At 33.6% G+C, this 279,639-nt stretch overlaps 26 protein-coding genes and 1 pseudogene across 39 annotated transcripts; 17 read left to right on the top strand and 10 right to left on the bottom strand.

Annotated features, from left to right (window-relative positions):
• Positions 1-14,110: 14,110 nt before the first annotated feature.
• On the top strand, positions 14,111-17,771 carry LOC123917612 (serine carboxypeptidase-like 12). The gene is made up of 12 exons (XM_045969380.1): positions 14,111-14,587; positions 15,143-15,219; positions 15,315-15,437; positions 15,534-15,636; positions 15,860-15,996; positions 16,088-16,174; positions 16,290-16,430; positions 16,574-16,645; positions 16,739-16,857; positions 17,043-17,156; positions 17,247-17,292; positions 17,404-17,771. Exons 1-12 carry the CDS (start codon positions 14,263-14,265, stop codon positions 17,485-17,487), a joined length of 1,428 nt encoding a protein of 475 aa, XP_045825336.1. The 5' UTR covers positions 14,111-14,262; the 3' UTR covers positions 17,488-17,771.
• Positions 17,772-22,953: 5,182 nt separating this feature from the next.
• LOC123917614 (general transcription and DNA repair factor IIH subunit TFB4-like) lies at positions 22,954-30,677 on the top strand. Its single transcript, XM_045969382.1, has 12 exons — positions 22,954-23,048; positions 24,971-25,045; positions 25,129-25,217; positions 25,297-25,567; positions 25,842-25,888; positions 26,570-26,607; positions 26,693-26,738; positions 26,917-26,970; positions 27,059-27,127; positions 28,818-28,894; positions 29,372-29,467; positions 30,112-30,677. Exons 2-12 carry the CDS (start codon positions 25,015-25,017, stop codon positions 30,176-30,178), a joined length of 885 nt encoding a protein of 294 aa, XP_045825338.1. The 5' UTR covers positions 22,954-23,048; positions 24,971-25,014; the 3' UTR covers positions 30,179-30,677.
• Positions 30,678-36,905: 6,228 nt separating this feature from the next.
• Positions 36,906-38,654, top strand: LOC123916128 (RING-H2 finger protein ATL43-like). The gene has a single exon (XM_045967508.1). It carries the CDS (start codon positions 37,184-37,186, stop codon positions 38,438-38,440), a length of 1,257 nt encoding a protein of 418 aa, XP_045823464.1. The 5' UTR covers positions 36,906-37,183; the 3' UTR covers positions 38,441-38,654.
• A 1,590-nt stretch (positions 38,655-40,244) lies between these two features.
• On the bottom strand, positions 40,245-50,472 carry LOC123918329 (probable ubiquitin-like-specific protease 2B). 2 transcript variants are annotated; one of them, XM_045970346.1, is made up of 16 exons: positions 50,149-50,472; positions 48,006-48,307; positions 47,832-47,922; positions 47,676-47,722; positions 46,746-46,943; positions 46,590-46,665; positions 46,287-46,395; positions 45,918-45,974; positions 45,368-45,499; positions 44,817-45,017; positions 44,683-44,738; positions 44,508-44,601; positions 43,257-43,347; positions 42,723-42,842; positions 41,304-41,699; positions 40,245-40,989 (listed from the first exon to the last, which is right to left on the bottom strand). In XM_045970346.1, the coding sequence occupies exons 1-16, from the start codon at positions 50,246-50,248 to the stop codon at positions 40,426-40,428; spliced, it is 2,634 nt and encodes an 877-aa protein (XP_045826302.1). In that variant the 5' UTR covers positions 50,249-50,472; the 3' UTR covers positions 40,245-40,425. The 2 variants fall into 2 exon arrangements, with proteins under 2 accessions (XP_045826302.1, XP_045826301.1); XM_045970345.1 differs by having other exon boundaries at positions 47,820-47,922; positions 50,149-50,466.
• A 472-nt stretch (positions 50,473-50,944) lies between these two features.
• LOC123918328 lies at positions 50,945-66,847 on the bottom strand. 6 transcript variants are annotated; one of them, XM_045970343.1, is made up of 8 exons: positions 66,479-66,847; positions 62,555-63,968; positions 61,836-61,896; positions 61,641-61,747; positions 53,227-53,317; positions 53,002-53,049; positions 52,558-52,630; positions 50,945-51,364 (listed from the first exon to the last, which is right to left on the bottom strand). In XM_045970343.1, exons 2-7 carry the CDS (start codon positions 63,853-63,855, stop codon positions 52,571-52,573), a joined length of 1,668 nt encoding a protein of 555 aa, XP_045826299.1. In that variant the 5' UTR covers positions 63,856-63,968; positions 66,479-66,847; the 3' UTR covers positions 50,945-51,364; positions 52,558-52,570. The 6 variants fall into 6 exon arrangements, with proteins under 6 accessions (XP_045826299.1, XP_045826297.1, XP_045826296.1 ...); XM_045970341.1 differs by lacking the exon at positions 50,945-51,364 and adding an exon at positions 51,435-51,695 and having other exon boundaries at positions 66,479-66,766; XM_045970340.1 differs by lacking the exon at positions 50,945-51,364 and adding an exon at positions 51,702-51,993 and having other exon boundaries at positions 66,479-66,766.
• Positions 66,848-70,336: 3,489 nt separating this feature from the next.
• Positions 70,337-71,769, top strand: LOC123915791 (dnaJ protein P58IPK homolog B-like). Its single transcript, XM_045967031.1, has one exon. The coding sequence runs from the start codon at positions 70,945-70,947 to the stop codon at positions 71,650-71,652; it is 708 nt and encodes a 235-aa protein (XP_045822987.1). The 5' UTR covers positions 70,337-70,944; the 3' UTR covers positions 71,653-71,769.
• Positions 71,770-72,643: 874 nt separating this feature from the next.
• On the bottom strand, positions 72,644-77,729 carry LOC123914400 (mechanosensitive ion channel protein 3, chloroplastic-like). Of its 2 annotated transcripts, none has more exons than XM_045965536.1 (14): positions 77,654-77,729; positions 77,148-77,271; positions 76,992-77,051; positions 76,696-76,850; positions 75,998-76,124; positions 75,812-75,909; positions 75,616-75,729; positions 75,332-75,392; positions 74,925-75,074; positions 74,670-74,780; positions 74,381-74,548; positions 74,156-74,269; positions 73,667-73,723; positions 72,644-73,500 (listed from the first exon to the last, which is right to left on the bottom strand). In XM_045965536.1, the coding sequence occupies exons 2-14, from the start codon at positions 77,259-77,261 to the stop codon at positions 73,021-73,023; spliced, it is 1,809 nt and encodes a 602-aa protein (XP_045821492.1). In that variant the 5' UTR covers positions 77,262-77,271; positions 77,654-77,729; the 3' UTR covers positions 72,644-73,020. The 2 variants fall into 2 exon arrangements, with proteins under 2 accessions (XP_045821492.1, XP_045821493.1); XM_045965537.1 differs by having other exon boundaries at positions 77,471-77,701.
• A 4,474-nt stretch (positions 77,730-82,203) lies between these two features.
• Positions 82,204-88,650, top strand: LOC123913359 (O-fucosyltransferase 31). Its single transcript, XM_045964077.1, has 10 exons — positions 82,204-82,939; positions 83,035-83,097; positions 83,400-83,481; positions 83,592-83,662; positions 84,628-84,716; positions 84,800-85,003; positions 86,484-86,754; positions 87,423-87,650; positions 87,823-88,020; positions 88,198-88,650. Exons 1-10 carry the CDS (start codon positions 82,805-82,807, stop codon positions 88,405-88,407), a joined length of 1,551 nt encoding a protein of 516 aa, XP_045820033.1. The 5' UTR covers positions 82,204-82,804; the 3' UTR covers positions 88,408-88,650.
• A 1,017-nt stretch (positions 88,651-89,667) lies between these two features.
• On the bottom strand, positions 89,668-97,025 carry LOC123913358 (mechanosensitive ion channel protein 3, chloroplastic-like). The gene is made up of 14 exons (XM_045964076.1): positions 96,689-97,025; positions 96,414-96,607; positions 96,255-96,314; positions 95,974-96,131; positions 94,509-94,632; positions 94,312-94,409; positions 94,122-94,235; positions 93,488-93,548; positions 93,079-93,228; positions 92,836-92,946; positions 92,442-92,609; positions 92,221-92,334; positions 91,485-91,541; positions 89,668-90,778 (listed from the first exon to the last, which is right to left on the bottom strand). Exons 2-14 carry the CDS (start codon positions 96,528-96,530, stop codon positions 89,960-89,962), a joined length of 2,151 nt encoding a protein of 716 aa, XP_045820032.1. The 5' UTR covers positions 96,531-96,607; positions 96,689-97,025; the 3' UTR covers positions 89,668-89,959.
• A 7,406-nt stretch (positions 97,026-104,431) lies between these two features.
• LOC123916439 (kinesin-like protein KIN-4C) lies at positions 104,432-114,008 on the top strand. Its single transcript, XM_045967898.1, has 27 exons — positions 104,432-104,920; positions 105,069-105,215; positions 105,320-105,472; positions 105,563-105,807; positions 105,942-106,081; positions 106,238-106,362; positions 106,703-106,739; positions 106,816-106,907; positions 107,008-107,124; positions 107,205-107,318; positions 107,431-107,514; positions 107,603-107,768; positions 108,269-108,369; positions 108,468-108,566; positions 108,649-108,756; positions 108,828-108,944; positions 109,160-109,240; positions 109,469-109,540; positions 109,617-109,710; positions 109,794-109,825; positions 110,439-110,524; positions 111,223-111,294; positions 111,412-111,639; positions 111,835-111,979; positions 112,112-112,204; positions 112,323-112,811; positions 113,191-114,008. Exons 1-27 carry the CDS (start codon positions 104,801-104,803, stop codon positions 113,623-113,625), a joined length of 3,792 nt encoding a protein of 1,263 aa, XP_045823854.1. The 5' UTR covers positions 104,432-104,800; the 3' UTR covers positions 113,626-114,008.
• Positions 114,009-120,526: 6,518 nt separating this feature from the next.
• Positions 120,527-122,356, top strand: LOC123917317 (peptide methionine sulfoxide reductase-like). Its single transcript, XM_045969009.1, has 2 exons — positions 120,527-120,919; positions 121,832-122,356. Exons 1-2 carry the CDS (start codon positions 120,587-120,589, stop codon positions 122,081-122,083), a joined length of 585 nt encoding a protein of 194 aa, XP_045824965.1. The 5' UTR covers positions 120,527-120,586; the 3' UTR covers positions 122,084-122,356.
• Positions 122,357-124,902: 2,546 nt separating this feature from the next.
• Positions 124,903-130,278, top strand: LOC123915695 (kinesin-like protein KIN-4C). The gene is made up of 11 exons (XM_045966899.1): positions 124,903-125,229; positions 125,680-125,793; positions 125,883-125,999; positions 126,098-126,178; positions 126,368-126,439; positions 126,557-126,650; positions 126,754-126,785; positions 127,219-127,292; positions 128,885-129,089; positions 129,216-129,641; positions 129,834-130,278. Exons 1-11 carry the CDS (start codon positions 125,104-125,106, stop codon positions 129,927-129,929), a joined length of 1,437 nt encoding a protein of 478 aa, XP_045822855.1. The 5' UTR covers positions 124,903-125,103; the 3' UTR covers positions 129,930-130,278.
• A 2,602-nt stretch (positions 130,279-132,880) lies between these two features.
• On the bottom strand, positions 132,881-136,205 carry LOC123915694 (argininosuccinate lyase, chloroplastic). Its single transcript, XM_045966898.1, has 6 exons — positions 135,799-136,205; positions 135,327-135,707; positions 134,718-134,866; positions 134,315-134,606; positions 134,014-134,178; positions 132,881-133,620 (listed from the first exon to the last, which is right to left on the bottom strand). The coding sequence occupies exons 1-6, from the start codon at positions 136,105-136,107 to the stop codon at positions 133,372-133,374; spliced, it is 1,545 nt and encodes a 514-aa protein (XP_045822854.1). The 5' UTR covers positions 136,108-136,205; the 3' UTR covers positions 132,881-133,371.
• Positions 136,206-137,827: 1,622 nt separating this feature from the next.
• LOC123919060 lies at positions 137,828-140,564 on the top strand (annotated as a pseudogene).
• Positions 140,565-142,390: 1,826 nt separating this feature from the next.
• Positions 142,391-145,341, top strand: LOC123915044 (protein NETWORKED 2A-like; the record flags this gene model as incomplete). Its single annotated transcript, XM_045966199.1, has 2 exons — positions 142,391-144,088; positions 144,394-145,341. Coding segments are annotated over 2 exons (2,646 nt in total), but the record flags the coding sequence as incomplete, so codon positions are not given.
• A 192-nt stretch (positions 145,342-145,533) lies between these two features.
• On the bottom strand, positions 145,534-152,564 carry LOC123913998 (mucin-17-like). Of its 2 annotated transcripts, none has more exons than XM_045964952.1 (8): positions 152,398-152,564; positions 152,178-152,311; positions 151,898-152,093; positions 150,684-150,770; positions 149,779-150,165; positions 148,084-148,285; positions 146,358-147,436; positions 145,534-146,243 (listed from the first exon to the last, which is right to left on the bottom strand). In XM_045964952.1, the coding sequence occupies exons 2-8, from the start codon at positions 152,240-152,242 to the stop codon at positions 145,818-145,820; spliced, it is 2,442 nt and encodes an 813-aa protein (XP_045820908.1). In that variant the 5' UTR covers positions 152,243-152,311; positions 152,398-152,564; the 3' UTR covers positions 145,534-145,817. The 2 variants fall into 2 exon arrangements, with proteins under 2 accessions (XP_045820908.1, XP_045820909.1); XM_045964953.1 differs by having other exon boundaries at positions 146,433-147,436; positions 152,398-152,534.
• A 4,308-nt stretch (positions 152,565-156,872) lies between these two features.
• Positions 156,873-166,526, bottom strand: LOC123916950 (NADPH--cytochrome P450 reductase). The gene is made up of 18 exons (XM_045968542.1): positions 165,878-166,526; positions 164,523-164,582; positions 164,251-164,327; positions 164,106-164,163; positions 163,905-163,991; positions 163,793-163,829; positions 163,273-163,342; positions 160,776-160,970; positions 160,601-160,693; positions 160,029-160,254; positions 159,792-159,875; positions 159,540-159,691; positions 159,308-159,404; positions 159,046-159,195; positions 158,177-158,254; positions 157,972-158,094; positions 157,778-157,891; positions 156,873-157,352 (listed from the first exon to the last, which is right to left on the bottom strand). Exons 1-18 carry the CDS (start codon positions 166,172-166,174, stop codon positions 157,272-157,274), a joined length of 2,079 nt encoding a protein of 692 aa, XP_045824498.1. The 5' UTR covers positions 166,175-166,526; the 3' UTR covers positions 156,873-157,271.
• Positions 166,527-170,663: 4,137 nt separating this feature from the next.
• LOC123918355 (protein ECERIFERUM 2-like) lies at positions 170,664-174,020 on the bottom strand. Its single transcript, XM_045970379.1, has 2 exons — positions 173,437-174,020; positions 170,664-171,718 (listed from the first exon to the last, which is right to left on the bottom strand). Exons 1-2 carry the CDS (start codon positions 173,866-173,868, stop codon positions 170,843-170,845), a joined length of 1,308 nt encoding a protein of 435 aa, XP_045826335.1. The 5' UTR covers positions 173,869-174,020; the 3' UTR covers positions 170,664-170,842.
• A 5,406-nt stretch (positions 174,021-179,426) lies between these two features.
• Positions 179,427-183,528, top strand: LOC123915838 (double-stranded RNA-binding protein 1-like). Its single transcript, XM_045967101.1, has 3 exons — positions 179,427-179,697; positions 180,846-181,108; positions 181,474-183,528. The coding sequence occupies exons 1-3, from the start codon at positions 179,670-179,672 to the stop codon at positions 183,217-183,219; spliced, it is 2,037 nt and encodes a 678-aa protein (XP_045823057.1). The 5' UTR covers positions 179,427-179,669; the 3' UTR covers positions 183,220-183,528.
• A 1,445-nt stretch (positions 183,529-184,973) lies between these two features.
• On the top strand, positions 184,974-190,779 carry LOC123913765 (geranylgeranyl transferase type-2 subunit alpha 1). 2 transcript variants are annotated; one of them, XM_045964614.1, is made up of 8 exons: positions 184,974-185,538; positions 185,629-185,785; positions 185,906-186,066; positions 186,157-186,261; positions 187,063-187,836; positions 187,955-188,135; positions 189,341-189,524; positions 189,969-190,779. In XM_045964614.1, exons 1-8 carry the CDS (start codon positions 185,423-185,425, stop codon positions 190,352-190,354), a joined length of 2,064 nt encoding a protein of 687 aa, XP_045820570.1. In that variant the 5' UTR covers positions 184,974-185,422; the 3' UTR covers positions 190,355-190,779. The 2 variants fall into 2 exon arrangements, with proteins under 2 accessions (XP_045820570.1, XP_045820569.1); XM_045964613.1 differs by having other exon boundaries at positions 185,135-185,538; positions 185,906-186,261.
• Positions 190,780-190,804: 25 nt separating this feature from the next.
• On the bottom strand, positions 190,805-194,764 carry LOC123913766. The gene is made up of 2 exons (XM_045964615.1): positions 193,839-194,764; positions 190,805-191,109 (listed from the first exon to the last, which is right to left on the bottom strand). Exons 1-2 carry the CDS (start codon positions 194,489-194,491, stop codon positions 191,079-191,081), a joined length of 684 nt encoding a protein of 227 aa, XP_045820571.1. The 5' UTR covers positions 194,492-194,764; the 3' UTR covers positions 190,805-191,078.
• A 2,757-nt stretch (positions 194,765-197,521) lies between these two features.
• On the bottom strand, positions 197,522-205,031 carry LOC123914106 (serine/threonine-protein kinase CTR1-like). Its single transcript, XM_045965109.1, has 15 exons — positions 203,815-205,031; positions 203,044-203,342; positions 202,805-202,949; positions 202,428-202,543; positions 202,114-202,325; positions 201,046-201,549; positions 200,909-200,949; positions 200,487-200,555; positions 199,815-199,915; positions 199,639-199,723; positions 199,465-199,563; positions 199,311-199,379; positions 198,637-198,768; positions 198,340-198,434; positions 197,522-198,202 (listed from the first exon to the last, which is right to left on the bottom strand). The coding sequence occupies exons 1-15, from the start codon at positions 204,538-204,540 to the stop codon at positions 198,097-198,099; spliced, it is 2,799 nt and encodes a 932-aa protein (XP_045821065.1). The 5' UTR covers positions 204,541-205,031; the 3' UTR covers positions 197,522-198,096.
• An 8,940-nt stretch (positions 205,032-213,971) lies between these two features.
• LOC123918380 (BEACH domain-containing protein B) lies at positions 213,972-243,250 on the top strand. Of its 4 annotated transcripts, none has more exons than XM_045970405.1 (41): positions 213,972-214,275; positions 214,524-214,823; positions 216,537-216,600; positions 216,726-216,942; positions 217,389-217,565; positions 218,157-218,477; positions 220,481-220,703; positions 221,297-221,365; positions 222,588-223,049; positions 223,219-223,534; positions 224,102-224,563; positions 224,692-224,850; positions 224,953-225,102; positions 226,873-227,028; positions 227,811-227,852; positions 227,976-228,320; positions 229,347-229,520; positions 229,861-230,021; positions 230,130-230,448; positions 230,595-231,024; positions 231,125-231,461; positions 231,591-231,779; positions 231,978-232,233; positions 232,357-232,548; positions 232,630-232,848; positions 232,993-233,169; positions 233,932-234,044; positions 234,463-234,924; positions 235,072-235,285; positions 235,637-235,858; positions 235,963-236,433; positions 236,528-236,851; positions 236,960-237,412; positions 237,512-237,558; positions 237,997-238,090; positions 238,866-239,072; positions 240,268-240,393; positions 240,500-240,871; positions 240,993-241,224; positions 241,651-242,413; positions 242,742-243,250. In XM_045970405.1, exons 2-40 carry the CDS (start codon positions 214,705-214,707, stop codon positions 242,334-242,336), a joined length of 9,759 nt encoding a protein of 3,252 aa, XP_045826361.1. In that variant the 5' UTR covers positions 213,972-214,275; positions 214,524-214,704; the 3' UTR covers positions 242,337-242,413; positions 242,742-243,250. The 4 variants fall into 4 exon arrangements, with proteins under 4 accessions (XP_045826361.1, XP_045826362.1, XP_045826363.1 ...); XM_045970406.1 differs by having other exon boundaries at positions 213,987-214,275; positions 214,587-214,823; XM_045970407.1 differs by lacking the exons at positions 213,972-214,275; positions 214,524-214,823; positions 216,537-216,600 and having other exon boundaries at positions 216,788-216,919.
• Positions 243,251-246,280: 3,030 nt separating this feature from the next.
• On the top strand, positions 246,281-251,720 carry LOC123914490 (GATA transcription factor 25-like). The gene is made up of 8 exons (XM_045965687.1): positions 246,281-246,764; positions 246,865-246,948; positions 247,093-247,226; positions 250,040-250,147; positions 250,241-250,346; positions 251,082-251,150; positions 251,242-251,310; positions 251,401-251,720. The coding sequence occupies exons 1-8, from the start codon at positions 246,495-246,497 to the stop codon at positions 251,491-251,493; spliced, it is 933 nt and encodes a 310-aa protein (XP_045821643.1). The 5' UTR covers positions 246,281-246,494; the 3' UTR covers positions 251,494-251,720.
• Positions 251,721-253,625: 1,905 nt separating this feature from the next.
• LOC123914489 (GATA transcription factor 24-like) lies at positions 253,626-260,140 on the top strand. Of its 2 annotated transcripts, XM_045965686.1 has the most exons (10): positions 253,626-254,115; positions 255,950-256,036; positions 256,118-256,251; positions 257,369-257,467; positions 257,571-257,682; positions 258,234-258,293; positions 259,038-259,103; positions 259,185-259,259; positions 259,391-259,468; positions 259,707-260,140. In XM_045965686.1, the coding sequence occupies exons 1-10, from the start codon at positions 253,861-253,863 to the stop codon at positions 259,794-259,796; spliced, it is 1,056 nt and encodes a 351-aa protein (XP_045821642.1). In that variant the 5' UTR covers positions 253,626-253,860; the 3' UTR covers positions 259,797-260,140. The 2 variants fall into 2 exon arrangements, with proteins under 2 accessions (XP_045821642.1, XP_045821641.1); XM_045965685.1 differs by having other exon boundaries at positions 253,656-254,115; positions 259,038-259,259.
• Positions 260,141-272,083: 11,943 nt separating this feature from the next.
• Positions 272,084-274,560, top strand: LOC123919036 (F-box protein At4g22280-like). The gene is made up of 3 exons (XM_045971259.1): positions 272,084-273,274; positions 273,429-273,734; positions 274,294-274,560. The coding sequence occupies exons 1-2, from the start codon at positions 272,345-272,347 to the stop codon at positions 273,729-273,731; spliced, it is 1,233 nt and encodes a 410-aa protein (XP_045827215.1). The 5' UTR covers positions 272,084-272,344; the 3' UTR covers positions 273,732-273,734; positions 274,294-274,560.
• Positions 274,561-276,928: 2,368 nt separating this feature from the next.
• LOC123917608 (F-box/FBD/LRR-repeat protein At5g53840-like) lies at positions 276,929-279,082 on the top strand. The gene is made up of 3 exons (XM_045969376.1): positions 276,929-277,985; positions 278,078-278,380; positions 278,805-279,082. Exons 1-2 carry the CDS (start codon positions 277,047-277,049, stop codon positions 278,375-278,377), a joined length of 1,239 nt encoding a protein of 412 aa, XP_045825332.1. The 5' UTR covers positions 276,929-277,046; the 3' UTR covers positions 278,378-278,380; positions 278,805-279,082.
• The last annotated feature ends 557 nt before the right edge of the window (positions 279,083-279,639 follow it).

The raw sequence follows: 279,639 nt of genomic DNA, 5'->3' as shown, positions 1-279,639 counted from the left end.
CTAATAAGGTTTTTAACGAGGCAGCACATGTTCCCATCACAATCTCCTCGACCAAGCTTCAATAAAGCACCATGATAGATATTTCAAAGGGGGAGTGTTATAATAAATTGGAAAATCAACAAAATTATCTTGAAAGACATTGGTTACTATTAATGTTGAAATATCTATCTATAATGTCAACTTAAAATAGTAATGTAAAATTATCAATGTAAATGTCAACTTGCAATAGTAAATCTAAGTTAATGTATTCATAATTTTAGTAGTATAACTACCACCCTTTGGATCATGTAAAAGACACCCTTGAGAGCAACAAGTAATCTCATAAAACTTCTTCATTCTCTCCATTCTCTTCATTAGTATAATATATATTTATAGTATTATAACTACATTAGTAATTTATATCATTATATTAGTCCTTTAAGAATACTTAAATATTTGATTTTCTCAACACGTTATCAGCACGATCGTTTCTATCGGAAGTGATTTACCACCACTAGGTATATATCATCTATCCTTATTACTTTAATCTTATGATAATTATAATTAGGGTCATGTTAACATGTGCACCAAGGGCACATGTTAAGATTCTAAATATAGAAAATTGCATTTAATGTTAGAAAAAAATTTAATGTTTAAAAAGTTAAATGCACAAATTTCAATATATTATTTCTACTTTTACTTCCTTAACATGTGCCCTTGGTGCACATTTTAACATTTTCCTTATAATTATTATTCGCCCCGTTATAGAGAACTGGCAATTTGTCAAGTGATTTATAACTAGAGTGGCTATTATTATTATTATTATTATTTTTATTACTACTACTTTACCCACTTATTATAGAAAACTCACAACTTGTCAAGAACTTTATAATAAGTGTGAATATTATTTAAGTTTTGTGTGGAGGTCTAAAATCCCCATAATATCACAAAAGATAATTTTTGATTAATAATACTAATTTCCATGGAGGTGTTCAAAACCCCATCTATATTACTAACTTTCATACTTAATGGAGGATTAAAACCTCATATCTATGACTAACTTTTATACTTAATGGAGGTATTCAAAACCCCATCTATATTACTAACTTTCATACTTAATGGAGGATTAAAACCCCATACCTATGACTAACCTTTATACTTAATGGAGGTATTCAAAACCCCATCTATATTACTAACTTTCATACTTAATGGAGGATTAAAACCCCATATGTATGACTAACTTTTATACTTAATGGAGGTGTCCAAAAACCCCATCTATAATACTAATCTTCATATTAAATGGAAGACTAAAATCCACATCTATAATATTGCTAACTTAAATTCTTAATGGAAGACTAAAATCTCAGTCAATAATATTATTTCACGAGAGACTCATAATTAATATTTTGAAATTTGATATTATTTAAAGTTATTATCATATAACTTTACATGTTGTTCTCTCTATTTGTGCATCTTAAGAGCTAGATGATTTTTAACACACTTAGAATATTTTTACTCATTCCCAACGGTAACAAACAATAAAATTTAACACTTTTCTCATATCCCCTAACGGCCACATAACGGCCATGAACAGTAAAAGCTTACATTTTTCCACTATCTTCCAACGGCCACAAACCCAACGGTAACGTAACGGACACTTCATAAAATTCATCTATAAATACTTCACCTTCACTCATAAGTTTTCATACCATTCTCAAACTTTTACTCATATTTCCAAAATGTTTAAATTTTTTCTTATGCTTATCACTCTACTTGTCTTTATGTTTTTCATCTTCTGGATCACCAAATATGAAGAATTAGGAGAACCTTTTATAATAGTAACAATATTTGTTGTTTTACCATTACTAGTATTAGCCTGGTTTATTAGCTGATAGAATCATGGTTTTTGTAATCATAGCTATTGAATAAAATAATTTATTTTTTTGTCATAGTTTATACATTAAAAATTGATTCTGTTCTTTTGTATTTTAGATATAAACATGTCAAACGTTAAGCATCATTTCAAAATTCTAAACATAACCGGAGATAATTACATAACATGGAACAACAACTTAACTGAGTACCTTGCATGTGAGGGGCTCGATAAAATTCTAGAAGGAGATAATGCAGAGGTGCAAACAGCTGACTCACAGGAATTAGCAATGAAAAAAATCGAAAGTAAATCGGATAATTAAACACCACCTTGATGATGGATTACAAACAGAATATTCAAATGCCAAGGATCCCAAAATACTATGGGACAAACTTAAGGCAAGATTTGGACATCAGAGGAAAGTCCTGTTACCTTCATTAATGGATCAGTGGAACAAATTAAGGTTCCAAGATTATAAAAGTGTTGTTGCATATAACTCTGCCATGCACCAAATTATTGCACAATTAGAATTTTGCGGTGTGGCTATAACTGAAGAACAGAAATTGGAAAAAACATTTTCAACTTTCCATGCATCCCAAGTATTGTTGCAACAACAATATAGAATGAGGGGATTTACTGAGTACTCTGATTTGGTCGCAGCTCTTTTGGTGGCAGAACAAAACAATGAGCTCTTGATAAAAAACCACCAGACACGTCCCACAGGAACAATAGCATACCCCGAAATAAATGCAACAACATTTAATCGTGGGCGTGGTGGCCATAATCGTCATAAAGGACGAGGGGGTAAAGCTCATTTTGATGGTCGAGGCAGAAATCACGGTCGAAACCACTTTCGTGGTAGAGGTCGTGGACGAGGATATGTGAATAATTATAGGCCTCCTAAATATGACCAAAATAATAAGAATCATCAAGGTAAAGGTAAATATATCCAAGAAGGTCCTTCAAGGAACCGTGATGATATCTGTTTTAGATGTGGAAAGAATGGACATTGGTCTAAGACGTGTAGGACACCAGAGCACCTGTGTAAAAAATACAGGGCATCTGTTGAAGAAAAGGGAAAGGAAGTAAATTTTAACGAAGTTGAACCCAATAATGATACTACCTACCTTGAGGCTGCTGATTTTGTTGAAGAAGAAAATGAAATGAATATGAATTAAGTAACTAATTAATTAAGTATTTGAATAATGTGTGGTGTGCTTGTATTACTTAATAATATGTGTGACTTGTGTGGTGTGCTTGAATTACTTAATAATATGTATGACTTATGTGGTGGGCATTGTGTAATATTTGGTTATTGAATAATAATGTTGAATGTATTATATTGATTTATTGTTTTCCTATCTTTAATCTTGATTTTATTTTAAGAAGGTCAGACATGGAACATGTCAAAGACATTTGCATCCCGGACAGTGGAACTACCCACACGATCCTCAAAAGTAAGAAATATTTCAATGATTTAAATTCTACTAAAGGTGTGATAAATACTATCTCAGGACCTGCTGATTTAATAGAAGGGACAGGTAATGCTATGTTCATGTTACCAAATGGAACAAAATTTGTCATTAATGATGCTTTATATTCTCCTAAATCAAAGAGAAATTTGTTGAGTTTTAATGACATATATCGTCAAGGGTTTGACACTGAAACTGTAACTGAAGGCAATATGAAATATATTAATATTACTACTAATGTTTCTGGAAAGAAGAAAACCTTAGAAAAGCTACCAAAATTGCCTTCGGGATTACATTATACATATATACATAAAATTGAATGTAATTTGGTAGTAAAAGAAGACCCCAAAACTATGATTTTATGGCATGACCGTTTAGGTCACCCTGGTTCAACAATGATGCGAAAAATAATTGAAAGTACTCATGGTCATCCTTTGAAAGGTTTAAAGTTTACAAAAGAGGATAAACCATGTGAAGCCTGTTCTCTTGGAAAACTAATAACAAAACATTCACCAGGCAAAATTCATATAGAATCACCTGCATTTCTTGAAAGGATTCAAGGTGATATATGTGGACCTATCCATCCACCGTCTGGACCATTCAGATATTTTATGGTATTAATTGATGCATCTAGTAGATGGTCGTATGTTTGTTTATTGTCAAGTCGTGATATGGCATTTGCAAAATTTCTTGCACAAATAATTAAATTAAGAGCACAATTTCCTGATTATACTATAAAGAAAATTAGACTTGACAATGCTGGTGAATTTACATCAGAATCATTCAATAATTATTGCATGTCAGTAGGAATCACTGTTGAACACCCTGTTCCTCATGTGCATACACAAAATGGCTTAGCTGAGTCATTAATAAAACGTCTTCAATATATAGCTAGACCATTAATAATGAGAACTAAGCTACCAGTTACTGTTTGGGGTCATGCAATTTTACATGCTGCAGCACTCATCCGTCTAAGGCCGAGTGCTGATCATAAACACACCCCTTATCAGCTTGCAATTGGTAAGGAACCAAATATTTCCCATTTAAAAATTTTTGGTTGTGCAGTATATGTCCCAATAGCTCCACCACAAAGAACAAAAATGGGACCTCAAAGGAGATTGGGAATATATGTAGGGTATGAATCACCGTCTATTATTAGATACCTTGAACCTTTAACAGGTGATGTTTTTCAGGCAAGATTTGCTGATTGTCATTTTGATGAAACAAAATTTCCAACACTAGGGGGAGAAAATAAACACATAGAAAATGAAATAACATGGTATGTACCATCTTTATTACATTTGGACCCATATAATAAATCATGGGAAGAAAATGTAAAGAAAATAGTACACTTACAAGATTTAGCAAACCAACTGCCAGATTCATTCACTGATTTGAAAAGAGTGACAAAGTCACATGTACCAGCTATAAATGTCCCAGCTAGAATTGATATTTCAAAAACAAATGATGTAGCAAGTACATCCAAGGCACGCTTGAAGCGTGGCCGACCTATGGGATCCAAAGACAAAAATCCCCGAAAAAGAAAAGAAACAGAAAAGGTGAATATGATTGAAAGTGATCCTGAAAAGACACTAGATAACAACAAATCCATGATTGAAAATTGTGCTCTCGAAGAAGCACAAAATGATGACAATGAGATCATTAATAATGAAGCTGATAACAAGAATGATCTCGAGATTTCAATAAATTATGTTAATACAGGAAATCTGTGGAGCCGAAAAGGTATGAACATTGATGAAATATTTTCGTTCTCAATTGCATGTGAAATCATAAATGAAAATGATGATCCTGAACCCAAAACTGTGAATGAATGTCAAAATAGACATGATTGGAAAAATTGGAAAGATGCGATAAATACTGAGTTAAACTCTCTTAAAAATCGAAAAGTATTTGGACCCATTGTGGATATACCTGAAGGTGTGAAACCTGTTGGGTATAAGTGGGTCTTTGTAAGAAAACGAAATGAGAAAAATGAGATTGTAAGATACAAGGCTCGTCTTGTTGCACAAGGTTTTTCCCAAAGACCAGGAATTGATTATGAGGTAACATATTCTCCTGTTATGGATGCCATTACTTTTCGTTATTTAATTGGTTTATCAGTGTTTAACAAATTGGACATGTATCTCATGGATGTTGTTACTGCTTACTTGTATGGATCACTTGATAGTAACATATATATGAAAATCCCGGAAGGATTTAAGATGCCTGAAAACTCAAAACCCAGAGAGACGTATGCAATAAAGTTGCAGAGGTCATTATACGGATTAAAGCAGTCAGGACGCATGTGGTATAATAGACTGAGTGAATATTTATTTAAAGAAGGTTATGTAAATAATCCTATTTGCCCTTGTGTCTTTATAAGAAAAACAATATCTGGTTTTGTAATAATCGCTGTCTATGTTGATGATTTAAATATCATTGGTACCAATAAAGAAATTAAAGAAGCAAGAGATTACTTAAAGAAAGAATTTGAAATGAAAGATTTGGGGAAAACCAAATTCTGCCTTGGTTTGCAAATTGAATATACTAAAAATGGTATATTGGTACATCAATCAAACTATACAGAAAGGGTATTGAAAAGATTCAACATGGACAAAGCCAACCCTTTGAGTACCCCAATGATGGGCAGAACATTAAATGTTGAAAAGGATCCGTTTAGACCTAAGGAAGAAAATGAAACAGATCTTGGCTCTGAAGTACCATACCTCAGTGCCATTGGGGCACTCATGTACCTTGCCAACTGTACAAGGCCTGATATAGCCTTTGCAGTGAATTTACTAGCAAGATTCAGTTCATGTCCTACAAAGAGACATTGGAAAGGAATAAAACATATTTTTCGATATCTCCGAGGTACTTCTGATTTTGGTTTGTTTTATTCTAACAATACAAAACCAGTTTTACTTGGTTATGCAGATGCAGGATATTTGTCAGATCCACATAATGCTAAATCACAGACTGGATATGTGTTTACATATGGTGACACCGCAATATCATGGAGATCTCAAAAGCAAACACTTGTAGCAACTTCTTCAAATCATGCTGAAGTAATTGCCCTCCATGAAGCTAGCAAAGAATGTAGATGGTTGAGATCAGTAACTCAACATATCCAAGGAACGTCTGGTTTACCAACTGATAAGAATCCAACAATTTTGTATGAAGACAATGCTGCATGTGTTACTCAGATGAAAGAAGGTTACGTCAAAAGTGATAGAACCAAACACATCCCTCCAAAATTCTTCTCATTCACACAAGAGCTAGAAAGAAACAAAGAGGTTGATATTCAATACATTCGTTCGAGTGAAAATGTGGCCGATCTCTTTACAAAGGCACTTTCTACATCAGTCTTCAAGAAACACGTACGAAGTATTGGAATGCGTCACCTTCGAGACCTTTGAAGAAGAATTACCTAGGCTTGGTTAAGGGGGAGCATAATGTTGTACTCTTTTTCCCTTATTGAGGTTTTTATCCCAATGGGTTTTTCCTAATAAGGTTTTTAACGAGGCAGCACATGTTCCCATCACAATCTCCTCGACCAAGCTTCAATAAAGCACCATGATAGATATTTCAAAGGGGGAGTGTTATAATAAATTGGAAAATCAACAAAATTATCTTGAAAGACATTGGTTACTATTAATGTTGAAATATCTATCTATAATGTCAACTTAAAATAGTAATGTAAAATTATCAATGTAAATGTCAACTTGCAATAGTAAATCTAAGTTAATGTATTCATAATTTTAGTAGTATAACTACCACCCTTTGGATCATGTAAAAGACACCCTTGAGAGCAACAAGTAATCTCATAAAACTTCTTCATTCTCTCCATTCTCTTCATTAGTATAATATATATTTATAGTATTATAACTACATTAGTAATTTATATCATTATATTAGTCCTTTAAGAATACTTAAATATTTGATTTTCTCAACACGTTATCAGCACGATCGTTTCTATCGGAAGTGATTTACCACCACTAGGTATATATCATCTATCCTTATTACTTTAATCTTATGATAATTATAATTAGGGTCATGTTAACATGTGCACCAAGGGCACATGTTAAGATTCTAAATATAGAAAATTGCATTTAATGTTAGAAAAAAATTTAATGTTTAAAAAGTTAAATGCACAAATTTCAATATATTATTTCTACTTTTACTTCCTTAACATGTGCCCTTGGTGCACATTTTAACATTTTCCTTATAATTATTATTCGCCCCGTTATAGAGAACTGGCAATTTGTCAAGTGATTTATAACTAGAGTGGCTATTATTATTATTATTATTATTTTTATTACTACTACTTTACCCACTTATTATAGAAAACTCACAACTTGTCAAGAACTTTATAATAAGTGTGAATATTATTTAAGTTTTGTGTGGAGGTCTAAAATCCCCATAATATCACAAAAGATAATTTTTGATTAATAATACTAATTTCCATGGAGGTGTTCAAAACCCCATCTATATTACTAACTTTCATACTTAATGGAGGATTAAAACCTCATATCTATGACTAACTTTTATACTTAATGGAGGTATTCAAAACCCCATCTATATTACTAACTTTCATACTTAATGGAGGATTAAAACCCCATACCTATGACTAACCTTTATACTTAATGGAGGTATTCAAAACCCCATCTATATTACTAACTTTCATACTTAATGGAGGATTAAAACCCCATATGTATGACTAACTTTTATACTTAATGGAGGTGTCCAAAAACCCCATCTATAATACTAATCTTCATATTAAATGGAAGACTAAAATCCACATCTATAATATTGCTAACTTAAATTCTTAATGGAAGACTAAAATCTCAGTCAATAATATTATTTCACGAGAGACTCATAATTAATATTTTGAAATTTGATATTATTTAAAGTTATTATCATATAACTTTACATGTTGTTCTCTCTATTTGTGCATCTTAAGAGCTAGATGATTTTTAACACACTTAGAATATTTTTACTCATTCCCAACGGTAACAAACAATAAAATTTAACACTTTTCTCATATCCCCTAACGGCCACATAACGGCCATGAACAGTAAAAGCTTACATTTTTCCACTATCTTCCAACGGCCACAAACCCAACGGTAACGTAACGGACACTTCATAAAATTCATCTATAAATACTTCACCTTCACTCATAAGTTTTCATACCATTCTCAAACTTTTACTCATATTTCCAAAATGTTTAAATTTTTTCTTATGCTTATCACTCTACTTGTCTTTATGTTTTTCATCTTCTGGATCACCAAATATGAAGAATTAGGAGAACCTTTTATAATAGTAACAATATTTGTTGTTTTACCATTACTAGTATTAGCCTGGTTTATTAGCTGATAGAATCATGGTTTTTGTAATCATAGCTATTGAATAAAATAATTTATTTTTTTGTCATAGTTTATACATTAAAAATTGATTCTGTTCTTTTGTATTTTAGATATAAACATGTCAAACGTTAAGCATCATTTCAAAATTCTAAACATAACCGGAGATAATTACATAACATGGAACAACAACTTAACTGAGTACCTTGCATGTGAGGGGCTCGATAAAATTCTAGAAGGAGATAATGCAGAGGTGCAAACAGCTGACTCACAGGAATTAGCAATGAAAAAAATCGAAAGTAAATCGGATAATTAAACACCACCTTGATGATGGATTACAAACAGAATATTCAAATGCCAAGGATCCCAAAATACTATGGGACAAACTTAAGGCAAGATTTGGACATCAGAGGAAAGTCCTGTTACCTTCATTAATGGATCAGTGGAACAAATTAAGGTTCCAAGATTATAAAAGTGTTGTTGCATATAACTCTGCCATGCACCAAATTATTGCACAATTAGAATTTTGCGGTGTGGCTATAACTGAAGAACAGAAATTGGAAAAAACATTTTCAACTTTCCATGCATCCCAAGTATTGTTGCAACAACAATATAGAATGAGGGGATTTACTGAGTACTCTGATTTGGTCGCAGCTCTTTTGGTGGCAGAACAAAACAATGAGCTCTTGATAAAAAACCACCAGACACGTCCCACAGGAACAATAGCATACCCCGAAATAAATGCAACAACATTTAATCGTGGGCGTGGTGGCCATAATCGTCATAAAGGACGAGGGGGTAAAGCTCATTTTGATGGTCGAGGCAGAAATCACGGTCGAAACCACTTTCGTGGTAGAGGTCGTGGACGAGGATATGTGAATAATTATAGGCCTCCTAAATATGACCAAAATAATAAGAATCATCAAGGTAAAGGTAAATATATCCAAGAAGGTCCTTCAAGGAACCGTGATGATATCTGTTTTAGATGTGGAAAGAATGGACATTGGTCTAAGACGTGTAGGACACCAGAGCACCTGTGTAAAAAATACAGGGCATCTGTTGAAGAAAAGGGAAAGGAAGTAAATTTTAACGAAGTTGAACCCAATAATGATACTACCTACCTTGAGGCTGCTGATTTTGTTGAAGAAGAAAATGAAATGAATATGAATTAAGTAACTAATTAATTAAGTATTTGAATAATGTGTGGTGTGCTTGTATTACTTAATAATATGTGTGACTTGTGTGGTGTGCTTGAATTACTTAATAATATGTATGACTTATGTGGTGGGCATTGTGTAATATTTGGTTATTGAATAATAATGTTGAATGTATTATATTGATTTATTGTTTTCCTATCTTTAATCTTGATTTTATTTTAAGAAGGTCAGACATGGAACATGTCAAAGACATTTGCATCCCGGACAGTGGAACTACCCACACGATCCTCAAAAGTAAGAAATATTTCAATGATTTAAATTCTACTAAAGGTGTGATAAATACTATCTCAGGACCTGCTGATTTAATAGAAGGGACAGGTAATGCTATGTTCATGTTACCAAATGGAACAAAATTTGTCATTAATGATGCTTTATATTCTCCTAAATCAAAGAGAAATTTGTTGAGTTTTAATGACATATATCGTCAAGGGTTTGACACTGAAACTGTAACTGAAGGCAATATGAAATATATTAATATTACTACTAATGTTTCTGGAAAGAAGAAAACCTTAGAAAAGCTACCAAAATTGCCTTCGGGATTACATTATACATATATACATAAAATTGAATGTAATTTGGTAGTAAAAGAAGACCCCAAAACTATGATTTTATGGCATGACCGTTTAGGTCACCCTGGTTCAACAATGATGCGAAAAATAATTGAAAGTACTCATGGTCATCCTTTGAAAGGTTTAAAGTTTACAAAAGAGGATAAACCATGTGAAGCCTGTTCTCTTGGAAAACTAATAACAAAACATTCACCAGGCAAAATTCATATAGAATCACCTGCATTTCTTGAAAGGATTCAAGGTGATATATGTGGACCTATCCATCCACCGTCTGGACCATTCAGATATTTTATGGTATTAATTGATGCATCTAGTAGATGGTCGTATGTTTGTTTATTGTCAAGTCGTGATATGGCATTTGCAAAATTTCTTGCACAAATAATTAAATTAAGAGCACAATTTCCTGATTATACTATAAAGAAAATTAGACTTGACAATGCTGGTGAATTTACATCAGAATCATTCAATAATTATTGCATGTCAGTAGGAATCACTGTTGAACACCCTGTTCCTCATGTGCATACACAAAATGGCTTAGCTGAGTCATTAATAAAACGTCTTCAATATATAGCTAGACCATTAATAATGAGAACTAAGCTACCAGTTACTGTTTGGGGTCATGCAATTTTACATGCTGCAGCACTCATCCGTCTAAGGCCGAGTGCTGATCATAAACACACCCCTTATCAGCTTGCAATTGGTAAGGAACCAAATATTTCCCATTTAAAAATTTTTGGTTGTGCAGTATATGTCCCAATAGCTCCACCACAAAGAACAAAAATGGGACCTCAAAGGAGATTGGGAATATATGTAGGGTATGAATCACCGTCTATTATTAGATACCTTGAACCTTTAACAGGTGATGTTTTTCAGGCAAGATTTGCTGATTGTCATTTTGATGAAACAAAATTTCCAACACTAGGGGGAGAAAATAAACACATAGAAAATGAAATAACATGGTATGTACCATCTTTATTACATTTGGACCCATATAATAAATCATGGGAAGAAAATGTAAAGAAAATAGTACACTTACAAGATTTAGCAAACCAACTGCCAGATTCATTCACTGATTTGAAAAGAGTGACAAAGTCACATGTACCAGCTATAAATGTCCCAGCTAGAATTGATATTTCAAAAACAAATGATGTAGCAAGTACATCCAAGGCACGCTTGAAGCGTGGCCGACCTATGGGATCCAAAGACAAAAATCCCCGAAAAAGAAAAGAAACAGAAAAGGTGAATATGATTGAAAGTGATCCTGAAAAGACACTAGATAACAACAAATCCATGATTGAAAATTGTGCTCTCGAAGAAGCACAAAATGATGACAATGAGATCATTAATAATGAAGCTGATAACAAGAATGATCTCGAGATTTCAATAAATTATGTTAATACAGGAAATCTGTGGAGCCGAAAAGGTATGAACATTGATGAAATATTTTCGTTCTCAATTGCATGTGAAATCATAAATGAAAATGATGATCCTGAACCCAAAACTGTGAATGAATGTCAAAATAGACATGATTGGAAAAATTGGAAAGATGCGATAAATACTGAGTTAAACTCTCTTAAAAATCGAAAAGTATTTGGACCCATTGTGGATATACCTGAAGGTGTGAAACCTGTTGGGTATAAGTGGGTCTTTGTAAGAAAACGAAATGAGAAAAATGAGATTGTAAGATACAAGGCTCGTCTTGTTGCACAAGGTTTTTCCCAAAGACCAGGAATTGATTATGAGGTAACATATTCTCCTGTTATGGATGCCATTACTTTTCGTTATTTAATTGGTTTATCAGTGTTTAACAAATTGGACATGTATCTCATGGATGTTGTTACTGCTTACTTGTATGGATCACTTGATAGTAACATATATATGAAAATCCCGGAAGGATTTAAGATGCCTGAAAACTCAAAACCCAGAGAGACGTATGCAATAAAGTTGCAGAGGTCATTATACGGATTAAAGCAGTCAGGACGCATGTGGTATAATAGACTGAGTGAATATTTATTTAAAGAAGGTTATGTAAATAATCCTATTTGCCCTTGTGTCTTTATAAGAAAAACAATATCTGGTTTTGTAATAATCGCTGTCTATGTTGATGATTTAAATATCATTGGTACCAATAAAGAAATTAAAGAAGCAAGAGATTACTTAAAGAAAGAATTTGAAATGAAAGATTTGGGGAAAACCAAATTCTGCCTTGGTTTGCAAATTGAATATACTAAAAATGGTATATTGGTACATCAATCAAACTATACAGAAAGGGTATTGAAAAGATTCAACATGGACAAAGCCAACCCTTTGAGTACCCCAATGATGGGCAGAACATTAAATGTTGAAAAGGATCCGTTTAGACCTAAGGAAGAAAATGAAACAGATCTTGGCTCTGAAGTACCATACCTCAGTGCCATTGGGGCACTCATGTACCTTGCCAACTGTACAAGGCCTGATATAGCCTTTGCAGTGAATTTACTAGCAAGATTCAGTTCATGTCCTACAAAGAGACATTGGAAAGGAACAAAACATATTTTTCGATATCTCCGAGGTACTTCTGATTTTGGTTTGTTTTATTCTAACAATACAAAACCAGTTTTACTTGGTTATGCAGATGCAGGATATTTGTCAGATCCACATAATGCTAAATCACAGACTGGATATGTGTTTACATATGGTGACACCGCAATATCATGGAGATCTCAAAAGCAAACACTTGTAGCAACTTCTTCAAATCATGCTGAAGTAATTGCCCTCCATGAAGCTAGCAAAGAATGTAGATGGTTGAGATCAGTAACTCAACATATCCAAGGAACGTCTGGTTTACCAACTGATAAGAATCCAACAATTTTGTATGAAGACAATGCTGCATGTGTTACTCAGATGAAAGAAGGTTACGTCAAAAGTGATAGAACCAAACACATCCCTCCAAAATTCTTCTCATTCACACAAGAGCTAGAAAGAAACAAAGAGGTTGATATTCAATACATTCGTTCGAGTGAAAATGTGGCCGATCTCTTTACAAAGGCACTTTCTACATCAGTCTTCAAGAAACACGTACGAAGTATTGGAATGCGTCACCTTCGAGACCTTTGAAGAAGAATTACCTAGGCTTGGTTAAGGGGGAGCATAATGTTGTACTCTTTTTCCCTTATTGAGGTTTTTATCCCAATGGGTTTTTCCTAATAAGGTTTTTAACGAGGCAGCACATGTTCCCATCACAATCTCCTCGACCAAGCTTCAATAAAGCACCATGATAGATATTTCAAAGGGGGAGTGTTATAATAAATTGGAAAATCAACAAAATTATCTTGAAAGACATTGGTTACTATTAATGTTGAAATATCTATCTATAATGTCAACTTAAAATAGTAATGTAAAATTATCAATGTAAATGTCAACTTGCAATAGTAAATCTAAGTTAATGTATTCATAATTTTAGTAGTATAAATACCACCCTTTGGATCATGTAAAAGACACCCTTGAGAGCAACAAGTAATCTCATAAAACTTCTTCATTCTCTCCATTCTCTTCATTAGTATAATATATATTTATAGTATTATAACTACATTAGTAATTTATATCATTATATTAGTCCTTTAAGAATACTTAAATATTTGATTTTCTCAACAATTGAGAAATAATAGTGGTTCCAATCTATTGATCCACCCACCGACATTATCTTGTTCCAATACAATATTGTGAATTATTCAAGACTCACGAGTAGCACCCCCTGTCTCTCTTTGATGTACCCCCCACATCCCACAGTGAGATCTTCATTTCCAAGCTAAAATGGCAACACTTAGTTCGTATTACAATGGCAATAACACTACTATGCTTATCTTTGCGTTCCTAGTAATAGTATTACAATCCACACATATTGTATTTGCAACATCTGAATCAAATATTGTGAAGTTCCTTCCTGGTTTTGAAGGGCCACTTCCTTTTGTACTAGAAACTGGATACATTGAAGTAAGTGAAACTGAAAGAGATGAGAATGCAGAAGTGTTTTACTATTTTATAGAATCTGAGAACAATCCTAAACAAGATCCTCTCTTGCTTTGGCTTACTGGTGGTCCTGGTTGCTCTGGCTTCTCTGGCCTTGTCTTTGAAATAGGTAACTAACTAAAAATTACCAGCTTTTATGTATTATAGCTTCCTAAGCTGGAAGTTTGCTCCAGTTTATTTGTTTCTTTTGAGGGGTGTTAAGAAGTCCCACATCGGTTGCGAGCTGGCCTGAATAGTGAATATGTATTTATAAAGTGAGGGCAATCATCACCCCTTACTAGCTGGTTTTGTAGTGTTAAGTTATGTCTAATATCCAATTCTAAGAAGGGATATTGACATAGCTCTCACACTTCGAATCAGCGGTTTGACACCACTGTTGGGCCATCAGGGGAGCCTTCGTGTGATGACTCATAAACCTAATACCTTAAAATTTTGACCGAAAATGTGGTGTTAAAGTAGGCTCCTCTCACAGCTCAACATATGCATAGGTGTGAGACATTAGTGATTCATAATTGTCTCATTTAGACATTTGTGAGCAATTATGATTTTGTCTTGATTGAGAAGAGTAACTGTTCTTAAATTGTTTATAGTCTTATTCCCAAATACTAGTAATATTGTTGGTGCACCAGAACATAATTCAATAGTTAGATGCTAATTATTACAGGTCCACTAGCATTTAAAAATGAGGTATACAATGGGAGCTTACCAAATTTGTTCTTGAGGCAACATTCATGGACAAAGGCAAGTTGAGTTCAAAGTCCATGAAACATATAATTTATCACAGTTTTTATGTTTCATGAAAATTTAAGCTTAATTATTAAATTTATGCTGAACAGGTGAGTAATATTATATTTTTGGATTTGCCTGCTGGAACTGGATTCTCATATCCCAAAACAGAAACTGCTGTTCAGCAAAGCACCTGGAAACTAGTTCAAAATGCTCATCAATTTCTTAGGAAGGTTAATTATTTTTTCATATAGCATCACAAATAATAGTATCATTCTGCAGCTTGAGTAAAATAAATTGTAATAATCATCTTTAATCATTTGTTGTAGTGGCTAATTGATCATCCAAAATTTCTATCAAATGAAGTGTACATTGCTGGTGACTCATACTCGGGCATTCCTGTCCCAATTATTGTTCAAGAAATTTCATATGGTATATTCTACACTACACTCACAAATTAGTCAAATTTCTTAATATGTCTATGGTTCAATGTTAATATAGACTAATATCAAATGATTCAAATTTCTTAATATATTTATGATTCAATGTTAATATAGACTAATATCAATTTGCTAAATGAACCGTTCGGGAGAACGAGAGTTCAATTCCTGGTGGGAACAATTTTTTATCAGACTTTGCTAATGATTTCCAACAGAAAATGAAGGTGGCCTTCAACCGCGGATAAACCTCCAAGGATACATACTGGGAAATCCCATTACAACACCAAAAGATGATAATTACCAAATACCATTTAATCATGCTCATGCACTCATTTCTGATGAACTCTATCAGGTAACTTTATTTTTTTATATTGTTCTATTTTTGTTTTCTTGAATTACAATTGGTTAATACTAACTAACAAATATTTTATTGATAACAACAGTCACTGCAAAAGAATTGTAAAGGTGAGTATACAAATATAGATCCCCAAAATGCACTTTGTCTGAGAGTCTTCCAATCCTACAAGGAGGTAAGGCTTGTAAAACATGCATTATGTCTCTTTAAATAAAAATGTTTAATAGTTTATGAGATAGTTTTTCGGTCACAATAAAATTCAGCTATTGCATATTGTTGTGAATTCTCAGACTATTTCAGGAGTGTCCGGGATTCATATTTTGGAGCCGAAATGCGAATCTGATTTTCATACAGTTTCTAGTAGGAGACTTATTGATAAGGCTCGTGACATTTTTAGTTCTTCTCTCACAATGACACCTTTATATTGTCGGGTAACTTCTCAAAACTAATTTATCATTAGAGTTTGATGTTTGCGTAATTATATTCAGACACTCATATTTTTCTAGTAATTAGGTCTTAGAACATTCCTGTCATCTAATTAAAATATCTGATTTTCTTCCTTTCCCATCGGTAGACTGATGCATATTTCCTCAGTCCCTATTGGGCTAACGACGATAATGTTCGCAAAGCACTGCACATTCGAAAGGTATTTATTTCTTGACAAAAAAGTTTTTTTTTATTTATTTATTTACAATGGTATTACTTGTTCAATTATAAGAGTATTATATGTGCAATTCAGGGAAGTATAGGAAAATGGAAGCGATGTAACAACGACTTACCATTTAAGCATGAAACCCTTAACAGTTTTCCCTATCATGCAAATCTTAGCAAAAAAGGCTTTCGTTCATTAATATACAGGTCAATCTTTTTACTATATATTATAGTATGCATATATATATATATATATATATATATATATATATATATATATATATTGCTATGTATATTTGATTCCTTAATGTTTTTTAAGTATTGAATTTGAGCATAATATAAATTGTCCATGTAATTTAGTTTTCTGATTTTATGATAAATTTTGTTAACAGCGGGGATCATGACATGAGAGTTCCATTCTTGGCGACTCAAGCGTGGATAAGATCTTTAAACTATTCCATTGTTGATGATTGGAGGCCATGGTATTCTAATGACCAAGTAGCAGGGTATGCACGCACACTCCAACTATTTATTACTCGCTGCGATCTTTATTATAAAATAACAAAATTCGACTTTTATTTAATATTAATTGATAGATACACGAGGACTTACTCAAATCGGATGACATTTGCAACTGTGAAGGTAAGCCCTTTAGCATGGTAGCTTTTTTTTTATATCAATCACAACATTAGCATAATTATGTATATATATATATAACTAAGGCATACCATTTATATAAAAAAAAAATTACAGGGGGGAGGACATACTGCTCCAGAGTACAAACCTGAAGAATGCTTAGGCATGTTGACTAGGTGGTTATCTAATAACCCACTCTAGGAATTAATACACCATCATTGCATAGCATTGATCTTGTCAATGCCAAGCACTTTTCATAAATTATTGTCAATGCCAAGCACTTGTATTGTATATATCTATAGATTTTAATTTCTTCATATTGCAAATATTCAAACCTGCAAAGTGTGTTGGACTGTTGGTGCACCAACTTTACTTTTACCATTTCCTTCAGGGCAGGGGCAGTCTTAACCTTTGGGCAAGTAAAGTAAGGGCTTTAGACCCATGGATTGTAAAAAATGACAAATATTGCTCTTTAAGCCCCTCAAGTTGTTCTCAAACCCCCCCAGAAATATTTTTTTACCCTTAAACGCAGTTTGGAAGTTAACGTTCCAAATTTAATATTAGTTTGGAATGTAACTTCCGAAATAATTTCACAATGACACTTCGGAATTTATCTTCCGAACTTGAGGACCTCATGTATCTTCCTCTTAATCATGGGCGGACCTGTTCAAGGCTTGGTGTAGCTATAGCCACACCAGCCCAGCACAATTTTTCTTTTTATAAAAAACTTAAATATATTTTATAAATAATTATTAGTCATTTAATATTAATGTAAATATTAGTTTAACGTTTATTATTGATAACGGTAAGTTTCTCGATACACATATTAGTTTAAGGGTCTGTTTGGCCTAACTTTTTTTCCTCTTCTTTTTACTTAAAAGTAAGAAGCTAGACCAAACAACAATTTCTAAAAGCTGTAGCAAAAAAAAAAAACAGTTTCTATATTTAAAAAAAAAAAATTAAGATTTACCAAACATTTTCACTTTAGTTAAAAAACTATTATTTCTAACTTTATGATTAAAAGAGCTTCTGCACCTACAAAAAGCTAGGCCAAACGGATCCTAAATATTAGTTCATAATAATCCATAGTTGATGATTTATAGTCTTTCGTTATACGTAGATGCCCTAAAATTTTAAGTTATATAGTTTAATTTTAGGCTTAACTACACATTTGGTCCCTTATGTTTATTTTAGATTTTAATTTGGTCTCTTACGTTTAAAAAGTATCAATTTGGTCTCTTACGTTTATTTTAGGTTTCAAGTTAGTTCTTTCCGTTAGTTTTGTCACTAACACCGTTTGAACAGTACACGTGTCAGTGTGTCCAAGTGCCATGTGTCAGTCCACATATGCAAATTAGCCGCCACATGTGACAAAATTGACGGAAAGGACTAACTTGAAAGCTAAAATAAACGTAAGGGACCAAATTGATACTTTTTAAATGTAAGGGACCAAATTGAAACCTAAAATAAACGTAAGGGACTAAATGTATAATTAAGCCTTGATTTTATAATAATCAATTTTAAATATGTTTGTCATAAAATAGTGGATAATTAATTGGATAAAATTAGCAATTGAACTAGCATATGAATATGAAATAACATTTAAAAAAATGTTGAATTGATATTATTTTTTTCAAGTAAGGTATAATTAGTAAAATTGAATTAGCTTATCAAATAAACTATAAGTTAATGTGTGGTTGGTTTAGCGGTGACTAGAATTGAGTTTGGTAGAATTGAGTTTGGAGAATTGAGTTTGAGTAAAAGTGAGTTGAATGTAAAGTAATTTATGTTTGGATATGTTCACAAGAAGTGATTTTGTATAAATATGTTGTTTGGATATTTTTATGTCAAAATTGCTTTTGAGTGTGTAAATGACCAAAATGGGTTTTAACATATTTGTTTATATATATTGATCAATTTTTTATTCAATTTTAAACAATTATTTAAATTTATGTTGTATAATTTTATAAATATTTTCAAATTTAATAAATAGAAATATTACCCATTGGTTAATAAAAAAAATTAACAAACAATTATTTTGGGTAGTAACAAACAATTATTCGTAAAAAAAAAAAACAATTTGTAACTAACCAAAAGAAAAAACAATTTTTAAGTAAAAAAATAATTCTTGTTTTATTTTACTTTATATTTAATGATGGGGCTTTGGATTTAACAGTTAAATGGAACGGGTCAATAAAGCCCAATTTCTCATCTCTAACCTTGAGGCAGCGGCACTGTAGCAAATAAACAGTAAAATACCATGAAGAAAATAGTTGAATCAGGAAAATAAGTGGCATAATTGATTTTGCAAGCAACGATTTATCAGTAGAGTCCCTACAATCCTTGTTCTCTTTGACATATTTCCTCTTGAACAACAAATCAGGACGGACAAAAAGACAAAAAGGGTAATAAGGGAAGAAGGATTCGAAAAGATAAAGTAAAACTCAGAATCAATTAAAGTAGACGCAGAAGCTCGGAATCGCAGCTTCAGGTTCAACGTGAGTCTGGGATAGAATCAATTTTTATTGTATTCAAACCAAACATAAAGTTTTGTTGGGAAACCACGTTTGACCTTTCAAACTCACGTTTGGGGTGTTGAAACGTGAAACCAAACACATACTTAATCTATATATTTTTGGTCCAATATATTGTGAATCATCAAACAATACCACAATATGCATGATTCAACAAATATTTAATCTAATTTTTTTGGTTTGTTGTTTTATTAGTACTGTCATATATTAAATTATTAAAATAGCAGTGACTAATTTTTCTAGCTCCACTAGTATTTAATGTCTGGGTCCGTCCCTGCTCTTAATAAATGCTTTAACAATTATAAATAATGTATTACTACATTTTCTACAAGATTTAAAACCTATGTTCTACAAGACTTAAAACCCATGTCAAAAGCAATAGTATCAACACCATCAGAAACCTATGTTCATGCATGATCTAAATTCAGACCAATTTAAAAATAAATAAATAAGAGATCCTCTCTGCACAATTGTAAGATTGACCTCTTCTAATAAATATTTTTTCATCCACAAGAATTAAACACTAAATACTCAAATATCTACTATTTATTATGTCATATGTTGGTAAATTCACACCAATCAGAGTAAAGACATCTTGACACATTTAAGATGAAATGCGTGAATTTTCGAGAGTTTTTGAACTAATGCTTAGCAAAACTTACATAGCCTAATACTAAATCTTAACATAATTGTATTTGAATTCATTACCGTAAAGGTACATGCAGTTTTACAATGTAAAAAATCTCGTTCATTTATCTAAGATCAGACGGTTAGATTTCATATGGTAAAACGATATCAACCATTTATTTTAATCGAACGGCTGGCATCTATAACTGCGTCACGTAACGAAAAATTCCATTTGGTTTGTTACAGCAACAAACAAAACAAAAGTGGCAAAACCCTATCACTCTCTACTCCGGCGACCCTCTCCGGTCTAAAGACCGTCTCCACTTTCTTCGTTCTCAGCTGCGTCCTCTCTGTTCGTCCCCCCTCCACCGGAACAGTGAGTATAATCCTTATTACTCAATCTTCATGTTTTGCTAATTAATCCATATAATCTTGTGAGAATTGATTTTCTTGTTGTTGGGAAACTGGGAATTTGATGGGAATCGGTCTTAGTTGCTATATGTGTGTATTGGTTACTTCAATATCATTTTTTTATCTTTGTTCTTCTGGGGATTGTTTGCTCATTTGGAAATTACAATTGAAATGTTCAATTTTCTTGTTGGATGATTTACATTTTGTAGTGAAAACCCTAAATTTAATTTTCATATGATTTGAACTTTACATTTTTTTCCTATGAAAGTTCATTCTTTTTGTGGATTCATGATATGAAAAAATTCCCAAATATGAAAAGTAATAATTACCTTTTTTATTTAATGGCAAAAATATATTAATGGTTACCTTTGTGATTTCTGATTAGTGACTACTTAACCATTGTTTTGAGCTATGAAAAAGTTGAGGTACGTTCATAATGGAGATTTGTCCAAAAGTTTCTTCAATGGGTCATTGCCTCCTAACACAACCATCTAAGTGGAATGGAATACAAATAAAAAATAGCAATATAGCCTTCTAACCATGAACCTGCAACAAGTACTACTATGGCAGCAACAACAACTCATGTAGCTTGTTTGTGTCTCTTTTTAATAAGAATTGTGTTGTTTTTGAGACGTTTTATATATTGTTCTTGTTAGCATTGTCATTAGAATTTATTTTGTTGGATTTTGACAAATAGATTGGAATTGGAAATAAATGAATTTCATATTCAAATACTTTTTATGCATTCAATTTTCCACTTATGTGCTTAGGTGATTTTGGGGTTGTTTGTCTCTTTAAATAAAACTTTTTGAGCTTTATTGGGTCTGCATTGTATGGTTTGCTGTGTAGTTAGATAATTGGAGCAATTTGGATTATGTTTGCTGAGTTGTGGTTCGGTGGACACTTTGAGTATTGCTTAGGAGCTTTTGTGTGTGTTTTATGTTGGGAGTTTTGTTGATGGTTTGTGCTAGGAGTTTCTGATGTATATTGGGCATATTTAATAGGGATTCTCTCATGTAACACATTTGGTTTCCATGTGGTCTCTATGCTGTTTTTTTGTATTGTTTTTCATGTACTATTTCTTTTTCAATGCATCAAATTGATAGATGATTAGTTCTACACTTCTACTGCACTGATATTGAAGACAGTGATCATAACAGATGAAGTAAATCCTTCTAACTTGGATAATGCCCAGACTGGTGCGACAGCCTGCCAGAAATCAGGCAGTGGCCATTTTCACATTGAGGAATCTGATCTTGTGAAGTCAGGCGCTATGACTGAGCACCCCTTTAAGTTCTCTGTCTAGTCTAATCTGAATTCTGTTATTTTTCGTAAACCAAACCTGGTGAAAATTGGAAAACTGCATGATTGTTTTTTTGTCTCATTAGTTTGTGTACTATTATTCATATTGTGTGATGTAAGAGAAGCTATGCTTTACCATTTAATCTTACATGTATTGTTATATGCTCAAGGTTAGCTTTTTTCAGGCTCTTGTTGAATGCACTTCCAAACATGAATGCACACATGCTTGTTTGTTTGATGTTTCATATACAAAAAAAAAATTAAGCATGATATTAAGATCGACACATTCAGAATAATTATGACCTTTTATACTTGTATTTAAGTGTCAACAATGATGTTGACATATAACTTAATGAAGGCAAATACGGTGCTTCCCTCATCAATGTTTTATTATGGTGATATGCATTACTATTAGACATAATATATATATATATATATATATATATATATATATATATATATATATATATATATATATATATATATATATATATATATATATATATATATGCACTGCGCACATGTCCTGTTCTATATTAGATCATAGTTTACAATATTGGGTCCCTAAGTTTATCTCGGGTCAGCTATTTGTGTTCTATATTTGTTTTGCTGATGAAGATTTCTTTGGAGCAGGAAGCTCTCTTTGGGAAATTGATACAGCTCGTCATCACCACTATTGTCCACCTGTCTCACGGCAAGTGTTTTGATCTTTGGCACATTACTCCTTGTTTTCCTTTTCGTCAGTTCCATGTTTGTGGATTTTGACATTCTTTTACTTGTACTTTTAGGTCCGCTTTGTCTCTTTAAATTGATTTGACAGTCAGAGCCAAAACAAGTGATGTTGGTGATTTTAGTGCTGGTTCTTATGCAACAATAGTTGGAGCGGAGGTGAATTTCCATTTTTTTTTTCTTCTTTTACAGTAATCTGTCTACGTTTTTTGCATACTAAGAGAAAGGTTAAAATTTGGCTCTGATATCTATGATTTTTGTTTCTATCAAATATTTATTTTTAGTCCACACATTTGACATAAATAATGTGTTTTTTTTGTATTGTTTTTCATGTACTATTTATTTTTCAATGCATCAAATTGTATTCAATGTTGCAAATTGATAGATGATTAGTTCTACTGCACTGATATTGATGCCCTGTGGTCATAATTTACATGTACGCCACAAATAGCAATGCTTATTTTATGGTATGGCCTCCAAGTATTTTATGAAATGAAGGTAGCATACAAGACTTAGGTGCTTTTGAGTTTGTATGTATGCAATAATTCTTCCTTTGGAACTATTATGCTTATTTTGAGTATTTTATGCTTTATTTGTTATAGATAAGTATCAGTGTAATTTCACAAAGTGAAGTTGATTTTCTTTCAAGAGAACGAAGTTGAGGCCTACTCCTTGGCCTTATATTTATGCCTTTGCTAGACTAATCAATTGACTTGTTTATACTTTAGTGTTGGATATAGCTCTGATATAGTGACATCTGGGTTGGGTTATTAATATATTACTTTGTTTTGTAACTTATTTCAAAGATTTGAATTCATGTCATATTTTCAGAAAATAGTTTATTCCATTAGTGAGTCTAATTGAATTATTTTTATTTTAATCTAAGATGCTTGTTGTGTGATTATGGTTTTAAATGTGATATTTTTAATAAAAAAAAAAAAACAAGAATTTTGAAACCCATATTTTATTTTTCAACGGAAATCAATTATATTTGCTGTATCTATTAATAAATATTTCCGGGGTTAAGGGTGCCACAGAAAACACCATCACTTATGCTGTATGTTGATTATAATTTCCTCACTTAAATGTAGCATAAAATCTGATAATTCACATAGGCACCGGAAGTTTTAGTTCTGATGTACTCTATTATGATCTTAATCAAGGACTAGTTCCCTCCCAAGGAAAAAGAATAATTTATTGCACCTTTTGATGTAACCATGATTTCATGCTTAATACTTCAGCATCAATTTTCAATGTTTACTTGTGTGCTGTGTGGATGCAAGATTATTATGCAACAAGCCCATGCCTGAGTTATTTTATATATATATATATATATATATATATATATATATATATATATATATATATATATATATATATATATATATTTTCTTCTTAAGTAGGTAGAAGGTTGATATTGGAATGTTATTTACAATTTAAATAAAGTAGTTTGAGTTTTTGGTGCTTCATTCGGTAAAAATATAATATTTTTAAATAATTTATCATTAATAAAAGGACTAAACTTATGTACAGTTTCATATACACAGTTTTTACTGTGCCAGATACATGGGGAAGTTATTTTTATTTAAAAACAATTTTTTTTTCTTTTTTTAATTGAAAAATATAAATAACTACTTTTTTTTGAGAGGAACAGGAAAAACTGCATCTAAAAAAATGCATATAAGTTTAGAATAGGACGTCTTAATTGTTTAAGACGGACTCGGGGTTTAACACTAAAAATACCTGTCATTAGTCCGTAACAATCTAGTGCTTTGTGGATCAAATAAAACAGAGACAAGACAATTTTTAGAGTTGAGTTGGATCCTAACCCCTACTAGGAGAAATCATGTAAAGTTTTTTGGTTCCATTTAGAAAATTCTATATATGTAAGATTCTTTACAATTTACATCTCTGCCAAAGGTATTAAAAAAATGTAGATTCTGCCCTATAAAAATTTTAGATTCTTTACATCTCGCTCAAAGGTATAAAAAAAGTGTCTGATCTGATGTTAAGATTTGTGCCAAAAAACATTTCTGAATTACATATTGAGAACTTGGGCCTTCATTTTACTCCTTGTGCAGTTGTGCTACGGTGTGGTGCCATTGTTTAAGTGAAACCAGACACCATGGCTTCCGCTCCTTCAAAACATTACACAGGTTCCCATCCCTTTATCCCTCAACTCAACACACAATATCTGATGCCACACTAATCAATCACTAACCCATCTCTTTCATTGCAGATGACATCAGCCTCCTCGTCGTCACACTAGACACCAATCCTTTCTTCTGGTCCACTTTCTCCTTCCACTTCTCTGACTTTCTCTCTCAAGTAAGTATCAACAACAACAATAATTATTCTAATTTCCCAACCACTCACTCTTATTCATTATTCTAATTTCCTTTTTTAGGTTCTCGCTTTTCTCAATTCAATACTCCTCCTCGGTCAACTCAACCAAGTTGTAGTTATCGCCACCGGATGCAATTCATGTTCCTACATTTACGATTCCTCTTCCGACAGGAACCATGCTTCCACTAACGGTACAATGCCCGCGCTTTATTCCAATCTTCTTCATAATCTTGATGAATTTGCCGCTAAGGATCACCAATTCACAACGGATCATAAACCGCCAACCGTTCCTTCTTCACTGTTATCGGGAGCATTGTCCATGGCCCTCTGTTGTATCCTTTTCACTGCTTCATTTTATGCTTATTCATTTTTCTCATGCAATTAATTGGATGGATTTATTTTCCAATGAATTTTCATTTTGGTTATTCATTTTTCATGAAATTAAAAGCAGCAACACATTGTTTTAACTGTTAGGGTTTTCAATTTCTTTTTATTATTGTTGATGATTAGGAACTTTTGTTGCTGAAATTGAATGATAAATGATTTTTTTATTTTGAATCTGTATTGCATTCATGGGATTTTTGTTTGACCTGATTTGATAATTAGATATACAGAGAGCTTTTCGTGCAGGACCGATGCATCCTCAACCTCGGGTATGTTTATACTTGTTCCTCCTAATCATGAATATGTTCTTATATGGGATTTTATATTACACTTGAATGTAGTTTTCTTGTGTTAATGTGCGTCATTGTGGGTTGATAGTAGTGACATTAGAGCTGAATGGCTATTGTGAAAATCATGTTCAGATCTGGTCTGTCGAATGAAAGTTAATATTGTGGCGTTTTGGCTTTTTCGAACACATTTCTTATAAGTTATAAGCCTTGGGTTTTTTAATTCATTGATTATTTGTTGCTATATATTGTGTTCAGTCTCGCACCTACAGGTTGTTTACTTTCAATTGTTTGTGGCAACAATTAGTAATGAAGGTTTAGAGTTCTCTAGAAATTGTTTTGCGGTCAAAGTTGATTTGGATAGTTCTAAGTTATAAATGTTTATTGACATCTAGTCGCTTTTGAGTTGGTTTAAACTGGAGTATGAGATTTCCAAATCCTACCTGGAAATTTGCTCATATGATTGCACATCTCTGTTTTTAAATTGATATGTAGGCTTTTTTTTTTGGTTTTAACAGAATTCAACATTCTGTTATTAGTATTTTCAGTTTTTTTTTTTTTTTTTAACTTTAGTTTTTGCTTCTTTATTTTACCATTTCATTACTAATCTACATAATTTGAATAATGACTTTTTTATTTATTTATTTACTTATTTGTGAACAGATTCTATGTCTGCACGGATCTACTGATGGACCAGAACAGTACCTACCTCATGATCCTTACATTTTACACTTTTAATTTCTGTATTGCCGTTTCACTTCAAATCACACTTTCCATCCTTTTCAGGTACGTGGCAATCATGAATGCAATATTCTCTGCTCAGCATTCTTCAGTATGTACTGAAACTTCACTTTTTCTTTCTTTGTTTCTTTAGGATTGGTCTCTACTCTGGCAATACTTGTCTGCATACTGTTAGGTAGCAGGACTTCAACAATATAAGTCTATACACACGAGGATTGCTTGTCTTTTTATATTAGCCAGTTAATTTGTGTAACATTTTTGCAATGCAGGTTCCTGTAGATTCTTGTTATATTGGTTCAAACAATTCTGCATTCCTTCAGCAGGTAGTTAAATTAAGTACACAACCGCATATTTTGGTATTGCAGATTACGATATATTGACTCTTTCATTTCTCTCTATGTTTGTATACAGGCTTCATACATAACTGGTGGCATATATTACAGGCCTCCCCAATTGGAAGGGCTTTTTCAATATCTTTCAGTAAGTTTGTGTCTTAATTGATTCATTTGGCTGTTTTGAAGCTATCATGTGATCTGCAATATAGTTTATTTTTTCGCTCATATAGTTCAATTAATTAGTGGCCTCAATTAAAAAGTGGACTAAAAATAGAGATAGAAGTGTCACTATGCTGAAGCCCCATACTAAAACTTGAATACCGTGGTTGCTAGTTAATATTAGCATTCATTGAAGTCTCTCTTTCTCTCTGAACACCAGATTTGAATAGCACTGTTAGCCTTGCTTATAAGTCAATATTCTGGTACCAGTATACATGTATAAGTATAACATAAGACTTCAAAAAAAAATAAAAATTGTGGTATAAGAAACCCCTGTGGTGGTGCAAGACAGTATATAATGCTGATACTAGTGTTCTACTGCTCTCTGTTCACAAACACATGTCTTAATTCGGATAAATAAAAAAGTCATGTCTTAGTTATATTCATCACCGTAGTGTAAGATGATGACAGGGCCAGCTCATACTTTGCTTTAAGATGGTAAAAACTTCTTATCAAGCTTTCAGTAGTTCATAAGTAATTTACAATGCCGTTGTTACGAAATGGTTATCAACATGAATGCCTTTAGAATACACACAAGAAAACATGAATGAAACGTTCTTTTAGTGTTATGAATGTCTTCCTTCCCTCTAAGTTGTATGGCATAAAATTGATATTAAAGTCGAAAATGAACCTAGTGTCTATTCAACAATTAAGTCCTCAAATTTATTGTCAAATTGCTATTTGATAGTACTTCAAGATGGACAATTTGTTGTTTCATTACTTGCACGTGGTATTTGAGCTTGCTCTTTCATGGTTGTACTTCAAGATAAGGTGGTATGTATATGGTATAAACTACATGTTGGAATCATTTTCGAGTCACAGTATAAAATGGCCAATATTAGCAGTTAGTTGTTATTTTAAATGATTCCAATCCCTATGTTCCTTTTTGTTAGAGAGGGGAGTTGGCCTACTAATATGTTCCAATCCCTGTTTTAAAATGGCCAATACTTTCGGGTCACAACATAAAATGTCGTAAAAAGCATTCAAAACCATTGGGTTCTTTGTTGTATTCACTATGTACTCTCTCCGGCCGATTATGAGTCTCATTTGCAAAAACAATTGTCTAAAAATGATGTCTTTTTTTTAGTTTTCAATGGAATATTATTTATTTTTCTCCAATTGTATCCTGTAAATAATATTATGTGCATCACTACTAATTCATTATTATAGACTTTGAATTTATGATAATTATGAATACACTAATGCTTGATAAGATTAATTTGGTAAAATTGTTATTCTCTTCCTTTCATTTATAACTTTATTTGTGTGATACAATCTAGAATGACATTCATAATGGGACTAAGGGAGTAGCTCCTAGTAGAAGATAAATAAACTGTATTTTTTAAATGGCCAATATTAGCAGTTAGTTGTTACTCCAATCCCTGTGTTCCTTTCAAATGGATTTAACTATATCAAGTAGGCCCCACAAAAATTTAGTGGAACATATATGAATTTCAACCAATAAAAGAGTGTGTTGGAAAAAGTGTTATAGAGTGTGTGTTGCTAGAATAAACAAATTATGAGAGTTTTTTGTTTTTACCGAGATATGGTTATCTGTCTTTGCAATTTTACTTGTTTTACTTCTGACACTAATATGACATTGTTTATGTATGTAGACAGTGTTTGCAACTGATTTGCATTCTCGTGAATATTTAAGGCTTCCTAAATCTTTGGGTGTGGATTTTCGTGCCTCGTAAGTTATTCCTTTGCTACTAATCTTTTCCTGTTTTAGATTTCTCAATTTTTTCCCCTCTTTATTTCTTCATCCCTCCTGTAAAGCTGGAAACATTTTGACTACAGCATAACTATCGTCAAACTTGTTTATCATTTTCTCCAATTGGTCATTTCTTTTTCCCTTTTGATTTATGTTGGTTTGAAAATACTCACCTGTTCTGTACATTGCTTCTATATGGTGAAGATATCAAATTCTGTATTTTGAGATTAAATGGCATTCGCCTTGGCAAGTCTTTTTATGTAACCTGTGGTTGATTAATATGAAATATATTTTATCCATGCTTTACTATAACCAAACTTTTGAACTTGAAGCCTCAATTTACTAAATATAGAAACCTGATTACCTGAGGGCAATCTCTTCTTGTGCTGGCATTTTTCTGCTGTTTGTAATAGAAACTATGAGATCCACACTTAGATAATTGTATGAAATGTTCAGGTGCTTCTGCCATAAGCAAACAATTGACATGGGCTATGTATGTTCTGTATGCTTATCCATATTCTGTGAGCATCACGACAAGTGCTCAACCTGTAGGTAAGTGTTTATTTTTCTAATACTATATCATTTCTCCTGTCATTATCTTTCCGCAAGCTTCAGCATTTATGATACATCAAATGAATGTAAATGTTCATTATTTGCAGATTGCAGTAATTAGTTCAACTTTTACTGAAATCTCTGTCTTTCAATTGTCTTCTTTTTATTCATTTATTATGAGGCTGTTATTTAATACAAATTATAAAGTTCCTCTACGTAGCTGAATTTTATAGCTGTGGATGAAAGAGAGTGTATCTAATTTAACGATTAGCATATTTAGAATCTGAAGAAAACCTACATTATGTGGAAGACAACACCTACTAATTAGGATGAACCCGTGGTTGACAGATATGAAATATATTTATCCATGCTTTACTACAAGTCTATAAGTCTATGACCCAACTTTTGAAGCCTTAATTTACTAAATAAATAAATAAGTGTCAATTTTTTTTACTAAATATAAAAACCTGATTACCTGAGGGCAACCTCTTCAGTCCTATATTTTGGACAACCTCGTATAATGCGGCATTATTGATATCTTAGTCATTGAATGGAAAATGTGGTTACTTGATACTTAACTGTAGCACTTGAATTACCGTGTTGTCATTTACCTCTGTTATTTTGTGCCTTTGCACGTTTTGCAGCTCTGTATTTGGCCAGGCTCAATCTGATGTTGCCTCAGCAGACAGTCGGAAAAGAAAGGCTTCTTAATGTTTCCGGGTTTATAACACTTATTTTGTCATGTTCTCAAGAGAGCTTATCTGTTAAGTCTCTCTTGATCTCTTCCATATATGTATCTTAATGAAATTTTGGCATCAAATTCTGTCTTGGCGGGAAGCTCAGGTTAGTTATGGAGATCAGCATCAATTGGGACAACATTAACAAAACTACAGGCTCTCTTCATATGGGAGGGAGCTGCATAACAGGCTTTTGTCTGAAAGGTTTCGTGCATTTGGAAGGCTATGATTTGAATGATGTTCAAATCTTCTAATGAACTCTTTCCTTTTGATGGCATTTATTCCTTCGTGATGATGAGCTATCATGAATTTTTGTTGTGTCAAAAAGTGAGCTATGTTTAAAGGTGTCTCTAATGATGGCAACTGATAACATAGTAAAGAAAGTGTGTCGATGGCTTTATAAACAGATATCTGATCTCCCACCTGAATTGATTTATATTCTTTATACATGGAATGATGAAATTGATTTATCATTTTTTATTTATTTATTTATTTTACAAAGCGTACTGTTATAAATATATTTTGCCCGACCCGCTATTTTGGCTCACTACATCGGTCCACTCTTCCTGCTATCCGACTACCTCGACATATGACATCCCTGTAACCCATGATCTGGGGAGAACTCCCCACTAGCATACTGTAGTAACCTTCCTATCGACCTTGGCTATGGTTCGTTGTTGATAGGATACTCTTCACCCTCCATAACAACTTCACCATTGCTTGAACTGTCAACTGCCAAAGTAGATGTCAATCTTCATTAAAATGGAATCTCCCATTCCCCGTTAAATTTGACATAGCCAACCTATAAGCAGACTAACTGAGTATATTCCATCATAGTTACGCTGCCAAATAACCTATTAGCTTTTTTTTTTTTTTTATATCAATCACAACATTAGCATAATTATGTATATATATATATAACTAAGGCATACCATATTTATATAAAAAAAAAACTACAGGGGGGAGGACATACTGCTCCAGAGTACAAACCTGAAGAATGCTTAGGCATGTTGACTAGGTGGTTATCTAATAACCCACTCTAGGAATTAATACACCATCATTGCATAGCATTGATCTTGTCAATGCCAAGCACTTTTCATAAATTATTGTCAATGCCAAGCACTTGTATTGTATATATCTATATATTTTAATTTCTTCATATTGCAAATATTCAAACCTGCAAAGTGTGTTGGACTGTTGGTGCACCAACTTTACTTTTACCATTTCCTTCAGGGCAGGGGCAGTCTTAACCTTTGGGCAAGTAAAGTAAGGGCTTTAGACCCATCGATTGTAAAAAATGACAAATATTGCTCTTTAAGCCCCTCAAGTTGTTCTCAAACCCCCAAAAATATTGTTTTACCCTTAAACGCAGTTTGGAAGTTAACATTCCAAATTTAATATTAGTTCGGAATGTAACTTCTGAAATAATTTCACAATGACACTTCGGAATTTATCTTCTGAACTTGAGGGCCTCATGTATCTTCCTCTTAACAATTATATATAATATATTACTACATTTTCTACAAGATTTAAAACCTATGTTCTACAAGACTTAAAACCCATGTCAAAAGCAATAGTATCACCACCATCAGAAACCTATGTTCATGCATGATCTAAATTCAGACCAATTAAAAAAAAAAGAAAAACAAAAAGAGATCCTCTCTGCACAATTGTAAGGTTGACATCTTCTAATAAATATTTTTTCATCCACATCAGTTAAGGATTAAACACTAAATACTCAAATATCTACTATTTATTTATGTCATATGTTGGTAAATTCACACCAATCAGAGTAAAGACATCTTGACACATTTCAAATGAAATGCATGAAAAGGCAAAATTTTCGAGAGTTTTTGAACTAATGCTTAGCAAAACTTACATATCCTAATACTAAATCTTAACATAATTGTATTTGAATTCATTACCGTAAAGGTACATGCAGTTTTACAATGTAAAAAAGTTCGTTCATTTATCTAAGATCAGACGGTTCGATTTCATATGGTAAAATGATATCAGTCATTTATTTTAATCGAACGGTTGACATCTATAACTGCGTCACGTAAAGAAAAATTCCATTTGGCTTGTTACATCAACAAACAAAACAAAAGTGGTTGTCTTTAGGAACGCTGGATGTGGACAATAACAACTTGCACAAAGGAAGGTAATTTAAGATACAAAAGTACAAAGTAGACTAGTTGGTGCACATAACAGTCAATTGGCTTTGCCACAAGCACACTGTTTAGAGGAAGCTGACTTATAAATAAGAACCAGCGGTCCTATGACTTAATTATGTCTGTACTCAGCAATTAACTTATATATAGAGGCTAACATTTTTTATTCAAGAGGGAATGACCTAATCAATGATCTTTGTGGTCCTTCATAAGAAAATGATAGGTTCTTATCCATCCTAATAATCCTGTACTGCTATATGAATCATGATGATGAGAGGCCAATGGCCATAGATCCAACCAACTATCACCCATTTTGACTCTTCCACAGTGACATATGTTATTGTTTTGAATTAGGGCCTTGAATTAGAGGTTTTGGGGGTCCTCTTCATCTTTGTTATGATCATATTGGTGACAATTTCACAAAAATAAAAAGAAAAATATATAATTAGTTATTTTTTTGATAAATATTCACCATTGTTGGCAAGACATTGCATTATATATGCAGGGAATTGAGGTTCAAACTCCGATCATCTCACTTATCCACCTTAAATGTTGAATTTTTAACCACTAAACTACTTAACAAAAAAATTTATTGTTTATATATGAGACTAAGAGTATATGTTGTTTCTTATTTTTCAAAAAAGATACCAATTACATCAAACTATTTCAGACGTGACAATAAAAAAGGTTGCGAACTTCTATTTTGAGAAACAATAAAACTGACATTGATCGGTTCACATGTGTTATTGTTGTTGTGTACAATTTTCAATCTCTCAAAACCATTGATGAGATCAGTGGCTTATCCACCTTTGCGGCTATTGAGGCAATTGCTCACAAGATATTTTGTTTTATCCTTCAATATGCACAGTCAATTAAGTTTATCTTCATAAAAATATATTAATTGATTGGATATGTTATTGTTCAGTATGGCTTATATGTATTAGGAAGAGTAGGCCTGAGCATCGGTCGGTTTCGGTCGGGTTCGGGCCGAAAAACACTAAATTGATAAAAACCGCAACCATTTAATTTGGACCCAATTCCGACTAGGGGTGAGCATGAACCCGAGACCCGACTCGAAACCGATATAACCGACAATATATTGAAGCATTCGGTCGGGTGCGGGTCGGGTCACGGGTCAACAAATTGCGAAAAACCGGGCATGAACGGTTGCATACGGGCGGGTGCGGGTCTCTAAAATTCAATCTCTCAATAACCGAAACCGACCGAACAACCATTAGATGCAAATTAATTTTTTTCCTTCTCTCCCTCTCAATCTCATATACTCTTCTCTTTGTTATTTTTATCCATCTTTGATATAAGATAAAAATATTATATTTTACAAAGCTTATAATTAATAATATGGTGATGAAGAAGGTGAGAAAAATATTCTAATATATATATTCTAGATCTATTTTAATTTCTACGTCTCTTCTACTTGATATTTTATTGTGTTTAGATCTACATATTGAAAGAAAGTAACTGCATCTAACCCTCTTTGTTTTTTAATTTACTTCGTCTATCTTTTGTTGCATTGTGACAAGATATTAAACTATTCAAAAATTAGGAATTTTTGGAGAATGGATGAGTTTTAGATGTAAACAAAGTTTCGATATAACTCGTAATAACCGAGCCGTTCAACCCGTCACCCGTATGACCCGAACCCGAACAAACCGAAGATATAGATGGTCGGAATTGGGTCCAAATTAAATGGTTGCGGTTTTTATCAATTTAGTGTTTTTCGGCCCGAACCCGACCGAAACCGACCGATGCTCAGGCCTAATTCCGACCATCTATATCTTCGGTTTGTTCGGGTTCGGGTCATACGGGTGACGGGTTGAACGGCTCGGTTATTACGAGTTATATCGAAACTTTGTTTACATCTAAAACTCATCCATTCTCCAAAAATTCCTAATTTTTGAATAGTTTAATATCTTGTCACAATGCAACAAAAGATAGACGAAGTAAATTAAAAAACAAAGAGGGTTAGATGCAGTTACTTTCTTTCAATATGTAGATCTAAACACAATAAAATATCAAGTAGAAGAGACGTAGAAATTAAAATAGATCTAGAATATATATATTAGAATATTTTTCTCACCTTCTTCATCACCATATTATTAATTATAAGCTTTGTAAAATATAATATTTTTATCTTATATCAAAGATGGATAAAAATAACAAAGAGAAGAGTATATGAGATTGAGAGGGAGAGAAGGAAAAAAATTAATTTGCATCTAATGGTTGTTCGGTCGGTTTCGGTTATTGAGAGATTGAATTTTAGAGACCCGCACCCGCCCGTATGCAACCGTTCATGCCCGGTTTTTCGCAATTTGTTGACCCGTGACCCGACCCGCACCCGACCGAATGCTTCAATATATTGTCGGTTATATCGGTTTCGAGTCGGGTCTCGGGTTCATGCTCACCCCTAAGGAAGAGGATGGGGTGGCAGATGAGTTGAGCTAGCAGAGTGAAGTGAGTGACATTAATTTGGCCAAGAATCAAGTGTATCATGTTAGAATTAAGCATATTGATGTGAGGTTTCACAAGATCGGTGAGCTACTTACAACTGCACAGATATTACTTGAGAAAGTTCATACTTCAGAAAAGGCAGCTGATATGTTGATCAATTCAGTCACTAGTGACAAGTTCAAGCATTGATGGGACTTGTTACATGTTTCTCAGTGTTAAGAAGCAAACGACCCCCTAGCACTAAGGATGCAAATATCATACGGTGATTCTTCATAAGGGTTTGATATTCGCCAAGGTAGAGATTGTTGATTATGGCTTATATGTATCAGGAAGAGAAACGAGTTGTAGCGAATTATACAGTCGAAAGCATATGTACGATTACGAGGAACTTCGTTATCAAACTTATTGTGTGTTCATCATCGTTTTCTTTCATTATTATTTTCTTTTGTTACTAGTTGTGCACCATCGTAGTGGTTCTTTCTGATGTTACATTTTCTATAAGAGCAACATTTTGGTTTGCTGTTATTATAAATAAATAAAAGAAAATTCTAACGAGTCTCTTTGGGGTTCTCTTTAAACATCTTAAGAGTGTGTTTGATTCATAAAACAGTAAGGACTGGACAAAACAATACAGGACAGAACAAGATAATACAGGACATGACAAAATTGTACCGGAGAGATATAGAGCGGTAATATTTTTATATTCAAAAATAAAATGGGTATTTTCGTATTTTTTATAGTTGTACTGTGGACAAAGAGTTGTCATGTGGTTTAGTGAGGGACAAAAAATCTTGTTTTTGTCCTGTTTCTTGCTACCTAATTTGTTCAGTCCTATAACCAGTTTCAAATCAAACAGGGTACAACAAAAGTTGTTCAGTCCAGTCCCCTGATTTTTAGCAGATCAAACACACCCTAAATGATAAAAAATAAAAGATTTACCAATTGTTAGTTGGTTAAGTGATAATTGGCGTCAGACTTGATAAGGAGGACCACGGTTCGATCCCGTAACTTCGACCGATAGGGGTTTAAAACCCATAAATAAAATAAGAGGGTCTTAACTCCGATTGTCATATCTTGTACAATTTTTTTTTTTTTCTTTTCGGTCATGACATACATAATTTTGACATTTTTTGCCAATTTAGCTAAAACTCGTAGACATATTCAAATTGGTTTCTACAGATAAAAAATTACTCCCTTTGGTCACTATTATATAAGTAAAAAATCACTTTTTAGATTCATTCAAAAAATCATGTATCTAGCCAATTATATAAATCAGATACATTATTTTTTCAATGAATTTAAAAAATAATTTTTTGCTTGTAATAATGACGGAGGAAATATACCATTATTATAGTTGTACTGTGGACAAAAAGTTGTCATGTGGTTTAGTGAGGGACAAAAAATTTTGTCCTGTCTCTTGCTACCTAATTTGTCCAGTCCTATAACCAGTTTCAAATCAAAAAATCTTGTTTTTAGCATATCAAACACACCCTAAATGATAAAATAAAAAAAAAGATTTATCAATTGTTAGTTGGTTCAGTGGTAATTAGCGTCAGACTTGATAGGGAGGACCACGGTTCGACCCCGTAACTTCGACCGAGAGGGGCTTAAAACCCATCAATAAAATAAATAAAATAAGAGGGTCTTAACTCCGATAGTCATATCTTGTACAAGTTTTTTTTTTTTTTTCCTTTTTGGTCATGACATACAATTTAATAATTTTGACATTTTTTTGCCAATTTAGCTAAAACTCGTAGACATATTCAAATTGGTTTCTACCATTAGATAAAAAATTACTCCCTCCAATCACTATTACAAGTAAAAAATCACTTTTTAGATTCATTCAAAAAGTCATGTATCTAGCCAATTATATAAATCAAATACATTATTTTTTTCAATGAATCTAAAAAATAATTTTTGCTTATAATAATGACGGAGGAAATATACCATTATTATAAGGGATTCCTTATTATAAATCAAAAGAAATATGATAAAATTTATTTATCTAATGAACAATACATTTATACACATTGGACAAAGCCAAATAAGAGAACATTATATAAACAAATAAAAAACAGATTCGATTAAATAAAGAAGGTGGTGTATGCTTAATTGCTTATTTGTGAGTGTGCTTTTTTCTCTTACCATAGAATCTGTTCTGAAATAGCCATTGATACTGAGTACTCACTATCCCCCCGTTCAGTTCAATGCACCCCCCCCACACACATGATTGAAATTTGAAATTAATATAGTACTCCATTCACATTCACACTCACACTCACACTCACCTGCTTCATCTTCAACCAACCAACCAAACCCCCCTCTCCCTGTCTCTCTAAATGCTGACACACAACCACCGCTATCACATGGCAGCATCTTCATTCTTCACCATCACTAATCTCATTCTTCTACTATTATTATTACAACAACACTCCATAACTGTTTTTGTTCTTGCATTTACAGAAACAAGTCCACCCCCAACTCCCATTCCCCAAGACGCAACTGCCATTTCTCAACAACACACCTTCACACCATTCAAACCAAGCGTAGCTATTGTAATCAGCGTTTTCACTGTCCTTTTTTCAGTAACCTTTCTTCTCCTTCTCTACATCAAACATATCAACAACAACAACAACAACGCTGAAACAATCAATATCGAAAGTAGTAGCTACGGCGGCGGAATTTCGTCTTTTAGCGGCGGAAGAAAAAACTCCGGCGTCGACCGTTCTGTAGTTGAATCGTTACCGATTTTCAAATTCGGATCACTTACAGGCCAAAAAGACGGTCTAGATTGCGCGGTTTGTCTCTCGAAATTCGAATCCACGGAAGTTTTACGGTTATTGCCGAAATGTAAACACGCTTTTCACGTTGAATGTGTTGATACTTGGTTAGATGCACATTCAACTTGTCCTCTTTGCCGTTACAGAGTCGATCCTGAAGATATTCTTCTCGTAATGGAAAATTCACCATCATCAGTGTCACGTGATTCACGCCAGATTCAGAATCAGAAAGAACAAGAAGAAGAAGATGAATGTGTGGTTGAGATTGAAAGAGGAACAATGACGAGAAACGAAATTGCAGAGTATTATAGAAAGAGGCATTCATCGGTTGGAGAAAAGGAATGGGAACGAGAACGAGAAAAAAGGAAAACGGCGTCGTTTAGGTGGTCATTAGATAGTTCTAGAAAGAAGAACGATAGTTCTGTTGGAATTGGGCTTGGTTGTTTTGTTGGGCCGGGGCCCAGAAAAGACGGTATGTTGTTAACAAAAGAAGAGAAACTGATGACGGAGAGGAGTAGCGTGGAGCGGAGAAGAAGGTTGGAGCATAGGATTATTGTGTCACCATCAGTAACTACTACTAATATAAGAAGTGGGCTCCACAAGAATCAACGGTGGAGTGATGTACAACCGTGTGATCTATTGTATCTAACTTCAGAGATGATGATAATGAGTGAGTCACGGAGAGTGATGAAGAAGAAGAAGAGGAATAGTAATAATGATAGTTGTTGGAATGACAGAGGAGAAATTAATTCGAGAAGTGTGTCTGAAATCACGGGATTCAGTAGGTTTCAAAGCAACATTACTACCAAGCAATAATTATTAACAACGGCATTCATTAGTAATGGCAGTGTCAATGTGACATGCTGAACCTGTTGTACGGTTGCCATTTTTTTCTGATTTCAAAAGGAATAACTTCTTTTTTATTTTTTTCTATATAAATCAAATTTAGATTAGAGAGACTCGACCATCAAATGTGAACTAGAATTTACAATAAAATTTATGTATAATCGGGTTTCGGACTAGAACCTAAGTCACGATGGAATTGGACGCAGTTACATTTCTTAGTTGTCTGATTTAAATTGACGGCTGAAATTGTTTTATGGTGTAATTTGACTTAGTAATCTAAAATGTTCGATCTCAAATCAACAACTGAAATTCATTGCTGTGTTGAACTAAGTGAATGTTCGGCAGCAGCCAATTTTGATCCAAGTCACGACTGGTGTGAGCGGAAATGTGAGCGGAAATGTGATGGCAGGAGGGGGAAGGTGTTGTGTATTCTGACTCAACAATGTAATGTAGTGTACTGTTCCGGGGCACTCCCTGAACTGGACCTGCAACCCTGTTGGGGCATTTGTATCTTACCTAGCTTAGCAGTTAGTATAGTAAGTACCAACTTAGCAGCATAGCATTTTTTGTTGAGAATCTAAACACAGCAGAATAGTAGTATAAAAGTACTAGTACCTTTTTTAATTATTATTTTTTTTGGAAACTATTTTATACTGTGGAGCAGTAGATTTGTATGATTTTGAAAATGGAGACGTTGTTGGATTTATTGGGGGGAATAGAAGCAGAAATATGGAAGGGATGAATGGGTGGGGTAAACAAGAGAGACATAACTGCGGATACCAAAGTACTAGTGTAGGGGTTGTTTGGCGCGTGGCTTAAAAATAAAAGCCATTAAAGTGAAAAGCACGTGGATGTTACCGGAGAACCCATTGTCCTGTCTTTCGCAGTAATCAATTATTTTCTCACCTTTCATATCCATTCTATTTTTGTCCCTCCTTGCATCATCGCATTCATCATCAACAGGTACAAACGTACGGTAATTGATTGATTTAAGCCTTAAAAGCTAAAGTTGAGAGTGAGGTCTCGTATGTAGTACTAGTGGTGCTCTAGTGAATTTGTATATGGTGGGAACAACACTGGTGGGTTGTCATGCGTTGGATTAGAAGGCAAAAGATAGAAAAGGATCCTACAATTACAAGCTTTGCATTTTATGTATTTAGTTTTTAAAGAGAAAGACATTTTATGTATTTAAGTCGTCAAAGAAAAAAATGGTGCTTCATAGTGCCCATTTGTATTGACTTATTTTGAAGTTTATACAAAATAGTTTATGCAAATAAATAAGATTTTATTTATTATAATAAATTTTTCAAGATAGTTTATAATAAAAAAACATATAAAGATACAATTTTTATTAGTGAAAACTTATGAATTAACATAAAAGTTTAATAAGCTATATTTATAAACTTAAAAATAAGTCAAATCTAAACGAACCCTTATTCTTTAATAAATACTCGATGAGGATTAAAAATCAAATATTCATCCAACCTTAGAGGAACTAAAATCACATTTGATGTCTTTTATTATTGGACCTCTAGTACACTTTCAACTTAGGCTGTGTACATTTTCAAGTTTCAACATAAGATTTGTTTGGAAGATTGGAATAAAAGAGGGGAGAACTTTGAAGATAAATGGAGAAATTCGACGCTTGATAACATTACTAACACCTTGAATCCGCCACTTACAATATATTAACCCTTAGTGTTAAAAGTTTCACAAGCAAAATCAGAAGCAACGATTATAAAAACTTAAAACATGGAGCTCAGGATGCAAGAGATGAAGAAATGATAATGAATTTGAAGGTTTTCATAAAAATAAAATTAAAATACCACTATTGAAATACCAAATAGTAGTATCTAAAATTGCAGATACTTTTCCAACCTAAAAAGCACCAACTCTATGCATATATTACAAGAGTAAAACGAACAATTTTAAAACTATCTACAAATATGATTCTGTCACAATTCCCTCACTTCTGACTGAGGAGGCATAACCCGCCTCCTCTTTGCAGCTTGTTCCTCACAAATATTAGCTTCTGTGCCATCAATCATCTGACCATCATCACATTTGGCCTCCTCATCCACTGCATCAGAAACTTGATGCCATGCTATTGTAGGAGTTTCCTGACAGGGAGAGTGAATATCTCCATTTTTGTAATCATCACATTTCATAATGGAGTCGTGAGAAACTCCCACGACATCGTTGCTAGCAGAACCAGAAATATCTATAAAATGCTCGGTATTTTCTATGGGTGAACAAATTTGTTCACCTTGTTCTGCCTCATTAGATGCCATGGGTTCATTCCCATTGTCGGGACAATTTTCAGTGACCCCTATGTCTTCTGTATCCTCCGAGGCACTACTTGGAGATGATAGAGCCTCTTGCAGACAGAATTCTGGTATGCGAGTCCCATTTCCACAATCCCTAGGAAGGCAAGGCAAAGTTGGTGTAACTTCAGCCACTTGTGCAAAGTTGGTGTCTGTGGCCAAATACATAAATTGTTCACCAAGATCTGTGTCTTCCTATTTAAGAGAACAAAAAAGGTGGGGGGTATAAGTTTCATAATGAGTAAAAAAAAGTGATAGGACCTAAAATAATTTAGTCTTTTCAGAATGTAGAAATAGAGTTAATGTCATCGGATAAAATGCAATGCACCCAGTAAAATTTTTACTATAGGAACCTCGTTTGGCACAAGGACTGAAAAATCTTAGCGAGTGAGAAGAGGAATCTGGTTGTACCCAAAAAAATGCCGGAAAAGGATACTATACAGACCCAATGGAGAAATCAAATGATATCCAAAAAACAAACGCACATGCAGACAGATAAAAGTGCATACCTCCATCGAAAATATTGAACTGTTGAAACGATAATCAGATGATCGCTGGCCAAAAGAATGGCACTGTGCCAATGTTGCTCCTGTAGCACCTGACTCAAAAAGATCCTTAAGAACCATTCCTGAGTTGTTAAAAGATTGAGGATCCAAAGAGGATGATCCAGACAATAGAGTCATTTCTATTCCCTGCCCACCAAGGGAAGTTTTTGACTCCCTGTTGACTTCGGGTTGCTCAAAGCCAGTTCCATTCTCATTATTTTCTATGTACTGGTGGTCATCACTACAGTCGGAGGACGAGATTTCATGTGAACCGTGGTTTTCGACAAGTTCAGAGATCAACTTCTGGATCAGTGTTCGCTTGAGATAAGCTTCAGCAGGCAGAAACCAGTCCACATTGAGCTGGAAATTAATTATAGATTTGTCAATGTTACCCTTAGAATGTTCAAAGAGGTAAATATAAGACAACTAGGCAAGGAACTAAAAAACTTGGGAGATGTAATATTAGATAGAAAAAATTGGTCATATAGTTAGCCTTGTAATATTAAAACAGAAAACATAAAGAGTAAAGACCAATGTAGTCAGGTTCGAAATCCTACGTAGGATCGGTAGGCTGGTTGAGAATCATAAGATCGGGATCATAGCTCGATTCGTAAGATCCTACTCAAGGGTAAAATTGTAACTTCACATATATACATATACACATAAACACAAAAAAGAAATATAATACATGAACAAAATAAACTTAATTAATATTTTCATAGACATCATTCCAAATGTTCATAGTTCATAACAGAGGGCTAGAAGAAGCAACAGTAGGGTTAACAAAAAAAAAAAAAAAACAAAATGAAAACAGAAGTTTGAAACTTGAAAGTGAAAGAGATGAGTTCAGAAGGTCTCAGTGAGGACAGAGATTTGAGTGAAAGAGATGGTTGAAAGTGAGAGAGGAGTGAATGAAAGTGAGAAAGGAGTGAGAACAAACATACACTAACCGCCGGCGAGGTTCAAGACGGCGTCGTCTAGAGCTCAGGTAAAAAAACCCTCTAGGATCGTAAGAACCTAAGACCCGGTGCGAGAACCTGACTACATTGGTAAAGACAACTATGTACCCAAAAAAAAAAGAGTAAAGACAACTAGGCAAGGAACTCCGAAAACTGGGAGATGTTCATACTAATAATATAGACACGACCAACAGCTCAGATAAAGATAACCCAAATGTAGAAAATTACAACATAAGAATTATGGATTAAAATACTTCTAACTTTAAAAACAACAAACCCATCAAATGATTAATTAAGTCAATCAGTGGTTAATAATTTGCCACTCATTGAATATTGGCAATTTTATTTTTCCAATGACCTCTTTTTTTATGATTCTCCCTACAAGATTAACATAAGCCAAAACTAAGTTAAGAAAACCACTTACGAAATTGGAAAACTTGGTTACTTTGAATGGATTGAAAGTAAGAGGAGCTTCAGCAAGGAAGAGCTCTAGGTAGTGCAGCAGAAAGAGTCCACAATCAAATGAGTTTTCTTGCTGTGGCAACTGTCATGGAGTGAGCATTTGGTTACAAAACAATATCGAAAGCAAACATAACAAAAAACAAAAAGGCGGTAAATGTTCTCGGTAACCTACACTAAGTACAATATATTCCTGCCTTCGTTTTTTCAACAGTATGTAGAGGGGGAAATCAAAATTATCAAGTGATAGGATTTTCCTTTTCAAGTGTATGTACACATATGGTTTGCACAAAAGTTTGTAGCATATGATCGATTGAATCTAATACCTATATTTTATAAGATAGATTCAAACTCATTTAAACATTTTTATGTTCATCAATATCGCTATTTGAAAGATATTTTATGTGGAGACATCTCTTTCTCTAGTAGTTCCCTGAACAATGTAGAATCTACAAAGATAATTATTCTTTGAAAATCATCAATAGATAGCAGACAATACCGCAAGGGGGAGAAAACGCAAATTTGAAAATCGTGCTGAAAGATCTTCACATGCATCTTTATGTCTCTCTTTCCATTCTTCCCACAAGTAACTGTCAATATCAGATGAGAAGGGATTAATGTATAACACTATCATTTCAACTTGTAAAAATGACAATACAAAAAAATAAAAGGAATAAGCTGAGAAGTAGCTATAGAAATAAAAATGCTTAATATATTAATGTGAAGGGAACAGAAGACGCGACAAAAAGATATTAATGTGTAGAAAATGCTACTCTAAATAAGCACCTTTTCCTTGGAATAAACATTATTGACAAAACAATAATTAATCTTGCATTGAGCTTTGAAAACAAGTAAATAGGAACAAATTTTTACTACAAAAGTGACAAGTAAAAAGTAACGGGGAATAACAAGCTAATCTAACTAAGTCTGTTATTATCTAACAATACTAACTGTACAGACCCTATTAGTTCTTTCTTCTTTCTTCAACAATCAGTGTGGTGGTGAGGCTATGGTGGCATTTGTGGCATTGGTCAACACGAAGAAGAATGAGACAAAATATTCATTAGAGAGAGAAGGGGTTGTGGACACCACCTTCAGTTTCTGACTTTTTTTTAAGAATCTTCAGTTTCTGACTTACAAGATTGCCAATTGGACAGCAGTGGTATTTGTCATGGAAAAGTGAGAATGGAGAGAAAAGGATTTTATTTTTTTTTACTTTTGAGTTGTCTTGTACTTAGAAAATTGTCCTTTACTTTAGTGAAAAAGAAAATGTGAAAAAGAAAATTTTCATGTCTTCTCCTAATACCACATCTTCTGTTTTATTCTGTCTTATGATAAAAAATTTGTATGCTGTCCAATTCTTAATTTTTTAAGTTAATCAAATGGGCCTCGATATCATTTTTTGTGTATAATAGTACTACTACATTTGTGGGAGAGGTGATGAAGATGCAACAGAACAAGAGCATGAAACTAAAAGAGAGGAATAACAAACTAAAACAGAGTATAGGTTTGGTGGTAACAAAGTACCATGAAACGACTAAATCACACAGCGAGCTGGATTATATAGACAAGAAATATTAAATACAAAAAATACAAAATATCCTAATTGCATGTTTTGTTTGGCCTATTCAGAGAATGTGGACACTACTTAAATACTTTCCGGAAAATAACATAAAAACGGTTTTCGGGGGCAAAAGGAAGAATTTAGCAAAAAATAAAAGCAAGAAAATGAGAAATTCTTCTGATATACCTTTGCAGCAGGTTTTTCAGACCACTGTGATTTCCTTTTATAGAATCCATATGTAATATACACGGTACCTTAAGCGAGTTGCCCAACTCTTTATCTGAAATATGCATATATATCATTCATAACATAAACCTTTGAAAATACAGTTCAAAAGAAACATCACAAACCAAGACCTCACCATTAAAATTAACCAATTCACCAGGATGACATATGACTATTAAACTCCAATGAAGACTGCCATAATTTAAGACTGATCAGAACTTGAATACAAATAGAGACAATAAGAGAAGAAAAACTGTGATTGAATCGTACTTGAAGTTCACAGGAATGAAGATGTAATCCTTTTCAAATAAACTAACTTTTCTTGTCCATTTACGAACACGTAGAAACGCTGCTTTTCCATCTGAAGCACTAGATGGATTTTTGTCCAAATCAGCCAGCTTTCTAAAGAAGAAACTATTAAAAAAATGAAATCTAGGTTTTTCCTCCTCTTGTATCTGATTCTTCAGATGCCTGCCAAATTAGAGATTTTCAGCGCTGTTAAAAACCATCTTCAAGAATCATAGTGTAGATCAAGAGCCCTACAATTTTCTTTTCTTAATATTTTCTACGTTTTAACTTTATCCTGCAATTGTCAATCCTTTTATTGTTCTTTCAACATGCACATGCCATATCTTCCTGTTCCTCTGCCCACAAGTGCTTATATACATGGCTATCTATTTTCAATTAAAAAAATGCAGTTCACAGAAATCATGTAAAAAGACATCTAGTTTTTAAAAGGAAAAAGGTAAACGAAGTTCCATGGTGGACAAAGTTACAATTTAAAAGAATTTACACACGCGCACATACACATGATAACTTACTGGATGTAAAAGTCAATTATTGTGTCATTAATGAATGTGTCTGGTTGTAATAGATCAAAGTCTCTCTTGCTTAGTGAAACAGCATCTGGATCCCCTTTAGGATAGACAACTTCATCAAAAGACTCCTCGAAACTGTTTCAGATCAGCAGTTCTCAGTATTAGCCACCATAAGTATTTGGAGCACCCCCATACCACACAGAATAAGAAGACAAGTACATATGAGGTAAAAAGGAACAGGTTATAATGAAATATAATATACAAATAGAACCAAGAACTCCAACTTCACATTTCCAACAAACAAAACAATCAAGGACCTTTGCAAAATAGACTAAAGCCAAATATCTCAGAAGCACACATTAAAACATTGAATAGTCCACGGAACATGGAAAGAAAGGAAGAAAAAAAAGGTAAATATTCAGCATATACAATGTAAAAGCAAAAGAAATAGATTTCCAGAAATCACTAAAGACAACATTTTTAGAACAAGACAATGGCCTCGATACTTCTAAATAAACTTATCTAAAATTAGAAATTAACAACTCTTACTCACTTAGGAAAGTAGCCTCTTGATCCACTCGATTTCGTTTCGCTATCTTCTACATCCATACTACAAGAGAGAAGTTCAATTGCAAATATATTATGTAGGATCAAATTATACAAAACAGCATTTAGAGCACAAAACATCCACTTCAAATCAATTTTAAACCAAAAATAAGTTTATATACAAAACACAAATATTACAATCAACCAAGTGTCTAAGTCTTGTCAAGACTTATGATCTGCAAATTACCCAACAACTATAGTTGATGGATACCAAAAGCCAACAGTTGCATGCCTGAAATCTTTGCACCATTTTATAGAACAGTTAATAATTTCTCCCAAGCGAAAAAAGTAATAAACATATAATTTTATGACTTACTTAAGCATCATTTTCCAAATAGCCAAGTATTTCACATTAAGAGATGTGATCTGTCTATGTATCAGGGACCAATTGGAATCAACAACTGCAATCTCCAATTCCTCAATGCCTAAAATATGTATATGCAGACAATACATTAACAATCAGTAACAGAAGCTATACTATCTGCAAACACTATAAAATCAAAATACTAGAAATTGCCCTAAGTTTATAGTTGAAGTTTAAATAATAATGTCAAGCATGCCAAGGTGTAATGAAGAAGAAAATCAGGCCACGCTGATCAACTACAATGACTACACTCACCTGAAGTGTTGCTTACATGATCTATCTGAATTGCATTCCTTGATATTACATTAATCTTTATGATGACCGTTCCACTCTGAAGAAAGTGAACACCAAGAATTATAGAATTCATACACAAAAAACAAATAATGCTAGCAACAAAACTATAAAACTCACATTTTGAAACCACTGACACTTAATATCAACGAGGTCATCAAGTCCCCATTCAAGATTAAAGGCCTCTTGCTTCATACATGCAGTTGAAACATTGATATTGATGCAGCGATGTGAAAAAGTTAACATTGGCTCCATATAATAATTATCCTGGTAAATTATATAATCAGGATAGAGAACAACATCTGTATTCATGTTATCCTGAAAATTGCATGAATGGAAATAGTAGTAAGTACAAAAACAAAATCAATCAACGCAGTATACTACATAAAACGGCAAATGAAACATGTTAGAAAGCATTTTATATAAAAAATATGAAGTTTGAAGCTTCAATGAGTTTACATTGACGTATATTCTAAGATCATTAGGTAAAAAGTGGCCGGGAGAGGGGGGACCAATCTAAAAAATTACTCTTCTCATCCCTTAATACAAGAATCATTTAGACATCTACCTAATTCACATATATTAAGAAGGTGGTTAACATGGTTGATAGTAATAAATTTGTCAATAATGTGCATTAATTTTTCAAAATTTCCCTTATAATTATTGGTTATAATTCCACTATATTGTTTTTTGTGCTCTTTTAATCAATCCTCACAAGACACACACACACACACACACACACACACACACACACACACACACTATATTTCCCACGTGTAAATAAATGGGGGAGCTTTTGTAAAGAAATATTTAATCGAATGGACAATTTGAAAGGAAACTTATAAAAAAGGACAAACAAATCTCAAACAAGAATCTTATATTTAAGGGAGCATGGAGTCCTAGACAACTGTAATGGAAAAGAAATAGTAATGAATAACAGTACAGCAGTCGCAAATTTGAAAAGCCTCAAAAGGCATAAAATACTGCATGTAATATAAATTCCTCTAGCATAAATGGGTTCTGTAATTATTATTTTTTTTAAAAAAATACCATGTCAGATGCATGTGCACCATCCAATCCACAACCATTCAATGAAACTGCAATTATGAAAACTAAGTTTTGTGAGTAAGCTGCAACATAATTTTTCCAAATCAAATGTGGTAGATTTGACAACTATCAGGGAACTAGGATTACGATGAAATACACCATTCTCTGCAATATCAGAATCAGCATTTGTTGGAGCACTCTCATAGTTCATGCAATCATCAGCATCAGAACTAACATCAACAGATTCTTTCTGCAAAAAAAAAAATGTAAATATAAGTCACACAATCAAATTGTTTCCTTAAGATATAATCTTGCAAATAAAAGTTACACTACACTGGATGGAGACCCTGAAGGACCAATTTGGCTCGTCTCAGGTGTAGATGCACAACCACTAGTATCCCTATTCTCTGGCCGGTCATAGTAATCAACATCTATTTTAAAATGACGTTGATTTTCCTGACTATTGGAGTTTGATTGTTTGCCATCTCCTAACTCAGAATTCTCCACTCTGCTATCAAATGTATCTTCCATTGTTTTGAAAGAGGGGTTTGAACAACCTGTTTCCAAATCTACACCAATGTCAACATAAGGAATACTGGGGACATTCTTGACGCCAACCTCGTTGATCTGAGCATCTGGAAATATATTATGTGAGCTATGTACATTCAATTCAATAAAAAAAAACTAGCTCAAAGATGGATGAAAATAAAACAGGAACATTTATATCAAGGAAAATCATATAGAATTGAAATGGTTATATAATATTGAAAGAAAGGGGGGAAAAGAAGGAAATAGGATAGGATACATGTGACGTCAAAGAAACGGATCTTTGTTGTGACACCCCAAAATTTTCTTTCTTCTTAATATATATATTATGTTATGTTTTTTTGCATGTTATTCCCTGTGTCCCAGGGGTAAAATGTTGTTCAGCTTCAGCCTTCAAAAGGCTCACGGGTGGACTCCTATATGCTCCTTTTTGTATTTTTTTTTTTTGCACAAAAATGGTCCTACAGAGATTCAAACCCAGTATTGAGCCTTGCAAAAAATGTCGGCGCGGCCACCAAACCAAAGAATAAACTATCAAAACTTGGTGAACTAAGAGTATAATCCTTAGATTTATGAAGCCCCCACAAAAGAATAGTCAAGCTCCGCCACTAGCGACAACTATTTCAACTTGAAAGCAAATCTACCAAACTAAGTATTATCTGGCAAAACCAAACACACTTTCAACAATAAAAGTAGGGCACCCAACCTTAAGCTGAAGCTGGCGAGTAGCCAAAACAGTGTCTCTTTTACGTGACCAATACACTGCCATATCATGCAAAAGTATGCCCAAAATAAGGTAATAGTAATAAAGGATGTATCATACACATGTCAGATATGGACATGTCACGTGTGTATAATATAGTTACAGAATGGATTTTGACATACTTGTGCAACATAATATGAACATGGTAAAGACATTTATTTAGGATACGTTGAGATCTTTCATTTTGTAGAACAGTGATCAGCCAATCTTAAAAGATATTGATAGCATTTCATAATGCAATTAAGACACGAGATCTTGATCTGGATAGTACATATAGGTATTACTCTTTTGTTATTTTAATTCTTTTTCATTTCATGCTAAACATCCTTCACTATTCATTATGTAATAATTTAAACTCCTCAGTATGTCCACAAATTCAACGGCCATCGCATGTACTATGCAAATCATAATTCATAGTTTAAGAAATTTCCTTCCAACCACAGGAACTCTTGTTCAGCAGGTAATGTTTCAACTAAAATGAGACTGCCTATGCAATGTTTACAGTTTTCTTAATAAAGATAGTATAGTACGCCTTTAGAAATTTACAATATCACAAGTTCCCGGTTCTGAGTCCTTAGGGTAAACAATTTTTTATAGATCCTATCCTTTTATAATTCCATGACCTACTCATGTCAACATTTTGTATCCAATTACTATTCAATATATATGAAGATTGAAATAAACACAACTTTCACACCACAAAATCATGTAAAAAAAAAAAAAGTAATCATCAAAGTCTATCAGTGTTCGGGGGGTTGGATAGTTCAACTGGTTTGAGCTAAGGGTTAAAGTGTAAAAGGACTCGGATTCAAGTCCCGGTGAAGGAGAAAAATAGTAACATTAACAACTAATTACTGACTTTGGTCGTTTCAAAAAAATATATAGAAGTGTTCTTAAAAATATTTTTTAAATTTTTTCATGAAGTCTAACATTAACGATAATTAAGCTTATGGTGCCTTCTCCAGGTTTCATTCAGTTCTTCATTTTACAAACACTACTCATGAAAAATGAAATTACTAAATCTAACACAATGCTACACTACATTTCAAACACGAAAAATTGATCAAAATTACCAAATATAACCAAAATTAGTACTATACACAAACAATTTCAGCTAAGAAACTTGCTTAAACCATAGAATTAGGATTTTGTGTAAAATGATCTTACCGTGATTAGGGATTTTGTTGAAAAGGTGATTATCGGTGTTAATCTGATCTTGTTCATTGAAATCGAAGACTTGTAGATCTTTACGCGGAGACTCGTTCATCGTGACCAATAAACAAAGGGTTTTGAAATTCCGTACTCGGAGAGAACTTGTTAGAGCGCGAAATCGATGCTAGTTGTAAGAGATGTAATTTGGGTTTTGTGCTGCGTTGAAGAATGCGCTGTGCCCTAAATATTAGTCGGTTCAGCCAATTACAAGATGCCACGTCTGCTATGCTATAGTTGGAAACTTCTGAGATTTGACAACTTTCAGCTGAGTTTACTCTGTTTTTTAAGGTAATCAAGGAGTAGTATTTTTATCATCATATTTTTTTAATTAATCATAGTAAAATTTTTGAATTACTGATTTAAGTAAAAATAATGAGCATTATCATTTTTTTTTGGTAAAGAAAAATTACTAAAAATGTTATCATAACTATTAAAAAAAATTCTGTAAAAAAAAAAACCTACTAAAAAATTACATTACATATGCAAATATTGAAGAAGTAAAATTAAATATTAATTTATTATAAATATAGACTAAAGATTGACGTGTAAATCTGTGATAGCATATTAAATATTAAAAATTATTTATTGGTCGTTGCATATTAAGATAGAAGTTGATATGGTTATGGAAGTGCAATTCAAGTGGTAGCTAGTCATCAGGAATATTGATTTCAGATTAAGAAAATAATTTCATAACATGAAATTTTTCACGAAAAAGTAGAGTTGGATTTGTATTACTCTCTTGTACACCTTCATTGCAATTCATTTGTCATGAATGTTGAGAATTATTATAATATCTAATATTGTTATCATATTAAATTAACATTGTTAGTAGAAATTGTTACATGTTCCCACATTCTAAAAAATGAAATAGCTTCACAAATCATTTGATAAGTTCAACACATCACAATCAAAAAAGGCTCAATTTTATGAAAAACTATGCTGCATGCTGAAATGTAGAATCTCGTGACTGCAAGACATGCATAAATCTGGAAATTCTTTGAAACTACCAATTCAGTAACCATGATTGCAGCAGGATCTTTGGTGAGCAAATGGCAGATACTATACCAAGTCTAACGAAGCAGTAACCGAGATTTTTTTATCTAACAATCATGTTTGCCGGCATTCCGGCAACACATGCGCCTGGTGTTACCATAAGAATTGAATTTTTTGTCTGCATTAAAAATTCACACAGTACACATTTTCGTCAAACATTGGAAACACTTCTCATTTCTCAACTTATCAAGACTCGAGTTCAGTAGTTGGCAATTCTTCAATGCACATAAAGATGTTCTAATGCACACTCACCATATGCTAGGTAAGAATATGTGGCATATTTGAAGAACATGTTAGGGATAAGCCCAGAAATATGTTGATACAATATGCTAACAACAATGTGTCAATGAGTGATAAACCTTTGCACAGCAGTGGATTTTTGCAATTAGTGCTTGAAATTTGATAAGATACAAACTTTGTAAACATCTATTTCCTTCATTCAAATGGTTCTTGGGAATAAGAGGGAATGAAGTTGTTTGATTTATGTCTTATGTTGAAACATGTAGAGGTAGATTGTAGCATGTCTCGTTAACCAACATTAACACAGTGACATTCAGCTTGATGATATCATTTTTATTTATTTTTTTATACAAATGATGGCTAACGCCCAGATGTTATCATGTTTTCAATCTCATAAAATTTTCATTTCAAACAGAATAATTAATGAGAGAAAGTTAATTAATCAAATAAAAGTGTCATACCTTGTTGACAAGACAAACATTAGCAAGTGTGGTTGCATCAAGATAGCTAGCCAGCAGGTAAAGACTTTTGTAAAGTAATGTTCATTGAAAAACTTACAATAATTAATTTTGTTTATCCATTTTTTATAAAATCACTTTGAATTATTTCTTTACCAACAACTTACAATACACAAACATAAATTAACACCTTCAAAAAAATAACACCTTTTGCAATTGGCTCAAAATCAATTACTAAATGGATCAATGTATCCTAGACTGTATATTTAACATGATTCCGACAACCTAGTTAGGAAGTTATCGGATTCTCTGTGCCTTTGCAAAAGGACAAATATGACAAACCTTTCACTACTAGTCTTTAATTTCTCCCAAAAAAAGTTGACATCAATTGGGCAAGTCGAAGCCGACGTTTCCCTCATGATAGGCAAAATGACCCCCTAAGCTCTACCAATATAGAAGCTATAACCTAAGAAATAGGGATAAAATCTACTAAGCCGGAGCACAAAATATTGTTCCATATCCTGTCATTGGATGACGTGGAAGTGGAACACATACAATTTGGGTTTGTATGAGAAGATTTTTCAATATGCAAAACAAAATCCAGATTCCTCACCGCTATGGATTCTTCAATCACCATTCTTTGTGCAGTCTGATTTTCTTTGTTTAGCAGCAAGTCGCGGCCTCAACTGTATGGCAAGTAGGTAAACACAAAAGTCAGAAAGGGAAAAACATTAAAAAATATAGCATGATAGTCAGCAGTATGTAAACTTTACAATGACGATGAAAAATAGTTCCCATGGAAAGACAAAAGAGATAAGAGACAAGATGGGATTACAAGAGGACGGGGGATTGACCTACCCACAACTAGTCCACATTACAATATTCCTTGAAAAATTATAACTTGGCTGAATCCTTTAAGACTTGGTTGGTGTTCAAATATTATTTGATTATTGCAAGTTATGTTTTAATCTTTCACAGCATACAAGCAGAAGTACAAACTAAGAAACGCTCACCACAAATTATTTTGACTAGTAAGAATTAAGCAGTTTAAACATACCATTTCTATATACTTCAGTTGCTTCAAAACTTCATCTGTCTCCACCTCCTGCAGCAAATAAATAAAGGAAGACAAGAATTTAGAAATATGGTTATAATGCAGGATGAATCAAGATGTTGTTCAAAGCTACATCAAATTACACGGGAATGGAAAAGGACAAACGTGCTTGAATTGTAGAAACCCAATCTTGTAGATGGGATTGAGAGAGAATAGAGAAGAGATCACCTGAGGTACAGCACAATCAGCATGCAATGGATCCCAATTAATAGCACAGAAGCATTCCCAGTCATCGATTTGAACTTCAAATAGTGGAGCCCTGGCCAAAAAAACAAAAACAAAAGATTAGTGCTTTGAGCATAATCAACTAGAGATTGATTCTCACACTTCACTCACCTTTCTCTTTTACATATATGAATCATCTTCATGAAGAAAGCAGCAAAATCATTACTTTAAAAAATAAATAAAAAAGGATGATAATAGTTAAACTGCATATTATTCCATGTGCTCAAGGGACAATTGTAAAAAGGTTATTACTGTTGCTTAAAAGGACATTTATTAGACCAAACCCGGGCCATGTTATTTAAAAATAAGGTGCCTATTTTTTTATTTTTTCGGGGGAGGGGGGGGGGGGGGGGGTGGGTGGGTGGTGAAGCTGTTCTCACTGCATCTAATCTAATTAATATATTATTACCTTATAGTGCCCTTGCCTCAAAAAGTCCCTCGGAGGCTCTGTCATCTTTCTATCCTAATGAGGCCACCTCTAGTAACCTTGTTCGAAGGATATTTGGGTGTGTCGTTTGTCCATGTTCATAGTGGTGGTAGAGGGATCCTAGAGCCTTTAAATGTGTTTCTATACAGTACACTCTTCACACAAAAGGGTTACAAATGCTATTATCCACCATCCCATAAATTGCGTCAAGGATGTCACATTTCATGAGCAAGAAAATTACTTTAATCAAACTCATTTTTAGGGGAGAGTATAAGTAAGCAAGATGAGCCTATTATGCTCAAAGTTGTCAGAATCGGGATTTTGCTTTAGATCCATAGAGGATAGTAAGATCGAAAAATCGTAAATCGCAGCCAAAATCCAAGGATTCTACTCAATCAATTTTGTGGAATCGAAAGGGGAAATCAAGATCGCATAATCGAAAATCGCAACCAAAATCGATGGATTCAACACATAATAGTAAATATATATATATATATATATATATATATATATATATATATATATATATATATATATATATATATATATATATATATATATATAATGCAAGTACTCAAAGTTTAAAATCATAAAACAATCAAGTCTCAAAAAGCATAAAACAAACATAAAACAACCAAGTCTCAAGTCTTAAATATAAAACAAAATACTTAAAGCATAGATGCTAAAATAGATCACTAATGCGCCATCTACTTGGATCATCTCCCATAATGTCAAGAACATCAAATGAATATTAATAAAATAGGGTTTTGCCGTTTCTTAAATAAAAGGGTTAAAACCGGATCAAAAACTGAAATGGGTCGTCTTTACCCATTCCAAAAGTACCCAAATAAAAAAGCCCAGAATCGGTGGAATCCATACGAAATCGCGGATTTTGCTGCGATTTTGCAAGGATTTTACTCTGTTCTTGGATTTTACTTAGGATCCAGATCCTTGAGGGTAAGCAAAGTCACAAAATCCATGGATTCTAGGACTTTGATCCAGATTTTGCTAACCATGATTATGCTTCCTGACTTTACTCTCATACCAGAAGTTGGGACTGAAAAAAAAGGTGGAGATAATGAGGCTGATGGATCTACTAAAGATGGAGATAATGTAAGATATGGAAAAAACCTGATATATATACAAGGATAATAATTGACATTTTAGAATCTGCCCATGTCTAGGAATCCAACCCGACATTACATGAGGTAACTTTGCATGATCCTTTAATCTTTATTGATTCAATTCCTGAATATTCCTATGCACAAGAACTAGAATCCAACCCAAAATTATATGCGGGACAAGAATTGAGCCCAACATCACACAAAGAACACCACCACCACTTTATTATGAGGACATACATCTTCCGATTTCCCTTGCGAAAGATACTGGAAAATATATCAAGTCACTCTACCCTCTATCCAAAACTAACATTTCTCACATACCCATAAAGCCTTCCTCACAAACCTAAACACTAATACAACTACACCTACCTGTCTGTGATGCATTGTCTGACAAGAAATAGAAGCAAGCTAGGACTTGGAAATAAAAGCACTAGAAAATAATAGTACTTGAGAATTGGTCTCTCTACCAAATGGAAAGAAACCAGTTGGGTGCAAGTGGGTATATACTGTAAAATACAAGGCAAGGCTGGTATCCAAAGGATTCACTCAAACATATGGAGTAGATTACTTGGAAACATTTGTTCCAGTTGCAAAAATGAATACAGTTTAGGTGATATTATTCCTAACAGCTAATTAAAGTTGGAACGAGCAACAATTTGATGTTAAAAATGTCTTGCTACATGGAAAAGTTGAAGAAGAGATTTACATAGAATTTCCCCCTGTATATGGTGAACAAACTGCTGTCAACACCATTTGTAAGCTAAAAAAGCAGTTATATGGGCTTAAACAATCACCATGAGCATGGTTTGGAAGATTCACTAAGGTTATGGTAGGTTTGGGCTTCAAACAAAGTCAAACAGACCATAGTCTATTTATCAAACACTCTGAGTCAGGGGAGTAACAGTGTTATTGGTGTATGTGGATGATATTATAGTGACAGGTGATGATGAGGAGGAGCAACAACTGTTAGGCCAGCACCTAGCCAACGAATTTGAGATCAAGGCCATGGGGAAATTGAATTATATTACGGGAATTGAATATATATATATATATATATATATATATATATATATATATATATATATATATATATATAATCTCAACCCTTAAATCTAAATGAATGGCTGAGATTGAAATATCCAATAAAATGCTCACATGATTTTTTTTCTTATTGACGCGCACCCCTTCATCTTCATCCATGCGTTGTTCCAAATTTTCACACCAATTCACGGATAAATCTCTCCTTCCTCAGTAAAATGCTGACAAACGATCTTGGTTGACATGTAAATTGGACATTCTAATACAACCTATAATTATTGCAGGGCGGTGCACTGCAAATTAATTATCCCTGCAATTTGTTAATTTTACGATTCTGCTTCTTCTGTTTCACAGGCACCGCAAATTAATTATCCACGGTTAAGTTTTCTGTTCTTGAAAACATGGTTTTGTGTCAAAAAAAGGAAACAGCATGGTTCTTTTTCTTAATTTATTAATCATACAAAATCTTTGATAATTAGAAGATGGGGCCATGGGTGCACAGCACCGAAAAGAAACCAATTTAAAACAAAACCTTTGTCTTAAATTAGAAGATGGGGCCATGGGTGCGCAGCACTGAAAAGCTCTATTTACTCGCTCTGTAAAAGTGTAAGAAAGAGTTGGCCAAGATCTGGAACGAAAAGATTTGGAAGAAGAAAAGAATACGAGGTAGAGAGAGAAGATGCACAAGGAAATGAAAAAATTGCCTACAGTTTTAAAAATGAAAGGTCACCATAATGATTAATCTAATGGCTTAGATTTAATCCTCTCACCCTCTCATTTTAAAACTATATATATATATATATATATGGGGTTTGCTAACTTAGACCCACCTAAAAACATGAAGGTCTAAGTTAGCAAGGTGCATCTTTTCACTTTGGTCAAAAAAAACCTTGACATTTAGTTATTTTACACTAAAAAATTGAGGGTTAGTTAGGTAAATTTTATTAAATGTTGGTGCACTCATTTGCTAATTTACACCCACTTAATTATAAATATATGCAATCTAAATAAACAACATAGAAAATCAAAAAATGACAACTTAAGAAAACATGTTACTCAACTTTGAAAAGGTGCACCTTGCTAACTTAGACCTTCGTGTTAAAATATCAAATCAGTTTTACTAAACTACCCTTGGCTTGAAACTATATTAAAATAGTAAAAAAGGGTGTTTTGGTCTAAAATGAAAAGGTGCACCTTGCTAACTTAGACCTTCATGTTTTTAGGTGGGTCTAAGTTAGCAAACCCCTATATATTCACCAGCTTGAGGGGGAGAGGTTTAAACAGTGTATATTTGTAATTATTAGTAATAATTGTATTCATCCTACTAACCAGACCCATTAGGTTTAAAATAGCCTATTTAAACATATTAGCGCATGTACTTCTTTTATATGTTTGAAATATATCAAATATATTGTCTTCACATTATTTAGAGTGTGTGATTGATAGATCAACCTTAACCAGTTAGTAGGTTAATTAGGAAGTTAGTGAGGAGAAACAAAGAATGTAGCATCTAGCATATAAATAAGATAGGGGTAGTCATTTGTGATAGACTTGTAGCTTTTTGGCTTTGAGAGGTGCAGGCAGACCAGTGAACTTTCATATTCTTTCTAATAAAAAAACCAGAGTGGTATCGGAGCACATTCTATTTCTAAGATACAATTGAATGAGATATAGCCTTAAAAAGTGTTTATATGTGAGATATCTCTCCCCTTACAAAACAATTTTGTAGGGTAGTGTTAGGTTAGGCTCAACCCAATTTCTAAGATATTCTAACAAAGATACCAATTTATGTCATAATGTTGGGTTGTTCTGTACAGAAATTTGTCCTTATCTATACATCCATTTGGTTCTTAGAATAACAGAAGATAATCCAAATCCTGCTCTTAACCTGAAGTCTTAACACCCCTAATAATCAGCATTCCGCAATGGGAGGAAGACGATGCACAAGGTTGGCTGATTTGTGTGAATCGATATTTCCAGTTGAACGAGGTTCGCGAGCAAGACAAGGTGGATGCTGTGGTAATTGCGTTGGAGGATCGGGCCTTAAATTGGTTTCAGTGGGGGGAAGAACAAGCTCCGGCGAGAACTTGGGATGAATTTATGACAGCGGTGATTCGTAGATTTCGACCCGGAATACTCCATAATCCACTGGGTCCGTTGTTGAGTTTGAAGCACGAAGGAACAGTGATGGAGTACAGAGAGAAATTTGAATTGTTAATAGCACCATTGAGAAGGGAAGAGAGAGTCATGCTTGAGAGCATATTTCTTAATGGTTTCAAGGATGAATTGCAAGCTAAGATGAAGCTCTATGACCATCAAGACTTGGCTGATATGATGGATAGAGCTCTAATGTTGGATGAAAAAAAATGAAGCATTAAAAGAAGAGGTGTTATATGGAGGGATAAAGGAGATTGGAAGGAGAAGAATACTGGTCCCAAATTTCGAAATCCTTGTGACTTTTACAAGGATAAGAAGGAGGGACCAAAACCTATGGGGGAGGTGAAAAAGGAGACAATAGATGTGCTGAAGTAGTAAAAAGCAGAAGGCTAAGCCCAGCAGAGCTAGAAGATAGGCACGAGAGAGGCCTATGTTTCAAATGTGGTGAGAAATGGGGAAGGGAACATACTTGTAAATTCAAACACATGAGTTTCAAGTTGTGTGAAGACAGTGAGGTTGAAGGGGAAGAGGAGGAAGTGAAGGAAGATGGGAGTGATGCAGATGTAGTAGTTGAGGAAATGAAGACCTTTTGGTCAAGAGAAGATTGAATACTTAGGTCACTTAATTTCTGGCAATGGAGTATCTGCTGACCCTAAGAAGGTTGAAGACATGCTCAAATGGCCAGTTCCAAAAAATCTAAAAGGGCTGAGAGGATTCTTGGGTATAACTAGTTATTATAGGAGGTTGGTTAAGGATTATGGTAAGATGGCATGGCCCTTAACCCAGTTGTTGAAGGACAGATTTGTTCGGTGTGAAGAGGCTCAGACAGCTTTTGAGAAGCTCAAAACATCCATTACTACATTGTCAGTCCTTGCAGTGCCAGATTTTAATAAACAGTTTGTGTTAGAGACAGATGCTTCTAGCAAGGGTATAGGAGCAGTGTTGATGCAAGACAAGAAGCCAATTGCTTACATGAGTCAGACATTATCTGACAGAGCACAGAGCAAATCAGTATATGAAAGAGAGCTTATGGCTATTGTCATAGCAGTGCAGAAATGGAGACCCTACTTGTTGGGAAGGAAATTCATAGTGCATACTGACCAAAAGAGTTTAAAATTCCTCACTGAGCAGAAGATAATGGGAGAAGAACAGCATAAATGGATTTCAAAGCTTATTGGTTATGATTTTGAAGTCAAATACAAACCAGGGAAAGAAAATTCTGCTGTAGATGCTTTGACAAGACAGATGCAGTACACTAGCCTTACTACTTTCCAATGTGAATTCTGGGAAGGGTAGGAGGAAGAGATACAACAAGATGAGAAGTTGAAACTCATAGTGCAAGAACTGATCCACAACCCAATCAGTCAGCAGGGATACCAGTTGAAGGGAGGAAGGTTGTTTCATGAAGGAAGGGTGGTGATTCCAAAGGATTCTCCTAGAATTGCTTGGTTGCTTCATGAATTTCATGACACTGCAGTGGAAGGCCATTCTGAATTCCTAAGGACATATAAGAAGCTTGCTGGGATAGTACAATGAGAAGGAATGAGGAAAAAAATTAAAGAATATGTGCAAGCTTGTGAAGTTTGCCAAAGAAATAAGTATCAGACGTTAGTGCCAGGAGGGTTGATTCAACCTTTACCAGTTCCTCAACAGATATGGAGTGATATATCCATGGATTTTATTGGTGGTTTGCCTAAGGCTCGAGGCAAGGACTCTATTCTGGTAGTAGTGGACAGGTTAACAAAGTATGCACATTTTTTACCTTTAGCACACCCTTATAGTGCTAAAGATGTGGCTGAGTTATTTATCAAAGAGATTGTCAGATTGCATGGATTTCCCAGCTCCATAGTTGCTGACAGAGACAAGGTTTTCCTTAGTAATTTCTGGGCAGAATTATTCAAGAAGGCAGGTACTAAACTCAAATACAGCAGTGCTTACCACCCGCAATCTGATGGACAGACTGAGGTGGTGAATAGGTGTGTTGAGACTTATCTCAGATGTTTAACAGGAAGAAAGCCCAAACAGTGGCCCAATTGGCTATCATGGGCTGAATACTGGTACAATACCAATTATCATGCTTCATTGAAGGGCACCCCTTTTGAGGCTTTGTATGGCAGAAAACCACCTATACTTGTTAAAGGAGATGTGAGTTTATCATCGGTAGAGGAGGTTAATAGGTTGACTGCTGAGAGAAATGAAATGCTAGGGGAATTGAGGGAACAGTTGCTGAAAGCTCAGGATGTGATGAGGAGCCAAGCCAACAAGCACAGAAGGAATGTGAAGTTCAAGGCAGGTGACATGGTGTATCTGAAAATACAACCTTATAAACTAAAAAGCTTAGCTAAGAGGATGAACCAGAAATTGAGCCCTAGATTCTATGGCCCTTATGAGATAGAACAGAAGATAGGTGCAGTGGCTTATAAGCTTAAGTTGCCTGAAGATAACAGATAGGGCTATAACCCAGTCGTTCATGTATCACTTCTCAAGAAAGCTATAACCCCTAATGTGTTGTCTCAGCTCTTGCCAATTTGTATGTCTGATGATTGGCAGTTAGAAGTGGGTCCTGAAGAAGCTATAGATACTAGAAGAAATGAACAGGGTGAGGTGGAAGACTTGGTGAAATGGAAAAGTTTACCTGATTTTGAGAATTCATGGGAATCAGTGGAGAAATTGAAAAAGAATTTCCAGGATTCTTCCTTGAGGTCAAGGAGAGATTTGAAGGGGGGGGGGAATTGATAGGGTGTGTACACGAGAAAAAAGAAGATGGACCACAGAATTATTCCTTAGTTGTCACCACTAACTCACATGGGCTGAAAAGGACAGGTGGTAGTGAGAGAAAGGAGAGCAATAGTACTATATAACTAGCACATGCTACGTGAAGGGGATATACATGAATTAGTTTGTTACAATTGTGAGAGTTGGAGCTTCTCAAATTGCTCTATTATCTTTACAGTTTTTTCCTTCATTTTCTGCAGATATTTTTCATTGTACCTACTCAGATTCACACTGAATCTGGAAGTTTACCAGTCAATTAATACAATCAGCCATTTCCATCTCTATTTTTACTACTGTTTTATTGGTTATTTCATTTTTCAGTACTTTAGATCCTATCAACACCCCTAATAATCAGCATTCCGCAATGGGAGGACCATCTGACTAAGGTGTTTTATCCTTAACTATATTCTAAATGGTTTTTTGGTCTCCTACTCGGTAAAACCTAATTTAATTAGCCTTCCGCCCTTACCTAACCTAACAAGCTTTATCCTTAACTATAATCTAAATGGTTTTTTGGTCTCCTAATCTGCAAAACCTAATTTAATTAACCTTCCCCCCTTACCTAACCTAACAAAATCGGGCTCTGATCCAACCCTTCAACTAAAGGTTCAGAATTATCGATCATCAAGAAATACTGTTGTTTGGGCTCTGTAACTGATGCATGATACATCCATTGCCTACTGAACCCTTGAGAAATAAAGTTGAGTTAAGTTTGAATTGCACCATTCTGCAATGCTTTTTTCTGTTATTGTCTAATACTGTAAACAAAGACGTTTTGAATATGAAGACTATTCTACAAAATCAATCAAGACCAAGAACAACATTGTGTGACATACCTGCGCCATTTCCCGCATATTGTTCTACTAGTTTTATCTATAACCTCCCGACATTGAAGCCAATTGCCAATAGAACCGAGTCTAGTTGGATTTCTTATATTCTCTTCCTGCATAACAGAAAGCATTTTTTCCATCACTCTGAGGATCAAATGAAAATGCATTGCAGATAATAAAGAAAACAGCGACAATCTTTACCTGCGGTCTATAAAACTCTGAAGAAGTAATTTCCAATGGTTCAGGAAAGTCATCTTCATCACTGACACAAAAAACAAAATGATAATCACGGGTTTTAGAAGTTGTTTATTTCCTTTCTATCAAGGCTGACCTTGCAAGTGTACTGTTATATCTTGTATGTGTATGTCTAACCTGTGTGTGTCTTAAAATTATTAGCAACCTACATTGTCATATTCTTAAATTTTAAGGAGCATGCGATAATATATCCATGAATTTTTTGACCAAGCTTGGACAAAGTTAAATACATCACATATCAACATTAGCATTAAATCATCCTCATAGGTTACTTTTGTCTCCCCACATATCCACTTATAGCAGTGTGTAGAGCAAGTGAATAGCAATTATTAAAAAATATGACATGGTAATATACTAAGAAAAAGCATAATAATTATACATTCTTGAAGCCAAGTGAAATGTTTTTAAAAGGAAAACAAAATAGAAAATGAGGATCGATCAAAAATATCAGTTTTTGTATGTTACTTTCTCTGCAACTAACATCTGCCAATATTTGACTCCCCAATGAATAATTTGTTCACATAAAATAAACTTAGTAAAAGCTATATTTAAAGCAATGTAAGAAAGGAACAACAACAAAAAAAAAATGTAAGAAAAATCTAGTACAATTGATGGGTGTCATAAAAATTTTGGTTCGAAAAAGTTGTGAATAAAACACAAGTTACCTTTTTACAGGGCCTGACCAGTCAAGTACTGTTGCTTGAAAACCTTTACCAACTCGCACATCAGTTGTATATGGCTCAGTATCTCTCAACATCAACAGTATGGGATTCATTTCATCCTTACCTGAGATAGTTCTACATTTCGTCATTTCACTGTTGATACCTGGTGATTTGATAATTTTCTTAAGAATTTGATGCCTTTTATTAAGACATGAATGACAAAACCACTCATCTATTGGTATTCTTTTCAAGCGTGAACTGTAGCAAGATGGATGATATGAATCTTCACAATTATCACATAAAATCATTTTCAATGAACTGTCCGAATGACCACATATTTTGCATGACCTGGAACAGAAATTACTATCTCTGGTAACAGCGCCTTCAACAGAAACCACATTATCTGTAACATTATCTCCTCTAAAAAGTCCATGGCTTCTTAAAATATTAATGCAGAAATCCTTCTCTGTTAAATCTTCTCTTGCGACATCCATTGCTATGACACTGGAGGAGGAGCATTCGCCAGTGACATCCATCTCAGTTTCTATGGAATCTGAAACAAGTACCATATTTGACTTTGAAGATGAGCAACTATCATTTACACTGTCAATACCTAATTTTTTCTGTGTGGTATCTTTGGCTACTCCATCAAGAAAGACAGAAGGCAGAGTAGGATCTTTGACCATTTCAATCTGATGCTTAACTGGAAAAGCAGCTGTTTGATCCTCAGCTGATGATAAATGCAAAGAGGAACTTGTGACTGAAAGGAAATTGGCACTTGTCTGCACATCGGTTGGCCCTGGCTTGAAATGAGGAGCAATTGATCCCTTGCGTAGCTTTTTTCTCTTGTATACTATATTAGGTGCGGTGTTTTCAGTCGTTATACTTGCAGTTGATGGTTGACCACAGCTTCTTAGACAGTTTGAGTTGTAAAGATCATCAGCATTCCTTCTATCCCCTTCCATTGGTTTAGCTTTTCTCCTGTATACTATATTAGGTGCGGTATTTTCAGTCATTATACTTGCAGTTGATGGTTGACCACAGCTTCTTAGACAGTTTGAGTTGTAAGGATCTTCGGCATTCCTTCTATCCCCTTCCATTGGTTCAGCTTTTCGACACCGGTCAACAGGGTACTTGTTGCATTTCAGACAAACCTGACAAGTTTCACCACTAGGCATCCAGTCACAATGAAAATCTTTCCCATCATCAAATGCATAACATAGACCAGCTTCAACTGAACTAAGAAGAGAACTTTGTATTAACATTATCACCTGAATCAAACTCAGAAATAGAAAATGTTGCATATAGCTACAGAGCCCCAAATCTAAAGAGTTCAGGTAAGGGTGGCATTTCCATGTATCAAATTCAAGATTATTGAACCACCAATCTCCTCCGGTCAACACATTATAATAGCCACCTGATTTGAAAATAGCAAACAAAAATAAGGAAAGTAATAAGAAAAAAAGACAAAAGGGCAAACAGATTTGCAATCATAAATAGCCAGAGCCAAATATATTTGTCATTAAACAAAATATATGACTCAAATTTTTAATTAATGCAAATCTGAAAACTTCAAAATTTCATACTGGAACCTATCATTAAACAAGCCTCAAACCTCAGAGTTGTATGTGTATGACTGAAGAATCAACTAAGTTATGCCCTTATCATATTTGCTAAGATGCAAGGACTCTGAAAAGTTTGAACACAGATTATAAGAAGTACAACGATAATTTGCTCTATTTGTGAATTCAAATTACTGATAACCAAATTGGTTTTATGACTGGCAGGTCAACCATGGAAGTGATCTACTTACTATGACGTGTAACGGAGAGATATCAACCGGATCAAAAATACTTGAACTTAATTTTCATTGATTTAGAGAAAGCTATGATAAGTGCATGGAGAGATTTTGTGGAAAGCTCTACAAAAGAAAGGGGTTAGTTATTGCCCATATTCAAGCTATCAAGGATATGTATGAGAGGGCTTCGATTAGTGTGAGGAGACATGGAGGGGGCTTCCCATAACAATAGGATTGCACCAAGGGTCAACTCTAAGCCCTTATCTTTTTACTTTAGTTTTGGATGTACTTATGGAACACATCCAAGAGCTAGCACTGAGATGTATGTTTTTTGCATATGATATAGTCCTACTTGGAGAGTCGAGGGAGGAATTAAAGGGGAGCGAGGGAGGAATTAAAGGGGAGCTTGGAGACTTGAAGTACAATACGATGTAAACCAAAATGATGAAACAGAATATATAGAATGTAATTTCAGTAAAACAATATATATATATATATATATATATCAAAAGGCGAATCGTTTCTAGCTTAGAGGTGAAAGTTTGAGATCATATCATACAACAAGTTATACGGTTTAAATATCTTAGGTCCATAGTACAAAATGATGGAAAATTAGAAGATGGAAACCATCAAAGTCAAGTTGGGTGGTTGAAATTTATCAAACAGTTGTAAGACCGAAAATGTTGTGTGGGACAGAGTGTTGGGTTGTAAAGAACCAACACAAAAATAAATTAAGCATAGTATAGATGAGGATGTTGTGTTGGATGTGTGATAAAACTAGACGAGGTAGGATTAGATATGACAACATGAGAGAGAGAGAGAGAGAGAGAGAGAGAGAGAGATTTGGGGTATCATCTTTAGTATAAAAGATGGTGGAAACTAGGCTTAGATGGTTTGAGCATGTAGAGAGAAGACGTCTGGATTTTGATATAAGGAGTGTAGATCAGATGGAGGGTAGTTAAATTACTAGAGACGAAGGAAGACCTAGAAAAACTATAAGCAGAACTATTAAGAAAGATCTACAAACCAAAAACTTGGATAGTCTTAGAATTTTAAGTTGAGTCTAACTCAACCCTGCAAAACCGGCTTGTAAGGTGATGATTGTCTCTACTTATAAACTCATGTTCATACAATCTCACATCCAATGTGGGACTCTTAACAGATAAAAATATGGTATATGATAGAACTGTTAAATATGCTTGGATCTCATCCCCAAAAGCTAGCTCAAAGGGTGAGGTTGCCCTCACATATTTATACACTTCACATCCCGGGAACCTAAGCAATGTGGGACTTCAAACAAATTCCAACAACACAAACTACACATTCAACACCCACCCTCACGCCTAGCGTGGTCCTGGGTCAAATGCCCACATTGCAGTCCTTAACCCGGCTCTGATACCATGTTAAATATGCTTGGATCTCATCCCCAAAAGCTAGCTCAAAGGGTGAGGTTGCCCTCACATATTTATACACTTCACATCCAGGAACCTAAGCAATGTGGGACTTCAAACAAATTCCAACAACACAAACTACACATTCAACAAGAACAATATGGCGTCATTTGATCCATGTATCCGACCCCGCTTAGTGTGATAAGGCTTGGTGGTGGTGGGTGGTTGTTGTTGTGAATTCAAAATACAAATTAAATTAAATCCTAACAAATGATTCCCAATCAACTATAAGCTTTTCCATAAATGAAAAATCATAAATGAGTGTTAATTTTCACATAAGCAAATGAAATCCAAACTCCATAGATAATGTGGCATGATGGGAAGTGGATTTCTACAAAATCTCTTCTCTATTTCACTACTAGCAAGGTGATAATGGATAATAATAACCCAAATTGGATACTATCTTTGTTATTCAATAACAAGCAAGATATATTCCTAATCAATCCTAATTCTAACCTAATACAGATGGAAGGAACCCGCACAATATTTCAAAATCAATGAACACAATTCCCCTAGGGTTTGAAATAAAAGCATTTGTGGAATTCAAATAATTTCATGATGAAACAATCAACAACTTGGAACAAGTAATCTACAAAACCAAAACAATAAAGCGCTAGATTGTAAAGGTTTGCAAGAAATAAATAAAATAATTGAATAGGATCAAGCAAGAGATACTACCGATGAGATCAGAAAAGTTTGAACACAAACGGAAACATCTCTCCAAAACAGCATTTGTAGAGACTCACGGCGAAGATGAACGGTGTGCAGGGTGCAGAGACCCAAGATTCGTAATCGTGCAGGGTTTTGGACTTTTGGTTGGAAACTAAAATGATGATTGTTGTGGTGGCAGCTTTGGTTAAACAGTCCTTTGCACTTCCTCTTCTGTGAATGAGAGTTTTGGGCAAACAAATTTTTTTTTGTTGTTGTGTTGATTGTAGTTGTAGTATTTTATGGAATCTTATTAAAAATGTATGATGAATTAAAATGATTCACAAGAGATCTTGGTTGAATTAAAAATGTATATAATGAAACCACTAAATTTGGTTTAGGTCGTGTGTTTGGATTAATGGAATATAATGGAATGGACTGAAGCAGAGCGGAATAGAGTGGGGTGGAATAGGATGAAGCAGAATGAAATAATTTTTTTTTTCATTGTTTGGATATTTTAAAAAGGAGATGAACATGGTAATAGTATTGAATGTAATCTATTTTATCCTATTACATTCTATTCCATTATTATTTTATAAATCCAAACAATGGAACATTATTATACTTCATTTCGTTCCATTTCATTCTATCACATTTCATCAATCCAAACATAGTCTTAGTGGTGATGGGTTCGGGCATTAAGCTAGATATATTGGGTTCCATACGTTTAATCTCATCTGATTGTCGGTTTGTGAAACATGTTTTAAAAATTTGGATAGAAATATGGTGTCACCCTCTTGTAGTCCCTCTCGTGTGGTCGGAGCGTCTCTCCAATGGTCATGAAGTATTGGTTTGTTGTTGCTCCAACACTCCCCCTAAGTAATGGATTAATGCTTTTGGATCGCAGGAGAGTGTGATGTCATATCTTCACTCAAAATCTAAGACGTTATGGGTGCGTTTGATCTGCTAAAAACAGGGAACCGGACAACTTTTGTCGTACCCTGTTTGATTCAAAAACTAGTTATAGAGCTGGACAAAACGAGTAGTAAGAGACAGGACAAAAACAGAATTTTTTGTCCCTCACCGAACCACATGACAACTTTTTTCCGCAGTACAACCATAAAAAATATGAGTATACCCATTTTATTTTTAAAATATGAGTATACCCATTTTATTTTTTAATATAAAAAGATATTATCTTTCTCCGGTGCAGTTTTGGCATGTTATGCACTATCTTGTTCTGTCATGTATTATTTTATCAAGGACTTACTGCTTTGCAAATCAAACACATCCTTTTGTATGAATCGTCTCTCTTATAAATTCAACATTATTTTTATTCATAGTGGGTGTGAGACTTAACCACTCACTTAAAATCCAAATCTCCTATCAAGTGTGAGTTCTCACGACCTATGATTAATCCAATATAGATACACTCTCGCTCTTCCACTAAGTCGAACCATCTTCACTCAAAATCTTAAGGCGTTATATACATGGGTTGTCTCTCTTATATGTTCAATATTATCGACGCGAGATTTAACCATTCACCCTTGTAACCACACAATTCTCCCACGTTGTTGGGTTTCAAGTGTAAGCGATTAAGTCATGCATCGACTATAAATGGGAAGAACGATGAAAATATTATGAGATATGGACCATGAATCTAATGCATTAATATTTTTGGTGGAGATGTGTTTCCCTCTTTTGTAGTCATAAAGATTGTCTCATCGTTTCTTTTGACGCTTCTCTCGACTTCTCATTAAGTGGTATCAGAGGCGTGGTTTGGCTTGGTGGGAAAGTGATAATGCATCTTAAGATTGGATCAACTATAGATTGTGGAAACTCACAATTAGGGGGAAATTGTTGGGTTTCAATTGTAAGTGGTTAAGTCTCGCATCAACTGTGAATAGGAAGAATGTTGGATATATAGATATGCAAGCTATAAACCTAATATCTCAAGGTTTCGGGTGGATATGTGATGTCTTTTTCTCTCTTGTGGTCCCGAAGCATTGTTTTGTTGTTTCTCCTGACACTTCCCTTGACTTCCCAACAAATCAACGTGAGACTTAATCACTCACAGTTGAAACCTAGCAAGTGTTAAAAAATAAATCATTGAACTTATGTTATTAGGCCCTTTAGGTTTAGTTAATGGTCTAGCCCATTAAAGTTTACTATATATTTGTAACATTTATTATGTTATATCATCGTAATCTTATAAAATTCCAAATGTTGATTCCGCCGTTGTGTTGATTAGCGACAACCTTCTCCCATTTATTGTAATTCAGGTTCGGTTCGGTTGTTTCCTTGCTTTATTATGAAGATTGCTTATTTGTTTGATTTTCTATTGGATGGTAAACTATGTCAACGTGAAACTCATAATATGGAAAGATGTCTTTTGTGCTAATTGATTAGCCAGTAGAATATGCTTTAGGGTTTGGTATCGTTTTGCAATTTGAAGATTCGGCTCTCGTTTTGAGATAGGTGCATTATGCTTTATTTTATTGTGCAGTGATTTTTTTTCCTTTTTGTATGGTTATCGCCATCGGTTATTAAATTTGATTTTGTTTGGTGTGGTTTGGTTTGATTTTGTTTGGTTGTAACTTTCTTTGTATTGATTATTCGGTTTGATTGTTCATTTATCTATTGATTTTTCATCTCTCAATTACTTGGTTTGAATGTTCCCATCCCTATTGATTCTTCTTTTGAATGTTTCCCTCTTTATTGATTATTTTGTTTGACTCTTCTCCCTATCGATTCTTTGGTTTGAATGTTGCATTGTGAGTTTGAAGAGATATGTTAAATAATAAATTATTGGATTTATGCTATTGGACCCTTTTTGCTTATATCTGTTGTTAACAATTCACATGATGAGGCACAATTTGTCGGCTTTTAAAACATGTTTTACATAATTGGTACCGATCAAACATCTTGCAGCCGCCTCCTTTTTTTAACCCTAGTTTCTCTATTCTTCAGCCACCAAAAGAGGGGTGGTTTAAGGTAAATTTTTGATATGAAATCATCCATCTAAATTGTTTCTTTTCCTTTCCTTTCGGTTAAATATATGATCTTCACATATATTTAGCTCTTTCTTTGTTGGTTGTCGTCTTTGTTCAATGTTTGTTCGGTTCAGATTCACACATTATATTCGATTCGGTGCATACTCAATCAATGACTTTGGCATCGTCAACGTTGCAGACTCAGAGACATGAGTATTCCAAACACCTCAATCTCGTCATATTTGTAGGCTTTGTCACATTAATTGGCATTGTGTCGTTGTCTGCTATTAATGTGGGTGCTGCAAGTTTGTTCGCAGATTCGTCCATTTCAGTTTTTAGCAGTTTTGAATTTGTATCGTTCTTTTTCTCATTGATCGAAGTTTGAAAAGATGTATTTTGGACCATATATCTTGTTCGGAGCAACCCATTTGCATCACTTTCTTCTCCATTTTTATTTAAATAAATGATTTTATCATAGATTTAATTTTCATGTTGTCACTTTCGGTAATTTTGTCATTTAAATGTGGTATTGTTTTGTTCCTCGCCTTAGTGCACCATCATTCGACTTTTTGACTCTTGGAGCGTTCATTTCATTCAAATTGACATGTCAACTTTGATGTATTACAAATCCAATTAATGACTTAGGCGTCAACATGACATACATGTAGATATGTATATTCTTTTTTTTTTTTGGTACATTGTAGATATGTATATTCTAGTCACTTAATTTTATTACACTTGCAGACAATGTGTCATTTTATGCTATTAAAACTAGTGTTATCATGTATTTTTTTGTTTTGACGATGTTGAATTCGTGTTGTTTTTAAATATTTTACGTACAAAAATGCATTTCAAAAATACCAACTAAATTTCAATTTCATATACTACAGTTTTTTTCTTTCAAGTAACCTAATGACTATAAATTTCACCTTTAAGGTGAATAAGTGGGATGATCAGGGTTTAAACTCCGACCCCCTGCATATATAATGCAATGTCTTACGATCTAAGTTAAGCTCAAGGGAATTACAGAAGAAAAATTAGTCAACAAAAATTGTTATATTTCCAAACTTAAAACATAATACTCCCCTCCGACCTTATTTATAAGCAAAAATTATTTTTCAAATTATTGAATAACTGATACATCTAATTTAAATATTGGCTAGATACATCAATCGTTCAATAAACTTTAAGAAAAAAAAAAACTTTTATTAGGCTGACGAGATTTCAGTCCCAATACACGTTCCATTTTCAAAATTCAGATTTCTCATTAAAAAAAAAAAAAGAGAGAGAAAAATATTTTTTTGAAAACAAGAGAGAGAGAAAAATATAAATTCCGGTCAAAAAGTAAATGACAAAAATAAACGGTTCCCTAAAAAGGACCGTGCATGAAACATATTTAATTTACCGTGTCACGTCGTAACTTCACCCACCCCTTTTCTTCACACACAAAAAATCTCAACCCATTCTTACAAAAAAAAAAAAAACAAGAAAACCCAACCAAAAATGAACACAAGCAAAGCCGAAGCAGAACGATTATTAGAGATCGGAGAAGAACTTTTACAAAAACGCGATCTAAAAGGTTCACGAGAAATCGCAATTCTCGTTCAAGAAACCGAACCTCTTCTAGAAGGTTCCGATCAGATCTTAGCAATTGTCGATGTTCTTGAAGCAGCAGAAAAGCCATTGAATCTGAACAATCATCATCTCGATTGGTACGCAATTCTTCAAATCAATCGAAATTCACAAGATCTTAATCTTATCAAGAAACAGTATCGTACTCTTGCTCTTCTTCTTCATCCTGATAAGAATCCTTTTTCGTTTTCTGAACTTGCGTTTAAACTTGTTTCTGATGCTTGGGCCGTTTTATCTGATCCGGCCCAAAAGGCCCAATATGATAAAGGCTTTGAATTTGAACTTGAAGGTACTAATAATGGTTTAGGGAATGGAAATGGTAATGTGAGTTTTTGGACTGCATGTCCTTATTGTTATCATTTGTATGAGTATTCTAGGGTTTATGAAGGTTGTTGTTTGATGTGTCAGAAATGTGATAAATCTTTTCATGGTGTTTCGATTCGGTCTCTTCCGCCGATTGTGCCGGGACAAGAAGCTTATGAGGTTTCTTGGGGAATGTTTCCGATGGGTTTTGTTTTTGAAAGTTTGGGAAATGGTGGTGGTGATGTTGTTGTTGGTTCTGGTACGAGGAAGTCATAGGTTGTTGTTTTTGTTGTTTGAGTTTTGTGTTGTACTGTTGTTTAATGATGTTGTTTTATTTTTGAGAAATCTTTGTTGTACTGTCAAAAAAGGAAAGATAAATCTTTGTTGTTTTTATTTGAGATTAAGAATTAAGAATAACTAGTACCAAGTACTAGGTTAATAATGCCTATGTCAAATGTGATATTTTTAGTGGTAATGGATAAAAATGGAGAATTTAATTTAAGGGTCTTGCAACCCTCTGGGACACTTAGTTAAAGAAGGGAAAGAAAAGGTTTTTGTCTGAAAAACTACTTTCTGAAAAACTACTTTAAGCTGTTCATTTCACAAGTTCCAAGTTCCAAGATATTATTACTATATTTGGTTACCTGTCCTGCGACATTAGTTAACATTTACTTAATTTTTTTTTTTAAACTTGGTATCCGGCTAACATTTTACTTAATTTAATAATCGAAGAATAAGAATGTGATGATTAATTATTTACTGCATCGTTTAATAATCGAAGAATAAGACGTATCCTTTAAATTTATCGCAAAAATATGGAGAAAATTTACCATGGGAACTTTTTTATTTAGACTTATAAACCAACCATATATTCCCAGTAAAATTGTAGTAAGGGTAGCCAAATTAGCCAAATTTTGGTTGCTTGTTTCGGAATAAACACTACTCCCTCCATACATCCCCTACAAGTTTTCTATTTTTGCCTCACAACTGGTTGTTTTGACTTTTGAGAAATCAAAACACAGTTAAAATTCATTACTCTTTTATCTTCTATTCTACTTCTAATATGCACCAATAAAAAATTAATATACAATCCTCGTGAACTTAGTTCAGTTAGTAGGGGCATTACATTTTATATGCAAGAGTCAGAGTTCGAACCTCATACACAACACTTATTCACTTTAAGGGTGAAATTTCTAGTCATCAAACTACTTGATAAAAAAATAAAAATTAACATACATGTCTCATTTTATGATGTATATTATCAACATCTGTTAACTTGATATGTTATTCATTCAAAGAATTTGATTTATGGTACACATTCCACCACTTTATGTACATAATATGCATAATCAGTTAAGGTCACCAGTTTGAGTTATAGTTCTAGTGCTAAAATCAACCTTTTATATATGCAAGGTTGCATGTAATACTAGATCTGCAACCAATGGAACCATTCCTTAGACCCATCATATATTCCCTAGCATGACATAAACTTTATAATACCAGATTACCTTAATGACTAATCAGCTAGGGATAATACAACAATCAAGCCTTATCCCACTAAGCGAGATCGGCTACATGGAACAAGCGACGCCACAACTAGGGATAATACAATACATGATGGCCAGTTAAAAAAAGATGGCTAGATCATTTCTCTTCATCTTTCTTTGACGGTGAAGTTTCATCAGATGATAACAAAATTTGGGGTGTTGTTCCAGATTTAGAGGCCTTCTGGACTAAGTTATCAGAAGTAGAACCCACATTTTGGGTCTTGGCTTGAGATGATGACTTGAATTTATCCTGGGACTTTGCAGTAGAAGAAGGGGTCCATGTCGCGGCAATTTTTTCACCTTCATCTTTGAAACCAGATACTAAGGTTTCACGAATCTTGGCATCTTTTTCACCGTTTACAATAATCGATTGAGTTGAAGGCTTAACTTTATAAGGTAGATCTATGAATGGGATAGAGCGATTTCCCTTTGCGCTGGAACGAGTTAAAATGGCGTCGTCAAATGGATCAATTTCTAAATCAGGATCACCGTACATCTTTTGAATTGTGCGGATGGGTGTGGCTAGCCGAGCTCCATGATGACCGATGACTTTAAGAAGATCCAAGAGAATGTCCTCCTGTTTTATCACATGATAATTATCAAGCACTCAAGCTGAAGTGAGCCACATAACAGTTAACCAAACAAAATGAATTTTAACCAAACAAAATGAATTGAATATAAAATAAATCATAATGATATTTTATGATGCAATTGCCAATTTGCTATTAGCAATCTAGTCTCACCTTAACACGGAGGTACTCTTCAGAATGTGGAGTTTTAACAAAGCAAGATACTAATATCTGTAACAGAAAAAGACATGTATAAGATAATGATAATTAAGAAATGAAAAGAAGAAAAGCGAAAATTCACAACAGTGAATAGTAGAGCAGATAAGAGGAGCTAAAAGCGTATTTGAACATATTCCTAAATGTTAATGACATAAATGCTTCATTCCCGCCATGGGCGAAGATAGCCAATCAGATTCCATGGATTGATAAATTAGTAGACAAGACATAATTAGTTATCGCTATTAATGGTAAAGAATAAAAAGTATTTCACAAATTGAGATGCAAAAGAAAGCAATGTTTTTCATTCCAAGCTATGAGATGCATCTCAAGGTTACCCTTTCATAAACGTCTTTCAGAACCAAGATCGAAGATAAAGGGCAAAATATAAGATGCTGAAATTCATAATCTCATAAAATATAATATAAACCAGAAAAAGGTACCAACCATAAGAGCCTGGTTTTCTGGATTGACATCCTCCAGAAAAACCCGTCTGTGCAATTTTTTCTGCTCTACTAAAGGATTTTTAGCCAAAACCTTGCGCATATCAGCTATGATGCTCTGCATGAAAAAATAAAGAAGATATTGCCTCAATTTCTAGACGAGGAGATAGCCATCAAAAAGTCCTGGTAATTTTTCAAAATGTAACTAAACCAAGAGTACTCTACTCACATTAATCTTGTTTACATCCAAGTGACTGATAGCCAGGTGAGTTTTGATGCGCCAGTGAGTTTTCTTACTAAGATTTCTCACAACATTTACACTCAATTTATGATTAGGAATGTGAACAGCTTCGCAATCAGCACCTCTAACTATTGTTGGTGACCACCAACCTACATGCTACAGAAAATATGAAGCAAAAAAATAATTATATATGTTACTTATAATGGAAACCGCTCACTTTCGATCAATTGTCTTATACTACCTTTTCAGTAAGTTAGATTAGATAATAACTACTAACCTCAACTCTACCAGAAACCTCGTATCCTTTAATCTTTGTTTTAATCCGCTCGTTCACAACAAATGGTCGAGTTGCATGAATCATCATACTTGAAAGGAAGTTCGTGAATATCTGAATGCAGAAAAATAGTGAGAAAGCAAGACTATGATCTTAAGGAATTTAATGAAATTGGATACAAACGATTATACATAAAAATGTAAATGAGAAAGATGACTTAATTGTTCTCATAGAAAGTATCAAAGAGCCTTATCGTACCTCACGACCTGCAAGCGACAGCAATACTGTACCCATACCACCAGCAGTCAACCACTTTTGTGTGGAGAGACCCAGCAACTCCATGAACAATGACACGGCAGCAACCCATATTGCAGTATATACAGCTTTCCCAATAAGATCAATGCTCATCTGTCATGCACAGTACAATTTTACACTGAATGAGCTTTGCACTTACGTTTCAGGAACACCCTCATAATTAACAACGTGGAATTCCCTCAATAAAACATCCAACATGAAAATGAGGAAAATCATTCTAATCTTCATTTGGAATAACACAACTCGTCTAAAGCTTTAAGTGGACACGCCACAAAATTAACCCATTATTTTAGCAAAATCCTACAGACACATGAATGGATAAATGGCGACGATTTGTAAAACGAACATACTTTTCTTTCATCACTGGTGTCCTTTGTCTCCTTACAGAAGTTTTGTGCTTGTCGAACAAAGCTGAAAACAAGAAGTACAATATTACATTATCATTTTAAAAAGAATATTAGAGTTATATATTTATCTTATGATATAAGAAGACTAATCACTGTGCATTTACTTCATCTAGTTCTAACAATAAGAAAAAAAAATAAGCTTATCTAACAATTAGGTGCAAGATACATTAATAATATGGTTAGATATTAACAACTGTTAACATAATTCTGCACATAATCGAATTTACCTTGAAGAACAATAAGCAAATGTAAACACAGTTGAAAAAGATCTGACAAAACTCAACAGCCTTTGCTTTATAACCGGACGTGTTTCTGACTGTAGAACTAGTGGATCTAAACTCCTGAAACAGTTTATATCAAGGTGTATAACGATAGGACTTCACAAACTTCCAATGGAAAAGACTTGCTGATCCAAAAAGATACCTGCAGATGAGCATTACCCCAGTCCACAGCAGCAAAGGTTGAAAATAAGATGTCATTATATAACGTGAAGTACTTTTCTTCCAACTTTTATCGTTCCACTGAAAACATATGTTATCAAACAGAATGTCAACTAATAATACTATTCAATTTCTTTAAACAAAACATGGAATAATATAAGATACCGACTTCTTGGAGAAATAGAGCCCTGCAAAGCCGCATGAGAGGTTCAAGACCAAAGGCGGCAAAGCCAATGATACCAAGGGCAGGGATCAATTGAAGCACAATTGGTCCTCCTGATATAGCATTATATGACCTACATCAATTTCAAAATATAAATATCTTTATAGAGCTTGTGTTCAGGAACAGGTAGCAGAAAAAAGAAGAAGAGTTTCGGTGGATAAACTTAATGCACACAATAGATATAAAATATCATAATACCATGCAGTGGTTTAATTTTACTAGTTCATATTTTAATTATTAACTTTAAGAGTTTCGATGGAGTTTGGTCGATTCCCAATATCTACTCAGTCCTCCACCGTCACTTCATATATTAATGACCTATGATTTGTTATGTGTGTGCATATTATAATACCGACTATAGATCTGTTTATCAACTATTGATATTACTCATTTTACTCTCTGAAGTGAGCAATTCATTTTAGAGGAGCCGAATCTCTTTCATTTATACACACAACGAGTCGGAAATACGAGAAGTTTTTTGACAACGAAATACGAGAAGTTATAGTTATCCTAATTACCATAATTACATGAGTCCAGTCCATAACTGTCCTATTTTTTACATCATTTCTATTTCTAACATGCATGCCAGCGAATATTGAAACTTGTTTCAACTCTCAACTACAAAAGGAGAAAAATAGATAGACCTTGACAAAGAAACAGTAGCCACTTTCATCAGCGGAGCCTCACACCCTCCAGCCGGTACCAGGGCCGACCGGCACAACAAAACATTAGATCTAGAAGGCACAGGCTTAATTTGGACATGTAATCTGGAAAATATGAGTGCTGAAGAATCCATCCTCTGTCAATACAGAAAGAAAATTCTCCATGAATCCAATTCATTAATTGTATCCAATGAAACTACCAGAAAACAAAATTCTATCAAACTAACAAAAATAGCATCCCACAAGAAATATGAAATTTTAACACTTGAGAGACATACCAAACTATGCCGCGGATGATTGAAGGCGACAAAACATAATCGATTACCGGAATTAGGTTTCTGTCAAACAGATACACAAATTAAAAATCAACATTCTATACAAAATTTGCATGAGCATAAAGCATAAATCATATCAAATAACCAACTAAAACATACATGACAAAAACTACATCTTCCATTACTAAAGTATTGCCTAAAGTCGCGAGACAATTGAATTGATCCTGAATATGCCATAGTTGAATTGAACTGAAGTATAAGATCATGCACCATCTAATTAGACCTAAATCAAAGAAACAGCAGTAACATTAGAAGCAACGAAAATAGAAGGGTTTAATTGCAATTATATAACTTTAAAGGGATAGTAGCATGAAAACTGCAAAAAGTTGGATTCCTTGCTTAAACAATTTTCTGAGCAACTGAACTAAGTTCGTGAAATTTCATTTCAATATAAAAAGAGAAGTTGATTATTGTTGACATGCCTGAGACTGAGAGAGAATATAAGAGATATAACAGTGATGATGCTTTAATGTGTGATTGTTTCCAAAGATATTGGAGAGAAGAAAATAAGAATAGTAAGAGAATCAAAGATAATATTCGAAAGAAGGAAACAACGGGCAATTTGCAGAGAACACAAAGGAACAGTTTGGCTTTGTCGGACTTACAAAATCTAGCAACGGAGTCCTGTCAGCACACGGAACTGCAAGTGACTTGTAGTAAAAATAAGGAATTACATTTTTGGTCTTAGGTTGTTTTTAGGATTTTTTTAGAAGAAATTCTTGGAACTGGATCCTCTCTCTCCTTCTCTAAATCTCAACCACTAGATCAATCTAATGGATGAAAGACTATAAGCCGAAAAAAATATGTCCTCAAAAATAAAAAATCAATCCATACATGTCTTTAATCTAAAATTGAGAATTTTCCTTTTAATTTAAATACTTAAATTTTGCAAATTTAATTAAAAAAATGAAGAAAACACGAATAATATGGCATAAAAATTTAATTGTATTAAATATGAAATAAATAACACACAATTTATTTTCAATCACTTTCATGTGTTGAATATGACTATTGAAGTCATACATATCAATCACCAAAAACACCATCATTCAATCACATGCATAGCACCATAAATATATTAGAATTTATTAAATCCTTCGTTTTCATGTAATACTACATGCATCGTTATTTCTCTGGTTTCTTATTTATTTTCATATTTTTCTCTTTTCTTTCCTTTCATTTTTTTAACATACATTCATAAAAATAAAATATATTTATGTAAACTTATGAAGTACGTTGCTACTAAAAAAACAAAAATATATAATCATCTAATATAACTATTTACAATACTATTAAAATAAATTTATGTTCATTCAATATTTAGATAAATTCATATCAAACCATGCTCAAGGCCACCATTATTTACGGGTATTTATTATATAAGTTTAATTTATCTTTGCCTATTCGTTAAGCTATATGTGTCATGCATGTTGGATTTTATCCACAACCACGACTACTGTGCATATGATTTTTTTAGTTGGAATTAAATATGTTTTTAGTCCCTCTAAATATACAAAATTTCATTTTTTTGTCTTAAAAGATTTCCTTCAAATTTTGCTCCTATAAATTTTTTGTTTTTAATTTTAGTCCCCCTTTTTCCCCAAAAGTTCGCGTTTTATGTTTTAAAGGACTTTTTTAAAAACATATCATTAATTTAATTATTAACTATTTAATTTAACAATTTATTTATAAATAAATTTAACACTTTAATCTTTGATTTGAAATTATAGAAAAAGTAACAAAAAATAAAGATTAAATAATTAAATTATTGAACTAATAGTATTATAAGATCTTAATAACGATATTACTAAATAATTTAATCCTAATAGTCATTTAACATAATAGTAATACTCCCTCCGGTTCTTATATTCGGTCCTATATATAAGAGAAAGTTTATTTTTTAGATTCATTAATGAATCTAAAAACTAAACTTTTTCTTATATATAAGACTGGAGAGAGTATACAATACAAACACAAAAAAAAAAAACAGAAGGGGCTTACCTCATTGGTGGCAATTGTGAAGTGTATTGCCACCAAACCACCCAACCCAGCGGAAGCCAAGGCATGGGAACACCAATAAACCTGCTACATAGCGACACCAACAATACCAAAGCCAAAACCAAAGCAAACTTTATGATAAACGAAAACTCTTTCTGTTTTCCGATGATCCAAGCTACATTTCAAAAAATATATAAAATTATGATTTGAATTAGAATAGTAAAATTAATCTACAGTGGCGGAAATACAAACATACCGTAGATGACGATGGTGAAAATGGGGTACCAAACAAATGCGGCAGCGAGGCGACGCCACGCAAAAACAACTGATTCGCTGTTTTGTCGAAAGTGTCAAATTAGGTTATTTTTGTACTAAGAAACTTAGAAAGAAAAAAAGAAGTGAAAAATTGACTTATACGCGACTCGAACACAGGATAAATAAAGTTTGTAGAAATTCTCAATTTGCCCCTTTTTCATTTTCGAACCCTTAACCTTTTAGTTACACTTCTTATTACATTTACCACTAAGCCATATATATGAATTAATTTAATATATTTTTGGAACCAACATATAATCAATATGAGTTAAATGGCCAATTGTAACCACAAAACTCCACATTATTTGTTACTTCTTCCACGATTTTTTTTTTTATCTAAAAATCCAATTTTTTGTATGTAACCCAAATTCAAATACCTCACTTTTTTTGTATTTGTTACACATATTTTTATTTTAATCTTACTTAAAACAAAATAGTTGTCCTTTTATTTTATGTTTCCGCTTTTTTTGTACAACCATAGAGATGGTTTTTACTGTGACCGATTGAAACATGACACATGGATTAATTTATTCCATATCACTAATTTCAATTTTAATAAAATTCACGTTGTCAATTCAAATTTCGTCGAGCAAGTGGAAGAGAAGAGTAAAGCGATGGAGATCATCACCACTACTCTTTCCTTCAATTCACCCGTTCCTTTTTCACCTTCCCAACTTATGGCTTAACAACATATGTGTGTATATATATATATATATATATATATATATATATATATATATATATATATATATATATATATATATATATATATATATATATATATATATATATATATATATATATATATATATATCTTCATCAATGGGAGGACTCAAACGATTTCGGTTTGTTGGCCTTTCATCAAAGCCTCTCCATGGTTGGGGGTTATTGTCATGTTTATACTGTTGTTGTTGATTTCACTTTCAATAATACAATCAATGTTGATAACAACAGTGTAAATTAAAAACCCAGTTTCACTTTTAGATTTTTAGATAATGGTGAACTAACGGAGTTTAATAAATTATTAATGACGAATAAATTAATTCAGATGTCGCATTTTAATTGGTAAACAGTATCAACAGTACCTATGGAACTGTTTCTAAGTTTTGTGCTATATTTAATTAATTTAATATGAGAATATGGTGGGAGAAAAATGGAACCGTTTCTAAGTTTTGTCCTATATTTAATTAATTTAATATCAGAATGTGGTGGGAGAAAAATTGAAAAACTCCCGAAAAAATGTTGAGACTAAAACAATAAGAATTCTCAGTCATCTCGAGGGGATTGGTCTCTGCAGGGTTGTGCGGATGATACTTTTAGTTTAAAAAAAAATTAAATACAAAGTTAAAAAATAAATGACATTTTTTTAGAAGATATTTTGTTGTTGATATAAGGACTAATTAATTTTTTGAGAAATAAATTACCTTTTATTTTACCGGAACAAAAAATTAACTTGTCATCAATACATTAATCATTCTTTTGAAATAGATTGACCAATATATTATGCAGAATTTATATTTAGTCTCACGGAACTTGTGTTTTACTAATATACTATGTTGTCTATTTTTTTTTTAATAATTTACAGGTTATATTCATATTAATATGGGAACATAATTTTTTTGGTTATATCTACGGGCCTTATATTTTTACTCATATATTAATAAAGTTGTATATATTTTTATTAATTTTACGAGTTATACTCATATATTAATACGAGGACATTATCTTTTGTGTGAATTCTGAGAGACCTATGTTTTTCTTCTTATTAATAAGGTTTCCTATTCTTTAATAATTTATGTAGCACATATATTTATACTCATATATTAATACCAGAACTTTTTTTGTTTTTAATTTCTACAAGATTTATATTTTCATAAAATTGTTTAATTTTTTATAATTTTACGGGTTATAGTAGATCATATATTAATACAGGGACCTAATTATTTTGTTGATTTTTACGAGACCTATGTTTTTTATTAATATATTAATAAGGTTGTCAATTCTTTCATAATTTCTACATGACATATATTTGTACTCATATATTAACACAAGAATTTAATCTTTTGTGTGATTTCTGCAGGGCTATATGCTTTTTTACTCTTATTAATAAAGTTTCCAGTTTTTTACTATTTTTTGTGAGATCTATATTTATACTCATATGTTAATACAATGACCTAATGTTTTGTGTAATTTTTGTGGGACCTATGTTTTTTACTTATATTAATAAGTTTGCACGTTCTTTTATAATATATGTGGAACCTATATTTATACTCATATATTAACATGGAAACTTATTTTTTATGTTGTCTATTTTTTTTTACAATTTTACGGGTTATACTCATATTTAATATTTAATACGGTGACCTAATTATTTTGATGATTTTTGTGCGACCTATATTTTCACTAACATATTAATAAGGTTACCTATTTTCTAAAAATTTTTACGGGACTATATTTATACTCATATATTGAATACACAGACATGAGTTTTTGGTTATTTTTACAAGACGATGTTTTTACTAATATATTAATTAATAAGGTAGCCTATTTTTTTCACGATTTCTCCATTATCTATATTTATATTATTTTTTTTAACAAAATTTATATTATACTAATACGGATATCTGAGTTTTTTTTGTGATGATTTTACCATTGTTCTTTTTCTATTTTTTTTTTACCAAATATTATATCCATTCTGATTTTTTTTATATTTTGAATTTCTTTCCAATAAATTATTATTTCATGTTACCAAGTGAGAAGTGACAACGCCACGACTCCCGTGCAGACGCACGAGTGTCCGGCTAGTTTGAAATAATAACAAGTATAACCTTTTGTATATGCTGCTGCAACTGCAACTATCACCCTCTATCCCCTCTATTTATGTTTTTTCTTTCCTTCTTCCTATCCCCTTCTCTCTAAGTCCTCTTATCGTCTCTTAAACTAATTTGAATGTTTCAGAAGGTTGTTGTTATTGTTGCAACTATTCTTCCTCTCTTTCCATCTCTAACTCTCTCCCTCTCTCTCCGCGCTTCTCTTTTTATGCATTTTTTTTTAAGAAGTTAAATTAGTCCACTCAAATTATCACCAGAGAGAATCAAATCTAAAATTTTAAGGAGGAACACATTCTCAGGTCCCAAACCAATACTACCAGATGTAAATTTTTTTTATGCAAATTAAATTTTAGTTAATTAGCCTTTTGATTAATCAATTCCTTCATTGTAAAAAAAAAAAAAAAATCAATTATCCTTCGGTAACGTGTATCATGATAATTATTCACATTTAGAAAATTTTGGAACATATTTTACGAATTTTGCAATTTAAGAGTAGATTTTAACATTCCACATGAGATGTGAATGAAAGTTTTCCAAATATTCGAAGTCGTTGAGATTTGGATCTATTGAAGCAAAAGGAACATCATCACTGAAACTCTGATTATTCCCACAATGAAGCTTCATCCATTGAACCAACTAACCCACTCTCAAAAATCAGCTTTTCTCGGCGTTTTCATCACACTCTTTCCGTTTTTCTTTCCCAATCTCTTCCAACCTCTCGGTCGTGCTTCTCCTTCTATGTTCTCCGTAAGTCCTCTTTTTCCACTCTCTGTTTTCTCTATTTCCGTTTTAATTTACGGATGACCTAATTAACTGTTGAAATCCATTGATTGTGATTGCAGGAATGGATTGCTCCTAAACCTAGACACGTAACATTGCTAGAGGATGCTCTGCAACGCCAAACTGTAATTAATTTCACATGTTTTTTATTTTCATGATTAATTTTTCAAGATTTCTGAATTATTGTTATTATTATTATTAGGAAAATGCTAACAAGTGTGTAGGGGCACTTGTTAAAAATGTAAAAAAAGAAATTTTACATTGCATTCAATGCATTGAAAACGTAAAAGATTCTATTTTTTTTACAGTACATTAGTTTGATGTTTTATTTCCATTTTTAGCATGCTTAACAAGTGTTCGAGGCACCTGTTGACATGACCCTTATTATTATTGTTACATTTTTTTTTTTTTGTAATTTCATTTTCAGTCTGTTGAAGTACAAACTAATCTCTGGTCTCCACTAGCTTTCCAAGGATGGAAACCTTGTACCATGCCTCTAAAATCACCATGTGGGTTCAAATTTGTAAATTGGATTTATTTTTTCTATTGAAATTCATGAATGTGTTGTTTGTTAGTGATTCTTGCTTTTTTATTTGTTTTCCGTTTGATTTTATTGCAGCGCTGCCTGAAAAATCTCGGGGTTATATCCAAGTTTTCCTTGATGGAGGATTGAATCAGCAGAAGATGGGGGTATGTAAATGAAATGAGTTTGGTTTTGTACCATTTATTTATCCTCCATTTATTGTCCATTTATGAGAGAAATAGACGCAAATGAAAGATTAGCAGAACCCGTTAGTAGAGCCACCTATTTAAATAGATTCCACTACAGTTGTGTCTATTTCTCTCATAAATGGTCATTAAATGGAGGTAGATAAATGGAGCAAAGGCAAACTCGAATGGAATGAGATTGTGTTGAAAGGGTATAATTTGTTTCAAGAAAAGTAGGGTAAAAAATTAATAAACCATCAACTTGGTCTCCAAAATATATGATTACTTTCCAATTTAGTCTTTGAAGTATATAACAAATGATAAGCAGTCCCAAAAGTAATGAAATCCGTCAATTTAGTTCTTAAGGTATATAAAAAGTTGTCATGTTAGTTGCTAACATTCTTAATAGTAGGGACTAAATCCATGGATTTTATATACTTTAGAGCATCTCTAATAAGAGTCTCTTAGTGGGTTGCATAGAAGGATGAATCCGTTCAATATTTTTTTTCTCCATTGGAGTAACTTTACGTGGCAAAGTAGGTAGCATAAAATTTGAAGAAGTAGCTTAAATAAGGTACGGTATGATCATTGATGTTTAGTTGCAATACGATATTCTATCATCATTAATATATGGACCTTATGTTTTCTTACCATTGAAGCAAAATGTTTATGAGTTGCAAAAATATAACATAGCATTAGTAGTGTATGAAACTTAAAGTAAGTTCCATGAAAAAGACTATTGGAGATGCCCAGAGATTACTTATTATACCTATATACTTCAGGTGACAAAATTGAAGAGACAATGATACTTTGGGGACTAAATTGATGGTTTATTAAAAAACAAAAATACATTAGTAATTTATCATCTATTTGTCATGTTAGAAGCAAATTGCCTTAATAGTTGATCACTCGTCTAATATCAGTCTCCCCCATTGTCTATTTAAAAGATATGTGACGCTGTTGCCGTTGCTAAAATTCTGAATGTAACCTTGGTGATCCCGCATTTTGAAGTGAATCCTGTTTGGCAAGATTCAAGGTATATTTAGATTTGGCTATTTTTGCAACCTTTGTGTCTCCATTTTTCATACTAGCCATTTATGTGGAGTTACGTTTATGCAGTTCATTTGAAGATATATTTGACGTGGATCACTTCATTGATGTTCTTCGTGATGAAGTATCTATAGTGAAAGAGCTTCCTGGTGAGTACTCTTGGAGCACAAGAGAGTACTATGCCACAGGCATAAGAGCAACTAGAATTAAAACAGCACCAGTTCATGCTACTGCTGACTGGTATATAGAAAATGTATTGCCAATACTTCAGAGGTATGTAAAGAGCTTAACCTCAAATTCTGCCACCTTTCATTTTTCTCCCAAATCACCAGATGCATCTGGGTTTTGCCACCATATAGAAAATGTGTTGATTTAGAAGCTTTTGCAGCTAGCTGTTAGAATGAATTTCCATGATACAATTTGTAGGTTTTGATGCTCTAGATATTAATCATGGTATATCATAATCAGATCAGATAAATATTGGGCATGGATAACATATCTCAATTTTCCATCAATTATTGTCTTATCCATTGGAAAAAGATAAGGAGATATTTCAAGAATAAATATTAGGTGAGCTTATGAAATCTATTAAGACGATGATGCACTAGACTTAATGAAGATTTCTCTTACCAATAATGCCAGTGTTGTGACAAGTTATATAAAGAAAGCTGTTTCCAGCACAAGATCATGCCTCTGTTGCCACCTGTCACCCATTTGTATTTCACATCTAATACTATGACTTAGGGCACTCTTGGTGAACTGCCGAGCTGGCAGACACTTTTTGTTGACAAATGCCTATTTTCTTTGTCTACTATCACTTGTCATAGTTTATTGATTTATTCACTTGAGTAGTTGTCATGGGATAAGTGATTTAGTAACTCAGGATACACCTAGGATAGAAGATTTTTGTGTGTTTCTTCTAAGAACATGTGCAAAGTTTTCCTATAGCAACCAATGTTGGAATTTACATAGTTTGAATTATGTGCAAATTTTTGTTTCAGGAAATGTTTTCTTCCCCTTTACTTTCCTTTTAGGGCCCGATTGGTTCGAGTTAGATGGAGGGGAGGGGAGGGGGGTAATCTTGACAAAAAAAGATTTATTTTTATTAAATCTTTTTAAAAAAAAGAACGTTTTTTATTCTTGAAAAAAAAATTAAAAACAAAAACAAAAAATCTCAATTATTAGAGAGATTTGATTGGTTAAAAAACGTTTTAAATTGGCAAAAGGAATATTTTAAATTCATAGAACATTTTAAATTGTGAGGGAACATTTTTAAAAAATTTGTTTTTAAATTTTGTTTCTTTTTTTCAAGAATAAAAAACATTATTTTTTTTTTTGAAAAAATGATTTAATAAACAGAAATATTTTTTTGTCAAGATTACCCTCCTCCCCTCCCCTCCATCTACCTCGAACCAATCGGACCCTTAAATATAATAAAAGGAGAAATATAGTGCATTTAAGTGCCTGCCATGGTAGAGTTTAGGGAAGGTTGGACTAGTTGTGAATCTATTATAGCCAGTCTGTTTTTACAACCCGACACATGGCCTCCTAATGACATGGCAGCAACTCCAACCATTGTGCCAAGGCTCACCTTCATTCTTATAGACATCACACTGTAATTTATTCTTTGGTGTATATAAAATTCTAAATATGCTTTGCTGAGTGCCATAAGCCACTCGGTGTCGTCCTTTAGAAACATATCATTTACATAAATGCCTGTTTTCAAATGTTGTAGATTTTCTCGTTGATACAGTTATGGTGTTGCTGCCATTGCACCGTTCTCTCATCGCTTGACATTCAACGGCTTACCATCACACATCCAGCGTCTCCGTTGTAAGGTCAACTTTGAAGCACTGACCTTTGTTCCACATGTCAAGGAATTAGGAAATATCATTGTTCAGCGCCTTCGCTACAATGCTACTATCAACCAGGCAGAAGAGAGAGACTATTTGCTTGAGGAAACTGATAAGCTTGGAAAACAGCAAAGCGGGAAGTTTGTTGTGTTGCATCTGCGTTTTGATAAAGTACTGTCTTCACTTGCATTTTCGCTAGGATTAAAAAAATTATGGGTCACTTGTCATTCTAATTTCATTTGGAAAGTATTGTTATTGGATTGTGATTTCAATATTATATGCTGAATGTAGTTTTCTATGTAGTTACAATTTGCATGTTGGTAGACTAACTGCTCTATTTGTTCGAAGTAGAAAATCAGTTCAAATTATATTTAGACCAAAGTTTTTGAACTTTTGTTTATGGAATTCTGCTTGCACGCGTGCTTGAATGATAATTTTATGATTTATGCTTCTGTAGTGGAGGAGCTAGTTACTAAACACTGATGCTTCTATATAACAGACATGTTGAACCTGTTTTAAATACCTTTCAGGGGGTAACTATAGCTTGAAGGAACTACATATTTGTATTGCCTCGGTGTGTGTTAATGTATTAGCATGATTGCATGTATTGAAATTTGAATGATGATTTGTCCTCCTGTTGTAGAGTACTGGTTAATATACATGCTTATATAACAAAAAATCTGATTCAGTTGTAAAGACTTTTTGTATTAGCTGCAATTTAAGGAACTGTACATTTCATCTTGAATTCTGTTTAAAATCCAATTATATAATTGACTAGTTATGTTATTTCAGAAAACTAAGGATCTTTTTAGTTTAATAATGATCACTGACATGTGCAGGATATGGCTGCCCATTCAGCCTGTGATTTTGGTGGGGGTAAAGCCGAGAAACTTGCTCTAGCTAAATACCGCCAGGTGCTTTGGCAGGGAAGAGTATTGAATTCCCAATTCACCGATGAAGAGTTGAGAACTCAGGGGCGTTGCCCACTGACTCCAGAAGAGATTGGATTGCTCCTAACTGCTTTGGGGTTCAACAACAGAACACGGCTTTATCTTGCTTCCCACAAGGTTTATTAGCAGCTCATGACAGGATAGCTTTTGTTTATGTAGCAGTAAAGATTCATTACAATGTCTATAACAATATTTTCTGATAATAACCTAATAAAATTTTGACATCTTTGTGCATTATCATTTTATGCTTTAATTTTGCACTTAGTCTGAATTGATTCTATGCCTTTAGGTTTATGGTGGAAAAGCTAGGTTGGAAACTTTAAGCGAGTTATTTCCTTTTATGGAAGATAAGAAGAGTCTAGTCTCTGAAGAGAAACTGGCCATGGTTAAAGGAAAGGCATCACTGTTAGCTGCAGTTGATTATTATGTGAGCATGCACAGTGACATCTTCATTTCTGCTTCTCCAGGCAATATGCACAATGCACTGGTAAGAATCATTGTTAAATATATTTGAAACTTAAACACTTGTGATCGGTTTTATCGCATACCTACTTGTTATAGAAACAAAAGAGTCTTAACAGAACGACAATATGTTATGTATTCGTGCAAGAAATGTAAATTCCCAAAATTTACCATTTAAACCAAATATCTTTTGCATCTTCAGGTGGCACACCGTGCTTATATGAATCTGAAGACTATCAGACCAAACATGGCACTTTTGGGCCAGCTATTTCATAATAAGAGCATAGGGTGGTCAGAATTTCAGGGTGCAGTTCTTGATGGGCATAAGAACCGACAAGGGCAGATAAAATTAAGAAAGGAGAAGCAATCAATATATACATATCCTGCCCCTGATTGCATGTGCAGAGCTTGATTGAAACAAGTTTTGGCAGATGTAAATTGATCTTTAGCTTCACTGCACTTATGGGGCTTCTATAGTTTCGTATCGTGATGTAAGATAGCCAGAGAGTGGGAGAGTGTTCCTCTTTGACAGAGCTCTCCTTAGAAACAAACCAAGTTCTAAAAACAACTTGATGTAACAAAAATCGTCATTGTTAACTATCCTATAATATTGAGTATTTCTATTCACAGTGGAGTTAAATTTTTCTCCCCCAAATTCTACTCGCAGTGGTGTTATGTTGGTTTTTGAATTCCTGCAATTAAGGGTATGTTTATCTAAATTGTTGAACAGTCGTTTGAGCGGATCTAGATGGCGAAACAAACATGGAATGGAACTATAACATGGCTCAATACTCCACACAATATCAATCATGTTTGCATCAATTTGAAAACTGATAGGTATGTTGCAAGCGAGACGAGGGGATAAAATTGAATTTTCAAATGTATATTGCAACATATGATTAATTTTTTGCATCTCCGGTTCATTTGAAAAACATAAATTTTCCCCAAATCCATAATTTTCTGAATGTTTGTTATAACTTATAACCACAAAGACATATCAACTGAAGAATGCCATTAAAAAAACAAACAAACATATCAACTGAAGAACAACACTAAAGTGCTTATGGAAATGCACATAGGACAAGGATTGATTTTATGTCGCATTTATTCCTAAATCTTCAGGATTAGTTGTACTTTTTTTTTTGTTGACAAGGATTAGTTGTACTTTTAGTTTATCCTAGATTTAACTTCTGATTTTTTTTTTTTGATTTAATTTTGACCTACAACAATCTCTCATATTTTGCGTCAAAAAGAAAAAATAATCTCTCAGTTTCAATTATTACAAAGTGAATCAATTGTTTTGAACACTCTTCTTATTATACTTATAATTTAAAACTCACTAATAAAAAAATATTTCATGTCTCGAGTATATAGTAAATACCTCAATAAAAGATATATAATGTTAGATGGAAAGAAACTGGTAATTGTTTACTGAATTTTTAAACAATGAGATTTGATTAACTAAAAAATAACTATCAGGGCCAAAATTACACACAAAACTGGAAAAAAGATAAAAAGTTTGATTAAGTCAAAATATTATAAACAACTTCAATATTGCTTTTCCCTTCGTCTATTTCGCTAAAGAAAATTACAGGCTGGTAACAGTATTAAACTGCACTGCTCCAATTTATCTGCCAACAATAATCCAAATGAGATGATAATACAGAAAACAGAACTGCAATTTTCCTTGTCTTTATTACTTATAATTTAAAACAACATTTTTGGCCCATACTCAGGAGAAAACAGGTTCTCGATGAGATACAATAATACAACAAATCATGAATTGATGATTGATAATTATGTACATATATGCGCAATCAGCAAGAGAAATACACAGTATAATTCCAACTTTAAAAAGACAGCTGGATCATTTTTTGCAGAACTTCAACCTAAAGAATAAACCAAAATGTCAACTTATACTCATGCTTATTTAGCTACTACTAGTACCTACCAATCTAGTGATTCTAGTCATTCTGCTTAGCATTTGGAAATGAAGACATTGGACCATTATCTTTGTTAGTAGGAGGTCCATTCCCATTCCGTTGGACAGCAAACTCTTGTGACTCGGCCAAGTTAGGAGATGGACTCATTTCTTCCTCAATTGGAAGAGTTCGTTTTGAGCCTTCAAGTGCAACCCCAAGAAGAATATTCTCTTCTAAGGGAGGCCGTAATGATGATGGTGGCACTGAAGATTTCTCTTCATCTTGCTTTGACGGTGAAGTAGCAGAAGCAGTCTCTCCCCTGCCAGATTCATGGGAAGTAACGGGCGAAGTTTCAGATACAGCACTTTGAGCAAGATTTTTAGATGCAGAATTCGAACTACCCTTTCCTACATCCCCTGCCCTTTCTTTTTTAGGCTGCATGGTTTTGGAGGTCTTCTCCACCGAACTATCAGAACCCGTGTTCTGGATTTGGGCATCAGAACTTGACTTGGATTTATCTTTGGAGTTTACACCAGGTGGAGAGGCTGTTGTTGCTGCCAAATTGTCATCACCTTTGGAATCAGATGCTGCAGTTTCAACAATCTTGGCATCTTTTTCCTCATTTGCACGAGTTGAACGAGTTGATGGCTTAACTTTATCTTCACCGTTGACTTTATATGGTGGTTCTATCAGTAGGAATGGGCGATTTACTGCTGCTCTAGATCGAGTGAAAATGCTATCCCCAAAGGGAATATTTTCCGAGGCAGGCTCACTGTATACTTTCTGAACAGTGCGGATGGGAGTGGCTAACCGGGCTCGATGATGACTCACAACTCTGAGAAGATCCAAAAGGATCGCCTCCTGTTTTAATAAACGTAAATCACCTTAGTTAGGCTACTTATATTTATTAGGAAAAACATAATCAAATGATCATATATTAAAATAATAATGATCTTAAATGTAGAAACACTTGAGGCCAGATTCTTTTTTCACCCCCACGAGGGCACATGAAAGTTCCAGGAAATCAAGATGGCAAATAAATGATAATATAAATTAAGCTAACAATTTCTTTATCTACATCTGTAAAAGCAAAAATACCAAATCTGCCGTGTCTCCGAATCAGTTATTTATCGACTGTTTGTTATGTAATTACTGTATTATTATATTATTTAGGTTAGGACAGCTGTAGAAATGTCATCACTAAAATCATAGCATCTAGTCAATCCCTCCTATTATAGTGATTCTCAATCGTTTCCTTTTTAAAATTAGGATCTGCTCTATATTTCACAAGTTCAAATATTCTCAAATATCCATAGAATAAGCATCATGTAAAACAATCAATTTCACGAAATCCCACAAACTGAAGTCCAAGTACAGCAAAGACAAAATCAGTGATAGATATCAGTGGCAAATAAGAATGAAGTGGTTCTATTATAATTAATGACATGCTGGTATCTACGAAAAAATCAGGATCTAATTAATTAGCAAAAATAAAAAATAAAAAATTGTCAACATATTGCATTATGCCATAAGAAACTGCAATTGACTTGGGTATGTATTATTTTACCTTAACACAGAGGTACTCCTCAAAATGTGAAGTTTTCACAAAACAAGATATCAATATCTGCAATGGAAAGGACCATTAGTAAGATATGGTAAATTGATAAACAAGTAAACAACAACAACAACAACAGTAAAGCATTTTCCTAGGCTGAGTCGACTACTTGGATCAAACAAAAATGTTCTCGTAAATTGTGTATAGAGACAAACCAATCTATAATATTCTCAATGGTTTGGCACTTTGGCCTATAGTTTTCTAGGTCTCCCTATACCAACTATTGGACTCCCATATGTTTGATATACTCCCCTTATTGTAGTTTTTAGAAGTTTTCTCCAATTAATTGACCAAATCACATAAAACGAGATTCAGCCATCTTTTTCACAAAAGGTGTCCCCCCAACTTTTTATCTAATGCATTCATTCCTAATCCTATCTTATGTTGTGTGAGCCACTCATTAAAACATTGAGCGTATTTTCTTAAACGGCTCTTGTCTTTACCATCAACATTCAGTCCCATACACCATAGGTTTTATAGCTATGTGGCGTATAGTTCCCCCTTATGCCTTAGTCGGACTCACTTATCATAGGTAACACCCAAAACACTCTCATTTGACTCACTTTGCTTGAATTTTATGGTCTACCTATTCTATATTCCCATCATTATGTACAATAGACCCAACCAAAGACGGTGTCACATTTGTCATATATGTAAAGCAAAATTATTGAACAGAGCAGACATATACCTTTAGAGCTTGATTTTCAGGATTGATGTCTTCCAAAAAGACTCTTCTGTGCAATCTCTGCTGCTCCACTTGAGGATTTTTAGCCAAAACCTTGCGCATATCAGCTACAATACTCTGCATGAAAAAAATGGAATGGAGATAACATCAGTTTTCACATTAAAAAATGAGCATCATAAACTACTTGAACAAATGTTTAAAGCATGAGAACTAATAATGCTCACATTAATTTTGTTAACATCCAAGTGACTAATAGAAATGTAACTCTTGATGCGCCAATGAGATTTCTGAGTCAAATTTCTTACAACATTGACAGTGAACTTGTGATTAGGAATATGAACTGCCTCACGATCATCACCTCTAATAATGGTTGGTGACCACCAGCCCACGTGCTGAAGAAAATATGAAATTTGAATACAACATCGCAGAAGTAATGCAGAGAAGAAAATCCATGAATGGTAAACTCCACAGTTATGCGAGAAATAAAAGATCTACTATCGATGATAATAGATCTTCTATTTGTCACATGATTATGGGGACCACCCATTTAAAATAATAAAAAATTGAACAGACATTATACTCCTTATATGTTAAAGTTCCTTTAAAGTAGATACAAACCTCAACTGTGCCGGAAACCTCATATCCTTCAATCTTTGTTTGAATCCACTCATTCAATACAAATGGCCGAGTTGTGTGGATCATTATACTTGACAGAAAGTTCGTAAATATCTGGGTCAATCACAATTTACAAGTATGAACTGAGAATGGCCGATACAATTATGGTAACAATCCACAAAATACAAGAGATGGGGATTAAACAAACTATACTAGTACAAAGTAGACAATACAAAAGAAGTGTACCTCACGACCGGCAAGAGTAAGCAATACTGTGCCCAAACCTCCAGCAGTTAACCACTTCTGTGTGGAGAAACCTAGCAACTCCATGAACAATGACACAGCAGCAACCCATACAGCGGTGTATATTGCCTTCCCAGCAAAATCAAGGCCCATCTGTCAATCAATTTTGCTTAAATGAGATGTCGATAAATATATTAACAATCAATTTTTTATTCTTAGGCGCCTATTTTAATCCTAATATTAATTTCTAGTGATATTACAAAAAAAAAAAAATCCATTTATATTCACCCAAAAGAATTTAAACAACAAAAATAACTAGTTCATCGGTACTTCGAAAGAAAAGGACTACAAACACAGCAAGTGAAAAATGACGAACTACAAAGCAGTAAATGAAAATGTAACATAAACATACATTTCTTGCATCACTTGATTCATTTGCATCCATAAAGAATTTTTGAGCTTGTTGAATCAAGCTGAAAACAAAAAATAAACCATATAACATTATAACTTAAACATAATCAGAACCCGATACACATTTAAAACTAAAAAAGAGAAACAATTTTTCTTCAAAAGAATAAAGCTGTATCTCTTCAAGATCGATACAAAGCAGAAAATCATATCTACTATTCCCTCCGTCCATAATCTTTGGTCTTTTAAGCTTTTTACTTTTATTCCTAAACTTTCGTTGTTTTTGAAAACTATGATACAGTTAAATATGTTTTTTCCATGTGTACCCTTTAAAAAAGCAAAGCAAACATTAAAAGAATTTTACTTTTACTAGATAAATTAAGGATAATAAGGTCTATACTTGTCTAAATTTACTTTTTCATAGCATGCGTGATCCAGCTTTAAACGACCAAAGATTAGGAGTGGAGAGAGTAAGAAATAGCAATGCAAACTAAATACAACATAGCTGGGAGGGGAGAATATCTATGTCTTAGATTCATAGTTATTAAGATAATAGTAAATGAAATCAATACAGAAAACCCATTTATGAAATTATTTTTCCAATTCTGGTGGTCATGATTCTTCCAGAAATACAATACCTTGATAAACAGTAAGCAAATGAAATCACTGTTGACAAAGATCTCACAAAATTAAGCAGTCGTTGCTTCACGGCCTGACTAGTTTGAGATGGCATGACTATTGGATCTAATGCCCTGAAACAAACATTGCTATGATCAATCAACACTGTCAAGGATTTAGGAGGGGTTTACTTACGGATTAGAAACAAACCTGCATATGAGCATTGCCCCAGTCCACAATAATAATGGCTGAAAATAAGATGTCATAACATATCGCGAACTACTTTTCTTCCAACTACTATCCGTCCTCTGGAAAAACAAATCACAGGTTAGTAAAGGTGCTAATTATATAATACTCAATCAGGTTTGGAAGAAATGAAGAAATGAAAATGGTAAGTTGGTAATTACTTGAAGAAATAGAATCCTGCTGAGACGAATGAGTGGCTCAATACCATAAACAGCAAAGGCAATAATACCAAGGGCTGGGATCAATCGAAGCAAAATAGGGTTTCCAAGTAAAGAGTCATATGACCTGCATGAATATATCTAAAAGTTATTTTTCCGTAGATTGTGCATTGAATAATAGGTTAAAAAAGGGAAGAGATGCAACAAAGAAAATACAAATTTAACACCAACTGATACTAGTCCTCATCCTTCTCGAATAACAGAGATACAGATAAAATGTATCGCAATATCGTCTTGCAAATTACTTCAAAATAGATCATGCCAATAAATAGATGCCGAAACCGGATGTGGTTGGCAGAAAGTAACCATACAACTTAGTTTGACAATTTTCTTATTGTGTTGATCAACAACAAAACGAGCCAAATGATTAGTGGTGAGGTTGTTCAGGCTTCCTTTCACTTCAGTCATTCCTCCAAAAGTTTCATGTTCCGTTTCATATTTATTACTCTCTGTTATCCCTCTTCTTTGAATGTTAGATACAATTCTTTGTTACGATAACAAAGAATTTTATAACATTCAAAGAAAAGTGATAATAGAGAGGAAGAAATTGGAAACGGAAGATGAAACTTCAGGAGGAATAACTGCAGTGGGCGGAAGGCAGAACAACCATACCATTAATCATTTAGCTCGTTTTGCCGTTGATCAATACAATAAAAAAGAGGTTGATTTAGAAAAGTTTCCACGATTTAATGTGTATGTTTGTATATGGCTTTATGATTCTTGGCTTTTTTCCCCACTATGAAATTGTGTTTGTTTGGATGTGCATCTTTCATTTTTATGCAATATAATTTAAGTTTGTTGTCTTTCTCATGATATTACATGTATAATACTATACAATACTAATGCTCACCTTGTGCCATTAATATTTTCTACATGTCTTTTGAATTTGTGTTAATAATTTACCATAAAACTTAATCACTTTCGGTTATTCATCTTTTTTATTGTGTTGATCAACAGCAAAAAGAGCCAAATGGTTAATGGTAGGATTATTCTGGCTTCCTTCCGCTTCGGTTATTCCTCCCAAAATTCCCATTTCCAAATACTTTCTCTCTATCATTCCTCTTCTTTGAATGTTATCTAACATTCAAAGAAGAGGATAATAGAAAGGAAGAAAGTGTAAATGAAAGACGATATTTTGGGAGGAATAACATAAGTGGAGGGAAGCCATAACAACCTTACCACTAATCATTTGGCTCGTTTTGCTATTGGCCAACACAACAAAAAGAGAAATAACCGAAGTTGATTGAGTTTTTACAGTAAATCATTAACATGAATTCAAAACACAAGTAGAAAATACTAACGGCATAACCATTAGTATATACATGTAATATTATGAGAAAGATATACAAAAACACACGCTAAATTGTTGAAACTTTTCTCAATTGACAAGAAAAAGTGAGAGACTGGCCTTGTTAAAAAAACACTAGCAGATTTCATGAGGGCAGTCCCACTCCCTCCACCCGGTAGCATGGCAGACCGACATACAAAAACACCGCACCTGGAAGGCGCATGCCTTATTGGAACATGTACTCCACTCAAAAAATGAAGTGCCAAAGAATCTCGCTTCTGTTAATTCCAAAACAAAAAAATTCAGCGTCAGATTTCACACTAAATAAACACAATTAACATTAACCCAACTCTAGCCAATAATCTAAACACTTCCAAAGCTAATTGCACAGAAAGACATACCAAAGTACACGGTAAAAGATTCATGGTGACCAAATGTAACCGACTAACACGCGCCGGATTCTGTCAAATGAAAATCAAACTCAGCATTCTTAATTTAAATTTAAACTATACAGAAACAGAAAAATAGCTCAAAATCAAAATTAAAATATTAGCACATACATGATGCTGAAAACTTCGAGGTCCATTATAATTACTTTTGAGCCTAACATCAGGAGAAAATTGCATTGAACCTGGATACACCATTGTTGAAATTGAAGACTTGAAGCACAAGTTCATACAATTCCAATCACTTCAGAGATGAAAAATCACTCAATGCCAAAGGATTACAATTAAAATTCAACGGAAAATAAAACCTGCAAGAAATAATAATTAAAACAATAAATAAACAAAACAAAACCCTAGAAGATGGAAAATAAAAATGAGATCTAAGATACCTGAATTGAATTTATGATAAGATGATTTTTTTGCTGGAAACATATTAATAATAGAGGTTCTTCATTTTTTCTTCCTTGAAAAAATTGAAGACTAACATTACGAGATTACCCCTCAGTGGAAAAAAAGCCAAGGTGGAATGGATTTGGCTAAGTTTCTTTGTTCTTTCTCATCCAAGTTAAAGGGTTAATTTGTTTCGTGTACGTTGGTTGGTTGGTTGTTGTCTTATCAAAAAGCACTTTTACGGAATAATCTATTATTGTGCTTTTAAACTGGGGATTATAGATTTTTTATTGTTAGATTAGATTTTTTATGTGGCGCCTGGAAGATGGCTCTTGTAAAAATCATAATCTAATCCGAAGTGTAATAAAAGACGACTTACGCGGCATGTTTGTCTGCCTAAAGTTTTTTTTTTTTATCCAATTAAATCGATGTTTGTTATTACGATGGATAAGTCATAATTACCGCGATTATTTTTGCAAATTTATGATGAATTTCTTTTATTCTCATCGTGATATTAAATGTAGGTTAAATCGATTGAATTGAATAAATTATTTTTAAGAAAAACATTTTAATATTAGTTTTTTCATTTTTTTAATTACAATAATATTGGTATGAAGTTTCTACTATCATTAATGGCGATTAATCTCTCTCAAGGAACCTATGGAGCATACAAGATAGGTTTTTCTCTCCTAACCAAATTTACTTCATATGGTTGGGAGAAAAGAACCCACCTTATCTGCTCCACAAGTTCTCCGACAAATATTAGTCATCACTAATGGTGGTCGAAACTTTGTACCAATATTATGGTAAAAAAAAAATATATTATCATTTAAAAATATATCCAATGAACATGTTTAAAATAAATAAGTATGAATATGTTTAATAAATATCAAATGAAAAATTATATTTAATAAATATTTGAGACAACACTAAAATTAGCTACGGAGTATACATTACCCTCCTTAATCTCTTTTAAGGGATGGCAAAAAAAACCAAACCCGAGAGACCCACCCGAACACAAACCCAAGTCAACGGGCGAAACCCGATTTGACTGGGTTTGAGTTTGGGTGACACCCGATAATATGGGTGTGGGTTTAGTATCAGTCAAACCCACACCCGAAACCCATACACCCACCAGAAATATTTTATAATTACCTAATTACCCCCATAGTCTCCCTCAATTTTCTTGGAAGACCTTAAATTTTAGTTGTAATTTAATTTCTTGAAAGTCTATGAAGTAATTTCTTGAAAGTCTATGTTTGAATTTTCTTGGAAGACCTTAATTTTAGTTATAATTTAATTCAAAGTGTATGTTGGAATTTAATTTCTTAAATTTGTAAATTATTTTCAAATGTGCTACGGGTTTGGGTGGGAAAAACCCGAACCCAATGGGTGTGGGCGTGAGTGTTGTTTTGCCACCCGAACAGTCTTTGGGTTTGAGTTTGGGTTTGGGTGATGATTTTGAGTGTGGGTTTGGTAAGTGTCAAACCCGCACCCATGGACGCACGTTGCCATCCCTATCTCTTTTTTGAATTTGTAAAACTTAATCCTATGAACCACTGCATGGATATGATCCCCCTGAAAAAAGATATAATATAAAAAAAAATATTAAAATAGTATTCTATCTTATTTCAAAAATTAAATATTCAATAATAAAGAATGAGGAAGAAAAAATTGAATAAAGAGTACCTGAAAAACTTATGTTTGAATCCATGAGAATTTTCTCCAATGAAAATTATCTCTCGCTATGTACTTAAGGTACTAAAGACGAACAACTCTCGCAATTAAACTCTAGTTTTTTTTCACAAGGTGGAATTTTAAAAATTAAATCTCATGAAAAAATATATGTTTTTTATACACACAAAACTGAAAATGTTTATTAATGAATGCTGCAGAATTTGTATTGACCATCGTGTCTTTATATAGTGTAAGGAGTAGGGGGAGTTTGTACTACAAATGGTAATCAATCAATATGTTTTTGGCAATTTATATTAAAAATATTGTAAATATTATGGCAAATTTGGTTTTGGCAATAGATTTATGCTTTTATCTTTTCTTTTTTCTTTTTGACTAAAGATTTATGCCTTTCACCTTAAATATGTATTTTGACTTTTTGATTTTATGAATTAATACCTTATATGTATTTTGACTAAAGATTTATGCCCCGACCTTAAAATGTATTTTGACTCTCCGATTTTATAAATTAATACCTTAAATGTATTTTTACTAAAGATTTATGCCTTGACCTTAAATGTATTTTGACTCTCTGATTTTACTCCCTTCGGCCTCATTTATAAGCAAAAGTTACTTTTTAGATTCATTGAACAACTAATGTAGCTAGCTTAAATATAGGCTAGATACATTGACTTTTTAATGAATTTAAAAAAACAACTTTTGCTTATAAATAAGGTCAGAAGGAGTATGAATTAATACCTTAAATTTATATTGACTCTCTGATTTTATGAATTACAGTAATTCATATCATGATAATTAATGTTTTAAATTATAACATGTAGAGTGAACTTGATACGGAGGATCACGGTTCAATCATTCGTAACTGCGATTTTGAGAGGATTGAAAGCATTTAATGCAATAATTGATTTTCGAATTAGATTAAATGGTTGAATGAATCGGATACCGGTGATTAAAATTTTTTTTACAGTACTATGGCTCTGTTTGGTAACACAAATAAGCTAGCTTATAGCTTATTATATGAGCTTATAAGCTTGTTTCAAAAAATTAGAGGTGTTTGGTAACAAGCTTTTTGTACTAGCTTATAGCTTTTTTTCATATGCTATTTCAAGTAGCATTTGAGCTTATACCTTATAGTTTTTTTACACTTTATTCCATTTTTACCCTTTAATTTAATAACTACCCACCCTAAAAAATAAACTACCTACTATCAATTATGTAATTTTATATTTAATAACCACTTTAAAAGCTAATTTTACCAAACACTTTAATTTCAATAAGCTAGCTTTTCAGCTATCAGCTATAAGCTAGCTTTTCAGCTATTAGCTAGCTTATCAGTTGTCAGCTAGCTTATAGCTTATTTTTACCAAACAGATCATGTGTATGTAGCGAAGATTTATATATGTGGTCTTAAATAAAAAAATTATAGTACGTAAATATATGTGGTCTTAGGCAAATAAAGTGGCCCGCTACTAGATATTTTTGGAAAATTTTCATCTCCAATATTCAGCACACAAATCACGTGCCTATTCTCTCTATCTCTATCCCATCCCATCTCAGTCTCACAATCACAAGTCACAACATTATTGGTAGATAATAAATATGTCACCTTCCTCTAATAATCTTCCTTTGCATTGCAAGGGCATTTTTTTTATGATTAATGTGGTAAACTTATATATATATATATATATATATATATATATATATATATATATATATATATATATATATTTATTACCATGATATAGGTAAATTTTTATCATAGTAGAAAATGTATGACCAAGAAAGAGAAAGAATTTCCTCCTGTGGATTTTCATTTTGACACGAGGGAGAGTAATGTGAGTCTTCAAATGCACTTGGAGATAATTTAATTGGAGACAATCTACTCTAGACCAAAAAATAAGACTTACTTGTGTGTGATAGAAGATCATTTTTCATATACTTTTAGATTGTTTTTCAATGATGTGGTGAGAAGAGGTTGATCGAGAGAAAATTAGATGTTAAACGAGTGTTAGAGAGTCAAGGGTATTTAAATGCAAGACCTCAAAACAAATATAGCACCACATTATCCAATTTCATTAAAAAAATTAGTAGCGCAGATTGATAATTAGTTGTCTTTTATTTGTGTGTAATTATTTTGAATATATATGTATATAACGTTCATACCTAATGAACTAATTGCTAATTTTAAGTGTTACACAAATTATTTTATTTGTGAGGGAAAAAATTTTATTTTATGCAAACTCACAAAATTTGGCCCACATCACATTTGTAGGAGCTATAAAATCTCGAAAATTGCTCTTTAGCCTTCATGCTCTCATTTTACTCTTTATATAAAAATCGGAAGTTACATTTTGAATCAGATATCTTCCTATCGATGGTTTTTAGAAGGTATCTATCCGGTTCTAAATATAAACAAAACATCACTTTTACGTTTTATTTATTATTCAATAAATCTGAAAAATAATTTTTTTTCTTCTTATATTTAGAATTAGAGGGAGTATTTCCAATAACCTATTAGATCGTAACTCGTAAACCAAGATATTCTTAAACATAAAAAAAAAAAAACTTTGTATGTAAGTTAAAATTAGCTTCAACATCTAAACTTTTTTAGATGCTCGCTCATTTAACTTCTCCATAAACATCTACAAATTATTGAAAAACTTAGGCTTAAATGCAGTTTTGGTCCCTCAAGTTTCACAATTGCTTGATTTTGGCCCCCCACATTTCAATTGCTTGATTTTAACCCTCTAAGTTTCACAATTGCTTGATTTTAGCCCTCTAAGTTTCAATTGCTCGATTTTGGCCCTCCAAGTTTACCCCATTTTGCATTTGCTAGCCCCCGTTGACTTTTTTGACTATAAATTGCTTATGTGACATTTTAAAAAAATTAAAAATATGTTTTAATTAAAAAATAATAATATTTGCTTTTATAAAAATGTATTAAAAATTGTTTTTTTTAATAAAAAGTTTAATAATTATTTTTTATTTAAAAAAAAGTTTACAAAGTTTTTAAAAAATAATTCATAAAAAGTTTTTTTTTTTTACTTTTTTATATAACAAAATTATTTTACAAACTACATATAATAAAATAAAAATTATAATTTAGTTTGTAAAAAAAAATTTGTAATTTATTTATTTATTTTTAAATACTTATTTAATTTTAAAATGCCACATAACCAATTTTTAATCAAAATATTCAACGGGGGGCTAGCAAATGCAAAAGGGGGTAAACTTGGGGGGCTAAAATCGAGCAATTGAAACTTGGAGGGCTAAAATCAAGTAATTGTGAAACTTAGGGGGTTAAAATCAAGCAATTAAAATATGGGGGACCAAAATCAAGCAATTGTAAAACTTGGGGGGCCAAAACTGCTTTTAAGCCAAAAACTTATTCTAATTGATCAAATGCTCCCATAAAACGCTAGACCATGTTTATACAACCACAAAATAATTGCTACCATAATACTCTAACTCATCACTACAAGAAATTTGATTTTTGGCAGCGTTTTTTTTTTATTACAAGTCGTTGGCAAAACTATCTTTCTAAAAAAATGTGCTGCCAAAAATCAATTTTTTTGTAGTGTCTGAAATAGAACATGATAAACAAATTATTGAACATTGGCATTTTTTTTTTGGATTATCATTTTATAAGTACAAAATTTTCACTACCATTATCGGTAATCTCCATTGCAAAATTTGTAGGATACACAAAATAAATTATCTCCTGTCCCCTTCAACCAAACCTTTTCCATACACAGAATCAACCAATAATTCAACATTATACTCCAACAACTTATCTAAAATAGCCAGCACAAACCAAATAGCTGCATAACACAACAACAAATGCAGGTTAAATTTGCCCATAGTCTTCCAAATTAAATATTTGAGCATGTACTCCAAACACATAAACCGAATATTCATGAAAGCATACATTCCTTGAAGCAACATATTCACTAGATCATGAAGATTACATTTACATGAGAGCAACTTATTGAACTAGTATTGAATTGGCAACACATGCTGAAACAAATTTTGGTAGTCTTATAGCCTTCATATTAGAAAGAATCATCAACCTAGCTAGAACGCAAAACTTCACTAAAAATCTCATTACCATCACAAGCTGAAGCAACTTTTGGTAATCTAACAATAGCCTTTATTCCAATATTCATCATCCACGTAACTAACTAATCATCTCTTTTATTTCGGGAGAACCCGGGTTCGATTCTTGGGTGGAAACAATTTCTTGGCCAGACTTTACTTACCTCGCGGTCGAACTCTGGACTACTAGGACATCTTTCCCCTAAGAACCAGAGGATTTATAAACTAATCATCTCTTTTCTAGTGACTCCAAAGTTTATATAACGAAGAACAATACACTGAAAATATAGCTTAAGTCTCAAGTCTTCTATAAAATCATGCATTCTTCTCCTAATGTCAAAGTAAGAGGATCATTTGCAAGAAAAGAAAGAAGCAATAAAAGTCAATTATCATTCTCTAAAAATCTTATGCACACTCTTTTAATCCCATAGGATCATCATTTAAGAGTGTGCACAAACAACCTCTACAAATACATTTTATGAAGTTGTAATTTGAAGCCTCCCATATATATTACCAATTGTGTTTAACTTTATCCTCATTCCAAAGGTAACTTGAGAGATATATATTTAAGTACGAATACACGAATTTTAAAAGGATCACAATATAACCCTCTTTTAGAGATATTCTTATACTTCAAGAAGTAGTATCCAATCAACGATAGAGAAAAAAGAAATGTGATTTTTTTAGTTAATCTACTAATAACCAGAATGAATGCGGGTACTTAGGTACCAAACGAGTATGAGAATAGTTGAGTATTGCAATTGTTACGCACAAAGGTACGTGTCAGTTTGGGTACAATTTTTAAATTTTTTAACGGTTAACACAAATATTACAACACCATATTCATTGTTATCCCTAAATACACTCGATCAACTTAATCTAAAGTGATATATAAAAATACTTAAATTGATCACCATTTGGATACACATGTACAAAAATACCTACTCCAAAATTATTTTAAAAATATATTGGTTAATTTGTTTCATTCTCGACCTTCATTTCAAGCCCAAATAATGTCTCCCCGTGCTTGTAACCACCCAAAATTTCCTCAATGAGATAACATTAATACTAGACAATACTTTACTAATTTTAGTTTTAAAAATAGTAAATTATGAAAAGAGAAAAAAATTGTGAAAAAAAACAAAATATGAAGTCCTTTTTATCGTATATAATCCAATATTAAATATATGTAAAAATTAGTAGAAATTTTCTGATGTATTTTATTCAAATTATTGACCAAATAGATCAATTTATATTTGAGACAGAATGAGTAATATTTTTTATATTTTTAGAGATCATCAATAATTTTCTTGATGGTCTTATAATTAGGCCGACCCTCACTAAATAGGTGAAAAACAAACTTTCATGATAATAAAACAACTTATCTTATAGTCCGTAAAAAAAAAACAACTTATCTTATCAAAATATAAAAATAAAGTCAACTTTCAACCGCTTTTCAACCTCAACAACTTTCATCTTCCTCCAAGAGGCACTATTGATGAAACAAGGCAAGGCAGGAGACTTTACATGGAATGAATTGTCGCTAAACGATTTCACGCATTCGTATGTATATTTTTTTAGTCAAGTAATGTAGTGGTTAGAAAATTCACCTTAATGTGAATAAATGGGACGTGTGGGGTTTTAATTCTGCCTCTTGCATATATAGTTTGATGTTCCTGCCAACTGAGCTAAGTTCACGGGGACACACATTAATGTATTTGGAACATTGTGATTGTCCGATTTGGATCAAATAGTTAAAGAAAAAACATATTTTATTTAATCATTATTCAATCTTAATCGAACAACTATCAATGTTCTAGATGCATCATCTGAGTGCGTGTTCATTGGATAGCTGAAAATCACTATGAGGAATTGGAGAAAAAGGCCACAAACATAAAATATTAACAAAGACCTTTCTAAATGGAATGGAATCTAATCTTATTGTTTAGATTGGAGATAATTACTATACCATTATTAGCATTACCCACTCCACGTGCAATGTGCGTGATGATGATGATGATCATATTCCGTATTTGAATTACACACGAAGCGCCTTTTTCTCCCATACAGTTGAATACAAACCTCACACGTTCGTTCATTCTCATTCCAAATTCCCGTTACTCAAATATCCATTTCCAAATACGTTAACCCCTTTCGTTTCCTTCTCTTCTCTCTCCATCGCTACGCATATTTTCCGACGCTCATCTCACACAATTCAATTCACCAGCTCGATTCAAAGATCTATCACCAATGTTGCATTGAATTTTGCATTCAATTTGGGGTTTTAGGGTTTCCATGTCAATTTGAGTAGTTAATCATAGATGGAGAATACAGATACCACACAAAGCGTGCGAGTTGCCGTTAACATTCGCCCTCTGATCACGTCAGAGCTTCTTCTTGGTTGTACCGATTGCATTTCTGTTGTTCCCGGCGAACCTCAGGTACTATATTCTTATCATTTATTTATTTTTGTCGATTTTAATGTTTAAGATTGTTTATGTTTGAATTTCATAAATTACTACTTTTTAGGTTCATTGAATAATTAATGTATCTGACGTAGAAAAATTGATGCATTGTTGTGTTTGATAGGTGCAAATTGGGTCGCATTCGTTCACCTATGATTATGTATATGGTAGCACGGGACAACCTTCATCTGCAATTTTCGATGATTGTGTAGCCCCGCTCGTTGATGCACTCTTCAATGGCTATAATGCCACGGTTCTTGCTTATGGTCAGGTATAATTATTTGATGAGAAACTTATTTTGTATAATATATTTATTCATTTTAATCTAGTATTATTGTGAATTGAAATTGAGTGTTTTGCCTCTCATTTTGTAAGACTGGCTCCGGGAAAACATACACTATGGGAACCAATTATAATGGAGAGGAAAGTTGTGGTGGAATTATACCAAAGGTTATGGAAACCATATTCACAAGAGTTGAGACTATGAAGAGTTCTACAGAGTTTTTGATTAGAGTGTCATTTATTGAGGTGAGCAACAATGTCATTGGTTAATGAATTTTTCCGAAATCATATATCGAGATCAAAATTTTAAGACTTGAGGTGCTAAAAAATTGACAGATATTCAAGGAAGAGGTTTATGATTTGCTTGATCCCAATAATTCTAAAGGAGAGGTAACATCTACTGCAAAGGTCACTCTGCCCAACAGAGTTCCTATACAAATCAGAGAAACAATAAATGGAGGAATAACAATTGCTGGTGTGGCCGAGCCCGAAGTTAAATCAAAAGAAGAAATGGCATCGTATCTCTCAAGTGGTTCTATGTCACGTGCCACTGGGAGTACTAACATGAATAGTCAATCGAGGTAAATTGTTACAGAAAAAACCTGATTTTTTGGATTTTGTGGCAAACTTTTGATACTGACTTAATATGTATAAAAAAATTGATGGCATGTGAATTTATAGTTTGTTAATTGTTTGTTTCATATGCTTTGACTAGTCGTTCACATGCTATATTTACAATCACTATGGAGCAAAAGAAGGGGGATGATATATTATGTGCCAAATTTCATTTAGTGGACCTAGCTGGTTCTGAACGTGCAAAACGAACTGGTGCAGATGGCATGCGTTTAAAAGAAGGTATTTATCTTTGTTAATGATACAACATAATTACAGGGTTAGGAATAAAATGGTCATAGTTTAAATGAGTCAATTAATAATGCCCTTTTTGCTTCTAGCTAAGTTCTTTGTAGGGCTACTTCTCTGTTGTTTAATAATCAATTATTCATGGATTAGGAATTCATATCAACAAAGGTTTATTGGCTCTTGGAAATGTGATTAGTGCTTTGGGAGATGAAAAAAAGCGAAAAGAAGGAGGCCATGTGCCATACCGGGATAGCAAATTAACACGACTATTGCAGGTTTGTGCGAGTTTTGTTTAACACAAGCTGTGTTCTTAAAGGCTTATACGCAATAGGTTATCTTTCCCACTATATGGATAATTCTTTAAACAATGTGAGATATAATGGACAAAAAAGCGCATAATATTAAAGTTTATTCATGAGTTCATGCATTGTTGAAGTTTGCCTTGTCATTCTGTTTGACATATAAATACCATCAAAACAAGAGCCACATGGCTAGAATGTATTACTATTACAGCCATGTGATACTAAAAAGCTTTAATTATACTATTTTGTATAAAATCTCGACTACATGAACTAATATCTCATAATGACATTTACCTGGGTGATGTATATGTAGGATTCTCTTGGTGGAAACAGCAAAACAGTGATGATAGGTATGATGAGAGAGTTGTGATATTTTGCTACATTCTATCATTACATGTATTTTCTTAATTGTTGGGTTTGTGACAGCATGTGTTAGTCCTGCTGACTCAAATGCTGAAGAGACATTGAACACTTTAAAATATTCAAACCGTGCTCGTAACATTCAGAACAAGGCAACTGTAAGTGTTGCATTAACTTTGTCATCTTACTCTTCTCTGTGAAGTGCAGGGCTGCTTGTCAGTTTATTTTTGTTGTTCATTTTGAATTTTCTTGTTTCAGATTAATCGTGATCCAGTGGCTGCTCAAGTGCAGACAATGCGGAATCAAATTGAACAGTTGCAAGCTGAGCTTCTATTTTATAGAGGTGATACAAGTGGACCATTAGAAGAGCTTCAGGTACTTCCTCATTTTAGAAAGTGTCAGAAGTGTTTATATGCTTTTAATGGCCTTTGATTTTGTCTTCTTGAATTTTTCAGATTCTTAAACACAAAATATCCTTACTTGAAGCAAGTAATGCAGAACTAAAGCAGGAGCTTAAAAGACAACAAGTAACTTCTGAGAGTTTAGTACAACGTGCTCTCGATGCCCAGGTATTCTTTTGATTCTTTGTGTTTTCTATCCTCGGCTATAATAAATGCTAAGTTCCTTGTGTTTTTATTTCAAGTGCTTGGGTCTCATTTCAGCTATTGAAAATATTTTTAGGTTGAAAGAGACCAACTGATTCTTAAAATAGAATCGGTTCGAAATGGTAAATCATGGGATGAGGTTGACTCAAATTCAAATCAGGTTTGACAGCGTTTAGTCCTCGTTAATGTGTGGTTACAATTATCAGAAATTGATGCATGACTGAAACATGATACACACTGATTTTTAGGAATATGATCTAGTGAAATCTTATGTGTCAAAAATCCAAGTTCTGGAAAGGGAATTGCTATGCTTGAAAGCTCCGAAATCCACGAGTTCTAGTCATTTTGTTGATTGTGCTGATTCTGATGATGAGTTTTCATCTGATTGTGATGCAAAAGCCGTGGACTTACCAGGTAATTCATCGGAAAGTTTGATTTATTGAAATATTGTGTCATAGTTATTTTGAGATAATCACAACTCTTCATTGAGTAATATCAATGTCTGTGGTTGTTGCTAAAAATATTGCTCTTGATTTGTTTGGTTGAAAAAGGTCCAACCATTAAATGTTTAGGATGACTTCATGTGTTCTAAAAGATACTGCTGCAACATTTGAAATTCTTAAAAAACGGTAACTTGATGTTAGAAAACTTCTATGTCGGGTTTAGGGAATTGTTGAAGTCATTGTGGCCTATTGTAGGTAGTCTTACCTCTTGAATTTCCAAGAGACTAATCTCACCATTTATGTGACCTCCTAGTCACATGCCAACCATTTCAACTGTTTCACCAAGACTTCCCTTCAAACATTTGGACTTGTTAATACTTGTTTTCATTTATATTTTCCTCGGTTGTAAATTGGCATTTTGTCCGAAATAGCAATGGGTTTTTTCTTTTAACATTTATAATTTGGTTACAGATGATATGGAAGATGATGAAAAGGAGCTAGAACACTCATCTCTTCAAGAAAAGTTGGATAGAGAGCTCAAAGAATTGGACAAGAAACTTGAACAAAAGGAGGTAAGAGTTTCTTTCATCTAGTTGTACTGTATTTAATGTTTTGTGGGGGATATGATTATCTTTCTGACATGTTTCTACTGTTTTTTCTCTGGTTGAAGGCTGAAATGAAGCTGTACAGTAATTCTGATACGTCAGTTATCAGGCATCATTATGAAAAGAAACTCCTTGAGATGGAACACGAAAAAAAAACTTTGCAGGTAATAGGTCTGTGATATGATCTCTAAGTTCTCATACATTTTAAAAGCTAGTGTAATAACGTCTTCTGTATATTGTTGATAGAAAGAAATTGAGGACCTTAAGTTCAATCTCACAAATATTTCATCCACATCTGACGACGGTGCTCAAAAGCTAAATTCTCTTGAAAAGTTGAATTCTCTTGAAGCACAGGTGATCTGTTATTTGAAATGTGTTAGCGCTGAATGGCCACTCAATGCCATAAACTAATATTTTCTTTTTAGGTATCTGAACTTAAGAAAAAACAAGAAGCTCAGGCTCAACTCTTGAAACAAAAACAAAAGAGCGACGAGGCTACGAAAGAACTTCAAGATGAGATCCATAGAATTAAAGCCCAAAAGGTGCAATTATCTGTGGCACTTTATATTTTCGGAGTTGAACTTTTTATAGCTTGTTTGGATTTGAGTTGAATTGGTCATTCTTGCCTCTCAATGCCAATTTGTTATGATTTTACAAAGCTCTAATACGTAGCATCTCTCTGACCGTGCGGTGACACTGCAGAACCGGTCATTTCCTAAATCCTTTTGGGGTGTTACTCATGTTTTATTTTCTTTAGGTTCAACTTCAACATAAGATTAAACAGGAATCCGAACAATTTCGGTTATGGAAAATTTCACGTGAAAAAGAAGTTCTCCAGGTAAATGCATAAGGGGAGGCTTCCCTTGACCTCTTTAATAACAAATGAATTACTCCCTCCAGCCTTAATTATAAGAAAATATTCACTTTTCAGATTCATTGAATAGCTGATGTATTTGGCTTATTCAATGAATTTGAAAATGGAATGTTTGCTTATAATTAAGGTCAGATGGAGTAGTTATTGATGATGATAACAAGTCTTCTGATGCATATTTTGTTTCATAACCAGCTTAAGAAAGAAGGCAGAAGGAATGAATACGAGATGCATAAGTTGCTAGCCTTGAATCAGAGACAAAAGATGGTGAATTGATTTAAATTACTTGCTGTTGTGGTCTGTTTTCTGCTGCTCATCCCACTTTATTATATGTTTATCGCAGGTATTGCAAAGAAAGACGGAAGAAGCTTCATTGGCTACAAAAAGGCTGAAAGAACTTCTGGAGTCTCGAAGGGCTTCATCACGGGAAAATATGGGTTAGGATAATTATTGGTTTATGTACTATTTTTCCTATTCTGTGAGCTTACTAATAACTGGCAGTTTATTGTTTTATACACAGGTGTTGGAGGTGGGAGTGGTCCCGGAGTTCAGGTACTGGTAACCTTATGATGATATTTTAAATTGTTAGGGGGATAAATTGTTTATTAAACATTGATGTACATTATACCCCACTTCTTGGTATACTGATTATCTATGATGCCTAGGTACGGGTACGGTACCCGGTACGGGTGCGGGTGCGGGTACCGGTACGGAATACGCCATTTTTAAAAAATCTAAAGTACGGGTACGTTAATATAGAATATGAAAAGAATTATTTTTTGAGTGAATTAGTACTATTGTAGTTGTAAAAACATAAGTTGAGAAAAAAATTCAATTATAATAAAAAGTAGTATATTATTATTCATATTTTAATCATGTGTTTAATCACACTTCTACGACGGTTTACTCTTTTTATCCACCGCCTCCACTATTTTCATCAAAAGCAAGAGAGATAATTTAAATATAATAAAAAATTAATTTTTTAATAACGAGTACCGTACGCGTACCCAGTACCGGTGCGTACCCGGTACGGGTACTTCACCATTTTAGGAGCACCGATGCTTCAAAGCTGATTATATTATGAATCATAGTTGTGTGAATGCTTATAAGTATCATGTCTTTGTTTTGGTATCTTCTACTTCACATAAATTTTTCTTTTTGAAAGGCATTGATGAAGGCAATTGAGCAGGAGCTTGAAGTCATTGTCCGAGTGCATGAAGTACGTTCAGAGTATGAACGTCAAATCCAAGAGTATGTGTCCTTTACACATTCTAAAATTCGGTAGATTGGTGTTTTACTAAATTTATGAGTGTAAGTTTGGATTTTGAAGGCTAGGATGTTGGAAACCCTGTGCCTTTTATATCATTAAGAACCTGCAAACCTAGGTTATATTATTATATTCACCTTTTTAAGTAGGCACCAAGTATGTATTAGCCAATTGGACATATTTATTTGACCCTTTTTGTATGCCAAATTTGGTTGTTATACCTTCTCCATACAAGTCTAGCAAAAGATGAGAAACCTAGACTGATTATTTACTGATTATTTTCTTGGCTTACAAGTCGCTAAGTGTGTGTGTTTGGACAGAGTAACTGTAAGTTCTTGGGAATTTATAATTCTAGACAATTTAAATGGTTTAATTGAATTCCATTAGTTTATAAATTTCTAGGGGTTGATGTAATCAACACTGGATTGAATGGATTAGCACGTAGTTTATAGTTTTCAACTTGCAAAAAGTCCTTGTAAGTTAAGTGTTCATAGAGAAGTTAAATGTGTGTCGCTAAAAAATTTACACCTAAATGTGATTTTCAACTTGTACCGAAAGTTATTGTTCAGAAATCCATATTGTAAGTTCTTGTGGTGAAATTTTCGTTAATTTTTTACAATGAAAGGTAGAACATAATATTTTTATTTTTTATTTTTCACGTGGTCATTGTTTTTTATTTAAGGAGGGCTAAAATGGCTGAGGAGATGACCAGGTTAAAGGGAGAAGCAGGGTTGATGAGGCAAAATAATACCAGGTGAAATGCTTTTGAATTACTTTTTTTTTTTTTTTTACTTCAATAACTGTACAATGTAATTTCAGGGTTTTCTTTGACAATCTATGTTTGACAAACTTTGTCTGGTTGCTAATGTAGTGATTGCCCCATATCAATGTCTCCTAGTGCAAGAAATTCTAGGGTTTTAGCCCTTGAAAACATGCTTTCAACTTCTTCCGCAACTCTAGTATCTATGGCATCCCAGTTGTCAGAGGCAGAAGAGTCGGAACGGGTTTTCGGTGGAAAAGGACGTTGGAACCAAGTCCGGTCCCTCGGCGAAGCCAAGAATTTGATGAATTATTTGTTCAATATAGCATCTTCCTCTAGGTATTAACTTATCTGCATGTGTTCATGATTTCAACTTACACCTTTTAAATTTATTTATTTTTTGGTAGAGGCACCTTTTTAATTTAACTGGAGTCTAAATGCGGCATGTATTAAATTACAAGCAATTAAAATATGTTTCCTTTGTGATGATATGATTGACATTCCCCTTTGACAATTTTCTTTTTATAATCTCAGATGTTCATTGCGAGATAAAGAAGTAATTTGCAGAGAGAAAGACATGGAAATAAGGGATCTAAAAGAAAAATTAGTAAGGCAAAGCTACTCACTTCGACAGTTGGAAATGATAAATGTTGAGCTTAACCATAAGCAGAAATTGCAGGTTTGTGTGTTTACCTGTATAGCATCATTCAGATTATTATGTATTCTACCTAATTTTGCACTTTGATCCCTCACCTCTTTAGTATTTTGTTCTTAAAAAGACTTTTCCCACATCTCTTGAACTATGTGGCAGAGTGCAGCTTTAAAAAGTTACTCAGAATATCCGGAGAATTCAGAATATTCCGACTTGAATGTTGGAGGTCACAATTCTGACTCGCCCAAGCAGGTAGATCTCACATATTAGTATTACTAGATCTCCTACAACTATGTTTGCTTAGGTTTTTATCTCTGCAGTAATGAACATATGCTATCATTTAATTCACTGCTGCTTGTTTTACCTTTAGGAACTGCACCAGTCTACCCTTCTACATGAAGACATGGATATATCTGATGAGACAGAATCCGATGATTATGATATGGAGGAAACAGATGATGAGTGGAAAGAATCGGGAAAAGTAAGGGTTGGGAAAAGAAAATCTAAAAGCAGGCATTCAGAAGATATCAAAGACAATTTGAGTAATAAACTTGGAGCTGCACACGGGGAAGCTGCCTCAGACATTTGTTGTTCTTGTAGCGAAAGCTCAATGTGCAAGACAGCAGAATGCATGTGCAAAGGTATGGGGAATAGTTGTGGGAGCTCTTGCAGTTGCCTAGCAACCGAGTGTGATAACAGAGGATCAATCTTAAACGAGTCACATGAGCCAATACAATCTGGATTACTACTTGTTGCTCAAGGCGCAGAGTTACTTCAGGGAGCACTGGCAGATAGGCCCACCGAGGAAAACAATGATCAAGCCCCCAGAAAACCTCTCTCTGACATCGGAAATAAACAGGTGCATGTTACTCATTACTCAACATCCTCTAAAAGTTAAAACTTCTTTTACATTTAAAGAGTTTAATAATTATAAATTAAGTAAATAGATTTTGAACTAGTACAGTATTGACTTAAATGCATTTTAATATTTTTTTTTTATCAAAATTTATTTATACTGTGTTAAGATGATTATGGCTAAATATACTTAAACATTTTTATTTTTATAAAATCGACTTACATCATGTATTAATATGTCAAAACAAGGTTTTACTAATAGCACCCTAAGGAATTTATTAAGAGATCAATGTATAGAAACATTTTATTTCAATGCTTTACTAGCTATTTTCAATAGTTTGTTATTTCAATGGACTTATTTATGACAGTATACTATGTTGCAGGTAAAATCTAATGTCAATGGTAATCAGAAAAAGAAATTGCATACAGCCACTATAATTCTTGTTCCACATCTATCACAACCTACCTTGCAATCAGAGAATTCCAATGTCCCCAAACCCAAGAAACAAATTAACAACAACGGCGTCAATGAACCAAATGCCGCTGTCAAAATACCACAAAAATTGCCCACATCTAAACCGGAATATGCCGCCTCTGCCCCCAAGGCGGAGCGTAATTTTGTGGAACCAGACTCACCTGCGAAAGTAACAAGGCATGTACGAAGGAAATCATCATCAAATCTTGGCGTGCCATTATGGGACAGGAATACTACTGGTAAATCTGATGAATCTGTTAGTAAGGAGCCTGAAATTTTTGAAGATAGAAGAAGGTCGCGGCAGAAAAGAACACAAGAGGAAAAAGAAAACAACAGACGTTGATTAATGTTCATTTGTTACTCTTTTCGGTGACTTGTGTATACTCAAAAGGCCATAGGGAGATAGTTTATTTTTTAGGAATTTGATCTTCCTTTGTCTGCAGCAGACAAACAGTGACATATATGAATTGCTTTGATATTTTGGGTTCTTATGCATTGTTTGTTTAAACATTTGTGCTCAAAAACTCAAAAAGGTTTCAGATGAAAGACAGTAGAAGCAGTTTTAGATATTTTATATCATGTTTGAATCAGCTGGGGTATGTCAATGCTCAGCCTCTATGCTGAAGTGGGAGATATACTTTCTGCTAAGCTGCAATATTTTTCACTGTAAATAAAGATGAAAACTCTGTATAGTCTTCCTTTATTTTTTTTAGATATGTTTTGCCATTTTTCTTTATCAGAAGGAATATCATTCAATATTTGCATATAGTTTAATGAAATTTAAATTTGAAGTTCCGGTTTGTTTGTTTTTGTTTTTCTTTGACAAAGTTTCGACGCTATTGTTGCTCATTCAAGTGTGAATTAGAAATTTCATGTTGGATGAAATAGTGAATGTTAAACAACATATATGTGTGATGATATGATGATCCCTGAGCTCCTCATGCGGTGTTTGTCCCACTTGTGTGGTTGTTCAAAGCCTAATGTGATCCTCGAATTCCTCATGAGTGACCAATAGTTGTATCGGAGCCGATGCTTTCATAAAGGGAGACAAACTCCTTTTGTATTGAAAGTCTTTTCCACAACGGTGGTCAGATGGTGTGTCTCGTAGATAGTGTTAATTGTTGTAGTACAATTGTATGTGAATGAAAAAACTTTCATTTGAGGGAGAACATGTCCATAAGAATGCACAAACTCTCACATGAGGGGGAGATTGTTGGTATTTTAAGTGTGAGTAAGAGTCTCACATTGGATGTAAAAGTGAATGTTGAACGATATATATGAGACGACCCATATACATAATGCAGCTGTCGAATACAACAAGTGTGGTTGAAACTTTAAATTGAGAGAAGAGGAGAGAATAAGAGACTTTTTTTTTATGTTAGACATCGTTAGTGAATTTTTCACCATAGCTTTTGTGAGATTAATCATTATCGATAATAGTAGCTATTTCGGTGGTAGAACTTCGATAACACGATCTTGTAAAAAAAAAACACTCCAATAATATGACAGTAGAAAAGGAAGGTAAGAAAATAGAAAATGAAATTTTTTATTTTATTAATGGAGTCATGTGAATCTATAAGTGACTTTTTAATAGCTACTAAATCAAAATAAAATCAACGGATATTAAGGAGTGTAACTTTTTAAAAGTTACGCCGGTGTAATTTGATCATTCCTCAAAATTAACGGTTTGCGTATTTTTTTATCTGTCGTTAATCTTTATATGTCGCAATAACATATCAAATGATTTTGGATTTGTCTGAAATTTTACACAAATGATCTATATGATATAAACGTTCACTCCAACGGTGGATTTTATAAATTTATATCGATTAAAACAATATTGAGAGGTGTAATATTTGGTGTTAAACTAGTTGGTGTAATTTGATCCTGACTCATATATATATATATATATATATATATATATATATATATATATATATATATATATATATATATATATATATATATATATATATATATATATATATATATATATACCCACAATATATCTTGTAAAGAATAATATTACTCTCATTTTTTCATGTATTAAATATGACTCTTTAAATCATGCATGTTATGTGATAATGAATATTATATATGATATGATTGAAATATAAAGTAATTGTATTGTAAATTTTGACCCCTATTATTTTATTTTTACGGAACCCCTACATTTATGTATCTATTATTAATTAAAAAACTTATTATATTTGAATAATTGCATAAAATTTTATAATATTGTATTATTTTATCAAAATATAATTACTTATATGTTATCTCTCACATTTCCTTAAAAAAAATGTTATCTCTCACATATTTTCATCAATTCTTTAGTATACGATATGATGCCATAAGCAAAAATTCACTTTTAGAATAATTGAATAATTGATACACTTGATCTATAATTTAGACCGAATATTGAACCTTTTGAAATCACAAGTGTCAAAAATTGTTACTCCTCTGATTATTAACATGTGTTGTTATTAAAAAAATTAAGTGTCTCGCTGAATACTCAAACATATCATATTGTATTTATTACTTATGCAATTTTAAAAAGATTGATGCTCTTTGTCAAATGATAAAGACGTGCGAGTTTAAATCGTGTAAATTCGTTTTGACCTGAGATTTTACTCAGAACTATTATAACTTTGATTTAACATAAAAGTCATACCTAAAAATATATAATCGATAAAATTTATGATTTAAAATGATATTTTGACAATCTTGATTCCTACTATCACATGTTGGAAAAAAATGTGACAATAATAAATTAATAACATACACACCGTAAGAGCACTCACATCCATACCATCCGAATTGGTTGCTTAAATGGACCCCACCTATTTTTTATTAATACTTTTTAACTTGTTAAAATACTCAAGTATTTTTTTCTAAATATTAATATCACTCATCGAAAAATCTAAACTGAGTCCCACAATATATCTCAATTTATATATTAATTATTTTTTAATTATATTTTCGACCAAAACCTTGAGCATGTCAGCTATGATGCTCTGGCACAATGAAATAAATGTTGCCTCAACCATCAGCTTTTTACACGACTATGACCATCATAAAGTCGCGTTAAATTTTCAAAAACCAAGAATAGTCACCTTAATCTTGTCAATGTCCAATGTGACCGATAGCAATGTGAGCTTTGACGTGCCAATGAGAAAAATAAAGGGAAAAAAAATAAAGATAAGGATGTAACAAACTTAAAATAACAACAAAAAAGGGAAAAATAAAGGGTGTAACATTGTAACACTAATTATAACACTAATCTTTGTGTTTCTACTTCTGTATAAGAACAATAAAGAAATAGAGAAAAAAAAAACACAAAGAAAAAAAAACCAATCATGATTTTTACCTTCTAAAAGATTGATACAAACACCAGAAGTTAATGGATTGAAGAAATAAATTGAAGAAGAAGAAAGAAAAGAAAAATAAATGGAAGTTAAAATTAATGAGAAGTTGTTTTCTACGTACTGACTTACTTACTGACTTTAACAGTTACCATCAGATACATCAGATAATGGGTTTTTTCTACTAACTTTTAAACAAAGACACAAAGTAACATGAATTCAATGATGTGTCAAAATATGAAAAGGGGCAAATTGGTAATCTCATTTGTATCTTCTTTTCTAATATAGGTAGATGAACACTGCATCAAGACGAAACAACAATACTTCACACTAAGATAGTAGAATAAAATACACCACACTAGGACAAGAATTCATAACAAACAACGTTGCACTAAAATGGCAAAATAATAAAATAAATATGAAAGAAACAATAAATATATGTGGAAGTCGCACTTATTTAACTAAAATAGAAATAAAAAATGATTTGGAAGTGTGATTTTAGGTCTAAATTGACCATAAATCACCATTCATCGATATATCAAGAAGAAAACCTAGAAAAGAAAAGTTTTTATTATTCAATATTTCACTTATATTTTAACAATATTTTATAACAAATTTTTAAATATTTTATTTTTTAAAAAATAAAAATATAATTGGGAACTTAAATATCAAGTAATTAAACACTATGCTATCGACGAGAAATACTTAGTTGGGCACAATTACAAATTTTAGGTGTTAGGCACACACACAATAATAAAAAAAATAAAAAGAGAAATGGATAAAATGATGTGACTAAATTACTCTCTCTGGTCCTTAATATAAGAAAACTTTCACTTTTTATATACATTGAAACATTGATGTATCTAGACCTGTCAGTCTAGATACATCAATATTTCAATGTATATAAAAAGTTGAAGTTTTCTTATATTAAGAATCGAAAGAAATATTTTTGTATTAATTTTATTTATTTATTTATTTATTTATTTATGTGAGTGTGTCTAAATATATGTGCTAAATTTTCTCTCTTGTAACCAATATATATATATATATATATATATATCTGTGTGTGTGTGTGCGCGCGCGCTAAATAAGCTGCGCAAGTAACACTTTCTCAGAGCATCTCCAATAAGAGTATCTAAGAGAGTTTCATAGACCAATGATATAGTACCTTATTTTTTTTATCATTGGAGTTCCATGACGTGGCAGATAGGGTATCAAAATTGATGATACCGGTACCTTAAATAAGGTACCGTATCATCAATTTAATGTTATTATTAATTTTCATATATGTCAAAATATTACCGTTGACATTCAATGACCATTTTTTTTTCTTTTTTTACTATAGGAAGGTTTTATTTTTTTGTTGCCTTTCATTTCATAAGTTTTCATTCATTTTTTATTTGGTTTGTTCTCAAGTCATATTTTTTTTTTCCTATCAAATGAATCCTAATATATATAATAATAAAAATTAATTATTATATTTTTCATTATATATTTCTCGTCATATTTATGCATTTTTCACCATTTTTTATTTATTGTCATGTATTTCTCATTATTTAATTATTAATTTATTTATCTACGTATTTATTAAATTAAATTATTTTTATTTTTATTTAGACAAAATAAAAAATAAATATAAAAGAGACCACTTATTATTAATGTATGATACTCAAAAAGTGGTATTACCATTGAAGCAAAATATGAATAAGTTGCATAAATATTACATGACATTATAATAACCACTTATTATTAATGTATGATACCAAAGTGATATCACCATTGAAGATGCTCTCATTATTGACATGTGACCCATATATATTAATTAAACACTATACTATTGACATGTGACCCATATATATCAAACTGTAGGTAGACATTTGACCCATATATATTTTAACTTTTGTTTATATCGAACAAATACGTGTTGCTTTTGGTTCTATTTAACTAAAAAGTGACATTTTATTCCAAAATATTAATTAATTCAGTGCATCAATATCCAAAATAGATCGGTAAAATGTTAATAGCCTCAAGCCATATACGACAAGAGACAAACAATGAACCCAACCAATATTATCAGCCTAATTGACTTTTAAACAATTAAAATTCTTAGGCAAGTAATAATTCAATCCAATCTTAATATAAATATGGCTTAATTAGTAAAATGATCCCTTAAAGATATTTTTGGTTTCAGATTGGTCCCTTAAAGAAAAAAAGGTCTGAATAGGTCCCTTAAAGACATCTCTGTTAATCAGTTTGGTCCCTAAAAAAAGGTCCGAATAGGACCAAACTGATTAACGGAGATGTCTTTAAGGGACCTATTCGGACATTTTTTTTAAGGGACCTATTCAGACCTTTTTTTCTTTAAGGGACTAATATGAAACCAAAAATATCTTTAAGGGACCATTTTACTAATTAAGCCTATAAATATCCATGGAAGATAGCGCGTATTAGGGATGAGTGAGACAAGGGGCAGTTAGTTTGGGGAGCAGGTTGTGAAGAGAGTGGGAGACGGATCAGATACTTTTCTCTGAACCGATCCCTGGGTGGATGAGATTCCTTTGTGTCGGCGGTTTGGGCACCTGTTTAAATTGACAGAGACCAAATCGCGTACGGTAGCAGAGATGTTTCCGTTAGGGTGGGGTGAGGGTGGCTAGGCGTGGGAGTGGCGGGTGCAGTTGAGGGCATGGGAGGAGGAGATGTTGGGGGACTGTCAGTCTTTACTTCTTAACATTTTCTTGCAGGCTCATTCTATTGATAGGTGGCAGTGACGCCCTGATCTTGTCACAGGTTACTCTGTTAGAGGACCATATCAGCTTCTTACTTCTCATGTTTCGGTTACTATGGATGATGCGGATAACCTCATTTGGCACTCTCAGGTTTCTTTGAAGGTTTCCATTTCCGCGTGGCGTTTATTGCGTGACAGGTTGCCCACAAAGGACAATCTGGTTACTCGAGGTGTTTTATCTTCTACGGCTCACTCTTGCGTTTTTTGATGTGGAGAGGCCGAGTCAGTCCATCACTTATTCATCTCCTGCAGTACTGTGGTTTCTCTTTGGGATTTAGTGCGCTCGTGGATTGGTATTCCTTTGGTGGATTTCACTACTCCGCGTGACCATTTTGTTCAGTTTGCATCTTCAGCAGGTGGCTCTCGTGCACGTCGATCGTTCAGCAGGCGGCTCTCGTGCGCGTCGATCATTTTTACAGCTCATTTGGCTTGCTTGCGTTTGAGTTGTATGGACGGAGAAATCATCGATTGTTCACATGATCAGTAGACACGCCCCATATTTTGTTGGACAAGATCAAGCTATTCTCTTTTAGGTGGTTGAAGTCGACGAGTGTTATGTTAGCTTATAACTACCATAGCTGGTGGTCTAGTCATATGTTTTGTGTAGGCTTTGTATGATTTGTATTTGATTTTGTTTCTATGACTCTTTGTAAACTTTTGTAGTCTATCCTGGTACGTCTTGTGCTGGGGAGACTGTTGTGGTAATATATCTCATTTTAGCTTGTTAAAAAAAAAACTCAATAACTGCTTGCAGCCGTCCGATCAAAATTAAATGGTCGAAATAAAAACTGCGTATAACCGTCCGATTAAAAGTAAACAATTAAAATTAAAACCATAAAAAATAATTAAATAAAATCAAATTAATCAAAACATTGTAATTACATTTCAGCGACTAAGATCATCTACATCATGAATGCAGTAAAATAGACATCTAAATCCTAATATGCAGTCCACAAATTTTAGCTCAACAAAAATACCATAATTGCTAGTGTCGGACCTCAGGACCGAGGTTCAAACTCCGGCCATTCCATTTTATTTGTGTGAGTTTGTCATTTCCTCGGGACCGGGTTCGAAATTCTAATATCTATATATCTAATTAACTAACACGTAAAACACCTCAGTGTGACACAAATCTACTGGTACTATTATAAACTACGATGGCTTCAAGTGAAGGCGGCGACGGGAAACACAACCCAGCGTTTGACCCGGATTTGGATATTCCGGACAATCCGGATCACGAGTTTGCTGAATTCGGTGCGGGTTGTTTCTGGAGTGTGGAACTGGCTTATCAACGAATTGTGGGAGTTGTGAAAACTGAGGTTGGATATACACAAGGTCATACACCAGATCCTAACTATAAATTGGTCTGCACCGGAACTACCAACCATGTTGAAGTGGTTCGGGTTCAATTTGATCCCAAAGTTTGTTCCTACACAGATCTCTTAACTCGGTTTTGGTCAAAACATGACCCTACTACCCTCAATCGCCAGGTAACTAACTTACTCCACTCATCTTCAATTTTCAAAACATGAATGATAATCTCAATATTTCACTATAATATTTTGTAATTATTCATTATCCTGCTAAGATTACAATGAAGCATGGACAAAGACACTGATATCGGACATGGAGACTCGAGACTCACAATAATAATTTGAGAAAATGATATAATCAAGTGTAACTCTAAGCGTCAATGACACCGACACAGGACACGACTAATCTGAGGAGTATATGTGCTTCATAGGCTAAGAATATTGTTTTTGTTTCACCCATAAATTTTGAGCAAGCTTATACACTCATCTAAAACTTATAAATCATGTATATGCCTTTATGATTTATCAGCAAATGGATTTGTCTAGATATTAAAATAATTTGATCTCAAACAGCATACATGGATTTTAATTTGAAGTTAAGCAGAAAATGTACTTTTTCTAACGCAAGTACTTTTGTTAGATTTTTATATCCAGTCTATAATTTATCTTAGGCTTAACTACACATTTGATCTTTTACGTTTATTTTAGGTTTCAATTTGGTCTCTTACGTTTAAAAAGTATCAATTTAGTCTTTTATGTTTCCACCATTTGCATTAGTCGGTCTTTTCCGTCAGTTTTTCCACTAACACCCGTTTGAACCGTACACATGTTCAAGTGTTCACATGTCTGTCCACATATGCAAACCGTCTGCCACATGTGACAAAACTGACGGAAAAGACTAACTAATGCAAACGGCGGAAACGTAAGGGACCAAATGTGTAGTCTAGCCTTTATCTTATAAAACTGACTTATAAAGTGAGCTGTGTCGTGGAGCCTTATTTTTAATCTATGTGAAATTTAGCTTAAAACATTAAACATGTCATGTACTTGGTTTAGTTGAAAATTCACTTTATATATATGTATTGTCAGGGAGGTGATGTGGGTGCACAATATAGATCAGGAATATACTATTACAATGAAACTCAAGCTCGTTTAGCTCAAGAATCAAAAGAAGCTAAACAGTTGGAATATAAGGGTAAGATTGTAACTGAAATACTTCCAGCAAAAAGATTTTATAGAGCAGAGGAATATCATCAGCAATATTTGGAGAAGGGTGGAGGCCAAGGACCCGGTCAGTCTGCAGAAAAGGGCTGCACTGATCCCATAAGGTGCTATGGTTGATGATGACTTGCTCCAACTTCATCCTATATATTGGCTTTTATCAGCCATTTATTATGATTGCCAATAAGTGATCATATTAGACACATTCTGCAATCTGGATGAAAATTATTTCCAAATTGATGTTTGAACTATTGATGTTTTTATGTTGTTGTGGTTAAGGTTAACGTTTGAAAAGTTTATATTTGAATAAAATGTTATTAAGTTATATAATCTATGCATGAAACTCTTGGTCACACATAAAAGTTTATATTTGAATCATATGTTATTAAGTTATATAATCTATGCATGAAACTCTTGGTCACACATGAATTGTTTCTGCGAGATATAAACATTGGCATCAAATCTAGATTCTAATAGTACTAAGTCAACGGTCGTTTTGGTTTTGAACTATTGCTAGAGTTCTTGAATTAACCGATATTATATAAACATCCTTAAATGTTTCGTTCATCAGTCAATTTAATCTTCAAATGTGTTTTTAATTAGTTAGTTTGATTGTCTAATATTTCTTCTATTAATCAAATTTGTCCATCAAATTATCAACCAAAGCAATGGATAGAGTAATCAACACTATGTTCCTTTTTTTTTTTTGAAATATAAGAGGGTCTAATCCCATTTCTATGCTCCTTTGTTTGGAAGCAATCTACTTGTTTGGACTTTGGAATTGATTACTTCAATGGAAGTTGGATGAAACAGAGAAAGAGCAGAGAGTGATTTGTTTTTTTTTTTTTGGTATTTTTATGAGTTGGGATCCTCTCCATTTTCTATTTTTTCCATTTCTTTCATTACCAAAGTTTTTAAATGTTTTGGGGTGTATAAAAGATATTTGGACTCACTTAATTGTCACACTTTTGTATTTATATTCTCAAAACTATATAATAATAGAGGAAATGGAAAGAATGAGAAATGGAAAGAATCCTAACTCAATTTTTATAGGGGGGATGCGGAAGAAATCACAATAAAATATGTGAGGAAGTTAAAGGTTTCTTAAGGGGATCAACAATGGGTAAAGATGCAGATGATATAATAGGAAATGTTCGTGTTGTTCAAGTATGGAAGCAAATGATTCATTTGAGATATTGTTATTTTTGTATTTTAGATAAGGATGAGTTGATAACTATAAAGTTGTGCATGAGTTTCCATGGAATTTGGATTCTCTACATTTAAAAAATCTTACATTCATCTAAATTTAGTTTATTTTTTAGATCAATTTTATCATTTTTCTCATAACATATTTGCACTAAATATAAGTTTACTAGTCGGAGGACCTGTGCAAACAACTTGTTTATATGATTCAATAAGCAAATACAGTAATTTATTTTAATAAAACATTAACAAATGTTAATTAACATAATACAACCATTGCATAAAGGAAAATATAATGAGAAAATTGTCCTTAGATTTAAAATATAAAGTATGATCCAGAAGATTATTTAAGATAGAGCTCTAACTTAAAAACATAACCAACTACAACACATGAAACAATTTTTTTTTTTGCATAAGATAATTATTGATGTTGATCGATGATAACAACATTCAAGAATTTAGGTGGATCTGACACAGTGAACCAAAGTCTTGATTCAGGCTGTATGTTAGCATTGTTGACAAATGCAAATTATTATGTAGATTTGTACCACTCATTCATATTCCTTGCAAGTGTCTTGATGGTGCAATTGATTGAAATATTTCAATTATGTAGAACCATAAGAATGGGAACAAGATTTCCTGCTGTCAAGTTTTCACGTTGTTTTTAATCAGGACCGTCCGATTTATTATTAATGGTTGAGATTGATTTGTACTGATTTTATTAAGATGCAATATGAACCGACCGATCTAAAATAAATGGTTGAGATCTAAAACTGCGTGTAACTTTGTGATTTGTCAACAACAGAGAATCTTGATCCATAAGAATGTGGTCTTGTTGTGGTCTCAAACACGTCATATCAATTCTTATAGGGAAATGCTGGACAGTGACAACATTAAAAATTAAGATTGAAATTCATCTAACCCACTTGGGGTTGGTCGAGTGGTGTTGGCTTGGGCCCTTGGAGTATGCTCCTCTCAAGGTCTCAGGTTCGATTCTCACTGGTGCCAATTTCGGTGGGCTAAGTCCATACAGAGCAAAAAAATCTCTGGCTTTAAATGGGGCCCCCGCAAGTGGGCGGTGGGATTGGTCCCCTTGGATTAGTCGGTCCTAAGGCCGGATACCAAGTTTTCAAAAAAAAAAGATTGAAATTCATCTAAGCAGAAATAACTTATATGTTATAATCCACTAAAAAAAGAGGTAAAAATTTGATTTCTAAGTCTAGATTTTTGTCACTTTTATCTTTACATTTTGAAATTTAAAAATTCGTATTTAATTCTTCCGATTTTAAAAAATAAAAAATTGTAAATTTGGGCATGTCCCCCCTTAAAAAAAAATTACATTAAATTATTGTTAAAAAACTTTTTATAGTATTCTAAGCATGCCTGGAAAATATTATTAAAAAATTTAACATTTTAAGGATAATTTTTTTTATAAGCGAAGAACATCTAGACATCAGGAAATAAAGTAGGGTTCGCCTCCATCATATGCATGTATCTACATTTTAAGATAATAAAACAATTTCTAAAATTTGAGAAATAATAGAGGGACTAAAATTAACTACATAAATTTTTATTTACAGGGATTAAAAATAAAATTTGATAATTTTATATGACCAAAATCATATTTAACCATTATTGTTATACTAAAATAAAATAATAAATTGTTTTTACAGAAATTAATTAAATTTAAAACAATTTTTTTTTATCACAACAAAAGAAGAAGAAAAAATTGAATCAACCAGAGTTCCCTCCACATAGAGTTTCAATTAGCGATACACGCGTGTCACCTGATGATTGGTTTTCTACTTGCTTCAAACAACAGATGAACGTTATATAGCCGTTTCAAAATTCGATCCAATTTGTGGCACATTTTGGAAGCCATTGAAAACCAGTTAGTTCCATTTCAATTTCAAAACCTCTCTTCTCTCTTCACAATCATGAAGAAGACGACTCGCCGATCCAAACAATCGAGTCCGATCGATTCCTCACCTTCCGACGCAACCGAAAAGCAACAATATGAAGAGAGGATTCGTGAACTTGAACGAGAAAACAAAGCGTATCAGGTCACTGTTGTTTCCGATCTGAATCATGTTCATAGATTTTCATTTCTAACAATTTTTACTGAATCGTTTTGAATTTTTGAAATTGAATCAGTTAATCTAGGGATTTGGAATTCGATACTGAGATTTGTAATTTCAAAATGTTGTTGACTTAAGTATGTTTTGATTTAGTTTAAATGATTAATTTTAATTTCTAACAAGTTTATTTAGCTTAATGACGTGTTTTCGTACAGTTTCGTAATAGAGATTAATTTTATTGAGCTTAAGGTTTGTTAGATTTTGTATTGAAGGTTTTGAATTTTGAAACGGAATAACTGAATCTAGGGATTTGGATAGTGATATTGTTAGTTTCAAAACTTTGTAAACTTAAGTGTTGAATTAATATAAATGAACAGTTTAGCGTAAGAAATAGTAGAAGAGGAAGTTATTTATCGGTGTGGTGTAATTTGGCAGGCGGAGATTGTGGAATTGAAGAAACAAAATGGGAATGATTCTTCAGCTTCTAATGACGGAGTTGAGAAGCTTAAGAAAGATTATCTTCAGAAGCTGAATTTGCTTGAAGACCAGGTAAAGATTAGTATGCATTGGTAGAGTGAAAAATGTTATGGACCTTATCCTAAGACTGTGATCCGTGTTTTAATGCTGCGCTGATGCAGGTAACGGAATTGAAGAAAAAACTGGGATCTCAGTCCCATTTTTCAACTCATAGGAAAAGAGCGGATGAATCAACTATGCAATTGCAGAATGAGATTCAGAATTTGAAGGCTCAGAAGGTGAAATTGCTTATGTTAATGTACTATTTTCTTAGTGCCGCTTTAGTTCTTGCCAATCTAATTTAGCTTTCGGTATCAACTTTTGTGTTTACATATAGGTTCAACTGCAATGTAAGATCAAGTTAGAGTCTGTGCGGTTCAGATTATGCAAGGCCTTACTTGAAAAGGAAGTTCTTCAGGTATGTTTTTAACATTCTCTTGCATCTGATATTTGATGATTGACATTTGGATTATCACCAATGGTGTAACAGTGCTCAAGTATCTTATTTGTATAATTTGATTTAGTCGTTGTACTTGTATCTAGCATATATCCCTTTGCATTAGTATTAGTATGTTTATCTCAAGGAAATCTGTTTCTGTATAACCAGCTTAAGAAGGAGGGAAGAAGGAATGAAATCAAGGCTCACAGTTTGCTGACTTCTAATGAGATGCTTAAAATGGTTCGTTTGTCGAATCTTACTCAAAACTTTTTATGATTTTTTTAATCTCTCATGGTTCTGGCTATTCACTTGTTACTTTTTTACATGTTGCTTTTCTCTCGTTTTTTCATACATCAGGTATTGCAACGGAAGACGGAGGAAGCTTCTGCTGCTATCAAGCGTCTAAGAGATATGATAGCAACACGAAAAGCTATATTAAATCGTTCATCTGGTTAGAAGATCTGAATACATGTTTGGTTTGAATTTTAATTTAACTCGTGTTTGACCCGTTACATTCATTCATTTCCTTTCTTTCTTTGCTGTTTCTCATGTAGGTGGCAAAAATAAAAACAGTCAAGTAATTCAGGTAATTTTCCATATATTGTAATTGTCAGATTGCATGTATAGATCAAACAACATACAATTTGATGTTATTTAAGTTCAATAGGCAGTCACTTCGTTAGTTTTCCTGTCACTTGCTTAAGATTTTTTATAAATAGTTCCTTAGTTGTGCTGAATGATGATATTTTACACCTTTTTTCCTTTCCACTTCTGCTGAACATTGGTCATAGATCTTTTACTAGGACATGTTAAGGTTTGTGGCCCATATTCGAGAACATGTACAATGACGATCATGATAATGATCCTGATATTATATTGGAGATTTGTACGGTTTAAGACTTTAAGCTCTGATGTAAATGTATATTGCATGAGTTTGATTCATGTTTTGTAGCCGTAGCCTGATTTATATGTTATTGTTGGCCGAACATATTAAAATGTATAAACAATGACTGGTGCAGGATGCTGAGCATGAACTTGAAGCCACAACTCAGTTGCACAAGTTATGTTCTCAATATGAATCCAAAATCGAAAAGTAAGTCTCATGTCACTCCTATATTCCCTTCTTTGCCTTATACTTATAGTCAGCCTATATAGGCCTTTAAAAGGTTCAACTCTGTTGTTCAGTTATATTTTTTATTGACTTTCTTCACTTGTAAATTGTAATGCATATCTCTGAGTTTTGTAGCAGTGAACTGTATATTTTTTTATTGTTAAATGCTATTTTCTGATAGTAACTGTGTCTGTGTGTACTTGTATGTTTCATTTTCTACAATGTTTTCTCTAATTTATGTTGGGGTGGGAATATGTACTTTGAGACACTTTCTGAACTATTAGTAACATCACAGGTTTTTAAAGGCTGGGCAGTGGAGAAACTTATTTTATTGTTTTAATTGTTTGAACTTTGAAATTCAAAGGTTAGCATAATAATTGTGATAGATTTTGAGATGATTTTATTACACTGGAGTTTGTATACATTTTGATTTGAACCGGCAATAACATTGAATTATATACACTCTCAGCAACTCTGTTAGAGACTAGATTATAGGTGTCACTTTATTTATCTTTAAGTTTATAATAATGTGGCTCTATTTTCCTCAAATGTTTGAGGTATGAGTAGCTTGCACGGTTAGTTTTTCATGCAACTAATTTGAAATTAAATTCGATTGGTGTGGGAAAGAAACTTACATAAGAGGGTATTAGTGGCCCAATAATCACCAGCAAAACCATAATTTCAACATAAATAGCCAAATATTTTACCATGAATCAAAAGCATCAACACTGGTTCCATAATACATCAGTAATTGGAAGTTTTCTAAATATATGATTTGCAAATCATATTTTTCATGTCTTGTTTTTTGATCATTCCTGTATTTACTGATATGCATAGACAGTACTATAACTTGATAACTTCCCTTTATTCTGAGAGCATCCAAAATTTAATTTGATATGTGCCTACAAGAGTATCTCGTCAGCATGATTTTGTGAATTGCATATTAATTTAAGGGTCTTCTATTCTAACTAACGGCTTGTATGGTTCAGTATGACTGAAGAAATTTCACAGCTGAAAGAAGAAATTGAGATGCAATTCACAATGTGGCTCCATAATACATCAGTACTATGTAGATTATAGGTGTCACTTTATTTATCTTTAAGTTTATAATAATGTGGCTCTATTTTCCTCAAATGTTTGAGGTATGAGTAGCTTGCACGGTTAGTTTTTCATGCAACTAATTTGAAATTAAATTCGATTGGTGTGGGAAAGAAACTTACATAAGAGGGTATTAGTGGCCCAATAATCACCAGCAAAACCATAATTTCAACATAAATAGCCAAATATTTTACCATGAATCAAAAGCATCAACACTGGTTCCATAATACATCAGTAATTGGAAGTTTTCTAAATATATGATTTGCAAATCATATTTTTCATGTCTTGTTTTTTGATCATTCCTGTATTTACTGATATGCATAGACAGTACTATAACTTGATAACTTCCCTTTATTCTGAGAGCATCCAAAATTTAATTTGATATGTGCCTACAAGAGTATCTCGTCAGCATGATTTTGTGAATTGCATATTAATTTAAGGGTCTTCTATTCTAACTAACGGCTTGTATGGTTCAGTATGACTGAAGAAATTTCACAGCTGAAAGAAGAAATTGAGATGCAAAGGCAGGAAAACTCTAAGTCACAGGAAGAAGACCTGGACAGCCCAGAGAAGGATTTTGATGATATTCAAGATTTAAAGGAACAAGTAAACAACCTTAGTTGTCTACTTAAAGAATTACAATTGCAGAAGCAGAAACACGATTCCAGGGATAAGAATCAGGTTTGGGCCATTGCCATCAAAATTAGAACTACATTAGTAATTTATTATGGAAAAATATATTAATTTTAGAAGTACAAATAAAGTAGGTTGCTAATTCCTTAAATTGTGGCATATGCTAATCCGCAGGTCCCAGTTCGTCCTCTTATTTCTGAAGAAAGCAATGTCAAGACAAAAATGAATACCCCTGAAATGAGCAGCAGTTCGAATGAAAATAGTGTTAGGAGGGAGAGAGCAGGTGAAGGGCTTTGCTGTTCTTGCGGTAAGAGGTCCCTGTGCAAAACTACAAAGTGCAAATGCCGATCTGCTGGTGGGAGTTGCGGGCCATCATGTGGCTGCACGCGTTCTAAGTGCACAAATAGGGAATTAGACACCCTGCCAGAAAATGAATCATCAAAAGCAGAGAATTCAGAATGCTCTACGAACAAGGATGGAAGTGTGATCGCTTCTGAAGGCGCCAAACTACTACAGAGTGCACTTGTTGAAAAACCTGCCACTCGCAGAGACAACCAACCCCCTAAAAAGAAGCCATTATGTGACATCCAGAACTCACTGGTATTCTCCATCCCAAAACTATAATCTTAGTCATCAAAAAAATCCTATATTGCATTTGGCACCTATTTTTAATTTTAATGACTTTGCTGAGATTTGCCTATACTCATAAAACCAGGATAATAAAGCTTACATTTGGTTTATGCTGCAGTTTTCCCAACCTGCTTTTTAATCCACAAAACAATTTGATTGCAGGGTAATTTGGATGCTCAAAAGCAAGGAAGGAAAAAGAATGTTCGGAAGCCGGTAATTCAACTTGTTACCAAGGATCCAATGTCCTCAACTCCATAAAAGTAACAGAAGTGTGAAACATACGAAATTGGAACTCAGAAAAAAAAACCAATGAGATTGGACCAGGTGAAGAAACCAGCCAGTAAAGAGTAATTCTTGCTACTACCATTAGTGAAGCAGCTGATTTTCGTCATTTAAAAAGTCCAATAGAAAGTTAACTGTTTGATTAACTTGTCAATTTCACACCCAGTCTTCTTTTCTGGGGACAATACAAAGAACAGGAATCATTTAATTTGTTATTCCTGGTTTTTGAAAATTCATAATGATGCTGAACTGTTGTTGAGTGCAATTTACATCGTTAATTTGGGTCACTTGTTTAATATTATGACAGTGTGGTTTCTGAATTAAAGATGGTCACAATAAATTTTTTAATTTTTTACATAATTAATAGTAAATTCTGTTTCTCAAACATTATAATTTTTATGTCGTGTTAGTAGGATTAGAGAGCTTAAATTTGGGATTTGCTCTCTACCCTTAAGCATGTTAATACCAAGAAAAAAAATCCCTATGTAGTCATGAGTTTGATCTATCACCAATGCATATATGGAAGAATAATTGTTGGGAGAAATTGGCTCTTTAAGTGGACTCCATTATTTAGAAGGATTAGTTTCTGACTAACAACACCTATCAACCAAAAAATAACGAAGAAGGTACGAGAATGCCAAACACCTTTTCTTGACTTTTTCCCTTGATAATAGTAACTTACTAGTACCTTGTCTTGGCTTGCATTACATTTGTTTGAAATACTGTCAAGAAATTGGTTATACTTAAGCTTTTTACCAAATTTTATCTAACATTGTCTCTCTATTCTAAATATGGAATTTGGTATCTATGTTTGAATCTACCACGAGAGGATTATATTCATCATGTCACCAATAAAATCCATAGGGTTCTACAATTTAAAAAATCTACAATTTTATTGGTGAAAATGATGAACATAACCCCTTCATATAATCATAAATGGATAGAGTTGGTGCTTCAAACACAATCTACTACGAGCTGAAGCCATAGTCGTATAAGGAGTCTCTATAAAAAATAATATTAAGATGAATGATCTCCTGAAAAGTACTTGTGTTGAACCTCGCATAATATTTGATTCGCATAGATAAAAGAGTAATTGAAAATGGAAGTTGCAAAATAGAAGATCACAACCATTATGTGAATTACATTTTTATTACTGAAAAAACTATAGTCTCTAATTTAATTCGCATAATGGTTGTGATATTCTATTTTGCTTAAAGAATAAAAAGACATTTTTTGCCTCTCACAACAATGCATCCACATTGTTGCACTCTGTGGGGATTAGCAAGGATATCAGGATTTGTATCATGGAAATCAAGTTTGACATCAAGATTTTTTCTTTCAATTTTGACACAACAGTATACAGTATACTATGCAGCATATATTACAAAAATTAATTAAGTTTTGAAACTGTAACAATTATTTAAGAAATATAATGTTTTAAATTATGAAACAGATATAAATTTAGATGACTCATAACAAAAATTGACATTAAGCAATTTCTTATGTTAATTAGGTCCAGATAGTTAATTTTATTCACCAAAGGCTAAGCACCTACTTTGACGAATTTGTAGAGGGTGTTTACTGTTTACCAACACGGACTCGACTACAAGAGAGACGTGTGGAAAGTGGACTGTCCAGAGGCATGCCCAGTTTGTGAGCTTGAGACTGAACATGATTGGCACTTTCTTTTTGCTTGTAATGACAGTATTTGTGCATGGACAGCAGCTGGTCTGGATGTTGTTATATTGCCTCGGTTACAGATGTTTCACACTGTGAAGGAAGTGATTTTGGATGTATGCAGCGAGGATAGAGATGTTGCGGGTAAGATGGCATTTTTGGTATGGTCGCTATGGAAAAATCGAAACAACTGTGTATGGAATAACACTAAAGAAACGGGACAGCAGATTGGTATCAAAACTGTTTGTATGTGGAGAGACTGGCAGGTAGTGCAAACTGTGAGCATAGCAGGTCCTGTGCGAGAATAACAACACAACAATGGCGTAAACCGGATTTGGGATGGTTGAAGTGTGCAATGTGGACGCCAGTTTACATAACAGATTGAGCAAGACAAGCGCGGGGTGGTGTGTCCGAGACTTCATGGGTCATTTTGTGGTAGCTGGAACATCATGGAAGCATGGCAACCTCTCTGTCATTGAAGAGGAAGCTGAAGCTTTGATAGCAGCCATTCAAGAAATTGCAAACAGAGGATTCACAAATGTTGTGTTTGAAACAGATTCCAAAAACGTAGTCGACTCAATTAATCAAAATCGTGTTGGAGTGTCTGAATTTAGCTCTTTAATTTCCAAAATCAAATGTTTGTTGTCTTTGCATTCAAGCTTTAAGGTGAATCTCATTAAGCGGCAAGGAAATATGGTTGCCCGTTGCCCACACACTTGCTCGGGCCGCCATTTCTTGGCCTAGTCGCTATTTGTTTGATATATTACCTACTTATATTGAACCCCTTTTGAGTAATGATATGAATTGAATTTGCTTGTATATAAAAAAAAAAAAATAGACTACATTTTTGTAAAAAATCCAAATTTATACTTTCCATCATTTTAAATTTAGGCTTCAAAACAAAAGGTGAAAATAAAAAAAGATGTCTAGTTTTCCTCCTTAATCTTATGCTTTTCTTATAGCTAATAAATAATAACTAATCACAAATAAAATATAACTACAATGCTACTTTAATGCATGTTGTGGCCTAATGAAATTTATTTTTCGATGCACTAAATATGAAAAGAGCTCTTAATCGAGATTCAAATTTTAGTTTTACGTTTTATGGAAGACTAATCCCTTCTGTTAAAATCGACTCCCGTTGGTAAGAGAGTAGTTAACCCCTGTTGGGTCCTTCTTTCCACTCTCCAAGTCACTTAGGATACATGTTATTCAGCTGTGTCAGTTGCTCTAGTTGAAAATAGTTATAAAAAAAAAAAAAAATTGAATTCCCTCGAAACATTACATTATCTCAAAAGATTCCTTCATTGTAATACACTCTTAAAATGCAGGCTGGTCTAAGGGCCTCCTTTATATCAAAGAAAATGAAAAATGTGTTGATAACTACCATATTAATTAATGCTATTTAAGTTTTTTCATTGAACATTTCGCCACCAAACAGTACTTTGTTTCATTAAAAGCTACATAAATTCTTACTGCATGATGAAATTATCGTCATTGTCCAGCAGCTCATGATGCAAGAAGCTGGTGACTTCATGGCATGCAAGCTTCTTGAGATTCTGAAACTACCCATTCAGTAACCCTGAATAATTTTTGGATTGATAACCCTGACTAAACTTCATACAGTGACAAATATTCACTAACCTCGTCCTATTCAAATATGCAGAAGGATCTATGGTAAGCACAAGTTTATTATTCCAAGTCTTGAGAAACTGATCCCTAGTGACAGCTACAATAATCTTCACTTAATTTCAAGCTTTTTTATCCAATAATCAAGTTGGTCGGCAACACAAGCAGATCCGGTCGAACCATAAGAAATAAATTTCTGGATCGCATTTTCAACCCCAAGAAATTCATACACATCCTTCTCAAAGACTGGATTAATACTTCTCAGCTCATCAAGACTCAAGTCCAGCAGTTGGCAGTTCTTCGACGTACACAAGGCAACAGACTTTCCAGCTATATCATGAGATGTTCTAAACGGCACTCCCTGAATGTCGGGAAAAAGAAGAATAAAAAAACAGGTAAGAATCAGTGGCATATTTGTGGAATAGGAAGAAAAGTGAACACGTAATTAAACTCAAATAACTCCAAAATTTGTATAAAACTATTTCCTTCATTCAAATGGTTCTAGGGATACTGTAAAAAAAAAATGGTTGTAGGGAATCATAGGGGAAGCGTGTTTGATTTAATTTTCTTGTAAGTATGAAAGATAGAATTGTGAGGGCAGCCGGTATTGGGTCACATTGACAGGGATTCAAGATTGGTTCAAATCTGAACTTGGAGTGACATGAAGCTTGATGTTTGCCATGCTTTCACTTCATATCAATTTTTATTACAAACAGAATGCTTACTGAGAGAAGGCTAAATCAACGTAACTTACCTTCTTAACAAGATAATCAGCAAGTGTTGTTGCATCAAGATAACCAGCAGGTAAAGCCCTTTGTATTCTTTCCCGATTGAAAGTAATGTTCATTGCAAACTCTGATGAGACCTCAAGCATCCCCAAAATAGTTCTAACACTGTCGAACACTGGTTCTTTGTCTTCCTACTTACAACAAAAAGCAACCTTATTTAATGAATATCAAATAAATAGTGCTTAAACAAAACAAATGAATACAAGAAATGCACAAAAAAATCCAAGGCAACAAACGTTAAACTTTATGCTTAGTTTATCTAACTACCTGCAAATCGCGATTGTAAGCATGTGGAAGTCCTTTGCACAATGTGAGAAGAGAGACCAAACCCCCTATTATTCTGGCAGATTTACCACGAACAAGTTCCATTGGATCAGGATTCTTTTTCTGGGGCATTATACTGCTTCCCGTTGAAACAGAGTCGCTTGGGGTGATAAATCCAAATTCCTCTGAAGCCCACAACACCCATTCTTCACCAAGTCGAGAAAGGTGCACTGCTGTGATGGCATTCGCAGAGAGAAACTCCAGTAGAAAATCTCGGTCAGAAACTGCATCGATACTATTCAATATGACAACACATAATCAGTTATCCGGGAAAAAAAGGATCAACATTAATCATATGCCAGGTACAACTACACGATCAATTTCAAATCAGTAAAAAGTAAGATACCTATTCCTCATCGGAGCTGTAAATCCCAATGCATCTGATGTCATGAATCGATCAATGGGAAGCCCTGTACCGGCCAATGCACAAGCCCCTAGAGGGCAAAAATTCAGCCTAGCTCTACAATCTATTAAACGACCAGCATCACGCTCAATCTGCAAGACGGTACAATTAACCCAAATGAGCTCAAAAACTATTCCCCAAACCTAAACTGCTTAGTCTACAAGTGAATAAACAAATTGGAAAGTATATACTTCTTTTACAGCAAGTCAACAACAATGATGTTAGGATTTGACTCATCTAAACTACACAATTAACTTTACACGACAAAATAGGAAATCTCAACGGCAGCTGATGTTACATACACATGAATAACAAACCAATGATGTGTTAGAACATCAACATATGATTTTCTCATCAACGGTTGAGAATACTTATTTTACCCCGCAGAATGAACTGTTCACTTCAAAGAAGTTAAATCCATAATGTTAAAAATGTGTTTTCAATAAATGTTTCCATGAATCACATGTAGCAAATCAATGTTTCCATTAAAATAACTCAAACTTTGCAATACAACAAATTCGGATGAAACATCAATTAAATTTCGGAGCAAACCTCTTCAACATAGGCAAGTATAAGGTGCTGCAATAAAACCGGCTGCGCGCGCTGCAAATGAGTATAACCAGGAACAATAAGACCCTGATTCTTCAAAGCCAACTTAAGTAACGAAACTTGAAGTTGCTTAATACTCCCAACAATCTTATCAATAGCATCGCGACACCAAAGTCTTAAATCAGTAACAACTTGATCATTTCTACTACGCGAAGTATGCAACTTCTTAGCAGGTTCACCAATCAAATCAGTAAGTGAAGCTTCAATATTCATATGAACATCCTCTCTATCAGCTCTCCAATTAAACTCACCATTCTCAATCCTTTTCTCAATTTCTCTCAATCCATCGATAATCGAATCCCTATCGCTAGTCGTAATCAAACCCTAAAAAAACACAATTTTTCATAACATTCAGAAATTCAGAAATTGATTACAAAAAGCATGCAATAAATAAAATGAGTAAAGTTAAAATTACTTGATGAGCGAGCATGGATGCATGTGCTATGCTTCCAGTAATGTCATGTTTGTATAACTGTTTATCGTAAGAGACGGATTCGGTGAATCGTTCGACGGCGTCGGTGACGCCTTCTTCGAATCTTCCACCCCAGAGTTTGGCTTCTTTGGGTTTTGCATTATCAGTGTTGGTTTGGGCTTGCATTCGGGTTTTGATGAATTTGCGATGAGGGAATGTGGAGGATCGAGTTGTGGAAAGGGAACCGGAGGAGTAGCGGCGGAGTGGTGACGCTAAAGTGAAGGTTGAAGAGAGAGTAGCAGAGAACACCATGACAAAAATTTGAGGGTTTTTCTCGCAGCGTAAGTAAGTGCGCTCTGAGTGTGTATCAGTGTATGTCACCTTCTTTGGCTAAATAAGGGCAGCTTTTTGAAAAAATGGATTTTTTTTTGTATTTTTAAAAATGGATTTTGAGTTCTTCATTTGATGGAGTTCACTAATCATCTAAAATCTATTTTTTAAAAATTATTATACTAAATTGTTTTAGTTCATTCAATGAAAGTTGATCGTTTTTGATCGTTTAAAAATTAGGAGATTAGATAGAACAATTTTTGTGGTACCCTGTTTGATTTAAAACTAGTTACGAGACTTGACAAATTAGGTAGCGAGGGAAATGACAAAAACAAGATTTTTTTTGTTCTTCACTGAACCACGAAACAACTTTTTGTCTACAATACAACTATAAAAAAATACAAAAATATCTATTTTATTTTCGAATATAAAAATATTATCGTCCTACATCTCTCCGGTATAGTTTTGTTCTGTATTATCTTGTTCTGTTAAGTACTATTCTATCCGGTTCTTACTATTTTACGAATTAAAAGTACCCTTAAAGTACCGTTTGACCCAACTTTTTTTAGGTGTAGAAGCTATTTTAATCATAAAATTAGAAATAATAGCTTACATTTTTTTTTAAAAAAAAAGTTAAAAGTTTTTTATTTTATTATTATAATAATAGTGTTAAAAGATATGTTTGATAATATATTATAATTGTTTTTTAAAATAGAAGTTATTTTTTTTCTTAATAAAGCTTTTAAAAATTGTTATTTCGCCTAGCTTCTTACGTCTAAGAAAAAAGAAGAGGAAGAAAAGTAAGGTCAAACGGTACCAGTATATTTATAGATTGATAAAAGTTGATCTATTTGTTAAGAGGTTCACTAATATCTTGAAATATTTGTAGATGAGTTGGGTTGTTAGTACAAATTTAACTAGTTGATCCTGGACTTGTTCAAAAAAACTAGTTGATCCTGAGTTTATTTTCAGCTGATTGCATATAAATTATTCTCTGCAATTATGTTCAGAAAATACATTTGACTTACTTAAAAAAAATAGATTTTGTTAATCAACATTCTAAATAAACTTAGGAAATAAAATGACTTAACATTTTTTTTACTTAGGGAATTAACAATTTAATCATTAAATGTATAAAATTAAAAGAAAACAAAAGAAAAAAGAGTTTAGTAATAAAAAGTGTTTTAGATTTGATTTTTTTCCTACAATGTTGGCAAATGTTCATCACGATCAAATCTAGTGACTTGTTTTGGATTTGAATCTTATTTTCATCGAAAAATTAACAAATTAACAACATTCTTATCAAAAACAAATTAACAACATTACTATTACTTTAACTGTTTCAAAAAAAAAAAAGTAAAACAATTAGGAAATTCTGACTTGCCGCGTCAAATAAAAACCCATTGCCACATAATCAATCGTTTATGTGATCTGTTAATATACTATATTTATTTAATCACACGCATCATCACAAAAGGCTACACAAATCAAACGGTTACCCACACGCCACGTATGATTACGAATAAATCTAACTGCATCTGAAAACTGATTCCAAATTGAATATACTCGCGCTCTCCCTTTCACATCACATTACATCGTTCCGTGTGATAAAAGCTAATTAGGGTTTCGATTCCATTCTTCTCATACAAACCTTCAAAAACACACACACACACATTCGATTTCTACAAGGTAGCATCATTTATCTATGTTTTTCTGTTCCTTTTTCTTAAATATCAACTTGTTTCAGCTTTCAATTTCTGCTTCAAATCGTTGTTTCTGCTCACAAATCATCGGAATTCATATTTTATTTGTTAAATTGGATAATCAAATTAAGCATATGTGTTTGGATATCATTGGATTCAATCGAGGATTCTTTAGTTACTAATATTATCATATAATAATTTATATTTTTATTGATATTAATATTAATATTTGCGTATTTTATTTGATATTATTAGCTATTTCAAGGTTTTTTAATTTTCTTTGTCTTTGAATTTTTCATTATGTGGATATTCTAGCATGTTGCATTTGATTCTCTTTGGTTCCGGTTTCTATGAAAATTTGTGTCTATGTTCTGTTTTGTGTATATACAATTTTTAGCAGATGTTTATTTTAGGATTTTACGGTTTCTATGACATGGCATGTAATATCAATCTATTTTTGTGGTAGAAACTTGGATAAATCATCAAAGAAGTGAAGAACAAAACTATGTCTTATAAAAAATGAACTGTAATTTCTCTTGTAATTGAAATCTAGTACTAACTTTTAGTTGTCGGCAACATCGTCAATTTTTAGTATATTAAGATTTGAGTTGGGTTGCCCTTGATTTGTATTTGATGACTAATTTGTTTATATAGGTTCGCGTAACGAGAGATTACTGCTCGTTTAAGAAGAGCTTGTGTTAATATTTACTCAATACGGCGTGAGTGAATGGATGTGGCCTTTTCCTATTTTTCGTGGTGGTGGTGGAGCGAAAAATATCAAAAACAAAAAATCTAAGACCGGTATTATAAAATCTTCAGCCGATTCTGTTATGAGGGAATTGGATGTTTTGAGATTTCCTTCTGTTAAAGAGGAATTTGTGGCTTCATCTTCAAGAAGGGTGAAGCAAAAATGGTATAGTAGGGAGGAGACGAAAATCCATAAGGAATGTGATTTTGTTATCGTTCCGTCTGATGTTGAATGTGTTTCTGACACTGAATCTATTGATTCTGATTGGTCTATTGGCTGGTTGGAGCCTCACGGAATCGGATTCTCTAGTCATGATGATGATGATGATGAAAGTCGCGAAACAGATAACAATTTTGCTGTGCTTGTTCCGTGTTATGGATGCAACTATGGTGGCATGTTGGAAGAGAATCGTAAAAACAATTTGCTAAGCAATGTTGGGTACTTTTCAGATGGTAAGAGAAGTTTTGTTATCATCTATGAGAGTTTGCTTTGATCTATTGTCAATTGGATATTTACGCATTAGTATTTTCTAATAAAGAGGCCATTAGAAATTATAAATGTTATGGTATGAACTAGTTCAGAATTAACATTTCTGTCACATATGGTATGGTATGAACTAGTTCAGAATTAACATTTCTATTAAAGAGGCCATTAAAAATTAGCTCAATAAACATTCTCTATCACATTTAAGTTAGATGCATTTATGAACATTTCCAAGTGTGCTGCTGTGATGTTATATGGTACTGAATATTGAGCGGTAATACACCAACAGCAGAGTAAACCGATGCAAGAAAAGGTAGGACATTAGATTAGAAATACACTCGTTAGAAAGAAAATGGAGGAGCTTCTGTAGTAGTGAAGGGTGATAAAATTGGGTAAGAATCCATTCTGTTTAACAAACGGAGAGGATCTCTACTCGATAAAATCTCATCTTTGGTGGTTTGGACAAGCGTGAAGTAGACATATAGATGCACATGTAAAAAGAGTAAACAAAATGGAGGATAGTCTTGTAGTTAGAGGTAAAAGGAGACCAAAGAAAACTATAGGCTAAACTAAATTATCAACATAGAATAAGAAATGAATGTGCGGATGTAATGTCACTGTTTTGAAACATTTTTATAACTTAATTCGGGTCGTGATTAAGCTTATTTGTCTATAAATTGTAACTCAAGATGAAACTGTACTATTACGCACGATCTGGGCATATTTTTCTTCTCGTACCATGCCAACTTCAGTGTAATCCTTGAGCACGAACCAGTTGCATGTTTACATTTGCCATGCATAAATGAAAAACGACTGGCGAATTGTGATGATGATATGTGATGTTAATGTTTGCTTGGTTTTGCGATATATAATTCACAACAAAAATATGCACATTGCAATTTACTTAGTGCTTTTCATGTTCTTTTCTTCTGTGGCTAAAATGTTAATGTGTGTGGTTCCTTTGTTGTCTGCAGAGAGCAAGAAATATGTGGAAAATTGGATATCTTCGCTTCGTAATACCTAATGCAAAAAAAAAACTTCAAGTTATGTTTCTGCAGTATAGAGGTGCCTCTGCAACTGTTTCTTTCTTTGTTGTTTTTAGCTATAAACAATTGTACACTCCAAACATAGGGGGAAAAAACTGCTGTACTGCAATGTGATGACTTAACATTGAGTTTAGCTTAATCCAAATCCTATAAGGAGGTTAGCTGGTCATTAATTAATAAAGCAATTGTGTTGCTTTAGTTCTTTCTGTCTGAGAATTATGAACTACTTCTGCTCTGATCTCAACATTGGGGAATCAAAAAATTGAAAAAAGAAGGAAAAAGATATGGATCAAGATGAATACATGTTCATTTGAGTGAACTTGCAATTCTCCTTTGTAATTATATATGTACATATGAAATTTGCATGTCAAACCATGCACTTAGATTTGTATATGATTGTATATTATATTACCAAAAAAATTGTATATAAATAAATATAAAATGTGCATACTTCTCTTCTCTTCTCTACTATTTTTTTTTTTGAAGCATACTATTCTTTTTTTTTTTGTTGATAATTGTTCTCTATTATACTGTGAATTTGCATCGTTCCTTAAGAAATCAAACCACAAAAGTTTTTTTTATGTACTAAAGAAAGATAACTGCATTTTATTCATAATAATAAAAAAGTGATGTAGGTGCGCCATAAAAAATATGAGATTCAATTAAGCTATGGTTAACTAATTACACATCTAATGAGAATCCAATCCAATATTTTAGAAAAGAAAATTAGCGTAAACCGGCGGTGAAAATAAAAAATAAAAATAAAACATTTTTAACTTAGTGTTATTTACAAAAACTTTACATCATCTTGTTTCTTCCAATATAAATGAACAGAACTTCCACATTGTGAATTGTTATTGTACATTATATAAGCATCCAATAATCACAATTTCACAAACATGAAGGAAGAAAAGATGGTCACCAACCTTAGTGTGTGTTAAAATCAGTTTTTTCATGTTTACATTTTTATAAGAGATAGAGAAAAAGCAATTTTTTGGTCTAGCAGTTTAGTTACTAAAAATTCCAATTTAAAAGTGAGTAAGTGAAGTGTCCAAGGTTCGAATCCCGACTCTTGCACAATATATGTAATGTCCCTACCAACTGAGTTAAGCTCACAGTGACACCAATTGTTTACATTTTAATAATTAAATTAAAAATAAAGTTTTAATGTAAAATATATATATATATATATATATATATATATATATATATATTTTGGCATAAAGTAAATTATTAATCACTAATATAATCCAAACATGCAATTTATAAATTTTTGACGGTTGTGTGTAATACCCCAAAAAATTTCTAACAAAAAGTCCTCCAAATTTTTTTGGTTCTCAAAGGATCTAATGCAACAAACACCTATGATTGTGGCGAACAGGCGAAGTATCCTCCTCTTCATATCTACCCCACAAGAAACCATTTTGTCACCAACATTTTTCAACAAGATTTTTTAACCACCATATCATTAAAATTACAGCTCTTTCTTCATTGACCAACATTTTGTTTGCTTTTGTTTGTTATCTTTGTCACCTTGTTGGTTTGAATTATCTTCATATATAATCAAGGTTTTACCTTAATGGCTTGAATGTGTTTGATTATTATAATTGTATTGTAACATAAAATAAAGATGTTGGGAAGAGCAGCAACCAATGCATATTCATGGTGGTGGGCTAGCCATGTTAGGACAAAACAATCAAAATGGTTGGAACAAAGCCTCCATGGTATGTCTTTTACTACACAACAATTTCATCATGGTTTCATTTTTTATCTATGTATTGCTAAGGTTGTAAAATTTTAATCCATTATCATTAATTCCATCAAAACAATTAAACAAATGTATTTTTTTGCCATTACTTTTATTTTATCAAATAGAAGGTCATTCATAGGTTAATCAATAAAATACTAATATAATTTATTAATTTTTATCGTTTTCTTACTATACATAAATTTGTATCAAAATGATCTAAATAACAAGCAAGAATGTATGCAGGATAACCATATAATGCATAATGTAGTCTATAGGTTTCATTTGGTGCAAAATTCCCACTTTCCTTTGCAGTGTCAAAATATCATGCATTCGCCGCAGTCAGAGAACTCGGCTGTTGGATTAAGACCGAATGCTTATATTTCGACTTCACAAATCATATTTCAAATACAAACTCAATGGCCGAAATCTAATGACTGTAGTGACTGCATGGTATTTTGAATGCGTCTAATCCAAATCTAAAGGTCCAAAGTTATTAATCAATCATTTTCTTTGGAAGAAAACTCAATGCAATTGACATGCAAACAAATGCTTAACAGATATGGAGGAGATAGTGGCCGAGACCCTCAAAATAATTGACAACAGTGGGGACTCGTTTGCCCAAAGGGCAGAAATGTACTACAGGAAGAGACCAGAACTCATAAATTTTGTGGAAGAAGCCTTTAGAGCATTTAGAGCACTAGCAGAGAAATATGATCATCTATCAAAGGAGCTACAAAGTGCGAACCGAACAATTGCCACTGCTTTCCCCGAACAAGTCCGTTACAGAATAGATGAGGATGAAGATGAAGAAAGTTTCCCTGAAACTAATTCATCAATTCCAAACCCTAATAACCAAACAGAAAATCAAGGCAACATTCCTAAACCTCCGAGTATCCCGAAGAAACATAATCGAACTCCATCTATGTTGCTCTCAAAAAAAGCAACACATAGGAGAAGTGGCAGTGCTGCAAAATCTTTTTCAAATTCAATAGTTCTAAGTTCCGGTTTGAGCAAGGTTGAAGCATTAGCCGAAATAGACAAACTTCAGAAAGATATTTTGGCATTGCAGACTGAAAAAGAGTTTGTAAGGAGCTTGTATGAAAATTCATATGAAAAGTATTGGGAAATTGAAGACAAAATTACAGGAATGCAAAAAAGAGTTTGCAGTTTGCAAGATGAGTTTAGTATTAGTACAGTTATTGAAGATAATGATGCAAGAGCTTTAATGGCAGCCACGGCGTTAAATTCATGTAAAGAAACCCTAGATAAGTTGAAAGAGGTTCAAGTACAATCATCCGAGGAAGCTAAAGAAGCATTCCAAAAGTTTAAGGAAGCTCATCACAAATTTGAAAACCTTAGAAGTAACTTGGTTTCCAAGCAAACAAATCAGCGAGATGAGGAAACAGATTCAAAAAGTAAAGATGAAGAAGAGATAGAACTTAGCTTGGAAGAAAATATGCACGTGCATGATGACTTAGCGTCGTTGCAAGAGAGGATTAAGGAAAAGCTTGAGGAAGGTTCGGGAGATTCGCTTACGATGACAGAAATTGCAGAGATGATTGATGAGCTTGTAAGTAAGGTTGTTAGTTTGGAAACGGCGGTTACTTCTCAGAATTCATTGGTAAAGAGACTGAAATCAGAAGCTGATGAACTTCAAACAAATATACAAAGTTTAGAAGCGGACAAGGAAATTCTTATTGAAGATTCAGAAAATAGTTGCAAGAGGATGAAAGAATTGGAAGAGGAGTTGAAGAGAGTTAAAGCTCTCAACAAAAGTGTCGAAATGCAAGATAAGAATCTCCAAACAAACATTCATGAAGCTAGTTTTAATCTTGAACATCTTTCAGGAAGATTGAAAAATGTGAAGCTAGATGAGGAAGGGGATAATTTGGTCCTTTCCAATTCCGAGAATACAGTTTTTTTTGATGGAAAACTAAGTGAGAATTTTGAAAAACATGATGATAAGTCTAGTTTGAAGGAAAATATTGATTTTAGGACTGAAGTGACGCCGGAGCTAACACAACAGGATAAGGTTGAATCACTTGATGTTGAAACTGGGGAGGAAAAAGATCAAACTAACTTGAATCAGATGTTTGTAAGTGGATCAGATGACAGAGAAAAAATTATGTTGGACGAGTACACGTCGGTTTTAAAGAACTATAACGATGTAAATGACAAGCTCAACGATACGGAGAACAAAAATCGGAACAGCATTTTCGAATTGGCACTTCAGGTAAATATATTTCCTTGTTATTAACTTCATTTTTAACAATGTAAAGTCAAATTATAAGATTCTTACGTTTAACAAATCAGATATATAGATATTCTTTTAGAATGATTATTTATAATAATAACTTCAAAACTTATCATGTTATATACAATGCAATTTCATAACAAATTTAGTAAAAATTTGTATAGTAATCTTATTAAAGTAAACAAAGTTTCACATATTTTTGAAGTTGGTTTTTAGTCGACACAAAACTATTAACTAACTCTTAACAAACTATTAGCTAATTTTATCTCCAATAATATATGCAGGTGAGGGAATTGAAGGATGTAGTTGCCACTAAGGATGAAGAGATAAACATTTTACAAAGGAAGCTTACCTTTAAAGAAAGAAATCCGGATGAAAGTCCTCGTACCACTTTAAATGAGGAAGCGCCTCTTGAAAACGCCTCTTCAGATATAGGTAGCACTTCTTTTGGAAACACGGGAAATAATGACACAAGGACAAGATTAATTTTGGTGAGAGAAAAACAAAGTTACAAGAACCGTTCCCTTTCACCTCTAGAAAAGAAATTCCGTTCTGAAATCGATGATTTGCTCGAGGAGAATTTAGAGTTCTGGTTGAGGTTCAGCACTTCAGTTCATCAGATTCAAAAGTTCCAAGAATCTTTAGAGGACTTAAAAGCAGAACTAAGAATAATAAAGCATAATAACCTTGTGTCAGAAAACAAGATGTCATCCAAAGCTATAAAATCAGAAATAAAGCCAATATTTAGACATTTGAGAGAAATAAGAACCGAGTTATCATTATGGCTAGAACACAATGAAGTGTTGCAAGATGAGTTACTAGCTAGACATCCATCATTATGCAGCTTACAAGATGAAATAGCAAGTGCGGCGAATCCAGATTCATCGTCGAGCAACGGTGAACTTAGTGAGCATCAGGCTGCAAAGTTTCAAGGTGAAGTTCTCAACATGAAACAAGAAAGCAACAAGGTTTCTAGCGAACTGGAAGAAGGTTTGAGTTATGTAAAAGAACTTAAAATTGAAGTTGAGAAAATACTCGACGAATTGAGTCAAACAATGGGAGATAACAATAATGATATGAAACAATCCACAAGCCGCGCTAAATTACCTTTAAAGTCTTTCTTATTTGGAATCAGGTTAAAGAAGCAAAAACAATCAATGTTTGCATGTGTCACTCCAACATTACAGAAACAATACAGTGATCTAGAAGAAGCTGATGATGCCCCAATATAGTTTGATTCCGAATTTGATTTTTTTTTCTTCTTTTGAAAATTTAGTTAAGTCATCCTTCAACTAGTGAGAATGTATTGGTAAACAAACCTTTCCTATGTGTAAAGCATGTCAGCATTTTCATGCGTGTATGTACTTAATCAGAAACTATACAAGATTATATCTTGATTTAAAAGAATTCATGAAATATGCATGTGATACACACAAACACACAATTTACCGTTTATCTTTATTTGTCTTTTTTCAACAACAAAAAATTGAATATTTGGGGTTTAGAATTTAGATAATTGAAAAAGACATTTTCCACAAAATCATTTTACATTTTTACCACTCACGTACGCTGTAACAATTTGCAAGATACTAATCCAGAATTCAGAATGAAAAAGAAAGAAATTGCACAATAATTATATGTTTGGCAGTAACATTTGCCCAAAATCCACTAGTTACTATATACCACTACCAGTTTTCAATTTCTACTATCACGGCACTTCCAAACCTTGACGGCATTCACCCTGCTTTGGCAAATTTACGAGTTTCTCGTTCACGTTTTGATGGTTAGAGTTTCCAGTAATAGAAACTGTCTTCTTGTCTTGATTTAGAACTTGACTTTCCTTATTCGAATTGCCATTTCCATTCTCAGTTGCCTTCTTGGGGGTACAATTTGAATTCTTAACACTTCCTTGCTCTTCACACTCTCCTGAATTATGGGACACTGCTTTATGTTCCAAAACTTTCTCACTGGGCATGCTTTTGGCTTTATCTAAATCTAGCCTCATCTTATCCAGTTTGCTATCTACCTTGCCCTGAGTAGTTGATGTCGAAGCTTCCTCTCCTTTCACCTCTTTTGGTGCAGAGCCAGGATCAGAAACTCTTTTTTCCTCTTCTTTTACAGAGGTAACATGTCCCTGTTTAGACAATATATACAAAACAATAAGCAAAGAACTCTACATTTGTGGGGAGACAGTTTTTAATATACAAACTGCATGACGCGAGAAATAGATGAGATACATTGAAAGTACCTTTTGGTCAGAAGGCAAACCAGCAGAAATGGTTGTCTTTGTCAAAGAACTACCAGCAGGCACATTTGAATGAACCTTTTGGTCAGAAGGCAAACCAGCAGAAATGGGTGTCTTTGTCAAAGAACCGCCAGCAGGCACAGTATGTACCACACTTTTCGCTTGAGCAACCTTCAATTGTGGCATAGCATTTGATCGTGAAACAGTTTGTGCTCCAGAATGAACAATGGCAGGTTTTAACTCACAAGCTGGAATTGCATTACTCTTTGAGACTGGATTTTCAGAGGCTAATTTGGGGTTTGCAGGGGAACCACAAGCTTGTTGAGATGGACGCTGAGCTGGTATAGAACTACGAACAGTGGAGACTTGCGTCTGAGTTGGTATAGAACTACGAACAGTGGAGACTTGTGTCTGAGGTGGTACAGAACTGCGCACTGTGGAGACTGGTGTCTGAGGTGGTACAGAACTGCGAACTGTGGAGACTTGCGTCTGAGGTGGTACAGAACTGCGAACTGTGGAGACTTGCGTCTGAGGTGGTACCGAACTGCGAACTGTGGAGACTTGCGTCTGCGGTGGTACAGAACTGCGAACTGTGGAGATTTGCGTCTGCGGTGGTACAGAACTGCGAACTGTGGAGATTTGCGTCTGCGGTGGTACAGAACTGCGAACTGTGGAGATTTTCGCCTGAGGTGGTACCGAACTGCGAACTGTGGAGACTTGCGTCTGAGGTGGTACCGAACTGCGAACTGTGGATGCTTGCGTCTGAGGTGGTACGGAACTGCGAACTGTGGAGACTTGCGTCTGAGGTGGTACGGAACTGCGAACTGTGGAGACTTGCGTCTGAGGTGGTATGGAACTGCGAACTGTGGATACTTGTGTTTGAGGTGGTACGGAACTACGAACTGTGGAGACTTGTGGCTGAGGTGGTACGGAACTGCGAACTGTGGAGACTTGCGTCTGAGGTGGTACAGAACTACGAACAGTGGAGGCTTGAGTCTGAGGTGGTACAGAACTACGAACTGAGGAGACTTGTGTTGTATTACGACTCTGCACTTGATTTTTAATTGATGTGGATGTCCTACCTGCAACCATTTAAGTTATTCAGTTACCCACTAAAGTAATGGTCGTAACAATTTTTCTATTAGATTCTTGAGCCTAACATTGAAACAATGGAGCTATAGACACAACACAATTTCAGAAGATTTATGAGAACATATATAAAAAACCAACCCCGACCCTGACTCCATGTAAAAAAAACCAATCCTCACCCCTGCCCCTCGTCCATATATAAAAAATTATATTAAAATACATTTTTATTATGTTACGGTCAATATAATAAAATCAAATTATTAGAGAATAATCAAATTTAAATTTAAATAAAATAAATGAATAAATATTCCTTTGCCCATGGGGCGGGTTTGGGAGCGATAGAACTTCCCTATCCCACCCCCCAACTATGAATATCAGGGGAAAACTCGCACCCAGTCAAAGTCGGGGTGGGTACCCATGAGTGCAGATCCCGTTGCCATGGCTAGAAAAGACATTAAATATGTCCACAATCATCAACTACAGCCATCACATCATAAGGTTAACCTAAGACTCGGTTGATAGTGAGAGACTTAAAGTAAACAAGAGTAAAAGGAAACGATAAACAAATACAACTAGCAAATTCTAGAATTAGATTAATATGACAATAAATTTAAATAAAGAAAATTCAAATGACAATTACCAGGATCAGTCATTCCAGGAGCAGTTAACTTTTTGAATGGCATATCAAGAGCTAAATTTAAGGAGTGGCGAGTTGCCAACTGTTCAGCAGTATACTGCGTGTTGGTGGTCACGGGCGTGTTGGTGGTCACGGGGGTTACTGGATTGGTCACAGTGGCACTTGAATTGGTACTGCCGTCTTTCTTTCGTAAAGTGCTCCACCTCTGCAAGTATTTGGATAGACCATGACAATGTGTAGTATTAATAGTCAATTAACAATAAAAGTGAATGGAAACAAAACAATTGGTACAAAAAGATGTACTTGCAAGTGTTATTGACTAAACCCAAAACAAATATTCCTTTTACTGTGACCTAAACCATCATTTGTTACACATTACACATCTTATAAATATCAGAAGAGAGCAAGTGCATGTAAAACTCCGTTGCCGGGATTTGAACCCGGGAGAACTGGGTGATACCCAGACATCCTGACCTGACTAGATGACAACGGTGTAAAACAAATTTAGTGCCATCAATCATCAGATTCCAGTAAAATATAATATTTAGAGAAAGACAAGCACTGTGCATGCATTAACACATACTTGTTTTTCAACTGATGATTTTTCTTTTGTCCTTTTAGAATAGAGAAAGAGATAACAATAACACTGTACAGATGTACACTAAGTCAGCCTCAACAGGCACAACTACAATAGCTGCACAAGCTAAAGTAAATTCTACCAACAATAGATCTGGCTGGTATAGATCTGGCTGGTATAGATCTGCCAAGTCTGTCATGTTAGAAGAGAAATATACATAATAAGACAGCTTATTAGTGTCCTAAAGTTAACAAAGCAACCCATCTATAGGAAACCATGGATTGTAACCTCCTATCAATATTTAACTTTAAATAACGTCCCAGGATTATCTATCTTATTAATCAGCATGATAACATAAACCAGAATGAATTTTGATGGTTAACAAATTGACTATTTTAAAAGTATCAACCACAAAGAGAATGAGCATTCAATTATTTAACTATCTGTTTTGAATTAAAGGGAAAACCAAACTGGTAGCCAAATGTAATGGAAAGTGTAGTGTACATATAATGAATCTCGGCGACATTCTAGGCTAAAGATTAAATAAACTATATATGGTTATTAACGCAGATGTGACGATCTTTATAGTTCATCATTCTAATTGCCAAAGGATACTGCTATAGGGTTATGAACTTATGACGACTAAGCAACCAAACACTGCAAAAAGTGATATAAAAGAAAAAAATTGTTACTGGTTTCTAAATAAAGGAGAGATGATTTTGAAAGGAAATGGGATATGACAGAACAATTGGAGTTGCTGCTTTGTGACTAAAAAGTCACTGGCTGACGTCGTGGAATAGACTCTTGTAAATGTAAGGGAAGGCTGAATCCTTCCCTGGATCCCTCATGGCAGAAGCATAAGCTTCGTAGCAACAGGTTACCTCTTTTTATAATTTTTAAGAACTTAAACCCATAAATGTATTTTCTTTTCTTTCTTCACTATCCTGATGTGGATGACTATTCACAATTCACTATCCTGATGGGCATGACTAGCTATTAATCAAAAGGGATGATGATAAACATGTGGCCTTAAATGAAATATACATGTGCATGCTGATAAAAGATATAATCAAAGTGGAGAATGCCACATAATTCACAAACTTTTAGGGTTGAAAATCCACCTGAGATAATTGGTGTGGAGTTCTCTTAATAGAAAAGTGGTCTCCTTTTGCCAAGGTTGCCCAATTCCCTTCACCCCATCTCTGAACAGCAGCACGTAGCTCATTGTCCTCTTCCTCTGACCATCCTTTTCTTTTCCTTTTGGAAGCCATGGTGCCACCATCTGTTCCCTTGGTTTCTAAAGCATCTGTTGAGGATACAGTTGGCAGTGTCTGTCTATTAACAAAAACTGGAAACATAATGCTTGTTTGTTCCATCAAATTAGAGGACAGTGAAATTTCCTTTGGAGTTCTAGATGAACAGCAAACTGGAAAATTTACGGTCAATGGAGCCTCAATTGTTGAGCTACTAGGGGTAGACTCACTTAGCGTACGGGAAGCAATAATCACCTGATGATTAAACAATGCCAAGAAACAAGCTGGTCAAATTTGAATAACAACAAATAGCACAAACAGTATGTTTAAATATTGAAAGCATAACAAATCAACCAACATAAATGGGCTCTATTAAAAACCATATTTTTCAGTAAACCACTAGCAATTCTTTTTTGCTTTTGCTGGTTCTTCAAAAGCATAAAACATTACTAGTCCTATAGCTGTATGGTAAGGCAAGCCACATCAATGTCAGATATTAATCTGATAGAATCCACTTTTTTGCTAGAATTATAATTATAAAGCTTCCCACAATCAGAAAAAAATTGAAAAATTTAAATCTGTGCTTCCAATTTCCTTTAAGGACCTTTTCTATAAATAAGACAAATTTGAGAAATGGCCACGAATACTGTTTGATTTAATAGAAGTCTAATAATATGATAGTCAAATAAGTAAAATGCAACTAGCTAAGTCATGAACACAGTTTTTTAACATATTGAGATAGAATATAATAATTAGTATATTAGTATATTCACCTTCACACATGCTGAGGGCTCTAATGTAGATTCCGCACTTGCAGAAGGAAATGATTCCAGCTCGCAATCTATGTCACTATCATCATCCTGAAAATAGGAATCCAAAAAAGCATAAATAATACAAGAAAGTTCAATACCTATCCAAGAATCTACGGAACAAAAATTCAATAAAAAAAAAAAAAAACAAGACAACAGATGATTGCACAAACCTAATTGTAAATGGGAATGGCAATAGGAAGAGTAGTGAAGGCAATACATTTAAAAGGATGGTTGTGACTAAAATAATAATATACAGAATAATGACAATGTTTTTATTTTCAGCATGAGGAAATTCTTTATGTTGCTAATAAAAACTCAACTATTACTCACATGCATTTTGATAGAGAATAAACTGAAAGTAAATTGTGCATAAAAATACAGCCAGTATGAGTGTATGACGCCTCGAGTTTAATGTACTGTGATATTAACTATAACTAATAAGTCATATAGTATGGACTAAAGTCTAATTCATCCCCGCAAAACCGGCTTCTAAGGGGAGGACTGCTCAAGCCTTGTATGCACTACTTACGCTGTATCTCTATATGATGTGAGACTAAACACACGCTGAATGAAGCATGGACACAGACGCAGACACCAGACACAGTCCCCGATAATAATTTGAAAAAGTGACATAATGTAATCATAATAGTTGGTGTCGTGTCCGTGTCCGACACCAACGCGTATCCGACACCAGGACACGCCTAATCCGAGGAGTGCCCGTGCTTCATAGGCTGAATGCTCAAATAAAGGCAGCTAGAAGTTGCCACAACTAAATTGATGGTTTAATAGCTAAAACAAAACTTTCTGTTTTTTTATAACCGGATCTGGATCTAGTTATGGATAAATCATTGATGGTTGCTCTTGCCCCCCCACTAAATTGACTAGTACCATCCCCCCACCCATCTACCGGGAGATATCTCGTGGTAGTGCAAATTTTACCTGGAGATATCTTCCGATAGTGTGTTTTCTAATGTGAGCAATTCAAGGGGGTGAAGAGCAACCATCTAAATCATTTATCCAATTAAAATGAGCAACCCTAGATCCAATGGTAGCCAACACAAACATCAAAAGGTATATGAACTAAAGCGAGGCTAGATCATGAAATACCACTTAAATAAACAGTGTTGTGATTAAACACATCAATCAATACAGAAAAACAAAATAATGTTACAGACCATAGGTTCATCCCCTTCTTCATCCAAATTTTCAGGCAAGTCATATCGATACGCCAAGTGACGCCATAGCATCTGATATTCCCTGGCATTAGAAATACCAGAAGTAGTTTTCTTTACCAATTCATTCCAATCAAACTTTGACTCAGTGTAATGTGTTAATTCCTGAAGCACTGTCAACACAGTCGCTGCATCATACCTGAACAACACGCAAAAATTGATTGAGCAAAATCAATCAAAGAAACAAAAAACGAAGAAATAGATCGATGGATAGAGAAAATACCGTTGTGTGAGAGTAGCAGCGTCGATTTCGGAGAAGGTAAGCTTCTTCGGGTTGTTTTCTAGCATTGGTGATTGTTGATTAATCCCAAATTGATTGAAAATTGAACAATGATTTATGTTGCAAAACCCTAAACCCTGTGATGAGAAAATGAAGAGAGTGAATAAAATGAACGCGAAAAAGATAAATAATAATGTATCGTGTAATTAGTAATTATTATTACTGTGAAATTGATGAAAGTTGATGATGGTGACAGTGAGAGTAAGAGACCGTTGAATTGAAGAAATGTGAAGATCACTCACTCACCCCTCTCTCCTTCGATGTGATTATTTAGGAAGAAGGAAAAGAAAGAAAAATAAAAAATACAGCTATGGATAAAGTTAACCGATTAATTTGTAATGCTTTTTTTTTTATATAGAAAATAACTTGTAGGGTTTAATAAGGTACTCTGTGTTTTTTTTTCTATTGAATTAGAGATTTTTAGTGACTATTATGATATAAAAAGTCTTGAAAATTTTAAAAAAAATTGTGAGATTATATTGAATTGGTGAGATTTTAAAATATTTATTTTAAAAGATTTTTTACGATCAAAATTCTTAACATATAATTTTAATAGATTTCTTAAGATTTCAAAGTATTTTGTGGATTTAAGAGATTCAATAAAAAAAATTAAAATAAAATAAAGAAAGTTACTCCGCTCCTTATAAAGTTTAGTAAAAAATCCACTAACAAAAAAAACATAAAAATAGGAAAAAAAAAATTATGCAATCAAAATTATGGAAGTATACAAAAATTATGAAGAATACAATCCAAATTTTTTTGTAATGAAAAATACTATTAAAAAAAAGGAAGAAGAATAGGAATAAAAACGATAAAATATACATATATCTATAAATTTTATTTCGAGTTTAATGATATATACAATTAGGGTAGTGAACAACTCGATTCAACTAAGAGTATTAAATTTTTATCTTTTCTCCAAAGTGTAGGTTGGTGGTCACAAACTATGATTCGAGGTGATGATCATAAAGCAACTTATATTACCAATCACAAGATCTAGCACTATTGTGTGGAATTTTAGCCAAAATTTTATATTAACAAATTGACTATTTTAAAAGTATTAACCATAAACCTTCCATTATTTAACTATCTGTTTAAAATTCAAGGGAAATCCAAACCGGTGGCCAAATGTAATGAAAAGTGTAGTGCGACATTCTAGGCCAAAGATTAAATAAACTATATATGGTTATTTATTTAATGACTATCTCGGCGACATTCTTTATTGGGGTTTTACCACTAATATCTGGTCCATTGGACCGCTTAATTTGGTTTTGGTTCAGTTTTAGCATCAAGTGGTTATAGCTCTCTCTCAATCGCAGTTGCATAAGATCGAACTGTGGTCCTCCCTACTAAGTTCAGTGTCAATCACTACTGAACCAACTAATTATTGATTATGTTGAATGTTTTAATTAGTAAGATAATATCGGATTAGGAATGAACGCATCTGACGAAAAATTTGTGGTGGCGCCTATTGTGGAAAAGATGGCAGAATTTCACTTTGTGATGTACAAATTTGTCGAAATCTTGTTTTAAATCATAAACTCTATTGATTCGACGTTTTTATGTATGATTTTCGTGTTAAATCAAAGCTAAAATAGTTTTGAGTAAAATTGCAAGTCAAAACGAGTTTACGCGATTTATCTCTCTGTAAAATCGATAAAATTATTTAAACTCGCACGTTTTTACCTACCTTAACGATTCAAAATCTCAATATTTTTTATCAATTGAAAAGCTCAATCTTATCATTTGAACATAAATCCTTTTGACACTCATGAGTATTTTAATAAGGTTCAATATTCGATCTACATTATAGATCAAGTATATCAATTATTCAATTATTGCCATTAAAAAAATAATAAAAAATTATTCAACTATCCTAAAAAAGTGAATTTTTTTCCTATATCAACCGGAAGAGAACAATGTCCCTTATTTTGTGCATGTGTGCAAAACTAAGATAGGAAAAAGAAAAATATACAAACAAATAAATGAAAACGTATGAGAAACGAAACATGTAAGTAATTAAATTTTGATAAAATAATAAAATTTGATGCAATTATTCCAATAGAATAAATTATTTAATAAATAATAAATACATAAATGTAATAGGAGTTTCGTAAAAATAAAAATAACATGGTTAAATGTACCAAAAATAATATCTGGGGTTAAAATTAACAATACAATCACTTTACGTTTCAATATATATAACATTCATTTTTACATAACATGCATGATTCAAAGAGTCATATTAAAAAAAAGAGTGATATTATTGTTTACAAAGATATATTGTGGGTATATAGTTGTTGGTGCTATTTGTTGGGAAAATTGAGACTTTTCAAGACATAATGTATATTTTCAACCAACGTTAACAATTTTTGCTATTTATTTATTTTTTTAATTTTTTTTTTTTGTTATTGAAATGCATGACTATAATTATATTTAATACGTGAGAATGAGAGAAAATCAATTGAGTATGAATTATCTAATATTTAAAATTGATTTTTTAATTTAAAATTAATAACATGTTAATTTTTTTATATTTCTTTAATTAACGTATTAAATAGTGATTTTTTTCCTAATATAAACTTATAAATTATGAGTTTAAATTTAACGATATAGTGTTACCAATTGTGGTTTATTAATGATTTGGGTAATTGGGCAACAACAATAACAACTCGTTTAGTAAAAAAATAAAATAAATAAAAATTATAAAAAAAATCAAAATTGTTATGAATAATAATAAGCCTTAGTTGAAGACTTAGTGGATGTCCATTCTTATCTCTTCCTTGTCCTATAACTCCCATTAGTGAAGTGGACCTTAATTGTCTTTGGTTTTTTACTTCCTTCTATGTATCCTATAAATATGACTCTTGTTATGATGTAAAGACATACATATGAAGATAATAATACAAAGCTTTCTATCTATACTCTCTATATTCTATAGCTATAATAGTTTATTTCTAACACGTTATCAGCACGAAGCTCTAACAACACAAGCTGAGATTGATCTAAAAGGAAGCAAGTTTAGGTGAAAGGTGGAAATCTTCATCTGGTTTTTTGTTGCAGCCTATGCCTGAATTTTTTGGAGCACTAATATACCTTGATAATTATACACATCCTGATATTTTATTTTTTGTCAATTTATTATCAATATATAGTTTTTCACCTATACGAAGATATTGGAACGAAGTCAAGAAAATACTTTGTTACCTTAGAGGTAAAATGTATATAAGTTTATTTTATATAAAATTAGAATTAACAGGTTATGCAGATGCATGTTATTTGTCAGATCCTCATCATGCAGGGTAGATCACAAACATATTACTTGTGGAGGTACAACTATTTCATGAATATCTGTGAAACAAACCATCAAATCATGCAGAACTCTTAGCATTACATGAGGCTAGTCGAGAATATGTTTGGTTGAGGTTCCTAATTCATCACATACCGGAGAATCGAGAAGAATGGTGCTATAATTGCATTCAGCAAGTTCATTCATGTGATAATCTAGTAGGCCTTTTCACAAAGTCACTCCCAAGTAGAATTTTTGAACAACTGATGCAAAAGATTGGTCTTCGTCATCTTAGAGATGGTTGTATGGTTGAGGGGGAGAAATACATATATCATGTAAAGGATGTTGTACTCTTTTTCCTTCACTAGATTTTTTTCCACTAGGTTTTTTCTAGTAAGGTTTTAACGAGGCACATCCTCGATGGACATCCAAGGGGAAGTGTTATGAATAATAAGCCTTGGTGGAAGACTTAGTGGATGTACATCCTTATCTCTTCCTTGTCCTATAACTCCCACTAGTGAAGTGGACCTTAATTGTCTTTGGTCTTTCACTTCCTTCTATGTATCCTATAAATATGACTCTTGTTATGATGTAAAGACATACATATGAAGAGAATAATACAAAGCTTTTCTATCTCTACTCTCTATATTCTATAGCTATAATAGTTTATTTCTAACAAAAATTAAAAAGTCAAATGTAATTGGTTTAAATTTAGTTCAAATACATTTAACTTTAGAGATCGTTTTATTTATATTTTGTTGCGCACAATATTTTTTTTGGTTCCTTATTAAAAAGTCAAATGTAATAATACGAAAAAACTTCAACATATTGTTTAATTGAGACATCTTGCATAATTGTAAGATCAAGATTGTGGACATATTGATACGGTTGTTTTTAATCTCTCTACATTGCACAAACTAAAAAAAAACCTATTAAGAGATATCACCTTATAAGATTTGAGCAAATGGAAAATATCTCCAAATAAGATTTACACAACGAAAAAATATCTCCCAATAAATGAAAGGACATGGAGAAAACTCTATCAACTCAAGGGAATCAAAGAGCAAGGACAAGGATTGTAATGTGGTGGGGAAATATACTCAGGTGCGAGATTGAGACTCTAGCAAGGATTACACAACTAATTCTTTGGAATATGCAATTGCAATTTTATTAGATTCGAAGCAGATACAGGTGGAGGTGATCAATGCACAATTGGCTAAGAGCGGTAAGGCTAGGAAAATAAGACTTCCATAAAGCCAGCAAATGATGTAGCAACATGAATTGGAAGCGCGATTAATCAGAAGTGATATTTTCTTCCCTTTCAATTCACCTTCCATCGATGTTTTGTGTACAAAAAAAAAATTATCGGAGTTTCATTGATGAAAATATGAAATAATTATTTGGTAATCAATTCCTATACTATTATTATACATTACAATCCACCTTGATCTGCATGTGTTGTTGACTTATCTTAAGACTGTCCATTATACAATCACCTAAAAATAATCCTAGTCCAAAAGGACCTAAACTATTATAATAAGAGAATATAAAGATATTATAAAGAAAGAGGCAAATGCCCATAAAATAGTTTCTTCTCGAGGAAACCTGTTCAGACTCCCCCTTCTGTTTCCCAAAATTCCCTACAAGCAAGTACTTAATCTCAAAAGAAAAAATTATTTCATCCACCTTGAAATAACACATCTAACAGTAAGGGTGCCACAACCCAGACAGACGAACAATCAGAAGAATCACCAGACATCCCTAAGGTAACGCCCATCCATCTGGAGTTTTTTCACTGTAGCCTCTGCCTTGGAGGAGTCCGCATTTTCCTGAAATTCAATCAATGCAGTTTCATCCAATTAGGTATGGAGTGCATATCCCATTGCAACCAATAGTACAAGTAGGATTGGTCAAAGGAAACAATTTAGTACTGAAATTTTAACCAAACAAAGAGCAACTTCTGTATGTTTTCCAAAAAAAAATTCATGAACCATTTGTTACACTTTCACTATCACACAAATGTGTAATACTTAGCCACCACTTAGCAAATATTATTAAGCATCTTTTCGAGGTGAAGAGGCATGAGCAGAAGATATAATCTCATTTTCTAATACTAGTCAGTTATGTACTTATCAAAAAAATAACCTTAGTTGGTTATGTTCTTTGAAAATCAAAACTCTTTATGCATGTCAAGGACCAATAGAAATTGAGACTATCAAGTTTTCTGCAATAGGGATGGATGATGAAAGACAACCTGCTGCTGGACAATGGTATGAAGAGTTCGATGAACATCTCTGGCCATGCCCTTGGCATCACCACAGACATAAAGATAACCTCCCTGAGAAATCAGACTCCACAAGTATGCTGCCTGCACATAAGAAATTTTGGGAAAGTAAATAACTTTATTCGGTGAAGTTTGTTCCTCGATAGACCACTACCCTCACTTACTTTATCCGTCATTTTGTGTTGAACATACTCCTTTTCAGGCCCCTCTCTAGAGAATGCAACTATCAGCTCGGACAGAGCACCTTGTTCCACAAAATTATTTAGCTCGTCCTCATAAATGAAATCCTAGACAAATAGCAAATCTGAAAAATCACACATTGCTCAGGAAATCCATTTGGACTGGAAGTACATTGCATAATTAATTTACCATTTGACGGTTCCTGCATCCAAAGAAGAGTAATGCAGGACCAAGTTGAATACCGTCCTCTTTGAGGGCAAGTCTCTCCTGGGTAAATCAAAGATCAAACAACAATTAAGAACAAGTAGATTTTTGCAATAATTTGGTTTCACCTGAATTGTTATATGATAATTCGTTATATTTTAAAATGTTTATTTTATTGGATAAATTCTTAATGTGACATATATACATATATATATATATATATATATATATATATATATATATATATATATATATATATATATTCTAGATCTTACATTTAAACAATCAAATTTGTAGAATTGAATTTATCTAACTTTAAGCTCTATCTTTTAATATGCATGAACACAGAAATCATAATTTCTGAATCATATTTAAATATAAAAATAAAAAAAATAGGACTTGAGATTAACATTCTGAACTACAATGCTAACTCGGTCATCCAAACAAACCCTAAAAGAACAGTTAAAAGGGGACAGTTTGGATTAAAAAGTCTCCGTTCACTATTGCTTCTCATCAACAACAGAATTTTAACTTCTCTATGTGACGACATTTTTATCCATGCATCTTCAAAAATTAAGATAAGTTCTTTTAATAGTACATCTATATGCAGCTTTTGTTGATTTAACAACACAGCATAGTGCAAACAGGCTCTAAAGTAGTGATATGGGGTTTCTTCTAATCACGACAATTAAAATTAGGTACTCTTCATTTTGCTTCACAGTTTGATTCTATTTGATTACCGTGTTTCTCTCCCATCATTCATTAATCCAGTAATCCATATTGTCATTATATAACAATCCAGTAATCCAGTTTTATCAAAATCATAAAACTATGTCCCTAAAATATTCACATACCTGTAAAAATCCCCTAAAAGGTGCTAAACCGGTACCAGGTCCAATCATGATAATAGGAGTTGAATGGTCGGCTGGTAGTTTGAAATTTGATGGCCTGATAAAAATGGGAGCCCAGCTACACTCACGACTTTCCTCTGAGGGAATAGCATTCTGATCATTCATGAGAGTGATTTAGGTTAGATACAACATAGCATATTTGGGTACTGCACCCAAGGAGGAACGGATCCTAAACATGACAACAGAGGGTCGTGCAAATTGTTACCTTCATCCAGGTTGAACACACTCCTTTGTGAATTCTGCCAGTCGGGGTTGGACCTTCGACCAGGGCACAAGTTACATGTACCCTTTGGGGGGCAAGCCTGGACAACAAAAAAATGCAATATTGTTTCTCATTCAGTTATCTTATAAAGCTTCGGTTAGATGGGCCCTCAGCCCTCTTTTGTACCAAAAAATAAAGCTTCAGTTAGGTAGTTTTGATAGGATAAGATAACTACCTAGGAGAGGATGAAATAGAATAATATCGAGGCTGTAAACGAGGGGCTATGGCAGCAAAAAACACACCCAGGGGAGGCTTTGCTGATGGAAAATCAGCCATCACCTCAAGGAGACTTCTGTGGCTTCCAACAAGCCATTTGGAGTATTCATCCTGGAACACAAAAATTGAAAATGTCATTAAAAGCATGGGAAAAAGAAAATCACAAACTTGAAAAACAAGAGAGGAACAGTACTATAGCAATTTCTTTTACCTTTCCCTGAGGAGATGAGAGAAACTTCAATCTTTCTGCTTCACTAGGCTCAGATGCATGAGCAGCTAATGCAACTAAAGCAGACTGAAAAAGAAGAATATATGAACTGTTTCTTCATTTTTTAAATATAACACAAGGAGAAATTCTATTGGGACATACAATTATAATCAGTAAAACCAATTAGGTATTTAATAAGAAAAGAAATGGCAAACACATGAATTGAAGATTATGTAACACCTTTCGTGGGGGGTTCAAGAGATCTGCATAACATGCTAATGCAGTACGCACAGTGCAAGGACCAGGGAAAGGAGGTTGAAGAGAACCACCTAAGGAAGTGCCATCCTCTTTATCAGTGTGGAGAGAAAACAGCAAGTCTAAATTCTGACCCAACAACTTTCCAGCTTCTTCAACAGTTTCATCACAGTTCTCAGCATAAACACCGACATGGTCTCCAGTTTCGTATCTGGGAAAGATCAGAGAAAAGCCATCAACAGCTTTCCCAGTCAGTGCTTGAAAATTGCGAAACTGCGAAATTGGAAACTTATGCATATTGTTTCTTTTTTATCTACAAGACTAACATTAATCATTTTTTAATTAATGACAAGTGAAAACCCTTCTACAAAAATTCCTTTCTACAATGCATCCTACCAGGACTTATATATCAATTTAATAATTGTACAATATCTAGTAAAAGAATTAACAAAAGATATTTGAAGTCAAAGGATATAATAATCGACCGTTGGTGTTGTTATTATTTCTTGTTGACCACAAAAAGATGGCTCTTTGTCAGCAGAGACAATCCAACTTACGTTATGGCAGTCCCCGATACATCAAACTCCAAATGTATGCAAGAACGGTCAGACTGAGGTTTGTGAAGCTCCTTTCGAACAGCAACATTTGCCCTTCAAGAAAAGAAACAACAGATTTGTTTTAGCCTTGTTTAGTGAGAATGGTTATAAAATCAGCATGCATAATTCCAAGCACCTGCAAGGATGATGAATATCAAATACAGCACCCCCGTTTGCCACATTGAAGTGATTCTCGTAGGATGACGTTACAGTGGGGTCATGAATCACTACTCGATATTCAGAAATAGCAGCTGTATAGGGAGTAGACACGGTATTTACATCAGCCTCATCTCGGAGCAACTGATCCAACTCAGGCCACAGATTTTCTTTCCTGAAGAGCAAAAGGTAATTCATGACATTTGAAATGCTAAAATGCAGCAACACACTTCATATAATTGTTATGTACAGCAATTGCACATTAAACTTCTACGAACAATATAATTAGGGTGCGTTTGATTTGCAAAAAATAAGGGACAGGACAGAACAAAAATAGTTGTTCAGCGTTTGATTTAAAAAGGAAAAAAAGGACAGCACAAAAAAAAAATCACTGAGGACAGGACAACTACCCACTTTTTTGTTACTCACTAAAGTGGGGGATAACTTTTTGTCCAGCGGACAAATGAAATAAAAATACACTTTTATCCTTAGGTTTTCTCGGTGTCTTCCTTCGCTTTTTATGCAAACCTGTTCGTTCACTTGCAGGTCATCTCTGATCTTTATCAAGTAACGTTTTGGACTCCTTTTCTTTTAATTTTCATTCTTTGTTTTTTCTCTTCCATTTCCATGTTTATCATTTTTCTCTCAACACCAGATTTTTCTCTCTCATTATCTCTCACCACCACCACTCTTCCTCCATAGATATGGTTGTTAGATTCTAGATCAGAAAAAGTACTCCACTGTTGTAACTAGTAGTAATAGAATTTTTCCAGCAAAAAATCATCAGTTTCTAGATCTAAAAACTCCATTATTGTAGTACCTTTTTTCCAACAAAAGAAATGTACAATATCAAATTCCAAACTCCATATCTCAAAAAACACTCCTCAAATACCTTTTCTCAAAACAGTTCAATGGAACATATATATGTCAAATGGAAACAATTTCAAAGATATGAAAAATGTACAGATAATTTTTTTACGAAGAAAATGTACTTTAACTTTAAAGAATAATGAGTTATCTTGGTCAAATAAAGACAAGAGGAGTGCTAGCAACACACTCTTTAACAAACACACTCTAACACACTCTCTTCTAATGGTTAAAATTTATATGGGTCCCATAAAAGTTATATGGGTCCACATTTTTTTATGGGGCCCATGTGAATTTCAACCAATAAAAGAGAGTGTGTTTGTTAAAGAGTGTGTTGCTAGCATTATTCTAAAGACAAATGCCATCCTCACTCTTCTAGTTTATTCAATTTTTATCTTCAATCTCACAAATAGGTAATTATTTTTAATTTCCCTTTCAAATTTTGATTTTAACTTATTTTGAAAAATAACCGAACCAAATGTAGGAGATGATGGAAGATAGTAAAAGAAGCTACAATGCAAAAACAATCATTTTACATCAAAAAGGGCATTACAGTAAATTTTGCATTATTTTGTCCAGTACTTGACATATCAAACAAGGTACAGTACAAAAGTGATTGTCATGTGCACTGATCATCAAATAGAGTACAATACAAAAAGTTGTCCCGTAGCTCAGTCACATGTCCAGTACTGTTCTGTCCAGTAACCATACTTTTGCAGATCAAACGCACCCTTAGGGTTGTTCATGGACGGTTTAACCACATAACCAATCCATAACCATTTAAAATCCATTAATTATAGACATTAAGACCAATCTTCATAACAGGTACTGTGAAAACCAGTTATGTCCATAACCAGTTTTATAACCGGTTTATGGATTTTCATAACCGGTTTTTTTTGTTTAATAAGCGTTTTATAGCATAAAAATCCAGTTTTTAAAACTAATTTTTAAATCCCTTTGTAAAAATTAAAAATTAACCAAAATTTTAGGACGTGTTTGGCATGGGTCCGGTATTTGAACAATTCGGTTAACTCTTGAAATTGTCAAATTTAACGACCTAAGCTAAACTTATATAAAATTTTAAAAAAATAATATTTGGATAAGAGCAACATAGTTTGTCTTGTGTCTTTCATATATAAGAACAAAAAAAACAAAAGGAAATGGTGCAGTGAAGTTTTGGTTATTGATAGTGAGGCACGGTGGTTGGAAATGCAAATTGAAGCAGTTCGGGAAAGAAGTAGAAGAGAAATTAGAATACACTATTGCAAGCTGCAATTCAATTCATATTCATATGAAAGAACGAACAAAGATGTCATCGTTGTAGGATTCCAATTCCAAAAATAGAGGGAAATCACCAATTGCAGAGAGGAAACTGATTTAGGGATTTAGAGTTTATGGATTAGGGATATTGAGAGCAGAGAGGAAAGGAGTACAATGGAGGCGTTATTTGGTCTTGTTTTCGGATATATATATATATATATATATAGACACACACACGGTTTTTCCAACTGGGTTTAGATTTTGGATACGGTTATGGATAACTTTCTTATCTGGTTAAAATTAGCAACCCTAAATATAATGGATAGCAGGAGCAAGAGCACTATACTTACCAGGCAGAAAAATCATCCTCAATGGATTGATCATCATCACCTAGTCCAAGTGGAACAAGACGCTTTGCACCTGCAGCAAACACGACAATACATGTAACGTAAGAAGATATCCATACAAAGTTGGTGACTACTTTAACACCATTCTTAAGTCTGTTATATATGTTATACATGCTGCTTTTAATAGCTATGAATCTAACTCCAAAGCACAAGGGTGTTTTGTTATGCTCTCCAGAGTTGAAAGAAAGAAAAAGAAAGAATTGTGGAGAAAGAATCAATTAATCAGGGTGCATAGCTCTGCCAAGGTTATAGTTCCCTTCTTACAACTGTAAAACAGTTCTATTACAAATGTCAACAATGCCTCCTTCCTTTGCTTATACAGTATTAACACAAGTATGTTAAATTTTATGGGAAGAAGCGTATGAACCTAAACAAAAATCTTAAGCACAAATGGCAAACATGAAAAGCTGTATCATGCTCCAGTTTTAATACTTTTGAAAATACAGATTATGAAATATAATACCTTGTTCACTGAGATCGTCATCAACAACTTTACCTATCTGTTTCAAAAAAAAAAATCAGAATCAGATGATGAAACTCTGTTCCTTTAATAATATGAAAACATTGTATTTTACCTTATTAAAATGTTCATATTGCCTGTTACCTAGGCCAAAAACTCCATATGTGAGCTGTTGAAGCCAGGTGCCCCTCTCATCTTTACCCTAAAATTAAGGCCCTCCGAATCTTAGAATCACTTTAAGTAAGCTATATGACTGAAAATATGAGAGACCTTAAACCTACAATTTACATGAAAGTGGTGTAATGTAACTACAAACCTCAGTAAACCATTTATAGAATCTTGCAGCATTGTCAGTTGGCTCTCCATCTCCGTAGCTGCCATGTCAAGTCCAAATGTGTCGTATTACTAAACATTCGAATTAATAAATAAATGCATTTGAATTTTATGTACATAAATCTTACGTTGCCAGCATGAAAAATGCAATAGTTTCTTTCTTCAGCTTCTCTTCATATTGATCATCATCGACTGCATAGTCATCCTAGTTCAAATTCAAAATAAATACATCCAACACTTCAGCGAAAGCAATATTTCAAAATTAAAGATCCTGTAAAATAACACCAAATGCCTTCTAGAACTCCCCTAGTGATAAAGAATTAAAAAAAAATGTAGTACAAAAATTTACAGCAACAAGGTATCTGGATTGTCAAAAATTCATTATTTTAATCCAACTTACCATATCAACAACTTTGACAAATGCTTTTTCATATCTAGCCTTGATCTCCTCAGCCAATGCCTATATTAAAAATAAAAATAATAATTATACAGCCGATAGATATAAAGACGAATTGATGTTGCCACGTGGGGAGAGGGTGGTGGGTACCCATGGTTGAAATAATTTCTATGGTACCCTGGGTTGAAATCATTTCTATACAGCCCATAGATGTAAAGAGTAATTGCTGTTTGCAAAGTACATTTCCATAAACTGGAATCACTTCTAGCTAGTAGCTAACATGGAATGTTCACAATTAGCCAAGTACAACGCCGTGTTCTATGGCAAGGCAATAGGCACAAAACATGTGTTTATCGTTTCATTCAGAAAAACATTAACATCAGGAAAAGAGTAAATCACTAGCATTTGAATATTTTTAACTAGTTTCCTGTATTGATTAACTACTCAAACATTACATTCACTGTAAAAAATATAAAACCAGAACTTTCAAATTACCAAACCCTAAACTACCACCCAACTGCTGAGAAACCGAATAACGGACTCTTTCCAAGATGTTAACTAATTTACCCAATCTAGTACAACATTATGCAATAAGAAAAACATGCCTCAACCATGAAAGTGATTTTAGAGGAAAACTATGAAGGATTTCAAAAGACAGTTTGGATATGGCAATTTTGATTTTGGAGGAAAAAAATAAAGACGTTTATCATTGTATCTTTATAGTATGGTCTACAATTTTCACTCGATTTTATCCGACTTTTACGAAATCAATTCTGTGTCCATATGGCATATTCTTTGATTCTAAGTTGGTGTTGTCGGTGTTATCGCAAACAATTTATTGCATGTTTGGAATCTCAGTGGACTGGACAAAATCATGGTGCCACGTGGTTTTAACTTTCGTCGAACCTCCAAGCTATCGCTTTATCCAAAATCACGGTAGGTCACCATGATTCCAAACAATGCACTTATTAAAACCAAAGACTAAAGGCATGCCAAGTGTATTATGGATAAACAAAAAATTGAAGATAATTCCAAACATTGCACTTATATTTCATCAATTTTCAAGATAATTACACATAAATGAAAGACAAACGAATAACAAGATGAACAGTTAACCCTTCCTTCAGCAAATTCAATTTCATAGCATGAAAAGTAATACTATTTGGTACACACGTGCATACATTTTTCGCAAAAAAACAAAATACAGACTAAATAAACAACAACATGAAGAATAATATCTTTGATTCTAGAATAATAGATTGAAGTTAAAGGGGAATAAAAGATCCACCACATTCGATTTGATCTTAACTATAACCAATACTTAGAAAATAGCAGAAAACGCGAAAACATAGATATACCTTAGCGAATCCTTCAGCAGTACCAGTTTGAGTACCAAAGAAAATAGTAACTTTGGTCTTATCGGGACCAACATCGACATCATCATCATCTTCTTTCACCAATAACTTCGGAACTATTACCGGTTTCAGCTCTTTGCTCCGATCCGACGATTTCTTCCATAGAAACACCAGAAGTCCAATTATGACGGCGGCGGAAGTAGTTACGATTAGAACAACCGAATCAGAAACGGAATCGCCGAGAGAAACTCCGAGTACGGATTCAATAGTACGAACCAAATCGGAATTGGACGAAGTCATTGAGTCAACAAAGTCAAAATTAGTTCAAAATTGATCTCTGCGTCTCTCTCTCTAGACCTAGAAGAAGAAGTTGTAGAGAGAGAGAGAGAGAGATTGGGGGAGAATTGTGATTGGTGTCAGCGAGATGCAAATTTCAGAGAAAAACTCTCGCGGCGTTGACATCTACCACACGAAAATCTTACTTTATTTTTTTTTTTTTCTTTTTTTCTTTGTATTGGAGTTTTTTCATAAACTTTTCAATGCTGTCAAATGAAAAAATGATTTTCTTTTTTAGGAGAAAAAGTTCGATGTTTCCAAAAAATATTTTTGGTAATAATGCTTGCAATATCTTTATCATAACTTTTTCCTTTATGAGACAAAAGAGGAAAAAGAAAACTAGTTTAATTTTTTAAATACTGTAGAAAATTTATTTTGGGGTGTATTTGATTGAGTTTTTGTGAGACTATTTTGGTCTAAAAAATATTGGATTGAGTTTGTGAGACTTATTTTCCAATTTGAATTTTTCACCCTCTTACGCTAATGAAAATAATGGGGAAAAATTGGATTCAATTATCAACTGTTTCTATCGGAAATAGGATTGACTGTGAATTTGAACAATAACACATGATTTCATAAAATAATATGATTTTTCCGATCTAAATAAAGAATATTTTCTATGAAGAAAGTTTGGCTCGTTGTTCTATTCAATGTAGGTAAGAAAAGAACCCGACTCAGTATTCTTAAAAAATTATGTAAATCAGAACTAAGGCAAGATGATATGGATGAACTCTTCTTTCTTGTGTCAAAGATCTTACAATTTCCAAAGTAACTAGAGTTACATAATCTATATTTCCCATTTTAATTCAAGAGTTCTTATGTGTGTCCACTTCCCCTTATACCCTGAAAAATGGACAAATGTTTTTCTTAGACCATATACAATGGAGGTGTTGAAACTCTTTTCAACTGCACAATGAGTCCCAATGATGTGTTGAACTTGCTGTTGAAAATGAGATGGAGGAAAGAGATGATGAAAAATTTCAACACAGTTGAAAGATGACAAGGGGGACACCGGCCGAATTTGTGTGGCTTAAAGCTGGCGCGTGTATCACACGCGCGTGACGCACGAAGGGTGAGAGTGGCTCTGCTTTCACGCGGAGAGAGAATGTGTTGGTGATAAGATCCAGCCACGTGGCTAGCTGCGATTGGCTGGCCGGATTTTTATCCATTTAATATTTTGAACTCAATTATTTCGTTGCAAATTAATTTTTTATTTTTTTATTTTTTCACCAAAATTCATGATTTTTTTTGTCTATAAATAGAGACTTGGTTGATTTGATTTGGACACAGAAAAAAAAATCGATTTTTTCACTATATTAATCTTATTATTATCTTTCTATTAGTGTTAATCTTGAAGTATTAGTCTTTTTTTTTTGTGAAATGGATCCCAATAATCATTTCAATAGCCAAAATTCTTCTAATTATCCCAACAATTATGTTATTTGTGTGTTGTATTTTAAATTAAGTTAAGATGATTTGTATCGTATAAATTATTTAAATAAATTTTGTTTTTATTACAAAAAACTAAAAAAAAATCGTTAAGTATTAATTATTTTAATTTAATTTTAATCGATAATTGTAATTTTATTTAATCATAAAAACAAAAATTTACATTTAAATAAGAATATGAAATAAAAAGTGGTGAGGTAGAGAAAGTGGTAGGGTAGAGTGTTGAATGAAAAAACTATTGGAGAGGATAAAAGTTGAATGTGTGTTGAATGATTAGGTGGAAGAAAGAGAAAATGATGTGGAGTGTTGGGAAGTGGAAAAGTGGTGTTGAGAGTGTTTAACCGTTGTATTTGGTCTTACGAACACATATAAGATAAGATTCCTGACTACAAAAAGCATAATGGTAATCCCACATAATTTGTAATTTGTTATCCTCTTGTCTAGCAGACAATTACTTCTGTGACAGAGATGATTCATTCAAATCAACACGAGAGCCCAAATACATTGCATTGCAAAAACCTATGTTTAGTGGATTTATAATTCATATTTTTAAGATTTCAAAAGATTCTATAGTTTTTTGGTTGACAAAAAAAAATTGTTTTTACTCATGTTTATTTTTGTGATTTTCTACATTACGGTGTCTCTATTTTTTTTTTCTAATTCATTTTTACATTCTATCAACGAGCTTTATCTATTGTTTGAGCAATTTTGTAGCCAATTTCATGTCAAATCGTGGAATTCAATGTATTTTGGTCTCTTGGCACGTGCATGGCTTCAAATGAATCAAGTAGTTCAATTTTGCTCTTAATCACATATAAGTACCATTGTAACGGTGGTTCTTTTGTTTGCACTTCACCTTTGAGCTGTTGATGAGAATCTAAAGGTCTCATGAGCGTGTGAGGAGCGTATTCTGTTACCATTGGCTTGCACGAGAAGCTTCCCCGAAGGGATAGATTTGGAATGTCTGGGTCGCGTGTATTGAGCCCTGGCCCATTCCAGAACATACATAAACAGTGTTAGTTTGTGTTGATTATGAAAATCTAATCTGACACATGAAAATGGATCGTTGGCCTTTCGTTCTTCACCAAATCAACATTGTTCCTATTTATTTTAGGTTGGGTTTTCTAAATCAGAATTCATCATTTTTTCCCAAATTGATCAATGCTTTTTGCAAATACAAATCAGAATTCTAGCAACAATAAGTATTCCTCATTTCTAAAATCCAATAATTAGTGTGGGGACATACTTAACCCTTCAGGCTGCAGCACCACGACCTTTGTTTTTGAAAACATAATTCATAGTTACGCATGTGGGAGAAAAGAGTCGTGCATGGCTACTGCATTTATTTGCTCATAGTTCAATGAAACAATTGTAAATGGTTGAAGCCAAAGATGCAATATGGGAGGCACATGTACGATGAGATGAATCTATGGCGTGTCATATCATTTTTCTCCTTGTTGTATGAAATCAATAGGGAAAAAAGAAGTAAAAGCCAGATAGAAATTTCTTCCATGGTTGTTCTTTCTTTTGTCAAGAACCGTAATAATTTCAGTCATGGAACTCGCAAAAAAAAAGGCATGATCTTCATGTTTATAAAGACAGTGAGATAAAGAAAATTAAACCATTAGTGCTATAGCTTTTGGCTAGTGAACAAACACGAAAAATACTATTGTAGTATTAGTTCATTGTTGTATCAAACCATTTTATTACAAACCAAAATGAAATATATTTTCCATTCTCAAAGTATCTATATATGACACAAGCAACTCATGTTAACAATAAATCGGTACTCAAGCCATGGTAGTTAATCCCGGATAGCGGACTGGAGCGGCCCGCCCCAAAATTGGGATAGCGGTTAGCGGGATGGCCCCTATTTATTTAAATTTATTGACTGCATTTGTTTAAATCGTTCGATCGTGATCGGACGGCCATAAAATGATTGGACGGAAAAAACGACCGCACCAGATCCAATTCCGATGGATCCTTTCAATCTCCGCTCTTTCTCTCTCATCCTCCTTTCTTCCACCGTGTAGTGTAGTGTGGTTTCTCTCTCAATGAATCTAAAAAGTAAGGTATCTCTTATATTAAGGAGTAGAGGGAGCATCATTTAATCTTCACATGATCGTACGGAAAGTAATTAGTTTAATTCAGGAATTAACCGAAAGTAAATTTTGCATTTACTTTTTGGAGTTAATAGGTCTTTACCTCCTACAATTTGGGTGAGTTTTGATTTACGCCGTAATTTATTTTTTTATTACCTCTATAATGTAAAGATTCTCTTATTTACTCCCTCATGAAATATATTGACTTAAAATTCATTTATAAAGATAGTGAGGTAAAAAAAAATTGTATGAGTAGTTAAATTACTTTAGTTTAATTAGAGTAAGTTTATAAATAATTATTTATTAAGTTTAGATTGTGAAAAGGGTCTTGATAGATTCCGGGAGTTCAGCAGACATCATGTATTGGGAAGCTTTGCAGTTAGCAGAATAACAACTTCAACCTTACGTGGCAACTTTGGTTGGTTTTTCCCGAGAACGAGTGGACGTAATGAGATATGCCTCTCTGCTTACAACCGTTGGGGATAAGGATAACGCCAAGACCATTAAGGTGCGGTATTTAGTAGTTAAAACTCTATTCACTTCCTATAATATTATTATTGGGAGACCAGCGTTCAACACTTTGGGCACTGTCATGTCAACGTTATACTATTTTATTCATTTTTTATTAAGTCATTGTTAGATCCTGGTCCCGAGCATTATAGTTGTCTGGTTGATTTGCTTTGTAGGGCTGAAGAATTACACAAGGCATGGGAATTACTTAATGAGACATGTCATTATAAGGGAATAGCTAGGTAATTGAAGTGTAAGTAATATAAACTTGTTCAAACCAAATTACATGGATCAACTTACAATTTTCAACTTCTTGCAAATGTGTAAGACTCGTCACTAAACTCTTTAAAAAAACACTTAAATTACGCATCATACAATAATTTCATAAACAACTTACAAGACAATGAATATTAATAGATAATTTTACTAAACTTTTATATAATAGCACTATGGAGATATATAACATACAACAACAATCAATCAAAGGGATAAAAAACAATCAATACAACACAATTAATTAAACCATTGACATTAACACTTAATAAAATAAAAATCCAAAATGTGAAGAATATTATATACCCCATTCTTTTGCTAGTTTACATTTCAATTGGTCAAGTTCTTGCTGAGGCAATGAAATTGTTATCATCCTTCCATTATTGCCATCATCATCTTCTAGTCCAGGAAGAACCAAAACAACTCCTTGATCACCAACACCATGAAAATCACAATTTGCTAAAATGGGTTTTTGTCCATTAATCTTTACTCCATAAAAATCAGCTTCTTCTAAATCAACAAATGTTAATTTTGCTCCATAAACAATAAAATCATCTTTTCCTTCACCTTCTTCCACCAATTTTTCCAATACATAATTCTCATTTATTTTTTTCTCAACAATTAGTTTTACTAATTCTAATATATCAACTTCCTTAGGTGACAAATTTGTTTCAATTTTGCTCAACACTAAGCCATTTGTTGGGAATTCATTTTCAACCCTATTAGAGAAATTTGTAGTACATATTGTCACAACTTTATGTCCAAAATCTCCTTTTATTTGTGCTATACATTTCCATATCATAGCTGAAATAATTTCAAAATATTTTTTGTTGATATTGGTAGATTTGGAATATGTGTATGATGTAACCAAATGTTGAAGTTGTTTGGAAGTGATGTGAAAAGTGTGAGTAGCTACATAACTATCATTAGGATTAAGCCAATACCCCCCAATAATTGTTGCCCTTTTGATAGAAATGGGATTATTATTATGAGAATCATAATTTGATAAGAATTGAGGTTTGGTGAGATTTGGCATGTGAAGTGATTTTGGTGGAGCTTGACCAGATAGTATGTGGCTCCACTTAGTAATGAACTTAAAAGCTGAAAATGCATCTCCTAGGATATGAGCCCAGCTTAGTCCCACTGATAGTCCTCCACATTTAAAATATGTGAACTGGAAGAAAAACATACATGTTCAGTTCAGTTGCTTTGAAGTTTGAACTCAACAATCAATCACTCCTTCCTATTAGAGATAATTTTATTTTTAAAAAATTTATTGAATAATTAATTTATTAAAATAAATTGTCTCTTATAAAAGAAATGAGGGAGAGTAAAAATTTTCTAATGCAAGGTATTGTTTCTCATTTTATAAAAAAAAAAAAAACTTATGGATGGATAATGTAACATTTCATATTATTTGTCAAAATTAATGAACTTTTCTTTTATAAGAAAGTGTTACTCCCTCTGGTTTCTTATTTGAGAATTTGACAAACGTATTTGTCAAATCATCAAATTTTTATATTTATGTGGAATTGATAGAGAGAGAGTCAACATTTCTTCAAGTTACTGAATGAACCTACAATTGTAGATCTTATCAATCCATGTTTTTTAAATCTCTTGTGACTATCATTCTTTGAATTCTTGGCATAAATGACGATTTTTATCACCATATAATCATGTTCTTGGCAACAATAATGTTTATGTTTGTTTGAATATGTATTAATAAAAGTGAGTTGAATAATAAATTATAAAAATTATGTTTGGAGTAGAAAAGCTATAATAAATTATACTAGTTTGGATGATTTATTTTTAAGAAAAAAAAAGGTTAAAATGGAAGTTATTTTGAGTAGCTCCTCATAAAAATCTTTTTTAAGAAATATTTATTTTTTGGGGTAAATTAATCCCTCGATCCTTGTGGGACCCAAATGGGTGGCAAACTCTCCCTGTGAAATATCTTTTTGATAAAAGTATGCGATTTTTGTTATGTTGAAATATATATGCCAATGAATATTAAGTTATTGAATTTTAAAATTACTATTCTAATTTACGACAAATGAGCTCAAAATAACTTATATTATTTTTAAACAAGTTTCAATAAAAAAATAGAATTATATATATAAAAAAATCAATATATAAAAATCTATATAATATATAAGTCATATGTAGGGTGTGCAAAGAGGGCGACCGTCCATGACTCCAAAAAAAAAAAAAAATCTAAAGTCGGGATAAAAAAAAAATGAATTCTACCGATTCATCATTATATGTTCTTCTTATCGATAACATCTTTTCTTTTATGTTAAGAGATTGAAATCTTGTTTTAGCTCGCATCTTCCGTGAAGAAAATCTCTTGTGCAAATTGACATGCTAAATTGAAAGTTTCGCTTAATAATTAGCTTAAGATCATCCAAATTTGTCCATCTTCTCTATTAAGCTACTGTTTAATTAGCTAATATTCAAGGAACTCGATTCCTCCGTTTATAGTTTTCCATTGATAAAAAATAAAATAAAAAATATTTCTCATATTTTAACAATTCAAACTTTTCAACTTTTCATACTACTTATTAATTATATGATCCAAATTATAGGTTAATCTCATAAAGGACTTGTTCTATGACTATGTCTAAACTGATCATCATAATGAAAGTTTAGTACGATATCCGACTATGTCTAAATTATAGGGTCATATCATATGTCTAATAAAAAAAAGTTGTTATGAGATATTTTTTCTTTTGGGTCATATCATATGTCTAATAAAAAAAAGTGGCATGAGATATTTTTTCTTTTGAAAATTCAATATTCGTCTTAAAAACGACTAATTCCAGGAATCCAATCCTACCATTCACTTGCATGAGTGCTATATATCGGCCATCATAATGATAGTTTAGTATGTACCTTGACAAAAACCAAAGGAGAAAAAGCAAGATCAGGACCAAGAACATGATCATGAACAAGTCCATCAAGAGAGTATTCATTTTCATCCAACCATTCACCAACAGTTTTATCACAATGCGACTCCACTATGCGCACTCCTGCGTCGTTGCACTTGATAAACGCTCTTCCGGACTCGGATACCCTAACTCGACCAGAAACATGTGAGTATAAATCAAGTAATGGAAACATTGGAGTTTTTAAATCGGATATTGAAAGGTTTTGAACCGATTCAGAATTGAAAATATAAATGGATCGGATATAGTGAAGTTTCATTAATAAGTCCATGTAGTTAAGGTTGTATGCACTATTTTCTTCACCTCGTGGGGTTGCAGGAACAACCGTGGAAATTCTTGAAGTTTGGAGAGGACTTTCCAAATTGGGTAGTGAACCCATTTCCAAGTAGTGAGTGAGAAAGAGAAATGGAAAGTTTTTTTAGCAAGAAAGTAGTAGTAGTAGTTTGGTTGGGTTTTGAGTTGTTCCTCCTTGATTATTATTTATAGGGAAATGTATTTAATGAAAGTAGTAAGTACCACAATTTTTTTAATAGTAGTAAGGACCACATTCTTTCATGATATATATTTTTTTTCTAAAAACTTGGTATTCGGTCTTAGGACCGACTAATCTGAGGGGATCAATCTCGCCGTCCATTTGTGGAGATTTCAGTAAAGTCAGAGTTTTTTTTTTTGCTTTGTATAAACTAATCTACCGAAATTGATACAATAGACAATCGAACCTAAAACCTTGAGAGAAACCTATTTCAAAAACCCAATTCAACACCACTAACAAGTGGATTCATTCTTTCATGATATAATTGATAAATAAATATTAAATAAACTTATTCTTGACAAAAAAATAAGCATCATGTCTACAATTATTTTTACTAAACCTTCAAAATAAAATTGCATGAGCGAAAAGTTATTATATCTACGATAAAACTATTGTTGTTGTATATGTAGAGTTGGGGTTCGAACCCACTTATTCACTTCAGAGATGAATTTCTAGCTATTAATCTAACCGACAAAAAAAATTAATGTTGTTGTAGTTTTATAAATCAGAGTTTAAATTGGGTTAAATTAAAATACATCTATTTTATTCGGTTAAATTTACAAAAAATATTACATCATTTCATAATTTAAAAATAAATATTAGAGAGTGGATCTAACTCTTGTTATCATACAAGAATTATTCTAAAATATACTCCCTCCAGTCTATATACTAAACAAAAATGAGTTAAAAAAACTTGATACGTTAACGGTTAACCATATCCACAACTTGTATTAGCTTATACTATTCTCCATTTTAGTACAAGCTGTATTAGTGTGTGTTGTAAATACAGTATTATTATTCTGGTTAGCATAGATAGATGAATTCATCATTCATGCATCATATCCACAACTTGTACCAGCTTATACTATTCTCCATTTTGTTGAACACATACGTGAACGGTGAACGTCAATCTCCATACCGGTTTTGTGTGTGTTAGATTTGCCCAAATTATTGCATTGTAGGTCGAAGAAGTGATTAGCCTAAGAGGTTAGTAACACCTAACTAAATGAAAGCGAAAAGAGCTAGCCCACATGATCATGCTCAATACTCCCTCCGGTCCTTTTTATAAGGAACAATTTGGAAAAAAAATTTGGTCCTTTTTATAAGAAACAATCATTAAATTTATTCTTACAATTCCATTTTTACCCTTATTAAATTGTATCCATTCCAAAGTTATGCATTAATTAGAGTGATATATTCCCTAAGGATAAATTAATACACCAAGGTTAGTTTTGGAATAGATTGTAAAATTTTAGAATTTTTATTAAGAAAGATAAGATTTCTTGGTATGTGTGTTTTTTCCAAATTGTTCCTTATAATAAGGACCGGAGGGAGTATTTATTTAATTTTTTTTTTGACTCACTCAACATTTATTTAATGAAACATGCAAAAATCAACACTCATCTACCACCAATACAATTATACAAGAGAGAAGAGACGTTTTAACTAATCACTTTCATTTTAATGTAACCAAAAAAGAAAAAACACTTCCATTTAAGCATTGATTAGTACTAATAATAGTATACAGTAATTTATTTTTTGTTGGAAAGAAAAGCGACATTTCCAAAGCAATTGATGCAAATGCACATTTTGCCAATTTTGAAATTAATTGAAGTCCAAAGAAGTTGATACAGATGCACATTTTGGAATTAATTCAAGTAGGTATTCAGAGTTAAGGGTGTTAAATATTGGAGAAGATAATTATGGATCAATGAAACAATGAAACAAATTTAAATTTTGACAGGATAATTCGTTGATAATTAAGTTGGCATTCTCGTTTTTAAAAAAGGAAAATGTTAACCGGTGCCCCCGGGGCATTGGTTAAGGTAACTAAAGATAGTAATATTATCTTGAAACTTGTGATGTCAACATTTTAAAAGTTTAAATTTTTTATTTTTCAATGCAATTTTTTTCTTTTCTTTCCCTTTTTAGTTCCTTAACTAGTGCCCCGGGAGCACTGGTTAGCATGACCCTTAAAAAAAAATCAATTATAAAGATACAACAACAATATGCGAAGTAACATGTTTTAGCACCGAGAAGTATACAAGGTACCGGAGACTTCTACTATTCACAAAATGGGCTAGCTGGAATAGGTCGACCCGCCAAGTCCGATTTTTTCTTGGGCTTGGGCTTGAAAATCCTAGCCCGAATTGTATCCGGGTTTTTTAGTCAAGTCCGATAAAACCTGTTTAAAATATGGGCTAACCCAAATGGGTCGCGGGCGGCCCGTAAGCCCGAATAGATTATAATATTTTTTTTCAAAATAAGTATTATAAGTAACATGTTTTGGATGATTTGAACTTAGTTTGTATTATAAGAGTTTCTTTTGCCGCTCTACGAGTATCTCAAATATCACCCGCTACTTAGTAGCGGATGGTGTTTTTTCCTCAAATTTTTCATTTTTACTACTTAAGTAGTGGATGAGTAAAAATTGGACGCGCCAGAAACTCGTAGGTAGCGGATGAGTAAAAATAGGGTGCGCGAGAGACTCGTAAGTAGCGAAGGATGATTAAAAATAGGGCGCATGAGAAACTCTTAGGTAGTGGATGAGTAAAAATATGGTGCGCGAGAAACTCGTAATGTAGCGGATGATTAAAAATAGGGCGCGCGAGAAACTCTTAGGTAGCTGATGAGTAAAAATAGGGCGCGCGTGAAAATTGTAGTAGCGGATGAGTAAAAATATGGAGTCCGAGAAACTCGTAAGTAGCAGATAATTAAAAATAGGGCGTGCGAAAAACTCTTAGAAAGCGGATGAGTAAAAATAGGGCGCACAAGAAACTCATAAGTAGTGCATGAGTAAAAATAGGGCGCACGAGAAACTTATAGGTAGCGGGCGAGTAAAAATAGGGCACGCGAGAATTTTTGATCCTATATATATGTATAATATAAGACTAATTAATGGTTAACATAGCGTAGTAGTTAATTTGAATGTTCAATTTTGGTATCCACAACACATCGTAGTTTTTTAGTTATTTATAAGGTTGAGTTTGAACACTAAAAAAAATAATTAAAAAAAAAAAAACTGGGCCGGCCCGAAAGCCCGACAACCCGTACCGGGCCGGTGTAACGCTCGGGTCTGACGAGGGCGGGGAGTGGTTGTCGGTGCATGAGGCATGACAATTAGCGGCTTCTGGCAGCTTCTAAGAAAAAACGAATCACATCGGAATGAGAGGGATCTTGAGACCGTGCAGGTATGGGACTGCATGGTTTAAGGAAGGCATATAAGAATTGTTTGGTACTACCTATATCAACAAGATGCATCTTCTTTTCGGTAGCTCATTTGATAAGAACTCCACAGTTAAACGTGTTTGACTTTGAGTAGTCTTTGGATGGGTCATTTGAAAAAACACATTAAAACAAAATGTTTGTGATATTTTTTAATTAAGAATAGAACAAAATGATATTGACAAAACCGTCCTTTGAATTAAAGAGACTTAAGTAATTATTTTGGATATTTTGGTCAAAACATAGTAGGAGTAGGTTTGCTAACTTGCTCTCACGTGTTTTTAGATGAGAGTAAGTTAGCAACCCCCTTGAATAATTTGTTGTTTTTGTACGGTATAATATTTGATGGACAGTTTTTTTTTTAAATATTTTAGAGAATTTGTATTTGAGACAGAAAAAATTGTCTTGTGGTTTGGAAATTTTTGTTTGGTGTTTTACTCTCAATTTGTTCAGTCTCAAGAATATTTTAAAATCAAACACAATACAATTGAAGTTGTCACGTTCAGTCTCTTTTCTTTAGCAGATGAAACACACCATAACTATGTGACTGGACTTTAAACGGATAATGAGTTCAACCTATAATAAATCATTTGAGAGAATCTGAGTTCGATTGTTGAGAATAATAATTATCGGTCATACTTTAATCATTTCGCGGAAAACTATGTATTACCAGACCGAAAGTTAACACCAAAAATAAAAATAAAATGTTGAGCAAAAATTTTCAATTTGAATCTTTTTAGCTTACAATGGAGTTGAGGATCGAACTCAGAACCTTTAACGTACTATTTAAATTCATCACCACTAGATCAAACTTAATGGTTTAATTTGGATCTTTATTATAACCAACTTCACCAAAATCTTACTAGTACAAATAATGGCGGTACCAATTTGCATTGGCCAACCTTTTTTGCAGTGATGGTTTGAACTCTTTAGAAAAATCGGAACATGATTATTTCTGATGGCAAATCCGTTCTCGGCACAAATTTTACTTTGTTCATGTTGTAAATGCAATACTAGCTCTCGTTCTTATTTTGAAAACTCAAAGAAAAAATTGCACATTGTTTGACAACATTTCCATAATAATTTCTAATAGGTGCCGTGCCGGATTTGGATCATCTCCAATTTTCTCTCATATTTTCTCTCATGTTGTCAGTATAAAATTACACTGGCGGTGGGTGTCTTTTAAACTGAAAAAAAAGGATTAATTAATTTCTTTCGTAAAAAGAAAATTAATCAACTTCTTAAACTATAATAATTCTGACTCCACTTCTAGTCACCAAATTATAATGGGCTGTGACTGGGCCTGTGATTTATGCTCCGGACACAAATATGCAATGGGCTGTCCGATTGAAGAAAGGGAGCATTATGGCTTGAAATTTCTTTTCGCGCCTCCAGATTTTCTCGTGTGCCTTGTAGAATTATTTGGACGAAGAGGATAAAATGATTGAGTTCGCAACTTAAGTAACAAAATGTTATTTTTTTTCTTTTAGAATTTGCTTTTTTTATAAGATTAGCTAGTTAAATCACACTGAACTATCTTTCTGTAAAAACTTTAACTGGCCACCAGAGCGACTATGATATAACATCGATCAATCACACAACCCTAGAATTTTATAGATTGAAACTTCTTTTTTCATTTTTCAATCACTCACCCACTCATACGGTATTTCATACAAAATATTTTCAAGAAAATGATGGAAGAGCTTACATTTTAACTTGTGAACGATGTTTCATTAAAAAAAATATTTTCATGAAGGTTAAGGGAAAAGTGATAGGGGCAAAAAGAATTGAATCAAGTTTGTAAGAAATTGATGCATCCCCATAGTATTGCGAGTCTAACGAGTCTAATGTCCACCCGAAACACAAAAATATAAAAAATAAACATTGATCAAATTGGTAAGAAATTAACGCACACCCCATAATAATGTCAGTTCAGCGAATCTAATGCCCACTCCAGACACAAAAATATATATAAAAAAATGAACGTTGATCAAGTCAGTAAGAAATTAACGCATACCTCATAATAACGCGAATTCAACGAGTCAATGATTATTTCAAACTAAACATATCTATTCCGACTTTAGTAAGCTTCGAGACCCAACACAATAAAATTCTTCTAGTAAAATAAAAAATACAAAATCTCCTTCAAAAATAAATAAAATATTCCAATATAAAATCATATACTATTCTATATGTCCACTTACTCATTCACTCACAAAAAACGCGTCTGAATCACTTTTACTAGAATCAGAACGGCGCAGATTCCGACATTAGCTTCACCGTACACACACAATATTTTCATCTTCATTCTCACAACTTTCTCACCTTTTCTCTCACTTTATAATCTTCATAACTGCATGTACTAATTTCCACTCACAAAACCATTCAATTTTCACACACAAACTACCATCAATTTTTCACCAATGTCTACCACTAATGAAGATTTTCAAGGTATACTATTATTCTCTTTCAGGGTTTTTGTTTTTGCAACGCAAATGAGGGAAAAAAGGGTTTTGTTTTTTAATAAATTTTTTTGCTGATTTTTATCACCCAATGTTGTTATTTTATTTTCTGATGATGTTTCTTTTGTTGTATATAGTTTTATTTTTATATATCTGGAATAAAAATTTGATCTTTGAATGTTTTGGCCTTTTGGGTGGGTGAGTAAATGAAAAAGATTGTAACTTTAAGAGATTGATGTAGATAGGGTTAATTTATACTTTTTAAATGAAAATGAAATGAGACTGTTTTTGTTGAATGATTTTGGAATCCTTGATTAATCTTACTGAATTGGATGAATGAATGAAGTGAAACATGTTTAGGAATTAGGATGATATGTGATAGGAAAGTACCATTCAAACTTCAAAGAAAATATGTACATCTTGCAATGTTGTTTGAAACTTAGGGTATGTTTGGATGTTGAGTTTTGGAGACCAATTCTACATTTTTTACATATTTATGAGATTTTAAATAAATTGAAAGGATAATGTGATATATGATCATATAACATGACAATTATAACTTCCTTAATTGATGGAGAAAAAAAAAGCCCTCCCATCCAAAATCCTCCATCCAAACATACCCTTAATGTTGATTAGTAAATAACCAACAAGAAAGTAAACCTATTGTTGTAGATATTAAGAAATTAGGGGATTAGGAATGCAATTACTAGAGAGAAAATTAGGATAGATCTCATTGTAAAAAATATGGTAGAGTTTCGTTTTAGATGGTTTGGATGTTTGCGGGGGGAAAAACCTAGTAAGGAGGGTTGTTCCTGAACGTAAGATAGTCCAATAGTTTGACATTTAGAAAGACTGTGGAGAACAATAGGTTAAATCAGTTAGAGAGATTTTTAAGTAAATAGTTTATACTTGGACAGTATACATGACAGGGTTTTGTGGTGTAATTGATTAATTTATTCAACTTGACTTTGTGAAAAAAGGCATGGCGGTTGCTGCTGCTGAAATTAGATCCATTCTAGGACCAAAACTGATGGTTTGAGATGCAATAAATGGTCAATTTAGGTTTCCTCGTGTCAACTTAATTACACATAAAAATTCAACTCTTGTATTTACTTGCTTTCTTTTTTATATGTTTAGGTGTTTCAAATTGTTATGTGTTCAAGAGCCGATTGCAAGAGTATGCTCAGAAAGCGGGACTCCCCACACCGGTGTATGAAACTATCAAGGAAGGTCCTTCCCATGAACCTTCTTTTAGGTCAACAGTGGTTGTGAATGACGTTCGGTATGATTCTTTGGTTGGGTTTTTTAACCGTAAAGCTGCAGAACAGTCAGCTGCAGAGGTTGCTTTGGTGGAGTTGGCCAAATCTGGTGCAGTCGATCAGTCCATCACTCAACCTGTTGTAAGTAGTGTTTACCATCTTCTCGGCTTTTACTACTTTCAAGAGTGATTATCTTCTCGGCTTACTGTCTTTATGTTGATGATGATTAGCTAATGGTTACTTTTCTAGTTTTCTTAGTATTCAACAGGTTGTTATTTAACCTAACTTAACAATCCGTACTTTCTTTGCACTCACTATGACTTTGTATTGTCCATTTTGACGATGAGAAGAAATATAATTGTTGCATATTTTGTCTGAGGTTCCTTATTGGATTCTCTTTAGACATACATGAATTCTATGTTCTGTTCCGTATTCTAATATATTACAGCCTTACATGTTATTGTATATTTTCTGCCTCTGATAATTTTAATGGTGTTTTCTTCCAGCATGAAACTGGATTATGCAAGAATTTACTTCAGGAATATGCACAGAAGATGAATTATGCAATGCCAACGTATCAGTGCAAAAAGGATGACACACCACGTAGAGCACCATTATTTTCATGTACAGTCGACATTGGAGGGATTCTCTATATTGGGGGACAAACAAAAACTAAGAAGGAAGCGGAGATAAAAGCCGCAAGAACTGCTTTATTAGCTATCCAGACAAATGCATCTCAGTCTTCTCAAAACCAGTTTGGCCCTTTGACTGTCATTCCATCCAGAAAAAGGCCAGCAGATCCTGTTGCTGATGAGGCTTTGAAAGCTCCAAAGCCTAAGAAATCACGCTTTAAAAGGAAATGTTCCAAGAGGAAACCGTCTAAAAATAAGAGGCGCCGTAACAATGCTGGCGATGGAGCAAATATCAATCCCGAGGTAGAATCAGTTAATGGTGAATCTGGCCTCCAGGAAATCAAATCTGAAAACGCATTCCCTTCGGAAGCCATGAAGAATTCTGAGAATGGTGTATCATCCACAACTATCAATCCCAAGGTAGAATCAATTAATGGTGAATCTGGCCTCCAGGAAACCAAATCTGAAGCAGCATTCCCTTTAGAAGCCATGAAGATTTCTGAGAATGGAGTATCAACTGCAAATATCAATCACGGGGTAGAATCACTAGCAAGTGTTAATGGTGAATCTGGCCTCCTGGAAATCAAATCTGAAGCAGAATTTCCTTCAGAAGCCTTGAAGATTTCTGAGAATGGAGTATCAACTACAAATATCAATCTCGGGGTAGAATCACTTGCAAGTGTTAATGGCGAATCTGGCCTCCATGAAATCAAAACTGAAGCAGCATTACCTTCAGAAATCATGAAGAATCCTGAGAATGGTGTATCACCTACAAATATCAATCTTGGGGTTGAATCACTTGCAAGTGTTAATGGTGAATCTGGCCTCCAGAAAATCAAATCTGAAGCAGCAACGCCTTCGGAAGCCATGGAGATTTCTGAGAACGGAGTATCAACTACAAATATCAATCCAAAGGTAGAATCACTAGCAAGTGTTAATGGTGAATCCGGTCTCCAGGAAATCAAATCTGAAGCAGCATTGCCTTCGGAAGCCATGGAGATTTCTGAGAATAGAGCATTAACTACAAATATCAATCCAAAGGTAGAATCACTAGCAAGTGTTAATGGTGAATCCGGCCTCCAGGAAATCAAATCTGAAGCAGCATTGCCTTCGGAAGCTATGGAGATTTCTGAGAATGGAGTATCGACTACAAATATCAATCCCGAGGTAGAATCACTAGCAAGTGTTAATGGTGAATCCGGTCTCCAGGAAATCAAATCTGAAGCAGCATTGCCTTCGGAAGCGATGGAGATTTCTGAGAATGGAGCATTAACTACAAATATCAATCCCGGGGTAGAATTACTAGCAAGTGTTAATGGTGAATCTCGCCTCCAAGAAATCAAATCTGAAGCAGCATTGCCTTCGGAATCCATCATGAATTCTGAGAACGGAGAATCAACTAATCATCATGAGAAAGAGACATTAGCTGGAGACGGTTCTTTTGCTTTAAATAATCAAAAGGTTTTTGAAAATGAGAAGTCAGCAGAATTGCAATCCAAAGAGGACAGTCCTGGAAATGTTGTTACAGAAGTGGTGTTCGCGCCTAATGGAGACATGCCGACAATGAGTGCGGAGATGAACGAACAGCGTCGTAATGGAGATATGGTCTTTGGAGAATGATTTTATTAATTTAGAGGGGTTTTGTGCTTCAAGTATTCATATTAGTTAAATTATTAATTAAATGATTACAATGGAAGAAAGATCCAACCAGGAGCAGACATTGATTAGGATTAGGAAAGCTTGAGGATTTTCAACAGTTTTTCTTTGTTGGGGTGTCACTCAGGAAAATAGAATATAGGCTATGAATATGATATGAACCAAAGGAAGTTAATAATTTATAAACTGATCATGGTGTTTTAAACCATTTATTTACTTATTATATTGGACTGTTATATTGAAGCTATCTGCTACATGGAACTTGAGTTTTAAGGGTTATCTTATTTCAATGTGTTTAACATATAATGATGCATGCATTAATGTATGACTTTTGATAATTTTAGAAGAAGAAGAAGAAGAAAACACTGTGTGAGATACCGAGATTAGAAAAATGCTCTCTAGGATTCTTTTTTGAATTAAACTTGAATTTTATAAAGAGTTTGCTACTTTTGTGGCGATTCTACCTTTATCTTATCATTCTCTTGTGGAGTGTGGCAATTTCTTTCCTACTCCACATTTTCTTGTTTGTGTTTCCATTTTTGTTTGTTACTTTGTTGAAAACATATCACTTGGTTAAATCCCTCAAATCATACGGAAGAACTTAGATCCACATCACCGTGATTTCACTAAAGAATATATTTTGGAGTTTTAATAAAATCACTTAGTTGAGTGGTTTTTACTAGTTACTATAGTTATAACAACTCCACTGCAGCTGCAGGTTCCTCACCTTGCATCAGCCTGCTTGCAAGCTCAATGATAAAGGTCTTTTCTTCAAAGATCACAATTAATGGGTTAAAGTGTTAAAAATGTGATACTTAACTTTAATTTCAATTAATTCAAAATTGAAAACTAATGTGCAAAGTAAAACAAAAATGTGAAAGTGAAATCTTTTAAACTCTCACTCATTTGAATTACATTTTCAACATGTATGAAATTTCCCAACATAACTATATCTTTTAAGAAGACTACTTTAACTTGATAACCTCTTTAGAAGACCAAATTACATTGAAAATCTTATACCTGTTAAAAATAGAATTCAAATAAAAATGTTATTGTTGTTTTAATTTGTACATTTTAATAATACTGTGATACTAAACCTTCGGATAAATGAGAAAAAAGGAATATGCACATATAGTATAAAATAAATTTTCATTGTCAACCAATTTTCCGTCATGTCATCCCACTTCACTCCATATAACAAATTATCAATGTTGAAATATCTATCTAAAATGAAAGACATTTGTTACTATTGATGTTGAAATAATTATATAAAATGTCAACTTAAAATAGTAATGCAAATTATCAATGTAAGTTATTTTATTAAAAAAAGAAACAGAAGATTCAATATAAACGACCTTTGCCACTGAGCCAGGGGCGCAACCCACCTACATTCCTAGTCATAGAAGCTAAGTTCATAAGCAGCAACATTTTTGCTCCTTCTAACAAATACAAAAATTACTAGAAAGAAAATTCCTACAATCTTGGATTATATTTTCCAACAGAACATCACAAACTACCAATTAGACACTTGAAAGAAATCTCAGAATCTGATTTCAATGGTAATACATTCATGGTGTGTTGAGGCTTGAATCCACTTTAAACACCAACACAGCGCCGTAGCCTCGACCAGAGGTGGAGAAACTTTGATATATATATATATATATAAAACATAGAGTGAGAATAGTAAGAAATATCATCCAAACTTCTCTTTACTCTCCATTCCCTTAATTAGTATTACAACAATAATTTATATCATCATTATATTAATTCTCAAACAACAAAAGAATACTTAAATATATGATTTTCTCGATAGATGGTAGTTATTTCCAAGATCCTACCATATAAATTCAACTTTGGACTTAAAATGAAAATGAACCCATAAAATCAACTTCTCTCTCCCCTAATTCATCTCCACCAAACACATTATAAGGGAGAAAGAAATTACTTGGAGGGAATCACCTTTCTTTCTCCACATCGGAGCCAAAAACTGTTTTTCACTTTTTCACGGTTCTCTCTGTTTCACTCCGCCGCACCACCACCACCGCCGCCGCCAATTCTCTACACCGCCTCTTCCCTCACCAATTTTTCACCGCAATTTCGTCTCACTATTTCTACTTCACACGTCAAATCAAAGTAAACCACACAAAAACCCTTACCTGAAACCAAAATGCACGGTAGACCTCGCAAACCGTTGAAAGAAGAAGACGAATCAGTTTTATCAGCCAAAGCTGAAAAGCTTCGTTTACTTCAATCTCAGTTCCTCGCCAATCACCAAAATCGCATGTACGTTGTTTCTTTCTCTCTTCTCTTTCGCTTATTTTTTTTTTTTTGTTGTTCTTCATTTTGATTCAATTTGGATAAATCTGGTTGCAGATATAGCAAAGAAGCATTAGATTTGAGCGCGAAGCTTCTAGAAAATAATCCAGAATGTTACACAGCTTGGAATTACAGAAAACTCGCTGTTCAACACAATCTCTCTCAATCTGATTCCGATTCCGTTGCGTCTCTCTTCGATCAGGAGCTCAAATTGGTGAGAATTTTTGAAGTGAATAATGTAGATGTAGATTTTTTTTGAAGTGATAGATTTTCTACTTGATTGCAAAATGCCGAATGGTGGTTAGTTTTTTTCTATTGATTTTGTATTGTTTAGGTTGAAAATGCGTTGAGGAAGAATTTTAAGTCCTACGGTGCTTGGCATCATAGAAAATGGGTGCTCAGCAAGGGGCATTCATCCATAGATCACGAAATGCGGCTTTTGAATGGTTTTCAGAAGGCCGATCCGCGGAATTTTCACGCATGGAATTACCGGAGGTTAAATATTTTGCCTTTTGATAAAGAGAAAAAGAATTTGCCATTTGAGAGATTGGTGTCATTTTTTTTTTGTTTTGATATTACTTTCAGGTTTGTTACTGATCTAATGAAAAGATCAGATGAGGATGAGTTGAAATACACGGAGGAAGTGATAGGGGAAAATTTTAGTAATTACTCTGCGTGGCATAATAGGAGGTATGTTAAAAACTTACTCTTTCAAAGGGTTATCATGGTGACTGTTGAATGCATCATGTGTATTTTCTTACAGAGCTGCATAGACAGTTGCATTCGTTTGTCGCTAACTGTTTTGCTTGTATCTGAAAAAGCGTTAAATTGCAAGGTTAAGAATGATATTGTATGATGCATTGTTTTTATCACGCATCTTGCTTACATATTGGCTTACACAAGATTGATTTGTCCAATTATGCTTGTTCTAGAAACAAACATGGCCATCTATCAATGTTACATTTTTTAAAAGGTTTTTCAAGCAACCCTTGGATATGTGCTGATATTTATGTGCGATAAATTGTGACAAAAAACAGTGGTTGATTGCATTTGCATGCCTACATTCACCTACGTATTTGAAAAATATTCTTTTTGTATTGTCAATAATCAATTGGATGCTACATTTGAAGCATTCTAGAAGATTCTCATAAATGAACTCATTTGTATATTGTCGCTCGTATTTAAAAAAAATTACCCTTCCAATGGTTTATTTCCAAGATCTTGAATAATCATCATACGCGATGATATGCTATGCATTTTATCATTTGCCTATAAGAGATATTTCGACAGTGCAAGGTAGTTTATGGTTTGTGTGTAATACATACAAACCATATATACTATGCTTTTATAGTAACAGAATTGTTTTTTGGTTTTCATTCAGTGTTTTTTTTACTGTGCTCAATTTAATTACATTCTTTAAGATTTTATTTAACTTGACTATTGATTAACTAATTATATTAATACATATTCTGTTCCATTGAAAATTTCCAGTGCAATTTTATCTAATTTACTTAAAAGAAAGGCTGAAGGATTTTCACACAAAGAAAAGGTTTTGCAAGAGGAGTATGAACATGTCCGCAATGCTATTTTTACTGACCCAGATGATCAGAGTGGTTGGTTTTATCATCTTTGGCTTATTGATCAAACCGTGAAAAATGGTGCTCCTCTACTTGTTTCATCTTGGCCATCTCGTGGATCTACTATAACACTGAATGGACATGGAAACAACCGTCTTCATGGTTTGTCTCTGTTGAATAGTACACTATCAGGCACTACAACACTTCCCATCATTCTATATTTTAATCAAGCCGTTGAAGGCATCAACTCGTCCACAGTGGCCGTTAAATCTGAAATATTGAAAGAGGATCTTGTTTGGAAACCACTTTCAGTAAACAACTCGAGTACTGCTCAAGTTTGGGTTGTGTACCTAAAACTTGGAAATATGGAGCTCCAACTATCGAAAACCTACTCTATAGAGATCACCATTGGATATTCTGCGGGTATTGTATCTTCAAATGGATATCATTATGGGGACCCTTCCCAAATTGCTTTTGAATTGTGTGTACAGACTGCTCATACAGAACCTGTTGAAGGGCAATATCCAAAGTTGACTTCGTGGAAGGATAGTGATTTCCAAAAAATTGATCATTTTGAAGAATCAAACTTCGTTACATCTACTGATCACCACATTCCAACAACTTCCAATTGGTGCAGGGAGGCAATTGATGAAGAAATAACAAATTATCAGGATTTGTTGTCAGACTGGTAAGGTGGAACCATTGAAAGTATGGCTTTATGGTTTGAAATGCTACCTAGTAAGTTCTTTTCCCATATTTTCCGGTTATATTTCAATTTGATATTGTTCTTTGTTTGATTTTTGTAGTAAAATTGGAAAGCTTACACTTGCAAGACTTTTGACTGCTCTTGATTCGTTATCACCTGAACATGATAAAAGAAAAAAGCACACCGACGAAATTCTTAAACTTTACACTGAACTGATGAAGTTGGATCCAACACATTCTCTATACTACAAGGATGAGCATAGTCTGGTATTACTTCAGCAGGTAAAATTTACTCTCTTTAAGTATTGAACATCTTTTAGTGTGTTTATTCTTAATGAATTTTCTGAGAAAAAAACCCTAAGGATTTCTGCGATTCTCACCTGGATATGAGAAAAAACGTGGAAACAAATATTCTTTAGAACCAACTCCATGCTTGAATTCTCAGATTGAATGTAATTTTTACTTGCTTTTTTTTGGTCAACTATATTTTCTATAAATGTGCACTTGAATTTGAAAGCTTCTATGATGCAACGATGGTGTACTTTTATATTTACAACTAGCCTTATAGTATTGCAAATTTTCTGTTGCTTCCATGATAAATCAAATTTATTCATTCACGTTTTGATGTTTGTTAATTTATTAAAATTTCCATCTAGTCATATGGAACTTCAGTTATTTGTTGACATGAACGAACTAAAAAAAATTCGGAAATATCAATAAAATAAAAAGTAATGTTAGTCTAAGGCATCACAATGTCCTTAAGGACTTATTTACGTGATGCGTAAACTCCAGGTGATTTAATATGTTCATTTCAAAATGTGTCAAGTAAACTCACATCATTCAATATGCCTTAAAAAATGTCAAGTATCAACACATTAAAATCATCGACGACTAGGAAGATTTAGCACACAAATATACAGAGAGAGTATAAAAAATACATAGGGAGGGAATGCATAAAAGGAAGGGAAAATTTTGTTAACGAGTTAGAATGTTAGACTAAATCAAGGATAAGATAAGGAATAGAACAAGGCAAATCGTAGAGTGTTCATGAGGCTGCTCCGCAGTCAAAAAAAAATTTATGCTGAGAGAAGTACAAAAGATTTATACCATAACTCAAATGATAGAAAATGTTTTAAAGATAATGGGCTGTGACCGGGCCTGTGATTTATGCACCACGCACAATTATATAATGGGCTGTCCGAATGATGGATGGGAAAATCTGCGCCTCGTACATGTACGCCTCGTGGAAACGGAAATACTTTAGAACCAACTTGTTGCTTGAATTCTCAGATTGAATGTAATTTTGTACTTGCTTTTTTTCAGTCAATTGTTATTTCTATGAAAGTGCACTTGAAATTGGAAGCTTTTATGAAGCAAGGCTGGTGTATTTTTATATTTATAAATTATAACTAGCTTTATAGTATTTCAAATTTTATATTCCTTCCACAATGAATCAATTCTATTTGTTATGTTTGAGGATTCTACAGATAACTTCATCTGAAGAGTCTTTACTACCACATTGCCACTACTATAAAGATGCAACGGAAACAAATACTAGTTATGTCTGTCTACGATTACAAAATCTATCGTTGTCACGGATGGGGTCCATCAAGAATTTACTATGGGTGCAAATGCTAGATCTTAGCCACAATGAACTTCGATCAATTGAAGGTAGAACTTCCATAATTTATAATTTTGCGATAACTTGCCCTTTTCCTCCACTCAAAGACCACTATAATTTAGCCTTATTATTACCGAGTGTGGTCAGCAACATGTGCTCAAATATGCAACTGTGCCTGATCCTGTATCTACTTCCCTGAACCCCAATTTTTTGGCTTTAACTAGACTGCATGAAATTATGTCCTATTTTTTAACTTTCACGATTTTCTAATCCAAATTTTCCTACTGTTTGCTCAAGCCATCCACTTCTTGCTAATCGTACCCAACCTTTAATGAGAATAGTTAATGGTTGAATGAAAATTAATAAATTTACTTTCATCATTTCATGCAATCGTCTTTTGATCATATGCCCTTGGCTAATCACTTTCGGCAATATTTGCTTCTGACATTGTATCTAAAAGTTGAAATAGGGTCTCACACTGAATCTTTTGACAGGGTTGGAGGCCATGCAACTTCTATCTTGCTTAAATCTGAGTCATAATAAACTTGGTAGTTTTACTGCTTTGGGGCCTCTCAGATCGCTCAAGTCACTTAAAGTGTTGAATATCTCTCACAATGAGCTAGGCTCTCACTCTATTGACACAAGAAGATATCTCTGCTCTTCTCCTTTAGCACATACTGAAGTATTTGCCTGGGACCGTTTTGAAATCCTTTGCGGCAGTTACAGTGCCACAAAGTTTTGGGAAGCTTTCTTGATCTTTGAAAGCTTGAACTTGACAGATTTGAACATTACAGGAAATGCAGTTGCAGACGAGAACTTCACTTCATTTATCGTCAAAGTTTTGCCTACACTAAAGTACCTAAATGATGAAGAGTTATAATGACTTTTCCAGGCCTTTAAGGATACAGGTTTTTGCTTCTGGTATAAAGAAAAGATATACTTTATAGAGAAGATGGTTCATAGCATGTTTGTTATGGCGGTGAACTCGACACTGCCTTGCGTTTAAAGAGGAACTTATATTAATAGCTTCACAAAATCATGCTAAAATTGGCATTGAGACACGAGAATGTTAATTTGAACGTTGAACCAGACAATAAATCGCTCATTGTGTTACAACCTTGTTTCGATAAAGGTCATTTCTTTAACTGCATTACTTTCAGTCATTGTTGTATGATTGTATCACAGGTGCTGGATTGATAGTATGATTACACATGTAAAAGTCAGTAACATTTTTTACTCAGTATTAACACTGAATTATGTCTCTAATGAGTGATATTACCCTTTATTTAAATCTCATTACCATATTTTGTTAAAAACTAGAAACTAGAAATAATTCAAAGGGAAAATTTTCATTCAATAAAGAAAGTACTCGATTTCACATGTCTTATAGTGATGTATACATTGATTAGCACAGAGTAGAAACCAATAATAGGGTACATAAATTTATTTATTTTTCATTTCAGAACAGCTTTGATGTTACTGATCTACTGCTTGAGCCTTCACTGAGCACCACCTCATTTGCTCCTTCCATAAACACTGAAAAGATATGTGGTGCCACAACTAATGAAACACCTCTCCAACAGACATTCTTCCCCAGTGGAAGTTTAAGACTGCTCTTTATCTTTTGTTACATTGCTGAATCAAACCCAATAGACAAAGTTAGTACCAGAGACAATTGGTGGCATGAATCCCATTGTTGTTGATGAAAAAAATTAAATGGCTCTACATCAGATGTGTAAACAAAATACTTTCTAATGAAACAATTTTTTTTTTCTTTTGGTTAAATAGCATAGTGACTAGAAATTTCACCCTTAAGGTGAATAAGTGTGGGATGACCGGCGTTCGAATCCCGACCCCTACATATATAATGTCATGTTTCTGCTGACTCAGCTAAGCTCACAGGACTAATGAAACTAAATTCTAATGCCACGAAATGTCATTTAATAGTCATGGCCAAAACTCATGAGATTATTTTATACTTGTATTTTAAAGTGAATATCAACATACCTAAGGTGGCACAAACAAAAAGTGTTACGTGAAGTAGCCATCAATGTGTTATGAAGTACTAACATCTATAAGTTTAAAGTTGGAGTACTACTTCAGCATCACAATATCAAATAGATACACAATAAAAATTTACTATTTAAAATCCTTAAAAAAATGTTCGAGTCATTCGTTAAGATTCCCAAAAAAATAAACAAAGAAAAGGTTATAAGGTTATAGAGACTAAAATGATAAAGGTTTCTTAATATGTGTCTTTAGAACACGTTAGCAATTCTTGTTCAATTATGTCCACCAATATAAACAAAAGAGTGAAGATTTGTTTTTTATCTTTAAAAACAAACTGTGAGAGTGAGGCCTAATTTAATTATTGAGAAAAATAAAAATAACTTTAATACTTGAGATAAATAAATCGGACAACTTATTCCCTACTTTAAAGAGATAGATGAGGACTAAATTGTTCAATTAAGAAGTATCTTGTCTTGATTTATATTTTTTTTATTATTATTTTTTTACTGCTGTCTTGATTTATATTTATCGAAGACTAAAAAGCTTCTTTTATTTTTCTAAGGATTAAATTAAGCTTCACAATTTTTCAATGTAAGTTTTCATTAAAAAAAAAAGTTAATATATAGCATTTGTCATTCATAGGGGAAAAAAATGAAGAACAATGAAAAAATCCCACGGAAGAGTGAGGGATTTAGATTCTTGAGTTTTTTATATTTACTTATATTTGGTGTAAATTTTAATAAAAGATAAAATAGAAAAATATATATTAAGTGTAAAAAAAAAAAAACACTTGTGTGAATATAAAGAATATGAGTCTCATTTTATAGGTAGAGGTCGAGATTCAAACTCCGGACACCTTATTTATTCACTTTTAAGGGTAAAATTTCTAGCCACCGGATAATCTAATTTTATTTTTTTTAAGAATATGAATGAATATTGAACGTAGGGAATCTTATTTTAACAAGGGACCTTAAAATTTAGTGATTTAATTAAACAAAAAATTTGATATTTGATAGAAGCAGAACTAAAATCCCATGTGGCTCCATTTCTAGGAAGAGAGTTCTGTGCAAAATTGGACGGACGTGGAAAAAGAGTAACAAGAAACAAAAGTGTGAAATTCTACGTATGTAGTGGGTGATAACTGATAACAAAACATTTCAACAAACTTGTAAAATTCATGTGCCCACAAAATTTATACGCGACCAGCGACCAGCGACCAGCGACCCTTATTATTTGGTGCATCCATATACATTTCAATCAATGTTAAAATGTGTATAGTACATAGTAGAGAATGCGTTGTTAATAGTTTTCTAAAATAAGTAGTAAAATTTAGACTCTACCAACATTTTTATATGACCAAACGCTCAGCAATTTCGCGCATGAAAATGCTAATTAAAGAAGCACACCCACACACCATGAATAATCACTTCTTTACTGTTGCCCACACCTTTAAAATTTGTTTAACCCACCAAAAGTGTTCACGGACCCTCAACACTATTACTATTAGTCTATTATTTCATGAAATTGTTGAAACCAAACCTGATATTAATGGGGTTCATGTGGTCCACTCTATAACTCACCTTTTGAATACTCGCTCCGTCCCAAAACGAGTGACTATTATACAACTAAAAATATTAATCGCTAAAGTTATGCATTGACATGCATGACGCGGTCAACTGACTCACTCATTGTGGGACGAAGAGAGTAATATCCGATCAATCGTGGCATGAAAAAATTGTTTAAATATCATTTAATCTCTAAAATAAATTGTTTAAATATTGTTTTGAACTTTAAAAAATTGTTTCATCCAAAAAATAAACTCAGATTCCCTCAGGTAAAAACATCTTTTCTTGTACACAAATCCTAACTTTATAATAACAAATAGTAGTATTGTTAAGTGAGACACTTTCACCGGCGTTCAAACTTTGGAACCTCACACCAATTTTCTTTCTCTGAAGTATAATTAATCAGTTGTAGGATCGTGCGCAAGTTAACTTCAAAGTACTACTAGTACTAATGTTATCACTTTTCATTTTAAGTTGATTTTGATTCTTTTCAATCAATGAAAAGATACGTCAAACTCAAAGATTCTTTAGTACTTTCTTAATCCAAAAAGGAAGAAGAAACTGAAACTCCTTCCTTCATGAAACTCCTAAGATTTCGCACTTTAACTGATTTACTAATTACTATCATAAGCCAGAATCATTTATTAATGTTCACTTTCAAGTTTTTTAACATACTAACAACACTATTAATTAGTCACTGTAATTAAACATCCAATTATTGATGATGATGATATTATAATCTGAAATTGAAATTAAGCTGATAGTACAAAAATCGATTATGAACCCAACCTGTTAAGTGCTTCAACCGGCACAGAAAATTCTGGCGCCAACTCATGAGCTTCCTTGTAAGCTTTCTTTGCTTCTTCATCCATCTTCTTTCCTTCATAACACTCTCCCAACGCACACCAAGCTTTCGCGTTCTTAGGACTCAAAATAACCGACTCAGTCAAATCAGCTAAAGCCGAGTCAACTCGTCCGCGTTCACTCGTTGCGAGTTTCAACTCAGCTCTCTTATACAACGCATCACCACGTTCATCTTTTGCAAGAGAACTAGCAGTGAGAGGAGATAAAGCTGCATCGAGCGATTCAAGAGCGGAAGTTCGAAAACCTTGAAGATCGAGAATCATAGCTTTGAGAAGATAAGAAGCAGCGTCTTTAGGATCGAGTTCGATCGCTTTTTCTGCTTCGGTTAATGCTTCGTTTGCGAGGTTGTTGATTGCGGATCTGGATTTGTTTTTGGAAGATCTAGCTTGTGTGAGAAGCTGAGCGCCACGAACGAAGTGACGCTTTGCTTTGATTCCGGTTCGGTTTCGGATTCGGAGTTTTGCGAGAATTTTTTGTGGAATTCCGTGCATGCTGAGGAAGATTAAGACTAGTGCAAGAATCATTACAACTTGTAAACCGATATCGCGGTACATCGCTTGTTTCTCCTTGGGGTCCATTTTTTTGTCTCTAAAAATTTTCTCCGGCGAGGGTTTTAGGTTTTTGTGGCTGAAGAGGAAGAAGAAGAAGTAGAAGAAAAGTGTGTGGTGTTATCGGAATTCAAAAGTTTATAGACTTCAACTTAATAATTTAAGTTCAACTTGACCTCAGACGGCAGCCGCCATGCTTTTCTTTTGATTTTTTAAAAAAAGCTTAACTTTTATGGGAAAAATATTTTTTAAGATAAAAAGTTTAAGTGAGTTAGGTCGGAGTTTAAGAGAGTTAAACTTAAAAGTATATTTTTGGTTTAATTACTTAATTGGTCACTTAAAGATATTTATGGTTTCAAATTGGTCCCTTAAAGAAAAAAAGGGTCAAATTGGTCCCTTAAAGACCTTGCCGTTAAACATTTTAGTCTCTTCCGTTAACTTTTAACCCCAAAAGCATAAGGTGGACCAACACTTCAGGTGCTCCACCATAGACTTCAATAATTTTTTAATATTAACCATTGGATTTCCTTATCAAAAGAAAAACCATTGGATCTTGAATATCTATTATATCTAATAATGTACTACCAACACCTTGTTTTATTTTCCTTTCTTCATCTCCTTCCTTCCGTCTTCTTCATAAACTTCATCAACACAAATCCAGATTTTGAAACACTTAAAAACAAAAAACAAAAAAAACTCAAAAACAAATTCACAGGCAGAGAAATTGAAAGAGTAAAAAGAAAGGAATCTGAGAACAAAAACCAGTAACCATAAACACCTCCATTTTCACCTATTCACTCACAATCATCTTCCACTTTCAACAATCACAACAACCATCTTCCACATCCATCACAAATCAAACGAAAAAACATAAACAATAAGAGAAACAGAGACAAAAAAAATAAAATCAGAATGGATTTGTGGCAAAGTTGTGCATATGTTTATATTGATTTTGGTTTGGTTTTGAGTTAGATTTGTGGCAAAGAATAAGAAATCAGAATGGATCTAAGCTTTTTATTTTGAAATTGTTTTGTTTTTATTTTTTTATTTTGCAGGTTTTGGGGTTTGATTTATGGTTAGAAAGTGGTTTGAGTGAATTTGGGGTTTTTTTGGGTGTTTTTAGGGATTTCTGTTTCTAATTTGAGGATTTGGTTTCTTTTTTGGGGTTTGTTTGATGAAGTTGATGATGAAGATGAAGAACAAGGGAGAGAAGTTATAATCTTTTTTATTTTAAATTTTAACTTTAAGTTTTTATTTTAAAATTAAATGATTTACCTAGTAAGTAGCCATGTAAGCACCCATGTGAGCAGCCACGTAAGCATCCAGTTCGCCACCTGTAAAAATTAACAGTTTGTGGACGGAAAGGACCAAAATGTTTAACGGCAAGGTCTTTAAGGGACCAATTTGACCTTTTTTTTCTTTAAGGGACCAATTTGAAACCATAAATGTCTTTAAGGGACCAATTAAGTAATTAAGCCAACATTTTTTAAGATTTCAGATATGATAGTGGATATTTATGTGTTATCAATTGACGAGTCTCTTAATACATGTAGTGAGAGTTCATACTTTTTATGTTACGAATCAACTATTTATCAACTGAATCAATTGCGTCGGAGAATAGTAATGTTCTATTTTTGCTTAAGAAATTTAATCGGAAGAATTATAGACCTAGGCTATAATAATAATATATTGTTGGTTAAAAAGTAGATATTATTATTATTATTAGTTAGGTATGTATATATACTAGTACTATAATATGTCAAAAAGAAAGATGATATTATTAAAATTTAGTAGTATTACTTTGTGGATGTCGCGCACGAGTTCAGATATCTTTATCACAGAAAGTCAAGAATTATGTGTTTTCTCTAGGGTCCACTCTTTCGTCTTTTAACTCTATCATCAGACACAAGAAAAGTCCCTCTTCCCCTCTTCTTTCATCACAAGAATCTTTCTTGTTTTGGGTCAAACTCCTTTCTCTTTGGGACTGAAACTTATAACACTATGGTTGGACTTGCCTAAAGTGTGGCACTACTGATCTCTGTCTTGGAAAGAAATTAGAGTAACTACTATTAACTAGGTTTGTGTTTTTTCGTACTAATAGTGATAAATGATGAATTTTGTATTTAAGACCTATGAAATTACTACTAATTTACTATTCAATACTCACCACTAACTTCATCTCACAATTACTCTCTTGTAGTAGCAGTAACTAAATAAAATTTGGTGTCTATCAAGAATTTTAAAATAAACCTTTCATATCAGTAGAACATATTTTAAAAGTAGAGACAACAAAAACACCAACACACCATTTCTTTCAACTTTATTGTTGCAAATTAAAGGTGGCATGTATATAGCCTTTTATTGGCTTACACAATTAGCTAAGCATATATAAATTGTAGAAAAATACTCTTTAGCCCCCCATCATGCAATCCATTTCTATAATTTATCTTTATTTATTAGAAATTCAGTATTCAGCTCAAATACCAACTAATTTAGGATTGAGTTCCATTTGTATAATTTCTTAATATTGATGTAGCAGAGCAGAGAGTTTTATAAACACAACAAAATGGTGAGCTGCGGATAATTTAAAGGTGTCTACATTGTCTTTAAGGTGGAATGAATTGGCTGTTAAATGAGGAGTGATGCTGCGCAAGTTTTGGTTTGGAATGTGTCCTGATACATATAATAGGGTGCTCGGATCATATTACAGCAGAAAATTGCCAATGTCTGGTAGTATTCTGTGTGTTGGATGAATTAGCATGATTATATTAAGTGTGACATGTATGATTTGATTTCTTGAGGTTGAAGAAATGTAAAATTGAAAGAATGTGAATGGAAGAGAGAAAGTGCTATTGGTTGAAAAAAGATGTGTTTTATTTCCTCAATGGATCAAGCTTACAATCCAAAAAAAATCGATACAAACCCACAGGCTCAAGCTGCGCCTATGGCCAAGTTTGCAGCTTGCGCCTATCATGCCGTTATGTGCTATCAAACTCTAACCAACTAAACAAACACATTAACTACCATTTGTGAAACAAGTTATAAAACAAAACTAAAACATGCATTAGAATCAACAAATTCTTCATTATAGTTCGGACATGGGATATCTCAATTCTGAGCTTTGGACGTCTTGTGCTTGATCAGCATCTATTAATACAATTGAGCAAAAGATAAATGAAAGTTTTTAATTGAACAAATTACTTTTAACTTCTATGGGATAAATCCACGCTAAAACTTTATAGAAATATTCCAAAAGGACTATTATTTTACTTTTGGAATATTACTTTCAAAAAAAACTTTTTTGTGCAGCACTTTCCAAAATCCAAATGATCACATTGCAAATTTGATAAAACATTATTTTAGGAACTGTTACAGAAACATATATACACCCTCCAATATTTTAGACTTCAAGCTATCCATAAACTGATAAAAGAGCTTGAAGTCAGGAGCTTATTTATAGACATGTTCAGACGCTAGGGAACCCCATAATAAGATACAGGCAACACTTATTTGAGCCTTTAATTTACAATATACAGTTGCAAACAACCAAGGTTCTGTCATTCATATAATATATGACCACCATTCCACCGACCTTTTCATATAAGAGCGACGAATTTCAGTAACAAGAAAACCAATTATGGCTTGTGCGTATCACCCATTTTTATCACCTCTGCTGGAGACTTCAGCAGCTTCTTTACTGACTCAATTATGCTACCGAAAGATGGGCGTTGAGCAGGATCGCTGCCAAGTAAACAGATCAATGTTTATAGGACCATAGAAAAAAGTAAAAACAGCAGTTTACTAAGCAAAACAACATAAACCATGTTAATCTGCATGGTGAATCTCGGTATTATAAAATTGACATTACTATGACTTACTCAGCCCAACAAGATTCCATGAGTGAGGCCAATGCTGGGGAGATGTTTGGAGGGATAGCAAGCTTCCTATTCTGGAAAGCAACAGCTCCGACCACCTGAGAGTTCACATGATGATTATTATTTTTCAAAATCCATTGGTAAAACTGGAGGTTTCATTATGTCAAGCATCTGTTTGAAATATGCAAGTTCACATGTATACATTTCCACTATATGCCCTTTTAAATTAACAATTTCTTACAAATGATTTCTATTACTGTAAATATTTACAATTTATACCATAATACCCATTAAGTTTACCTGGGGAGGGTTAAGTCCACTCCATGGTTGTTGCATGGTCACAAGCTCCCACAGGATAACTCCAAAACTGAATATGTCTGATTTCTCATCTGAAGGTTCTCCGCGAAGAAATTCTGGGGCCATCCACTCGGGCTAAAAAAATAATAAAGGGCTACAAATTTATTGAAAATGAGGTACCATGAAGTAAAAGTTCAATGGGTGAATTATGGAAAAAATGACCAATTTAACTATTAAAAGGAATTTCCCACTATATGTATGCTAACATGCAAACTCTAACAAATCCAAATACAGGATAATAAGTTCAAAATGTTCCCTTTATGCACACCTAAAAATGCATATTCCTCTCATCCAAAAGACTCGCCAGCATCAATTTATTAACATCCCAATACTACAATATATCAGAAACACAACGGTACCATTGGTCTTATAGGCTGGGACAATATTGGTAGTAACTAGTAGCAAAAAGGCTAAGAAGTAACAACTTTTTTTATATAGGAATTAAGGCGCACTGGCAAATAGCTACAACTGTTCAATTGTTGAACTCTTTCAAAATTGAGAGTGCTTCTCAAACAAAGACGGAAAGAAAAGAAGTGGACAATTCACGAGTTAAATTGTTAGAGAACTACATGAAGCTGATATGATGAGACTAATGAATATAAAGTCAGAGACTTAACTGTTCCGGCAACAGATTTTGAGGGTATGAAAGTGTTTGCCTTAAATCTGGACAATCCAAAATCACAAACCTGAGCATGAAATGAAAAAAGAAATCACCTACATGTACAAAATTTTATGAAAACTCAATAAACTGCTATATTAGTTTCATTCCACCTTCACAGTCCAATTTTTGTCCACTAACAAGTTTGGTGATTTGAGATCCCAATGCACGATTGGAGGTTTCAGACAATGGAGATAATTCATTCCTTTAGCCTGCAATCGGACAAACGATATATCATGTACAAGATAAATATTTAGTGTGACAAATTAACAATATCTGACACAAACCACATCCAAAGCCATCCGTAATCTTCTCCTACTATCCAGAATTTCACCAGATGATGGCCTATGTATCAGGCGGTATAAACTACCCCTGTAAAAAATGTACCAACAAACAACATTCACATCTTCATGCAAGAATAATACATAATAAGATTATCAATGATAAAAGTTGATTATTTCACCTCGGCAAATACTCTGTCACTATTGATAGATTTGGGCTTGTTGTAACTGCACCCATGAAGAGCACCACATTTGGATGACGAACTCGTTTCATTATTGCAACCTAAATCAATGCAAATAACAACATGAACATAACTAGATTATTTTCACCATTTAACAGAGAGGGGAATATAAAAGGGTTTTCAGAAAGAGTTTAAAATCTTATATCATTATTAACAAAGAGGGGAAAATAAAAGGGTTTTTAAGAAAGAGTTTAAAATCTCAATATGTTCAAACTAGTATTGGAGAAAAGGAGCATACATGTTTCAAGCATGACAGTACAACACATAATCATTAATTTTAGTGTGCTACATAAACTACGCAATGTTGTGAATTGTGATTGTTACCAAATAATAGTATAAAAAAAAATTTCCTTAGAAAAGAGGTGGTTTTCTAAATGAGAAAAGACATAAAAGACAAACTACAACTGCACAAGATATTAGACCAAAGGAATATATACGGCTGAGGATAACTAGTCTATCAACTCATATGTGTTTCTTTTGGTAGTGTATTTTCAGGCGAACCCACCGATCTCCTCTTACCAGAGTCACATAGTTAATACAATCCAAATCACAGACAAATGAAATGAAGAGGCAACTCAACACATTTATCTCATGAATACAATCAATACATACCTCTCTCAAAAACTCCTTCAACTGATCATCATGGAAATCCTGAACTGTTAAAACCTTGACTGCAACATCCTTCAATTAATAAAACAAATAGATTATATAAAACAAATAGACGCGCACACAAACATATTTGGCGAGGATTGACTTGTTCCATGATAATATTCAATGGCTGGATCTCCATACATACAGATTGTGGCCAAAGAATGTATTAATAGATCCAATATAAAAGCTATTGATAGTTAAATATAATAATATAATCAACTTGTCTTGGAGGCTAAATGGCATTCATCCAATTGCAATCAAACAGACTATTAAAGCACCCAATATGAAGATATCAGATTCAGAAAGCTACGTTTATATACATGAACATGCTTATTCTACGAACAAATTTGGCATGACAAAAAGAAGTGTATATTATCACTTACTGATCCATGCCATTCAGCACGGTGCACAGTCCCAAATGAGCCTGCATAGTTAAAAGGAAAGGAGCATTTAGAGTCATCTAATGAGGAAACAAGTTTGCTATACCAAAGTTGTGTGAATTCAAGAAGCAGAAAAGTACCAGCACCAACACGCTCTTTAATCCGTAAATCATCCCATGATATCTCAAGCCAGTCCATTGCAAGCGATGGTTCAAGATTCACATATCTTGGAATACTCCCATCAGGTAAATAGTCCTTGTTTTCAATTATATTGTCTACCTGCTTGAATTCTGATTGGCAGGACGAACTAAGTATACATTGCTTGACAATACTTTTTACCACAGAACCTCCAGTTACGATGATCTCATTGTTGGAAGTTTCTTGTACCATAACTGTATCTTCACTAAACCTTGGATATTCATGTAATGATGATTCAGTGGCAGGAAAAACTTTAGCAACATTCTCATGAATGGTAGGCAAAATTGAACCTAGAACTGCACATTCCTCGTCATTCTCTTTTAAACCAAAAGGAATTAGATTTGGTTTGGTTATTTCACAGGTTTGATCAACTGAAGCACAGACGGAGCCCTGATGACCTTTCAACAAATCAGCTTCCATAACTTGTTGATCATTCTGTCCACAACCTGCAAATCATTGAATAATGGCCAAAACAGATTTAAACGATAATTCCTTTCCTTTTTTAAAAATAAAACAAGAATTCCTCTCTGCTAGTTATAAGGTTTACTAAAACAGAACTAAGAGAGCATAAGCTACCCTGTTCCAAAATGATTAAAATCTAAAATTCAAATCCAAACATGCTCCACAAACTTGACAAGGAAACCGAAAATCATTAAGCAACTTCAAATATATTCACTGAGAAAGGTTGGTTTTGGACTAGAGCTAGGTGCAAAGGAAGAAAGATCACTTCTGCAGTGAGGGGAAAAAAGATAAATCACCTGGCTAAGGATATACGACAGTGGGTTGTGCCTACAAACATCATTTGAACAATTAACTGATGTGGTATATTTTTAGACTTTAGGCTTTAACACAATCGATACAAAAGAAAATACATGGAAGAATTTAGGCTCTACTACAAATAAGTTTAAGTACGATATATCCTAAAGGTCCAAGAATATAACCATGGCTACACAGATTCTTCCTTTGCACTTGAAATTGAAATACTTCTGAAAATTTGAAGATCAACATACCTGAATAAGGACGAGTTTCAGGATTAAAAGAACTTTGGTCGAAACAAATAAGTGGTTGAGAACTTTCTTCATCATCCATATAGGGTGATTGTAATTCCATAAAATGAGAAATTTGTAACGGCGAAGGAATCGAAGAAGCATATGCTCCATTGATCGAGGAATCTGGACCATGTACATTTCCTAGTTCCCCAACAAGGTCGACTACGTATTCCCTATTAAATAACAAACCATAACCCGAACAATTGAAAATATGAGGTCAATAAAAAATTAGAAGTACAAGTTATTAGTCGCATATATAACAAAATTTTGTTGACCTCAAAAGCTGCTTGTCATCTCTAATCTTGACTAGACAAGAGGATCTATGATCTGCAGCACAATACTTGCAACCACGAGCTATGCGACAAGGCAAACCTATGTAATCAGCCAATCTCTGCATTCAAAAAACCAGCTAATTAAATAGTGAATAATTAATCCATAACAAGATTTTCGACAAACATTGATGCATCATCAAAACTCAGTGCAAAATGAACTCAGACAAATCCTCTTTGTGCGTAGTTGTACCATCATTGTGCAACTAATTAAGTAGAAATTTTTTGTTTGATAATTGATATGCTACTAGCATATAAATTATCTACACACACCGCACGCCACAAAGCAAGAACTAAATCAACACATTAATATAATATTTAACCTTGAAGAGAATTGCTCGATGCCTACAAAGCCCAGAAGATAGACTACCAATGGGAAGCACAACACATTGGTGAAAATTTCTCAACCTCTTACTAACCAACTTCCAGCGTTTGTGGAGATCTCCTTCCTCCATCAGGAATATACCTCTTCAATAATCAATATCAAATATATATGCATTCAAAATAACAACTAAATAATAAGGAAAAATGTGATGATTATATTGAAGAGTACCATACATACCCCATATGTATGGCAACAAGTTTCCCTAGTTGTTCGACAAACACCAAGGTGTTCCCATAAGAACAATACAACTCCTGAGCTTTATCGTGAAGCATCTTTAAACGAGAATCTCCATCTCTATCGACAAGCACCACCTCCATAGATGTCTCGCCTGGTTCAATGGCTTTAAGTGCCATCAAATTAGGTATCCGCTTGCCTTTCTCCTCATCATTGCACATCACCCACAGATATGGATTCATCCCCAGTATGTTGTAAAATCCATCAGTTATCTTGTCCGTATACGACAAACACCCACTCACCTGATAATCCAAAAACAATGTAATCAAATAGAGGAATGCTAGGAATACTCCTTTTCAAATACTCTCTCTAACACTCCTCTCTAATTGAGTGAAACTCATGTGGGTCTCATCACTTTATTCAGGACCTATTTCCAAAGTGAGAGACCAACATCGATTCCAACCCATAAGAGATTATTATAGTGAGTGTTGAAAAGAGAGTCTTGCTAGCACTCCTCAATGAAATAAATAGTATTGGAATAATATTTGCACCCTATGATTTTAAATTGCTATCTGCAGCGGCCACAATGACATCAAATTGTAATTTTGATTACATCGGCGATATTATACAAATTATACCACAATATAAAGGTTAGCAGCATAGCAGCAACGGCGCAACTATAACAACAATTTCAAACTACAGCCATTGAATTAAAGTGTCATCGTGCACCAGTGAAATATCGTTAAATGAAACTATGGTGCGATTGTTATGTACCCAAAGACGATAAGAAACAGATTCAGCATCCCAAGTTTCAGCGCCAGGAGTGAGAAATGGTTCGGTTACGAGACTTGCCAAAGAAGCCAACCTCTTCGCTAACGTATGCTGCAAGATGTAGCTTTCTTTACACTTCTTAACCAATGCGTCTTTGTTTTCTTCCTCCTCTTTCTGCCTCCTAACTGTGGCGGTGGTAATGGTGGAGACTTGAGACAACGGCGCTTCCTCCTTAATGTCACTGGAAAACAAACTTCCTGCATAGCTACTATCGCTTGATAACCTCGGAAGCGAAACCTGCCGATCGAAATTCCGATCAATTGCAGTGTCTTTAACGACTGTCTCCGGCTGAGAAAGATTAAAGTCGTGATCATCGTCGGAGATTGATGATCGGCGGCGGAAGTGATGATGAGTATGATGACCGGAGTGATTTCGTTTTTTGTCGACAAACCAATCACAGAAAGCCGTTAATTGCTTTTGCTTGATTCGGAGTTTGTTATCGCCGGAGGAATGTGAATGTTTCCCGGAGGAGAAAACGACGTCGTCGTGTTTAGTTGTTGGAGGAGTAGAAAACGAAAGTGACTTTTTGGTTTGCGTGTCGCTTTCATTTCCAGATTTAATTGAATTGACGATATTGTCCTTATCGTGATCTAATAGCTTTTTTGATGATTCATCCAATCCTCGCTCTGGAAAATGACGCGGGAAAATGTAAGTTGCTCTATGAGGCATTTTCAATCACGAGTCTCTCGCGCCACGTAATCACGTACAAATAAACAGAAACGGAAACTGACACTACTTTCCGTTTACGCCGTCACCGACACCGTCTTCCTCGCTCTCTTTCTTCTTCTTGCTACTATCGAGTAATTAATACCACTTGAACTGATTATTGTATATGATATAGTTGGAAGATGAATTGCATGTTGAACTATTTTTGAATCTGAATTAAGAAACTTATGAAACAAACTGATAAGTAATATATTTTGGCGTGGATGCAATGTTAAAGAGGAAGTGCGATAGTATATGTTGATAATTAATTAATGATTTGAGCGAAAAAGAGGAAGCGTGAACGTGAACATGAGGGAGATGTGGTTGGTTTGGTTGTGTATTATTTGCTGTTTTTGGTTGGAACATTGGAAAATAGTGTTTGACAATATAGGTGGTGGTGGGAAATGGAAAATAATATACAGTCGGTATGTAAAGGATACTGGTGTCACATGCGTACTCTTCCATGGTGAGGAGATACGTAAATTTATGACAAAACTTTCTGATACGTAAATTGCAAGTATACAATTATCGTCAAGTAGTAATTAAGATATTGTGTTCACGAGTATTGTTGATTATTCTAAACAAAAACAATTAAACCAATGCTTAAGGCTATGTTTGGATTGATGGTACAGAACGGAATGGAGCAGAATGGAATATAATGGAATGGAGTGGAGCGGAACGGAACGGAACACAAATTCCGTTCCATTGTTTGGATATTCAATAGCGGAATGGAATAAAGTTACCACTCCATCGTTTGGGAAATGAACGGAATGGAATAAATTATAACATTTTTATTCCAATTTTACCCTTACTTTAAAACATTGAACTATAAGCCATAACCCCAAATGCCAATATCCTTATTTTAAAACACTAGTGCAGAGGCAGAATTTCAATAGTCAAACATGATGAGCATCAAACATGATAACAATCAAATACTAGTTTCAAATACTAGTTTCTGATCACCTAAACATTGACCATAACTTTTTCATTGCTAAGGGAGGGAGGACATAAATTATAAAATCGTACATGGTGTATGAGTTATATACCAGTATATGACAACCTGATGCCCAACACAAAAAAATTGCACCCAGTAACACTGTAACAGGACATAGACTTCCATAATCAAAAACAAAATCCATATAAGAATTCCTAAACCAACATGAGTACAAGGTCACAAAATTATAATACGAGTTTATCATATCTAATACTAAATAAAAAATGAATAACGTGTATATATATATATATATATATATATATATATATATATATATATATATATATATATATATATATATATATATATATATATATATATAGGGGTTTTCTAACTTAGACCCTAGTTAGGTCTAAGTTAGCAAGGTGCACATTTTCAATTGGACCAAAATACCCATTCTTTTAATTTTTGAAAGAATAGAGCAACAGGGGCATTTCTGTAATTTTACCAACCATATACACGCGCCCCACCTTCTGAAACCATTAATAGACGCGGATCCAGTGTCGCGCGCGTACCGAAGGACCATGGTTACAGACCGTTGATTTCCATCAGACAGCCAAGATCTGATCTCATCAAGACTGTCTGATCAATCAGACAGCCCAGATCATCCTGATCCATCAGATTCCAGCGCCTGCGCCACACTGGATTACAACCTGGAGAGAGAAAAATTTGCTTTTTAAAAGTAGGACACGTGTCACACAATGGTTGGCTGGGCGTGATTTTTGTTCATTTAATACTTTGAACTCAATTATTTCGTTGTAAATTATTTTTTTATTTTTATACCAAAATTCATAATTTTTTTTTGTCTACAAATAGAGACTTGGTTCGTTTGATTTGGACACAGAAAAAAAACGCAATTTTTCACTACCTTAATCTCATTTTTTGTCTACTAAATACGTTACTTGTGTGTTGTAATTTAACACGCACCACTCAACCAACTCACTGAAACCATTATACCAGGAAAATAGTAGATAATATTCTGGAACTTTTGGTATATTTTATGAAATTTTTGGAGACCTGAAACTATTTTTAGTTAATTAAATGAGATAAAACGGTAATTAAAAACTAATGTTTGCTTCTGAAACCATTTTACTGGTAGAATGGTTGCACATAGTTGTATTCTGAAACCATTTTACTGGTAGAATGGTTTCAATGAGTAATTTATTAATTGTGTTTGCTTCTGAAACCATTTATCTGGTACAATGGTTTCAGAGAGTTGTAATCTGAAACCATTTTGCTGGTAGAATGGTTTCAGTAAGTTGGTTATTAGTTATTTGCTTCTGAAACCATTTAGCTTGTAGAATGGTTGCACATAGTTGTATTCTGAAACCATTTTACTGGTAGAATGGTTTCAGTGAGTAATTTATTAATTGTGTTTGCTTCTGAAACCATTTATCTGGTACAATGGTTTCAGAGAGTTGTAATCTGAAACCATTTTGCTGGTAGAATGGTTTCAGTAAGTTGATTATTAGTTATTTGCTTCTGAAACCATTTAGCTTGTAGAATAGTTGCACATAGTTGTATTCTGAAACCATTTTACTGGTAAAATGGTTTCAGTGAGTAATTTATTAATTGTGTTTGCTTCTGAAACCATTTATCTGGTACAATGGTTTCAGAGAGTTGTAATCAGAAACCATTTTGCTGGTAGAATGGTTTCAGTAAGTTGATTATTAGTTATTTGCTTCTGAAACCATTTAGCATGTAGAATGGTTTCAGAGATTTGTACTCTGAAACCATTTTCCTAGTAGAATGGTTTAAGTGAGTTGATGTAAGGTAGTGAAAAATGAGATTTAGGTAGTGAAAAATTGGGTTTTTTTTTCTGTGTCCAAATCAAACGAACCAAGTCTCTATTTGTAGAGAAAAAAAAATTATGAATTTTGGTATAAAAAATAAAAAATAAAAAATTAATTTACGACGAAATAATTGAGTTTAAAGTATTAAATGGAAAAAAATTAACGCAGCCAATCATATGCTGACACGTGGCCTGCCTTTTCAAAAAGCTTTCTCTCTCCGCGTCATCCTTCCACCACGCGCGTCTGTCGGCGCGTGTGATGCACGCGCGCGGATTTTGTCCACTAACACGCTGCCACGTGTCCTGGGGGGTGGGAAAAGAAGGTGGGGGCGCGTGTACTGTTGGGTAAATTACAGAAATGCCCCTGTTGCTCTATTCTTTCAAAAATTAAAAAAATGGGTATTTTTGTCCAACTGAAAAGGTGCACCTTGCTAACTTAGACCCAACTGGGTCTAAGTTAGCAGCCCCCATATATATATATATAACAAAATCAAATTAGCAATGCAACGAGTTGCACACAGTTAAAGGACAAACGATGAAGAAGAAATGTGAAGAGAAGTGCAAGCATGTAATAGAAGAGAAGAGTAGGGACAAAATTGTAATTATATTATTAATGTGTTTCATTCCATTGAATGCACCCCAAATTGGATGGAATGAAAAATTGAAGGAATGAGTGGTATTGGATGGAATGAGTTCCATCATACTCCATTCCATTCCATTCATTTTGTACAAAACCAAACAATGGAATCTGGCTTTATCCCCACTCCACTCCATTCCATTCCACCACTTTCCATCAATCCAAACATAGCCTAAAAGAAAATAAAAGAATATTTGGGGAGTTTTGTTCATAAGAATTTGTTGAAAACGAATAATGGAATTTTATTGAACGGTTGGCGGGCGATTGAATCTCTTCGGATCATCTATTCAAACTCTCAATTGGTAAACATGTTCAATTTCAATGAATTAAGCAAATAGTTTCAAAATTAGATCAACCAAGATGATTGTGCTCAATCTCTATTGAAGCATAATCCTCTCACTCTATCATTAACCCAGGACCCGTTTGGTGCACAGGATAAGAGACAAGATAGGATAAATGTATCATATCCTGCCGCAATCCAGTGTTTGGTGATACAGTAGGATATGATAAGTTAATCCTGAAGTTTATCCTATCCTGTCTCTCTAGTTATAATTCTTATCCTGAATTTGAGCTGGGTTACCGGCATGATAGGATAAGAAAAAAAAATTACTGATTTATTTTATAAAATATATTTTAAAATACATCAAATAAAATTAATAAAATATAAATAATAAAATAATTAATTTTTAAATATATATGTGATTTTCTCATAGGGGTAATTTTGTAATTTATAAATTCTAAAAAATCAAAATTTTACTAAAATTACAATATTTTAAAGTAAAATGATTATTAAAAAATTGACAAATAGGGATATTAATTTAAATTTTATAAAAAATTAAATATAATTCTTTTGTAATAGTAGTTTTATTATTTACGTATGAGATATATCATATATTTATTTGGCTTATCTAACATGTATATATTATTGAGTTATTTATTTGATCATGATTCATATAAAAAATTAAACTTGATTATTTTCTCATAATTTTTATTTGAAATTATATAAAGTTATTTGATTACTTATTCATATTTTTATTTATAAAATTAAAAGTATTACAAAATAATTTTAAAAAAATAACAATTGTTTTACAATAGTAATTTTGTCATTGTCATTTAAATATGTTATATATCTTATCATATTATTATGAGCTATTAAAAACAAAATATAATAGTTATCATGTTTGTTATCTTGTGTGCACCAAACACAGGATATGATAACTGAGTATAACTGTTATCTTGCTGTTATCATATCCTATCCTTATCCTGTTTTATATCCTATCCTGTCACTATGCTATCCTGCGCACCAAACGGGTCCTAATCTCTTAGGTGGGTTAGTGATTGAGTGAGGTTTTTAAGAACTTTAATCCTATAATCACAATCAATAATTCAATATCTTTAAAGTAACTATCAATTGCTCAATCATTCCTAGATCAATGACTAATTCTCATTCTCATGATAAAATCAATCATCAAATTTATCATATAATTGTCCAAACAATATGAAGCATTATAAACACAAAGAATAATCAAATGAAACTACTACCAAATTCATATAGAGAGAATCGAATGTTTACATGGTTCAATTAAGGTAGAGTAGAGTCCCCTCAAGATCCAATCATAAGAGTTTGGCAATCCATGAAGAAACTAGAGATTACAATGAGTGATGAAGGAAGAATCATCGTGATGGATCTTGTTTCTTCACTTCAATCTTTGAGTTAGACCCCTTGCTTTGAGTTCCAATGCTTCAAACCACCACCAATTTCGTTCCCAAATTGTGTAACCCCTTTCCTGATGCAATAACAGCTTTTTTATAGCATTGTCTGCCAGATCTTCGCCCATAGGCTCGTTCTGCGCCCCATGCGCCAATTCCTGCGCCCCGGGCGTAAGTGGTAGAGAGCAACCTCAGTTTTCCTTCATTTTCTTGCTATAGAAGCTACATACTTAGTCCATGTAATTCTCACTTATTCCAAAGCTTAAAACCATCAAAAAGACCCTAAATTCCCTTGAATAATGTCACTTTTAGCGTGTAATAACGGAGTTCTCACTTTGCAAGACACTAGGCCGATGTGGCCGAGTTTGGCTTTGCTCCATTTATTATCCTCTATTTGTTGTCAATTTATAAAAAAGATATGAACATATTAGTGTGATCCACTTGTTAAATGAATATCATTAATCTATCGTTTGTGTTTATCTCTCTCATAAATAGACAAAACATGAGAGATAGTAAATGGAACAAAGTCATACTCGATGTGGGTAGTGCGCACTATGATGTGGCGGGAACTCTACTTTTCGGCAACTGTTGAACTCCATCCAACGATTGTTCAATTTTTATTATTAACCCTCAATTTCCCACTCAAAGAAAGAGACTCTGATAATTCGGAGTTTGGTTGCGAGGTAAGTAAAGCTTGATTAAAAGTTATACCCACCAGGAAGACTCGAGAGCATGACTGCTATCTTATTTAATGGTAATTTTATGGATTAAATTGACCAACAAATATGACTATTCAAAGATAAATACTCCCTCTAGCCTCTTTTATAAGCAAATATGTCCATTTGCACACTTATTAAGAAGTTACTTATTAAGAATAATAACATTAAATAAACTTAATTTTGGTAACTTTTGCGTATATTTAAGGTCAAAAGTTTTTGTTGGTTTTTGCTTATAAATAAGGTCGAAGAGAGCGATTCTTATCCCACAAAATAGTGCATTGTGAAGATTTTTGTGTGAAGCTTTGTTATTTGCACACAAGTACACAACAATATCGTTGTCATTTCAACTTTAAAAAGAGGGGCACTTTTGTCAAAGAACAAAGTTCAATATTTGTTCTCATTATTTCCCGGTCTGCATCTCTCCACCGTCACCACACACCACCACCATACTAAGAGAAGAGTGAGAGAGAGAGAGAAAGAGGGTTTCAATTATCTGGAAAAAAAATTGTTACCGTATGGACGGCAGTGTTGGTGAACCACACTCATAAGTCGTCGGTTTCTCTTGGATGACAATTAAATGAATAAATAAAATCATTGGTGGCAAATATTTTAAAACTTAAATGAAATACGTGGGGTAGTACTAAACTAGATGATTTATATAATACAAATATTTAACAAAGAGAATCGTTGGCGTAATATTTTTTTTTTACAAATCGTCGGTGTAATTTTATTAAATAAAAAACATACACTAACAAAAAAAAAGTGAAATTGTAATGATTTTGAATGTCTATGCGAATAAAAGAATATGATGGATCATTATGGATATGGTATAAAAAATCGGACTATCTTATTACAAACACAAAATCAATTTTCCTGCTTGCAATTAGACAGTGTCTTTTTCTCAATTCTTTTGGCCATTTTCTTCATTAAAAATATCAATTTTAACATACGTTGATTCTTCCTACCTTTTTAAAGTTGTCTTCCATGTCCTCTATTTGTTGTTGTTGTTTCTTTATGCATTTGTGATTTTTAGCATATTGAAAAATACGCTTTATACCAAGTATCTTGATGATGGGCGTGAGGAAGAACAATGGAGTGAACTTATTTCACTCTATGAGTTTTAGGTTTTTCACATCACCCTTTTGTCCTTTCTCGTGGATACGAGAAAGAACAACCGAAAAGTGTTTCACTTTTTGGATTTTAGGTTTGTCACAATACCCATTTGTCCTCCCCCTTTTCCCTTTTTGAATGATAAAAAAATTACTATTTAGCCTCCTTAATTCACTTAGCACATCCTCAATCATCAATATTATGTCTTGTATGTGGGGTGGGGGTAGAATTTGGATACCAAATTTTGTTCATATATATAAAGGCTAAAAGCATATACAATACTCCAAAAAAAAAAAAAACAATTGTTGTTGAAAGTGAAAGTTGGCCGATATATAGATAATAGCCCTCAACAATTATTATTTTTCTTCAAGCGATTATATTGAGCAAAAAATATGTTCCTTTAGTATGCGTTCTTTAAATATCTCAAATAGTGTTAAGGGTCCGTTTGATCATATTTTTCTTTCTTCTCCTTAAAAGTAGTAAAAAGGTAAAAAAAATTGTTTGACCCAACTTCTTCTTATTTTCTACTTCTTTACTTTATTTCTCTAATTCTTTTAAGGAGAAATATGGCCAAATACAACTTTCTACTTCTCTATTTCTTTTAAGGAGAAGTAAAAATGTAGAAAATAAGTAGGGCCAAACGAAGCCTAAGTACATTGTTTTAGATTTTTTTAAGCTTCTAAACTAATAAATACATCAAATAAAAGATAATGAATTTATTTTATTATTTTTTTACACTAAGGGATAAAAATGTTTAAAATAGTTTGCTTGATTGTGTGTGTTCAAAAGTTGTCAAAGTCTAGTATTTATAGACAAACACTGGTTTTACGGGCCAAAAAGTGGCCTACAAAATTTAGCTCGTTTGGCTATTTACGAGGGTAGTGCATGAATCCTCTCCTCATAGAGGGTACATGATGTCCCATATTTGGCTTGCCTTTCCAAATCATGCGAATCTAGTCATTTCATTTATCCACACGCGTGTAGCTTTGTAATGTGCTTTTGCGCCTATAGTTACCTTAGTGCAAAACTATAGACACATGACATGAGTAAAATGATTAATTGGCAAGTTCCATTGAATTTTGATTGATTCTAACACCTCAACGACTTTCGTGGCCTTCAGTAGATTCGAGAGATATTTGACTAACTCATATTCAATTTAATATTATTTACATTTGCCTAACCTCTATCGGTTAGAGAAGGAAAAAATTGTCTTGAATTATCTGTCTATAATCTCAAATAACAAATTATTTATTTTAGTATAAATACGTCTTAAATTAGGGATGACAATGGGTAGGGTACTATAGTACCCATCCCCATACTCGCGGATTGAAAAAATACCGTACCCATCCCCATATCCGCATGGGTAACAACTTTTGCACCCGTCCCCATACCCTATGGGTACCTAGGTACCCATACCCGTACCCGTTACCCGTATTTTTACTAAAAATAAATTGATCAATTATAAAATATCATATAATTTTAATAGAATTAAAAAAATTTCAAAGATTTTAATATTGACTAATGAAAATTATAAACAAAATTATTACTAACTTTATGTTAAAGTTCATATTTATGTTAAATATTCACATTATTTTTATATTATATTATAAATAAACATTTTTATTAAAAATATGTAATAGTTTAGTAGAGTTGTATTGTTTTAAATTGATTTACATATATTATAATATAATAATCTATATCTATTCTATACATAATATAAAGAGGATACATAAGTTTGGTGTGGACTTTTTAAAATACCAAGAATACCCTTGGCTAATTGGCAACACTATAAAGTCACATCATATCTATACATAATCTATATCTATATCTATAGTATATATAAAGAAAATACAAATATTTTTGGTGTCGACTTTTCATAATACCAACAATACCCTTATTTTTTTTATTAACAAATTCACCATATCATAAGGTACATCTTTTTTTTAGTAGCAAAAATCTTTTATCAACAAACTCACCATAACATAAGACATATATTTTTTTTTTGACATAAGTTAGATACAGGCAGGCGCGGAACGCGCCTGTCTGACCGCTAGTATAAATAAAATAAATAAATATATATTATGTGGGTATGGGGCGGGGTGGATACTAAGGTACCCGTACCCGCACCCATACCAGTTTATTTTTGCGGGTAATTATCCATACCCGTGCCCGTACCCAAAATGCGGGTTTTTACCCTACGCGTTATGAGTAATTTTTGCGGGTACCCTCTTGGTATGAGTCAAATTGCCATCCTATCTTAAATAAATATGATTATCCCACGTGAAAACAAACCATGAAAACAAAAAATTGATAATTTCCTATTTTAAATAATATGTATTTTTCTTCTTATAGAAATGGTAAGTATATTAACTTTGATATTTAATTTAATATTAATTAATTTTTAAGAAGTTGATCTTATCTTGGAGTTAGAGCACCTCGAAAACCAAAACATACTTTCACCATTTCCGCCACCTGTTATTAGAGTGGAAAAAGGAAAAAGAAAAACCCAACCCAGGGTAAAACCGAAATTACACTAATTTCCGAGGTTTGCTTTTCAACACTTTCCTTTCTCTTACGCATTCCTCCGATTCTTACAGTAATAATACAATTTTCCCTGATTCCATTATCGATTCGCAATTAAAACCAGATTACACTAGAATCTCCGTTCCGATCTCAATTCACAAACCCTAACATTCAATCTTCTCTTCAGTTACCGCTCCCTCCATCTTCTAATCAGGTATGATAATTCTCGATTATTGATGAATGATTTCTCTGTTTGCGTTCAATCCAGCACAATTGAATTCGTTAATTTTGTTTCAAAATTTGCGTAATCATTCGAATATATCTTTGTTCGAGCTCAATCGAGCTTAGAAAATGGAACGGTTGAAGTTATTATAGAGTGAGAACTGAGAATTTGATGTTGAATGTTGATTTTCTCGTGTACAAGTATTTTCAACTTCTTTCGCTTTGTTTTTTGTTAATTAGATTTGAAGGTTGGTTCGCCATAGTTATCAGTGTTGGTTTAAAGCGTTTGTGAATTTTTGACACTGTGCAACACTCAACTAGATTGTGTCATATCACATTTCAAAATTAGTCTTACGAGAAGTGATTACTGGAACTGTCATTTTCATCATGAAGCTTCACAAATAGATTGTGGTGAGAAACGATGAATATCGTTAAGGGTGTCGCCGACCTTATACGAAGAACTTCCAGTGGGCAAAGTGGCGAATCATCAAGTTTACAGACTCAGAAGTTCTCTCCTCCTGGGCCTAAGATTCGGTTCAGGTAAAGTATATGTTTCTTGGATTAGAAGTATTCGATAAAAAGCTACATGTCTGTGTTAATAGAACATAATTGTTGTATAAGTTTCTTGAAATTATTTGATGTCTAATGCATGTTGTTTTATTCGCACGTGATAGAATCATAAGTGATTCTTTTAATGTACTTTAAGTGTTTAGCTGATCAGCCTTCTTTCACAAGAGTAATGTTTTAGGAAAGGGAGGTTTATCTTTCATACAATGTTTATTGAGTGGTTCAATGCATTGTGAATAAACTGCGTTGGACGGTCACTAACTGGGATTGTAACTAGTAGCGTTGGGCTTGCAAGTGTCATCCCTCTTGAGACCGGGAGTGAATGATTGTTTAACATTAAATGTACTTGTTTTTATGGAACTGTCTTCTTCTAGCCAATGACAAGAACTTGCACATCGGACAATTTAGGTTATTCTTTATTACTGCATTTTGATAATATACGAAAAATCTTGTTAAGTTTTTACTAAAGAAGGAAACTCACGTAGTGGTTGTTGAGAGTCCTATGTTGGACATCTTATGGCGTGAAAGAGTGTTTATAAGTGGGAGGCAATGCCCATCTTACAAGTTGGTTTTGACGTATTGTGGAACTAAGTTAGGTCTAAGTCAAATTTTAGAATGATTATTGTCTTGGATTAATACTACAGTCAGTTATCCAGGGGGCATTTGGGTACTTAATTAAGCGCTTATCATGTAAGAGCTTTTGCACTTTAATTCATTGAGCTATTTGTGTTTGATATGCACATTAAAAAATTTATCAGCATTATCATTTGTTTACACTATAAAATCAGAACTTGAGGTGAATGGAAATCAATGATTGGACGGGGGTATGCTTCAGTGCTTCACATAAACTGTTTCTGTATGATATCTTATAAAGTTTATCAAACTCAATATTTTAAAAACCGGAACGGAGATCAAACCAGTGAGACCTCCAGGCCGCGGTTTAATTGGTTGAACCGCAGTTGAATTGGATGACAAATAAATAAATAAGTATTAAAAAGTAATAAATAAATGCTAAAAATAGAACTGGTTGAACCACGGTCCAACCCAATTCAACTAGGTTGCTGTACAACTGGGATCAAACCACCCAACAAACTGGCCCATTCCCGATTCAACCCGTTGAATCGTCCAGTTCGGTCCAGTTTTTAAAAGATTGATTAAAATAAGTTGAAAAGTAGCTTATGGGCACATCATAAGCTATTTTATACTCTCCCAAACACTTTCCTACATGGTTATGTCATCAAATAAAACCAAATCAACTCTTCCAATTCTAAAACCACCCCAACCCAAGTATTATGAAACTTGATTTACATGGGATTGGTGAAAGCAATTGTGTTTTTGACACAAATAATAGCCAAATAGCATATTGATAAAAAACAAATATTGTCTATAAGGACACAATGATTGTTCCAGGGGCGGTTGCCTTGCATGCAGAAATAGGTGGTTGGCCGTACTCTGAAGGGTAGTTGTAAATGCTCTGTTAATAACTGCTATCCATATAAAACACGCAACTTGGATGGAGCTTTAGACGTCAAATATATTTTGCACAATTTTTTTTTTTTTTTGGGTTGGGATTGGGCTAGAAACTGAGAGAGATTCACAATGGAAGAAACTTCAAGAATCGTTTGTGTTTATGCTGGTAAAATACATTTAATAGTTCATGATTTCATTTGAATTGACTTCTTCCAGTGATGCCGGGGATGAAGCCATAGTAAATATTCTCTGGGAGCGATATCAGAAAGTTGATGATAAGGTATGGATTTTTTTCTGGATTGCTACAATTGAGAATGATGCTAAATTTACACTTCCTTTCTTCTCTTTACGACAGCAGTCATTTATTTAGTTGTTTTTCCTAACAAAAAGACCTTAATGTTTTAGGCGGAGAAGAAGAGGCTGCTTCATGTTTTCATCAAGCAATTTGTAGTTGCCTTCAATGATTGGGAACCTGTAAATTCTGGAATATTATTAGAGTCTACTTCTGAGAATTTTTCATCTGCTGATGACGTGGTCCTCGGCTGCTCAGCTGGACATCCTGTTGAAGTCATTCGGGTATTAGTTGACGAGGTCACACAGTTAAGCTCACTAGTTACTGAGTGTAAGATGCATATCATTTGCCATTCTCGTATTATCTTCAGCTTCCTTTTTCTTAATTAGCATTCACTATAAGTAAAGTCCAACTGGTTTTAGACATGCAATAAAAATTATAGGTTGGGCTTAACACCATCTATAAAGGGGAACCCAATATGCAAGGGTCATATCCATTGCAGATCTTTTTGCAGCCTTTACCATCTATATGTAAGAGAAATGAAACAGATGTAAGAAAGGAGGGTAGATGCTTGCCTTATTTTCTTTTATCAGGATTGGTTGTTTTGTTTATTTTTCATTCACCAAGCTAAACAATAAAGCCAATACTTCATTTCTCTGATGACAAAATGCTTTTGACTTAAATGTGTAGAAATGGTAACTTTTGTTATTCGTAGTGGTACCGTTACTGGTGACATGTAATTTAATGCAATTCATGTCTACTCTTGTTCTTTTCAGTGAGCACCAGCATTTTTCAATCTCCAACAGAATTATCTGGGGCTGCAACCAAGTCGTATATTACTTCTGAAGGGTTTTTAATTTTGGATGCATTGAAAATTATTTCCCGTTCATTATACAATTGTAGACTATTTGGATACTATGGTGGAATTCAAAAACTTACAGCGCTAATGAAAGGTATAATAATTTTTTTTGGTTCCAGATTTTGATTACTTTGGTGCATCTTGTAGGTACAATTGTAGATTTTTATTTTCCTTCTGAAAATTGGTGCTAGTTTCATCTTTTCCTATTGTTTCTTTATAATCTGTTAGCATTTTTTAACTTGTTAATGTTAAGGCTGGCTTAGGATGCTTCAAAAAAAAAAAAATGTTAAGGCTTTAGGCCTGTGTGTTCCATTGTTATAATTTAACAGGTGTTTTTTTTTTCTTAATTTGTTTTCTGATTTCTCACCTTAATGGATGTTGTACTCTTATGCATTTTAGTCAAATTGCCATAATTACCAATATTATTAATTTTTTTTTTGAAATTTGACAATTATTAATTCTCAAATACTATTTCCCACTCTCCCTGTGTGAGTATTCATATTTGGGGTGCTGCTTTAAAATAAAAAGCGGTTTTTACTAGTGTCCTTCATGTTTTTCTGTTCAGTTAGAATGTGCCACATCAGCATATATTTTGAAAATTGACTTTGGTGCTTTGATTCTAATGTTTCTATTATAAGCAAAAAACGCTGAAGTGTATTCTTACTCTGGGTTCAATTTGTTGCAGGGGCTGTGGTCCAACTTAAAACCATAAGTGGTGCCGTTTCTGCTGATGAAAGTTTGTCTGACTTTGCTGTGGAGAAAATTAAGCTGCTCCAACAAATTCTGATATACATCGTGTCAATATTTTATGTTTTCATTGACTTAGGTTCAAATATAGACAAAAAGGATGAGCTGTTTTGCAGTCTGTTAGGCTTTATTTCACGTGCTGATGCTGCAATCAGCTCTTCAAATAGTTCAAAGGTTTTGTCTACTGAAGCAAGGTTACATTGGCGTCAGAAAGCAATTGTTTCTGTGATGGAAGCTGGTGGTCTAAATTGGTTAGTAGGTAAGGTAGGCATCTGTTATTTTTAGATATTTGTGGTTATTAGGCGTTTGTTGTTCCACTGGTTGATTATCCACCGTGGCAAATTATATGCACTTGTACACTAGGTGAATATCGATACGGGAAAGTTACAATGAATTGGACAAATGCATTATTAAATATTGGTTAAGCTAATATATAGGTATCTGTAGTTTCCAGCTGAACTTTTAAGCGTGTGTTTGGTTCTGCGGCGGAGAGAATTGATTTTGGCAGAATTGATTCTGTAAAATTGATTCTGGCCAAAATTGATTTTAAGCTGAAGTGGTTTATGTTTGGATATATTCATGAAAAAGTGAGTTGAACAAAAAATTTGAGTGTAAAAATCAATTCTAGAATCAGAAGCTACGATTTCTAGCTTCAAGTAGAATCAATTCTGGAGGCAGAATCAATTCTACTTTTGAGAAACCAAACAAGTCAGAATCAATTCTACACGTCCAGAATCAATTCTGGATGCTCCAGAATTGAAACCAAACATACACTAAGTAGCTCCCTATTCTTTTGTTGTTTTTGACTGGGTCTCTCTCTCTCTCTCTCTCTCTATATATATATATATATATATATATTTTTTTTTTTTTGATTTATTTTTTTTTTAAAATTTTTTTTCTTTTGAAAATAGGTACATTGGCCGACAGCCATTTATACTTAATATAAGTTTATGGTCATTAGTAAATTATTTTGGGTTACTATTAAAGGTCTCGAGGACATAATTATAAATGTTCATAGTTAGTTAGGACTTGACTGAAATTTTAAAAAGTTAAATTATTGATGTCCGTTTGATATTTTTATAAGGTTCTTTTTAAAAAACTTCTAACTATAGGGGAGCTTTCAGTGATGGCCTAAGTCAACCTTACAAAACCGACTTGTAAGGTGAAGATTGCCACCACTAATAAACTTATGTTCAAGCCTTATCTCATCCGGTGTGGGACTCTTAGCACGAACATATGGAGTGTGGCCCGAGTGGACCGATAGCAGTGACATGATGGCAGGTGGCCCAACGGATTTTGGATAGACTCTGATACCATATTAAGTTTTTATATTGGGTCTAACTCATCCTTAAAATGTGTTTGGGCACATTGCTCAAGTTCCCGGGATGTTGGATGTATAAATGTGTTTAGACACCCTTATTCTCTGAGCCAACTTTTGGGATGAGATCCAATCCCATCTAACATGGTATCAAAGTTGGGTTAAGAATTGCAATGTGGGAATTGGACCCAGGACCCATGCTAGGCGTGAGGGTGGATATTGAAGTTGTTGGGAGTCCGACATTGCTTAGGTTCCCGGGCTGTTGGATGCATAAATGTGTTTGGGCACTCTTATCCTTTGAGCTAGCTTTTTTGATGAGAGTCAAACCCATTTAACATATCTTATGCTAATGGTTTCTTGTGGTTTAGAAGATATAATATAAAACATGAAATAATTGATGTATAAATTTTAAACTGTTGTGATGATATAGAATTAATATTCTCATATAGGTGCTCACATCACAGTTATTTCAACGGTACTCATGTTGCAGATTTGTAGGGAGATTGCATGTTGGGAATAGGTAGTTGGCATACCACAAAGGCCATTATACTACAAATTGAAATTTTTGTGGGGACACATGCCCCCATAGTTTTGCTGTAGATCTGTCTCTGAGAGCTTTTGAAATGTATTTAAACTGAAAGTGGGACTTAAAAAGTAGTCAATCCTTAAGTGTTAATGTATTCGCTGTATGTGATAAATCCATTTATGCTTTTTTTGAAGAATAAATCCATTTATGCTTAAACCCTGTCATTGGTGATTGGGGCCAGGGCATGTATTGCTCATAGCTCGTCCTTATGCTTTTAGGCTAAATTGTTTCTTGGGATGGATGTAGGTTTTTGCAGACCCTTTATATCACCAAAATATATTTGTGTGTGGTGATATGCTAGAGATAATGACATGTTGTTGGACTCTTTTTGTATTCACTAAACTTAAATTTGCCACAGAACTATTGCGCCTTTGTAGAAGATTCAGCTTGAAAGAACTATTGATGGATGATTCACTCCAGTACTTGAGTTTGAAAATCCTTTCTTTGGCTTTATCTGCAAATCCTCGGGGTCAAAATCATTTTAAAAGTATTGGAGGGCTGGAAGTGCTGTTGGATGGTCTTGGATTTCCATCAAATTATGCAACAACTTATACTAAATTTGTTTTGAGTAATGGATTCAGGTATTATTACATGTATTTCATGCCAATTATTCTTTGGTTGATTTAGTGGTAGGAGATGGCATGGTTCTCTTAAACAAATTGTATATGCATTATTGTCAAGGCATTATTGCAACTTTTAAAGTTTGAGTTCAAGAACTCGATGACTAGCTTGAAATGCTTGATGCTGATGAAGTGTCTGAGCTTATGCATCACATTCTGACTTTGTTGTCTGTTTTATAAATACTACTACACTGGCATGTTATCTCTTCTACTGGTTTTGACTTGAATTAAGTATAGAGAAATGCTAACATGTGCCCTTAGGGCACTTGTTAGTGTACCAAAGATAGAAAATTTGTATTGAAAATTATGCACTTCATTTTTCTAAAAGTTAAAAGTTACTTTTTTCAAGACATAACTACTATTTGTAGAATCCTTAACATGTGCCCTTAGAGCATGAGTTAGAATGGCCCTTAAGTATTTAGGTAAAATTATCTGGTATTTTGTTACTCCTGTCACACTTTGAGCACAGTATTTTGGGGTTATGTATATATTATTATATCATACAACCTGTCTTATATTCTTTGAGAATTTGGTTTGCTTTTTTTTTTTGGCAGGGATGATAAACCATTGCAAAAAATATTCCAGCTTCATATTCTTGCTCTGGAAGTTTTAAGGGACGCTGTGTATCCTTCATTCTGTGCTACTTTTGTGAATTTTGGATGAATTTCAGTTTTCATTTGCCATCATTTTGATGAGTTATGAATCATTGCATCAGCACCATTGCATACTGAATTTCTGAAACATTTGAAGTGTGTTTTTTCTTTTTTAAAAAAAATTGGGAAGGGGGGAAATTTTATTAATTAAAGTGACACTAATGGCCATTCTTACATCCTTCCCCGTGGGGAATTGAACTCTGTACCTTGAGGTTACAAGGCTAAGCTCATACCATTGAGCTAGCACTTCAAGTGTCATTTAAAGTGTGTATTATTCACATGAGCTATAGTTGTTTGTCATTCTTAATCATTTCTCTCTAAATTTCATTCCCATGAATATATGTTAACATCATCAGTTTTGAATTTGTTTTGCCTTTTCCTTTTTGGAAACTGATATCTTCTTGAAAATCATTAAAATTTAACATTACAGTTAAATTTTTTCTAGTCACACCCTTAAAAAGCTGGTTACACCACAAAAGGACAAAAATACCCTTGTTTCAAATTTAGAATCTCAAAATGCATTTTGTTTCTTTTTACCTAAATTCTTTTCTCCAGTACCACTTTTGATGTAATAAAAAACAAAAAAGTTGATGCTCCTCTCTCATTAAACTAGCAATAATCTCAAGCAATTCAAAAATACAATTAACCCTCTGCATTTCATATACAAATCGATATGATATATTGTTATAGTTTTTCTTATAAAAGGCTATGAACTATGAATTTTCCACAAATCCAATGAAGAATAGTTTAGGGTTCTTGTGTTTTCGTGTGATGCTGGTGGAAAACAATGAAAAATGTTAATGCAGACCATTGAGATAATTCTTCTTCAAATTCGTTGAATTGGAATGAGGATGATTGAATGATTCCAACTACCAGTAAGTGTAAGTTTGGGTTTGATTTCTTTCTCGACAATGAACGAAATTAAGTTCATGTAGGTACACGTAAATTAAGTTCACGTTGGTGTTTAGGTTTTTTGAGTTTCAGGGATGTAGTGGACCGATTTCACGTAGCAAGAAAATTAAGTTCACGTACAAGTGGAATTGTGGAAATCTAGGTTTTAAAATTATTAAGGGCAATTTTGGTATTCAAATTTAATTTTGATTAAATTTGGGTGTAACCGGATATTTCTATTGTGTGACTAGAAAAAATCTTACAGTTATTATTGATGCTTGACACCTTGACACTGTTACAGCTTTGGGAACATAAACAACTTGCAATTTCTTTGTGAAAATGGTAGGGTACAAAAATTTGCCAACAGTTTTTGTTCACCGGCTTTTGTTCTTCAAGATTTGAGACAGGGGGAGGATTTTGCTGGACAGCAGGCTGTCAACTTGTCTGGTCCTGACATTCGCGAAAATGAGAATTATAGGAAATCTGATCCTGCAATGGCTTCTGCATGCCTTCCACCTAATGCTTCTTTTTCTCATTTTTGGAGTGATTATGTCCTTATGCTGAGCAAAAGTCTCTGTTCATTTCTTATAATTCCTGGAGCTTCACAATCTCTTAATATCCAACCATCTTCTGGTCGACTTGCATTGCCTGTTTCCTCATCATATTGTGAACTGTCAATCAAATGGGTCACGAGGGTTCTTTTTACAATATTTCCCTGCATCAAAGCTTGCTCAAATCAGAATGATTTGCCAAGCTATTTAAGGTGAATTTTATCAATGGTTTGCAGTGTGTCTTGTGCTGTTTGCTGAAATTTTAGTTAACTTTTAAAAACAGTCTTGCAAATCACTCCGTGACTATGGTTACGAAATAGAAACTTCTTATACTGAACTGATTTTTGTTGTTGTTCTTGTTTTACTTCCCATTTTCTTCAGGGTCTTTGTCACTATTTTACAGAATACAGTTCTCAATGCATTTAGAAATCTTCTTTCTACTTCTCCAATGTCACTTGAAGTTTTTCGCGAAGAGGGAATATGGGATCTTGTCTTTTCAGAAAATTTCTTTTACTTCGAATCAGCTTCAGAAGAAACTGCTGGACAGATATTTGCATACAATCAGAAGTCTGAATTCTTGTCTGCTTCAAGTAGCACTGTTGATACACCAGAAGTCAATGGGGTTAATAGTCTGCAGATGGAAATAATGTCATTTGTGGAATTTGCTGCAACTTCTAATGGAAATACACACAACATGGTGGGTACTTCGCCCTCTCCTAGGACGTATATTTTCTCCTAAAATTTCTTTTATTTTGTTAAATTGTGGCTGAAACACAGATTTCATATTTGTTGAAAGATAAAAGACAGGTATATGGTGAAATCTGTGTGTGAAGCTATGCAGAGGAGAACAGTAATTTGTAAAAAAATGTTTTTAAGTATGTAGAATTTTGTTCATAATAGATATTAGATTGCAAAATCATTTTACTGAACAGAAGTGCTGTGATTGTCAAAAGATTTTCCTAAGCTGCACATGTTCAATATTTGTTTTAAATTATGAGTTATCTGTCTTGTTAATTGGTTTTTGCATCATTATTTTGCTAAAATAATTCCACCGTGTTTTTTTTTTTTGAATGGTAAGTAATATCACCGTGTGAATATCTTTTTGCATGCACTTGTTAATATTTTTACATGCACTTGTTAATAATTTGTATCTAATATCTATTCATTATCTTAGTTTTGTTTCTAAATTTAATATTACAGTGCATGCATTTTGCAATTGAATTCAATTTGTTGAATGTCCTAATTTACCTTATTTTGATTACAGCCTGAATTGTCCGCTTTGTTGGATGCACTTGAGCATTCTGCTTTTAACCCTGAAATTGCTGGTCTTCTTGTGAGGAGTTTGGTTAGTATTTTGCAGCTCTCCCCCGAGAAAACTATTGATTCCTGCAAGACCTTGAATGCAGTTTCTCGGGTTCTACAAGTTGCTTGCGTTCATGCACAAGAGTGTATAAGATCTGGAAGTATGGACTCCAGTGTAAATAGCGGCTTGGAAGTTTCAGCATCAGTGCCTGATCAACAAAAATGCAATTCACCAGGGACCGTGCAAAATTGGTTCGGTTGCATGAAAATGTGCATGGAGTTCTTTACCAAGTTTTTTGCATCAGCTGAAGATACAAAGAGTTTTATATTGCATAGTTTTGATAGCATTGATTGCTTGTTTGATTTATTTTGGATAGAAGGTTTGAGGGATGACGTGCTAAGGCACATACTTGATCTCATGAAGGTGAAAATTTAGTTTCACTTGATTTTGGCTTGAGCTTTAACGTAACTTTGGAATTCATAATCTAGGTTATAATTATATTCCGAGTAAAAATATTTTATGTTGCTAGACTTAATATTGTTATTTTTCAGATTATACCATTCTCGGAGGAAGATAAAAAAGCAAAGTTGCAGTTATGCTCTAAATATTTGGAAATGTTTACGCAAATAAAAGAACGTGAGAAATTTTTTGTTGATCTGTCTATTGATATGTTGGCTGGAATGAGAGATATGCTTGTTGCTAATCAAGAAGTATGCATCCAATGTTGATTTATTTCTCAATTTTGTTAGCTTAAATGAATATGCATTTTGCATTTTAACTGAATGGTTCTCTTTGATATTGTAATATTTCAGTACTATCAGGCTCTATTTCGTGATGGAGAATGCTTTTTGCATGTTATATCATTACTTAACAGTGATCTAGACAAGGAAAATGGGGAGAGATTAGTTTTAAATGTACTCCAAACACTTACTCGTTTGCTTGCAAATAATGATACTTCAAAGGTACTATTTTTTCTCTTTCTTTTTTTCCATTTTGTTTTGATTTAAGTGCATATGTTAATGTATTGTGCTGTTGTTATGTCTGGTCGAAAAGTTCTTTCTTAAATTGTCATTTGGCCATTTTTTTACTGCTGTGCTGCTAAAACTACATATGTCATCCCAACGTTAAGATACCACCAGGTCAGGGGGAGCCATTGAAAGACCCTGGTAGATATTGACGTCTAGTTGGGAAATTTTATTATTTCACATATTGAAATATGTAATTTTTGTGTATATCAAACTTATATCACACACTACATTTATATTGAAGATACAATAAATACATTGAACGCCTAGGAAGTTGTAGTGACTAAGAATATTTACAGCTAATCTAGGAAGTTGCACAGTTAAAGAATATCTACATATTTTCTTAATTCTAGCTTATCTCCACAATGCCCCCATGCAGCAGCTACGTTTTCATTATGAGCTGAATTTAATTTCTATTCAGAAAAATGAGGCAAGAATAGAATTTCCGATTACTTATCAAGGACCTATCATACCACCATAAGAACTAATTACCCTGAAAGGCTTATGCAAACAAATGACTTTTTTACATCCTGAATAAGGACGATTCATTGCTCTCTTTTGTGCTTCAATCTTCTTTTGTCTTTTGATAAATTGATCTTTAGTGAAATTAAAAAAATAAATCAGAGAGGAAAAAAAAGTGGGAACTTGATGTCGAAAAACTTTTCTTTGGTGGAACATAGCTATGGGGCTTTCTTTATTTTCTATACACAAGTTCATTGAGAGCAAATTTGCCCAGAATGAACTTCACTTTCAGGTTAACATGCATTAGAACCATCACTTTCAGGTTAACAACACAATCAAATCCATGAAAGAGCATCAACCAAGAAGGTTTGATTTCTTTTTATGGATTTGATTGCGTGTTGTTAGCCTGAAAGTGATGGTTCTAATGCGTGTTTGGTATTGATTAATTCTGGGGAAATAATTGTTTCTTTTTAGATCTCTCTGAAGTTCATTAAGAGCTTCTTTTAACACCAAATAAACTAATCCAGATACACTTTTTTTTGAGAAATAATCCAGATACACTTTTTTTTGAGAAATAATCCAGATACACTTGTACTATAGAACCTATGATATTGATCAATTTGTTTTGGTTGTCTTCTATCTTTGATTTCGAAGAGTTAATGGTTCCTCTCTCTCCCCCCCTCCCCCCCTCCCCCCCTCTCTCTCTCTCTCATGGAAAATGCATGAAAATTAGGTTAGAGCCCTAGGTGCTGCAAAGGTATGTGATCTCTACAACAACAAAAATATATAGGCTCAAATGAAGCATGTCTAAAGGACCCTCCAATTGTCCCTTGATCCAAGAACTAGTGCCTTGATGTGTGCTTTTTACGAATGGCATTCTCATAGTTATTGTTAATGAACCTCCCCTTACAATGGTGTCTGAGGACTTCTTTGCTTTAACTAAGAAAGAGTCCTTTATTGTCAGATTTGTGTTCCAGCTGTGGGATGTTTGTATTATGCAGTAAACCTTATCCTGTACAGTAAAAGATGTTAGTTGAACTTTATAAGTCACAGTTGCACATTAGCATACACATCTGAGTTTTAACTGATTGTCTACTGATAGCATTTTTTTTTTCTTCAATTTTTTGGGAGACTGTAGTCTATTTTGCCTTATAACACAGGTTTTAATATTTATATAGCTATCGTTTCTTGTTTTGTATCAATACCCTTCAATTCAATCACTTGCTGTATCATTATCTCTGGCAGGCCGCGTTTAGAGCTCTAGCTGGAAAGGGGTACCAGACATTGCAGAGCCTGCTGTTGGAGTTTTGTCAGTGTCATTCAAGTGAAAGCCTTTTAGATGTTTTGCTTGATATGCTTGTTGATGGTAAATTTGATATCAAGACCAGTCCTATAATTAAGGTGATATGCTAGTACATTTTTTATCCACTTGCACTGTTTCACTTTTTATTGCAATAAACTGAAGAAAGTTGCATTTGTTGCATCCAAATGCTATATTTTATTTCGGTAATGACATTTTGACATAAATCCAGAGACATCATACAGTGACACTGTATGTTAATGTCCACGGAATGTCACATGGTTAATGTGTGCCAATACTTAGTTAATTGAGTTTATTAATGTTGATGGGTTATAATTTTTTTGACAAAATTCTTTTTTATTTTTTGACAAGCACTAAAAATTACATGTTTAACGACATGCAAATACTTGATTATTCAGTTCTTTATGTGGTTAATGAGTGATCAATTTTGTCAGAATTAATTTCTATTTTTTACGACCACTAAAAAGTACATTGTTAATGACTTGCAAATACATGGTTGGTTTAGTTGATTACGTAGTTATTAGGTTACTTTGATACTACATTTGTCACAACTCACTAAAAAGTGTCTAGTTGACTTGTAAAAAGTGTCTGGTTGACTTATAAAAAGTGTCTGGTTAATTCAAATCATTTTATATTTAATTTGTTACTTTGATACTGCATTAACCACTTGCTAAATAGTTAATATAGATTGTGAATCACAGTTAATTTGGTTGAAGAGTGAACTAGTATACAGTGTCGGGATTGATGTGTTACTGATTGTGTGTCAAAATCATTTTTGTATCTTATTTTGTTTTGTTAAATCTTCATTTAATAAATCTTAGTTTAGCGTTGTCTTATTTTTTCTGTCTGTTTTTTATTTCAGAATGAAGATGTGATAATATTATATCTAATTGTGCTGCAAAAGGTTTGCAATTAATTTTCCCTTTCATTAATTATAATTTCTTCATAATGGCAATTTAGTAGCTGCCAAAAATTTTGAGAAAATAATAATATCCGTTTTATTGTTTGTTATTTTGTGATTGGGCAGAGCAGTGAGTCATTGCAGCATCATGGGCTGGATGTGTTTCAACAACTACTAAGAGATTCAATTTCTAATAGAGCTTCCTGTGTCAGAGCAGGGATGCTTGATTTTCTTCTGAATTGGTTTTGCCAAGAAGATAATGACAGTGTGATATTTCAGATCGCCCAGTTAATTCAAGCCATTGGTGGGCATAGTATATCAGGGAAGGACATCCGTAAAATTTTTGCATTACTCCGAAGTGAGAAAGTTGGGATGAGGAGGCAGTATTGCTCTGTTCTGTTAACAAGTCTCTTGTCAATGCTACATGAGAAGGGACCAACTGCCTTTTTTGATCTCGATGGGATTGATTCTGTAAGTCCCGAAGCCATTGTAAACTCATCTAAAACTCCCGATTCTTCTATATACTATTTCTCGACAGTACTTTTTCTTCCATCCTGGTTATATGCTAATAAAAAGGTGTATCTTATAATTCTATGGTGTCATTAGCTGACGTGACATGAAAGAAAAGTCATTTTTGAATAATGAACACCTTTCTATTTATAAGGTTATCAAAAGAGAAAATAAAATAAGGAGGATAGAATACCCTGTAAGAACAGCTTCAATGTGATAAACAATGGTTACCTCAGTAGAGCTATCCAATCCCTTTGTATAGATGATATGGGAAATTGGGAATCTAACCTACCCTTTTCCCATTTTCAATGGAGATTTATTCATATTGATGCTCCGAAAAATTAGTTTGACTGCTTAAACTGAAAACTACGAGTCACTGCTTATTACTTCTGGCATTATGTTTTACCCTTAAGATTCCAACTATCTGCAAATTACGTGCATGTCTCGAAAGAATCTACTTCTCTTTGTATTTTGACTTTATTGTGGACTATGGATCTGCATTCAGTCATGCATTTTAAAAATTATTGGAAGGTTCTTAATTTGCTTTAAGATAAATTTTAAATACTCATGGATTGGATGTGGGTACTCCCTCCATTTCAAAATGAATGTCGTTTAAGGTTTTTACTCACATATTAAGAAATGCAATGATTAGATGATTAGAAGAAATGGAGTAACTATTTTACCAAATTATCCTTATTAACTATTGGAAATGTATAATTGATATTCCATTGAAAATGACATTCATTCTGAAACAATTTTTTTTATTGCTATTGTGACACTCATTTTGAAATGGAGGGATTACATTGTTTCTGTTAATTGTTGGTGGATGCTGTATGTTGCATGTAAGATTACAAAAAAAAAAAAAAAACTTCCTTTTCCTGCCTGTAGTTATTGTGTAACTAATGTTTCATTGCAAATGAGACACATCCACTTCATTCTTACTTGTATAAGTGGTTTTATTATCTCATTCCTTTCAAATCCTTGTAGGGTATTATTCTGAAAACGCCTGTGCAGTGGCCTCTCAATAGGGGCTTTTCTTTTTCCTGTTGGCTCAGGATTGAGAACTTCCCTAGAAATGGAACAATGGGTCTTTTCTGTTTTCTTACAGAAAATGGTAGGGGGTCCTTGGCTGTGATCTCAAAGGAGAAGCTCACTTATGAGGTTGGAATTAAATCTTCTGAAAATTTTGTTCATGTTTCCTATAATTTTTTATTATCATTTATTCTTTACTATTTCATATATTTTCCTCAGATAGTTTGCTGTTAATTTGCTCCTGATCTTGAGGGGTTCCAGTTATATTCACTTGTATATATAGTTTTTCAGGTTCATTGTAAAATAATTTTAAAGCATATATTATTCAAGTGTAATTCGTTCTATTATGTCACCCTTTTGTTGACAATTTCTTTTGTTTCTTTAGTTGGCGTTACCTTAAATGTTTTCTGTGCCTGTTGTTATTGACTTGATTTTGCCCTTGATGTTTGTTTTTGCCTGTCTCTTGTAGTCAATCAACCTGAAAAAACAGCGTTCAGACCTGCACGTTAAATTAGTCAGGAGGAGATGGCATTTTCTTTGCATAACTCATAGCATTGGAAGAGCATTTTCTGGGGGTAGCCTTTTGAGATGTTACTTGGATGGTGATCTCGTCTCATCTGAAAGATGCAGGTTCAAACCCCAATAATATTTTTTATTTATTGGACTTTATTTTGTGATCACATGCTAAATTAATTCTTGTGGCTTTCTGACTAGATTTACAATGATTTATTTATTCAGGTATGCAAAAATCAGTGAACCGTTGACTAGTTGCATGATTGGCGCAAAACTTAAGATGCCTCACTATGAAGACAATGCACTCACTTTTGAATCCATCCGTGATTCATGCCCATTTTTTGGCCAAATTGGTCCTGTTTATTTATTCAATGATGCCATTTCTTCTGAACAAGTACAGATTATCTACTCTCTAGGTCCAAGTTACATGTACTCTTTCCTTGATAATGAAGCTTTACCAGTTTCTGGTGATAAAATACCCAGTGGGATTCTTGATGCCAAAGATGGTCTTGCATCAAGAATTATCTTTGGACTCAACGCTCAGGTCCTTTACCTTTTTCTTTTCCCTTTATACATGCCTACACATGCATATTCATTTATTATTTTCTTCTTTTTCATAGAAGAGTTACTTTTGAGCCATATTTCATCTATATTTAGACTCAAGCATGTTTGTTAATTTTTTTGCTTCAGGCAAGTGTTGGTAGAATGTTATTTAATGTTTCGCCGATAATAAATAATGCATTAGATAAGAATTCTTTTGAAGCTTCTGTAATTGGTGGGACTCAATTATGCTCAAGACGCATGCTTCAGCAAATAATATATTGCGTTGGTGGTGTATCTGTGCTTTTTCCTCTTATCACCCAGTGTTGTAATTTTGAAAATGGAGTTGAGGAATCTGAAAAGACACTACTAACACAGTCAACAAGGGAGTGTGTGATGGGTGAAGTTATTGAGCTTATTGCCTCTCTTTTAGATGAGAATGTAGCAAATCAACAACAGATGCACATTGTGTCAGGATTTTCAGTCCTGGGATTCTTGTTACAATCGGTTCCTCCACAACAACTTAACCTAGAAACTCTTTCTGCTTTGAAGCATCTTTTTAATGTTGTCTCTAATTCTGGTATACAATTTGTTCCCTTTCCTTGTACATACAATTTTCATTTGATGATATTTTTTTTTGCCACTATTTGTGTTTATATTTTTATTGCAATGCTGCTCAGGACTGGCAGAGTTTCTTGTGGAAGAGGCTATATCTAGCATATTTCTTAATCCTCTTATCTGGGTCTATACTGTTTACAAGGTGCAACGTGAACTGTACATGTTTCTGATCCAACAGTTTGACAATGATCCTAGATTACTGAAAAGTTTATGCCGCCTTCCACGTGTTCTTGATATAATTCATCAATTCTATTGTGATAATGTAAAGTCTCGAATATTTATTGGAAATAACCTTCTTCAACATCCTGTGAGCAAAAAAGTTATCGGGGAAAGGCCTAGTAAAGAAGAAATGCACAAGATCCGTCTTCTTTTGTTGAGTCTTGGTGAAATGAGTCTCAGGTAAGGTTTATTCTGCTTGATTTGAACTGTGTTTAGATTATCATCTCTCTTTCAGTAAACATTCACTGCGGCCTATTTTTCCAACCCTACACATTCTTTGTTGAAGCAATTTTTTTTTGGGATATACAGGCAGAATATTGCTACTGGAGACATAAAAGCTCTCATAGCATTTTTTGAGACAAGTCAGGATATGACCTGTATTGAAGATGTTTTGCACATGATTATTCGTGCTGTTTCTCAGAAACCTCTACTTGCTTCTTTCCTTGAACAAGTTAATATTATCAATGGTTGTCAGGTTTTTGTCAACCTTCTCCAGAGGTATATCATGCCTAGCATTCTTTTTATGCATTTTGATAACAGATAGGAATATTGCATGATAATTGATAAATCAATTTGGAACTATTTTGAGTTCTCTTTTTCCTCTCCAACAATATTTATGAGTTCTCTTTTTAGTATATGTTGCAACAGTATATATTTGGTTCTTATGCCTTCCTGTGTTCTTCTGTTTTGTAATAGGGAGTATGAGTCTATCCGATTGCTGAGCTTACAGTTCCTTGGGAGGCTTTTGGTTGGCCTTCCGTCTGAAAAGAAGGGGTCAAGATTCTTCAATCTCCCATTGGGAAGATCCAAATCTATTTCAGAAAACGATAGGAAAATTAGAATGCAACCAATTTTCTTAGCTATATCTGATAGACTTTTCAGCTTTCCGCAGACAGAAAATCTTTGTGCTACTTTATTTGATGTTCTTCTTGGTGGTGCTAGCCCCAAACAGGTATTGTGTTATCTGGACCCCTCTCCCTGAGATCTTGTGTTTTTCCCTGTTGGTTAAATATTCATTCTTACTTCTCTAACAGCATTGACTTGCTTGACAAGACTAAGTGAGTTGTGGTTACAGGTTTTACAAAGACACAGTCACCATGAGAAGGTGAAAAGCAAGGCCAGCAATTCTCATTTTTTACTTCCTCAGATGTTGCCTCTGATTTTTAGATATTTGACTGGCTGTGAGGATACAGCTGCAAGAATTAGAATAATCAGGGATATACTTGACCTTCTTGATTCAAATGCTTCAAATATCGAAGCTTTTATGGTATGGTGATTATAATTTCTTTTTTTTGCCAACAGTTGATGACTTGGTGAATTATATTTTGATAGATGATTTTGTTGATAGGAATATGGGTGGAATGCTTGGCTAACATCTTCTCTCAAGCTTGGTGTGTTAAAGGACAAAAATGTCAAGTTGCCTAATCATGATAACAGTCAAAGGGATGAGCTGCTTGTGGTGAGAAACTTGTTTTCTCTAGTTCTGTGTCACTATCTGCATTCTGTAAAAGGTGGCTGGCAGCAGTTGGAAGAAACAGTCAATTTCCTTGTTATGCACTCTGAGGAGGTATGATTGGAATCAAGCTACTAGTTGACATTTTATGCTTTAATGATGCAATAATGTTTTTGGTGCGTTGTTCTAGTTTTGTTATTATAATCTGCTCATAATTCTTTATTCAAGTGATGGTTTTGTTTGAAACTCTCATTGTAGGGTGGCAATTCATATAGGTTCTTTCTCCGTGATATATATGAAGATGTGATTCAGAATTTGGTGGATTTGTCAGCTGCGGAGAATATTTTCATTTCACAACCCTGTCGGGACAATACACTCTACCTTTGGAAATTGATTGATGAGATGCTCATCTCCGAAATTGATAAAGAACTCCCGGTACTGGGCTAACCTACAATTTTAATGCATGAAATTATTCAGCTTTTGCTCTCAATAAGAGTAAATTAAATGTGTGGAGGATGAGATATACTTACTAAAAACATCCAAAAAAAGTCAAATGTGGACATTACTGCAACAAAATACTCAAATTTTATTGAAACAGCTGTGGTCTCGGCATTGTTTAGATGCCACCTTTACAGCTGTATCTTATAGTTAGGTGGTCCAGGACAACTTCTGCTTGATGTATGGCACTCTACTAAATCATACAACAACAGAGCCACAAGTGCTCTATTATCTTTACCCTTTTGGTCCAAAACCAAAAACAAAGCTTATAAATTCGGCTTAGGTGCTAACTCAAACCTACAAAATTTATTTGTTTGGTGAGAAATGTCGAAGGTTTATAAACAGTAATTAGGCTATATCTCTATGCGGGACTAAAAACACCCTCTCACACCTAACACAATGAAGGTGCTGGAGAAGGCAGTACAAAGTTGACACAATTAAGGTTGCTTTCCAACGGGTCTTGCTATGAGTTTTCCAAACTGAGAAACAATGTAGAAATAAACTTTCTCCAAACTTCATTCTTATATATGAGCCCCCTAATCCTGCAATAGGATAATGTCATGTCTATAATAACATTTAATAAATATCTAGGTCTTATATCGTGTTTTGGTTTCTTTGTACAATTATGTTTAGAACATATTGCAATATTCAAAATTGATAGTATTTTATTGAAGACATGCTAATATTTTTCACTTGCAGCTCCTTGGAAGTGAATCTGATTTTCACCTTGATTTGGAAATGGAATGTCACAAGGAGTACAGTTCTGCCTTAAAAGACGTGTTGATAGGAGAAGCTGATGAACAGGCTTCTAGGTATTAAAACACTGAACCCTGCTCTCCCCCTCATGCCATTATATACTATCAAATAACCGATTATCCCAAAAGCTTAAGCTGTTAGGATAGAGCCACATCAATGGTTTTATATTATTTTTAATACGCCCCATCACGCAAGAGCCCACTTGGGCTTGAAGCGTGGATAATGCATAGGTCCACCTATCATATGCTTAAATTCCACTTTTTAATTAGAAGTGATGGGAGCGAGGATCGAACTCTAGACTTAGTCATAGAGGCTCTGATACCATATCAAATAACCGATTATCCCAAAAGCTTAAGCTATTAGGATAGAGCGACATCAATGGTTTTATATTATTTTTAACACATACAATAGAAAAGCGTAATTATTTGATGCTTGTGATATCAGTATTTACAATTTGGTCCTGTATTCTTTCAGAAAATCACAAAATTTTAAGCAGCCAATACCATGTGACGATACAATTGAAGAGAAATGGTGGAATCTCTATGATAGTTTGTGGGTTGTTATTAGCAAGATGAATGGCAAGGGACCTAGCAACGTGTTACCCAAATCATCGTCATTTGCAGGACCATCTCTTGGTCAAAGGGCTCGTGGTTTAGTTGAGTCATTAAACATTCCGGCTGCCGAAGTGGCTGCAGTTGTTGTATCAGGAGGGATAGGCAATGCTTTGACTGCAAAACCTAACAAAAGTGTTGATAAAGCAATGGTTTTACGAGGAGAGAGGTGCCCTAGAATTATTTATCACCTCGTTATTCTTTATTTGTGTAAATCTTCTCTAGAAAAGGCATCGCGCTGTGTCCAACAGTTCACCTCACTTTTACCTTGCCTTTTAACTGCTGATGATGAGCAAAGCAAGAGTAGGCTGCAACTTATCATCTGGTAATATTGCTAGCAAGTACACAAAGCAATCATATGATTTTACAAGTTTACTTATCATGGATTATTAATATTTTTTTTGTTTTGAGTCAGTTCTCCATTTATAAGATTTCCCTATCACAAACTAACTTTATGTTTGGGTCATGGTAGGGTACTGCTTTTTGTTAGGTCACAGTATGGAATGTTGGATGATGGTGCTCGTTTTCATCTTTTATCACATTTGATTCGTGAGACTGTCAATATTGGAAAATCAATGCTTGCTACTAGCCTTGTGAGCCGCGATGACACCTTGGATCCTAACTACAATTCAAAAGACGCAGGATCCATTCAAAATTTAATTCAAAAGGATCGTGTTCTGGCAGCAGTATGTCTGAAATTGCTTTTACTGAACAAGATATATTGTTGACAATATGTGTTGCACATGCTTGTGGGTGCAGTGCAGGGATGTAGTGCTATTAAAAGACATCTTTAATCAAAGCCTTAAAAACTATTTTGGATTAATATGAAATTTCCAACAATGATTTTGGAAGAAATTTATTTGATCAGTTCATATGAAAAGTAGCTCATACCTATTCATGTTATAATGCAATCAAGTATATCATACAGTGTGACGTATACAGTGTGACGTTGTTTATGACATACCTCCTTTTCAATCCTGATTTTGCTCTCTGTCTACTACTGATATTTCATATTTTAAACTTATATCACTTTTCAGATCAGCGATGAAGCTAATTATACAAAGATATCAAAAATTGACCGCACCCAGCAGATACAGGAACTTCGTAGTAGAATAGATGAAAACACCACTGCAGAATCTACTAGTAAGCAAGCTCTTGAAGATGAGATCCAGAGTAGCTTGAACTCCATTCTTTCTTCAAATGATATCAGAAGAGCTGAATTCCAGCTTACCTATGAGGAGGAGCAGCAAAACGTTGCTGTATGCATAACATCCTTGTTTCATTGTTAATATTTTTCCTTTTCATAAAAGGCGGTAGATTTAATTTTAGTATTACGTATAAACAATTAGGTTTGTTTTTACAGGAAAAATGGATACACATGTTTCGATCATTAATCGATGAGAGGGGTCCATGGTCTACTAATCCTTTTCCAAATTGTGTTGTAACACATTGGAAACTTGACAAGACAGAAGACACATGGCGAAGGAGGCCAAAACTAAGGCAAAATTATCATTTTGATGAAATTCTCTGTAATCCTCCTTCTGCCACTGCTAGTGGAGTTGCTAGTCCTCTTAATGAAAGTAATCCTGGTTCTGTGGGTAATATACCTGAACAAATGAAGCAGCTCTTGCTGAAAGGGATAAGAAAAATAACTGACGAGGGATCCTTTGACACCAATGAAACCATTGGTGAAATAAGTGGACCTAATACATCAATTGCCCCTGATAATTTGGATGGCCAATCTTCTGACTTACTAAAGGATAACAGTGACAGAAAGGATGTTGTGCATGAACGGAGAGACACTTCCTCTTCACCCGAGACAGAAGCCAGCGAGGTATGTGGTATTGAGGAATATGCTCCTTTGGTATTTAAAGGGAATCTGAAACTGTGTTACAATTATGATCGTCGTGTCTAATTTCCATTTTCAGGTGCTTGTGTCAATTCCATGTGTTCTGGTGACTCCAAAGAGAAAATTAGCTGGTCATCTGGCAGTCATGAAAAATGTTTTGCATTTCTTTGCTCAATTCTTAGTAGAAGGTACCGGCGGATCATCCGTCTTTAGAAACTTTGATGCCTTGAGTAATTCTGATCTGACCAAGTCCGTTCAGAAGCAAAGATCAATGAAGTGGCCTGCTTCTGATATGGATCTTCAGAAGGGAATTACAGTCGGTAATGTAGAGGTAATAAATGGAAATGGCCCTGTTAAACTTATGAGGTGTGTTAAACGCCATCGAAGGTGGAGCATGGCTAAGGTTGGTTTATTGGTTTCATTATCTTCTCAAATTTTGTTGTTTTACAGATTGATACCTTATGTTCTTTTATTTTTTTTGGGCTGATTCTTTGACTGATTACTGTTTTAGATAAAAGCTGTTCATTGGACCCGATATTTGCTCAGATATACTGCAATAGAGATTTTCTTCAGTGGTTCAGTTTCCCCAGTATTTCTGAACTTCACCTCACTGAAGGATGCAAAAGATATAGGAAACTTGATAGTTGCTACCAGAAATGAATATTTATTTCCCAAAGGAAGTGGAAGGGACAAGAGTGGACCTATAAATTTTGTTGATCGACGAGTGGCACAGGAAATGGCAGAAACTGCACGAGAAAGCTGGAGGAGAAGGGATATAACAAACTTTGAATATCTGATGATACTCAACACGCTTTCTGGCAGATCTTATAATGATTTGACCCAATATCCTGTTTTTCCTTGGGTATTGGCTGATTACACGTCAGAGGTTCTTGATTATAATAAATCATCTACATTTCGAGATCTGTCAAAGCCTGTTGGAGCGCTTGATAGCAAAAGATTTGAGGTAAATCTGGTTTAGTTTCTTGAAATATTGAATGGAATGCACTCATTTTTTACTGGGATTGCTCTGTTTTTACTCTTAGTGTGCGCTTCTTACATTTAGGTGTTTGAAGATAGATACCGTAACTTCTGTGATCCTGATATACCCAGGTAATTATTATCAGGCTTGGTTTTATGATTTACTGTAATCTTTTATTTACTTATTTAGTTCTCTCTCTCTCTCTCTCTCTCTCACACACACACACACACACACACACAAACACACAGACACACAAACACACACACACATGCACATAAGGTGAGAGTGTGAGTGTTTAAGAGGAGTTAATGTTGATCATACAACCATATAATTGGTCATTACTGGTATTGAAGCCATGCTTAAGTGTAATCTCTGTCCATTTATGGTTGTATAGTTATGATTAGCTCCTATCACACTTTCACTTGTATTGGGTGAGAACATGTCCTCGTCAAAGGAATAAATTTGGCCCTGCAATGCTACATATGAATGGTCAAAGCCCATTCGCTTTTCACGCCGGATATGCTACACACAAAACTTTCTCATGTACCGGTGTTTGTGTATTGATGCAGCTTCTACTATGGATCTCATTACTCAAGTATGGGCATTGTGCTTTATTACCTTCTTAGATTGGAGCCATATACCTCTCTTCACCGTAATCTGCAGGTATCTTGTCACATGCCATATTTTAGGCATTAACTCATTTTTCTCACATTCAACTTTAATTTGCATAAAAAAATTGCACTGTTAATGTAAATAGGGATATCTACCTTTAGTCTAGCGTGAAGTGTTGGAATTCGTTATTTAGAAGCAAAAAGTAGAAACTATCATCCCTTCCCCCTTTTTCAAGTACATGATTTGTGAGAGAGAGAGAGAGAGAGAGAGAGAGAGAGAGAGAGAATATCAGAATATGTTATTAAGTTAATGGGTTATATTAGAGACTATTTTAGATCTGATAGGCCACATATTATCAGGCTATTACCGGGCTAACAAGTAACAACAGACAATTGGAGTTGCAAGGTGATTTTTTATTTTTATTTTTTGGTGATTTGTGGTGCTTGTTTGTATCTACTGCACCGTTACTTAATAAATAAATTTGTTATTTTTTGGATATATAAGCCATCCTTGGGTGATTCATCAGCTTAAGCTTTTAGGAGAATTGGTCTTTGAAATGATATTACAGCCTTTGTGAATAATAGTATTTTTGGATTTTAGTATACAAATAATGGTTTGATCCAAATTAAAACAAACCTTTTTTTCACTTTAAGTCGAACATTGTTTTGGGATCCAAGATATGACAAGCCAAATATATTGCATTGCATCTTTGCTTTCTGTGTGTTTATTAGCAATTCTTTAATATTTTATTTTTTTAGCCTAGTTTTCTTCCTTTCACTCATATTGCATTATTATTCATTTTTGTAATACTTTTTCTTTTTGTCAGGGGGGTAAATTTGATCACGCTGACAGACTATTTCATAGCCTCGAGGCCACATTCAGAAATTGCCTTACAAATACCAGTGATGTGAAGGAGTTAATACCCGAGTTCTTTTACATGCCTGAGTTTCTATTGAATTCAAATTCTTATCATCTAGGAGTTAGACAGGATGGTGAACCTATTGGGGATGTTTTTCTCCCTCCATGGTCGAAGGTAAGTGAGTACCCTAAAATCAACTAAACAGAGCAGCATACATAAATAATGCTGGCAATTATATTATATGATATTTAACCACACAATTTTGTTTGAGTTTGGTATGTCTTTATATATGGCGAGAATCATACCAATCTATATGTGTTGAGCCATACTCTCTCAAAACATCTATCTTAGCACCAAACATTTATCAGAATTTATCTGAAGAGTTCAAAAGTTGGTTAAATATTTCTTTGGGCTACATTTACAAATGTGAAAGCCGCTCACTCTCTTTGAAGATCGACATGAATAACCCATTTTAACTGCTACAACATAAATTGTGAGCTTTGCACAAAAGAGATGCAAGATGAATAACTATGTTATTTCCAGTAATACATTAACATTTGAGTCTACACAATGGAAATAATATTTTCGACGTTATCTAAAGAGATTTTAAATTGGAACATTTAATATGACTGAAATCCTTCACCCCTGAAAAGTGTAGGAATTAATATTGATTGGAGCCATTATGGCTTTTGAGGGTTACTCAACTACTAAGAAATGGCCATGGTAGTCTTTAAAAAGCACAAGCATTCTTGCGCCTGTTTTTGGGGTTCAGTTATATCATATCAGAACCTATCCTAAAATGATATTGAACCGCCTGCAGATGTCTAGTCAATGTAAGCTTCCCTCTCAATTATTCAAATGTTTCACTATTCCAATTCAAAGCTCCCCGTTAAGACTATTTCAATTCTTCTAGGAGGGTACTGCGGGTACTGCTCTGATACTACATTTTTTATTGACTGAACTCGACTTTGCAAAATCGACTTGTAAAATGAGGGATGCTTCCTATATATAAATATTCCTGTTTTGGCTGTATCACATTGAATGTGGATCTCTAAAAATTAACTATACTAACATTCATCATTAAAACAAAGTAACTTGTGTATTCCAACACAATGTAACTTGCAGACTAGTTCATCTCTTCAAAACAACACAAATAACATCTTTTGGGGACTAAATTGTATATTACTTGATAAATGGTGATTGATCTTGAGGTTTTTATGTTTTTATTTTACTCATTTCTCACACACACTACAAGATAAAGCAAATGTTAACTCAGTGTGTATATCTCTTGTTATTATATATTTTAAATTTTGAAAAATTCTAATTTAGCAAACAGAAAGTACTTAGTTTCAAATCATAATTTGCACAGGGTTCCCCTGAAGAATTTATTAGGAGAAACCGGGAGGCCCTTGAAAGTGAATATGTCAGTTCAAATCTTCATCACTGGATAGATTTGATATTTGGATACAAGCAACGTGGTAAACCTGCTGTAGAGGTATACATCAAGATCCACAATTTTGTTTTCAATAACTCATGCAAATCAGAATTTGCTATACTGTCAAGTGTTAAGGTTAGTTGAGTTGTTAAAATTTTAATTGTAGGCAGCGAACATATTCTACTACTTAACTTATGAAGGAGCTGTTGATTTGGAAACGACGGAAGATGATTTGCAAAGAGCAGCCATAGAAGACCAAATAGCCAACTTTGGTCAGACCCCAATTCAGATTTTTCGCAAGAAACACCCAAGAAGAGGGCCACCTATTCCAATTGCACGCCCTCTGTACTTTGCTCCTGATTCCATTAGTTTGACTTCCATTGTTCCTAATACAAGTCATTCTTCATCACCTATACTGTATGTTGGTCTAATGGACTCAAATGTTATCCTTGTGAATGAGGGTCTCAACTTGTCTGTTAAGACGTGGGTATCAACTCAACTGCAATCTGGTGGAAATTTTACATTTTCTGGTTCACAGGTCAGGCTTTGGTTTGATCAGACACTGAAATGCATTTCGATTTATTATCTAGCGTGTTTTACTTTCTTATTAGAATTATGTTTTGTTTCATGAATGTTGAAACAACCTGTACCTTTTTCAGGACCCTTTCTTTGGAGTTGGTTCCGAAATGCTTTCACCACGTAAAATTGGTATTCCTGTGCCTGAATATGTTGAACTTGGAGAACAATGCTTTGCAACAATGCAGACACCCTCCGAGAATTTCTTAATATCATGTGGAAATTGGGAAAATAGTTTCCAGGTCATATCATTAAGTGATGGCAGAATGGTGCAAAGTATTCGACAGCATAAGGATGTGGTGAGCTGTATTGCAGGTATTTTTCTTGGTTAAGATTGATTCCTGATCTGATAACCTTGAATATTCCATTTGATGTACTGAAGTGCACTGTCTTGATTGTTGACTAGGGGCATGTGTACCTTAAATCTGGTTTCTTATGTGATCTCTACCTTTTCAATAAAGTGAAATAAATTTTCCGGCCTCTTAAGCCACAAGTTTGCAGTCATTATGATAATTTTTTTCTAATATGTTTTGCTCCTGTTTGTTTAATGAATCAAGTGATGTTTTTATATCTGAAGGTTGCTACATGCTACTAATACTATTATTTTTCATTGTCATAAATCATAACTGTTTTATTTAACAGTTTGTCGGGAGCTTTTTGTTATTCTTGTTTGAATTTGTGATTTGCAACCATCTAGTTTTTTTTTTCATGTCTGGCTAAACAATGTTAATTGTGCTGTAGTTACATCGGATGGGAGTATCCTTGCAACTGGAAGTTATGATACGACAGTAATGGTTTGGGAAGTTTTTCGTGGTAAAACAGAAAAGAGAATTCGGAACAGTCCGTCTGAGTTACCTCGTAAGAACTATGTCATAGTTGAAACTCCATCCCATATCCTTTGTGGGCATGATGATATAATAACTTGCTTATATGTTAGTCACGAGCTTGATATCATAATTAGTGGATCAAAAGATGGAACATGTGCATTCCACACCTTGCGGGAAGGGAGATATGTCAGATCCTTACGGCATCCTTCAGGCTGTCCTATATCAAAGCTAGTTGTCTCTCAGCATGGTCAAATTGTGATTTATGCTGATGATGATCTTAGTTTGCACCTGTATTCAATAAATGGAAAACATCTTGCTGCCTCTGAATCAAATGGACGTCTCAATACTATCCAGTTGAGCAAATGTGGTGAGTTTTTGGTAGGCGCAGGTGACCAGGGGCAGATTGTTGTTCGCTCTATAAACACGCTAGAAGTTGTTAAGAAATACCAAGGGGTTGGAAAGGTTTTAACATCTTTGACAGTAACCCCAGAAGAATGCTTCTTAGTGGGCACAAAAGATGGAATCCTCCTTGTGTATTCAATAGAAAATCCTCAGCTACGGAAAATGAGCCACAACAAAAATATGAAATCAAAAACTTAACAGAAAAGATAGCAGTGCATGTGGAAGAAGCATGTGGAATTTTAACAGTTAGAGATGCCCCGTGATAACTGTTCCAGGTAATCATTCATTTATAACTACTTGATTCCTTTCTTCTATAATACTAGGATTTGTGCTTGATTTTGCATCTCTATCTATATCTATACTAATTGGTAAAGATCTCATGCAAAATTGCACGGATGTGGGGGAAAATTGTGGGAATCTGGGGTGTGAATCCTCTCGTCCCAACCAAGTCCATTTGTTAATGTAGCACCAAATTTCTCTTCCCCATAAAGTATTGTGATTCGTATTCGTTAATCTTTGCATAATGTCTATAATCTACTATAATGATTCTTTGCAAATTAATTTTATAAATATTGATGAGTATTATACCGTTATCTATTACAGGTGCACCCATTGAGTATATGTTTTCCGGTTACTCAATCTTGCCATTTTATTGAGTTCTGGATGTTATCCCACGAAGCGCTCGGCCTGTGGGATACAGAATTGAAATGTGAGAGCACACCAGCTTTATCTGAATATAGAGAACATAGTTTGACATCTTTATACTGGAATATAGGAACTGAGTGGATTTTCTTCCACTTACTGAGCATCATGAGACAGTAACTCCCCAAATCGGTTTTTGTGTTTTAGATTACAGGAAGCTATAGACTGGGGGTTTTGTTCATACATGTACATTGTATTTGTTAAATCTTCAATGGGATTTTGGGGATTTGTGTGCACTAAAATTGTAGCTACTATTTTTTTTTTTTTTTTGTTAACATACCAGAAGTATATTTGTACAGATAGGCTTGAATGCCTTATGTTAACAAGAAAAATATATCCTCGTTAATGTGATGTACTTTACTGTAAAAGGACCAATTTTAATAGATTGTGATGGCTATTATTAAATGAAATTAAGTATCACATTCAGCAGCCGGATTCATCTACCTGTTTGATATTGCTATCCGCATCAAGCTTTTGTAATGGAACTAAATTCAATCCAAGAGATAAAGGGTTTATCATTGGAGAGAAAATATCAGTGACTGTTTTCTTGTGGAATTTTATTATGAGTGACTGTTACAATTCAAAGTCACTCATTACATTATTTTTTTTTTTTGAAGGACTCATTACATTAATTTAATCATATTTAATCATATAAGGTTTGATACGTTTACACTTGAATCTTTTGACACTCATGTTCGGGTGACAGTCCTCTTAGTGAGCCTCAGAGTTTGCTTTTTGACTATGCCTATGAATATACGTGTAGTAGTAGTATAGTTTTACCCCAAAAAAAAGTCCGAATAATTTAAAAAATTTATATGACAAATAATATATTCAACCATATCAACAAAAAATATTTTATTGTATTGATTATTTTTTGGTACAAGTAGTATTACTTATATCATCTAATTAATTTTGTATGTATAGCTTAAGTATAGTTATTTCTCTAAATTAGATGTTATTTTTTTGTTTGGAAAGTAAGGGACAAACCCCAAAAAATGACTACATTCTCCTTAGGAAAGAAACACTTCTCAAGTCAATCAACAAAACATTTGAGACAAAGGCAGGACACGTGAGTCAAAATAAAGAGTTGATTTAGTGTCTAGAAATTTCATCTTTAAGATAAATAAGTGGTATTTGGAGTTCGAATTTCGACTCTTACATATATAATATAATATCTCTATTAACTGAGTTAAGCTCACCAAAACAAAAATTGTTTCTAATATTGAATAAAATGAATTTGCAAACGAATTTGCAACTTGATTAGTTTTCTTTTTCACATGTATACATTAAACATGATGTAGCTTGGATATCCAACAGCACACCCACCCATTAACTACTAGGTTGACCAGTCATAAGCAATCTCAACTTTGTCAACTCTTTTTATTAACAATGACTACATATTACTACTTTTATTTTTTTACCGAAACAAGCTTAATCCATTTCATTTATAATAATAGAGTCAATACAAGGTGGATAATATTCAAATATTTGGGAATTAACATATAAACGAGCTGCCTGAGCTAATATAGGTCCAAATTCCATGTTATTCCCGCTGTTTCCTTCAATACCTTGGACGAGTTGTAAACAATCCGTTTCAATTTGGAACTTTTGTGTATTATAGTGTTGCAACCACTTGATTATCTCCAGCAAACCAGCATGGTTATGGCTTCTGATTCACGTACTTCTGGCTGTCCTTCAAAGGTCTGCGTAAATGCTTTCAAAAAGCCTCCAGCTGCATCTCTTAAACATGCCCCAATGCAAAACTGATTCGAATTTACATAGCAGGCAGCGTCAATGTTACACTTAAGAGTACCTGGTTGTGGTTTACGCCAGTAGTGCTCATCTGCGTACAGTCCCGGTTCTCAACTTTAACCAATCTTCCAGCGTATCACGTGCTCGTCGTACTACATCAAACATTGTTGGTAATTTATCATGCCAACATTTTTGGTTTCTTCTCCACGAAATGATCCATAAGGTAACTGCCACTATTGCCATACTATTATCATCAAGGTTTTCAAGAAAATCAAACACGAGTTGTTTGTAACCAGCTGCACTCTCAATTTGTAGAAGCAATTTCGTCCACATTCCGGCCTCCATCCACACGTCTTGAGCAGCTGTACATCCAAAAAAACAATGCCATTCATTTTCTACATTCAAGTCACAACACACATTTTGAATCACATTGCACCCCCTTACTAATTAATCTTTCCTTCACAGGTAACCACCCTCTAAGTGTTCCCCACAAAAATATTTTCATCTTATTTGGAATATTGAGATTCCACAATTTTGACCAATTTCCTTCCTCCTTAAGTGATAGTAAGCTGTTATTAATGACCATCTCCAAATCGGCACATCATTCTCGTATGTTGATTGAAGAGGAATTTGGATAATGGCTGCTACATCATCTTGGTTAAACTGTTGCTGCAATTGATCAATATTCCACTTACCTTCAATATGGTTTACGACGTCTGCTACTGTCAGATGCTCATATCCTGCCACCATATTTGAGGTCACATATGCATGATGATCCACTCTTAGCCGTGGTTGATTCTTCCATACATTAAGTTTTTCTCGGTTTCCTATCCGCCATCATAGGCCTCTTTTGACTATTAATTGAGAAGCATGGATGCTACGCCACACATAGCTTAGATTGTGCCCCAATTTTGCATTTAGGATTCCCTCATTCGAATAGTATTTAGCTTTGAAAACCTTTGCCAAAATAGGATGATTACATATTACTACTCCTATAAACATGCATAATAGGAAGGAAAAAAAAAAGGAATAAAATCTATGATTTTTCCCCCTTTGATAAACAGTACTATCATTTAAATTTTAAAAATATATGTAAACTCCTTTTGTGTTTCTCAATCAGATCGAAAAATAAAAAATAAAATAAAATTTGATTAACAAAAGTTGTTGCATTTGATTCAAAATTTGAATAAAATAGATCAATTATTTTTACTAAATTTTTTCTTATATTTAGAACTATAGTAAGTATTGCACTATAAATTTAATTTGTATATTCAATGTAATTTAAAATTGTAGATATTTATAAGAATATTTTGGAAACTAGAATAATTTTTTAATATACGCAGACAATTGTAACCATATCATACAGTTACAAATAATATACGCAGTTAAATAATTTCATTTATTAAAATCAAACAGTTTACAATTGTAATCGTATCATATAGTTACAACATAAAATCCATTTTCGACAACTTGTAGACAAAATTTTACTCTAGTAAAAGACAAAAATTTCAATTTTTGTCCAAGGAGTTATCCTCAATTTATCCAACCACAAAAGTTTTAAAATCAAACACAAAATTTGTAACAAAAAAAAATCAAACACAAAATAATTAGAGTTTTCTTTGTTCAATCTCTTATTTTTAGGAAATTAATTAAATGCAACTATTGCACAAAGTTAACATCCTCGTAAATATTGGCAGCATTTGGGTTAGTTTCGTCCCAACAATAATACTCTCTTCATTCCGACATAGCTATTAGCTACACACTTCACAAACATACACATTCTTTCTCTCTCTCTCTCTCTCTCTCTCTCTCTCTGAAAATCAACAAGTTAGGGTTACTGTTACGATTAGGGTTTCATCTTCTAATGCATCAAAACCCCCAAATTAAACTCTATTCCCAACAATGTACAACTCTATGAACATCTCCGATCAGATCAAGAACAACGACGAAACCGACAACAACAACAATCACATCCATTACGATTCACATAATCTCGAAGACGCTTCCGGTGAAGCTGAAGGAAATATCCAAGACGTTTCACTCGATGATGTTTATGTTTCCGGTGACGGAAATCACCCTGATATGTCTATTCAACGATTCGATGATTCTTCTCAGCTCACGCTTTCTTTTCGTGGCCAAGTTTATGTCTTCGATTCTGTTACCCCTGAAAAAGTGCGCAATTTTTTTTTCTTATTTGTCAAATTTACCTTTCAATTCAATAAACTTTAGGTTATTGATTTTAAGATTCAAGTTTTTTTTTTTGTTATTACAGGTTCAATCGGTTTTGTTACTGTTAGGAGGATGTGAATTATCTTCGGGTTCGCAATGTTTGGATACATCGCCCCTTAATCAAAGGGTATAAATATAAATATTAGTTTCTAATTGTATATATTGTGTATTATTGTTGTTGAATTTCAATCCCTAAATTGAAGTTATTGATAAATGGTGTTTTTTTTTTCTTTTTTCAATCCCTAATTTCTAATTGTATATATTGGTGTAGAGTGGTACTGAATTTCCTACAAGATGTAGTCAGCCACAGCGTGCAGCGTCGTTGATTAGGTTTCGTCAGAAGAGGAAAGAGAGAAACTTTGATAAGAAAGTTAGATATGAAGTGCGTCAAGAAGTTGCACTAAGGTCTGAATCTGATTGTAAGCTTACTTGGTTTCTAGTTTAAACTTATTGTGTGTTTTTAGATTTAACTTTCTGGAACTTAAATACAGAGCTCTCACTCATTGGCGGAAACTTAAAAACTGATGCTTTTTAGTTATGATTTGTCTTGCACATGATTGTTTGGTAGGGATTTGTTTCTTTGCTTTTTCAAAGTCATTTTTATTCAAGTAATAGTATATTATTGGTTGGTTTTGTATATACCCAAGAATATGTGCTTTAAAGTGTGTTCTCATTGAGTTATTGTGAAGTAATGGGAAATATAGATTTTTCTGTGAGCTAGTCTGCAAGATATAGATCTTTTGTTCTCTTTGAGTTATTAGTTATATATTGTCAACGTTCAAAAATATCATAGGTGTATTAATGCTTTAGTGGTAGAATGTGATTTGTGCGTGCGTGCGAGGTGTGTGAGGTCCCTGATTCGATTCCCTATACTTTAATTTTGGTAAGTAATAGATATATTATTGAATAACTTGTGCCTTGGTTGATGTGGATTAAATTTAAAACTTAAATACAGGCCTAGCCCATAGCAAGTGCAGGATGGGCTACCGCTCCGGGCCTTATAAATGTGAGGCTCAAAAATATTAGTTATATATTGTCAACGTTAAAAAAATATCTGATGTGTATTAATGCTTTAGTGGTACAATGTGATATGTGTGTGCGCGTGAGGTCCTTGGTTCGATTCCCTATACTTCCATTTTAGTTCAAATTAAATTAAAATCAATAAAAATTTGCAAAAGCCAATATTTGCACCCAATACAAGTAAATCTCATTTACAAACCAAACCACTGGCCATTTGAAACCTTGCATCAAATTAGCAAATTAATGTATACTCCTATACAGTTCATACATTGCAACCTTCTAAATTGTTCTCAGTTACATTTACACCAGTATACACATAGATAGTTGACATTCCATGTACACCCAATTACAAATTAAATTCTTGGATCTTAAAAAGCACCAAAAAAAAAAATTCAAATAAAAATATAATAATTTTACTAAAATATAATTGATTTTTTTTGTGTGTGGAATATATAACTATGAAGTTTAGAAAGTCCTCATTATAAATTGCCCTGGGCCTCAATATGTGTTGCGCCGGGCCCTGCTTAACTGTATCATTGCCAGTCATTTTGAATTGAAGAAGGACTAGATCCTTTTGTGGTTTTTTTTTAAGCATCCTTTTGTCGGTGTAATGAGTGAATGATCATTATTCATTCTCATTTCCATTTTTTTTTTTGGTATGTTTTGGGATCTTGTAACTCACTCCTTAAAAAGTATTTTTTCTTTCTAGGCTGAAATAAATGGGTCCTCATTGAATAAGTTTTGATTGCACTTCCATTGTCTTTCTTTCAATTACGTGATTGTTACATGTAAAGAGTTTAATTTAATTTAATTTGAAGTCATTTTTTACTAGTCTTTTTTGACTAGTATTCCTGGGCAATTTAGTTTATATTGAATAGTATTTTTATTTAATTTGAAGTCATTTTTGAAATCTAACGATAAAAAAGAGTTTGGTTTCTAGCTATTTTTCTTGTGTACACATTTTTATGAATCTGATATGATACTATGATAGCCACGTGAGATTTTAAAAAATTAAGGCGTAGGCGTGATTATATACATCAAATAAAAAACACATTTATACGTGTAAAAACATTGGACACTGATGCCCCACCATGCTGTGGAACCTCTTTTCTCCTAAATGTTAGTGGTGGAGTATTTCGCTGTTATGGAAGAGTCCTGCAAAAAGCTCTTTGTGACTTGTAACACATGACACCCCTCCCTTTGATCTGCACCACAGTCTGTTTTTACCATACACTACCCTCTCAACTTTTGTAGTTTGATTTCTTTTTCTCTTCCAATTAGTGTCTTTTTTTAATTTTGGCAATTGGAATCATGTCCACCCTTTACAGGTAATAAGTGTTTCTTCTTTTGTTTAATAATGCTTGTTAGACTTCAATCATAGAATAACTTCTTTGCTAGGATAATTGATGAGTGCATTTTCATTGTGTATTGAAACTTCTTTTACTGTTCATTTGGTTAGAAGTACTAAGGTTTAAAGCTATTATCATTACTAATTAGGTTTGGTGCAAGTTTTGTAGTTGTTTCATTGTTGCTGCTGTCTTTGCTGTAGCGGGCATTCTACCATACACCATTTCACATCTAACATTTTTGGGAGTAGAACTCCAAGCTGTGTTTTCTCTGTCCTTAACCGCACTATTTTTTTTTTTATTAATTTAAATATTCCTGACTAAGGAAACAAATATTGACCATAATAGGGTTAAGACAACAAATATTAGTGCTTCCATGTTTTTGATTCCTCTTCTGATATCTGCAAATCTTTAATTTAATACAAATTGACTTCAAGTCTAATGCATATTTAATAGCATCCTCCATCAGTATGTTAAACGCACTCTTGATGTTTGTATTTTTTATTTTATTTGTTAAAAAAAAACTTTAATGCAATTGGATCATAAATTGATAACTATTTTAAAAGTCTATCGACTTTTCAAAAAATATACCAATCATGAAGAGTATGTTCAAAAATCATTTGCTAGTCTACTTCTTTACTGGGATGTGCCAGTGGTTTTTGGATTGATAAATTGCTTGGTGTCTTGGGATTTGTTACTTCATATAATGTTCTCAGATGACGAAACTTTTGTTACTTCCCATGGACTATATTCAATGTCATCTATTTTCGACAAATTTTCCTTATCACACATCATTGTAGCTGTTCAACTTTATCTGAACCGTACTTATTTCTTATCTATATTTAAATGTAGGATGCAACGTAGTAAGGGTCAATTTACGTCATCTAAGAAACAAGATGGAGCTAACAATTATGGCTCTGATCCAGAGTCAGGGCAGGATATGATTCAATCAGAAACCTCGTAAGTTTTTGACTGAATATGAGTTTCTGGTGGTGCTGTTGTACATGTGCCTTTGGATGTTTTACCATTTCCTTGATTTGCTTGGTTGTACAGATGCACGCACTGTGGAATCAGTTCAAAATCAACCCCTATGATGCGAAGGGGGCCATCTGGCCCAAGGACACTTTGTAATGCTTGTGGGCTGTTTTGGGCAAATAGGGTAAGTATTTATCATCCATATGTTTTGGGAGGGAAACCTCGTGTTCATGTTCATCTGTCTAAAGAGCAGTTGAAATTGAAGCAAAATAAAAATAAAAATTCCAGTGGCTCTTTTAGTCTTAAGTGCTATGGGTCAAACTCTAGGTCTGGGGTTTCACTTCACTTTGTTATTAAAGATTGGTTTGTCCACCTGCATTCTGGACAAACTATTCTTACCGCCAGTCGGCATTGACGTAAAAGTGAGTCTCGTATCATTATCAGCTAGATGTGAGACTTGTCTCTCATGACTCTCATGTCAAGCAGAGGCTCTCCTCAGCCTTGCTGTTGGGACTTAGAGGTGAACTCTACATCAAGTCAACTGTTCTTTTATTTAATTGGAAATGCAAAACAGTTTTTTGAATTGTTGGCTGAGAGTTGGTTTCATTTTGAGAAGAGGATGAATTGAATGCTAACATTTTCACTCCTTTCTACATAATCAGAATTGTGAACTCCCGTGAATTATTATGTGATATTTGCTCTTGCTATTTGTGATCATCAAAATCTTGGGATGTCCTGTTGATTGATATTGATTTCAATGTGCAATTGTGAACTATTTTCTTCTCGAGTGGCAAACATTTATTTAAATTCCCTTACCTCCCATTCAAAGGATATGCATCTATATTCTTGTACGAATTAAATTCAAATCTATCCAACTGTGAAGCTGATGATTGCACATTCTGACAATGAAATTCTGCAGGGTACTCTGAGGGATCTATCTACTTCTAGGAGAAATCACGAGCAACACACTATTGTGCCACCTGAGCAGGTATACTGTCATTCACTAGATTGGGTTATTGTTTGTGTACTTGCCACTTTGCCAGTAGTTGTTGCACATTCTGACTAAAAAAATCCTGCAGGGTGCTATGAGGGATCTTTCTAATTCTAAGAGAAACCACGAACCGCACACTCTTCCACCACCTGAGCAGGTATGCTTTTATTGACTATATGTTGGGTTATTGTTTGCTCGGAGTGGTGGTAAATGCATCCTTTTACCGCTATTTACATTTGATGACCAGGTTGGCGAGGGCAATGACTTGAACTGTGAGACTGCTCTTCCTGCGCATAACGATTCTGTTGATGATAAAACAGCTTTGGTATCCAATCAATGAGTTTTCCAGTCACACAATATGACAGTCATTGGCTTTGGCACTCGCAGGTTTATTGTAATTCCGCTCGATTCGAACATAGAATGTACAGTTCTAGAGAGGTTCTAATCAACACATATGAGGTCTATTTAAAGTATGCTCTTGGATTAGTTGCATTGGCTATTTATCTCTGAATGTATAAAATGGAATTTAAATGATGATTTGAGTTGGTTTTTATTGGGTGGACGCTAGTTTTATTGTGAAAATGTGCACAACATTATGCGATAGTTCTGGTGGAATGTTTTTCCCTCTGCCCAAAAGGAGAATCGTATCCCGTTTTAGCTGCCTAAATAAAAGAAGTAGATTATGCCAAGCAAAACTAAAGACCAAACCAAATTATCCTAAATTGTGATTATTGTTTCAACCAGTTAAAATGATAATCATGTTTATATTGGATAATGAAATAAACAAGAATCAGTTCTTGTGGAAAGGGCTAGACTTACATAACTTGGTTAATTAATGTTTGCTTTAGTCGAGGAAATCGATGAAGAAAAAATGAAGACTTTTTTTTTTTCTCAGTAAAAATAATTTGAGTTATATCTGTATATATTGTTCAAAAATATATAAATATACCCCTATTAGTAGTATGGTATTATCAGTTTGATCACCCGTTTGAATTAGTTTATTTTTGAGCTTATGCAAACAGCTTATACATTATTTATATATTATTATAAGTTTGTCAATGTAGTTTATGATAAAATAGCTTATAAAAATATAATTTTCACTAGTGTGAACTTATAAAATAGCATAAAACTTAATTTATATTGCATAAGCTGTTTGCATAAGCTTAAAAGTAAACTAAACCAAACTGAGTGTATGTCTAAACTCTAAGCAAGCAACTTATTGTAAACAAATCACAAGTTTGTTAAATCTACAATTATTTTTTTTTCCACTTTACAGTTACACTGTACTGAGTTTTTTTTTATAAAAAAGTACACTGTACTGAACTTAACTTCACACTACTTAATTGAGCTTAACTTCACACTACTTAATTTTGAGAAGTCAAATTCTCATTTACTTTTTTGGTTTAGTGGGATGACCTTAGGTAAAAGTAAAACAAAACTACTTGAAGATGAACAAATGGCTAGTAGGTTTTTTTTTTTTTTTTTGATAGATGAAATGACAAAGTCATTGAAAACTCACACACACAAAGTCAAATGATCAGGGTTCGAATCCTGATCCTGACGTCCGACACTAGCAATTTTGGTATTTATGTCAGTTGAGCTAGGATTTGTAGACGGCCAGTATGTCGTAGGTCTTTTAGTTGCACATAATGCGAACGAAATTAACATGATGGAGATTTACCACTAATCTATAACATGTTGACTTGATTATCATGACGACAAACATCATTATTGTTTCGCCGACCACCGAGCCGTGAGGCTTTCTCAACTGGTCAAGTTACATTTTAATGGACTTCTTTTTTTTGGTGCGTTAAATTTGAAAGCATAACAATATTCATGTTTTTCCATTCCTCCTTCACGGGCAATGTCTTGTTTTACCAAATTCCTAATCAAGCTCAGTCTATTGACAAAATTTATCTTCACCGAAATTCTCAATTGTCCATATCTAATCAGAAAGTCGATGTTAGTTGGACTAAACCTCCTTAGGGGTTGTTCAAAGTCGACGCGGGCGGTAGCCTCTTTTGACAACTTTACTAGTGGTGACATTGTTCGCGATCTAGATAGTAGATTCATCCAAGGCTTTTACGATTAAGTTGATTTTTGTTCTTACGTTTCGGTTGAACTCCAGGTATTAAGGTCCTAATCTTTTTTCAGTTATTTTCAAATCAGATCAAGCTGTGGTGGTTAATACGATTCATTTGGGAGAATAACACGCATATCAAACCCTAAGCGTCTACCAACACACACATCTCAAACCTCTCCTTCCCGAGATTAACTTATCTCCCTTTTCCAACTTTCGAAGAACTTCAATCATCTCGATATTAAACCTTATTTTAACTAATGATATAAAATGTACCGATTTGTCTCGTTTGATTTCGTAATTTAATCTAAAAAAAATGTTCATTCATCACCAAAAAAAAAATTATTTCCTGCGTTTCAAGATATAAACAAAAGTTGTCGGCAAAAATGAATGAATTTAATCCAAATCTTGTTTTAACATTTCTTTCTCGTGCATGAACAACAACAAGAAGCAATGCAAGAGAAACAAAATTCACAATTACACTAACGCCGTCAATCAAAATTTCACTAAACCTTCTCGAACCTTCCCAGACTTCTCCAATTGAATTTTGGAGTATAAGTTACTCTGATCGACGTATAAATCTTCAAAATTAGGGTTTCAACACAGAGCAACCACGCGGCCGAACTGATGGCGGAGCAACCACTTCCGATCGAGAATCCAGCAACTCCAGTTGTCGACGAAGACGACGACGGCGACGAGGACTACACCGGTGGTGATGAAACTATGGATGAATTGGAAGAGGAAACACCAAATGTTAATCCAGTGAACGTTTCAGCTGGTGCGAATCACGCCGACGTCGTTTTGCCTCCGACGCGTATTGGTGAACTCACTCTTTCTTTTGAAGGTCAGGTTTACGTCTTCCCCGATGTCACACCTCAGAAGGTAATTATTGTTAATCGCTTTCAATTATCATTATTATTTGGATTTGTTATGTTAATTGATATTTTTAGTTTAGTTTGTTGTTTTGTTAGCATAATTCATAACAATTAGTTTAGCTGAATTGGGGATATATCATATATGATTGGTTTGGTGATTGGGGTGGAAGAGTTAACGGGTGAAATGATAAGAAGGTCGAGAGTTTGATTATCACTCAGCAATGCTAATAACTACTATGTTTACATTGGTCGTTACAAAAAATTTCAGTTTAGTTGAATTGAACTGAACCCATGCATTCTTATTTGTTAAATTGTTTTTATGACTGTATATCAAGATGAAATGAAATGCTTAGAAACGTCCTGATTACCTATTAACTACTATGTTATTCATGTCAAACATAGACAGGGGGCGGATCTTTGTAGTGGCGGGTGGGTGCCATGGTACTGTTTTTTTTGTTTTGTTACAATGTTGTCACTTGTCAACGAGGATCGAACCTAGGACCTCATGCATGACACTTGTCAACTATTTTATATAATACTATGCTAGGCGTAAAATTTCATATAATCTGCATCTGTTGTAGTGGATGGCGATAATTAAAAACTCAATGCATTTCATTCAAAATAATATTTTATATATACTCTACTAGGAGTGAAATTTCATATAGTCCGCATCTGTCGTAGTGGATGGCGAGTCTTTTGTTGAACAAGAAGTCTCTACTTCGAGTCCTTGTGCCACTATTTTTTGTATTTTGTTAGTTTTATTAAAAAAAGGGCCTTCTGAGGTCTCGAACCCACACCTTGGAAGTAATATCGAACAAAAAGAATCACTGCACCAATTAAAAATTTGTTTCTTTTAATTGAAACTACTTTCCATATATTCTATGGCTTTTTGGCACCCGTAACAAAATCACTCAAGATCCACTTCTATAAGAGAGTGGAATAATGAGATTGTTGAGGTAAAGGTAGTAATGCCAAATGAATGATTCTCTCTGCTTGGCATGTGAGTTGCTTTTCTATTCATAAACAGATTTTTCTCATACTTAAAATCATGGTAGTTAATATCCCGATTTGAATTGTATGATTTTGCAATTTTGTGATTATGCCTGCCCTCAACAATTAAGAGTACACATAAATCCCATTTTCGCGGAATCGGGTGGAATCCCAATATGAATCGAAAATCTTACAATTTTGCGATTATGCTTGTCCTTAGTGATGAAGTGTACACACATAAATCTTCTTGGCCGCCATGCTTTTGTTTCATTTCCAAATGGCTTCAAACTCTCATGCTAATGAAAATAAATTTACATAAGTATTTCAAGTATGATTTACGATTTTCTTTGTCTTATGGAATTTTATACCATATATATGAACTTATATGCATATATTTGAGTTTTATGAATTTTGTATAATAGTACGATTAGTGTTACGATTGCATGATTTACGATTTGATGACGTGACAATAAATTAAGCGATCTGACATGAAAACCAATGGTCTAATTGCTGAGAGTCTTGAAAAATGGGGTGTTAAAATGAGTCGGGACCAAGCATATATAAATTCAAAAGATACAAGGGGCTGGGAGAGAACAATTTATGGTCAAAATCATGGTTTGATAAAAATTTATGAAACGGGGACCAAAATTGCGCAATTAAAAATTGGGGGTGTGGGACCAAAACTGCATTTAAGCCAATTTATTATCACTAATAGAAGATTGATAGAATGGAAAAATGAACCTATGTAGCATGTGGAACAAAATTCACATTTACTGCTTGACTCATCCAAAGGACAATGATTAAAGGTTTTGCAATTGAGGAACACTTGTTGATCAAAGTTTACATTGCAGGTTCAAGCTGTTTTGCTGCTTTTGGGAGGACGAGATGCACCAGCAGGCATCCCTAAAGTTGAACAACGATTTGATCAAAGTATCAAGGTAAAGTAGATATTGACTTAACAAGAACAATTTTATAACTTTTATTGTGTTTATGCTTGCATTGACTCTTGCAATATCTAGAGCATGGGCGATATTGCAAGGCATCCAAATCTTTCACAAAGAATAGCCTCCTTGGTCCGGTATCGCGAAAAACGCAAGGATAGATGTTTTGAAAAGAAAATTAGATACACCGTGAGAAAAGAAGTGGCAGAAAGGTAATTGATATTTTGTATTTATATGATTTTTATATTGGCCAAAATGTCAACTCCATCACTTTTGTGCACTTGTTTCTAAATAATATACCAGATAAGACTGTGAATCTGTGATTACAAATATAGAGTTTCGGTTTATATCCTCCTTTAACTTAACTTATAAGGAGATCGAGAAAATGAGTACCTCTGTTCTTTAAAATCTCTAGAATTATGCTCCAGTGATAAGTGGTTAAGCTCCAACACTATTGAACCTTCCCCCGCCCTGAAAAAGGAGTACTTAGTGATGAAAAGGTTTTTGAGACCAACTGGACAGACTTACTCTCAAATGTGTTATTAAACAATTGTGTCTTGTCACTGTAAAAGTTTGCGTTGTTAGTTTTGAAACTCAGCCGTTTACAATTATAGAAATATTACCTTACATAATACTTGAACCCTAAAGACTTCTCTCCTATTCAAGTTTTAGAATTATTTTCTTTTGAAATGATGTACTAGTATTTATGTAGCCAATCAAGCCTTACCTCACTAGGTGAGGTTGGCTACACAGCTTAATCGACCTGATAAGTCTTTATCAGAGACCAAATTAAAGCAAACCGAATTTCTTCTCACTTTACCAAACAGGATAATATTTTATTATTAATATTTTAAAGGATAATATTTTATTATTAATGAAAATTTAAACTCTAAACTTTTTCATGGAGAAGTATAGTTGATATCTTATCAATATTAACAACTTCAAATAAACTTACTACTTCTTAGTAAAGTACTGTATAATGTACTCTACAATGAACTTGATTGTCATATAGAGAATTGAGAATGTAAAAGAGGTTTCATGTTTGATCCAATTAAATTTGATTTTGTATTGAAGTATCACATTCACACTATGAAATCATAGACCTGACTTAATATTAGGTAGAGACAGATCAGTGACTAGATTTTGCAGCAGCTAAACTGCGGAGCAAGGGACATAATAATTCGTTGTTGTTGATAGTAACTCATTGGATTTTAACTTTTTGAAATCTGATACGATTATTGCCTCAGGTTTTGTTTGTTTTTAAATTGTTTATGTTTATTTCTACTTATAACTTTGGTTATGTTTTTTATCTCTTATATTTCTTGTTAGGATGCATCGGGAGAAGGGGCATTTTGCATCCTTGAAGCAAAGTCCTGGTTCCTCTGGTTCGTGTGCTGGTCAAGATGGCACTCCAAATCCTGAACCTTTGTGAGTTTTAAACATAGTGGTTCTTGTGTGTGTGTGAGAAAGAGAGATATATTTGTGAATATACCTAATTTTATTCAAAATCTTTTTATTTCTTGTCTTATAGACGTAAATGTACACATTGTGGAGTCAGCGAAAAACATACTCCTGCAATGCGTCGTGGGCCAGCTGGACCAAGAACTTTATGTAATGCATGTGGCCTCATGTGGGCCAACAAGGTTAGTCATTTTACTAACAAGTATGGTTTTGATGAAATGTTTGGTTCAGCTTTTGTACTTCATTTGAGGAACAACAGTAGCATATGTCTTTTCCAGTAGTTAGTTGGGGTTGGCTGCATAGGTCAAATGATGTTTTTGTGTTTTGTGCAGTAGTACTTTTTATTATATATATAAGCCACTTCCTAAAAATTATCAGCAACTGTTTTGGATTTCCTTAACTTCTACTACTATTTTGTCAAACTTGACTAAATTATTGTCATTCATTATCTTTCATGGAGCCACTTGTATGGGAGCTGCCTGGAGCTTTATAATTAATGCCCTTACGCCTTAGCAGCGGCAAAGTAGAGATGTTGTTTTCTGATTCTATGAATGTTGGTCACATATTTATGCTTCCTTATTACTTTGTATTTCTGATACCTATACTTGTATTTTTTATACCTATACTTTGTATTTCTGATACCTATACTTGTTTGTTGCATTCTCAATATCTTTTATGGTGTGCATCTTGCAAATATATTTATCTTTTCTGAGTCTGCTTCTTAACTCTGCAGGGGACACTCAGAGATCTCAGGAAGGGGGGAAGAAATCTTTCTGTTGAGCAAAGTGGTCTGGTATGTAAAATGGAGCATTTAATGTTTTCTTGATATTTATTCCTTGATTGGAAGCCAATTGCAAATGCTAAGTGGGATGAGCTATGCATGCACACAATTTTAATAATCAGTTTGAAATCAAATTTGGTGATGGATTCATTTAAACTATTGAGTTTGCAGTATCTTAGGTGTTTTTTGATAGGAAAGGAAACATAATATCTTATAGTGATGGGAAAATAAAATGAATTAGAGAATAGAGATAAGGAAAAAGAATACGACTAATTAAAGAATTCTGGCATGTATTTACAATTTGTATAATAAAAAATTTCAAGTTATATATTGGTAGTTACATTAAATGCCTTTTATTAACATTTCCAATTAAACTTTCATGAAAATGGAACAAATAAACTAATGGCCTGTTTAGGCTTTTGATTGTCACATAGATGGAAACACTTTACATTGACATGAAAATAAATTTCGGGTATTCTTTATGGAAGATTTATTATTATTTTTTTGACAAGGTGGAGGATTTGTTATTAAACATTGTAGTTAAGTTTAGTACAAGACTTTTAGTCCAAAAAAAAAAAAACTAGTACAAGACTTGGGTTTAAATTATACCTAACCTTAATATTAAAACATTTTTTCAAAACAAACCAATATATTTTTTAATAGCTCTGCCTGAAAGTCTTCGTGGCTTAAATTGTTAGTTCAGCTTAATTACATCGCAGTCCTAAAACGGCCTATCAACTTGAATGTAATTTGCAGGACCCTTCTATTGATGTCAAGCCTACTGTTCTTGAAGGGGAATTGTCAGTCATGGGAAATGAACAAGTAAATCTCTTTCACATATTGCAAATTCATTCTAATATCTGTAATTGTTCTATTTGCATAAAACTTTTATTGTATGTTCAGGGTATTTCTGAAAATCCTTCCAAGGCCATTGCTGCTGAAGGTTCAAATAATCATGCATTAAATCCAAGTGATGAGGTAGTTTTAAACTTGTTTTTCTTTATTCTTTTAATTCAATTTTGAGTGTTCAATCACCTTTTCTTGGGTATTGACAACACCAAAGCTTCTATGAATGGTTTACGATACTTGCCAAATGGGTATTTGTTCAGGAATTGCCTGAATCTGCAGAACACCTTACAAACACACTGCCATTGGTAATTGACCATTCTTCGGAAAATGATGAACAGGTATTCCTATTAAACTTCCTGTTTTACAATCTTTATCTAAATGACTGTTATTCACAACTCACATAACTATACCAGTGCTCCGTCCGTGTTCAAGTAGCCCCGCTTGAACTTTGCCAATGAAACTTGACATGGAGCTTCTGGTACATTTATAAACGCAAGAGTTATGTGAGTAAACTAGCATGATCTTCTATCAGATGCATTTGAGTTGCTTCTTACATGAGGCTCATTTGACCAACAGGAACCCCTGGTTGAGCTTTCGAATCCTTCAGATACAGGAACATCTAATCCTTCAGATACAGATATTGACATTCCCGGAAACTCTGATTAAAAGGTACAAGGTGATTCATAATGTGGGTGTCTTTAGACAATGATCTATTTGTAGGATATTCTCCATGTAGATATGGGATGCAGCCTTAGAAGCAATGATATGAGACAATTTGGAAAATTGGGTTATGACTGTATGTAACAGCCAAATGAAATGGTAATCCTACCAAGGGTGGAGAAGCTCTGCTCTTCCTCCAGCCTAACCATTAATTATTCTGAAATATAGATACTGGTAGAAGCATAAAAAATTGTTTGTATATATATTATTTGATGATCTTCCTTGAGTGTTTGGGCTCCTGTTAATGAAATGAAATAATAAAATGATGTCTGATTGCCCAACTGTGATAATTTCATTGAGATCAAAGCCTTGCTACCTTAAATTTATCCAAAGGATGGACCCCAAAAAACACCCTACCTTTATAACGTCCTCTACTTTAAGTAGCGGACGAAATTTTTCAAAAAGTTATCATTTTTATAACGTTCGCTACTTAAATAGCAGAAGGGTAAAATGGAAAATGTAACACCCCGAACTAACTACCCTTAAAAGACGTGATCTTAAAAACTTTTTAAAGATAAGTAGCCGGAGCGCTACGGAAAAACATTTTCAAAAACGATCGTGCACATGACACGAAACGTCGCAGCGGAAAACATTAAATAAAGAATTTTCAAAGCAATGAACAAAATAGTTCAAAAGATAAATCATTAGCATAAAACATAAGTTAAGATGTTCGCATCGATATACGACGGAATACAAACGATCCCCGACTCGATGTTACAACATACCAGAGCACTAATATACATCACAACCAAACTAACTTAACAAAACTATACAAAGGTAGCCTACACTAGCTCCTCACCAAAAGTGCTCCACACCAAAACGATCTGCAGCTAAAACTCGTCGAAAACCTCGACCTGAATACCTGAACCCCCAAAGGTCCAGCACATAACAAATATGTAGAGAGTTAGTAAACATAATCACATACATACGAATATAGAAACGCACCTATATTCAACCTATCACGTAATACTAACTCACACACATGCCTCGATAAGCAATACACCAGATAACACATACTCACAAATACACAACCAGATAGTTTCACGTCGTCTCGGACAACACAAAGAACTCACATAACACATAACACATAATTGCACATTTACTCAAATGCGACTAATGCCAAACATTCAATGTCATGCCAACCTAGACACGACTAATGCATGTGGTACCATCTTCTTTATCAAGGAACTTACCATTGATATTCTTCTTTATTGGACAAGTCCAATATCCTTCTTTATCAGACAAGTCTGATATCCCTAAATAATGCATGAATTTATGAATGCCATGCATTTACCAAACATATGATAATCACGTAGCACGAAGCTACAGCTCACTACATGGATAACATAATCCATTAAACTTCTTTATCAGACAAACTGATATTCTTCTTTATCGGACAACCCGATATACAAAAATACATATACTTCTTTGACATTTTATATAAATGCCATTACACAACACAATTATTAAACATATAATAATTCCAAACCAAAACGAAACCAAATACATGGATACACACACTTTACAAACATTAACAAAAATTGCTATCACAGAGCTGTTCGCTGAGCGAAGCCGTAGCGAACCCGTAGCGAACAACATCAGAGGGTTATAGGTACATGGCGAACAGGTAGCGAACTTGTAGCGAACATATTCGCTGAGCGAACAGGTAGCGAACCACACCAGAAAATATCTGTTCTTGAGTTTCTAAGGCGGTTTAACATCCAAATCCATCCAAAATACATTATAACATGTTATAAATGCATAACAAGTGATCAATCATGTATATACCATACATATATACATGTATTAACATTCAAAAACACCAAAACACATCACACATACAAAATCATGTCAATTTCTTGCAAAATAAGCAAAGTTGCATAAACATGCAAAACCATCATCAAACATATACATATTCCCTCCTAGATGTTCATTAAGCATACTAAGATGAAAAGACATGTTTATGATAAAGAAACTTCACCCAAACCCCAAAGAAATTGGATGAGAGAGTTTAGGAATGGAGGCTAGACACCTCCCCTCTCTTGGATCACCCAAGCTTATGCTTAACCACTCTCACCTTAGATTGAATGACGATTCTTGGCCTCTAAATCTCTTCTCCTTGCTCGTGTTCTTCTTGCCAAAACCCTAGCTTAGCTTGTTCTTGCTCCTAAGCTTACAACTTCTAAATTCTCATGAAAATGAATTGTGAGACTATTCATGGTTTTGACTTGCTACTTATACTACTCTCCAATGGTCTTGAACCAAGCCCAATGGCCTAAGCCCATTAAGCTCTCACACGCCCCAAGCCCACTAACACGACAAAGGTTTCGCTCACAAACTTATGTTCGCGATAAATAATTATAGGTCGCGTAAATAAATATTTAACACTAACCCAAAATATATGCAAATATATAAAATATCGATTTACTAAAAATCGGGTCGTTACAGAAAACACGTAGGGCACGCTAGAAACCGGTAGTGTGACTAAAGTAAATCTCCTTACAAATAGACATATTTCAAACTTCTGTAAATGTGTTGGAATTCTGAAAAGAATTTGGCCAAATACTTGCAAAATTGAAAACTGAAAGTCTGAAACACACATTTCATTCCTACTAATAACCTTAAACAGAAATTATTTAATAAAATAAAACTACCTTCGGACACAACTTTAAATAATATATATTTGGGCATACCCTCACAAATGAAAAAATTAAAAGAAAAATAAATCAGTCACATCATTTTATCTTTTAATTCTTTTCACTTGTGTCCAAATATTCATTATTTAGGGTTGTGCCCATATAAGTATTGCTCTTCTCAACACTCCTCCTTGGATTAGTAGCTATTGACACCAAGTTTCTCTCTCACGTTCTCATACCTTCCTTTTGAAAGAGCCTTTGTAAATATGTTTGTCAATTGATCTTGTGTCTTGTAAGATTGTAACAAGACTTCTGTAAGAAAAAAGAGCTTAATATTAAAATGCTTAGCCTTCCCATGAAAGATTAAATTGTTAGAGATTGCAATTGCTGCTTGATTATCTACAAACATCTTTGGTCGATTCTTGTTGAGCCATTTGTAGACCAGCTAGAATTGTTCTCAGCCATCAACTTTATTAACTGCTGCAGCAACAATGAATTTTGCTTCAGCAGTTGACTGTGCTACAATATCTTATTTCTTTGTAGACCAAGAAAACATTCCAGAACCAAATATAAAAAACAATAGCCTGATGCATTTTTCATATCATTCAATGATCCTCCCCAATCACTTAAAATAAATCCATTCTTGATTGTAATTGAACCATGCACCACAATCAAGACTTCCTTTGATATATTTGAGCATTCATTTAGCAGCTTAAAGATGCACTTTGTCTGCACAATATATGAATCTTGCGAGAAATCAGTCTCATCAACTTTTTTTGCATCATCTTCCTTGCATAGCTTCAATTTTAAAAACATCGGAGTATCCACATGTTTACAGCTCTCCGTCTGAAATTTCTTGAAAATCTCTTTTGGGATTCATTTTTCATTTGCAAACTGATGAGGTACTAAACTCATCAGTGCAGCTTTCAATTGCAATTGTGCCCTTTCCTTTAATTGAAATGCACTTTTTATTGCCGATTATGACTTTTGAAATGGCTGTTTTGTCCTACTCCTTGAACAACTCTTCGTCATAGGTCATATGATGGGTACACCCACAACCAAAACACCAACTTTCACCATGGTTTTTGGTGTCAAAACAGGTTGCTGCAAATAACTGCTCCTCATCATCTTGTTGATCAACCACTTAAGCTTCAGATTGAGGTTGTCTTTTGTTCTTGCAAATTTCTGCAATATATCCGAGCTGGTTGCATTTGTTGCAGCTTATATCAGGCCTCTTCCAACATCTAAAACGTTGATGATTTCTTATTCCATTGTTGGCATGGATGTTTATTCGTCTTCTCATTTTTAGCTTTACTACTCCATTTATTTGGAATTTTCCAAAGAAGAAAAACAACAGAATTTACCAATTAATTATGCAAATAAATTATTCTCAGAAGCAGAGACCTATTTAAGAGGCCCTAATCGGTGGTTTAGTCCAAAAATCCAAAGAATTGAAAATAGAACGCTTATAGCTGCCTCTTTGGCTCCCTCCTCTGCTTTCCCTCTCAATATTTTCACTCCTTCAAAACATGAATGAATACAACTGTTGACATTGTATTTTCTTCACCCCTTACCCTAATGTTCCATTCCGCCATCAGAACTCACAACTAAGTCACATTGGTGTTTTTCATTACCCAAATTCGCATTGGCATAATTTGTTTTTGCAAATCATCCATTGATCTGAAATCGGATGGTTATAATTAAAATTCATTAAATTTATTTTCTTCGATCTCAATCATTACTTTAGATCAGACTGTCCGAATCAATTATTGTGTCACACATCAACCACAGCAAATCTGATTCCAATAACTATAGTTTCGTGTTAATTAAGAAACTAATCAATGGTAGCACATGCTTTAACAAAGGCGGCCGCATCTTTATCTAGTTAGAATTCACCTTTTATTAATACAACATATTGTATCGATGACATTATTGCTAATGAGAATACTAAAATGTACCCCTTCCAAAAATAATAGTATTAGCTACGATATCTATGTTTTTTTTTTTTCTTGTAATGTTGACTCATTTGTAACAATTTTTGTGTGAAAAAAATAACATTTTTTTTTTTTGCGTGAAAAAAATAACTTTTTAATAAAGAATCAATCGTAGAAGTTTTTATCCTTTTGTTACACTTATTTTTTTAAAAAAAAATTGATAATCTTTTTTTTTTTGGTTACAAGGCTAATCAAAACAAAACAAAAAACAAAAAGAAAAAAGAAAAGGGAACTATTCTCTAAGGTAGAAAGTTCCAGTCGCGTCGCTTCGAAGAATGTCAAAGAAACCTTCTGGGGGAGATGCATGAATCGTGAGATCAGAATCTGAAGAGGCTCCAAGCTTGGCTAAGAAATCCGCAGTCCGCACAATTGTTTCCCTCTCTGAGAGTGTGGCAAAGGGTAATGTTCCTTTGAGATATCAACTCTTTGATGTCTTGAATCAACACAGCATAAACATGATATTTGATATTGGGACCTTTAAGGAGGTTGATGTAGTGGAGAGAATCGGAGTAGCAAACTAACTCATCAATAGACATATTTTTCGCCAAAGTGAGGCCCTGATAGATGGCAAATAACTCTGCGAGTAAAATGTCTGAGGATCCCTGAATGAAACCCGAGAAGCCTGACAAATAGTAGCCTGAGTCGTTTCTGATAACTCCTCCATAGCCGGCTCTAACAGGTGATCCGAGGCAACTTCCGTCAACATTGAGGATGACACCGGAGTAGTTACTGTTGTTCCATTTAACATGGATCTCTTCCGAAGTGGTTGTTGAGCGGGATGAGAAACAAGAGGTGAGGGTGGCAATCATACTATGAATATTAAAAGAGAGACGATTGATAGACCATGTCTCGTTTTGTAAACACATCAAATTTCGATGTCTCCAGGCCCACCAAATGCCAGCAGAGAAAGCGAAAACTTGAGAACCCGTGGAACCAAATTTGAGCCACTCGTGAGCATCCATAGGGATGAAAAAATCGGGGGTGATAAAACCAAGGTGGTGCCAAATGGGTCTAGAGAAATCACAATCCCGAACACAGTGTAGAAAAGTTTCTTCATGAGTACCACATCGAGGACAAGTAGAGGATGAGTTCATCTTACGATGGTGGATTAACGAGAGGGTGGGGACCGAGTTGTGGCAGGCTAGCCAATAAAGGAATTTGATCTTCTCGGGTAAGTGAAGCTTCCAAATCCAAGTCCAAGAAAAAGGGAGGGAGGAGGTGTTAGCTGAATCTTTTTGGGACAGGAGCCAACTATAACCGCTTTTGGCTGTATAAGATCCATTCTTGTTATTGGACCAAATAAAAGCATCTTCAATAGAGTCATTGAATCTGATCTGTAAATTGTTGATGAGATCGAAGGCTGGCGGAGGAAGCTGGGTGTAGAGGATCTGGGAATGAGGGTTGTCAGAGGTGAGTACGTCTCTGACAGTGAGGTGCAAATCATGGATGTCGACATATGGGACAATGGTCCCAAGGTAACCTAAGGAGCTCCAGGGGCTGAACCAGAAGGAGGAAGACCCCGAACCTGGCCGCCAAGAGAAACCGTCTTTTAAGATATTTTTAGCACAGATTATAGAAGACCAAGTGGGGGAGGCATTGGAAAGGCTATTGGTGTGAAGAAAGGCTGAACCTATGGTGTATTTTTTAGAGAGAAGGTTGACCCATAACTTATTTGAAGACTGCACCATGTCCCAAACGAGCTTTCCAAGGAGACAAATGTTGGCCTCCCTTGCTGGTCGGATTCCCAAGCCACCTTGAATCTTTGGTCGGGCAATTTTGTCCCACCCCACCAAATGAATTCCCTTATTGTTGGAGTCTCGCCAGATGAAGTTTCTTGTCGTTTGGTCAATGCTATCACATATACTTTGAGGAAGCCAAGAAACCTGCATGTAATAATTGGGGATGGAGGAAAGAACCGAAGAGGCGAGAGCCAATCTACCAGGCTTGTTTAAAAGACGATTCTTCTAAGAAGCGAGCCGAGATTGCATCTTATTGATGATGAAATGGAAGTCGCTACGCTTGGCTCTCCTCCCTTTAAGGATAGGGAAGCCAAGATACTTGTCAAGAGAAGTAGTGCTCCTTATGCCAGAGATTGAAGTAAGCTTATTAATTTTAGCTTGAGGAGTACCTGTAGAATAGAAAGCCCTGGATTTAGATAGATTAATCTTCAACCCCGAGGCATTGCTGAAACGCTCAAACAAATCGGTGATGAAGCGAATTTGAGAATTCTTGGCCTTAGTGAAAAGGAGGACGTCATCTGCAAAGAGGAGGTGAGACAAGCGAGGGCCGTTGTCGGAAATATGAACAGGGTGCCAAGCTCTTTGTTGAACGGCATCGTTGATGGCGACTGAGAGCTTTTCCATACAGAGGATAAAAAGATAAGGTGATAGAGGGTCGCCTTGTCTGAGACCATGTGCTGGCTTAAAAGGAGGCATTTTGTTACCATTCCAAAGGATAGAGTAAGTTGAGGAAGTAACACAATGCATGATAAGCCGAGTAGTGATATCCGGGAAGCCGAAATCTTCAAGGCAAGATTGAAGGAATTTCCAGTTAACATTATCAAAGGCTTTCTCAAGGTCAAGCTTGAAAGCAACATAACCTTTCTTTTTCTTTGATCGCCGCATGAAGTGAATGATTTCCTGTAAAACAATAGCATTATCAGCAGTACCTCTACCTGGCAGAAAACTGCTTTGGTAAGGGCCAATAATAGAATCAAGAAGAGGCCTGAGACGATGAACAAGAACTTTGGTGATGATCTTGTAGACAATGTTACACAAGCTTATCGGTCTGAAGTCTTTGAAAGTATTTGGGGGGTCGATTTTAGGAATGAGGGAGATCAAGGTTTCAGAAATGGTTGGATTGAAGTATCCTGATTGGAAGGCTGTTTTGACAAGATTAAAAATGTCGTCACCGACTATATGCCAATATTGTTTGAAGAAAATGCATTGGAAACCGTCGGGACCCAGAGCCTTGTAATTTTTTTTTTTTTTTTTTTTTAAATTTTTTATGACCATAATGTTAAAAAATTGATAATCTAAGATCATTATATTGAGAAGCAAATTTGATTATTAATATCCTGTATTTTCGCTTCTAAATTCTAATCAAATTTGATTTCACAACCCACTCTTTTTAATGAAATTTTAAAATTTAGAAAAAGATTAAGGTAAGTAAAACATATAAATTAATGCATTTTTTAAGCGAATTTGAATGTGTACTTTGGTATTGTTTAATTTAAAAGATGATGAACGAGACGAATAAGATGAATTTTTAAAATGTATGCTCCGAAGATAAGGATAAAGAAGATGAACATGTTGCTACCATCGATTTTTCTGAAATTAATTTTGGGTACATACGGAAACATCTATATAGTAAAAAAATATTAAAAAATTTATCTACTGGGTTCAAACCTCGTACACTCCACTTATTCACCTTGAATTTTTTAACCACTAGACTACTTGACAAAAAAAAAATTATGATCTTTCGGTTACTATTACTTTTTTATTTATTAACGGTAACCCTTATTTGCTCTATCCATATGTTTTGAACCGATTCTCCACTAACCCTAGCAAAACGTGAATGTGTCTCTACTCTTTACCTTATCATCCATCGTTCCAAATACATTTAACTGGTTGTTTGTTATAGCTTATTTTTAAAGAAAAGTCGCTTTTAGAAAAAAAAAATACTTTAAAAAATAATTCAAACCTGCTAAAAATAAAAAATTGATATTAGTAGCTTATTAAAAAATAGATTTTTTTAGAGAAAAGAGAAAATAAATGGTCAAAAGGTAGAGATGTTTTTTAGACAAAAATATCCTTACGTAAATTTTAATATTTCAATAATATCCTTTTGTTGCCCTAATTCTATATATATAACTTCCCACCTTAGACTGTTTCTGCTGTTTCTTCACCTTCTCTGAGAAGTGATCAGAACTGTGCCGATTTTGGTTTACACTATAAATTTTATTGTCATTTATAAAAACCGGGAAGGTGGTAATATTTTGGCAATTTAAGTGACATTAATGACTATTTTTCAAATATTTTTTAGGAGATTTAAGTATCAACCTTTGAATCCTTCAAAAATAAAAAAATGTATGGACCTTTGAAGTTAAAGTTTTTTTTTCTTTCTAAATTTTATTAAAAAATTAATTTAGTTGCATCCTCTATTGTTTAGATTCTCTTCTTAATTCCTAATCTGTTGAAGATCAAATTATCCTCCTTGCATAACTTGAAATCATTGAAAGTAAAAATGGAAGAACGTCTTCCATATGGAATTCGCATGAGACTCGTGGATGCAAGGTTACAGAAAGCATTTGAAGCAAGATCGAAACCATCTTCATACATACATAATAGAATAGTGAATTTCTTGCTTCAAAATTCACCCTTGGCAAAAGTTGACTTCATAGAATGCCCAATGCAAAAGAGATATTTATAATTGGTGTGTTCTTGTTACCTTCAATATTTTTTTTTGTCTTTCATGGTCTCTTATGTCATAATTAATTATTAGTGGAAAAATTGCAAATCATTTGAGTCAAGAAATAAATTGTACATTTTATTGATATGATTGTGTCTAGTCTCAACTTAAGTGGATGTTTTATAGCAAGGATTATATTGCTTATTGTTTTATTGATATTATTTGAAAATGTGTTTGTGCGTTTGTTGACATTATTACTTCTTTAATCATTTGTAGACTAGTACCAATTTAAATTAACTTCTAGCTATAAGCTGCCAACATAACATATGACAACATGCAACATGTAAAAAAATGAAGCTTTCTCAGCTCGTGTCCATTTGAATTGCATATAAGACCATTTTGAATTAGTATCTAGTTTACAGGAACAATGCAAATTAAACAATGCAACTAAAGCTGGATCATAATTGGACGGTCTGTGACGCTGACTGCACTAAATTCAGGTCCAATTTTATAAGAATATAAGTAAATGTAAATCTTGAAAATGATAAAAATATATTTTTTTTATTATAATTTGGAATTTTTTTTTGATATTTTTTTTTACTTATAAATTGAAAGAGAGGGAGTAATTGAGTAGTACGATGCCTCTATTTTTTTATTTTTTTTTATGTTGATTCATTTGTAATTTGTTTTTATAATTAGTTTGGAGATTAGTGCATTCACACAAATTTATTGATTTTTATTCAATATTTAAGTTCGTCGTGATATTAACATAAAATTTATTTAGAATAAAATATTTAAAAATTTACTATAAAAGTATTGTTAAAATATAATTAAGTTAATTACTATAAAAAATATTTATCCAATTTGATAGAAAAGGAAAAGTTGTTATATGTTAGATATGTTTTCTACGTATTCTTCGACATGAGCTATTATACATAAGGAATAAACTTATGTATGGTGTATAAACAAATCTCCACCATCAATTGAATCTAACAAATCTCCAAACGCACCACTTCCCACCCCCAAATCAACAACAGCAACCCCCGAACATCATCAGATTGTTTCGTAGTTATTTTTAAACTAAAATCATGCAAAAACCATTTTTGTTGTGGAATGGTTTCACATTAGATGTACTTAATTATGACAAAATCATTTTTACTGTGAAATGGTTTCAGATGGTTGTAATCCAAAACTATTTTGATGTGGAATGATTTTGTGTGTTATTTATGCATGGTGCACAAGGAATTCACTTATGCACCATAACCGCTCCGGTATTCTTCTAGAGTATTCTTCATCATATTTTGTTTGCATATTTGTTTTTTATTTCTTCCTATTTTTATGTGTATTATTCTTCTTTGACGTTTCTTCTTTTTTTTGTAGTAGTAAATATGCGATGATATTAGATTTTTATGTCTAATTTTTTATTGTAGGCATAACATTTTATTATGTATAAGTTCGCCTAATCTTTTTTTTTCCCCACGTATCTTCTTTTATTAGGTCTGCTATTTTTTTTATATAAATTATTACTACTCCCTCCGTTTTTTTAATGTCGTTTTTCGTCGGATTTAGCGTTTTTATTTAACTGATGTTTTGATATTTTAAGGATATGATTTGTCAATTATATTCATCGCCAATTACTCTTATTTTTTTCAATAAAACTAATTATTACTATATATTGGAAAAACTAAAGTTTTTTTTTTTTTTTGTATATAACATATTAAATTTTTGTTTTGTTTTGTAGATAATATATTAAATTTATTGGAAAAAGAAAGTGTGTGCAAAAAAATAAGAATTTATTAGTGAATTAAAATATGGGTATAATAGAAAGATAAGGTGCGAAAATCCACTTTCTTATTGGTGAATTAAAATAAGGGTATAATAGAAAGATAAGGTGCGAAAATCGACTTCCTTAATTTGGTGTTACAATTCTAAAAATACACTTTAAAAAAAAACTAATTTCAATACATATCTTTTGTCGTGGTTTATTATCCTATTTTTATGCGTAGATTTCTTTTTGGTAACTGATTTTTTTTTTTAGAACAAATTAATAGTAGCATGAACAACTTATGGCTTTGTACCTTTGGGTATTATTGGTAGAATTTGTCTGAAATCTCCGCCAAAATCAACAACTTTTCCACCGAAGGGAATGTGTTTATTTTTTTAATCAACAGACTTGAGAATATCTTTAAAAGTTTGATCAACAGCTTCGAAATAGTGTTTGTGCATAATTTGTGCTGCATCTTATATAATGAGCTTTGCTTTTTGTATTAATAGCGCCAAAAGACTTTTGGGAACTATTACATGTTGAAAACTCGTCAACATTTAGAGGAATACAAAAACTTGAATGTGCTATTCTACCACTAGGTATAAGCAATATTGCAGCTATCTCGCTTGAGACAACTGTTAAAACTATATCACCTTTTGACTGTAATGCGGCTGACATGATCCTCCAGATAAATGTCTTCCCTGTACCGCCATAACCATAAAGAAAATGACAAAGATCTTACATTTGTTTGTCAATCACATGCCTTGTTTTTTTAATCTATTTATGACTTTTTTAATCTTACCTAGCCAAATGATTCAGGATAAGAAAATGTAAGTTTGTTCGTAAAATAAAACACACAAAAATGTATGATTTGATGATTTGCTAGATTTCTAATTATCGGTTTTTAATTGTATAAACTTTGTAATGAAAATTGATGGTGCTTAATTGTCCTATGAAATCTTTCTTATTTGATTGATGATAATTGATTCCTCAATATGGATGTAAATTATTCCGCAAGAAATTTAATTGATTCATAACGTGAGTCATATTTAACACTTTGTGGACATAATTTTGATCACGATTGATCTACATGCCATAGTGGTTGAAATGTTGTATTTGCAATACAGGGATGCGGGTTTGAATTCTTGTCAAGATAAAGTTGTATTTTTTTTAATAAAAAACTGCAATATAAAAATGGAGGGGAAAAAAAATAGGTTTAGGGTTTGCTTGTTTATACAAGCTTATATTATAAGAGATAAGAGATTGATGTAAATTAATTCCACAAGAAATTTAATTGATTGATACTATGAATCAGATTTAACAATTTGTAAAAATAATTTTAATCACAATTGATATACACGCCAAATGTTGTATTGTAATAAAGTGGTGACTCAAGACAAACTTGTATTTTTTCTAATCACGGTGAAAAACATTTCTCTCCACTCAACTCAAAATCTAAAGTACAAACCCTAGACTAGTTGAATTTCACTGTTGCTATAATCCTTTGTCTGTTCTCCAAATTCATTACAAAATTTGAATCCGCTATCACAAGTTATGTCTTGTTTCTCAGATCAATTTTCTCTCCACCTTACCCCAATCAATTCACAATCCATTTTCTCATATCACGAGTTTTATTTGAATCTACTTCTATTGTTTTCTTTTTCTTCTACTGATTAGGTACTTTTCCCAATGTCTGATTCCGAGATAGTGGTTCCACCGGCGATGAAGAGAATCAAGCTCAACGACAGTGAAAATAAAGATAGACTCAGCCATTTACCTGATAGCGTTATCATTCACATACTCTCTTTTTTGAACACCAAGCTCGCAGTTCAAACTTGCATTTTGTCCAAAAAATGGAAACATTTCTGGAAACATCTTCCAAATATTACACTGCATTATGCAGATTTTGGGGCTTACGAAAAATTCGCCAGATTAGTGTCTAAGATTTTATCTCTCCGCGATTCCTCTATCTCGCTGCAGGCTTTTGATTTTAAGCATAGTAATGATCGTGTTGAGCCGGAGCTGGAAAAGATTCTGAATTATGCTATTTCACACAATGTCGAGAGGTTAGGACTTGATTTCTATGGTGACATTGGGCAAATTCCGTCCTCCATGTTTTCATGTTGGACTTTAACACATCTTAAGCTTTTTATTCACAATGGTGGTAGTGGGCGTGAAACACTGTTTCCAAAATCTGTCGATTTGCCGGCATTAACCAACTTGCAACTAGGGAATTTTGCATTTGGTGTTTATGATAATGACCGTGCTGAGCCATTTTCGACGTTTAAAAGGTTGAATAGTTTGCTCATTTCCAATTGTATTGTGAGCGGTTTTCCAAAAATTCTTTGTGTATCAAGTGTGACACTTGTCAATTTAACTTTGTATAATCAGATATACAACTCTTACAAAATTGATCTTTGTACACCAAGTCTTTGTAAGTTTGGTTTTATCGGTACTCCTTATCAGAAACTATCTGGGAGCAATGTTTCTTCTCTTAAACATGTAGATATTGATGCGGATATATTTTCACATTCTGAGGGCCCTCCTTTGTTTCTCTTTAGCTGGCTGCTAGAGTTTGTTAATATAGAATCGTTGATGGTCACCGCAACTACTCTTCAGGTACCTTAACATAGCATGTTTTGACACTAATGACCATTTTACAAATATTCCTTAGGAGATTTGAGCGCCTTCCCTTAAGTTAAAGATTTCTTTTTTATTTCTAATATTAATTTACTTGCATTAGACTAATTCACTTGCATCCCTCATTGCGTAGATTCTCTCCATATTTCCTAATGTGTTGAAGAATAGATTACCTTCCTTGCGTAAATTGAAGTCATTGAAAGTGAAAATGGAAGAACTTTCCGATAAGTTTCGCATGACACTGAGGAGTGTCCAGTTACGGAAAGCCATGTCACTAAGAGAAGCCGATAGGATAGAAAAAGCATTTAAAGCAGGATTGATACCTTCTTCACCCGTACCTGATGGAATAGTGAACTTCTTGCTTCAAAATTCACCCTTGGCAAAAGTTGACTTCATAGAATGCTCAAGGCAACCTGGTGAAGAGAGATCTTTATAATCGGTTTGTTTTTGTTTCCTTCTCTGTTTCTGATTTCCAAGGTTTCTGATTTTTTGAGGTCTGTTAGGTCACATAACTACTTATTAGTGGATAAATTAGAAGTTTCATTGGTAAAGAAATAAATTTACATGTATACTGACATGATTGTCTAGTCTCAACTTAAGTGGACACTCTATAGCAAGGGTTATATTGCATGTTAATACTCTGAAAATGTGTTTGTGCGCATTGTTTCTTTAATAATTCGCACTAACAATTTGAATTAACTTCTAGCTTATAAGCATTAGCTGCCAACATGTAAAAAAAAAGCTAGTGCGCATTTGAATCACATATAGGATCATATTGAATTAGTATCTAGTTTACATCGCAACTAAGATAGTTATTAGTTTTTTCAACTAACAAGAAATGTTCTTATAAATTTGTTGATTTTCATGGAAAGATTAAAGGAGGGAACTTATGAAATATTTAAGGTGCATACATGATACATTAATTTTAACTTGTACGTAAAAGTTTATTAAAAATTCCTGTCATTTAAAAGATTATCTCATTCTTTTTTCTTTTTCAGTAAGTGCTCGTTTAAACACTTGCACAATCTTACAGTTGTGTGGCGCACTGTGCTTAATGTTGATGGGAGTTACCCAAGTGATGTTGGTAGAGCGGGTTTTGGTGGCTTACAGTATTCTTTTCTGTATTATGGATCATATGCTTTGTTTATCATGTTATCTTAACGACTCTGTTAGTCTGTTATTCACAACTTGCACCACTGTACTGGTGCTCAAACTGAGTTCAAGTTGCCCCAATTGAACTTCACTTATGGAAACTTAAAATGGAACTTCTGGTACATTTGTAAAAGCAAATGAAAGAGTCTGTGTAGGTAGCATAAGTTTCTGTATATGATTCGTTTGATTTTGATTTCTTGCTACTTAGTTGCAGAGTCCGGCCAAGGAGTTGCAAGTTGAGCAACAACTTCAGACTTTTTTAAAAAAAAATTTGGCTTCATTTTTTTAATTAATTTTTAACTAATATTATTTATTTCAGGCCTCAGTATGATTTTGACATCAAATCCTTGCTCCTGAAATTTAGACTCTAGTTAGCTTTAATATATCAGTTTAGTGGTGTGCTAGTTCCCACATTTCCTGAAGTTTAGGCTTGTGCTGCTGGGTTGGTTTGGGTAAATATGTAATGAGGATGATGAGAGGTTTGCACTGTGGCTTTCTCCTAATTGTTTATCAGATGTAGATGTTTGTGGTCTTTTATATGCTATTCAGTTGGCGCCTGATTTGTGCGAACCAAGATCAGCTGTTGTAGACATTACACGCGGTTTCACATAGTTTTGCATATGATATCCAGTGATATAACACAAGGTCTCCCAAAAGCGGAACAAATATTCAAAATACGTTCGATTGATTCAATATCGATGAATCTAAAAAAAAGAATTGATGCTTGTAACAAGTGTATAACAAGATTTCAATATCAATGAATCTAAATTCTAAAATATCATCCATTGATCTAAAATTGAACGGATCTGATTACACATTCATTAAATTAATTTTCTTTTATCTCAACCATTAATTTAAATTAGACGGTTTGAATCAATCACTGTGTCATGCAGCAACGACAGCAAATCTGATTCCGATTTGGGGTGGATTTTTAGCTTGATTCTAAGGTGTGGTTGATGGTAGATTTCAAGCTCTTACTACTTTTGTCGTTGAATTTGGCACAATAATATTTGATTTGATTTTTTTTTTTGAAAAGGCAAAAAATGGAATGCAATAAATTAATCGAAAAATCTCCTCAACCAAGGTGTGCCGAGAAGACCACAAGAGTTTACATACTGTCACCAAAAACGGAATAATAACATGAATAACTAATCGATGCCCAAACAGGTAAATGAGCTCGACCACCAGCTACGATAGTTTGAAACTAAAGAAATGTTTGTTGACTTCAACCACCGATACGAATAAAGTTTGATCTTGTCCAACATTTGAGAGAGGGACGATTCTGAGTTTCTGAAACGTCTTTGATTTCTTTCGTTCCACACAACTCACACACATAAGAACTTCAAATTCGCGTATAAAAGCTTGCAATTGAGCTATTTTTACTTTCGTTGAGCCATGATATTTTCTTTTCATAGCTTCCCAAATATCTCTTGATGTTTCTCGTACAAGAATCGTTTCAAGAATTGAATGTTCTATAGACTGAAAAAGATAATACTTTACCTTCAAGTCTCTGAGTTTACTTGTTGCCGCAGCTGCTCTGCGGTGGCATTCGCCAGAGCCACCATGAGTCCTTCCTCAATTAAAGACCAGTACTCTTTCGATCGTAGTAAATTCTCCATCAACATAGCCCAATGTTCGTAATGACCATCAGATTTCGGTATTTGTGGTTGCGCAAAATTGGAATTCTCCATCATGAGTGATCGGAGAAGAAAGAAATCACGCGGTAAAAAATGGTTGAAACTAACTTTGTGAAAAACTGCAGTTTTTACTTCAGGAGGCAGATCTTTGGGATAAACCTTATACCACTTGTTAGGGAAAGTGTGATCCTTACTTTATTAACAACCAACAAGTGCCTTATATAGGCAAGTACAAGTTACAACACAAAACACAAACTAACACACTTAAGGCTCGCTTAGCCAATACTAATACAAAAACAATGCAAGATATTTTTTTGAGGCACAATGCAGGATACTTAAACTAGCTAAACATAAATAGCCACCCAAACCCATTTTCGAACTTGGTTATATCAAAATTACATTTTACCAAGTCATTAGTGAGAAATTTGGGTATTATGTTATAGTTCATGAGTTCGATTCTCAGTTCATTATAAACAAAAAAAAGAAAAGAAAAACTTAGGTCAAGTAGCATACATCCTTTTAACGAATTGTTTTCCACTTAAATAAATAAAATGTTAATAATTTATTTTTAAACTCGGTATCCGGCCCTGAGATCGACTAATCCGAGGGGACCAATCCCACCGCCCACTTGCAGGGGCCAGATTTTTTTTTTTTCTTTCACCGTATGGACTAGTCCACCGAAATTGTCATCATAGAGAATTAAACCTGGGACTTTGAGAGAAGCATTCTCCAAGGGTCGAAGTGAACACCACTAGAACAACCCTAGTATAAACCCTAGCAAACGTGAAAGTTAACTCTTGCAGCATTTCATCGTTTCTATTCTTCACTCACTCCACCATTCCAAACTCACAACTCGCCAGGTATCATATTCCTTTCCAACTTTCTATGTTTTCCCCATTGTTTATCCAATGCACTTTATCTAATATGATTGTTTCTCTATCTCTGATTTGGTAGTTTTCTGAATGTCTATTTCCGCTTCTGAGATGATTCTTCCGGCAACGAAAAAGAATGTTAAACTCAGCGTTAGTGAAAACCAAGACAGACTCAGCGACTTACCCGATTGTGTTATCCTTCACATACTCTCGTTTTTGAACGCCAAACAAGCCGTTCAAACTTGCGTTTTATCAATAAGATATGAAAATCTCTGGAAACGTATTCCTGTTCTTATATTAGATTCTTCAGAGTCAAACTTTCGAACTCTAAAGATATTCACCGAATTCGTATCTAACGTTTTGTCTCATCGCGATTCATCGATTTCACTGCAGACTCTCAATTTTAAGCGTAAACATGGTCGCTTGGAGCCTCAGATAATTAGAAATATCGTGGATTATGCTCTTTCGCACAATGTCCAACAGTTAGGACTTTGTTTCAATGGCAACACTGTGCAAACTCTTCCCAGCATGTTTTCGTCTCAGAGTTTAACACATCTTAATCTTTCGATTTACCCTAGTGGAGGGTATCATGCATGGTTTCCAAAATCTTTCAATTTGCCGGCATTAACCAACTTGCGACTAGAGAATTTTATATTTTATATTGGTGATGATGATAGGGCCGAGCCATTTTCGATCTTTAACCGGTTGAATAATTTGTGCATTTGCAATTGTGCAATGTTGCACGGAAAAATTCTTTGTATATCAAGTGTGACACTAGTCAATTTAACTATACATAGTCTGTATTTAAACTACTACAAAATTGATCTATGTACTCCAAGTCTTTGTACGTTAGTTTTTACCGGTACTCCTTTTCAGAAACTCTATGGCAGCAATGTTTCTTCTCTTAAGCATGTAGACATTCATGCAGAAGTAAAGCAATATCATGAGAAGTCTCCTTTACTTCTATCTAGATGGCTGCGGGAGTTTGCTAATATAAAATCGTTAACAGTCTCTGCAACTACTCTTCAGGCACGTTAACTTAGCATGTTTTGAGACTATATTTAATTTCATGCATCGTTTGAGACTATTAGACTAATTCACTTGCATCGTTTACTGCTCAGGTTCTCTCCTTAATTCCTAATCTGTCGCAGATTAGTCCACCTTCCTTGGGTAACTTGAAGTCATTGAAAGTGAAAATGGAAGAACTTACACCTGGATTTCGCATGACACTGTTGGATGCCAAGTTATACAATGCAGAGTCAAAGAATGAAAGAAAAAGATTACGTAAAAAATTTAAAGAAGAAGGATCGGGATCACTCATACCTGATGGAATAGTGAACTTCTTGCTTCAAAATTCGCCATCAGCAGAAGTTGAATTTATAGATTGCACAAACCAACCTCCTAGAGCAATAGATTTATAATTGGTTTGATTTTTTTCTTTCTTCTCTGTTTCAGTTTCCCGAGGTCGCCTTAGTGTTACTTTATTATCAATTGATAAATGCAAGTCTTTTGGATAAACAGATAGTAAGTTGTTATTCCCAAAATAAAATAAAATCGTGCATATATACTGACATAAATTGTAGTCCATCTAAAATCACATATAGGACCATTTTGAATTAGTACCTAGCTTCTAGGAACTTTGCAACTGAGATAAGTATTAGTTATTCAGAACACCACCATTGTAGTTGCTGAATTCAGGTTGCTCCACTTGAACTTTACTTATGGAACTTGAAATGAATCGTTTGGTACATTTGTAAATGCAAGTTCAAGAGTCTGCGTTGGTGATATTAGTTTTTGTATTATTCATTTGACTTCTTGCTTCTTACATGAGCCACATTTGATTTACAGGAGCCTGGTTGAAGTTTGCAATCTTCAGACAATGGTCCCTTTGTACTTTGTAGGATATTGTTCGTGTTCTAGCGGGATGCAGCTTTAGAAGCAATATACTAAACGATTGGGGAAGCAATATACTGATTAGAAAGTGTAAAGAGCTTTTGATGTTCCAGCCTAACATTAATGAGTATGTATATGTATAATATTGATGCTGCAGGGTTGAAGTGGAAAATTTTATTTATTTATTGTGTTATGTTATTTGATGATCTTCCTTGCTGAATGAATTTTGGAGATTAAACTTTGGTGATTGATATGTTATGCCATACAAAGGAGGCACCTCTAGTTTGAATATCTTTCATGTGGAATAATTTGAATATCAGTTTTGTAGTATGCTTGTTTCAAATTTGATGACATTTTAAGCCTGTGCTAACTTGGTGAGAACATTTGGATTTGTCATAGGAATGGACTTGTTTCAAACTCTTGTATGTTTTGATCCAAAACTAAGGGTGCGTTTGATCTGTTAAAGGGTAAGTACTAGACAGAATAACACAACACATAGTAGAACCATTAATTGTTTATCAGATGAGAGGTTTGCACTGTGGCTTTCTCCTAATTGTTTATCAGATGTAGATGTTTGTGGTCTTTTATATGCTATTCAGTTGGCGCCTGATTTGTGCGGACCAAGATCAGCTGTTGTAGACATTACACACGGTTTCACAGTTTTGCATACGATATCATTCATTGATCTAAAATTGAACGGTTTGATTATACATATTCATTAAATTAATTTTCTTTGATGGCAGCCATTAATTTAAATTTGACGGTTTGAATCAATCACTGTGTCTTGCAG

The sequence above is a fragment of the Trifolium pratense genome, linkage group LG3 (genome assembly GCF_020283565.1).
Source record: "Trifolium pratense cultivar HEN17-A07 linkage group LG3, ARS_RC_1.1, whole genome shotgun sequence".
In the NCBI taxonomy this organism is placed as follows: domain Eukaryota; kingdom Viridiplantae; phylum Streptophyta; class Magnoliopsida; order Fabales; family Fabaceae; genus Trifolium; species Trifolium pratense.
The sequence above is the reverse complement of the archived record's forward strand: the minus strand, read 5'-3'. Positions and strand labels throughout refer to the sequence as shown.

Bases quoted from the DNA above. Each gene is read 5' to 3' on its own strand.
- LOC123917612 (XM_045969380.1), top strand. From the start codon at position 14,263: ATGGCAACACTTAGTTCGTATTACAATGGCAATAACACTACTATGCTT. The intron at 14,588-15,142 runs GTAACTAACTAA...TAATTATTACAG, and splicing joins TGGCCTTGTCTTTGAAATAG to GTCCACTAGCATTTAAAAAT. The intron at 15,438-15,533 runs GTTAATTATTTT...CATTTGTTGTAG, and splicing joins CTCATCAATTTCTTAGGAAG to TGGCTAATTGATCATCCAAA.
- LOC123917614 (XM_045969382.1), top strand. From the start codon at position 25,015: ATGGCTTCCGCTCCTTCAAAACATTACACAG. The intron at 25,889-26,569 runs GTATGTTTATAC...ATTTGTGAACAG, and splicing joins CGATGCATCCTCAACCTCGG to ATTCTATGTCTGCACGGATC. The intron at 27,128-28,817 runs GTAAGTTTGTGT...TTATGTATGTAG, and splicing joins GGCTTTTTCAATATCTTTCA to ACAGTGTTTGCAACTGATTT.
- LOC123916128 (XM_045967508.1), top strand. From the start codon at position 37,184: ATGCTGACACACAACCACCGCTATCACATGGCAGCATCTTCATTCTTC.
- LOC123918329 (XM_045970345.1), bottom strand. From the start codon at position 50,248: ATGAACGAGTCTCCGCGTAAAGATCTACAAGTCTTCGATTTCAATGAA. The intron at 47,923-48,005 runs GTAGTGTAACTT...TTTTTTTTGCAG, and splicing joins CTTCAGGGTCTCCATCCAGT to AAAGAATCTGTTGATGTTAG. The intron at 42,843-43,256 runs GTATTGTCTGCT...ACTCCATGACAG, and splicing joins TGCGTTTTCTCCCCCTTGCG to TTGCCACAGCAAGAAAACTC.
- LOC123918328 (XM_045970343.1), bottom strand. From the start codon at position 63,855: ATGCAACATTTTCTATTTCTGAGTTTGATTCAGGTGATAATGTTAATA. The intron at 53,050-53,226 runs GTGATCTCTTCT...TATTTGCTGCAG, and splicing joins CTGATTGTGCTGTACCTCAG to GAGGTGGAGACAGATGAAGT. The intron at 52,631-53,001 runs GTATGTTTAAAC...CTTGCCATACAG, and splicing joins AACTGAAGTATATAGAAATG to TTGAGGCCGCGACTTGCTGC.
- LOC123915791 (XM_045967031.1), top strand. From the start codon at position 70,945: ATGAACACAAGCAAAGCCGAAGCAGAACGATTATTAGAGATCGGAGAA.
- LOC123914400 (XM_045965536.1), bottom strand. From the start codon at position 77,261: ATGGTGCATGATCTTATACTTCAGTTCAATTCAACTATGGCATATTCA. The intron at 76,125-76,695 runs GTCTATCTATTT...AAATTGATGTAG, and splicing joins GCTACTGTTTCTTTGTCAAG to GTCATATAATGCTATATCAG. The intron at 75,730-75,811 runs GTATCTTTTTGG...AAACTGTTTCAG, and splicing joins GGGGTAATGCTCATCTGCAG to GAGTTTAGATCCACTAGTTC.
- LOC123913359 (XM_045964077.1), top strand. From the start codon at position 82,805: ATGAAGCTTCATCCATTGAACCAACTAACCCACTCTCAAAAATCAGCT. The intron at 84,717-84,799 runs GTATATTTAGAT...ACGTTTATGCAG, and splicing joins CCTGTTTGGCAAGATTCAAG to TTCATTTGAAGATATATTTG. The intron at 85,004-86,483 runs GTATGTAAAGAG...TCGTTGATACAG, and splicing joins GTATTGCCAATACTTCAGAG to TTATGGTGTTGCTGCCATTG.
- LOC123913358 (XM_045964076.1), bottom strand. From the start codon at position 96,530: ATGAACTTGTGCTTCAAGTCTTCAATTTCAACAATGGTGTATCCAGGT. The intron at 93,229-93,487 runs GTATGTTTATGT...ATTGATTGACAG, and splicing joins AATCAAGTGATGCAAGAAAT to ATGGGCCTTGATTTTGCTGG. The intron at 92,610-92,835 runs GTTTGTATCTAC...TATTTTCTTCAG, and splicing joins AGGTTTCCGGCACAGTTGAG to CACGTGGGCTGGTGGTCACC.
- LOC123916439 (XM_045967898.1), top strand. From the start codon at position 104,801: ATGGAGAATACAGATACCACACAAAGCGTGCGAGTTGCCGTTAACATT. The intron at 106,082-106,237 runs GTATTTATCTTT...TTCATGGATTAG, and splicing joins TGGCATGCGTTTAAAAGAAG to GAATTCATATCAACAAAGGT. The intron at 107,515-107,602 runs GTTTGACAGCGT...ACTGATTTTTAG, and splicing joins TTGACTCAAATTCAAATCAG to GAATATGATCTAGTGAAATC.
- LOC123917317 (XM_045969009.1), top strand. From the start codon at position 120,587: ATGGCTTCAAGTGAAGGCGGCGACGGGAAACACAACCCAGCGTTTGAC. The intron at 120,920-121,831 runs GTAACTAACTTA...ATGTATTGTCAG, and splicing joins CTACTACCCTCAATCGCCAG to GGAGGTGATGTGGGTGCACA.
- LOC123915695 (XM_045966899.1), top strand. From the start codon at position 125,104: ATGAAGAAGACGACTCGCCGATCCAAACAATCGAGTCCGATCGATTCC. The intron at 125,230-125,679 runs GTCACTGTTGTT...GTAATTTGGCAG, and splicing joins GAGAAAACAAAGCGTATCAG to GCGGAGATTGTGGAATTGAA. The intron at 126,651-126,753 runs GTTAGAAGATCT...TTTCTCATGTAG, and splicing joins TATATTAAATCGTTCATCTG to GTGGCAAAAATAAAAACAGT.
- LOC123915694 (XM_045966898.1), bottom strand. From the start codon at position 136,107: ATGGTGTTCTCTGCTACTCTCTCTTCAACCTTCACTTTAGCGTCACCA. The intron at 134,179-134,314 runs GTAGTTAGATAA...TGTTGTAAGTAG, and splicing joins CTTACAATCGCGATTTGCAG to GAAGACAAAGAACCAGTGTT. The intron at 133,621-134,013 runs GTAAGTTACGTT...CCCGACATTCAG, and splicing joins CTGATTATCTTGTTAAGAAG to GGAGTGCCGTTTAGAACATC.
- LOC123913998 (XM_045964952.1), bottom strand. From the start codon at position 152,242: ATGCTAGAAAACAACCCGAAGAAGCTTACCTTCTCCGAAATCGACGCT. The intron at 152,094-152,177 runs GTATTTTCTCTA...CGTGTTGTTCAG, and splicing joins GCTGCTACTCTCACACAACG to GTATGATGCAGCGACTGTGT. The intron at 147,437-148,083 runs GTAATTGTCATT...AAATGGTTGCAG, and splicing joins TCCTGGAATGACTGATCCTG to GTAGGACATCCACATCAATT.
- LOC123916950 (XM_045968542.1), bottom strand. From the start codon at position 166,174: ATGACTTCGTCCAATTCCGATTTGGTTCGTACTATTGAATCCGTACTC. The intron at 163,992-164,105 runs GTTTGTAGTTAC...CCTTAATTTTAG, and splicing joins TCTATAAATGGTTTACTGAG to GGTAAAGATGAGAGGGGCAC. The intron at 163,830-163,904 runs GTAAAATACAAT...TTTTTGAAACAG, and splicing joins AATATGAACATTTTAATAAG to ATAGGTAAAGTTGTTGATGA.
- LOC123918355 (XM_045970379.1), bottom strand. From the start codon at position 173,868: ATGGGTTCACTACCCAATTTGGAAAGTCCTCTCCAAACTTCAAGAATT. The intron at 171,719-173,436 runs GTACATACTAAA...TTTTTCTTCCAG, and splicing joins CTCCTTTGGTTTTTGTCAAG to TTCACATATTTTAAATGTGG.
- LOC123915838 (XM_045967101.1), top strand. From the start codon at position 179,670: ATGTCTACCACTAATGAAGATTTTCAAG. The intron at 179,698-180,845 runs GTATACTATTAT...TTATATGTTTAG, and splicing joins CACTAATGAAGATTTTCAAG to GTGTTTCAAATTGTTATGTG. The intron at 181,109-181,473 runs GTAAGTAGTGTT...GTTTTCTTCCAG, and splicing joins AGTCCATCACTCAACCTGTT to CATGAAACTGGATTATGCAA.
- LOC123913765 (XM_045964613.1), top strand. From the start codon at position 185,423: ATGCACGGTAGACCTCGCAAACCGTTGAAAGAAGAAGACGAATCAGTT. The intron at 187,837-187,954 runs GTAAGGTGGAAC...TGATTTTTGTAG, and splicing joins CAGGATTTGTTGTCAGACTG to TAAAATTGGAAAGCTTACAC. The intron at 188,136-189,340 runs GTAAAATTTACT...AGGATTCTACAG, and splicing joins GTCTGGTATTACTTCAGCAG to ATAACTTCATCTGAAGAGTC.
- LOC123913766 (XM_045964615.1), bottom strand. From the start codon at position 194,491: ATGGACCCCAAGGAGAAACAAGCGATGTACCGCGATATCGGTTTACAA. The intron at 191,110-193,838 runs GTTGGGTTCATA...GGTTTGATTCAG, and splicing joins CCGGTTGAAGCACTTAACAG to CAATGTAACAAAAGATAAAG.
- LOC123914106 (XM_045965109.1), bottom strand. From the start codon at position 204,540: ATGCCTCATAGAGCAACTTACATTTTCCCGCGTCATTTTCCAGAGCGA. The intron at 200,556-200,908 runs GTAAGTGATAAT...TATTAATTGAAG, and splicing joins GTGCTGAATGGCATGGATCA to GATGTTGCAGTCAAGGTTTT. The intron at 199,564-199,638 runs GTTTGTGTCAGA...GTCCGATTGCAG, and splicing joins TACGGATGGCTTTGGATGTG to GCTAAAGGAATGAATTATCT.
- LOC123918380 (XM_045970405.1), top strand. From the start codon at position 214,705: ATGAATATCGTTAAGGGTGTCGCCGACCTTATACGAAGAACTTCCAGT. The intron at 221,366-222,587 runs GTATCCTTCATT...ACACTGTTACAG, and splicing joins GAAGTTTTAAGGGACGCTGT to CTTTGGGAACATAAACAACT. The intron at 238,091-238,865 runs GTATCTTGTCAC...TCTTTTTGTCAG, and splicing joins CTCTTCACCGTAATCTGCAG to GGGGGTAAATTTGATCACGC.
- LOC123914490 (XM_045965687.1), top strand. From the start codon at position 246,495: ATGTACAACTCTATGAACATCTCCGATCAGATCAAGAACAACGACGAA. The intron at 247,227-250,039 runs GTCTGAATCTGA...ATTTAAATGTAG, and splicing joins CGTCAAGAAGTTGCACTAAG to GATGCAACGTAGTAAGGGTC. The intron at 250,148-250,240 runs GTAAGTTTTTGA...TTGGTTGTACAG, and splicing joins ATGATTCAATCAGAAACCTC to ATGCACGCACTGTGGAATCA.
- LOC123914489 (XM_045965685.1), top strand. From the start codon at position 253,861: ATGGCGGAGCAACCACTTCCGATCGAGAATCCAGCAACTCCAGTTGTC. The intron at 256,037-256,117 runs GTAAAGTAGATA...TGCAATATCTAG, and splicing joins GATTTGATCAAAGTATCAAG to AGCATGGGCGATATTGCAAG. The intron at 259,260-259,390 runs GTAGTTTTAAAC...GTATTTGTTCAG, and splicing joins CATTAAATCCAAGTGATGAG to GAATTGCCTGAATCTGCAGA.
- LOC123919036 (XM_045971259.1), top strand. From the start codon at position 272,345: ATGTCTGATTCCGAGATAGTGGTTCCACCGGCGATGAAGAGAATCAAG. The intron at 273,275-273,428 runs GTACCTTAACAT...CTCATTGCGTAG, and splicing joins TCACCGCAACTACTCTTCAG to ATTCTCTCCATATTTCCTAA.
- LOC123917608 (XM_045969376.1), top strand. From the start codon at position 277,047: ATGTCTATTTCCGCTTCTGAGATGATTCTTCCGGCAACGAAAAAGAAT. The intron at 277,986-278,077 runs GCACGTTAACTT...TTTACTGCTCAG, and splicing joins TCTCTGCAACTACTCTTCAG to GTTCTCTCCTTAATTCCTAA.